General features: G+C 46.0%; 6 protein-coding genes and 1 long non-coding RNA gene across 18 annotated transcripts; 4 read left to right on the top strand and 3 right to left on the bottom strand.

The window, feature by feature from the left end:
• Window positions 1-1,587: 1,587 nt before the first annotated feature.
• Window positions 1,588-39,814, bottom strand: FOXN4 (forkhead box N4). The gene is made up of 10 exons (XM_067539467.1): window positions 39,792-39,814; window positions 20,226-20,314; window positions 8,504-8,667; window positions 7,951-8,066; window positions 7,736-7,849; window positions 6,354-6,481; window positions 5,746-5,842; window positions 4,577-4,784; window positions 2,610-2,990; window positions 1,588-1,838 (listed from the first exon to the last, which is right to left on the bottom strand). The coding sequence occupies exons 2-10, from the start codon at window positions 20,309-20,311 to the stop codon at window positions 1,588-1,590; spliced, it is 1,545 nt and encodes a 514-aa protein (XP_067395568.1). The 5' UTR covers window positions 20,312-20,314; window positions 39,792-39,814.
• LOC137147419 (uncharacterized) lies at window positions 24,090-42,224 on the top strand. 3 transcript variants are annotated; one of them, XR_010918207.1, is made up of 4 exons: window positions 24,090-24,193; window positions 25,378-25,424; window positions 40,051-40,204; window positions 42,005-42,224. It is a non-coding gene; the product is annotated as an uncharacterized lncRNA (long non-coding RNA). The 3 variants fall into 3 exon arrangements; XR_010918206.1 differs by having other exon boundaries at window positions 25,378-25,439; XR_010918208.1 differs by lacking the exon at window positions 24,090-24,193 and adding an exon at window positions 24,263-24,336 and having other exon boundaries at window positions 25,378-25,439.
• An 8,926-nt stretch (window positions 42,225-51,150) lies between these two features.
• MYO1H (myosin IH) lies at window positions 51,151-110,218 on the top strand. Of its 4 annotated transcripts, none has more exons than XM_067539464.1 (32): window positions 51,151-51,271; window positions 73,633-73,794; window positions 75,342-75,457; window positions 76,660-76,858; window positions 77,936-78,016; window positions 78,539-78,718; window positions 80,115-80,213; window positions 81,536-81,649; window positions 83,133-83,204; window positions 84,297-84,416; window positions 85,687-85,754; window positions 86,756-86,861; window positions 87,701-87,781; window positions 89,363-89,454; window positions 90,981-91,075; window positions 92,811-92,857; window positions 93,096-93,176; window positions 93,689-93,794; window positions 96,906-97,023; window positions 97,490-97,603; window positions 97,734-97,810; window positions 99,201-99,269; window positions 99,995-100,079; window positions 100,792-100,951; window positions 102,055-102,138; window positions 103,062-103,155; window positions 103,816-103,871; window positions 104,864-104,999; window positions 106,223-106,290; window positions 106,616-106,713; window positions 107,987-108,086; window positions 109,462-110,218. In XM_067539464.1, exons 2-32 carry the CDS (start codon window positions 73,669-73,671, stop codon window positions 109,483-109,485), a joined length of 3,066 nt encoding a protein of 1,021 aa, XP_067395565.1. In that variant the 5' UTR covers window positions 51,151-51,271; window positions 73,633-73,668; the 3' UTR covers window positions 109,486-110,218. The 4 variants fall into 4 exon arrangements, with proteins under 4 accessions (XP_067395565.1, XP_067395566.1, XP_067395564.1 ...); XM_067539465.1 differs by lacking the exon at window positions 51,151-51,271 and adding an exon at window positions 52,663-52,699; XM_067539463.1 differs by lacking the exon at window positions 51,151-51,271 and adding an exon at window positions 58,216-58,306.
• Window positions 103,137-127,913, bottom strand: KCTD10 (potassium channel tetramerization domain containing 10). Of its 3 annotated transcripts, XM_067539469.1 has the most exons (8): window positions 127,790-127,913; window positions 125,176-125,389; window positions 118,629-118,798; window positions 117,462-117,548; window positions 116,594-116,646; window positions 115,703-115,898; window positions 114,868-115,087; window positions 103,137-103,453 (listed from the first exon to the last, which is right to left on the bottom strand). In XM_067539469.1, exons 1-7 carry the CDS (start codon window positions 127,790-127,792, stop codon window positions 114,869-114,871), a joined length of 942 nt encoding a protein of 313 aa, XP_067395570.1. In that variant the 5' UTR covers window positions 127,793-127,913; the 3' UTR covers window positions 103,137-103,453; window position 114,868. The 3 variants fall into 3 exon arrangements, with proteins under 3 accessions (XP_067395570.1, XP_067395569.1, XP_067395571.1); XM_067539468.1 differs by lacking the exon at window positions 103,137-103,453 and having other exon boundaries at window positions 110,961-115,087; XM_067539470.1 differs by lacking the exon at window positions 103,137-103,453 and having other exon boundaries at window positions 110,961-115,087; window positions 125,176-125,385; window positions 127,790-127,820.
• Window positions 127,914-127,989: 76 nt separating this feature from the next.
• Window positions 127,990-160,766, top strand: UBE3B (ubiquitin protein ligase E3B). Of its 3 annotated transcripts, none has more exons than XM_067539457.1 (29): window positions 127,990-128,294; window positions 129,123-129,227; window positions 129,312-129,407; window positions 130,776-130,944; window positions 131,051-131,171; window positions 132,860-132,919; window positions 133,291-133,395; window positions 133,493-133,589; window positions 134,188-134,273; window positions 134,906-134,988; window positions 136,055-136,160; window positions 137,866-137,986; window positions 139,354-139,531; window positions 139,780-139,949; window positions 140,738-140,905; window positions 141,797-141,968; window positions 142,673-142,791; window positions 143,684-143,798; window positions 144,142-144,241; window positions 145,680-145,799; window positions 148,180-148,356; window positions 148,473-148,583; window positions 151,141-151,278; window positions 152,075-152,140; window positions 154,468-154,526; window positions 156,283-156,465; window positions 156,942-157,053; window positions 157,523-157,615; window positions 157,983-160,766. In XM_067539457.1, the coding sequence occupies exons 4-29, from the start codon at window positions 130,784-130,786 to the stop codon at window positions 158,172-158,174; spliced, it is 3,213 nt and encodes a 1,070-aa protein (XP_067395558.1). In that variant the 5' UTR covers window positions 127,990-128,294; window positions 129,123-129,227; window positions 129,312-129,407; window positions 130,776-130,783; the 3' UTR covers window positions 158,175-160,766. The 3 variants fall into 3 exon arrangements, with proteins under 3 accessions (XP_067395558.1, XP_067395556.1, XP_067395557.1); XM_067539455.1 differs by having other exon boundaries at window positions 129,123-129,231; XM_067539456.1 differs by having other exon boundaries at window positions 128,257-128,294; window positions 129,120-129,231.
• A 4,412-nt stretch (window positions 160,767-165,178) lies between these two features.
• Window positions 165,179-172,991, bottom strand: MMAB (metabolism of cobalamin associated B). Its single transcript, XM_067539454.1, has 9 exons — window positions 172,857-172,991; window positions 172,377-172,438; window positions 171,580-171,673; window positions 170,782-170,839; window positions 170,076-170,148; window positions 169,718-169,815; window positions 169,223-169,287; window positions 168,330-168,389; window positions 165,179-167,914 (listed from the first exon to the last, which is right to left on the bottom strand). Exons 1-9 carry the CDS (start codon window positions 172,958-172,960, stop codon window positions 167,827-167,829), a joined length of 702 nt encoding a protein of 233 aa, XP_067395555.1. The 5' UTR covers window positions 172,961-172,991; the 3' UTR covers window positions 165,179-167,826.
• Window positions 172,992-173,277: 286 nt separating this feature from the next.
• MVK (mevalonate kinase) lies at window positions 173,278-236,762 on the top strand. 3 transcript variants are annotated; one of them, XR_010918205.1, is made up of 12 exons: window positions 173,278-173,416; window positions 173,703-173,794; window positions 174,143-174,290; window positions 175,194-175,341; window positions 177,458-177,613; window positions 181,435-181,538; window positions 183,027-183,072; window positions 184,594-184,684; window positions 185,790-185,906; window positions 191,416-191,569; window positions 192,763-193,073; window positions 236,561-236,762. XR_010918205.1 is itself a non-coding variant. In XM_067539452.1 (11 exons), exons 2-11 carry the CDS (start codon window positions 173,717-173,719, stop codon window positions 192,912-192,914), a joined length of 1,194 nt encoding a protein of 397 aa, XP_067395553.1. In that variant the 5' UTR covers window positions 173,278-173,416; window positions 173,703-173,716; the 3' UTR covers window positions 192,915-193,567. The 3 variants fall into 3 exon arrangements, 2 of the variants coding, with proteins under 2 accessions (XP_067395553.1, XP_067395554.1); XM_067539452.1 differs by lacking the exon at window positions 236,561-236,762 and having other exon boundaries at window positions 192,763-193,567; XM_067539453.1 differs by lacking the exons at window positions 173,703-173,794; window positions 174,143-174,290; window positions 236,561-236,762 and having other exon boundaries at window positions 192,763-193,567.
• The last annotated feature ends 17,687 nt before the right edge of the window (window positions 236,763-254,449 follow it).

Raw genomic sequence — 254,449 nt, 5'->3', positions numbered from 1 at the left:
TTTTTCAAAAGTTCACCAAAAATGCATGATAAGAATCAATTTTGCTTAGGTTAATTAGGAAAAAAGACCATTATGAATTGGTACTGTGCAGTTAAAAAAATATTTGGTCTGACTTTTTTAAAAAAGGGGTTTCACAGTATCAAAAGTGCTTGTTTAAATTCAGCTTTCAAAACGAAACCGAAGTACAGCAGAAACTCAGAGTTACGAACTGACCAGTCAATCACACAACTCGTTTGGAACTGGAAGTACGCAATCAGGCAGCAGCAGAGACCAAAAAAAAAAAAAAAAAAAAGAAGCAAATATAGTACAATACTGTGTTAAATGTAAACTACTAAAAAAATGAAGGAAGTTTTTAAAAAATGTTTGACAAGGTAAGGAAACTATTTCTGTGTTTGTTTCATTTAAATTAAGATGGTGAAAAGCAGCATTTTCTTCTGCATAGTGAAGTTTCAAAGCTGGATTAAGTCAACGTTCAGTTGTAAACTTTTGCAAGAACAACCACAAGGTTTTGTGCAGAGTTACGAACAACCTCCATTCCCAAGGTGTTCGTAACTCTGAGGTTCTACTGTGTTACAAAAGTGATTTAAGATAAGGTGTTGAATTTGTGATTATGAATAATTTAGTTCATGCAAATAAAGGGTTACTGCATTTTAAAAAAATTGAACAGTGCTCGGTTTACATAATTTCTTTTCTCTTCATAACAATAAATATAAATAAATGTACAAATAGTAATACTGCCTAACACAAGAATCAACAGAAGCACAAGACACAGGAACTATTGTAACAAACCTAATCTTTTTTTTTTAGCCTAAGATAAATGTAATTCCTAAAATTTCACTCCAGTGATCAGTTTAATAATTCAGTCCTACTCCCTCCTTCATGTGGTCAGTCTCCCTCCCCCTTTTTAAACCCTAGATATGAGAATTGTGTGTTTGTAGATTTGATTTAAAAAAATTCTGCTTGAGGCCTCCTTCCCACCCTGGCCCCCCCGACAATAAATTAAAGACAGGCACATCAGAAAGGTGTTGGCATTGCAAGCGTTTCCAGGAACTGGATGTGATCTTTGTCTGATGGCAGCGGTTATTTGGCTCTTTAGGAAAAAAAGGTACAAATAGATCAGGTCAGGTGGTTCTCGGAATCCCGGACTCAGTCCTGATGGAGCAATGAGCTGCTGCAATGGCTTCTGGGTATTTGGTGGCCAAATCGGATCTGCGTGCCGATCCTGCACGCGATGTCAGTTCCGGGGGCTTGATTATGTTTAAACGTAATGTGATGCGTGTGTGAAATAGTCTAGTAAAGGTTTTCCTAACTGATGCATTCCACGCTTCTTTTTGTCAGCTCCCATTTCTTGTATCACCACAGCCTACATCCTTTTTGGTCTCGGTGAAGATGAAGAGGGAGGTGAGTTAACAAACCCTATTAGTACTGGCTTGATACATTTTGGCATCCTACTGAGAGTTCTGGTAAAATACCTTGCGTGATGCAGGGGTCTGCGGAAGGAGCTGCTTTCCAGCTTTCAGATCGTCTCCTAAGGCCTCAGAGGGGTAGGCCTATGACAAGTTACGTAGGTCCTTGACTGTGTGACTCTTAAAGCAGAGCAATGGGCTTGTTGCCTTGACCATTCATGTACTGCGATGAGGCTACGTTATCCAGCGTGGCGTAAGTAGAGTAGAGGCCTGTGACCTGTAAGTCTGAGAAGGAATAATCACTACCGCTCGAGACAGGGGTGAGGCCAGCCGTGCCCAAGTCGCAGTCTGAGAGCTGGAGAGGGGAGTTGCTGAAGGCACCTAAGGTATCTAGACTGAAGCTGTCGTCTTTCATTTCTTCCCAAATATTTCCTTGAAAAGATGATAAATTCATGTCAGTTTTGACCTGCCATGGGCTGAGTTCAAGGGCTACAATGGTTTTAAGAGTCACTGTTTAACTATCTTAACAGAGAGGTTTTAATGTCTACTCGGCCATAGGATGATGCTTGTGACCAACTAAGATTTTGCGGTGCAAAGGCATTCCGAATAGCTGGCATGACATAGGCCCAGATGGCCAGCCCACAGCTAACTTTCCTACCCCTCCCAACCTGCTTAAAATGTATTCTTCACCCGTAATGATCCTGAGCACTCACATAGCACACTCTTCTCCTGCCGTGCTGCACGCACATGGCCTAGCTAATCTCCACAGCAACCCTGTGAGGTGGAGAAGTCCTCCTTTTTGCAGATGAGGAAACTGAGGCACAGGGGAGCTGCGTCTTGCCCATGGCCATAGGGGGAGTCAGTGTCAGAGCTAGGATTAGAACTCGGGAGAACCTGTTCTAGGCAGATTCTTAGACTATGCCACGACCATGGTGCCTGTTCTTGAACCATTAAACCAACCACCACATGTTCTCTCCTGACCTCCACTGGACACTGAACCACTGGGCTAAATTCTACTGGAGCATGTAGGGATATTAAAGGTACATAAAACCTAGAATCCCAGCTAAGATTCTGATCTTCTATTTCAGCAGAGGTGAGCCCAGTACATCCTACTGCAACCTGGATGTGTTTTATACGTACAGTGTCTCAGTCACGGAGTAGCATGCACATACACCCCTTGCTCCCCTCCAGCTTCCCCTTTACCTTGCAATGCAAAATCCATGATGCTTGGATCAAGAGCATCAACTTCAGTGTTCATATCTGCCGTCATATTCAGGAAGTCTGCGGGTGCGCGGCTCATGGGGTGGTGAGGAAGGGGACTCTGGCTCATGTCAGGCAGAGTGTGGAGAGGCGGCGTCTGAGCAGGCGCTGGTGAGTCGGGGGCTATGCGAGCCTGGCTCTGGATTTGGTGATGCAGCGGCATGGACTGCAGAGAGAGCGTCATGGGCTGGGGCTGCAGCTTGGAGATGGAGATTCGGCTGTGGGTGGCTGCCATGTGGGTCAGCGTGGACACTTCGGATTCTGCCTGCTTACTAGGCCGCCTGCAGTTCTCAGGTCTGTCGGTGATTAGTTTATCTAATTCCTCTGTATGGAAAACAAGAGACTGAGCATACATGTCTACCATGGCGTGAGCAGGACTGGTAGGCTCCTGACGCCGCTGAGTGGCTGCGATGCATGCTTTGCTTTTCAGCAAAGTGACACTGCCACTCCTCCTTCCCTCCCTTCCATGCACAGGTCTTCTGTTGGATGTCTCAGGATCAGGCCAAGAAAACCCTGGCATGATATTGACACAGGGCCTCAGGCTAACGCTCTTCAAACCAAGGGGCTGACCTACAAACAGTGAGCTTGTTGATTGAGATCAGGGAATTTTAATCTGACCACGGATTCGCGGAACTTTCATTTACATCTTAAGTTTTCTAAGACAGCCCCATGATCGCTACAATAATACTTCAGTTTTTAAACTCTTCGGTCAAAAATCAAATGTTACGTAGTTTTGATCACATGTGCCAGACTTTCCAGGACAAGCCAGGTTTGGTTTCAGCCACTACCCAGCTAGTAAGAACTTAACAAATACAGTGTTTGTTACAAAACTGGAGAAATCTCGGAGAATGAGTAAAAATCTCAATGATTCTGTAGAATAATAGGCATGAAGTGTGGCGTTTAAAAGGCAGTGCTCTAAATACTGAGCATCAGAGGCAGCTGAACTTGTCTAAAATGCCTGAAGACGTCAGATAAATTGACCAGAAACAACGGGGACAGAAGATAATCATCTTGGAGCTGATCTGAGTCTGAAAGCATCACATGCTCAGTTAAGATGAATGGTTACTGTCTCAAGGTAAAAGTGACTCGAGTAGGTTGAGAAAACTGAGGTCCTGGCTTAGGGTAGAAAATGCTGTTGGTAATTTAACACCTTTCACCAGCTCTCAAAGCATTGTGCAGCATAAATTCCGCCTCCCACCCACTCTGCTAGGCAGAAGGTGGTGCACCCATTTTACAGATGAGTAGCCTGAGGCCAAGGGAGCTGAAGTCTGGCTAGCCCATGATTGCACAGTGTTAGTGGCACAGCTGGATATAAAAGCCAGGAGTCCTGGCTCCCAGTTGTCATCACTAGACAACACTCTCGGGAGAGGTGAGATCAGGTACAGAACCAGAGGGCAGGGCGAGGCAGCAGGTGGGAATGTGAGTCAAGGCTGGAAGGGTCAGAGGCCGGGGCTTAGGAAGCCCACCAAGCAAGCGAGCTCCGGATGCATTGCTGAATCAAAACATACATTTAAAAAATATTCTCTGCCTCTTCCGCGCACCAGCGGCTCAGCTCTGATGCCGACGCTAAACATTTCCCCTCGAAGGCGCTACTCTGCCGAACCCAAGCCTGCTTTTTAAGCTAGATTCCTGAGAACCATCTGTTTTTAGGCTAGTCACAAACACTCCAGGGACCATCTTCAGCTGCTGGCCTGTGCCAGAAGAGCAGAGTGCACTGCTTCCTACTCCAACGTCCCTGGGCATCTGCCTGGTGCAGGTGTGTATTCGGTCCCGCAGGTCGGCACGCTCCTCTTAAACGCTCTCCCTTCTTTCTCAAGCCCTGCTCTGTGTAACTGACCTCACTGGCCACACAGTCTCGTTTACAGTGACTTTTCTGCACAGCAAGTGGGCAAAGCCTATCGCTGACCTACCTGGATTGGCCATGCTCCTGTGAATAGCCGCCAGGTCCTTCCTCTTCCATTTCTGCATCTCTTCTTCCATCTTGTCGATCTTGGCGGGGTTGAGGGCCCACAGGCAGCCTTTGCGCGAGGTGCCGCTCATCTTATTCTCCACTTTCTCAAAACACTTGTTCAGGGAGAGGTTATGGCGCACTGAATTCTTCCAACCATCAGGCGCTGTCTGAAGTGCAGAAGGTTGTTATTCAAATTAAGCTTCCGCAGTGGAGAGAGCCGTCGGGGTAGCTGTACTGGGAAATCTCTCCCCAGGGGACTCGCACAGGCCGCTCAGAAGCTTCGGTGAGCACAGATCACAGCAGCCTGCCCTCCCACTCAGTAACGCAAGCAGCTTTTAGCAGATCCCACCTGGGCTCCTTACGCTGCATGTTCTTGAGTACGGCGCAAGGCTCTGTGCTGCGCTAGCTTCCAAGCACAGTACGAGGGGTTGGTGTCGACGCAAAGAAAGCCGGCTGGGTCTGGCTTACCTGTGAGACAGCCCCACTCCCTGGACACTCTGCCCTTCTGTCAGCTGTGCCCAGCTGAGGCTGTGCCGTTGACAGGCCCTGCACTTGCTCTTGCAGAGAGAGGCCTGGAGGCACCAGGGTATTTTCCAGTGGAGGACAAGTGGCCGGAAAACTTGCTACATTCGTGGGTCTGCCTAAGGCAGAGTTTGTTGAACTGGATGCTGTTTGCTTGAGGGTAGGGGGGCGGTACCAGCACTTAGATATCACGGCCATCGGCACTATGTAAAAACCTAGGAATATCTGAGGGCAGCTCAAAGGCTACCAGGGATGGTGTTTCTTGAGGCCACCTTCTCTCTGAGAGTTCTTGCTTTGGGTGACATCTCAAGGGTGGGAGGGGGAGAGGATTATGTTGGGGGCTGGGGGGCACCGGTTGTTGCCAGGCTGTTTTCTCCATTTATGCCCAGAGGCTCATGCACACATAAATAGCTCACTCCCCTAGCCGTGATGTGACTGGCCTATCGGCGTGACTCTGGAACTACACGCAGCCGGGCTAAAGGCAGGGGAGATGTATGGGTGTCAGGTTTGTTTTTTGGTGCACAGCGCGCTGAGATGCGACTGATCGAATGTAGTGGCTCAGCCTGTTTTGTTCCCTTCCGTCGTAAAAGCTTATTGATTCCTTACCTTGAAGTAGGGGAAGTGGTCCTTCATGAAGCTGTAGATCTCACTCACGGGGAGGCTGCCAGTTTTACTGCTCTTTAATGCCATTGCAATCAAGCAGCTGAAAGAGGGCGAGAGAGAGAAGATAAAAGCAGGTTCCCTCTTCAGACAGGCACGTTGATCCATAATACCGTCATCCTCCTCTTCACCCAGCAACCTCCCAAAGTGCCTGTGTGAACAGTCACTTCCCACTGCACGCAGGAGCTCAGCAGCTGCACCGTAACATTACCCCAGTTCCATTTTTAAGGATCCAAAGGAGATGATGAAATGGCAAGAACCAAGCTGTTGGATGCTGTCACTCCACCTTTTGTCCTGGTGGAAGTGGATCAACCGGTCAATGTCTTTTCACAGTCATTTAACTACGCTAGCAACCGGAACAGACGAGCAGAGTGCTGCGTCAGGAATGACGCAGACCTGCCTCTCTAGAGAAGGCTTCTGTCAAGATCATGGGAAAAGCAAATCATTTTTATGCTAAGGAAGGAAACTGGTGCTTTTGCTGTGCCAAGCATGAGACGTTTCTACGCAAGCCGAATGCAGGCCGGGTGGAACATGCCATCGTGTTCTGTGCTCACCTGTAGGAGTAGATTGGCTTGGGGTAATGTTTTGGGTGGACTTCTTGAGCAGCGTGAGGAGCAAGGCGAGGCTGAGAGTATTGAGGCTGGGTTCCATAGGATGCATTGTATATGGCAGCTGGGTTACACTGTATTCAGAAGAAAGAGGGAAAACCGACAGCAGAATTAGCCCTCCACACTATTCCTCCCCGCCTCCCTCCCCAAACTGCGGTGTTTTATTTCTGGCTTTTTATTGATGAGAAACGAAAGCTCCTCCTAAAGAATCCCATTCCAGGCAGCATGGGTGGACCAGAAAGAAGGCTGCATGAAACAGGCTCCCACGCGCCGAAGAGACAGGCGATTATCACCAATCCCACGGCCGGCGAAGCCTCGTGTGGGCAAATGACATGGAGAGTTGGTGAAAAGTTCCATCCTTTCTCTTAATGATCCCCCTTTCCCTCCCGCTCCCCCTCCCTCCGCTTTGCAAGGGAAGGCACATGCGATGCAGTTCAGACTCTAACTGATTCAGACACCACACTAGATGACATCATTAAAATGAACCTACACAAAGCTTCCCAATTTCGGTTCGCTATACACCGTAGCAGACAAGGCTCTTGTTCAGTCCAGAGCCTATCATCAAATAATTTCGGACATTGTCATAGCTTCAGCCAATCTTGTCCCTGCCTCAGCTCAGGGTCATCGCATTTTTGAGCAATCTAGTATTGGTAAAACACTGGCTGACCTCGACAGCGCTGGAGACTGACTGAGGTGGTGGAGATTGGTTTGTTTTTTTAAATCCACAGTAGAAGTACTGGGGGGGGGCTGCGTTGGTGCAGCCTGTTCTTGGAGGAGAGGGATGGAATGAAAGGAGCTCTGTCTTTGTTTCCCTTCTGCCCTTGGTCTGTCGGAGGGGCACAGGCAGAGCGGGATGTGATGGGATTTTTCCCAAAAGCTGCTGCTATGCACTAGAGTGGTACTCTTCCAGACCCTGGGGCATTGCTGCTTCAGTGAGGAGAGTAGGCAGGAAACTGGCTGGGGATGAGTAAAATGACACCCTAAGAGAATCAGATTTCTTCCTATTTTGGGGGGATTCTATAGCGATAACCTAGTTGGACTAAACAGCTAATTATTGGTTCTTAAAGGTGAACGCTCCCAGTGCTGCCTTTCTACAGCACGTCACCGGTGGTGGGGGAGGCAGTGGTGGTTTCCCTCTGGAAGGGTTCCTAGAATTGGCATTTTAGAACCTGACTCTAAAAGGCACGTGCACAAAGATTAGGTTGGGGGATTCGAGGTGATGAAATAAATATGCAGCCGTTTCGGCTCCGCTATTAACTTTGGTGCAGAATAGCTGTGGGGCTGTTTCAGAGACTCTGAGGCGCAGTCCGCATAGCAAATAACGGTACCTGTTGTGCATTCCGTGCGAGGGCGAACACTTGCTGTGAATGAGGAGCTGGGAAAAGCGGGTGCTGTGACTGTAAACTAGGAGAGGGCGGCTCTCCTACCGTGTACTGCCTCATCTATTGGGATGAAAGGACAACAGAAGCGTCAGCCCAATGGTTAAATATCTTCCCTTTGCAAACACTGCAATGACCATTCACCCACTGAGGTCAGCTCTTACGTTGGCTCCATGCGATGTGATAGTGCTCAGTCCCAGAATTCCCTGGGGCAGACTGGCCTGCACCTGAATCATTGCTCCAGGAGCACCTGCTGAATGCACGCTGCCTGGCACAGGACCTATTAATGAAAAAGCACAGGTGATGAACGTGCGCACACCCAAGTTTACTTCTCTGAAAAATGAGGTGCTATTTATTTTTTACAGCCATATTTAAACTCTACTTAGGCTCCCTGGAAATAAGACGATCTTTCTTCTAAGGGGACTCAAAACACTTCACAAACTGCAAGGGTGATACAAGGAGGCCATGGCTGAGCTGGGCATAAAAGTCCAGTCTGGATTCTTGGATCCTTATTCTAACTCCTAGCATGCACTGCCGCTTAATAACAAACCCAGCAAGGATCTCTTGTAACAGAAGGCAACAGGATTGCAGTGCTTCTGGCAGAGAGCTACATCTAAAGTACTTACTGTGGAAAGTTAAAAACAAGACAGCTAGTTATAGGGGCTTCTGTGTCTCATTATTATTATTTATTAGTCCTTTAAAATCAGGGCAAGTTACCTGTCTGCTGCAGCATCGAATCCTGGGAGCTGATGTTGAAGTCCATTCTTCCCCCAGCCATCTGTTGTAACCGAGGGACATCAACAGAGGTCAGCCACGACAAGGACTGCAAGTCACTCGGAAGGTCATCTTCGCTCAGCTGGGAGGGGGCAGAAGCCAAGAGTCTGCAAGGAACAAAATGAGAGGTTAGCAATGAGCACAAAGATTCCACTAAACTACTTGTGGGTAAGAAGGAGGGCAGCAGGGCCCAGCCCAATGCAAGTTAACAGCAGAGATGGGCCTGAGTTACCAAGTTCGGATGTGAATCCAAAGCTCAGGATGTGAATTTTTGGGTCAGGCCCATCTCCCATTCGTAATGCTCCATGTGCTCCGTTGTAAGAGAGGTAGCGTTTTATTTAACAGGCATTGGAGTGTTTCTATTTTGAACCAGGACCAATGTAGGAGACTGTTCTGTCGAGATCTCCCCGTAGAACAATGTAGTTGTGAGCTGAACATTATGGAAAGTATATTTTTGCTTAGGAGAGAGGAAAAGCCATTAGCAATGCGGGCAGAGCAGCAGCGCTGGACTCAAAGTGCTGCTGATGTTTCTCTCTGAAATGCTGCTTTTCAGAGGTTAAAGTGGCTGTCGCCATTCAGCCCACGCTGTAAACATTATCAGTCTAGGAGCACTTTTTGTTTTGAAAAAAGTCCAGTGTGGTGTACTAAAAGAAAAAATACCTTAAATTTAAAATAACCCACACGAAACACTGGTCACGGAAAATGGACTTCAGTAGGACTATTCCTGTGCTCCAAGCGTATGTTTAAGTCCTTTCAGGATTGGTACCTAAGTACTTACCCTGAAGGAGTGATTGTTTTGTAAGCTTTCTCAAAAATTGCTTTACAAGGGGGGAGGTGAGGGTGGAATGAAGCCGTAAATTCATAATGTTCTAACCGCTCTGAGAAACTTTACCAAAAAAATCCGTTAGCAAGATTTTAAAGGGTCTCTGTCCATTTCCAAGTAGACGCTTCTACAGCAACTTTGGCTGAGAATAAAATGTTGTAAAAACAAGCTTTTTATAAAGCCTCAGACTAATGGAACTGATTCCATGAGCTTTATTTTAATTCCAAATCAACATTCCTCTGCAGTGTCTGCAAACCAAACAATGCAGCATTGTGCTAGTGCATGAGAACCAGGAAGGGAAACTGCCCAGAAACAAAACTGAAATTGAGTAATTCCTCCCCTTCCCCCCCAGCGCGCGCACACACTGATTGCAGTAACATAAGGACACTCCATGGTTTAAAATAGGATTTTAAACCTGACCGTATCCCATTAAGCCTGAAATCCAGATAGTGACAAGGCTAATGAGGAATTTCAGAGCCTGCACCCTCAACAGCCTTTACATAGTGGGCCCTTTAACATTCTGAAGGAGCTTCTTCCAGCTACTGTATCATGTCGATGTCAACATTTCCAAAAGAGAGGAGAGAGGTTTTTGTTGTTGTTGGGAGGCTGGGGCGTGATGCGAATCCCATCTTCAAAGGCTCTGCATCGTGGGAACCTTCCCTCTGGTTGTGAAGTACGGACTGCAGCAGACCTGAAGAAGTGCTCTGTCTCGTTTGAAAGCTGCTGCCTTCCACCAAGAAAAATAGGTCCAATAAAAGATATTACCTCACCTACCTTGGTTCCTTCTGCAGTCACTCCCAGTCTCTGAGAGTCCGCTGCAGGAGATGCAACGTGCTCCCTCTCTTTGCTCCCCACCACCCATCCCACATGCATACTGTCTCCACGGTACTTCCAGCCCCTGCTTCTGCCCCAAGAGCTGAACATCCGGCTGCTATAGCAGTCCCCGCCCCCGCTGATGTGGGGAGCAAAGGCTTTACGTCCTCAACAATAAAATAATTGCAATAACGGAACAAAACGACATTAGACTAGGTTCGATTAAAACCAGCCCTATCCAGGAAGATCAGAATACCAGTTCTCCACCTCGGTGCATGCTTTGTCGTCACAGGGCGTTATACGTTGTATTCAGAGGTAAATCCTGTTACGGTTATAACAAAAATTCAGATCTAGCCCTTCCTTAATTAGAACATATGTTCTTGATCTCTGTGAGGGCTTCAGAAACCAGCATACCTCAATCTTCACTATATGGCACAATCTGTAGGTTGTGGGGTGCACTGCAGATCTTCCCCATTCGGTCATTGATGAGATTGAACGGAATTATACTCCATTTTTAAGTCAGCCTCTGATGTGGTAAATCTTCAGATTGTAAGAGTTTGAGACCAGACCTGCAGACTATCTTAATTTATGAAGCCAATGAAAAACCAGGCCAGACTTCTCTTGGTGAAAAGTTCCATTTAGAAATCTAATTTCTGCACCTTTTGCCCCGCTTGCACATCTGGTGCTCTTAAAAAGACACCATCGCCTTCGTATTACTTCTGATAAAGAAATGCACTGCATAAAAAACAAAAGCTGAAACACATTTAAGGGCCAAGCTGCAGAAGTTCTTACTCATTCAAAGCTGCCATTAAAGTGAGTTAAAATGATGACAAATTGATGTCCAGCCTGAGCTCTCCTTACCCATGTTGAATAGTACTGAGGAAGTCAGTGGGATTCATTGAGAAGTCAGGCACTATTTCACCTCAGTAAGGAGGCTATCGCTATATAGTCCTGAGTAAGGACTGCATGGATTCAGCCATTGGAAACATATTTATATTTTGGAAGAACACAGGTCAGCTTGAGATTGTAGATTCTCTTTTTAAAACACCCTAACTGAAAATGTTACCCAATAAACAAGTTGCATTTTAAAAAGACAGGTTCACGGCCCTAATGTATAGCCATTGCAAAATGGTGATACAGAAGCATTACATAAATCTGGTTTCTGCTGAAGCATCTTGTATGTTTTAAACCGGCTCAAGATAAGATACCAAAACAGCAGTGTGTTGCAGCCCAAAAGGCGCTTGAGTTTTTAGCTTTCTAGTCAAGATCTCCAGCAGTTGAAAAGTTCCCCAAACTGCTACCTAGTAGATCGCTAAAGCAGAACTTTCTTTGTTTGTACAAAGATTTTAAAAAACAAAACAAGCAGAAGCTAGAGCTCAAATCCTGGTCAAAAAAAGTCTTCAAATCCCCCTCGGAGCCTACCCTAGTTTCTTTCTCCTACTGTAGTTATAGTGCAATAATTAGCATTGCCATGGTTACCACTATTCAGTTATTTTGTGAGGCCTGGGACTTAAATGCATAAAAAGAACATCAGGTGACCACTCTCCCTACTTAGGGATTGGCTGGATTGTAAGTAAACAAGAGCATTAAATGATTTGAAAACTGGGCAAGCTCATGTCGTTTGCAACAGTTGGACCCGTTCATTGTAAGCCGATAACCCATTGTGTTGCAAACGACTGTTGCCCAGTGGCACGTGGCCTCCATTGTTTTTGGGATTCTTGCTTAATTGTTTTTTTCCCTCCTCCTTTTTACAAACTTCACATTAATCTGGCTGAATGACAGCCAACACACAACACTCACACACACACATGCCATCTGGCACCCTGGTCCCTGCCAGTCCTTCCAGACAAGTCAGCTCCTTCAACAAATAACGGGGTCAGATGGGCGGTGAGTGTCAAAACCCCCTTGCACACGCCTCCTGTCAGGAAATGAATCCGACACATGCTTTCTCTCCACTCCGCAGCATGGACTAACAGCTCCAATTGGGACGACCCCAGAAGCCATATTTACACAATAACCTCTCTACGTTTCTCCCTTTGGAAAACCGATGAAGTCCTTTCCTTTATGTTAACGTTAAGTGGATCTGCCGAGCTCTTTCTAGAAGCCCAACTTATTAGCAATCCATTTTGTGCAGTTAGATGTCAGAACCCTTAACTGCAAACAGCCGGAATAGGGTGCAGACTCAACGGCAGAAAGCTCGAGTCTCCTGATTGCTAGTATAACATGAAGCGCATCTTTCCTTTTATACAGCATCCTTCTTTCACAGAACACTGTACAGACAGAAGCTCGGGCACAGGCATGCACATCTGCTAACAGAGACATAGAGGAGCACAGAGGCCAGATTTTTAAGATCTGATTTACTTCTAAAGTTCACATATCAGTCACTATGCCCCATTTTAAACAGGTACACGGGTACAGTGAAAAAGAGTGCCCAGATGCATTTGTAAAATGAATGTAATTCTTGTGAGGAAGATTTTCTCCCCCCTTCCCTCCCCTCCTCCTGCCATAGGCTTCTAGTTTTGAATTTGACTTTATGCTTACCATCAAAACAAGACAGACCTCTGTTTGTTTTGTTCAATTAAGCAGCTTTGATGTAGTCTCTTGAAATATTTTAAAATTAAAAATAGACTGACAAGTATTCTAATAAACTTTGTAGTAAAACAGCAGATTGCCAAAAACACATTCAACATAAAGGGATTGTTCTTCCAGTTGTCTTCAAAACAAATGTTGTAGGTTTCAACAGTGGTGACTTCAAGTCACTTCAGTACTGCCCATTTCACAATACCACAATCTTGGCTGTGAGAACTCAAACCTTTGTAAAAGGCTATGCATAGTAGTGGCTAGCTGGCAATTTATCTACTCCTGGTGTTCAATCTTCTTCCACCTGTGATATAACATGCATACAAAACTATCTATTTTGTCTTAAATTAATGGTAAACGCTCGGAGGCAGAGCCCATGGCTTCCTGCATGTTTGCACAGCCTCAGGCAAAAGTGATCCGACAAATTTAAATGCTGATACATATGTACTGAAAATGCCTCAGGAGTCTGCCTACTTGCTTGCTGGGAAGCCCTCCATTTTTGGAAAACAGTTTCAGTTCAAGATGGCGGCCGTTGCAGAGTGAGCACACTGTGCTCTCTCTCTGTCTCTCATGGAAGCTTTACATGTGTTCTTTTTTGTCTTTACTGCCCTTACTCTGTATAAATAATTCAGACTGAAAATACACGATTGCTCTTGGTGTATGGGAAAACACAATTTACAACTTCAGACCCTATTCTAATATATTTTTTCTTAATGGAATAATTTTATTACAGCTTATCCCCCCAGCTTGTAAGCAAAATCTCAGGCTGAGGTGATTGATTTCCGATTTGGATGTAAGGGACGGTGTATGAAAGTGGTAAATTCTTCAGCAGCCATCCTCAAACATTTTCTCAGTGTAGGTGGCAATGTCCTGGAAAAACTCTCCTGGAAACCTCCGCTCACATTTGTGGTCACAAAGAGAACCTCTCTTCTTGTTTGTGATCGCAAATATCCTGTGGGCAATTGCAATACAGGAAATGTTCTGTCATTTGTGAAACAAGTTAATTAGTCACACTGTCTACTTTTGCTCTGCACTTTATCTGCTCTGTTCTTCTCTTCCCTCTTCCTCCTTTGCCCCTACAAATGCTTCCCTGCCTCTTCATTGCCTTCTCCCATGCAGCACAAGCACGTGCCTCCCTCTTTACTGAGCCTTTGGAAGTTCCTCTCCTGCCAATGGCTGTCAGCTCCTTCCACGGCTTAGGTCTCTGCCAGTAAATCCAACTCCCCCTCCGTCTCTTATGTAAGAGTCAGTGCCCCCTACGTACAGGCAACAAGGTGGGCTTGTTCCTCCTTGGTTCCAGCGCCTTTTACACATTTTGGGCCCACTGGAAATAAGCACAGCTAGTACCAGAGACCAGACAGCTTTCCCTGTACCACCACCAAGTGCTCCATCATCCATCAGGAATCCCTGGGTTAAATGAAACAGGACTTAGGGGGGGAAAAACAAAAAAAAACCCTATCACTGTGTGTAGTAATGCTGTTCCACTTTTCCTTTTTCTTACAGCAGTCCAGATAAAAGGACAAAGCTCTTCAAAGACCTCAAGCAAATATACTTAGGCTCTAGTAGAAGGTACCTTAGACCGGCTATCAAAGTGGTTTATACATTTCAATTAAGTTTCACGGCACCCCATGGAGGGAGATCAGTATCAAAGAGCAGGGTGGGGGGAAACTGAACTATAAATGAGCTGCATTATTGCCCAAGTCTCATAAGAAGTCAACAGCAGAGCTGGGAAGTGAATCCCTGGCTGCTAATTCCCTGCCATGCTTTAACCACACAACCATCTTTCCTTGCTATGGACGCGATTGTGCCAAACTGACTTACGTTGAGTAGCCCCTTACTCTGCAAGTCGTTCCATAGAAGGAAACGTGGCTTCTACTTGGCATAATGAATGGTGGTAGAGACCAGCCCTATATAGACGGTTCTGTATAAACTGTTAATAGCTACTGTCTGTGAACTAGCGCTAATTTTTCTCGTGTTTTCATCTGATGTCCTTTTGTTTTCTCTGCTGATTACCAAAATTAGACTGATCTGCCTTTGTCCTGCATCTTGTACAGGTGTCTACTCCGGTGCCCTGTGAGTGTAGAATGCTATTGTGCTACCCCCATTCTGCACAGATGTAAATGACTATGGGGTTGTCTACACTTGAAATGCTGCAGCTCTTCAGTGTAGATGCAACCAATGCCGACGGGAGGTGTTTGCCCATCAGCGTAGGTAATCCACCTCCCCAAGAGGCAGTAGTTAGGTCAATGGAAGAATTCTTCCATCAACCTAGCGCTCTACAGCGGGGGTTAGGTCAGCTAACTATGCTGCTCCGGGGTGGGGATTTTTCACCCCCCTGAGTGATGTAGTTGGGTTGAGCCAACCTTTTAGTGTAGACCAGGCCTAAATCAGTTGTATTACCCACAGCTGCAGGGATCCAAGCAGTCTAGCACCCTGGGGATGTGGGACAGCTTTCTAGATAAAAGGATAAGTATTCTGTACCACGAGGTATTTGAAGCTTTCCTCAAAAATCCTGGAAGCGTGATGACTGAACACTAAACCAAATTCATTTTCTGCACCAGGTCTTGAAGCCACACCAAGTCACTCCGGTGAGGTGTTTAGCATCCTCTATATTGATTTCACTGAATGCTGAGGGGTCCTGGAGCCTGGCAGAATGGGGCCTATAGACTGGCAGAGCTCGAAGTAAGCGTTTTGTAAATACAAGGTAATTTGAGGAGCCAGGGCCTTAATTTTTTTTTAATTTCCTTGGATTAGTAAATTTCAGGAACTACATGGGACACAGTTGAGCTAATCCACTTAAATCAATCCTCAGCAGCCTGAGTTTGACTGGTTTTTAGGAATTGTCTCTTTTTTAAAGCAACTGAGGTGATGAAATCCCTTCAGACACATCACGGTGTCAAGGGGATGGACACTGCAATTCTCTCCAGGAACCACAACTGTTGTATTAATTACGTATTTGTAACCTTTTGCCTGCAGCAAGTTTTATTTAATGCAAACTCCAGTCCCAGATCCTGACAATCCCCAATAGTGAATATTGAAAATATTTAACCTGTAGCGTACTCCTCAGAGCTCCAAACTTCAAACGTGGTCTGCTCGTGGTAGAACCTGACTCTCATCCAGTAATCAAATGTTGCCAGCACCTTCTGTCTCAAACCATTTTACAAACAAACTGATATACAAGCTATAGACAAGGAACTTTCTCCACCTCTGCAGTGCACCTATCTTTGGGGTGGAACAGAAGCAGCTGCTTATGGCTCTGATGCAGCAAATTATACCTCTATGTCTCATTGGTTTCAATGGGACTACAAACATGCCTGAATCTCTTGCTGAACCAGGGCTTCTCAGAACAAAGCAACTGTACATAACAATTTAGGACAGGAACCCAGGTATATCTTTAACCAGCTGAATCTGTGGGAGGAATTTATCGTTGGAAGAATGTAGTTACATCAATTGGAATTTAGCCAGGATATCTAATGGGTTAATGCTGCTGTGATCATTTTGTGTATTTCTATTCCTGTAAAACTAAAGATTTCTTTATTTATTGAGGATGCACTTCATCCACTACAAAACACAAGTGAATATTTTCTACTCACATATTTGGTGCTTTGTGACTATTTAAACACCTTATCGCCAAGAGCTCCCCTATTTAAACCCTTATTTCTAACCTAATGTGAATAGTAACTTAATACCTGCATTGCAAGTCCTTCAAAAATAGTATACGAGGCTGCTCAAATAAATACCCTGGAAGTCCAACAACCTTCTCACAAAGTGATAAGCTAGAGATGATACAGTTTATTTACCTAACCGGCTGTGTTTACTATTTGTAATGTGATTCCTTAAACTGGAAAAGTGACATTTTATTATCGTTAGTGACTCCTTTAAAAGTATTCCTTGCTATATTCATACACAAGTGTGTTTCTTTAACTCTTTTAAACTTGTATTTGCATAAATGTGGGTTAGGCCAGATGAATTACTTCTGTATCCCCTGCTTATTGTTGAGGCATATGGTCCAAACACGGCATTTTAGACATGTCCCTGTAATATGTAGCCCAGGAATAGGTTAGTGATGGGCCAAAACCAGTCTGTTGCTGCTATATTTTAAAAACATAGAGTCAAACATGAGCAAGAATGCTGAGTATTTCTTAATAGTGAATTTTTTTTAACTTTTGTTCATGCCCTACCCTTAACAAATATGTATGTTCCCTGTGTAAAGGTGTATGGCTTTTAAAAACAGCAGTTAAAATCAATTCAGAACTTCATTAGGAGGTGTTAAAACCTAGGTTACAGTAGTTGGACCAGCTCCATGGTCATTTCTGAGAAAACTTCCACAGACAACAACGGGCGTTTTGCCTGATGCTTTGTAAACCCGGACAGACTGCATGCAGAATCTGACCCATCATGCAAGACACTGGAGTGCTCTGGGGCAGTTGGTACTATGGTCAAGTCAATCTAGATTTAGGCAGCTTTAAAAGTTAGAATAGTTCAGTATGTATTTTAAGACATGTCCCTTGTGGTGTTTGGTAACCATAGTTCCCTTCTCCCTCCCCCTGGAGTGGGCCTACTGACGCTACAATCAATTGATTTTGGGGGAAAATGCAGTGCCAAATGCTCTGAGTGAAATGGGCCTTGTTAACTGCTGATTTTATAGTTATGGCCTCAATTTCCATTGATGTCATCGCAATTTTAGGGGCTGGCCACATTGAAAAGGTCAAAGGTTATTTGATGATTCAGTTACACAATGACCACCAACCACTGTGGGACTTGTGTGACTAAAATCCTGCCTAAAGAGCCACAGGGCTGATTCTGTTGTGTGCTATATGGGCACAGATCATAGAACATCTGTTTCTTCTCATGCACACAGTTGTAAATGGTAGATTCTACAAGATTGGAAGGTAGAGGACAAGCTCCATGTTGTAAAATTCCACCCAAAAGAATATTCTGCGAGACCACAGCACTCATAAGTTGAATAACTTTGCTCCTCATCTTGATCCAAAGCCCCCTGTCTTTCCATGGATTTAATGGGCTTTGAATCAGAACCTATAACTTAGCTGAGTACTGATATACCCATAGATACTCCTTTACCCTATAAACTTGGAGCCTGTTTCAGTTTTGAAAAATAAAATATTTACCCTAAAATTAGTTTAATCTTTAAAATGAATTAGTAAGAACACCGTGTTCAGGATTTGCCAGTCCCAGCAAGCTCCTTTTTCAGCTTTATCATTCCCTGAAATATAGGCTGCACTCAATAGACGTATGTGTCCCTGCTACCCTTAAGGTGGTGTCTGTGTTAGAGACAATGTTTTCTGTGGAGGAGTTGGAAACGCATCCTCTTATGCAAAGTATTGTTTTGCATCTAAGGGTAGGCAGGTACCCACGTCTCTCAGAAGGCAGGAATTTGGGGCTGTGGGAGATGGCACTTAGCAGGGATGGTGTTTTATGTTGCACTGTTGAATTTGTGCAAAAATATTTATCTGAAACCATCTTATAAGTCTATCCTTGTCAGGACTTTACTGAGTAATAAAGTCCCTATCACCACTCCATCCACTATATCTCATTTAAATATGTTTTTGTTCCAGAAGGTCTCGAGATCTGCCATAGTGATTTTTAAGATAAACCTGTAATGTTTCAAACCTGACATCCTTTAAACCACATAGGTGCATGTTATCTATAAATCACATGTACAATTATTTCTATTTACTGCCTTTCATTCCTGTCTCTCTCCCTCGGATTGTTCCCTTTTTTACACTTACAGGAAAGTCTGGTCTCCTCAAAGTGCAACTGTCTGACTGAAAGATTCTAAGTGAGACAGAAGGGTCTCCTCGGCATAGCCCCAGCCTCCCACTCACTAATTGGAGGCCATTTCCTATTTTGTGGAGCTCTGATGCTCCCCCATGGAGAACTCAGGACTGTGGGTTCCAGTCTTGGACTGTGGTGACAGCAGGAGAGTAAACAGAGCTGATAGAATTTGACAGGTCTATTCTTTTCTTAAAATCATTCAGTCTAAAAGATTTTCTTTTACATAATCCAAAGTGTTTTCTCATGAAGTAGGACAAATACTGTTCCACATTTGTGGGGTAGTTCAGATTTGAGGCATTTTTAGCAGAAGTTTCCATTTGTAAATGAGGTCACATAATTCAATTAGAAAATACTTTAAAAAAAAATCGCAAACTAGTTAAAAAAAACTTCAGTGATGTAGACTCTATGAACATATAATAAATAACTAAAAGCAGTATCAAAACCTGCTTGACTTCCAAATAAACTACATGTGTACTAAGAGTAAAATAAACCATATCCTGCAACGTTGGTTTTTTTCCCCCCTCCTATGAATTAAAGAATCTTCCTCACATGAAAGGTCTTTGTTAGGGTGCTATGTTCCTCACGGGCCTAATACTGATTTACAGTTGAGCATCCAGAGGTCACACACAGCCTTCCTTAACAACTGAAACATTTCTTTACAAATATTTACATAACTGACAAAATGGCTAGAGCAAACAGTGCTTTAATAAACAGCAAAACAGGGTTTCACAAACCTTTCTCCATAGTGGCGTCACACAGTAAAACAAATCACTTGTTGTGCTGAAAAAAGCTGCAGTGTGATGTTTGCATTTTGAATAGAGAGAGGCTGGAAGAAGAACACATATGGCTGCCCACTTTTACCCAAGGAAATGTTGAAAACACACACTGGCTGGGGAGGTGATAGTCATCCACTCCTTATTTAAAAACAAACAAACTAACAAAAAACCCTGTTCACTTTGCTGGGCTGATTCATATACTAGACTGTATGTCATGAAACTTTGCATCATGTGATAAGATGTAACCTAACAACCAAATGCATTGTAATTCATGCATAACTGTCCCATGACTTCTAAGAAAAAATATTTTTTAAAGTTCTAAATGCTTACGTGTTGTATAGTTAAATAAATGCCTACTCACTAAAGGTTGTCAGCAAGCACAAGTTTGTTCCAGTTCAGATTGTAAGTAGGTTGGCATAGGAATGCATCTGAGAACTAACTAAATATTTATTTTAATTAAAACCTTCCCAAATGCTAGTTGAGTATAACTCCTGTTTTTCCTGACTACTTCCTATCAATCCAAAATGCTACATGAAAGGGTGCTTTTAAATAATTACTACTTTACAAGAGTATCATAGTCTGGCAAAACACAGAGCACAGATATACCAGAAGTTCACAGCAGGCTTTGAAGATATTTGTATTGAATATGATTTATTATCAAAATATTTTAAACCAGGGTGTTTCTGAATACATAGTATGTTGCAAGCAGTCATCAAAGAGAAAATTCAGTTTAAAGATAAGAACTAAATGTAATTAGCTTCTTCATAAATAGGATTTCTGGAATACTTTATTTTATTTAGAAATGTACATAAATGTTAAAATCACCTAATGGTCAATGAGGATGCAATACATCTTTATAAATGGATAAATTCCTCACCTGTATTCCTGTGGGGAGGGGTGATGATTTTGCCCTGAATTTCTAATGATTCCTGACATCATGGATGTAATGTCACTTTCTATCATCTCCTTTGGGGAAGACAAAAAAAAAAATCATATAGGTATGAAGTAGCTATCCAGCATTTCAGCAGTGTGGAGAAAAATGAAAAACATTCTAAATTAAAACATCTAGAATGAAAGACAATTGTTGCTGTTGTCACTTTTTCCTATAATTGTTAAGAGCAATATTTTACATAGACTATAAAATGACTAAATATTTTTCAAAGGGAAAGGGGAATATAATGCAGAATATATAACTGAAGTAATAAATGGGAGGGTCAAATAAATACATTATGGGCATCTCAGTTATGTGAACCGAATACCAACCCAATTAGGAAAATAGTTGTGTGTCACTTTTTATATACTAAACAAAATCCTCTGACCTGACCATTTAACAATTTAGGAAAACTAAATTACATTTAAAAATGGCAATGGCTAATATGTTAAGTACATCTATGTTATTTCCAGGGGAAAAAATGCAACAGAATTGATGTGAAGACATAAGCTTAAAAAAAAATCTGAATTGACTGCGGAGTCATTTAAAAACACTCCATAATGCAAGCAGCTGTCCCAGTGAATGAGACCATTTTAGCAGAAAGGAAAGGTCAGTCATACAACTTGCATCAAAGAGTAACAATCTGCAACACTATTGTTTTAAAAGCACAACTAAGGCTGAAGGAGGGGAAAAAAATTAAAACTGCATGCGCCAGTGAGACTGGCCCAGGTTTTGACAAAAAGCTTGCACCGTCCATGAACGAAACAAGATCTAAACGAGAGCTATCTGCACGTATTTCTCTACAGGAACTTGCAGATTACACCCTAGGTGCTTGCAGGAAAATTAAATGTGCTGAGTGCACAGCGTTATGCAAAGCAAACCTGGCGGGCCGGTACCTGGAGCGAGATCTGCGGCTGCTGCAGCGCTGTGGTCCAAAGGGCTCGCTCTCTTTGTAATTTGGCTGCACTTCCAGGCTCCAAACCGTTTTTAAATTTCCCTCTCCGGAGCTGTCCAGCCTGGAGCATGCGCACAGGACGAGCGAGTTGCTTGGCAGGGTCACTCGCAGGGCAGGGTCAAGGGGATTGCAGCGTTTCCCAGCCCCAGGAGCACCGAGTCCCCCTGATTGCCAACCCCCCCCCCGCCGCCCCCCAGGAGTGTGTCGGTGGCAGGAGCTGTTCTGCTCGCTACTCTGCCATGGCATTTAAACTCCCTGCGGCGGCTGCAGCCGAGCGCTGCCTGTGGAGGGACGGGAGACCGGGGAAGTTTAAAAACCTGTTGCCGACGGGAGAGCGGGGCAGGAGCCTCCGCATCCCGGGAGTGTGACCCCAGCGGGCGCGGGCGGGGAGGTCGGGATCAGAGGCTGAGCCCCGGCGGTGGCTTTTTGGAACACCGGGGGGCGGGGGGGGGCTGCGGCGGGCGCGAGACGGGGGTGAGCGGGGAGCAACTCCGCGCCGCCGCGCGCCACGCCAGAAGCAGCTGCACCTGCACCGGGACGCCCGCCCGCCCCCAGCTGCGGCTGTGCAGAGGGTCGGGGGACACCCGCCGGCCCTGCAGCCAGAGTGTGCACCCGCCAGTCCCGGGACCCGGCCCCCGCCCCGCAGTCACTCCCCGGCTGGGGGACAATTGCACTAGTGCGGGGGGGGTTGTTTGCACCAGCCCCTTCTCCTCCCCCTGCTCCGGGATGGGGGGACAATTGCACTAGGAGTTTGCACACACACCCCGCCGCTGCAGGCTCCCGTCCCTCGGAGAACCCCCTCCTCCCCCGCTCCAGCTCCTCCCGGCGGGGCGCCGCGACCGGACTCTCCAGCTCCTCCCGGGCAGGGGGGGACGCCGAGCCCGGCCCGGTCCCAGCAGCGCCGCGGCGGTGTGGGTGTCGGTGTGAGGGAGGTGCCGGGAGCGGTTGGTTCCGCCTCCCTTCCCCTCCCCCCCCCCGCCGGGCCGGCTCCCTCCTTCCCCGCCGCTCGGCCCGCGCCTCCCTCCGCCCGCGGGAAGGGGCCCGGGAGCGAGCTCCCGAGCGGGGCCGGGGCTCTGGGGGAGCGGCCGCCGCTCAGGCCTGGAGCCCGAGGGGAGAAGGGGGGGGGGGAACCCGCGCCCCGGGGGGAGTTGGGCGGGAGGACATAGGGGTCCGGGGGGGCTGCCGCTGACTGACTGACTGACTGCCCCCTCTCGGGGAGCAGCATCCATGGGGAGGGGCCGCCCCCGGGACTGAGACACCGACCCCCTGAGGGCAGGCCGGGGTGGGGCACACAGCCCCCCTCCTCCCCAGAGCAGGCGGGGGTGGGGGACACAGCCCCCCTGAGGGAGGCGGGGGTGGGGGACACTGGCCCCCCTGAGGGCAGGTGGGGGTGGGGCACACAGCCCCCCCGCCCCACTGACAGATTAGTGTAGGAAGCAGCTCCCCATCCTACCAGACCAGACCCTGAGGGAGACACACCCTCCCTGAGGGAGAGAGGTGGGGGCTGGGGGACAGCACCAGCCGCTGAGGGACCCGCATGGACTGTGGGGAGGAACCTCCCCTGCAAGGCTCAGGATAAAGGGGGCCTGAGACTGAGATGAGGCCGTCCCTGAGGGACCATTGTGGGGGGCAGCCCCTAGCAGCAAGCGAGCAGGAGGCAGGGTGACAGGCAGCGGGGTGGGGTGTGAGGAAAGGGGTGGGGGTAGTGTAAGAAGAGTGAGGTGAAGGAAGGAGGGCAGGTGTGGAGGCCCAGCTGCGTGGAAGAGCCAGTGACAGGTCCGAGGGCATTTCATGGAGTGAAGAAACATTTAATAAAACCACAGCAATCTTTATAAAGAGAATAAATAACTGTGATTGTAAGCAAGGCTCTCAGGTAGATGCCCATGAGTAATAGTTTATCAAACTAGTACACAGAAATCAATGGGAGAGGAAAAGCCACTTGTTCTGACAATCACACTGATTTTCTCTTCCTGTAGCCTCTCGTGAGAGAGATTTTTGAAGTGTGTTACAGATGTTAAATAATCAAGCCACACAAAGCACCGGTGAGGGAGGTCAGTCTTATTATCTCCATTTAAAAGAAACACAGAAAGGAGTGAGCAAACCAAAGTCCAACAACTGAGTCAGTGGCAGAGCTAGGAAGAGACCCCAGGACTCCTGGTTTCTGCTGCCCACTTACCACTAAACTGCTCTTCTCATGTTTCTCTCTGCATTAGTTTACTAGGGGAACTGGTGTTTTTCTTTCCTTTGGCCTCCTACCAAACCAAGTGCCATGCTTTTAGGTGAGATTTCTGTGAGTGCATTTATAAATCAGTGGCAGTATCAGAGTGTCATTCAGAGTTTGTACAGAGTTTGAAGGGTATTTCACACAGATGTGAAATATTTCAGAAACACAGTTTAAGGGTGCATAAGGCCCAAACAGAATTGAAATCAATGGGCGTCTATTGAATTCAGTGGGCATGGAATTGAATTCAGCCCCCCTCATTTCCCATCAATAGGAACTGAGAGTGCTCAGCACTTCCTAGGATGGGGGGGCCTTAGTGCAAGAAGCACACATTTAGAACCAATAACCAGGCAATATTAGCAACATTAAAAAGAAAGTAATACAACAGTTACAACCTGGGAGGTACAGGTTTTGTCACTAAATTAATCAAGTACAATGATATTTTGTGCTGCTGTTTCAAATGTTATTACAGGGTTCACATCACTGAGGTTTTTTTATAGGTACACATTACGCTTAATTTAAAGACCCACTTTTAAACTAAAGCCCTGCGTTCATGGCAGGTGGGGGTCAATGGGCAAAATACGACAATATTTCTTCTAATTTTTTCAGAATCTTCCTGTCCCTCTGTAGGACCAAATGCTATTAAATTCTACAGTTGTCTTGTTTCCTTGTAGCAAATGCATTAATTAGAAAGATCAATTTATCCCTCACAACTCCAGCTTAGAACCTGGGAGTATGGTAAGTGTTATCTGGCAGTGACTAGACAGTACAGCTTACATCTGCTTTGTTCACTAGAGAAGTTTATACTAAAGACCAAGGTAAAAGGATGGACAGCTTAATAATTTGGCCCAGATTCTGCAAACACTTAGAACTTCTTGCAGGTGAGTAGTCCTCATATGCATAAGTGTTTGCAGAGTGTGCCCTTTGTTGTCAGGCAGAGCAGGTAGTGGACTCTCCCAATAACAAGCTAAACATACTGTAAACTAATATTACACCCGTATCTGTTTTCTTGTCACTGGTTTTGCTGTTACCACCTTAGTTTGCTTTTCATCAGAGGTCCTTTGACTGTTCTGTGTTGTTGAAGTTTAGTTCTTTGGTATGACCTATTTGCTGGCAATCTGAGTGCAGGCGAACTGCAAATTGATAGCTGGATTCCGAGAGTTTGCCTGTGGGCAGTTTTTCAGTTTCAGAAGTGTCTTCTCACCCAATTCACATTACACTGGAGGTACTGGGTTGTCCGACAGAAGTAAGAGCAACAATGAAAACAGTGTGGACAGGAAATGAAAATTGCGGACTGCTTTCTTACATGAAGCAATTGGGCCTCCTTACAAGGCTTAAAATAAGAGAATTCCAGAAATGGGGCAAAGAAGCTGGATGGGACCTTATTTTTCCTTATTCTTCTGTATTAAGTGGTTGAACTTGGCTTGTACAGTCCTGTATATTAAGGAATGAGGCCAGCCCATTTGGCATAACTGAAGTAATTTTTGTGGTGAATACTGGCAAAAACAGTTTATTGGCTAGTTCTACTTATCCCCTTTCTATTCTCTTTCATTCAGATTTGGGGCTGACTTAATTAGAAGCACATAGCTGAAACTGCATGCAACCTTTAAAAATAATTTAACAATGGTTGAATCTCCTCCCTCTTTTGGAGTAACTACTTTGCAGCAGATTAATCTTGAAACAAAGCAATGATGAACCAAAAAAGAAAGTTGCTTTTATAAATGCAGTTTATTTGTTATGGAATATAAGTTCTCCTAGTCTTACATTTTTCTGGCACGGAAAAGCCTGTAGAAGCTCAGTTTAGTTGTGGTAGTTTGTTTTGGGTGCTATGCTAACTAACTAGGACCGAATTCACTTTGCTATCAACAGATGTTCCCCCACAATGCACCATTTCATTTTCATCTCTTTCTGATTCTCTTTAGGAATAATTCCAGAAAAGCAAGGGACAGCTGAGGAAGACACAGAAATAGTAAGACGTGAACTGGTAATGTAGAATTTTACCTAAGACTATGATGATCTCCGTGCCCCATCCAGCCAGACGATATAATATAAACATTTGCCTACCTCAGAGCTGTTTGCTTTGGGATACAGAGTTGTTATCTTCAGCCCAGCATGGCTGAAAAGCTACTTGATGTTTACTCTTGATCTTTTCTGTTAGAGCACATTGTCCTGACCCTTGAACTCCTTAGTCCTGTTTAGGCATGATTTCTGATTATATTGCTCCTTTTTCATTGGCAAAATATCTTAAAATGTGTGGCAGAAAAAATGATGTGCTCCAATTGTATTTATTTTATTTAATAAAAGTGAGAGCTTCTTGAAATGGAATTATTTCCCTGCACACTTGAAGCCAGTTTTGTTTTATGTGAAAGACTGGATTCCCTGGCTTTTCCTTTGTTTGCACAGTGCCTTTTATTGATTATTCATTGCTCCATTCCCCCAGCCCAGAACCTAAATAGTCTATTTACGATTTGAACTGCATCTTCATTTTGCAAATACCTGATTTTAAATTAGATATGAAGGAATCTGCTTCTACCTCCTCTGCTAACAGGATCAGCGCATAGATTCCAAAGCTGTGTGCATATACCCTTTCCCTTAGAAATAAAATGCAGCTATTTGGTTGCCAGAAACCTCTTTTCCCAAGACCTGTTCATTCATATCCCTTTCACATTAATGTCCATAGTGAAATGACTGTAAATTTGGACTATATACAAGCTAGTTTAAATACAGCAAACTTACAAACTCTCTTCTTTTATTACAATGCAAAAATGCTGTCTGTTTTTGATTCTACAATACTGTATCATTGTAACAAATTATACTTAAAATCATTTAGTGTGAAATTGCAAATTAAGCCCATAGGGCTGGGGTTTTAGCACTAGTCTAGCCACTTGGGAGTGTACAGATGGTGAATTTGAGTTTTACAATAGGCACCATCACTGATTACCCCCATGGATGTAACGGACAAAAAGACCTGCCTCACAACCAAGGTAAGAAAAATACAGTAAAGGTCCTAGTGCCTGACTTGTTCAGAATAAGCTACTTTTAAAAATGCCTTTACTTTTAAAAGATTTTTGTAATATGTACCACAAAGAAAAACCCAATTAATATGCCCTGCATTTTCAAAAGTAGCTTTATACTTATTCTTTCTTAAATTTGTTTTTCCCATGTTGCATCCAGTAATCAAAAACTATATATTGCCCCTTGTTAGAATTATGCGTTTATGGATTTGGCAGCTTCTAACTACCAGTGTTCTCATTACTAAAACCAATTCATGCTGTTGTCTATTCAGCAGGGAGACAGTTGTCATGCTCTGCCTGTACTAATGGTAGTCTGGTCCATAAGGAATTAATCTTTATCCTCTCATGAAAATGACTCTCTTGCCTAGTACTGCCATTACTTTGAAAACTGCCATCTGACCTAGTCACTGATTTCAAATTTCATACTGATGACACAAGGAATGGATCCATTATGCTGATGCAAGAGGCCACCAGAATAAGGCTAGTCATTGAAAAGGAGAGCGTCTTTCCTGGTATGCCAGCCTCCACTTATAGCTTTTTTAAAGGAAGCTGCTCTTTTTGGCCGTGAGCAATGCTATACAGGTTTCAGGAGTCATGCAAGCTGTATAACACTTATACATACTATTGTACACTCACAGATAGTCTTGCTTATTTTCAATTCTGAGAATGGGAGAAAGGTGAAATACCTTTATTCCTACAGTATTAGTGCTCTTCTTGTACAGTTTGATAGACTGTCTTAGTTCAAACAGCAGAAGATATAGATTTTCCTCTTAATTTCCTTCAGTGAGTTTTATAAAGGTTTCTCTGCAGAGGAAAACCCTCAAAGTATGTAATTTCTGTACAAGTTAGGTTTTGTTTGTATTGCTGACTATGATATGTGTGTAAATTTAGAAAAATGTGTTATAAAATACTTCTAAAGGTCTGACAAAAGTAGAGAAATTTTGAGTTGTAGCTGACTGCATCTCATTGTTCTTAATTATCTCGAAGGTCTTAGAAGAGTTATAGACATGTGTACCACAAACACGGTATAAAACCATAGGCTGATGTGTAAGCTCATTGGGGCTGGAACCATCTCATTGTTATATGTTTGTACAATGGCTAACACAATGGGCCTGGGGCCTCTGAGGGCTACCACTGGGGAAATAATACATAATCATAACAATGTGTGCTTCAAGGGCTGACAACCCCACAAAAGCTAGGAGATTCAGTGTAAAGTCTAACCGTCTGTCTGTCATTTCTCCACTTAAGCCTAGGTGTCACAGCATAGTACATTGCAAGTGGCTTGCAAAAATTAGTGTCCTTGATAGAATGTTTGTTCTTTGATGCACATCATAATTTATCTCTGTGCAATGTTATTGTGTAACGTAATTGTTTTTATATAGAATATTATACAAAAGACACTGTGAAAGGATAAACTTGATTGACTGACATATGTTGCAACACTTCTGATGTCCAAAATAATTGCCAGCATCAGGATTTATTAGCAAAATGTAACCCCAAAATGTCATAAAAGTAGAAATGCTTTTCAAGAAGTATAGTTGTAGTTCTAGATTTTCATTTGGCCTTCAGTGATATCATTATTGAAGAAATATAAGCCAGTGGAACTTTCATTTCTAACATTAAATGCTTTTCCACATTGACATATGATAAATCTAAAAATGTTTTAAAATATTCAGACTCTAAAGTGAGCCTGAAGAAGCAAAAAGAGTCAGAACTGAAGCTGAAATTATTTGCTTTACTCACTCGTCTGTAGGAATTGCAGCACGTATGGAAGGTAATGTCATCCTGTTTAGAGACACCTCCTATAATATCTAGGCATGAAAGGATGTGGTAAGAGATAGCTTGTCAACTTGAACTTGAATTTCTGCATATTTTGTGAATTTAAGTGAAAACTTTATTGCTATTTAAATATGAGTATTTGTGTTTTAATTTTACTTTATATTTTTTGCAATAAAATATAATGATGTTACCACCTTTTTAAAGTAATATGAAAGTAAAGGAATATATAATTGATTTGTGGATATAATGTACATGTCTAATGGTGACGGGGGGAAAGGATGGTGGGATTTCTGCAGTTGTGATGGCTGTTATATAATTACATAATTAACATTCCTGGTTATACTGCTACTGCTAGGTAGGGTACAGTTTCCCTCCATCCAATCCAAGTTACAGGGAAGCATGAATAGTTGTGACTTATGGATTCCCACAGCCTACTAGTGGGCTTTTCCAGACTCAAGTTCATGATAGTTTTAACCCAGTCTCCGCAGACTGATTGCGAAGATGACACGAATAATTACAATGTGTGCTTTTAACTGTGTTTATGCCCACACAATAAAGGGCTTTTTCCCTTCATGCAGAACAAAAGTAAAATAAGAACATTTGTAAGAAAGAGTGAAAATCTTCTATCTTTTTGCTGAGCATTAAGAATTGTTCCCTTCTGGCTGCCTGTTAACAGCTTAGGACAAACGTGTCACTTTTGTCATAAACTCAGCTGGATCTCTTCCTTTAGAGTTCATGTTGGCCTCCAGTGCTGTTGTTTGCCATAGCACACAAGATACTAGTAGATGGTGCTTTCCATTTATTGACAGTCCAAATGGTCTTTAGAGGTTTCCCAGGCACCATCTGCTCTCGTTAACAGCCAGACGTGCCCCCAGGAACTTCCTCTTGTCCAATGTTCTATTTATTGTTTGATTGATTGATTGATTCTACATGTGATCACATGTACCAAGTCAAGTGACAGTTGTACTCCCAACAAGGTACTTTATAGGGTTTTTCTGGTGTGTTCATTGTGAACAAGTTGAGGCCAAAATCCTTTTGTATCAGTTATATAGTCATTCACCACTACTCTCTGCCTTTCCTTATTGAACGAATTCTTTCCACAATTTAAAAGCTTTGATATCAATACTTTCCTTGCTAACATTATCTAATAGTTCATTTTCTGTATTCCAATATAAAAATTCTTCCAGATGTATAAATAGACTGTGTCTACTACTTCATCCCATCAGCCCCCATTGTCACGTCCTTGACAAAGATAATTAGATTTTTTAGGCATGACCTCTTCTTTGTGAATCTGTGTTGACTGTCTTTGACTTTCTGTACCTGTCCAGGCATTCTCCTATTTGTTCCTTTACAGTGATCTGGAGTCATTCCTAAAGCCAGGCTTCTCTGAATCCCCTTTTTTCCCCCTACCCTCCTCTTTTTTAAGTGAGTCGAGCGTTAGTGAAAGATACTATACTAACGGTACTGGAGACTAAAGTCTTTACTTATCCACAGAATAGGTACAACATGGAGGTAAGCTTCAATCTAGGCTGCCCCTTGCCAGTGAGCCTTAACTTGGCTTCAGGTGGCAAGAGAGGAGTTAAATCACCATACCTATTTAGCCCTTAGCCTGTCTTCTGAATCTGTCAAAAAGGATGGTAATTACAATGCTGATTTTGGTGACAAGATCACCAAGTCATGCCACTTAGATCATTGAATAGCCATGGCTTAGATCATGTCTAATCCGGGCTGGATTCTAACAATGACAGGTGCTTCCATCCAGTTTCTCTGCTCCTGTTTTGCTTCTTAGAGTCATTTTAGCCTACCTCCAGTCTTTGGATAAGGCTTGTGTATAGTAAGATTTAAACTCCATTAAGCCAAGTATAATGCTCTGCAAATGTCAACAAAATTGTAAGACTAAAAGGCCTCTCCCTTTCATCTGCTTATAGAAGGAACCCATAGAACAAATTAAAACAAGTTTCTGCATTCTGCCATATTTCCTGTGGATGGAACAGGTGCAGAAATCTGATCCACAGCTTTCCAGTGACTGGAACGTTGGGGCCTTGTCTACATTGGCATTTCAGCCACTGATGTAGTTTTACCGGTAGAAGTTCTTACCATAGACATGATTTACACTATGATTTGCTCCAGAGCACACCGCATGCTGGGTGTATATGATTTTTGTCTATATTAGGAGTTTATATTGGTAAACTCATACCTGTTTTTCAAAGAAATGGTTTTAAAAATAGCAAGTGAGCTTCGGGGTGTGGTTGCTATGTAGTAAGTTTCTGCTTAATGCAGGACCCCCACATGGGGCGGGGGGAAGGGTACATTTACCAGGGCCCGGAGACCCTCGGGGGCCCGGCTCAGGCTGCAACCCCCATCACCACGAGGAAAAAATGTTTCACGGCTCATGAGATTGTATGTCTGAGATGAGGGTTTGTGGTATGTGTGTGGGAGGGGGCCTGTGTTACAAGTTTGTACTGGGCCCGAAAAAATTATGCTTGGGCCCTGGCTTAATGTACAGCTGAAATTTTATGTTGCTGTCAAAAGTGTTGCATCTTATACTAATATTTGTCTTGTATTCCCTATTTTGGAGTTTCATTCCACATTTGAGTTTCAAATCAACACATGCTTGGAGATCTAATGGAAACACAGCACTTTGGGATCAGAGTTTGGGATCTTTGCTTCTACACTGGCCTGGAAGGTGATACCTTTGAGGGTTGGGGGTGTTTTTTGTTTTGTTTTTGTTTACTTCAGTGGGAGCTGGACAGGTGTTTAGCCTTTGAGGTAGTAAGTTGCTTTACGCAATGATGGCAACCCGGAGCAGACTGACTATAGCGTTGGGGAGAGCCGCAGTTAGCACACCTCTCCTCCTTTTGCGGAGGAGGTTGCTGTAATGTCTGGCCTTGGCAGAGTGCTTGGAGTGAAATTAAGCTACTAACTGAATCAGATACAGACACATCAATACAAGATCACAATTTGTCATGTCTCACTTTAAAGCCTCACTAAAGCGGCTTTTCATTAGTCAGAAATCCAGTGTTCATGAAAATGGCTATACATGGGCTCAAATGGCAAAGTTTAACTTCAGATCCAAACTTTGCAAAGTTTAAGGCTGTTTGATCCAGAGTTTAGCTCAAGCCCTTCTAGAGGCAGGGCTAATTTAAACTGTTTTCCTGTGTATGTATTTAGCATTAGGTTCATTACCCACAACTAGAAATATTGTTAATTGATTATACTTTTAGGGAGGAAAAGTATTAGCTCATTAATAACGCACAACATTTTTTGCTCAGTTTCTAGTATAGCAATACTTTCTGCCTATAAAATGACACACAGTATTTCAGCCCAAAAAAAATTACTTAAAAAAAATCCAAACCCCTTGACTTGCTAGTTTGAAATACAGTAAATTTGTGAAATCCAAATACAATGATGATGATTTAGGTGAAGCAGCATCAAAAACTATTTTTAGCATAAAGTATACACTATTATACTACATTCAGCTGGAGTGCTTTTAGTGAGCAATTAATAAGATCTGACATTTGCAAGGGTAAGTCAGCCCATAATCACTTATGAAGGAATCCAATAAAGTTTTAAAGGACAGTGGGCAAAAATATCACAATCTGGGATACAACATTTGGTTTCCATTTCTTTTTCCAGCTAAATGAAAATTAAATGAGTATACAACTGCCTCCAAATGTGTATCTGACTTCATAAAAGCAAATTTATTTTTCCTGCCACATGCTCGAGAAGAAGAGTTAAAGAAAATGAAAGCTAAAAATGGATGTTTTCTGGAATCTATGGCCCTATTCTGCAAACACTTGCACAGTGATTAATTTTATTCACGTCAGCAGTCAGACTGACGGTGGTGTGGCAATTCTTATGTTTCTGTTAAATCAATGGGACTGCTCACATGAATAAAGTTGAGCATGTGTGTGTTTGCCTAAGGATTTAAGACTAAAATCCCTTCTCTTCCACAGGCTTTAATCAAATTAGCACCATTGAGATGTAATTGCTTTTACTCATGGATAGCTTACTCTAGCAGGTACTTTGCTACCTCAACTTTTGTGTGCTAAACTGCCACATGTAGATGACTTTTGCTTCATGTTTACAAGACTAGGAAATACAAATAAACCATTTCTTCACCTTCCCTGACCAAAATTCTTAATGTCAGTAATTAGAAAACACAATAGTATAGATGTAGTTTCATCGGAGTTTAGGCTACCAGACTTAAAACTAACATTTTCAAAAGCATTTCATGGTTTGAAGGAATGGTCAATTAACCTTCTGTTTCCTGCAGGGAACCCTGCAAAGAACTGTCAACAGTTCAGTTTAGAGAGATTTGTCCAGTGACCTACAAGGTTACCAAGTTCACAAATGCATGTAACAATGTCATCATAGATTTGTTTCCTGGGTTACTATCACAAGAGAATAAATCAATTGTTTGACAGTTTCTGCTACAGTACACGGATAACCAACTGAATGATGGGTGCTGGCCAAGTAGTATGGTGTGCACCAACATAGCTTTTCACAACTGGAACCAGTCAACAGGAAAAAGGAAAAATTCCTGTATCTTCAAGATATATTAAATGTCTGGCTGGTTCTTCTCCCCCCCGCAAATAACTTTCTCTTTTAGAGGAGGTGAGGGGAATTCATAGGCTGCCTGCTGAGCTTCTTTGTATTTCCAAAACTCTTCAAATGCCAGTGTAAAATAAAAGGTTGAAAATATTTGATTATTCTAGTGGCGACAGTGAGATTTAAGTGACAGTAACAGCTAATATTTAATTCCAAATTAAGAGCATTCTGTTGGAGCAGCAGAAGTTGATTCAGAAGATACACCTGCTGGTAATAGTCAGGTTTATCCATTCTGAGGCCTTGAAGAAAGATTACACTGTCAAGCTACAGTGGCTACACAAGTGACTAGATTTTATAGTGGTATTGAAAGGAAACTGAGGGCCCAGTCCTGCCATTGAAGTCAATGGCAACATTGGAGAAGGAAGGCAGGGTCAGGCCATAAGTTATGTAATGTTTTCCAAAGGATTAGAAAAGTGTAAATGAAAACAGAAAACCAACAGTTGAGCTTTGCTTTTGGTTTTGCCTGAGTGGTATGTAAACAGGAGTGTAGCAACGTAGTAAGGAGCGGATATTGTACCAGCTGAATGAATGACAAGTGAAGGTTTCTCTTTTACTCAGCACTAGAATACTATGGGAATGAGATTTTAAAAGGGTGAACGGATCTTTGACATATCACCAGTGGTATTGATTGGGTGCTGACTATATAGATTACTTCAATGCCTTTTTACTTACTTATTTCAAAAATCACTTATTTTTCAGTTAAGTTAAGGATCTAACTACTGTATAAACTTACAAATGCCAAGTAATTCAAAGTTAAGGCATGCATATCTTTATGGCATCATGCCGAAGGATGATGTGAGGAATTAAATAGCTCAATGGCATGAGAAGATGGAGTGTCAGTATTCAATTTAATTTTCCTGGCTTTTGTCATTTTGTCAATCCCTGATCACTTAATTTTCAAAGTGTTGACTAAGTTTTAGCTGCATGATTCTAACTGACTTAAATCGAAACAGCCAGTAAATCCTGTACAACCCTTTGCAAATCTGGAGAAATGTTTGTTTAGGCGTTTTTCAGAACTTTTACTACAGAGCTGATAGTCACTGAGTTTGAATACATATCTATACCTTTTATTAATGTTTTATTAATAATAGATTGGAATGACTTTGTCTAAGCTGTTTTAGTGTATTGTACAATGTTGTTTTAGAATGCATATTAATAAGCCTAAAAATAATGCTAACATGGTATTGACAGTTTTAATCGCTGTTTTATAACTGAAAATTGTTATCGTTTTAATATTCCTGTAAAAAATTGTGCTTAAATCACTTGTCAAATTGCATTTTATAAACTGAAGCCATTTTTAAGTTATACAACTACAAAAGGAGAAATGGCCGCCTCTATCATTTTAAACATGTATTAAAAGAAAAATCACTTGAAAGACTGAGATGTTACACCAAATTTCTTCTTGGAGCAAAGTTTTTACAGCTCATTAAAAGCTCTGAGTATAGAGACTTATTACTAGAAATGTTGACAGGTCTTAAACATAAAATATCAAATTTATAATAAGAGGCTTCTTTTATAATAACAAGGCTTCTTTTACTACCGGTATGCATGTTCCTGTGTGTAAAAGAGACAATCACAACAGCAAGATTCTACTTCTGGCAAACAAACTGGCTGTTGCTTCACAGATCGCTGTGTAACTTTTGATGTGACTCTGCATTGACAAATGTGGGTGGTTTCTTTCTAATGCACAAACTGGTCTTGAACATCCTCATACATTCATAGCATCAAATCTGTGTTTGAAATGTTGTCAAAGATAATTTCAAGAGAGACTTGTCTTAGAGTAGATGAAATATCTTGTTTTTACTGGAAGTGTCCGAGTCTAGAAATGCTCACAGAGAATAATTTAGCTTAATTCACTAGGATAATCTTAGTCAGGTATACAGTATGAGAACCACTAATAACGTATATCTTTCAGGTCAGAAGAGGGTTCCTTGCCTTTTTTAAAGTACAGATGAGGTTATCACCTGCTAGGAAAGTCTTGGAATGGGAGAGTTTATTTTTTATGCTGCAGAAATTTCAGTCATAAGGAAAGTTTCGAGGGAATGAAAATAGTTTAGAGTTATTTCAGCATGTATTTATAATGGTTTAATCTTTATTCTCAACATTTCTGAGTATTTTGAGTCTTGGGTGCACATTTGTCAATTATAGATTCTGATCATGAACCTATCCCAAAATGAATAACTGAGAATATAAAGTACAAAATTATAATCCAGCATTTACAATAAATGCCACAAGATTTACAGAATGTTTTCTAGGCTGAGGTGTTGGAGATCCATGATTTTTCTTTCAGAAGATAACATGAAAAAAGAAACCTGGTCCCACTGATTTTCTCCATAGTTTTCCCTATGTATGATTGATGCTAGGGATCCTATTCCTTCCTATTATTTAAGAATGTGCATGGGGTATGGCTTTTTTGGAGAAGCAGCAGGAACAAGACCATCAAAGATAATGAGGAAGAACTCTGTGTGGGAGATGGGAGTTCAGACAATTTGGGCTACATTCAGGTTCCAGGCTATAGGCTAGATGGTTATAGCAGTCAGTCTTCACAGTTGACTGTGCTGGCTGCACTGATCTTGCAACATCCCCTGTTGCCCATTCCTTGTAACTGCATCATCATGAGTTCTGAAGGAAGTCCCTTCTACTTGTCCAGTTAAATGTGTCATCTAAGAACTAGTCGGGACAGTTTAGGGGAGGAGAAATATGTTGTTCAGTAAAAAGCAGAGAGAAAAGAGGAAACGAATATTTTTGAATTCAGTGACTGAATAATTTAATAGAATATGAGGACAGATTAGTCTTTCAGTTAAACACAGCATTAATAGTTAGGAGATATGGTTCTATTTCTAACTTTACCCCGACCCTCCCCTTTGTGACTCTGCACAAGTCCCTACATTGTCCAAAGTGCCAGCTAATTTTGTGTGCCTTAATAACGAATGCCCAACGTTTCATGCCCTTCGGTCTAGTTTGCAAAAGCCAGTGGTAGTTGCACGTTCTCTGAAAATCAGGCTCTAGCTCTCTCAAGTTGGGCATCCAAAAATGAAAACAGCCAAAATTAGTGACATGGTTGAAAATTTAACCTTCAGTCTGTCTCAACCACATGGTGTAATCAATTTTTCAGCAGAAGTCACCACTGAAATTAATGGGGTGTTCTGCTCAAATACTCAATATGATATGATCATCTGTGCCTAGGTTTCCTCATCTGTACATAGGGCTCTGTCTCTCAAGGCAGCTGTAAGGTTTAATTAATTAGTGTTAGTAAAGCACTTTGAGATCCTCTGATGGAAGATGCCATAGCAATGCAAAATAATATTTTCTGCTGTTGCCACAAAAGAGAAAAATCAAATTTCTTCAGAGGCAAAGGTGTTATATACTTGATTTGAACCTGGCCTAGGTGTGAATAGCAAAGTTATAACATCCTAGAAAAATAGGCTCTATATTAGAAATGCTGATGGTGTTTAACTATAGTTGAACTCGGAGATGTTGCTTATACGGTAATTAAAAAGTACCTTGATAATAAGAACATTTTAAGCTTCTTGCATGGTGTTCATCTGAATTTAGCTAAACCATATGCTCCAAATCTCAGTATCTTAAGTGCAAATCTCCTTTAAGCATCTGACATAATGACATGAGTTTCATTATTGTTAAACCATTCCATGACACTTAAATTTGTTCTTTTGAAGCATCACATTACCTCTGACAGTCAAGGGATGAAATCAAGAAAGATTGGTATAAATAATTTATAGAATACTGCTTGTTGGTGTGAACCATAGCAGTGATGTTCAAGTAGAGCTAAGTCTAGTGAAACATTTGTTGATTATTCAAACTCAAGTGCCCGGTTGTTTAACATTATTTCAAGATTAGTCACTGATTTTAAAATGTATATATAAAATCCTGGCTATGAAAAAATTAGAAATTTACAGCCTGAGGGATCTCTGTGGAATTGTATATATACACACACAAATCCTCACCTTCCCATGGATGTACACAGCTGGCATGGGTTGTACACCAATAGGCGTGGTTTGTTGTTTTTTTTTAAATACAGGTGAGCATGTACTGCTGTGACAGTAATTTGAGTGTAATAGAATCTTCCCCAGTCTTTTCAGAGCCCTAAATGCCTCCCACTTTACTCTTGGCTTGCCATGCCACCTCAGTCATCTGGATTTCCAGTTAAGGGGACATTTGCAATTCGTTATCATGTATGTATTTATTTCGATTGCGATCGCTCCCAGAGGTTCTAATCAGGATCAGTGCCCTATTATGCTAGGTGCTACATAAACACACAGAAGGACAGGGTCCCTACTCCAAAGAGCTTGCACTCATGTTTATTCCCATCTGTGTACTCCCCAGTCCTTAGGGGGACTTGGGAGGATGGCTGTTTGAGTAATATCAAGTATTTTTTTACCCATGGCCTGAATATGCTGTCTCCACAGCACACTCATCCCAGAGAACAAGAGAGCAGGATCAGGAACAAAACTGGGATCTCCCAGATGGCATTGCAGCAGAGTGGCAATAGTCTGCTATAGTGCTAATAACCACTGTTGTCATTTTAGCAGTTGTGTGTTTGTTTGTGCTTTTCAAACACAGATATAAGGAATCCCTTTCATCGGGTTTAGTGAATGAGAGAGGAGGGGGGGAGGGGAAGAATACAAATCCTAAAGAGAAATTTGCTCACTATCCATTTTTTAAGCACAAAGACAAAAAAGTCCAATCCTGGATAAGCACAGATGCTCCTGGACTATTCTTTTTTTCCATCAGACGAGACAGAGAACAGATTTAAAAGACAAAGCATGACTTTGTAGGTTGATACGCACGAGGGGGTGGGGAACTCAGGATAGAATGCAATCAGGCGCCCGTCTCAGGAGCATCATTAGACATTGAGAAAGATATCATTAGATTAAAAAAATGTTTTCACAGAGAAACAAAGAAGAAATAATGTGTCAGGATTGCCCAACACAAGCTTCTGAGTCATTGTCGTTGACAATGGATGCACCAGCAAACTTTGCCTCTGATAGGTTGAAAATTGCAGCCATGGTAAAAGTGATGTGAACAGACTGACTGTTATTCTAGCCCAATAAACAGGCAGCAATACTCTACATCTCCTGCTCAGTTCAGGATTACTCATTTCAAATGACAGCTACTGTCTAATGCCTAAAAGTTTAGAGCAGTCACATCACCATCCCATCTATATGACTTCACGGACAAATAGCATCAGTTGTCTCAGTCAAGTCTCTCGGTTTGTCTGCTCTTTCAATGGTATATTTAGAAAATGCTGAGCAAATAATGACAAGAAAATCTTTTCTGTTTTTTGACCCAAGAGAAAATAGTGTAGTAACCATCTTTTATGGCAGCCAAAGTAGCCAGGTTTCTTTCGAGTATCCACATTACCCTTCAAGGTTTTTAATACTTCTTTATGTGAAATCCAATGTAAATCACCTCTATTACAATTATATCTAGTAAACATTAGATAAGAACATTCCTGATCTTCCTAAACTCTTCAAAATAGATAGTGGGATGAGGCTGGGCATGCTTATTTTTCCTCTAAGGTTTTCAATCATCATATTAAATACATTTCATCTTTATAGATGAAATATTTTGTTGGTTTAAGTTAGAGGCTGAATAGGTAAATGAGTGGCAATATAATAATATGTAATAGAAAGAGAATCTTAGGATTATTCAAGTGCTTTTGGATTTGATTTACTTCCTTATTTAATAACTAGGTTCCTAAAGACTCCTTAAGCTTGAATGACCCATGTTTTGTTGCCAGGTCTATTCCAGTGACCCCTGCCAGGACCTCTGCCCCAATTCATTTAACAGACAAAAATGAATCTATTCCAGGAGCTATCAGTCCCCATTATCTCTAAATGGGCCTGACAGTTGGAGACAGGCCTCATTATTTTTAATTGGTCCCTATAATTTTGGAGTTAAATTAAACACAGTTTAATGCAGATAGTTCAGATACATTGGTATGACAGAGTCAGAGTAAAGTTGTATTTTAAGTTTTATAAAACATCAGTTTTTGTTTCCAATTGGTTTTATTGCTCTGAGCTGTATGAAACTTGACTGTATCTCTCAATGAAATATGTCTATTTGTAATTTGAGAATGTAAGCATCTGTTACACCTATTCATTAAATATAGGTACATGTTAAGATCTGAAATTCAGGAATTTATCATCTCATTATAAGAGAATACATGCCTTACATAATAAAGTCCTAAGTCACTTGTGTGTACTAATGAATGTACTAACCCAGGAAGAAGGATGGGGTAAAATACAGATGGAGTTGATTTAAAGATAAACTTACATAAAGTGCAAAAACATTTCCAAACATTTCTGAAGGCAAATTATGCTATTGAAGGAAAGGTTTCCTTCATGGCTTGTCTATCTCTCCACTAATATGCATCATATTCTTAGAACTAAACAAGATGTTTTAGAAAAAGATATCTTCATTACATCAAACATAATTGCTTTCTGTCTGAAACTGTATTTAGTGTCAAATACTGCATCTTAATTTAAGAGAGTACTGGATGATCTTATGATCAATAATATACCATTTGTAGAAGCTAATACATGGATAAACAAACGTCATGCTCCAGGGCATATCATCACCAAAGGGTCAGGAAGGCATTATTTCTCTCTCATGTGGAGTACTTTACAAATTGGCCAAATGCAATGTAAATGGGGTGGAGCTTGCCTTCTCTGAAATATCAGGTACTGGCCACTGGTGGAAGCACAATATCAGACTAATTGCTAATGGTCTGATCTTGTCTATCAAATCCTATGTTTATATATGTTGTGTATTTGAAGTTACAGAACCACCCAAGTTTAATGGAGGCAATTCTGATTATGTTTTGTAGACTACAAGGAACGCTAGTCTATAAAACAAAGGCAATAATTATAGGGAGGAATATAGCCCCTTCCAAGGTTTTTGGAGTATACCTGATTCAAGTAGACATCAGACCTCTGAGACTTAGCGTTGTTACTGCCAGTGGAAGAGAAGAGCTGTGGTGTCCCAGCATGATGGCAGGCAGAAGTGAGTGTCTGAAATCTTCAGCTGCTCCTCAGAACATATATCTGAAATCTCTTGGCCCTTCCTGTTGCAGAAGTCAGAAATCTTCAATTAAGTGAGGGGTGTGGAGAATGTTGAGAGACAGGACGGTGATTCTAGTCATGGCTTTCTTACTTTCTTCTCCCACAGAGAGAATGTACTTCAGGCCACTCACAACAGAGGAACAGTCTTCAGCAGAACCATCCTGGGAGTAAAGAAGGCTCTTGTCATGGAAGAGTGCAATTCTGACAACCCTCACATAATTGTGCCTCTCTCAGTCACTGGGAACAAGCAGTCATATACTGTGAGTGCTTTAAAATAATACCACAAGAGTTTCAAACATACACATTACAGGTAGTTAACTTTAACTCATTACTGGTTGTTGCCTCGCCAATATAATCAAATGGAACATTTCTCTTGTCAGTTTCTCTTATTTTCTTTTTAATCTTGCGCAGAAAGGGAGGTTACCGAGGTGGAGTGCAGTTATTGCACAGTAATCTTCAACAAGACATGAAAATTCATCATCTCCACATGTTGTTTTTCCTTGACAATATGCATTGTAGACATGCCTCTGCTAATACATCTGCAAAGAGTAATTTGATCTTTGAACTGACCTCAATATATAGGAGGACACAAACAAAAGGTTTTTTATTTGAACAAAAAACAGTACTTAACTGGACAATAAGAAGGGGTCTCAGTCATCATCTCTCTTTAGTCCCAGTACAAAGTCTCACTTTCCTTTAGTCTCTGAGTGATGCAAAACACTCTTACCGTTGCAGCCCTGCCAGTTATAGGAAGATAGATTCATTAACTCCTCATTTTGGCAGGTTCAGACTTTATTCAACAGATTTTCTATTTCCAGACACACAAGCATAAGAAACTCCTGGAAGTGAGTAGGGCTATGGGGCAAGATGAGAATAAAGAGTTTCTCACAGCTCCTGCTCATATACAGAGTTTTAAAATGATAGTGGTGTCTCTTGATATATAACATGGCCAGACTTACTGGAAGGGCAATAACCCTGCTTCTGATTTCCAAAGGTGACCCTTGGTACTTTCAGTGATGAAGCCAAAGCTTCTGTGATTAACGAGTGCTCATTTGTTGTAAACATGCCAAGGAACAGAGAGGGAATCAAACCATCCTCTCATGCAGGTGCTGTTGCTTTGAATCTTGTAAACGATCAGCTACTGAGAAAGGCACACCAGTGCAGCCTGGGGGCCCAGTCCTCCAATCCTTACTCACCTTAGTAATCTTTAGTCATGCAAGTAAAGGTTTGCAAATGCAGGCCCATGCCATTTATTTGTAGCATGCAGCTGGTGAACACTGGACTTATTGTGAAACTCAGTCCTGAAGCTCTTACTCACGTTAGTATATTTTATCATGTAAGTAATCCTAGTGAGCTCAATAGGACCACTTGCAAAAGATATCATCATGCGAGTAAAGTTTCCACTGTCAGGACTCCTTACGTAAAAAGAAATAAGACGACTCAACACAGCATATTACTCAAAGAAAAAAAATTGGTTTCCTGTCACCATTTTTCTTATTAATGGGTAGAAGTCTTGTTACTTCCACCTGCTTTTGTCCTGCCCCCCCTGCTCAAATGTTTCAAAGGGAAAAAAAGAAGTTAAATATCGGATCTTTTGTTTTGGGATGTGACAAACTTAATTAAACATGACGTTTCTCACAACAAAGTGTAAGCCCAGGAACGTTACAGCAATGTTTTCCCTTTTGGCTCAAAAGAGAAAAAATTGCAGCCCTTTGTGTCAAATATTTATATCACAAGATGTAGCTTCTTATTTATGGAAATTTGTTATGTTTAAGTGACACTTTAATCATACACAGGATTTGTCAACAAAACTAGGGTAATATGTGTTGGCGAAAAAGAACAGGGGTACATAATATGTATACAGTCCATGTATCTTTCTAACTGGTTTTTTTGGGCTGTGTATAAGGCATCCATTACAGTACAAATCTGCATCAGGCACTCCCTTCGCTGCCTCTTATATATTTCTTCTTAAGTATGTTACACTTGCAGCACAGATTAATGTCTGAATGAGTCCTTTGTTGTCTGTTATACTGGACATAATCTATTTTTTTTCCCTGCAGTACTTTTTGGGAACAAAGATGACATCACAGATTAAGGCCTCTAAAGGACTGCTATACCTTCACGCCTCTTGTTATGAATGACGAATCATTTTTAAATTGTTAGAATCTATTTGACATTTGAATTGTGTTTTTCATTTAGTTTTTATTCTGTTTTCAAGGGCTATCTTAAAGGATTGTTATATTTTAGAGAGACGAAAGAAGGAACGATAGTTTAATATATCCCAACCAATATATTTTTATTGCCATGGCAAAAAAGCACTGTTACTAATGGAGTTTCTTGTTCAGAAGGAAGTTGTTACAGTAACATATGATATAGAAAATAACATTTTTTTAAATTCAAAACATCAGACTGACGATTAATCTGAGAGGTTCTCTCTGAAATCAATTTTTCAGTGATTCAGTTCTTCAATACTTACACTGAACACACAATTCAGGTTTTCTTTATATATAGCTATATATCCACTAAAGAAATTCTACAGGATTTAAGTGACAAATTTAAGTTTGAGTGACATATGCTGGAGGCCTAGCACTGCTAGTACTAAAACATCCTTGGAATTTCTAAATAATATAGACTCAAAAAGTGTTGCAACCAAGATGTGGGAATTCTATATTAGATCTTGTCTTGACAGATAAAGAGGAGCTGATCACAGAACTAAAAATTCATGGTAGCTTAGGTACAAGTGATCATGTCTTGATCACATTTATAATGTGCAAACTGAATAAACCACTAACATATATACTTGGTGCTTTAAAAGGGACAATTTCACAAAGCAGAAAAGAGTTATGATCCAATTTGGATCCAAAAGGAAGTATTTAGTCAGAAAAATGTGAATGATCATTAGGAATTGTTTAAGAACCTCTTGCTAGATGTCCAAAAAGCCACAATCCAGCATCAAGGAAGAAGGCCATATTGGTTAAAAAACCAACCTGGTTTAGAGGAGGAATGAAGGCAGCTCTTTCTCATTTTCTCTCTCTAACAAATGGAAGAAAGGGGAAGTTGAGAGTAATGAATATAAATCAGAAGCTAGAAATTGTAGAAAAATTATGAGGGAAGCTATGGGACACAAAGAGCAATCCATGGCTAGCAGAATTAAGGACTATAAAGAGATTTTTAAGTATATTAGGAAAAAGGAAATCCTGACAATGGAATTGGCCCATTACGAAATAGAAATGGTAGAATTATCAATAATAATTCAGAAAAGGCAGATCTGTTCAATAAATATTTCTGTTCTGTATTTGGGAAAAAAGCAGAAGATGTAGTCTGATCATATGGTAACACTTCTTCCATTCCACTAGTATCTCTGGAGGATGTTAAACAGTAGTTACAAAGGTAGACATTTTTAAATCAGCAGGCCAGATAACTTACATCCAAGAGTTTTTAAAGAGCTGGCTGAGGAGCTCACTGGATTGTTAATGTTGATTTTCAATAAGTCTTGGAACACTGGGGAAGTTCCAGAAGACTGGAAGAGAGCAATGGTTGTGCCAATGTTTTAAAAGGGTAAATAGGAAGACCTGGGTAATTATAGGTCTCTGAGACTCATCAATCCCTAGTAAAATAATGGAAGGCTGATATGGGACTCAATTAATAAGAACTAAAAGAAACTTGATATCTTTTTTTGGTGAGGTTACAAGTTTAGTTGATAAAGGTAATAGTGTTCACATAATACACTTTGACTTCTATAAGGCATTTGACTTGGTACCGCATGTCATTTTGATCTAGATTGCTTGGTAAACTGAATGCAAGCAAACAATATGAGTTTGAATACAGCTAAATGTTAATGTATACATCTAGGAACAAAGAATATAGGCCATACTTACAGGATGCGGGACTCTGTCCTGGGAAGCAGTGACTCTGAAAAAGATTTGGCGAGGCGTAGTGGATAATCAGCTGACCATGAGCTTCCAGTGCGATGCTTTGGCCAACAGGGCTGATGGCATCCTTGGAAGCATAAAGAGGGGAATCTTGAGAAGGAGTAGAGCGATTATGTTACCTCTGTGCTTGGCACTGATGCGACTGCTGCTGGAAAACGGTGTCCAGTCCTGGTGCCCACAATTCAAGAAGGATGTTGCTAAATTAGAGAGGGTTCAGAGAAGAGCCACGAGAATGATTAAAGGATTTGAAAACCTTCCTTATAGCGATAGTCTCAAAAAGCTGAATCTATTTAGCTTAATGAAAGGAAGGTTAAGGGGTGACTTGATTACACTGTATAAGTACTTACATGGGCAACAAATATTTCATAATGGACTCTTCCAGCTAGCAGAGAAAGGTATAACATGATCCAATGGCTGGAAGTTGAAGCTAGACAAATTCAGGCTGGAAATAAGGTGTACATTTTTCACAGTGAGGATAATTAACCATGGGAACACTTTACCAAGGGTTGTGGTGGATTTTCCATCCCTGGCAATTTTAAAATCAAGATTGAATGTTTTTCTAAAAAGATCTGCTCTCAGAATTACTTTGTGGAGGTTTCATGGCCTGTGGCTATACAGGGCAGACTAGATGAACACAATGGTCCCTTCTGGCCTTAGAATCTATGAATTGTGTAAATATGTGCCTTGGGAAAGGTCTGTATGAGGCAAAGCAGAAACATATTTTAGGAACAGAAGACAGTTATTGGGGCACATACTTACATCCCATATGTTTTATTTACAATAAGCTCAAAGATTTCCCCAAATTGCCTAGATTTTTTCCCCTTGTAAAGGAAATCCAAGAGAGTAGTCATGGGCAAGTCTCCACAGCCACTGTAGGAGTTTTTTCCCCTCCAAAAGAGTCAGAAGGAGAATTGTGTTTAAAGATATCTCTGTGGAACACCACCTCCCAACACTGCTCTCTGGAGGTTAGGATGTTAGCTTGGAACTTAAGGGTCCTGAGTTCATTTTCTGGCTTTGCCCCAAATTTCTTTTCTGATTTTGAGCAGTCATTTAATTTATCTAAGATGAGTTCCCTATCTGTACAAGAGGGATTATAGCATTTCCTTACCTGTCAAGGGTGGTAGGAGGATAAATACAGTAAAGATTGTAAAGTGCTCAGATACTATGGTGATTGGGGCCGGATAAGTACCTAGAGCTGAATAGAAGAGCTAGATAGAGGAGAGCTGAAAAGGCAGTGTACAAATTTGGATTAGGCTCACACTAGAGTTCAGGTTTGATATGATGGTGCTGAAATCTTTCAAGAGAGTCTAGGAAGGTTTCTGCCATCTTGGGTCAAAATTTCATCTGAAGATCTACTTCCATGAGATTTTGGCTACATCTGCAACAGAAGCTAAATGTAAGAACCTTTTGCTTTGAATCTGACCGAGGAGTCAAACCATGGGGACTGATTTGAATCTGGAAGTTCAACTCTAACCCTCTCTCCTCTGAAACTCAAAATTTGGATTTGAGGTTTCAGTCTGGCTCAGCTAAATATCAGTCAGTATTTAACACCTTCAGGAGAATTTATCAGCATCCCTTTTCATTAACTGCTTTTCAGCAGCAAAAATCTCTTTTCCTTGCACCACAGGGGGTGTTCCCACTGTGGGAGACTCAAATACAGAAAGATACATAAGTAGAGGCTCTCCTATTATGTCGTCCTTTTGTTTGGACTTCCAGAGAAAAGGCTTTTGTATAGACCCTGGACAGTTAGCCAGCACACTCCTAATATTACAGGCCCAGAAGGTGACCTGCATGTGGAATGACAATGAAGTAGATTTATTCCAGCAGTATACTGTCTGTTTATGGTATTTATATGCCCCCCTTACTGTAATATCCCGGCATCTCATGATCTTTTGTATATTTATCTTCACAACAACACTGCAAGATAGGGAAGCATTATTATCCTTTTCTGCAGATGGGGGACTGAGGCACTGATTGACAAGGTCACAGGGGTCTGTGTCAGAGCAGTGAACTGTACCTAGTTCTCCAAACTTCCCACGCTGATACACTAGCTGCTGGACCATCTTCCTCTCTTGACCTGTGATAAAACTAATGTGAAAGCAGAAATTCATGGTGCCAGTTTGCTGGAAAATCTCATCACAGATTCATGGATTATTCTTTCATTTGCAGTTGTTGTTATGGCCTGTGTGAAAATGAATACCGATATATCCCCTTTGTATGTCAGATAAGGTCATCTGTGTTATGGTTTCCGATTCACAAAGAGAAAAACATGTTTTTCAATCTAGATGATCTATTTCAGATTAAAGAAAACAATCTGAACCCCCCCCTCTCCCCAAAAAGAATAAATATAGGACCACATTTCAAAACGGCAGGTACACGTTTCTAAGTGCTCAACACCCATAGCTGGAGTGGGACCATATTCTTCAGCAGTACTCTTTATTCAGCAAAACTCCTGCTGACTTCAAGTCAGACTGTATGATCTGGCCCTTGTTTAAATAAGTAGTACGTGCTGAGAAGAATAAGTATATATTCTGTGTACCTTATGTTATAGGGGAAAAGTGTGTTTGGCAGATAAACTCAGAGGTGGCCCACATAATATTTTTTCACTTTTGCTGACAAAGGTCCCTTGTTGGGGAGACTCTGTGGCCAAGATTTGTCTTGTGCCAAAGCTCACTAGTGCTGCTCGAAACATTGGCAATAGGGGAGGCAACTGAAGGGTAGAATTAATTTCATTTTACACATAGCGAAACCGAGGCATAGAGAGATTCAGTGACTTGCTAAAGGTCAGATAGTGAATCGGCAGCTGAGTTAGAAACAGAACACAAGAATCCAGGCTCCTAGATATCCCACAGGAGCATGCTGAATTGGGGACATTGGGAGCATTTCTCCATTCCCAAATTGGATTCCCTGAACCATCATTCAACTGCAATCTCTGCTTTACCACTTGCCTTGTGAATATGAATGAGAGACTTTAAAAAAATAGGAATTGGATGCATTACATACCTTCATTACAACTCTTTGGAGTGTAGCATTTATGCGGTTATCTTCACAATCCCATTTCTTATATCTAAAGATTTTAAAACAACACCTTTCAATGGACTTTTAAATGTTAAAACACTCTGAGCATTAGTAACTGCCTGTACAGAGCAACGTCAAATAGTAATGTATATTGATGGCACTTCGCTGGTGCAGCGCTATCGAGTTTACTGTTCTGGCCCTAGATATGAGGAGTAGCTCATGTGTTCTCTCCTTAGTTCCAGTTACCATGATAAAAGAAGTGTCTTGACCTCTTGAAATATTTGATCTTGTAGAATCGTATAATCATAGTATTACTTTCAGAATAGGCTGTAGTACCACTCTGAAACCTTTAATGAGGGATAGGGTTTCAATTTTGCCATATCTTATCAGGATTCAATTGTCTCACATTTCCTCATTTTTGGGGTGTCTTCTTCAACAGACTGCAGCAAGAGTCTGATTTACAAATGAAATGCCACCAGGATTTTGATTTAGTTAATCAAGACACTCATTTGGACAGTGGGAAAGCATAAATGTAACTGAGGCTGGATGGCAAGGCTTCTGTTTCTGTATTGTTCTCGGATCACTACTATCACTTTTATAAAAGGCATTAATGCTGGGGGAAGGTGTTCATTGACAGCCCTCAAAACACCACAGAACACTGACAGCTGAGCCAGTGGCAGCAGCAAAGCAAACTTCCACCACACTGCTCCTTGCCTATGTGCCCAAGTTTACTGTAGGGCTGGATGGGAGTTCAGCTTCCTTCAGTCCTAGGGCCTTCTGCCGAGAGTGCCAGCTGAAAAGTGGACCCTCGTTCACAAATCACTGGATAGAGACCACTAACTTATTTTTTAAAATGCTACAAAAACAGCTGGGTTCTAATGTTGACCTAGAAGCACAAAGCTGTATCCCGTTACCAATTCCCTGAGCCATCGAATCCTCCAGCTTTTGCTTTGTGAAAAGTAGATCCATATTCCTCTCTTATCTTATCGCCTCCCTAGCCTGAATTTTATAGCTAACAGGCATTTGTTGTTCAGAGTAATTTTGCTGCTTTTGGGAAACTCTTATCAAGTGGATTGCAAAGACATATTTACTGTGGCACGTGAAACCAAATTCCATCCTAGCTTACATTCATGCAACCCCAGCGACTTCAAGAGAGAGAACACAGCCATTGTTTTATGTCAGTGAAGTTGCACGTGCATAGCTGAGTGGTGGGGAGTTTATAGTCTGTCTGGAATCAGTGGCTGGAGAGAGGCTTTTCTCGTTTACTTTTGTCAAGTTATTATGAACCTTTTATAGATGCCAGAAGACATTGATCTGTTGGAAAGGTGCTTTTTTTAATGCTTTTTGAAAATTGTCCTCTATTTTAATGAGAAAGCCATGTATATCTCACAAACTATCCTGTAAATCATGGACTTTCTTCTTAAATAGGGATGTGAGAGGGAGTAGGTAGCTGTCAGGAAGTAAAAGAATCAGGACTGTAAAGCAAATAAAAATTGTGTTCCCTGTGTGTCGTGTTTCATGCCATGTATTACAAATATTTTTCATGTGTATTTAACAAAGCTAGTCAGCTCTCATGAGTAGGACATGTGGTCTTAGCACTTTTACTATTTCATATTGTAAGATATATTTAACCTACAAGTGGATGTGCCAACAAGAGGGTAAATGGTGTATGTATAATTCTGATAGTACGGAATCCTACAAGGATTTCTAAGTTAAGGTTACCCCACAAGCCTATCACTAATTCAAATGATGGTACCTCTTGTTAACTGAAGACAAAGTTAGCCTTCATTTATTGGTTACACTGGTTTATGTCCCAATTGTAACATTATAGAATGGTGAATTTCTGAGCAGTAGTAGGATATTCCAAGCAGTAATACTTGGACCCTTTTTGGGTGCCTTAGATGGAGAATAAAGAAAGGCTGCTGCCCAGCTCACCACATCTTAAAACAGAAAGTTTAAAAGAAGAAGAGAAAGAAGAAAAGAAACTCTCTTCCTCAAGGTACCTCAGCCTTTGCTAGTCTAGGGAATGATGAATCAGGTTCAGGATCTGAATGGACTAAAACCGCTCCCCAGTAATCTTATGTAATAGTGCAACATGCTGTAATGTGACTGCAGCCTACTCTCCTTTTAAAAATATTTAGTGACTCAATGAGTACCTAACTCATACTGCATGATTCACGCCCTAACTTGCTTTGAGAGCAAGAAAGTGGGGTTGAAATGCAAAGAGAAAGTATTTATGGGAATAAATCCTTAACAAAACAGTGGAGCCCTACTTTGGGCTTGTAATATTTAGAATTAATGAATGCATGATTGAATAATTGATGATCATTTTAACACAAGCAAGAATTCAATTAAATTTGAACAAGAGAAGCCCAGGGATGTGATAAAGAATTCTTCTTTCTGTTTCAGCTGCAAATAATCCCTTTGGAGCTGGTCACTGAAGACAACTGGCAATGAAATGGGTGTGTGAAGGAGGAGGAAACCAGATATTATGTTACTTAAAAGTCATTCATCATGTCACAGGAGGACAGGAATCTGACCTCCTGAAATAGATAATCACTGAAGGCCATCTCTCCACACGAAGGTACTGTAGCATGAAGCTGATTCTAGACTGTAAAATATTACTTGACTAATTAAGGCCAGTCACCAAGAAAATTTCATGCATGCATGCAACAAAACAAAACAAAACAAAAACAAAAAATCAGACAGTTAAAACGGTAGGATACTTTATACATCTCCATGAACTGAATCTGGAATAAAATGATAAATTCCTTTTACTTACATCACTGCAAAGGGAAACAATTCTTTAATAATACTTTGCATTTTTTGTCATAGTTCCCAAGGTAACAGTACCTCTGACCCCTTTCAAGACTCCCTGAGGGCACCTAACTTAAGCCTCGGGTCCCTAGCGATCACCTTTCTTAGGGCAGGCTCCCACAATCCACTCTCTCCAGACAGGATACTAGGCTAGGCTACCGACTGCTGCAATTCACTATGATTATCTCAGCAGGTCTGACTTTAGTTCAGGACCTGCAGTCCTGCTCTTTCAGGGGCAATGACGGTGTTAACCAGGGACCAGCTGGCTCTCATAAAGCAAAGTACTAATTACAAAAAACATATAATAAAAGCAATCAGCAGCTTGTATGTATGCCTACCTCATAAAGTTGATGCAACAGTCTTTGAATATTTCCACAAGTCCATAGCATCTGTCACACTTTTGTTCAAGGATTTTAAAATGTTTTACAAGTATTCATGAACAAAGCCTCACAATACCCCTGTGAGATAGAGTCAACATTGTCATCTCCACTTTACAGATGTGGAAACTGAGGCACAGAAAGGGAAAGTCAGTAAGGAATCTGGGGTAGAGCTGGGAACAGAGGTCAGTTCTCCTGATTCCCAGGCCTGTGCTCAAAACACAAGGCCATGTTTCCTCTCTTTATGCTATCTGCCCTCTAGTGAGCTGTTAGATATTTCTAGTCTGCTCCTCATCATGGTATCTTGGTTCATAATGAAGGTTCACTTTAAATTTGTCAGCATAGAATATTACTTCCCACCATGCCTTGATTCCACCTCTATTTCTTCTCCTCCTTCTCTGACCATGGGTCATTCTTCAGCCTTCCTTACTGTGAGTCTAGAGCAATTTACTGAGGTGGAAGAATAGCTTTGGTTTGAAGTCTTATGCAGTCAGGAGATCTGGGTTCTGTTCCGACCTCTTCAGCAGATTTCCTCTGTGACTTGCCCAAGATTACTTTTCCCCCATTTCCTTCTATTGCTAATACCAGCCTCACTTCTGTTGGGAGGCGTAATCCATTAATATTTGTAAAGCACTTTGAGATTCTTGAATGGAAGGTCCTCGAGAACTGCACCAGTAGTGATCATCTCAAGGATCTGTTACAAATAGAATAGCTTGAGGTATTGACTCCAAACACCTTAAAATGATCATTTTAGTTGACACCCAAATTGTATGGTGAGAAATCAGAGATGGGGCAGAATGCAGCTCATAGAGAATTTGACAGCACACAAATATGGAATACTCAGTGCCCCAGAAAAACTGTCTGCAGTGAGTTCTATCATTTTTTTCTTGATATGAAGTGGACTCTAAGGATGAAATCCAGGCGCCACTGAAACCACAGGCAAAACTCCCACTGATTTCAATGGAACTGGGATTTCACCCTCAGTGATTGGATGCCTACGTGTGAACTAGCAACATAAAGCAGATAATCAGAGAGCTTTGGAAACCATGTGCTGTATCTGTACAGAGATACTGACTTTGGGTTGAGGCTTGTTTCTTTTTAGATGATATAGTGATCCTACTGAGCAAAACAGGTGGGTGATGGAGATGAAGACTTACTTGACTCTAACCTCTGACTGTTTCAGGTGAGTTTTGAGTGGACATCTAAAAGTATAATTTCCTACCCTCATACAGTAATTAATGAATGTAGCCAACTCTTCTTTGGTTTGATGGTTTGGGGAATGATAACCAGGGCTCATGTTTTCTTCCGGTTAGCTTTAATTTTGGGTAAATTTCCTGCTTAGACTTCAAAGAGAAACTGCTGAGTTAGAAATGATCTGCAAACGGGGTTTAAACAGAGATTTGGAATGGCTCTCCCATTACAAGAGGTAAATTGCTTTGCTCACACATTCTCACCTTCTACTCAATGACTGTCATTAGGCCCCAAGTTCCCGGCTTTCATCCACCTCCCCCATTGTTCTCTATGCACTTGTATATTTATATGATGCTTCTATGTTTCTCATTTCTACCTCTGCATCAGATGAAGTGAGCTGAGCCTCACAAAAGCTTATGTCTGCTAAAATTAAATTTGTTAGTCTTTAAAGTGCCACAGAACTCTCGTTTTTCCTGCTTACAGACACCTGACTCCCAAATCTTCCGGTTTTCTCAGTAGCAAGTGAAGTTTCTTTTGGAAGATTGTAATATATCTTGGAACTACAAACTTCCTCTGTCTTCATCTGTGGGTAAACAGAACTAATAGCTTGTACATGGAGGAATAATAAAATATGTAAAAATACATCTGTAGTGCCCGTGTGGCTAATTCTTTGGATTAAACATTAAAATCCATTAATCTAATTTTATAAAACAGAAAGCACCATTATGATCATCTAATCTGACCTTCCGCGTAATATAGGGCAAAGAACTTCACTCAATAATTTCTCCAAGGAGCCCAATAACTAGTGTTCACACACTTCACATCTATGTATTATATTTATTTTTATCCTCTCTCCCCCCCTTCCCAGGTGTATTTGAGAGCTGAAAATCTAAAGTAACTTTGTTGTGCAGTAATTGTGGGCTTTCTGTGGTGTAAGTGCAGTAACAGCTATAGAAATGAGTAATGATGAGATCAAGATAAATATTTGCTATCTACCTAGGTTCTTACATTGGCAACCATCACTGTAGTACTATTTGTTTCCCTGTCCCAACCCATCATATAGCAGGCATAGCATTGCAAAGTTATATTGGCGATATGCAGAAATTAAAAATTACCACTGGAGCAAATAGCTGGTAACTGTGTGTGCATACACACATGCTTCATCTCTGCATATGTATCATTATATAAAACGAGACAAGTAATGAACTGCTGTGTACATTTATAAACATCCAGTGTGGTCTCTTATTTGATGTAAGCTATTTGTGGAATTAACTAGAGGTTTTCCTTAGCATAGGCTAATATGGACTAAACATCAGGATGCTTTCATGAGGATGTCTGCAAATGTATGATTTCTTCTCCCTAGGTCTGGTCACTATCGGTAAGGATCCTATAGAAAAAAGGAGAATAGAATATGTGAAGTGTGAGTTGGTAAAAGCATTCATTCCAGCACTGTTTGGGTGTTTGGTAATTGTGCTGTATTTTGGCATTTTATATTTGAATCCCAGTCCGTGCCGCCTGGTGTACTGAGCATGCATTTTGTGCATTAAGGGGACAAGCTTGCAGGGGTTTTAATGAGTCCAGGAAGTGGGTAAAATTTACTCTTTGAATTGGAAGCACATGAAAGATTAATATGCAGGCTTAGCATCAGTTCTTCCTTTGCAGGATAGCAGCACTTTTAATTTTTAAGCAGCACCTAGACCAAGCCTGGGAAAAGAGATACTGTAACCCAGAGAATATACATTATTAACCTTAGAGCTCCCAGTTCCACTCGGTTCCTTCATCTTCTAAGGTTTAGGGCTCTGAAAAGCAGTTGGACAAACTAGCATTAGTTTATGTCTGCTGTGCAGGCACTATACCGGGTTCAGCTGGCTCCAGTCGGAATTTTAATAGGATACACTTATGCTCTTTTACTTATTTCAGCAGTGAGTGATTAGTGAGTAATGTAACTGACTAATCAAAGATCAGCAGTGGCTGCAATATAATCTCAAAGAAGATACGGTTTCTAGTTCTTATCTCCGAGATGCAGCCAGTACGTGTATACAAATATCCATAGGACAAAGTCACTGACTCACATTGTAAATTATTAACAGTGCTCCACTCAGGTGAGGAAGTCGCCTCTCAGACCTAGCGGCACAGTGTTGTGCTGCACTGGACCATTAACAAGTTCAAAGCAATTTTTTAATGGTTTAGCTGGAATAATTGTTAACAACTGGCTTTCGCAGCATTCAGGATGGACATCCAGGTAATGTTAAATATCAGTGGATGTAGTGATGGATATATCAGTTGATAGATGAAGATGCAGCTCTAGATGACATTAAGTGCTTCAGCAAACGTGTGACGATTGCATTAGAATAGGTTAGATTATGGTATGGTGATGTTGAATGACTATTCTTAGAATGCATGTAACTGATGTTCTGCAGTCATAATTAGCTAGTGAGTGTAGGCTCATTTCAAAAAGGTCGTGGTGCATAGTCAGTAATTGTTAAGATTCTCTTGGACAATACTCCAAAGCAGTAAATGTTGTTTTTATATTTGATATTTGCATACTCAGAAATAGGTGTTCTCCCTCTATGCTCAGAAATGTAATTTAATTTCAAGTGGATTTAGGAAAAGAAAATTTTTAAGATGCTACGGCTGAGCCAACAACTTCACTGGTATGTAAATAAAGTATCAACAATGGAGACGGCAGATAAGATTCCAGTGTTAAGCCAGCTATCTTTTCCAAGAGTGGATTAAAATGCAGAGGCTCGTAACAGCGTCTTGTCAGTTTGCATGTTGTCAGGTTTTTGCTGCTGATTTTCTCTTTGCCATAGACTGCAGAAAAGCTTACAAAGGAATGTCTTTACTTGGTGGGAATAATTTAACAGCAGACAACAGAAGTAAGACTCTGTGCAAGGCATTACTCGCCAGGCCGTATTACTGATGCAAACTGATTTCTGGATCCTGACTAGAATTGAACTGAACAGATTTGGAAGAGCTTGTGAATCTCTGAAAACTGGCCTATTTGGACACTCATCCATGGCTTTTATAGTTTGCCCCAAACAACTTCCTTCAAATCCTACCTCAAAACTAACTTCTTCCATGAAGTTTTTCAGTGTCTGATCACTGTGAAATTCCTACAGCATCTCCAGCTTATCCTGGTGCACCTCCTATTACTTGTTCCAGAACTGTCTTGTGAATGTCTAGACGAGGCTGTAATCTCCTTGAGGCAGGGACATTGCCTTCCTATTCATTAAGCACTTCCTTCTGCGGCAAAAGAAGTTTCTTTATCCAGCCTATTATTTATTGAACATCAGTGTGCTCAGCCCCATTCAGACAAGGAAAAAATTCTAGACGTGAATTAGATGTCCTTATGTGGGATCAAGGTTGAAAGGCTTTGCCGAAGAGGTGTTTCAAGAAGCGATTTGAATGGAGAGGGAATAAATTTGGCACATAAGAAGAGGGAGGTACTTTCCCGTGTAGAGGAGAAGCTCAGGAGAAGATGGTAAGCCGTGGGGAGAAGCGGTGGCACAGGGATAGTACAAGTGTAAGCAGGACTGGAGCTGTGCAACTGGCACAGTGAAGACCAGACGGACGAACGAACTTGATGTGGAAGCCAAGAAGTAGTAAGCAAATGGATTCCAGAATAAAAGAGGTGCCCAAGGAAGAGTGTGAAAGATGATGTTAGCTGCAGTGTTCTGAACCTGATAGAGGGAGCCCCAGAAGATCACCATACTTAAGTCAAAAGATGATTATTAGTTCAGTTGCATTTAATTTTTAATAAACTAAATTCCTTTTTCTTTCCTCTCAATTCTTTTGCATGAGAGGATGAGGTTAAAGGAAACAATGTGTTTCCTATCACCATTTGATCAGAGAGAGACTAAGGTTTGCATAGTCTAATCAGTTAAACTTATTGTGAGAAGATCTGAGTGTTTGCCTCTGATGAGTCTATTGAGTTTTGCTAGAGCATTGTGCACCGGAGACATTGAATTTTTTTGTTTGTTCTGTTCTAGTGTGCATGTTATTTCCAAAGCTACTACTGAGGGGGTATGGCTTACTTTAGCCCACCCAGGGTGTTTAAATTTATACAACATGTTGGTCCGAATATTTGAAATATAGCAATACATCTTAAAGCAATTCTAATCAAATATCTGTGTTGGACAGACTATATTGGGCTAGCCATGAACTGACACCATTTTACACCCTGATTCTATGAGGTATTTACACACATACCTAACTTTAAGCACATTGGTAGTCCATAGGACATACTGAACTATCTTGCTAAATCAGGGCTTTAAAGGTAGTCTGATACAGGGGTGGGGAATTTGCTTGTATTCTTTTTTTCCCCTTCTTCCTCTTCATGATGTATCTAGAAGGCCAGAAAAGTATTCCTTCCTGGAAAAATAATTGTTTTTGTTTTTTGCTTCCATATTAGAAATATCAGGAATTTCAACTCTTGTCTCTCCCTTTTTTATTAGCAGTCTCTCTAAAGGATCCAGGGATTTGGTTATTGAAGGTTGGTGGTGTTGTAACTTTATTATACCTTTTCTTGCAGCTTTGCAAATGTTTGTTGGGAATTTGAGTTAAAGCAGAGTCAAACAAAAACAAACAGAATAAAAATCACTTCACCTTGTCAATTAATCAGGTGTACCTTGATATCAGTGATGGTAAACCAACTAGTTTTGATCCATTCATCCTTCCAGTATTTCAGAAAAAACAGAGTAAATAAGACCTGAATTTTGAATGTAAAAAAACCCCAGAGCAGAATCTCACACCACACACTTAATTTTTCCCCTTAGAAGGTGAGCTTTAAAGATACTGTACAACTAGCAGTTATCATGATGACACCTCATAGTAATTCTCCAGGCAAAGTCATGCTGTGTGTGTACTCGCCCTGTGTATCACAGGCTGGGTAGATGTAATACTGTGAAGGCTGTTGCTGTGCTTCCAGTTTGTGATGACATGCCTCCTACCACTTGCTTCTGAAATGCCTTAATATGTGAATTAGATTGTAATTTTCTAGATGCAGGAATAGATTCTTCCTCTTTGTTAAGCACTGAGCCTGAGATTTTCAAAAGGAGTCTAAAAGAGTGGAAGGACTTTGTAAATTTGTGTTAAAAAAATAAATCAGGCTTCACACTACTCTCTATTTCATGGACCAACTGCATTGCCCTCAGGCGGCCTGGCTCAGCAAATAGCAAGTTGCATCCAAGGGCAGAACCAGCTGATATGTGGGTGCTGTTAGCAGGACTCTAATCCTGGGAGTGGAAAGGCCATGAAAATGGGAGATTTTACAAGAACTTTACTGAAAGGCAAAAGAAAGAATCTGTTATGCCTGAAGTGATCTGTGCCCGCTTCTCAGTGGTGTAGGTAGTATATGGGCCTGGCTTTGTCTTAATTTCTCTTATTACTCAGCACATCTAGCTGATTAGTTGTTGTTTTAAAGGACAAGTGGGGAGATCTCAGCAAACGTTCTTAGTGCATTCATTGTACGGGTAAATGTCACTGTCTCAACTTAACATGAGACAGCTGAACAGCATACTTGGCATGGAACTCGAACAGAATAGCACTTTCAGGTAGAATAGTGTAGCTGCAATGTTTGTGAGCACATTTCCTCCGGGTATTGCATAGAACAGGTTCTGTTGCTCTCTCTCCACTTTCTTCCCTAATTCACTCTCTACCCAAAATGAAACTTCTGTAATTCCAGGAAGATTCTGATTCAGTAAAAACCCTCTGTAACAAGAAGGGTCCTTGCAAGAAAGAATTACAGACTCATAAGCATTAAACAGCCTTCCCTTTTCCTTGGAAAAATCTACTTCTCCCCTACATCAGTTGCCAGTCAGACAAATGGCAATCAGTTCTAGTTTTGCTAGGAACATTCAGAGCTAAGGATAATCATCATTACCTCCTCCACCTGTTTCCCACACCAAGGTTGGGTAGGGCTGACTTCTGTTTGTTTTTTGGCTTAGGTAAGTACCTAGACTGCCAACCACTTCCAGTGTAGGCTTCTGTACAGATGGGATACTGAAGCACAGAGAGGTCAAGTAACTAGCCCAAAGTCATATAGGAAGCCTATACTAGTGGCTTGAACTCACATCTCCCTAGCTTAGCCAGTGCTTTAACTCCCAGACCATCCTTGGTTTCCCAGCATTAGCTAAGTAATGTCTGAAGCCCCTATCATGTGGTAACTCAATATAAAGTTACTTCATTTCAATCAGATTTAATTTTCAAGTCCCTTGGAAATACACATTTTGATAATAACCTCTTCTAACTCAAATAGGCTTAAAACTCTGAAAGCTTTGCATCAGCCTAAAACACACTGTAGTAAGTTTATAAAGGTCAGATCATCTATTGGCTTTAAGATTTATCAGTCTACAACTACATTATGAAATCTAATTCCCTGAAGCAGTCACCCATGCTATGTAGGTGGAAGTTTAAAAAAAAAAAAAAAAAAAAAAAAAAAAAAAAGGCATTCTAACATCTAGTGACTCATTGAGAATTGACTTACAATAAGCTGGGTATAGTTCATGTATTTCTATGGAGATATTACAGCCAAATAGTCTTTCCTTTTCCTACCTTAGGACACAAACAAAATGCTCCTTTGCGGACAGAAGTATATTTTCTCCTCTACTTCAAGAGAAGCCGTTTAGTAGATGAGCTATTAAACCAGCATCCCCTTTTCCAGAGGAGAGAGTTAGAGTTACAGCTACCATACCACGATACCCTCCTTACTGCATAATTATCAAGGCTCATTGCTGCCCCTAAATGATACCCATTCACTTACAGGCATCTGATTGTTTTAACCATGTTCTGCAGTGCTGTGTTATGTGCACCTGCTTTCTCCTAATTGTTACCAGGATTTCCCTTTGTTGTGTGAGCTCTAGCAATTAAGTGTCCTTCTAATCATAAACTCAAACAGCTGAGGTACCACCAGCTCCATGAGGCAGTGCAACAACATATAAAGTGCTTACAAGAGGCAGTTCCTTGCCTAGAAAAAGTGGAGTTTTTTAAAGTTGTTCTTCTCTGTAACAATATGGAGGAAGAGATGGTAAGTGGTTAATCTTTTGTGTTTTTATGCAAACGTGCTTATTGTAAGAGTTCCTTTATTCCTGCAAAATCAAGAGCCCTGCCAGCCCATTAGCGCTTGGACTGATGTTCTGTAGACCTGCAGAGGAGGGGGGTGTGAAAGAAAGAAAGTAGTAAAGTTTGAGACCCAGAGAAGAAAAAAAGGGGGAGAGATTTACTGGCTGGGGCGAAGAGCAGATTTGTAAAGCCGTTAGGGAAATATTTATCTCCGAGAGCTGTATAAAATGTGGTGTCTGTAATAAAAGTACTCCAGAAAGGTAGGAAAAGAGCCCCCACCATAGGGTCCTGCCACACATGAAGGGAACAACAAAAATTTCCTTTTTCTTCTTTCAGAAAATTAGAATGCTCTTCTGTCATCTACCACTCCCTGCCCACAGCGGTGACAGAAAGACCATTACAAGCACCTCCGGTTCTTTCTCTAGTTGAGTGGTCTCCACAATGTGTGTCTCAACTGGAGATGACCGTGCCTGGGCGGGGGGGGAACAATGTCTAGTTCCCTTTTTGCTACAAGAACCGGTTTGCCCAATGTTAAACATCAGAAGGGCTGGAGATGGAGAGGGTTTCCTTTAGGACACTTGGGAGAACTGGCACTTGTACATGATGCTGTGAAGCTCTGGTCTATCCTTTACCTGCTGGTTTAGGCAATCATATAAACAAATATAGTTCATGCTTTGGCTATAATGTCTGTATCCTAAGCCATCTGCATGGCTGGTGCATATGTTATATTCCTAAAATCTCAGGCTTCAGGGCTTCAGCTGGTCACTGGTAGGGGTTAGGAAGGGATTTTTTTTCAGCCCAAATGATGTATTCTGGGTTTGAGGCTGGTTTTTGTTTGTTTTAGTTTCTGTGTTGTTTTTGCTCTTTTCTCTGAAGCATCTGGGATGGCCACAGCTGGGTGGAGTGAGCTGGTTCATTTGCCTTTCCTAAGACAAAAAGCATTTCATTCTAGAAGCCTTGGGCAGACCAGAGAAATGAGATGTTGAACTTGCTGAAATGGGTCTCCAATAAGCACAGAAATCTTGTCTGGACTAAAGCACCCCTAGCAGAGCATTCCCTGTGTTTCACTGTCAGAGGCCAAGTGTATGAGTGGCTACTGATTGGCAATACAAAATGTTTGGAAGATCATGTTACTCAAATATCAGAAGTCTGAATTACTTCATTACTGTGTAATGGACCAGCAAGGAGGCTGCCCAAAACAGCCACGTTGTCCATATCTATACAAGAATGATTAAATGTGATTTCCTTACCTGTAATTAAATTGAAGTACATCGGCTGATTTTTACTAAGAAGCTGCCCAATCTCCAGGGTAATTTGAGACAGTGATTTACTCTCCATCTATGGATATCAGTATTATTATGTGATGTGTGGTGTTATCCAGAATGATAAGGCTGGTCATGGAGAATGCAGCTAGGCAGGGCGAATTCCCACAGCAGATACTTTGCATGATCCAGTAGCTTAACAAATCTTTATCTAATTAAAATAATTTACTATAGTAAATACAGCAAAAACTATAAGTGAGCATAAAAAAGTACCATCATAAACATAAATTAATTCTTCAGTAAATATTTCATCGTATTTGTAACACTCCAGGCAGTACAGTGTTGTGAGTAAATCTGTTGCACAAAACTTGGATATTGTTACAGCTGTAGTCACTGGTTTCAGTAAGTTTAAATTTTGTTCCGTGATTTTTTTTTAGAACCTTGTCACATTCATAAGTCCTGTCTGTGCTGCGCCCTCCTCCCCTCCCCTCCCCCCCTCCCCCCGCGCCAAAACTGGCACTACCTATTCTCAGCAAAGATTTCATAGTAGAAACTATAATTGTCAGATAACAAGGATTTCATTCTCTTCAAAATGTACTTGAATAACTTCTTGAAGTATCCTAAATAATTAAAATTGAACTATAACTGTCTAAATAAAGAATATTTGGTGTTACTTTTTATTTTGATCACTTCCTGTATAATCTGTGAAATTAAAGAATTCACACTGGATCACCTCTTCTATTTACCAGTTCAAATTACATGAGTTTCTCCTGTAGTTTTTTAGCAGGTGAGAAGAATGTCAAATAACATTTGCTTGTTTCAGTTTTAGAGTCGAGCTTGGATAAAAAGGAGGAATTCTTCAAATGGGGAGGCGCCATAATTTAAAAGTGCATTTCTCTCTCTTGTACAATACTGATGGCCTTGTCATTCAGGCAGAGGAATAGATTTGGGAAATCTGAGTTAAATTCCTATGTCTGCCCCAGATTCCCCGTGAGCCCAGGGCTAGTTACTTAATCTCTGTCCTCATCTATAAAATGGGAATAATATTACTTCCTTTCTCCCACCCTGTCTTGTTTGTTTAGTTTGTAAGCTTTTCAGGGCAGGGACTCCCCCTTACTAAATGTATATACCGTACCAAGCACAATAAGATCTTGGTTGGATTACTGTAATAAAATAATAATGTAAGGAAGATGTGATATGTGGTAAATAAGATCAAACTAAATGACCTGGAGCTTGGTTTTCAAAACTATGTTTAGTTTAAAAGAATAAATGGGGCGAAATGGCCCTGCTACACTGTATATTCTTCTCTAGTCATCAGAATTAAATTGATGTCTGGTCCCTACATTTTAGCCAAAGGGAAAAGGATACTAGTCATACTATAAACTTTGTTACCCTGAGGTGGGGGGAACCCCATTCCAATAACTTACCAATGTTTGATGATAACATTACCCTAATGTAGTGTAGTTCAAGGGCAGTTCTGTTTCTAGCCGCAGGGTTGCATAAATCTATAGGTTTTTCCTTTAAGAAGTTGCAACCCCTGAATTTCTTCTTTCCGGTTGAAGACACCAGGCTTATTATCTAGTGGCAATTCTTTTTATGGAGCTGATCAGCAGTTACTGATTCTAGCAAGATGTGATGTTCTGTAAATAATGAAGATTCAGCAGCTGTCTTTGATCCAGAAGGAGTAAAGCTAAGCACGGCATTGCCGAAGAAAGTGGTAGTAACTGCATGAGAAAGCAAAGATTTGTGGAGAGTAGGATTCTTTCATTCTTCATGTGGTTCAAGTTTTAAATCTTATTATGAACTATGTGCACCACGTTATAAATTCCCAAATGAGGCGTAACCGCCTTTCAGTTTGCTAGCCTATTACCTCCCTGTGGAGGAGTTAGCAGGTGGGGGTGGGGCTGTACCAGTGTTTTTTTAGACAACTTGCCCTGTGGTCAGCAGGCAGGCACTGGTGCAGCAAAAGGACTGTTGTGACTCCCATAAATTCATGTAATTTCAGTGCAGAACAGTTACTCATAACTTTGAATGCAACTTTTCTCAGTAGCCTTGATGCATTTTTGGATAATAACAGTATTGCAGTCTGAAGTCATTTTAGATTTTTGGCAGCATTCCCAAGAGGATCTTTCATTATACCGGGCTAGAGGACAGGGCTGATTTAGTAACCTGTGTCTGAGGAGCGGGATTACTGGCACTAACCCAAAATTTGAGCTCCTCATATTAACCTGACAGGCAATTGTTTTATTAAAGCTGACATGTTGAATGGGACTCTTTAAAGATATTCTTTACCTGTCTCATTGTGTTAAAGTGGGGAAAGGAAAAGGAGACCGAAGAGAGAAGGGACTGAGTGAGGGTGAGAGATGGCAGGTGGAACAGAATATCTATACTGGTTTCATGTATTGAACGGCCCAGCTTAGCCGATGTAGACCGCATAACAAGAAAGAGTTGCTAAGAACAAATCTCTATTGTTCCCTGTCATCTTTAAATGAGTGTCAAAGTAGGCAGGGGGGCTTTGACCGTTAACCGCACAATTTAGCTTGCCTGTTGTGTCCAGCAGGCCCCACCTCCTTGGAGTTTCTCAGATTAGAAAAGAAGGCCTCAGTCCCTTATAAATGGGCCAACTCTTCTCCTTTGTGTGCAGACTGCCCAGTGTGAAATCTGCAGTGACGTTAAATGTTTTCTAATGAATAATTACTGAAAGGAAATGTAAGAATATATGTGTAATGGATTGTAGCGCATTAAAATGTTTTATTTTGCGCACAAAAATGTTGTCCTTCACAAGCACCACGATTGTTTCAAAAAGCCTTTTGTGCAGGTTTGATTCTCAATGGATTATCTGTGAGCTCTTACATTTCAAATAGAAATCAAAAGGGTCCTTTGGCAAACTAATGTTTTTCAAAATGGCAGCCATGAAGCCCATTTAGTATTTAAACTTTGGGTTTTAAAGAAATGTTTGAACTCTGGAGATTTTCTCACTTTTTTCTTTCTTTTGATTTATGAAAGTGAAGTAGTTCACCTCGACCTCTCTCCTATTCAGAAGGACAGACAGTCACCCTTTAACAAGTCTATAGTAGACTATTCCCTAGATACAGACAAGAGGCCTTAAGAATTGTTGGCGTTTCCCTGGGCTGTTGATTAACCTGAAAACCTTCTTATTCTGTATTCTTTTGAAAAGAAATTAGGTTACAATGTGGACATGTTTTCCACAATATAATTGTGTTTATGAATTCCATTCCTTGAAAACGGGGTACTGTAGTTCAGACATTCTAGTCACTCGTTCCCCGGTTAAGATGTAAGCTTCTTGCAGTGTTGTTGAACTGCTGAGTAGTTGATGTATAAGAAAACTGAAATGCAGTTTAAAGGTGGAAAGTGTTATGGGGATATCTTGTATGGACCACAGTCTCATTGAAGTTGAAAATGCACAATTGTTGCTTGTATCTGTAAAGTCTGCATTGTTGTTCATGCTACAGAAGTACATTCAGAAAGCTACATAAAGTATCAATGGTTATTTACCTGTCCCAGAAATTAAGACTACACTGAAAATCCTGTGTGAAGATTCTAATTAGTCTTGAACAGGCACAAGAGTTGAGGTTTTGATTTGTTGGAAAAGTTATAGAAGTCTTTAAGATTTCTGATAGTGCTAAGAGTATGTAAGGATTTCTAAATAACCCTTGGAAGAAAGAATTTTATCAGAATAGAGGGAAGGGGGGTAGAAGGCATGCAATGCTTATTGTGGAAAGAGGAATCTCAAAGATTTTGGGGCTCTTCGTCACAGTCTTGATATTGAGCAGCAGTGCGCTGCTAATATTTAACAAGGAGTTTCCAAGTTCTATCCCCCTTTTAGCCTCTGATAAATCTTGTGAACCAGGGATGCATGTGTTTGCAGGGGAAGGGTGAGGGTGCAAGTAAACTGATACTGTAGCACAGTATTTATTGTGTGTCCTTTGCAATATGTGGGGCAGTGAAGACCTTGTTTAACCCCTACATTTTTAACCTTTAAGGAGGAATGTTTTAATAATTCTGCCATTTGGTGCAATCTGGTCCACTCTACCTCTTTAAAAAAGAGAAGTAGCCTTCAGATATGCGTTTGAGCCAAAAGGATGTTTCCAAAGAGGGTGCGACTCTGTCAGAGGAGGAAATCACCCTAAACTTGCCATCAGTTGAGTGTTAGTTTTAACCTGCGGCTCCAAGAGCATCCTTCAAGCACATGGCAGTGGACGTGCTCATGGAAATCACTTGGGATTTAAACCAGATTTTTTGACGCACCAGCCCGCAAAATGGACTAAATCACCGTGCCGCTAGCTTTCTATTTGTTTACATTACATCTCAAGGGTATAATGGTGAAAGAGCTGGAAAGGGGCATTAAAAGTTTATCGTGACCCGTTTCTCAGGATGGCAGCCAGTGATGGAGATGCGCAAAACCATCCATTATTGTGCTCTGCCGAATTTGTGAGTCAAAACTGAAATAGGACGTGCTAGTTCAGTGTAAAGCTAGTTATTCAAATATTAACACAATTCTTATTGAGCTAGGGAATGCCACTATTTCCATGAGATCATGTGACCTTGCTTCGGTCAGTGGGTGGTGAAGAAGTGTTTCAGCCAGTGAGTGCATTTTTTTTAGCAGGCAAAAGGAGAAGGGGACCTTTAGATGAGACACAAAGCTAGTTTTCAGCCCCCAAAAATCTTTGTGCGACTGGAGAATGTAGAAGAAAATAGGGCACATGTGCGTAGGGCTGTGCTTCTTGTGAAGGCGCTGCTCTTCCTCTTTGCTTAGCTTGTTTTGGTGCCAGTGAGAATTTCCCCCCACCTCCAGCAACTACCATTGATATTTGGCTCTTGCTCAGAAGGTAATCCTGCACAGGAGGGAGGAGCTGGTTCCCAAGGGACGTAATTAGCAGCAGCAGCACAGGTGGCATTTTGGCATGCTTTTCTAAATCTGTTCTGGTTGGCAAGCCAGAGAACCTTGCAAGGCCTGTCAATGGGACCACTGCAGTGGTTCAGCCCTCTTTATCTTGGTTAGATTAGCAGGGGTGGGTATAGCAGATAAAGCTTCACCAAGGAATGGCAGAAAGTGTGTGCTGTAATGCATAGATCAAACTTCCTAAAATCAAGTCTGATAGGACTGATCTGAAATTTAAGGAAATGTGGCAGCGCTATCCATGTAGATGGTGATATTGTAATGAAATCAGCCAAATGATCCGTGTTGTGACTGACCATTAATTTGTTGTAGCCATGTTGGTCCCATGACAAGGTGGGTGAGGAAATATCTTCTTTTGACCAACTCTCAAGCTACACGGAGCTCTTATTCAGGTCTGGGAAAGGCACTCAGAGTGTTGCAGCAAAATATAAGGTGTAATAAATTGCATAAGCATATGTAGCTGACACATTCTAAGGGACCATTCAAGGTGGAGTGGCCCGTTAACACGTCTGCAGTCATAGGACAAAAACGGGGGTTAGTGGATTACAGAATAAATGTTGCAATAAAACCAGTGAATTTATTAAGACAATGGGTTTTAGTGTTTAGCAGAGTTATGAATGTCAGCTCCCTGGCTCATCTTTTGCAAGTGTTGGGCAGATTTCCTTTTAGAACAAGGACTGACAGTTCAGACATGAAGTGATTGTTTTCTGAAAAGGGTTTACCCACTGGTGATGCTTTTTATCTTTTATAATTTTTTGGTGTGAGTTTATTTTTGTCCTATGATTTCAGAGGTGTTAATGGGCCACCTTGAACGGGCTCTTAGAATGTTAACTATTTATGTGAGACAATCTCTTCCACCTTCTACTGAGTTGTGACACTGAGTATCATTCTCAGATCTGAAGAAGCGCTCTGTGTAGCTAGAAAGCTTTTCTCTTTCACCAGCAAAAGTTGTGAGCAAATCCAGGTACATCAACAGAATACACTGTTCTGAGCTGGGTGAAAGCTTGTGATGGGTTGAGTTAAAACCCCATTGAGATTGATAGGTGTGAACATACCCTTGGTTATGTTAGTGAAGGGTAAGCCCCCACCTAAAACAGGAGTATGTCAATGCTCCCAGGATCTTTTGCTGATTATTGGCGTGCGTGTGTGCTGAGACAGGACAGGACAGACCACACAAACTGGAGCAATTCAAAGGCAGCAAGAAGCCAAGCAGAGGTCTGTAAGCACAAGATGACCCTGGGAAAGCTGGAGAGCTTTTGGGTCAGTTGGCTGAAGAGGCTCCTTGGTTCCTCTTGCGTTCGGAGAAGCAGGACTTCCTATATTCTTGTAAACAAACAAAACTGCATCAAAGAAACACGTCTCCAATTGGAACATCCCTAGGAACCCAAACTTGGACTGGTTGCTCCAGTCGCAAAAGGGCATCAATGCCAAAAATATCAAACGGGCTGCCTCTCCACCAGTCCTAGAATAGCTACTGTGCTTTCTTCCCCACTAGAGGGCACTTTAAAATCCATTTTCAAATATGTTCTCTTGGTCAAAGAAAGTGATGCATTCTAATCTAGTCCTGTGACTAGTTTTCAGTGTTGTGCTGACTCTGTTATCTTAAAGGCCCATCAAGCAATGCTAGAAGCACATGCTGATGTTGGTTTGAGTGTGGACAGTATATAAGGTGCTTTATTAACCAAAGAAGAAGATGGGTTCCCTGCCACAGGGAGCTTAGACTCTAAGAAATGGATCAGCCATACAATATACATGGTGAAAATGGCCTAGCTTTCTAAATGCCACTTTCTAGTTCACCCTTGTTGAAAGGCCGTATGGAAGAAGTGTGTTAGCCATTTGGTGCCAAGGACAGGGATGAAGTAGCACTGAAGAAGGTGAGAAGACAGAAGCAGGACTGGTATTTGCAGGACCTTGTGTTGAGGCAGCTGTGTGTGGGTCTCCTGCAGACTTGGGTATATCTGGAGAGGGAAGTGGGGATGTAGCAGCTGAAAGAGTCTCAGGAGGATTTTGTGGTCTGATATTGCGTATCAATGCACTTGTCTTTGGATCTGTTTGGGTTCCTGAGTTGATTTTTCAAAGGTGATGTGGGAAGCAGATGGTATGTGCTTGCAGAAGAGAGGGAGGCTCTGAAATTGGAGAGCCTCTGTATGGACGGACCCTTGGGTCATGTGTAGGGCAGGTTATGTGGAAGGATGAGAATAGGAGAGAGTTTGTTCCAAGGAGTGTTAAGGCAGGTATTTTAGCACAGTATGTAGGGGAAAAAAATATAGAGCTTTGGAAATAGCTTTTAACCAGCCTTAAGTGCCAAGCAAGAGACTCAGTATGACACATTCATGGCAGTAAACTTTTCATTTTTTGCACATTCTACAATAGCTGCTAAATGCACAATAGTCTCTTCTGTCTGGTCATCAGAGCTGAAATCCTGTTGCGGTCCCCACTGACAATGCGCCTAGTACCCTGTAGATACTGTAATCTCTGCGTCTAGCACATCACAGAATGCCCACGGGCTCTGACACAATTGGCAACCTCAGCCTAAAACTGAAGTAGGTAAACCAAGGCTGAGGTGAGTTAGCAGCATTGTGTAGTGGGAGCTACATTTGGTGCTACTATTCCTGCCTCACACCTGTGATCTCAGGTCATTGCTTTCATGGCTACTAAAATCATTTGTGAATGTGTAGAAAAACCTTTTGTGGTGGCTATACATTTATCAACTATGTTCATTCCTGCGTATATTAAAAATAAAACTCAATACAGGTCTGTGCATGGACCTAAAGTGAGTAACCAGGTGATCTTAATAACCCTTGTCCTTCAACCGTACCATCATTGTTACTCTCACTCTGTCGTATTTAGCACGTAGGCCCCAATGCTGTAAGGCACCCTGTTAAAGTTAGTGATGCTTTGGGTGAGTGTGGGGTTTTCTTGTAGCCCGCTGTTTAGGGCAGAGACCTTGCCTTTACATCCGTTCTGAATGATGTCCAGAACGCTTTTCAGTGCTTTCAAAATAACAGCTATAACACCAAGTTGCCATAGACTAGACCATCCCTCTATACATTGCACTGCCACAGAGAAAAAGCAGCAACAAAAAAAGAAAGCACTGCACTTAACTTTAGAGCTGGTTGGAAAATTAAAAATGTGACGTTTAACAGAAAATGGTAATATCTGAGCAAAACTTCTTGTGGACTTTCCACTTTTTGTTCATTTGTACCAAAGCAAAACTATTCTTCTTGGAGGTAGATTAAAAAAATCTAATCTTCTCCAGTTTGATTCTTTTGGGTACCTATCTTTTTGCTGCTTTTTAATCTTTAAATGTTGAAAAATAAATGCAGGGGGTGGGGGAGCAAAATAGCCAGTTAAATGAGTAGGAATAGATTCCGTGAGAGAGCTCACACTTCAGTAAATCAGAAAAATCCTTGATACTCACTGACCTATCACCCTGAAATCTCTCCTCACAACTCACCTACTATGAGAATCTTTCATTTACTAGGTGAGGATAGGGCTTCATCTGAATAATTAGCATTGGATTTGGAAAAAATCCCCCCTTTAACTAACACGGTGATAAGAAACGAGTTAATTGAGCCAGGGCTGCCTGAATCTGAGTACAGGGATCTTTGTCAAAGAGAAACAGTGTCAATTATGAATGTTAATTGGTAAAGGAAGTAAGTTAAGGAAACTTGATTAGCAAGGCAGCTACTGGGATTTCAAGATCAGTTATTTGCTCATGTTTCTTGGCTTGGAGAGAAGGTAAGACTGGCTTTTTGCATTCCAGACTGAGCGGACGTTCTGGAATACCATCAGAATTAAAAATCCCTTTTGAAAGTGCAGGCAGACTGTGTTTATTTCATTTTAAACATTATCTCATTAATGATGATAAACTCTGTTAACCTGGTTACAGTAAAGTAGCTGCCTGACAAAAGCAGCTTGAAAAATGAATGTCACCAGCAGTTCAGGGGCAAAAAATAAGGGGAAATGGCTTATATTGTGATATGGCTTGGGTTCTGAACTTCCTTAGGTCAGCCATGGGTTAAGGTTCTCATATCCTGTTTCAGTTCTGTTTGGCTGGCCCAGGGGTATCAGTAGCAGACTTGTAAGACACTTCATTAGTTGAATAAACATTTCATGTATTTAGCTAGCAGTAAAACACCTAAAATACGATTTGCGTATTAAAACCCGCTGTTTAAGAATCATTTTACCCTCGGAGAAATGTTAGATGAGATGATCCCTTACCCTAAGTAGCAGAAATGGAAAAGCTTAAATAGAAAGCCTTTTATGCAGGTAACAAGAATACATCAGTGAAAGGGAAGGTTGGCGAGCATGCAATAAACAGGATAATGAAAGGGGGGTGAGGGTGTGTGGACAAAGCAGATTGTGCCTGGCTAAGAATGGAGGATCCAAAACAGAAGGATCACAATGTAAGACATAGTCACATGCATGAGACTTCAATGACTGGTGCTCAGATACCAGTGACTTGTGGGATAAATGCCAAGACAGATCTCTAGCATCCCAGAACTGAACAGCTCCAGTGAGTAGATGATCCATAATTATTGACTGTTGAATTAAGATTTTCAGGAATAGTTCAATGAAAAAATATCATGGTTTGTTACTTACTGGGAGATACCAGTGCATCCTATCCCAGCACAGCCATGACTGAATGTGTATAGGGAAAAGAGTAGTGCAATGCCATTTTCTTACACACTTTTAATACTGACCTTAAGAGTACTGAGAAGATGCTGAATGCTTCTGACTGGAGAAATCCAGGACTAGGTTTCTTTAACTTCCACACTGTGCCCTGCCCGCTGGCTTCCATTACATTCTTTACCTTCTCACCCAAGCAGTTAAAATGGCTGTTATCAGTTAGATTTTTCCCCAAGACCCTCTCTTAAGAGCCTTTTACTAGACTGTGGCTAGTGGGAATGGGCCATTCCTCCTCTTTCAGTGTTCCAGGGATGGGCTTGCAAAGCCTTTCTCAGCTGCAAATACAACCTGAGGAGTTGGGGTTTGTCAGATTTTATGACTAGGCAAACTCTAAACTACTTTAGGGTCATTCACCCCCTCTCCCCCATCAAAATCCTTCTTTCATCAGATCCTACAGTCTGAATGAACGTGTTTGATTTGAGACATTCATTTCCCCTCATTGTCATCACCCTGGAACAAGTAACTTCTGATCAGTTCATGACCCTGTGCTATGAACAGCAACTCTGTTAGTGCTGATAAACTCTTGCACAGTTTGGTTAGGTCTTACAGAAGTTGTTCTTCCCAGCTGTATTAATAAATTCCTATTGGTGGGGCCATGTTCCAATCAGAGTTGAAATTGCAGCAAGATTTTAAGCAAGTCCAGATGATTAAAATTAGAAAGCATTCCTTTGTTGAATGCTGAGATAAATAGCTGGGAAAAAGCAAGACTACCAGGTAAATCTTTAGCCTGTATGTTCTGTGGAATGAATATAAAATGTGTATTTAAGAATATAAATATTAATCACCTCTTCATAGGCTGACTTGTTCAGATAAACAGTGTAAGGATATTTCCAAAAAGACTGTCTTTGTTTCAAGGTGGAAAGATGTCACTTCTTATTATACTGTATTACCAGATAATGTTGAATAGCATTTGAAAAGAAGGGGAACATCAGGACAGATCTTGTGACTACATCGTAGATACATATTTGTCTTGTCTTCTATTTCTGGCACACTGAAGCTTGTAATTCATAACTTGCCAGACCAGAAAATTCCTGCAGAACAAGCTTTTGCTGAATTTGGATGTTACTGTGACAATTAAAAACAAGTGATATAAAACGGAATATGAATGGTCTCCTGTGTTTTGCAGAAGTCCAAAACAGACTGATTCAAGTTGCTTTTTTGTTTCAGGCAGAATGATCATTCACAGTATAGTATTGAAAGAGATCACAATGAACTAATTTTTGCAAATTTGTTACCCCTTTTTGAGACTGTAGAAATGTGTCCTAACTCTTCCTGTTACTAGCAGTTTAGAAGATGCCAGCACTGCATATAAAACTTGCTAATCGGTTTACTGAGGCAAATGTGTGGAATGAAAGTAGCGATGACATGGAGATCAAAAGCTGGGGGGCGTTTCCAAGTGCTAACACTTTCCTGAGTTTTGTAAAGACTCAAATTTCAATCTTCATTGTGTTAAAAACATGCTGAAATTCATGGTGGTTTTGTCTCTTCCTATACGCTCTGGTCGTCTTTAGTGTAAAGATTCAGGTATTTTCCTGTAGATACCTATTCTGTTAAGAACTTGAAAATTCTGAAGGTGATCCTCCAGATATGGTGTTTGAATAGGGCAGGTGTCACACACAAGAATCAAGTACTTCATGCCTGGCTAAAAATGCAGCCACTTCTTCTACCTCAGGGGTGGAACACAAGTGCTTTAACAATGGCCCCGCAATACAGTATGGATGAAGCAATGCAGAGGATGTACTAGGTCTCACTCCCAATTAAAATTAGAATCTCTTTTAATGTAATTACTTGAGGTAAAATTTTGGTCCAGGTGCCCCTACATATAAAAAGTACAATGAGATTTTTTTAATAACTACAAGTGGTCAAAACCTCTATGTATTTGAAATGTGTGGCAAGGTTACCTTTGAAAATGGAGTGGGGGGAAATAAATTCATGAAGCAGAGATAATTGATTTTTATGAAACTAGCAAATACACTTCATGTGTTGTAGACAAGGTTAATGCACTGCATTATTTGTGAAAGGCTGACTATTCTCTGAACTCGACTAAAATCTCCATATCCTACTCCTATAAAAAGTTGTGGACTTGAGTTCAGTGCTTTGATGGGCCTTCCTTTCGTGTAAGTCTTCTTGCATTATAGCAAGTCTTGGTGTTAGAAGTGCAGTTTTCTTCCACTCATGCTACCCAGACCTTCTTCAAAGCTCAAGTGCAGAGTCCAGGTTTGCCAAAAATCAGTGGAAACTGGAAATAAAAGCAGGAATAGCCTGTTCCCACTTTTCCTGCACAATTTCTGGTAAAAAAAATTAAAATAGCATCACAACAGCTATATAAATAGCCTCTCACAATATCCTTTCAATGCCAGTTTCAAATCTTTTCATAAGTTTAGTGATCTGCAATTTATTTCTCTAGTCTAATTCACCAAGTCCTAGAACTGCTTAAAACATTTTGAGCTCACCTTAACTTTGTTTTTTGTTTTTTTTTTTTTTTTAAAGTTTTGACCTTAGAAGCAAAGTAAATTGTGCAGAGAGTGAGAAATGAGCTCTTGGAAATGTAACATTTGTACAGAACTTCTGAAATGTAGGTGCTTTAGAAGTTTATAAAGAATACCATACTTGTCCACTTGCTAGTGTTTAATATATTCACTTGACACATCACAGAAACTGAAGGGTAATAAACCTAAATCTGTAAATCAGAGCAGAATAGCTCTATCTCAGTCATGGGAAATACCTTAATTCCAAAAGTATTTTCCAAGGTGATAAGTCAAAAATGAATAGCGCAGAGAAATGGAGAGGCCTTTTGGTCAGCAATATTCCTGGCACAGTCTTTGCCTGTTTTGAGAGAGGAGAATCCTAGCCAAGACAGCATTGTTATTGCCATATCGTTCCCAAAGTGCAGTGTCTCCAACAAGACAACTCAGTTGCATCTAATGTCTTTGCATCACTACATTACAGCCTCCTGTTGCGTCCAGAACTCTTCCCTTGGTGTGTGGAGACATCTGCTGTCCAAATTTCAGAAGGTTGTTCTTAGTCTGCTTGTAGGAGACTTAAAAAATAGTTATCTTACTCAATGCAGCAGGTGCAAGTTAGCTTTTCCAGGGAAATAAAAATTAAGGTCAGAGGCAGCACCTGTTTTTAGGAAGTCCCAGCTATTGTAGTTTGAGCAGCTCACCTGATATCCTTGTATCCAAACCAACCCAACTGGAAACAGTTAAACTGCCTCAGGCACAATGTTAATGGCTTGCCCAGATTAATCTTTAGTGGCTCATCTGGATTTAGAAGCCAAACAAACCTGGTTCCTAGACAATTGTTCTAAGTTCTATAGAGAACCCTACGTGGAAAACAGCTTTTTTTTTTTCTTTCCCTCTGATCTTTGTTGTCTGGAAAAATTAACCCGCTATGGAAGCTCAGATCTTCAGTCTGTCAATTCTCAAGTAGGCTCTGAGCCCATAGTAGCGAGAAGCTAATTGTCACTGTGCCGATACAATCCACATCAGGACTGAATTTCCCACTAATTAGAAAAATAGTCTTTGAAAACTGCAGGTTGAGGATTTTCTAGTATTCTGTTAGGCTTCAGTAAGACAAGTTCCCTTACAGAATGAAAGCTCAGCTGCAACAGGCATCCAATCAGGTACAAGCGAACTAGGAGACTTTCATAACTGGGGAATAATTAGGGTGACCAGATGTCCTGATTTTTATAGGGACAGCCCGGATATTTGGAACTGTTTCTTGTATGGGCGCCTATTACCCCCACCCCGTCCCAATTTTTCCACACTTGCTATCTGGTCACCCTAGGAATAATGTCCATCAGATCAGACATAAATATGCACCCTTTACCTTTTAAATAATTGTCACCATTCTTTTGCTAATTAGCAAAGCTGTTTGTGCTGAAATTAAGACGTCTTCCTTCTGCTTCTCCGTAGGATCAGTTAGCAAATTTTAATGCAGAATTGGTAGCGTTACTGCTATCTGTGTCTATCTTAGGTACTTACGGCTCCCATTACGATTCTATCTGAGCACCTCAGTCTTTATTGAATTTCTCTTCACAATAACTCTGAGGTCAGGCAGTGCTATGATCTCCACTGTACTGATGGGCAAATTTCCCACTCGCTTCCCCAAGATCACAGAGGGAGATTTGAACTCTAGTCTCCTGTATCCCAGGCTAGCCTTAATCACTGGGCCATGATGACAGAGGGGGATGTTAAAACACAGGATTCTCATACCACCAGAAGACCAAGCAGGCTGTTAGGCTGGGAAGAAGGGAAGTCCTTATTAAAATACAAATCACTGAAATAACAAAGGGTCCAGAACTTTTAATGAAGGCAGATTTTCTTCTAATGTTCACTCCAATGTGAAAGCTCCCTCTTAAGAAAAAGAAGAGGATCAACCACACACAACTGAGCTATTTTCTTTGTATTTTAGAAAGAAGAGGTGGGTGATAACCACAGCCAGCTGAACATGGAAGGGGCTCTGATAGCCCGGGACAGAGTTGGGGTACAGGACTTTGTTCTTTTGGATTCCCACACCAGCGAGGCTGCTTTTCTGGACAACCTTCGCAAGCGATACAGAGAGAACCTCATCTATGTAAAGCTGCATGCTTTTATGACTTCATAGTTCATGGCAATGCTGGTACTTGTGAATACAAGATAGTATGAACTAATGTGTAACTGTGGGAAGGTGACATGTAAGTAGGTTGCTTCAAACTGCAACTCCCTTACATGTCAGATCTAAGAGTAAGGCCAAACGGTACTTCTCTGTAGAACTGTTGTATTGGGATGATCCGAGTTCCAGGGGGACTTAATTTCTCTTGTCATCGCAGTGCTGGCTTGTCAGTATAGAGTGAATGATCTCCCCAAGAATATGCTTTGGTGTTACATCTCCTGTAGAGGTGCAGGGGCTGAGGGACATTTGTCGTACCTGGCAGGGAGACTGCCCTGTTTGCCCTTTAGATTTAAAAAAAAAAAAAAAAAAAAGTGCATCTTCTGTTGATGGTCTCGTGTATGTTCCAGGAGTCAGAGAGGAGTGCAATAAATAGCAAAGGAACATGAAAAGCCGAGCTAGCATAAAGCACAAAGAATGCACTGAACCACAGGATGGCCATTTACTAGTTCTTAATGGCCTGATTTTTCAAAGGTGCTGAGCACTTACAAAGCAAATGCGAGTGCTCAGCACGTCTCCAAGTTAGGTCCAAAGATTTTATGTACGTTTGTTGCTGTTAAGCGGCGGCGACACTTGCCAAACCTCTCTTCAGTGAGGGGAAGCTCACTATTTTGATGAGGCGAGTGGGGGGAAAATAAATGGGCTTGATGGAAGGGGGCATGTCAGTTGTTGCTTGGTTCAAAAGTATTGGGTAACTTTGGCTCCCTGAAATATTCTAAAATGAGGCAATTAGACATGCACCTGGAAACCTGAGATTGGTTCATCTGCAGGGTTCAGGAAGGAATTATTCTATCCCATATAGAGTTTTATGAAAGAGATAAGGTAGATGAGGTCATATATTTTGTTGGACCAACTTTGGTTGGGGGAAGGTACAAGCTATCGAGCTACACAGGGCTTTTCAGGTCTGGGGAAGGAAGCAGAGCAGAAAAGAGAACTCCGTGTAGCCTGAAAGAAGTTTGTCCGATAAAAGATATTACCTCATCCACCTTGTCTTTCATACCTTGGGACCAACAGGACTACTACACTGCAGACATGCATGTTTTTAAGTAACCACCAGATGGCTTATGGATTTATCTTTCCAATCAAGCATCTGGTATTGGTCCCCTCCAGAGGACAGCAGACTTTCAATGACTTAACAAGACAGCGTTGGTGTGGGCAAATACGGCCTTATGTTAACTGGGATCTAAATAGGAACCAAATCCCATAGGCATCAAGGAACAGAGGTATCAAAAATCTCCAAATTATTATGACAATTAAAGGCCTGAAACAATGTAATTCCTTTACCAGCCAACCTTTAAATAAGGGGTTTAAGTCTGAGGAGTTAGAAATGGAGCACAGAAATGTTTGCTACAGAAAAGTTCCATGTGTTCTATTTTGTCAGTTTTCACATGGTATGTTTGAGGTTGTGCCTTCGGGATAAGTTGTGCTAGTGACACAGTTGTGCTTTGTCTACACTCTGTTCCTCCCTGCAGACGTACATTGGTACCCTTCTAGTATCTGTGAACCCCTACAAGGAGCTGGGCATCTACTCCATTAAACAGATGGAGATTTATCAAGGGGTCAACTTCTTTGAACTGCCACCACATATGTAAGTAGCACTAAATTCCTCTGCTTCCACTTCACAATTGGCCTTTCTCAAGGTCGCTATTTCTATTATTTTTTGTATTGCAAAGAGTTTTAAAAGCAATTGGGGGGGGGAGGGGCTTTTCGTAATAGTGAATTTAGCAGGTAACTTGCTGCTCTTTGTAAGGTTATTTATCTAATAACTGTTCAGTTAGACAATATGTCTCCACGAGATGGGCATTTGGATGTCAGAACTTGGAGGGAGGGTGACTTCAACTTAATATTGACACCGGGCTTTGAAAATTGAAATGTTTTGTGAATATTAATTACTCTTCACAACTTCCCTATGAGGGCAGGTAAGTATTTATCTCCATTTTACAGAGGGGAAACTGAGAGGCCAATTTGTTGAAAGCCACAGGGAAGAATCTGTCAGACAGGGCTAGAATGTAGGAATTTCTCTAGCAAGTCAGAGCTCAGGGTGTGCTCTCCTCACTCTGTCTCACGTCCCATCATGAGGTATCAGGGCTCAGCCATGATGTGCCCTGGCATAATTCCAGTACTGAGTATATCCCCTCTTTAGTTTGTTTAAAATGTTCCCTTTCACAGTCTCTGCCCTTCCGCCTGGCTCCCTGTGTTCTGCCTACTTCTCCGTGCTCATAACTTGTTCCTCCTCCCCTGAGCTCCAGGAGCAGGAAGTGGAATGAGCATAGCCCTGCAAATCTGCCGATATCCGTTTTCTATCAGCAGACCATTTTTGCTGATCAGATGCAGATACAAATTTTGTGTCCGCTCAGGGTTCTGGGAATGAGATCAAATTTCAAAGCTGGAGTGTTGGTTTTTGCATTCCCACTGTGGGTTACTCAGTGGAGGCCTCACTAATTATGATTACCTTTAAAATATCTTCATGGGCAGAAGCTGGGGCAGACCAGGCTCTTTTTAACCTTTAGATGGCAGACCTGCAGTGTATTAACCTGTATCCACAGCAGCTTGCGCAGTTCAACTGGGTTCTGTTGATAAAGCTCTTTTCCTCCATCATGTGCCTGCCTCTCAATTTGAATTAAGGTTTCTACTCTGAAGTTGTGAATCAGCAAATTTTCTGCTTGGAACATTGCTAGTCTGTCCAGTCCACGGTCTGTAAATTTTAGCTGTCTCCAGTGTGAAACATTTACTCCAGTCAGAACTTTCTGGGATAATTCTTAAAGCTGAATTTTTGTCACTCTTATTCAGATATGCCATAGCTGACAATGCCTACCGGGTAATGTGCACTGAATACAATAACCACTTTATCCTCATCTCTGGGGAGAGTGGAGCTGGGAAAACAGAAGCTTCCAAGAAGATCTTGCAGTACTATGCGGTGACCTGCCCGACTACAGAACAGCTGCAAATAGTCCGTGATCGCCTGCTGCTTTCCAATCCTGTTCTGGAGGTAAAACAAAATGAAAACCTAAAGGTGTACCATGCAGAAGAGATGGGCTGTAGTCTGCAAGATTTCTTTGTAGATAGAAATGAGATGTTTTGAATGCCTGGAAGGGAGAGGAGATCTAATCAGCAGAATGGCCTTCAGTTTGCAGGGATATTTGATCTCTGGTTGCACGATAATGCAAGTAATTCAGCCTGTTTGCAAGCACATCCTTTCTGATTTGGAAAATGTGTAGGAATTGATATAGGCCAATTTGCTGTTCAGGATTTCAACTTCTTTTTCCACTTGTAGCTTTCAGCTTACAGTATTTCTTCATCTATAATCAAAACACCCTTTCTCTTCTCTTGATGTAAATGCTGTATAAAAAGGGGATTTTTGTTGGTAGAGCTCCACAAGGAAAGGAGAAAATATTTTGAGACCGTTTAATAAATGCTGAACCACATCAATGAATGAACAAGCTTCTCAGAGCATCTGTCACTTGTCCCACTAATTGCCTAATGTGCAAGAAAGGTAACTGTGGATACTGCTATTAAGGGCAAGCTTTCAGAGTTCTCCCCAAAATGAGACAAGCTGAGACCTGGAGATAGATTCATGGGATGGGAGTAAACATTTAGTCATCTTTAGCTGAAAGGTGCCTGTGTATTCAGAAATCTTAGGGATGTTTGTCTAAATCTTCATGACCAAAAAAATGGCAATAATTAAATGTGAGCCATTGATACTTAAACCTACATAAAAAACCAACCAAAGAGAATAAAAGTGAAAGTACTGGACATCCGCTGAGTGTAACTAAGGGTGTGTCTGGACCCATGGAGTCTGCGCTCATGGAATGCACGGTCAGTCGTGGGTGGGGAAGGAGGGAAGCAAGCAAATCAAGTGTTCTATAAACACAAACCTAATTTTTCAGACTTCCATGGGATTTAGCTGCCCATTGGCTTACCAAGCATGAAAACACAGGGCCAATTGCATGGGGCATCTAAAGCTGTAAATGTTGGTATTTATCCCTCAGTTCCTCACGGGTCCAATGCTAGGTATGGAGCTCTCAGCAGCAAGAGGAGTGACACGGTTTCCCTGGTTTCTCTGCAGGCTTTTGGAAACGCAAAAACGCTGCGTAATGACAACTCAAGTCGATTTGGGAAATACATGGATATCCAATTTGATTTTAAGGTAAAAACAAATGTGTTGGAGCATTCTCAGAATAAGCGTAGCTGCGGACCTGTCCGGGACTGGCATGAAATGCTTAGTCAATAAACTTTATAATGCCTTGCAATATTATTTACCCGGCAGGCTACCTTTTTGACCTCATTTTTACAGCTCTTGTGTTTTTTGACTGAGGTATCTGAAGTCCTGTATCTTGGAAGCTTCCAGCATTATTGGCAACACTGCCAACTGTTCAGTGGAAAAGGTAATCCATTTCACTCCAGAGCAGGAGTTATGTTGAAAAGACATTTACTGCTCAGCCAGCATGTATCTACTTCTAAGTGATGTTTGTATTAGAGAAACTAATGAAGAGTAAGAGCAGAGGAATAAGCTTTTAGTGTCATCACTACTTGTCACGGTAGGTGCGTGTTAATAAAGATACAGCAGTTGCAACGCTTCTTTTGGCTTGGTGTCACTTGGACTGTTGGGTATTGAAGGCTTAGCAGTCTAAGCTCACCTGGCCAGTCTTTTTTTTTTCCTTCTCCCTAGGGAGCTCCAGTAGGTGGGCACATCCTCAGTTACCTGATTGAGAAATCCCGAGTCGTTCATCAGAACCCTGGGGAACGGAATTTCCATATCTTCTACCAGTTGCTGGAGAGTGGGGAAGATGACCTACTTCGCTGGCTAGGACTGGAGCCCAACCCACAGAAGTACATGTATCTTATACAGGTTGGGATAACTGCATGGAACCACCTTTGTGGTTCCATAGGCTGAATCTGGCACCATAGATCTGCAGTACCTGTTACTTTGTTCGGTAAAGATTATGCAATATGCTCACCTGTGACTTGAAGGGTGAAGAAAACCCACCATATACTCCATTATGGTAGAAGTCATGGCTTAGAGCCAGTGACTTTCTAAGTGATTATAATACTGTAGAACAGCTCTTGGTGTATGATATTCTGTCTTGCTGCACCATCTGATGCTGATTTGCCCTGGGCCCAGAGCTGCAGCAATATTAGAAGTAAAGGAAGTTGAGGCAGTAACTTCTGCAGTATTAACAGATAAAGCCCATTAGAAAGAGACAACATTATGGCTTACCCAAATTCTGCCCTGAGGCTGTGAAATCAATAGGAGTTGCATGAGAGTACCAGAGTAAAACTTGACCCTGAATTAGTTTCTACCCTCTAGTTCTGAATCCAACTTGTCCTTGTCTCTCTCCCACTAATTTAGAGAGGGATTTCACAAGGAAGCAAATTGAAATGAGAAATCCTATTACACAAGGAATGTAACAATACAATCGCTTTATGTTCTCAGTGCTCTTAGTAAGGATATTTGTGTGCGGATAACAGCTTATTCCACTTTAGAGCTTCTGCCCGCTTCATTGCAGTGACGTTATTAATCTGTCTGTGATAGACGGTGATAAACATTAAACTGTTGCCAGGCAAATGAGTGCTATATTCCAGAGGCAGCATTGTGATTTAATGACATTTGTCACTAGGAGGAAGAGCTGAGCTGATGGAAAGCATGGCCTGAACTATTATCTGCAAGTTACATTCAGTGTAAAGGTCTCTCTTTGAAGCTTTATTAATTTTGTGTAAAATAAGTGAGTTTGAGTACTTCTACACAACAGCAGCTTATAATATGAGCAAAAGCATTCCGTACATTTGTTCATAAAAAGCGGAATCATCTGAGCAAACTGCTGTTTTATGAACGCCTATTTCCTTTCCTTCTTGATGAAGTATAACATGCAGACAATTTGCTCTTCTCCCTGCATAGACACAGTGTGGAACAAAGTTTGTCACTATAAACATAATAGATGGCTAGAGCCCAAACTTGTAGCAAAACTTCTCCATAAATCAGCTAGTACCTAGTACCCAAACTCAACATCTACCATGCTCTTCGGTTACTGTTGCTGACCAGTAGAGCCATGGACTATATGGGTGCTTCGTAGAGTGTGTGTATATAAATAAAGTTAGTCCTGGCTTGCAGTTATAAAAAGCTGGTTGAACTGGGAATCAAAAATGCCAAGCCAAGGTGTCATTGGGTAGCAGTGCGCGAGTCAGCTGATCAATAGAGCTGTAGTGATGGATGCAAAGTTCTCAGACCTCTTTCTTCTCCTCAATAGGGTCGCTGTGCCAAAGTGTCTTCCATTAATGACAAGAGTGAGTGGAAAACAGTCCGCAAAGCCTTTTCTGTCATTGACTTCACTGAAACAGATATTGAGGTATAGAGGCAAGAGAAGGGATGTATGTTTGAGAGAGGGAGTAACTGCTGAGTCCTTCCTCGTTCAGGATGGATATCTGGGGAATTTCCAAATAAGGACTATACAGCTGCCTCTTCCCTTGTGACCCTAAAACTGGATTGGACACAGTGCTGAAGTGTGTGTTGTGGGGAACAATCTTGCACTGACTCAGAAGTGGACAAGATAACCTAATGCAGGAATTGTCTGATTATCTTACTGGCTTCTGATATTCTATAATGGATGGAAAAATGGGATGCAGGAAAAATGGGGTCCTTACCCACCAGGGGGGAAAATGTTTTTTACAAACAGTATTATTGGGCCAGTGGCAAACTTTCTGACCCTCTCCCCCCACTCTGTGTTTTCTGAGGTCAGAAGTGCGTTGCTAAAGGAAGTCTATATTGCTACCACTCTGGGGGAAAGTGTCATGTATAAAGGTAGAGACTGGCACCAGAACTTCATGACACCTATAAAAACAAGGGGCTGTTATTACTCTTTGTGGTGTTAAAACATTTGCTTGATTTTTTTTTTTTTTTTTTTTTTTAAGAGCAGGAGGAGATTAATATGATCCTCTGCATAACACAGGCCATAGAATTTGGAGTTTGGGGGATGTAGTTGAGAATTGTTGAGTGACGGTTCTCTTTTTAATGAATGGTACAAATTAAAACACGTCCCCGCTCTGCAGCCCCCAGCTGTTGATTTTTGAGATCACTTAACTAAATGGGGTCCAGAGTTCATCAGAGTGTAAACTATGGCTCTCTGAAATGGCTCTCTAACTCTGTTTTGCAAGTGCAAGGATTGCTTTTGGCTTAACCGTGTCATCTAGTGAAGTGCCTCTTCCTGCTGCCTGCATTTTGCGAACTTCTCAGGAGTCAGGGAAGAAGGGTCAGTAAAAGTGATGGTCCCAGCACCAAAATGGCCTGAGATACAGGCCCTGTTCCCTGCACCCCTGGTGACCTCCCCTTTGCCTCTCCTGTGAACTTTGGTGATTCCCATCATCCATCTACTCCTTAGGTTGAGCAGCTGGCTTAATTTGAAATAATCAGAGGAGTCGGACTGAATACCCCAGGGGAGTCAGACTGGAAGGAGGTAGCCAGTTTGGAGGGCCCTTCTGTGGAAGGGGCTAGAGAGTCCTACTGCCTGGCACAGAGCCCTGCAAAACCTAGCGCCAGGTGTAGAAGTAGTTTATTTTCAGCTCATCAGACTGCACTACCACTCAGCCAAAGAAGAGCGTAGTCTCATTAGGAGTAATGACCACTGAACTGTATGAAGTTGGCTTTTAACCGTCTTTGTTCCTTTGGCCTCAGCATCTCTTTGGGGTCATTGCCAGTGTCCTGCACCTGGGGAACATTCAGTATGAAGAAGATAGCAACGGTCATGCCATCATCACCAACGGCAGCCAAATCAAATGGATCTCAAAGGTATCACCTTCAGGGAGACAGGAAGCCTCCATTCAGATTTGCAGGCAGGGACCCAAGGTGTTGCTTCCCTCCCTTGCTATGATTTTGATTTGTGCATGGTGGCCTGTACTGTCCTAGGGGGTAGGTGGCTTCCAAATGCTCTAGGACAGCCTCTGCTCTAAGGAACTCTCAATGGCTCTGTGTGCAAAGTCAAGCAAGCAGACACTGCGCTAATCAGGGAATCCTAGAAATATAGAGCAGGAAGAGACCTTGAGAGGTGGACTAGTCCAGCCCCCTGCACTGAGGCAGGATCAAATAAACCTAGCCCATCCCTGCCAGGTGTTTGTCTGACCTGTTTTTAAAAACCTCCAGTGATGGGGATTCCACAACCTCCCTTGGAAGCCTGTTCCAGAGCTTAACTATCCCACATTTAGAAAAAATTTTCCTAATATCTAATCTAAATCATCTCCCTTGCTGCAAATTAAGGCCATAACTTCTTGTCCTGCCTTCAGTGAACTTGACCAATTATTCTCCACTGTCCTCTTCAGATCACCCCTATGAACTCTGTACTGAACAGCCAGATGCAGAATCCCAAAGTTTAAATGTTTTAAACAATTCTTCTGTCAGCAGAAAGCTGGAAAAGTTAAAATCTGTAATGTGCAATAGGCCTCTTGGCTAAAAGTTGAATTAAAATGCTATTGAGGGTATTTATATTACACTTCTTGTGCACACCTTGCAGTTGGCTGATCCAGGCTTTTTATCCTGGATGGGCTGTACTACAGGCATTACTAGAGTATCATTGTTTTTAATAGTCTTTCCCCCGTCGGCACCAAGGCACACTAAGTCCGTTCCCAGACTTGCTTAAGTGACTCTGCAGGGGGACTGCTGACAGATCCGCACAGTTCTTGTGACAGTGGTACGTCACGTTTTGGCTTATGCGGCTCCTTCAGTCCTAGGCACAAAAGGGTCAAATAGCAAGTTCAGACTGGACTGGCAGCATCCCTTTGGAATTTCCTTGTCAGTAGAAATCAACTGCTTAATGTTGCTAAACACAGCGAGGCGAGAGAGACTTCATCGGCCAATATCTCCACCCGGTGACAGCCAGAAATGGGCTGTGTGGGCTATGCCCTAATGGATGTGGAACACTGAGCTGCTGCTTATCCAAGGTGCCTGCCAATATACTAGGAGAGGAAATGGGTGACTGACCTCTAATCTGGTAATCACGTTAAATCTGTGCCAGTGAGAAAAATGCTGTAGTTAATAGTCTAATCCCATAGAGATACCGTTGCTATCTCAGTTGTCTGGTTCCTTTTCATTTGAATCTTCATATGAAGGATTCCACCACCTATCTGTGGGTGCAGAGAAATCCAGCTGTTGATTGCCCTGTCAGTTTGGATTTTCAAGAGTAATTAACAGTGAAGAAGCAGCCTGGACATCTCATTCCAAATTGATTGTAAGCATGAAATTGCCCTTGTACCCTAACTGTGGCTCTTTTCTTTGGCAGTTGTTGGGCGTCCACTTATCCATTCTACAGGAAGCTCTTACGCACAGAAAGATTGAAGCCAGATCAGAAGAGGTATAAATTAAGCCAGTGTCAGACTCCTCATGGTCTATTAGATGTTAACACAGTCTAGTGGTAAAACCCCTGAGATAAGGAGCCAGGATACCCTGTTCTCGACTCTGTCACAGATTCTCTCAGTAAACTTGGTGAAGTTTCCTTAATCTCTGACTCTTTTTTTCCATCTGCAAAAAAACTGAGAACAGTTACCTTCCTTTACAAATTTTGGAGATTTTAATTTGAGAAGTGTTGATGCTGGGGTGAGGCTGCCTTCCTGCTGAATGACATGACAAACGATTGAAAAAAGCCAGGAACAAGGAAGGTTTACAGGCAGCCACACGTCTGAGCTGAATTACCTTCCTTTGTGTAGTCTGGAAAGTGGTTCTTGAGAAATTAGGCTTCATGAGTAGGCGGAAGTATTTGTGTAACATTTTGTGCGGATTGAAGCTGGTGGAATCAGAATTGCTGATGGCTTTTTCCCTTGAAATTTGGCAGAGTCCCAAAAGGCAGTGTCCTAATCAATCCTGATAGTGTATACACCCCCTTACATCTGGTGTAAATTGTTCAGCTCGTATATAGATAAATGTTTGCCCCCAAATTAGGAGGTAAAACGGTGATCAATCTTTACTTTAATCCATGCATTTCCCAGTCACTTCTCTTATATGCTAACATTGCAAGGTTTGTAGCTTTTTGTATCTCACACCAAAAGGATGGATATGGAATATCAAACTTTATTTCAAAACCTCAATCCACAACCTCTTAGACTTCAAATCCATCTCCTAATTGTGAGGCTGGACCCGTCTAAACTCTGCTATGGGTTAGGATGTGTACAGCTGAGTGGGAGCTGTGCAGCAGTAGTGCGCTAGGACCCAGCAGGGAGTCTCCTAGCTGAGGCCCTAGAGCCGAAGTCGTGCCAGCTATGGTAGAGGGAGCTGTGGTCAGCTTCCCTTTTGATATGAAGACAGAATGCTGGCTCACGCTTCAGGATGAAATGGAGGCTGTCAGCTGGTAGCCTGCTGTCTAACCCAGGAGTGTGACCTGAGTTCGAAATGATTGACTTTGAGCTATCTTATTTATTGTACTTGAGTATTTTTTACCTGCTCTTTATAGGTCCTAAGTCCACTGAACTTAGACTTGGCATTTTATGCTCGGGACGCAGCAGCAAAGGCGATTTATGGACGGACCTTTACTTGGCTAGTCAACAAAATTAATGGATCTTTAGCCAACAAGGTTAGTTCCCATTCCAGCTAATACTGTGTTCTACAGACAAGTACCGTCTCCTTCCATGACTGGGCAGTGCTTCCGGAGTGAGACGCTAATGTTGTGTTTACCCCAGACCTCTCAAGTCTGCTAGTTGGGTTCAGGGATCCAAACAGCTGAGAGTTGGAGATTCATGGTCTCTGTAATCAGCAGTCACCTTGATTTTCTTTTTTTGGTATCGAATACTAAAGGTATAGCAGTGAGTGACCTGCTTTAAAATTGTCAATCCTGATTGTAAATAAATATGGATCTGTGTGTCATCATTTTATAGCCGATAAGAAAAAAAATCACTACTTTTTATAGGACCTACCTAAAGTATGGTTTGTGCTTCTCCTATTGGACATAGGCCAGCAAAACAGCATACTATTTTTCAGTCTGTAATGCTGGTGCAAAAACAACTGGAGTAAGTATAAGTATGCTAAAATGTTAAGCTCTATAGAAGCCAAGAAAAATGTTTTCCAAATGGCAATAAAACCTATACAGGAAGTAGCCTTGACGTCAAGTACTTGAGAGAGGGGTGACCTTCTGACTAGTTGGAGGAGGTCTGTGCTTTTGGTTTGGTCAGCCACTAGGCAGCCATGCCTGGAGCCATTTTCATTGTCCCTGATACAGAGCTTTAGAAGGTGGAGAAAGGGGGTGGGCTAGACTCCCCCATTAATGATGTAATCTTTGGAGTCCTTGCTTTAGCGCACAGCTGCTGTAGATGCAATGTGTGTTGTGCTATCAGCTAAGAAACCTAGGTCTGAGAGTTAACTTTTAGGCTTTGAGTTAGGAAGACTACAAACATTCACAGAAAGCTAGAAACACCCAAGAGTCCTCAGCCTGGGTTCCCATGTCCTACCCGAATATAGAAGGCAGTGGCTGTCTGGAACAGCTAGCTGTATGTGATGGCCATCCTGCCAATGTCCATAAGAGAGTGGAAACCATTGGCAGATAATGGGGATTTATTCTAAATTCTCTCCTATTACTGCTCCCAACCTCCACAAAGTATCTTTAGTCCTGTCTTGGCTTGCTCACCAGAATATCTGATCAGCTGAGCTGCAGAATTGCCTGCAAGAGGGACCCATGCTATAAAGATGCTGCCTTAGTGGCGAGTCTCCCATGACTTCTCGACAGTGTGGGAACAAATGACAGTGATACAAATCTAGGTGACAGGAACAGTATGAATAGTACAGAGCAATAGCACCAGTTACAGAAATCAACTTTTCCTCATGGAGCATTTAATGGTGTGTTTTGCCAGGACCTCACCAGAAAAACCGTGATTGGGCTCCTTGACATCTATGGGTTTGAAGTGTTTGATACAAACAGGTACGTGTGTGTGCGCGCCAGTGCAGGGTCTGCTTTCAACACAATGCGTTGCTATTGGGGCTTAATCTTTACCCCAGAAAGGCAAGGAAGTTTGAGTCCCAGCTCCCTTCATCAGTTCTGAGATGCACCTGATCTCTTGCCCGTGCTGCAGTACGTAGGCGTGACTGGGTAAGTGAACTACAGTGATGGCCTTGACTCATTTCTTTGCTCTAGTTGGCTGATTGTGTTAAAAGTCCAGAATCATTTGGAAGAACGTGTGCATGTAGAACTGCGGTGGGCCACCTTGTTGTGTGAGGCAGCTTTCAAAGCCTCCAGAGACACAGGAGGATGTGACAAGTACCTTCTTTTAGCGAGACACAACTCGTTGCCCTGAAAAACTTCTCTCTGTCCTTATATGTTCAGCTATAAGGATGTTGGGAAGGAAGTTAGTGATGGGTTACAAAAGGTGGCAGTTTAGTTCTGAAACATTCAGAAGTTCGTCAGCTTCTTTGAGCTTGCTGAGTCAGCAAAAATGGGCTGGGAGTCTCTGAGAAACAGCCCTTCTGGTAAGAACGTTGGTACTTCCTTCTGGAATCTGGACGTTCAGAATTGCAGCCCAGCTGACAACGTGTGCATATGTGTTAAATGAACTTGATCAAAGCTCTCTCATTTGGTTTGAGTTTCAGGCAAAGGTTTTAGAGGGGGTGGATGGGGAAGGGAGAGTGGAGTGTCTTATCCAGACTGATTCTCCAATTCCCATTAAACGTCTGCATTGGTAGGTAGCTACTCTTGAAATGTGATATGGTCTATTTCTGTTAAAATATAGTCTAGTGGGAAAACAAAATTAAAGCTGTCTCAGTTATTTCTGTCATAGGGAGAAGGGTTATAACAGGAATTCTCTTTTTACACTTGCTTTCTTATAAACCAAGAAGGTCAGCTAGAAATAATTTTCCTTTAAATTAGAGCTTTATGACTGTCTAATGTATCTCAGATTATTCTTGCTTATTTTATTTTTTCAAAAGTTTTGAACAGTTTTGCATTAATTACTGCAACGAAAAGCTCCAGCAGCTGTTAATCGAGATGACTCTGAAGGCAGAGCAGGAGGAATATGAGTTAGAAGGCATAGAGGTAACGCTCTCATTGCTTTTCCCTATTTTGGTCTTAGTAAGTTTGCTGTGCAGTGCTGTTTGTTCCTCTTGTTCATCCAGGCGTTAGTGTTTTTAAAACTTTCCATCCTAGTTGAAATACCATCCTTGAAGTTTGAGATGGAAGAGGCATAGTGGTTCCACTCTCTCTGTTCCCCTCAGTCAGTGCAGGATTATAGTCTACAGTATACTTTCATATTGTCACATTTTTAAATAATGCCACCCTTTGGAGACTTCTCTCTCCTGTACTGGAAGTCTCCTCCCATCTAGTCAGGCCCTCCTCCCATTTGGCAACATGGGATGTATGGGATAGTCATGACCTCCGAATGCCTCTTTGAACCCCCAGCCCTTGGTTGAGACCCCCTGTGCTGTGTAATAGAACGCACAGGAAACTGTTGCTATCTTGGCTGAGCTTTTTCCCTTTCCTCCTTTGATCTCATTACTCCAAGTCATACTCTTTCTATTGCATTAAATCATTCTGGGTTCAATTAATTTGTATGCTTTGAAGGAGAATGAGGCAGAACTAGAACTCTTGGCCAGAAACACAAAGACCCTGCAATGAAATGGCTTTGTAGAAATAAAGAAGATCCTTGTAACGTAAGAATAGCCATGCAGGGTCAGACCAATGGTCCATCTAGCCCAGCATGCTGTCTTCTGACAGTGGCACTACCAGGTGCTTCAGAGGGAATAGAACAAATGGGGAAGTGGCTGGGTCAAGAACCTCTCCAATTAGACCTTCAATCCTAACTCGGAATTATTTCAGATTGGAGTAGGTAAATTTCTCTGAATTCTTTAAAATCAGCTTTCCCTTTCTAATCCCAGTGGGAGCCAATTCCATATTTCAACAACAAGATCATCTGTGACTTGGTTGAAGAGAAACACAAAGGGATAATCTCCATACTGGTAGGAACAAAATTTGTGCCTTATTGTGCAGTGATTCCATGTTGTTATTATTATTACCCTCTAATGTAAGTGCTCAACAGTACCCAAGGTGTAAATATGTGGATGCTCAAGTTCTGTTGTCAGGCCTTTGCTGTTGAAAGGGTTCAGTAAAATCCTAGGGTATAGAGTCTGAAGATGTCACAGAACACCCAAGTAAAGTTTGAGCAATCTGTATCTCTTGCTGAGCTGTGTTCTGAGGTTTTCTCCTTGTTCCTCCACCCATTTACCTATCTCTACCCTCAAAAACCCAACTTGTGGGGGCTGCCCCACTGCACTGGAAGCAGGGGCTGCTGTGAATGACGCTCTTCCTAGAGCCTGTCAACATCACTAACTGACTTGCAGACAGAAGAGCAGAGAGCTTATCACATGGATGCCAAAGCCAAGTGATTAATACCCTGTAATCCAGGCAGGAGTATCATGATTACTGAATCTTAATGCTGGTGTTTGTATTGTAATTAAGTACATGTTCCAGCAGAACTCTTCTATGCAGATCATACTTGTGTGGTATGTGGCTCTCGGGTAGAAAAGCTGAGAATTCAGGAGGTTTTTGGACTCTTAGACGCTGTAATCAATCTTGACCAGGAATCTCTAACCTTGGTCTATGTATTCCTGGGTCTCCATGCCTAGTGATTTCGACTTCCACCCACCCTCATGTGAAACAGACTATTGGCACTATGAAACAAACCAGGAGAGAGGCATGCACTTGCAGAGAATGTAAAATTTTCTGCATAACTTGATTTAATTTTGCAAAATGGAGTTATGAATTTAACAAGGAAGCATACAGGTGTGTTGTGTGAAACTGAATCGGTTTGTAACTGAAAACCTTAATTATGGTTTCTCATGGTAATGCTGTAGTTGGTAAGCTCCAAGTAATTACCAAGACGCATTATCCTGTAACCAAACTGTACTAAGTTAAACAGTCATGAGATGACAGTTGGTGTTCTGAAAAAAGTTACTTAGCATTTCTTTAACTGTTGCACACTTATCTGAACAAAAGTAGGTGTCCATGCTCGGATTTTAGTGGCATTCAAAGATACAGGTGCATTAATATGGTACATTTAATTAGATCATGATGGCAGGTACATTAGTGTTACGTACATTTCACCTCATCCCTAGATTTACTTTGCTGAAACAAGGCAACTTGTTGCAAATGTTTCCCTGTGCTTTTGTATTAAGGATGGTCTTGTGGCTAAAGCATAGGACTGGGAATCTGTACTGGGAGCAGAACCCAGATATCCTGTTTCAGACATCCCGTGTGACTTTGAGCATGTTGCTTATGGCCTGATGTTCCAAACCGCTCTCGTTGAAATTAATGGAAGGTTCATAAACCTTCTGAAAACTAAGCCAGCTTTTCTGTGCATCAGTCCTCAGATAACTACAGTGGTGGATGCTATTAGAAAACCCTAAATTAAGTAGGTAAGCAAAAATCCAAAATATATAAATGATCACTCTCAAAACAGTGTTGGTCTCTGAGGTCATGTTCCTAGTCCTTGCTGATGGCAGATTTAGTCAGTTAAGATGCTGCACTGTTTCTTCTTTAAGGATGAAGAATGTTTACGGCCTGGTGAAGCAACAGATTTAAGCTTCCTGGAAAAGCTGGAAGAGAAAGTAGGAGATCATGCCCACTTCCTGACGTATGCACTTATGCTCTTTAACCTATGGTAGAGGAAACTTTCCCTAATGTTTCCTCAGTGCTCTATTCTGAGGATGAATGGTCCAATTTTATACAAAGAAAGGTTCCAGTCTAGAAGGCTGCCTGCAATCTACTGCTATGATAAAACTGTTACGCATATCACAGGTTATATTCTGAGGCGGGAATTCCTGTCCCCTCAGTATCAATAGCTTGCCAGTATTTGAGCCCAGCTTATCCATCCTTCTGTGTGTGTATTTTATATCAAAATCAGGGACCAATCCTGTAATGTGACAAATGGCTTCAACTTGCGCTGATGGCAGTGAGAGTTGAAGGTACTCAGCACTAGGCAGAACTAAGCCCTAGAGATAAGCCCAGCCTGCAAAACTTGAATCTGGAGCCAGATAGGTTCTTCTCTTTGGAGAAGCTTGTATCTCCACAAGATGTATGTGAACCACAAAGGAAAATGCCCCAGCTAGATTTTTCCCAACAAGTGTCATTTTAGTAAATATTTATATTACTGTAGCACCTAGTTTTACTGTATATTGTATACTGGAATACTGTGTATTACTGCAGCACTAGGATTGGGGCTCAGTTGTGGTAGGTGATGCACAACTGCACATGAAGACTGGATCCCTGTTGCTTTGGAGTCAGTAAGAGAAAGCTAACTAAAAACCAATGTGTAGCCATCAGTTCACAGAATCAAGCTTCTGAAATGTTACTTCTAGCTGTATGAAGCTCAGGACAATTCCTCGTGGAGAGTCAGTAACTAATCTGCCCACTATCTTATCTGCTCCTTAATATCCTACACTCTTGCAGACAAAGATCTTCAAAGATAATTGCTAGAACCACTCCATTTTAAAAAAAGTAATGCATGTTGGAGGGAAACATCAGTGTGAACACAATCCAATTATGAATGGAATTCTTTGCCATTGTCAAATTATTACAGTAACTCCCAGAAATACTAAACTTCCACTGTTTCAGAGTTTCAGTAGTGTCAGGTTTGCATTAGGTATCTGCTATTAATGAAACACCAATGACTCTGTCTTTTGTATGTTTAGTGCAAGATTTTGGCGTGTCTTTTCAAACTGAAATAAGGCAGAAGCCAGCTGCCATCCTAATCCCAGCCATGTAGACAGAGCTAACAAAAATGTCTAAACATTTAAATACACTTTGCACTTTGCAGAAGGTACCATGAATGAATCGCCTTTTTTTAACTAGCACACAGCAGGCCACATAAGATTATGGGAACTACCATGATAGTACATGAACCATCTCTATTGAAATAGGATCTTCATTATTAGCTGGCTTTTGATCAATTTGCAAAATCTCTTTCAGAAGGAACTTATCTAGGAAATGTCTATATAGGCCCCAACCCTGCAACCAGATCCATGCTAATAAAAATCTAACTTGATGTCTGTTCCTGTTTTTGCAACTAACTGTTTTTAGTATGATTCCATCATTCTTATGAGCTGAAGAAACTATTTGGTTTCTTGCTTTTCTTACTGGTTTGTTTATTTCTTTCTGTAGCCGCAAGCTTGCAGATCAAAAGACACGAAAATCAATTGACTGGGTGGATTTCCGTCTCCTTCACTATGCAGGGGAGGTCACTTACTGTGTAGTAGGTGAGTGTGGACTAGACAACAAGCTGGTAATCTTGAAGGACAGACATTCTAGCCATCCTCACTCTGACATTTGCTTTAGCTTGCGGCATTTAGGCTGTTGGTGGCAAATCCTCCCCCCTCCTTGGATTTGAAAACAATTCTGCAATATACTTGCCATTAAAGGGCACTCTGCATTTAATTTTCAGTCATACTTTGACTATCTTAAATCCCCAAGTCTAAATTTTTTAATAGAAAGTCATCTTAAAAAAATTTAAAAAAATTCAATTCATGCAATTCACTTTTCAAAAACAGGAAAATGTGTATAGATGCGGTTGAAACTGATGAGTGTATCCAAAGAGAGGCTAAACTGAACACTCGGGCTCAAGCTGTGTGACTAATTTCACTTTTACACCTGAGTAACTTCACTCACAAGTAAGCCAATAGGACTGCTCATGCAAATAAAGCTATATGCATTGGTGTTCCTAAGATCAAGGTGTGATTGGTAGTTGCTAATAGGAAACCATCAGTTGAATACTCTGGGCCATTCTTCGCTAATGTAAATGATACAGCTCTGTTGAAATCAACCAATCACTCCTGCTGAGAATCTGCCCTATCTTCTAGCTCACTGCAAGGTATGAGTTCAGTCAAATTAGAGTTCTAATGGCAAAGCTTTGGTCACTAAGCTGCTTAAGACAATTGCATCTTCTAAACGCACACACTACAAACGGCTTTTGCTGGCCACTGCATGGGCTCTGGGTTTCTTTAACTTGAAAATAACATTTGTTCCTCCTGTAGAATCTTGCATCACTGACAATTGCAGTGGAACTTCCATATGTTGGTTCCCATGTGCAGTGAGGATTAGGATCTGTGGATCAAATGTCTGTTCTGAAGACCAGTTCCTCTAAGGGTGCTGGTCTGTTTCTGCTCCTGGATACAATGAGCCATGGGTCTTTCACTTAGAAGGGTCAGATCAAAGAATACTTACTTGATTTCAGATTTACATGTGATGCGCAGCTGTGTAACAGCTGCAGGCAAAGGTTTTATCTGGTCAAATAGCCAGTTAACTTGGCTGATCTGCCTTGGTAATGCCTAATAAAAGTTGCGCTCTCCTTGCAAGAAGAGACTTCTCTGCACATGGCTGATTTGGGTAGGGACCATTTGGGTTTAGAGCATCTGGAGGGTGACCATTCTGTTTTGTGGCAACTTTCAAGGCTTCAAAATTTTTCATTCTGCACTGAGACAAAAACAAAATCTTTTGAACCGACGTGCCCAAATGTCCACTTTGGATCAAAACCTGAGCTTGGGGGTGTGATGGGGGGGAGAGACTTGCACTCTACAATCTGCTGGTTAGGGCAGTGGTCCAGGACGTGGGACACCTAGGTCCAAGGCCTTACTCTGGTTGATTCAGAGCAGTTTTTCATCACTCTGGGTCAGGCAGAGCAGGGACTTGAATTTGGCTTTTCCACATTACAGGTGAGTGCTCCAACCACCAGGCTATCGAGCACGAGTCTGTCTTTGGCTTTGAAATAAATTCTTCTGAAAATGTTCTGACCAGCTCATTTAGGACGTAATGTGGGAGGGGTTGACTAAAACGCTTGCAGAAGAATCCTGATGTAGGTGTGTAGCGAGGTTCTTTTATGGGAGCCAGCTGACAGCCTCTTAGTAAAAGCAGCAAAGTCAGCCATAACCTCCCAATAATTCTTCTTTTAATTTTCTTCAGAACAACATTCACTGTTTTTTAAAACCGTCTTTTCAGGATTTCTAGAGAAGAATAATGATCTCCTGTACAGAAATCTAAAAGAGGTAAGACGCTATTGAATCACCTGAATTGTGTTTTCAGAAGGCTTTTTTTCCCTGTGTGGTTGATCTTTAGTTCTGCAAGTATCTGAATTACTCCTATACAGTTTCAAGCATTTGAATGGCTATCATAGGCCTTGGGGTGTTCTGGAAAGTTCTTGTCAATACAACCCATTTGTTTGCTTCAGCAGCAGCCTGTGGGAATAATGTGCCCGTTTAATTTACCCTTGCACTTCTGTTTCAGGTACTGTGCAAGTCTAAAAATGGCATCATTAAAGAATGTTTTTTTCCGTCTGAGCTTGACAACAGGAGACGGCCTGAGACTGTGAGTTTCATCCCTTATGTACAAACCACTAAGGAAGAGCAAACTAACTTCCAAAATAACTTGGCTTCTGGAGGTGTAATCCCGCTCTCTGAGCAAGTTGTTGACTTCAGTGGAATTCCTCAATAGAGTTAACAGACGCTGGCATTGTTGAAGGGGAAAAATAAATTCAGTACTGCTGCTTAGATCTCAGCAAGGGGTGTTGATGCATCTCCTTAGTGGTATTGATTTATTCAGTGCCGAAACTGTGCTAGATGCTTTCCATGGGAAATAAAGATTGTTCAACTCCTAAGACATGCCTGACATGTCTGTTCTGCTTGGCAGATCCTGAGAGTGGTTGGGTTAAGCAAAACCCTCCATAATTCTCATATTCAAATATTTCCAAAATCCTTCAGTGAGTTAGGAAAGCATGTACTTAATTCAGCTTACAACTCAAGTGTAATGCTTTATTGTTAATGTCAGTAACTGCGGTGTCTTAACTCTATCATTAAGAGAGGCCTTCAATGTCTGTGCAGGTTGCAACCCAGTTCAAAAACAGCCTGGCTAGTCTAATAGAAATCCTGATGTCCAAGGAGCCTTCTTACATCCGGTGCATTAAACCTAATGATGGCAAAGAGTCTGGTAAGGGATGGTCTTGTTGCTATCCTGTATTAGTGGAGTGAAGAAGTAGACCCTTGGCTATGGTGTAACTCCTTAAAATCCCCCTCAAAGTCCAACACTCGGGTGCTGCCAGATGCAATAAGGGATCCAGTTCAAGAAGCTGCCCTGGAACGTTTCACAATGAAAGTGGGAGCCCCTTGTTCTGGCTGCTGAACTTCAGCCCTGTTTATACACTAGCCAGACTACGTTTCCTTCCTGCACCGCACATCAGCTGCTACTTAGTCTGGACTTTTTCTTGTAGTAGACAGCCCTTTGAATTCAGCCAGGCTTGCCATGTGGGCTTCCAGTCAGTCGCCCCTGTGCAGCTAGCACTTCATAGGCTAATTTTTAAACATGCTGCAGGAATCCTCTTCCCTGGTGATGGGGAACGCAGGAAAACGTTTCAAGCCTCTTAACCCCATCACCCATATACTGCACCTCTCAAAATAGACCCATCCTCGTCAACATTTTCAGGCTATCGCTGCTCCCTGGTCTGATTAATGCCTTAATATGGTATATTTTATCTATCTAACCAGAAGCAAGCAGGAAGGGTGTTCCACTGGTTAGAGTGGGAGATCTGGAGTCAGGACTTCTGGGCTCTGTTCCTAGCTTTGGGAGGCAAGGTGGTGAGATGAGAGGGCAGTCGGAGTCAGGTTTTCTGTCCTTGGTCACACCCTCTGTGACTTAGCTTTGAGCTAAGTCACTTCCTTTATGTCTGTCTGCTTCCTGACCTCCAAAGTGGACACACTGGTATCTCACACGAGCATTGTGAGGCTTGATTAACATTTAGGCACTTTGTAAACGCACTACAAAAACGCAAAGAGCAACAGCGTGAAACCCTTACATAGCAAGAGAAAGCAAATATTCTTGAAGATGTGTGAGGGGACCAACTGTTCACATTCATTGTCCACTCAGTGTTTCAAAGAGCCAGCGCTCCCAGCTGAAGACCCTTCTCTTGGCTAAGGTCCAGGACTTCTGTAGTAATAGACTGTAGGGCAGTCTGGTGTTTACCAAACTCTTCATACAGCAGTACCAGTTTCCCAGACTAAGGCTACGTCTTCACTGACGGTGGCAAATTCGCTGCCATCAGTGATTTCTCTGGATCAACTGAGCGGTCATTGAAGACCCGCTCAGTCGATCCAGAAATCGACGTATTAAGATCACCTTCTCAAGTGGTGTAGCGCTGCCTCAACAGGAACGTGGTTCCCGTCAGCGCAGTGCAGTGAAGACGGCGCGCAGAACAGAAGCACAAAAGTTGATGGGAGTTGCGCAAGTGTTTTGCGTAGCTTGCATACTCCGATAGACTGCCGCTGAATCTCCAAGATAAGTGTAGACAAGCCCTAAGACCTTGACTGTATGAGCCAACACCTCCACATTCAACTATATGCGTCCATGCCCATGATGGAGCTGGGTTTGCTCCAAGCTCTGGTCTGATGACTAGCTTTGGCACACAAGCCCACTGGCGCCGATTGATGAAGGGGTCACGGTTCTGTAACAGTAGCTGTGGAGAGGTCTGACAAACTCACTACACCTAGCACACTGCTTTCATGGTATTTTGTCCATAAAGAATGTCATGTGAGGTCATAAATGACAGTCAAGGCCATGCTGGTTATTCATGTCACTGTGAAAGGTGTGTACAGACAATACTGAAGGAGTTGGGTAGATGTACTGAAAAGACGTTTAGAATTTCCTCCAACCAAAGAGGAAAAACTGGCTTCTTTCAGGCAGGAGGTAAGATGTGATCTCTGTCCTTGTCAGACGAGGTAAGGGAAGCCCTGTTTACACACTGAGTCAACCAGAAAGGAGCACACTGTAGAATGAGCTGCAGCAGGTTGCCCTGTCTCTGGGGGCAGGCAAAAGTACGCATTTATCCTGCACCTGAGGAAGTAATCGGGAAGTGTGACTTCCATTAGTGAAAACCGGATTCCGCTCCTGCCCTGAAAGCACTGTAAGAGATGTCTGAGTTAGACAGGCTTCCTCAGACAGGAGCTTAGCCTATTAAGTTGAGCCTCTAGAAAACGTGTCACAATTTTGTTTTGTGGGTCACCTTTGTGTGTCCATTACCCTGACTCACTGTCTCGTAAATCTTAATTTTTTAAGACAAACTGACTGTTGTCACTATAACGATAACTCAGTGGTGTGGTATTAACCCCGGAACTGATCCTGAGTTCAGTCCTACAGGCTGGTCTGTGTTCTGTCCCCTTGGGGATAGGAAACCTAGTATTTCTGCGAATGGTTAGTGGCTAAGGGGGGAACAGAACAAGAGAAGGGGCTTGAGGAGTGTGGTGCACCTACTGTTAACCTGCAGGGCAAAGTAAGGGGGGGCCCGAGGGATGGTTTGGGTGGCTAACAGGCTGGTGGCGTCAGGGAGCTGATACCCAGACAAGGCCAGGCAAGACTCTCTATTGCTGGGTGCGGGGGATAACATGGTGACTGAGAGACCCTGAGAAGCGTGTAATTAGCCTACCATGGGGTGTGGGCTGCCAAGTGTGCACAGCGAACTGGAAGGGGGTAGCAAGGATCCTGGGGCCCACCACCAAGCCTCGGTAGTGAGGATGGAGCACAGTGTGCCAGCCACAACAGCCTTCAGGGTGGTGCTGGAGAGGAAGGATCAGAGAGGATTGTTCAGTGGTTAGGGCGCGGGGCAGGTTTCACGTCCTTCGTTGTCCACAGACTTCCTTTGTGATCTTGAGCAGCTCACTTAAGGTAACATCTTCGAAAGCATCTTTGAAAATGTGACCTAAGTACCTCTGAAAGTTGTACCCTTAGCCTCATTCTGCTTCAACTCACAATCTGCAAAGCGGGGGTCATAGCCTGTCGCACAGGGTTCTCGTGAGCAGAAATACAGCGACGATTGTGAGCCGCTCAGAGAAAACAGTTCTGGGGGCTGTAAAACACAGACTGACGTGTCTGGCAGTGACTCAGTGGAGTGCCCCGGGCTGTGATCACACTTCGCCTGCCTGCCATGCCATGCTGGAGCGCTGCGGCATGAAATGCTGCCTCTCCTGATATATGGAATAGTGAGCGAGTTGCACCATTGAGAGAACATACAAGTGATTCCTGTCTGTTCAATCTGTAATCCATTCACCACAGGAAAGTTTGACGATGTCCTGATAAGACACCAGGTGAAGTACTTGGGGTTGATGGAGCACTTGCGGGTGAGGCGAGCTGGCTTTGCGTACCGGCGGAAGTATGAACTCTTCTTGCAGAGGTAAAGTGAGCTCACTCGAAACGTGGCTGCTCAGTGAGATCAGGTTTCTTAAGATACAAAAGGATCCCTCTGTCTTGGAGTCCAGTGTCGCATCAAACCTCCGGTCTCCAGTGTGCAGGGATGGCCAGGGGTCAGCAGATGACTTGTTGTTGGGTTTGGCTGCTCATTTGGCTTTCAGCCGCTGCTGCTCTGAGCACCGTAGAATTAGACAACTCTTCGGGGGAGCCTCAGGATGGATTTAGGTGACCTGGCCTGAAAACTTTGGCTCAGTGTCTTGGATTTACAGAATTTAAGGCCGGATCTGTGCAAGAAAAGTTGCCTTGGCCAGCATATGTTTCTTGAACACCTTTAATCTCCATCTGCTGTACATCATCTGCATCCACTGTCATCTACATGTTGTCCTCTTTGCTTTCTTTCACTCTTAGCGTCTGGTCGGGTTGATAAGCTGTTTCACTGATCTTTCTAGGTACAAGTCCCTGTGCCCGGCTACGTGGCCTCATTGGCACGGATCAGCCTCTGAGGGTGTGGAGTGCCTCATAAAGCACATTGGGTACAAGCCTGAAGAATATAAACTAGGAAGGTAAATTCCCTGTTCTCTTGCTGCCGTGGGTTACCTCGGTGAGGCAGATAATCCGCTTGGGATGCTGCCCCTTTTAGAACTGCTGAAATGGTGGATCGTGATTAATGGGCTGTGTTCTCTCCTCTCTTAGAACCAAAATATTCATTCGTTTCCCAAGGACTCTGTTTGCCACAGAAGATGCATTTGAATACAGCAAACACCTGCTAGGTACAGTTCCAGTTGCCTCTTGTCATGCAGAGCCTAATAGCCTTTTTCCATCTGCATACTTAAAGGAAAATAATCTGTTCTTTATGAGCATTCGTCATTCATTTGTGAGCGGATAAGAGATGCCAGAAGCACTATATCACTGGGGGCAATTACCAGGCTCCCAGAAAATGCAAGTTACAGGAACTGGGTAAGGATTTCAGGTCAGACTGATCCTAGGGAGGCTTGAGGTTTTGTGTGTGTATTTGTAAGCCGATACCTGGGCGTGCAGTTACCATGATTGCAAGTATGATACCGAGTGTGCGCACACGCATAGCTAGTTGGGGCTCTCTTCAGCTTCTGTGGATGCAGATAACCCAACTGGTATTCACAGTTGTGGTAACGGTGTAAATGCAGATGCTAAAATGCATGTGCCAGAAAATCTCTGCTGCTTAAACATGGTTTACTACTTGCAACTCCTGGAGAGTGCCGCAGAATGGAGATTTTTTTGTGATTAGCGCAGTGATCTAATGCACATAGAGGACCCAGTCTAATATTATTTACATGGAACATCCATCCAGGAAGATCTTAAAGTGATAGTGGGAATTGATTTGCCGGCACTGAGATGCAACAGTTCACAAGCACACAGTAACACTAAGAACCAGTCATTTAAAGGAAGCTTACCACACACTTCAGGGGTGTAGAAATGCAGTGGCTTATAACAAAGCATTCAAAGATGGACTGAACAAAGAGCAGACCAAGCCTGTATCGTTAGGATAGCAAGTTATCGGACTGTAGCTTGAGATAACAGATGCACCAAGATGTGAGGTGAGATGCATAGTATGCATGGCCCTGTGTGGGTTGAAGAGATTGCTGAAGGGGACAGAAATGAGCAGAGTGCAGGGTCAGAACACAATTCGCATTACACGTGTTCTGTTACATCAGCCCTGTGGAATTCACTCACAGCACCTGTGGATGGATAATTCACCCTCTCTCATGGAGGAATTGCACCCCAGGGGGATGCTGGGACAGATGGATACATCTCCATCTGACTGAGGGCAGGAAACAACTTCCCCCTGAGGCAGGTAATCCTATAACTGCCCATTAAGGGGTTTCTTGCACCTGCCTATGAGACATATGGGACTAGCTGCTGTTGGAGACAGGTTGATGGAGTAGGTGGACCCTGGTTCTTCTGGTCTGGCTATTCTTGTGTTCCGCTTTTTGCCAGTGACGTATCCCATTGCAGGACCTGCATGCCTTAATTGTTCACAAACTCCCCACCTGCTCCTTCTTAGAGCTGACCCTGTGGCAGGATATTTTATGGTTGCACTGGATGCCTTTCCCTTGTGAAGTTGGAAGGGCATCTCCGTAAATTGCTGACTTCATAGTACCAAGAAATGTGTTTTATTTTCAGTTACGAGAATACAGGCCAGGTACAAAGGCTGCTTAGGGAAGAGAGAATACAAGAAACAGAGGGAAGCAGGTAAGTTTGATCGTTCCTTCGTGCTGAGTTTTCCAACCAGAGTTTATAACTCCGGAAGTCTAGGATACCACCTCCCTGCAAGCAGCTGCACCTGAAATATCCCCACCCCCTCTAGGAACGTGTGATTTGTGATTAGCTGCCAAATTACAGCAGCATTAGGGGGTGGTGTGTGAGATTCCAGTACTGTAGATATAAGCACTGTGATCAATGCTGTGTAATCATAGCCTCCTCTGCTGTATGTCTGGAATATACCTGGGAGTGTCTTAATGCTTCAGGAAAGAAGTTTTGCTTTTTTTGCTAGTCAAAAAAAAAAGCAGCTTTGTTGGAACTAGTTCACGGGCTTGTCAGGTTTCTATCCCTGTATATTAAGAGGACCGCTGTACTCTCCAAATGGCACTAAAAATACGAGCAGGTCTATACGTTTGGTTAGCTGCATGCTGTTGAGATAAGATCCATCAAACACAGTGCCAGCTTTGTCACTGAGGACATCGGGCCTGGTGTTGCTTTGAAGTTTAGAACCCCAATTTCCCTACATCCCCTTCAATGGAGCAACTGTAACACAATGCTGTATCCAAGGAGTTGTGTGGTACTCTAGGTGAGGCCAGGAAACATTCATGCCTCTTACGAAGGAAACCCTTCCTGACTTCCAGATCAGCAGGGGATTAGCAGGATTCTGCAGCAAAGGGACTATAAATATTTCTCAATGTAATCCGATTGACTTGCAGCTATTAAGCTCGAGGCCTGCTGGAGAGGGGCGCTGGCACGCAAAGAGGCCAAGAGGAGAATGTGGGCTGCTGAGACCATCAAAAAGTAGGTTCTGCAGTGGGAAGGTAAAAGGTGGGTGGAGAATGGGTGCTGGGCACAGGCGGGGACACCCTAGAGTGGCACCTAGCAAGTGTAATAAGTCGACTTCTGTTCAGCCTGTATGTACCTATGGTAGAATCCTTTCTTATGCCCATTTCTAATCTTCCACACATTACCCCTTTGCAAATGCTGCTCTTACCTTGACCATCTTCAAGTGGTTATTTCTGGCTTGACCAGAATTCTGGAGCCCTTTCTCATGAATTTTCTGGTCCACTTTCCACAGGCCAGATATGTTCTTGTGTTTTGAATGAGTGTCCAGACTTTACGGGTGATCCTCAAACCAAATCTTTAGAAATTGCCCACTCTCTCTGCCTTTAAACCTGACTCTTGCCTGTCTTTGTAATATTGCTTTGGAATTTAAGATCTGAAGGTAATAGAATAGATCTTCCTCTTAAACTTGCAAGCACAATTTATTGGTGCAGTAAAAATTAATGGCTTCCACGGAATGGAGTATGGGTTTTGAGTGGAATAGACTTTTAATGTTTAGTATGTTGTAAATCTGAAGTTCCTTATTAAGGAGATAGAGAAAGCACTTCAGCCAGACTTAGTATACTAAGCAGTTGTTGGCATGAATTTTCTGAGAAGAATTACCTTCCATTCCCACTCCTTTCTGGATGCCATTTGTAAGCGAGAGTTCTGATTAAGATGTTTCCTGTAGGTTTATAAAAGGCTTCATCAGTCGAAAAAATCCCCTTTGCCCAGAAAACGACGAGTTTGTAAGGTTTGTGCAGTACACCTATCTCACGAAGCTCAGAGACCATGTCCCAAAAAATGTCTTGGACAAGAACTGGCTCAAGCCTCCTGCTATCTTGGAAGAGGTGAGGACAGGGTTTGCGATATAATTATACCGTTTCAAAGCAGTGCTTGTTCGTGTAACCTTCCCTTACAGCACAGTCAAATGACTCCCAGCCAGCTCTGTGCTCAGGCAGCACCAAACAGCACTCAAGTGTCCCGAGAGAAGCTGCTCACTACACTTCCAAAGTTACTGCTGTCCCCACCAATGTTATTGTTGAAAATTGTTTACATCAGAAATGCACACTCATTAAACTGAGGTCAGTTAGTTACAATAATTAGGGTTGCCAACCTTGTATTTAAAAAAATAAGGGACTGTTTTCTTAGCACCCCCATACCCCTTCTGATTTGATGATTATTATTACTACTACTACTAATAATAAGCTGTACTCATCTACATTCATCAGGGATATTTCTTGCTGCTTTTTGCAGCACTCAGCAACTCTGTTGTACAGGGATGAAGAAATAAGGGACGTCCCTTCTAATAAAGGACTGTTGGCAACCCTACATTACACTGGAAAATTAATAAACCCCACTGCGTTTTAAACTTGCAGCACAAATGTGTGTCCTCTTGGTTATAATGTGAGACAGCGATCCCACATCTGGACCTTCGCCGGTAAGGCCACACTTGGTGTAAGAACTGGCTGAACTGTTCAGATCATCCCCAAGAGAACGCTAAATTTGAGTTTACATTTTTATTGCCGTTCTAATCCCCTTGGTGTGGTGGTGTCAGAATATATCAGATCCTTGAACCATCTGTCTGAGAGTATGAACTGTCATTTTTATATGAACATTTTCTGTTTTTATATGAAACTCTCATTTGCTGGATAAACGTTGTAGAATCACTTAGATTCAGTGTCAGTAATACTATTCTGCACTCACCAGGGTTCTGCATCTTCAAAGCACAAATGTGAGCCATTCCTCCCGAGAGTGAACCCATTTTACAAAGGGGGTAAAACCCAAGAGACAGCTTGACTTGTCCCGAAGTCACACTTGGGATTGGTGTCAGAGCTGAGACTAAATCTCACAAATGCCAGTTCAGTCTATGCTGCCTCTTCAGCTCCACACCGGCTACATCTGGACACCTGGTGCATGTTGACATTGAAATACGTTCTATTATTTTATGCAGACCTCTGAGATGCTGAAGAAAATCTGCATGAGGAACCTAGTGCGAAAATATTGTCAAGGGATTACAGCTGAGAAGAAAGCACAGGTAATACATGGAGTATGTGTGTTCACGAAGGTATGTGGTAGAGCAGCGGCTCCCAACCTTTCAGATTACTGTAGCCCTTTCAGGAGTCTGATCTGTCTTGCATATCCCCAAGTTTCACCTCACTTAACTACTTGCTGACAAAATCAGACATAAAAAACAAGTGTTGCAGCACATGACTACTGAAAAACTGCTTCCTTTCGCATTTTTACCATCTAATTATAAAACAAACTGGAATATAAATACTGTACACACATTTCTGTGTATAGTACATAGAACAGTATAAACAAGTCATTGTCTGTGTGAAATTTTAGTTTGTATGGACTCCGCAAGTGCTTTTTATGTAGCCTGTTGTAAAACTCAGCATGTATCTAGCTGAGTTGATGTCTTCCGGGGGTACCCAGAGGTACGCGTACACCTGGTTGAGAACCACTATGATAGAGGACATTCCATCAGATCAGAGTCCTTTTCTTTAGTGAGTGGAATAAAGCAAAAGTTGTTAAAATTAAATTTTTTTTTGTTTTATGCTAGCCCAGCTAATGATTCCTTCATCCCTTTACAGTAGGAAAATATATACTCATGCTTAGAGGGTGATGTCCCTGACATTCTGTTGTGGGGTGTTTTAAATACACCTTTAGGTTCTTCCCTGTAGCCTGTAGGGAGACTTGTCATATAAATGGAATGATTTCTCCTCAATTTTCAGATGAACAGTTTAAAAAAAAAAAAAAAAAAGTCAGGCTGGTTGTCTTCTAAATCCTTTCAGCAGCAGCACAGAAATAAACTAAACGTGGTGGAAGAAATGCAGCTTTACAGAAAATGCACAAATCGCAGGAGCCCTGCTCTAGGAGTGATGCTCTTCACTCCGTCTCTAGTCTGGCGAATGGGGAAACTCTACTGGGAGTATAAAGAATTTTTTTTTTAACTAGTTGCAGCAGAAAGTAATAGCAAGTGCCATTTTCAGAGGGAAGAAGGATGGCTACCTGCAGAGTATAAACCAGCCCTTTGCAGACACCAGGCTCAGTGAGTATACAACAACAAAACTTCACTCCTGTGCACCTTACTTAATCAAGTCCCATTTAATGCACTGGGCAACGGATCCTGTGGAAGTTTTTCCTGAGTGAGGCCTATCCCGCTGAGCACTGTAGGAAGCGTTGTTCTGTGTTGACTCAGCGCTGGGTTCCAGTGCCATGTGGTTTATAATGGATGTGATGCCTACAGACAGTTTGTTTGAGGAGATCTTTTGATTCAGTGGGTTTCAGTCATGGTGGGAGATGAAGGCTTTGGTTAATAATGGGACACTTTCAGAGAAGGAGCCTCTCTAGAGAAGAGGGAGAGAGATTAAAGGAGAATTAATGGAGGTTAGCCCTATATAGCCCATCAGAGGATGTACCCCTATGAGATTAATGGGGCAAGAGACGGATGGATTTGTATAAAGTTCCCTTGCTCAGTAAATTAGTATAATTTTGTGGGACAAATGTTTCAGTGGAACAATCTTAGGAGTCCTTCTTCGTGAGGTCATAAAATCATGGAATGTTCTGTTAGAGGTCAGGAGACACGTGAAGGAAGCTTAATGAGATTAAAACAACAAATGCAGAGGCTGGATCAATTCTGATGGACATGAATGTATGGACCGCATACACTTCAGTATTGTATGGCATGTCTTTCTGGTTTGCTCCTTAGGTGAGAGAGACATAAACCCCAAAGTACTGCAACTAATTCGTGGTGAGAAGGTCAAGGTAAGGAGGAAAAATCTGCGCTTGAACAGCTTATCAGCAAGATCTCACGGTCTTCAGCCTCCCTCTTAACCAGGCCACTTCCAAGACTTTTAAAAGTGCCAAAGTTAACTTTGATGTTCAAAACAGTGTCACATCCAGTTCTAATGGATGGAACATGCAATCAAATAACCAGTGTAGCCAAATACTTTCACACTGGCTAGACTAGACCCATCTCTGGGTTATATGAGGTCAAGTTAAAAACCATCCTTGCACTGCTTTTGAATATGTTCATACCAAGGAAGCTTGTGAGATGTGAACAATTATTTAGTGTAATGGCTCCTTTGAAGCCTTCATGGGGAAAAAAAAGTTCATTGATCCAGTCGTGTGTTGGGTGTTCTCAGGGGGCTTATTGATCTAACACATGAACAGCATCTTTGGGTTCAGATTGATTCTGTTTTGAGAATCCCTGGAGACTGAGTGGGAATTCAGTGCTTAGGAATTCAGTGATGCTTTCTTTTCCTGTGACAGTGGAAACGATGTAAACCCAGCAACTTGATGCCCCATACTTGTGATGCCTCTGCCAGCATATAATTGATAGTTAAAGTGCAGATGCATCCAGTGTACTTTTCCATTGTTACCCCATAAAGCCAGGAGGGCTGTATAAAATACTGGATAAACTGTTTCCCACATCTTGTGATCTGCCCCCACTCGCAGCCAAACCTCCCTCCCCCAATTTCAGAGTTTAAAGAAACAAGCTCGATCTATAGCTGAGGTTAGTCCTGCTTTGAGCAGGGGGTTGGACTAGATGACCTGCTGAGGTCCCTTCCAACTCTAATATTCTATGATTCTATTCCCAAATTATTCTAAGCAGGAGAAGGCAGTAACGCTTTAAATCTTGTGTCTTATGCTAAAGTCCCCAGAATTTCAGGACACTGTTGCCTGTTTCCTGAGTGGTCAGAACCAGTCAGAACCTAAGCTTGGCGGGAGCTGCTAATATTAACGTGTTGTTTCAGTACGTGACCCCAGTGGTAAAATACGACAGGAACGGGTTTAAAGCACGAGAACGGCAACTTGTTCTGACCCAGTCGGCGGCGTATGTGGTGGAAATGGCCAAGATCAAACAGAAAATAGACTATGCAACTCTCAAAGGTAACCGTATAAGTCAGTGGTAGTTCTTCTCTTTCAGAGGTCATTAAGGTGTTGGCAAAGGGGTGGAATGTGAAGCGAATGAGGGTTTACCCTCTTGCTAATTCCTTCTCCCCTCCATCTTTCCAATCCCCCACAGCCTGCTATTTACTTTAGGGATTAAATCCTTTAAACTTCTTGGTGGTTTTAAAACAGATGTTCTGAGGGTTATCGCTTCACTTTCTTCCTGCTGACTCGCTGGATGACCACAGTTTATCAGATAATGCAGTGATCTTGTGAGCGTGTGCCTGATTATCTGAAACTAGACCCTTTTCTACACAGGCCTACCATATAGATATTTTTCCTTTTAAAGTCCTTGTCTAAAGGCTTCAGTTCTGGGCTGAATTACTCATTTTGGTGGGTTAATAACTATATATTGTTCCTCCTCTTGTTTGAGAGAACAGCCTTGATTCTCCATTACTCCATTACTGAATCTTGTTAAATGACCTTGGAAACCAGACCTCATTTGGTGAGCAGAAATGTCCGTTCTGATTGCACAGATCCTTTCCTTTTAGAAAACCACTCTGTATATATGCTGAATGCAAGTTTATTTGAGGTTGAGGAATGGTATCTGTTTAATTAGCAGCAAACAGTACATAAAGCAAAAGGGATTCGAGTACTAGATTCTTCAGAGGAACTAAGAATTTCCAAACATATCACCAAAGTGCAATCATTTGATGCACATGTCCATGCAACTGGCAGAATTTGGAAAGGGATGGCTGCACATTCAAGGTGTTAAGCTCCTTTTTTAAAAAAAGTACCCCATTCTGGCAAGATAGTGGAATTTGTTGGAGGGGAAGAGGTTACACACCAAAAATATCCTTTATTACAGCTGAGTAACAAAGAACATTTGCAAAATTAACTGTTTCAATCTTTTAGGAATTAAAATAAGGGGAAAATGAAGCACTGTAGGAATAATGCTGTCCTGGAATTGGCGTTGATGCTTCTGGTTTCTTAGTTGCTGTTACAGCAAAGGTTTCTGGGAGCTAGTAAGCAGGAGAGCGGGTTTTCTTCATGCTTGAAAAGATACAAATTCAATGTACTATCCTTACTCTTCTCCAAACAAGCCACAGCCTGAGGTCACTGATTGTAAACAAAACCACTGCCCTTCACCAAGGAGGACCCTGTGGTTTATGGTTATCTCTGAAAGTGGCTCAGTTTCTCTAACTCTTGGGTTCCTTTTTAAGGTATTTCTATCAGCAATCTGAGTGATGGGCTCTTAGCCATCCACGTTCCAGAGGACAACAAACAGAAGGTAAATTACCATGAAGCTCCCAGCAACCCAAGTGAATGTGTAACGTCGTCCTGTGAAACAGCCAAGTTACTACAAATACCAAATGAATGAGGGGCAGCCTAGTTACACAGGATCTCTTGTTTGGGAGGAAAAAAACCACATAAACTGTTACCTGTAATTAGAAAGTATACGTTGGATGTTTCTCTGATGCCACTGCTATGGCATTGTGAAACTATTTCCCTACATTTAGAAATGTTGTCTAGCTTAACTGCTGGTCTGAGATGAAAAGCTCTTCACCCTTGTGCCTAAGAATGCTGAGTTATTTTGTCCCCACTTCTGCTTTTAGGGAGATGCGATCCTTCAGTGTGAGCACATCTTTGAGACAGTCACGAAGCTCTGCATGCTGGCCAATAAGCAGAATGCTGTCAAAGTTGTTCAGGGAAGGTAACACTACTTGTTCTGGGTTTGCTGCCCTTCATGCTGCTGAAGTGATGGGGGCACTGAGCTCTCTCATTTAGTCAACCAAAAATCTTTTGACCCAGGCAGTCCACACCTACCTCATAATGCAATGTGCTTACATCATCAAAGGGCAGGATTTGGCTCTTAGTTTATTAGGAGAGCAATCTGGAGCTTGGAGTTAGTTTTCAGGTAGTTTCATAAACCATGTCCACAGCAGCAGCTGCTATAGTGACTACTTCGCAGGCTTAGTTAATGTGAGGGAAGTAGGTTGAAAGTACGAAGTGCTATACAAGTGTACTATGTATGTACTGTATCAGTGCTAGAGTGAATGATACGGCTCTGTAGTAAAGATGGGCTCCAGCATGTCTGTGTGGCTGAATATCAATCAGCTGTGTCTATTACTTAAGAAATTAAGAGGTTTTATGACTTTTTTAAATGCCATGTTTTTCAAACACAACTGCTTGCTGCCATGGGAACAAGTCTGAGATTGTCTGATTGTAGTGTAATCTGGGTGATACTCTGTTCATTTTAACTGAACGTACTGCAAAGACAAGATCACGTAGGAGCCTTAAATGCCAGCAGCTTAATGGCTGGGTTTTCTTTAAACTGAGCTGTGCTGACCCAATGGATAGCCAGAGTCTGCCAGTCGGGTCACTCCAGAAAAATGCTGCTCTCAACCAGACAAGGAGCAGGTTCTGAAGACACTAAAATCTGAACACTGAGAAGAGGCAGTTACTTCCAGATAATATCTGACTGAGTGACTGTACCAGCTCAGTCTGTATTCACCTCCTTATCTCCTGAAAGCCCACAAAGCCAGATGTCCATCAATCCTCGAGTGAAACCAATGGAATGCAAAAGTTGCAGTGGATGTGTTCCTGGTCTTTATCTTCCTTCTGATGGCCACTGTGTTTCAGTTGTAATGAAATACAGCATTTACACTTGTTTGGTCCTTCCCGGCCAGGAGCGCTGCCTAACTTAGCGTGCTTACTTTTCTTTCCTTTATTAGTTAGTGTGTTCCAGTCATCAAACTGCTGTTCTGGCTCGATTGCACATGTGCAATTGTTCAGAGAATTTACCTAAGCCTGAGGGGTTTTGAACTTTTAACCTAATGAGATCTGCATGGGGAACAGAAACACAGAGGTGCTTAGAGTAAAGCCTATTGTAAGGAAAGCCTGTAACAAGTAATACACATGTGTACTTGCAGCTTCTAGCTTCATATCAGGCACGTAAAAAGTAATACGCCTTTGTGTATTTGCAGCCTTCAGTTTCACATCAGTTCTGGGAAAGAAGGGACGATAGCGTTCACAACTGGGCAGGAGCCTCAGATCTATAAAGCCAAAAATGGACACTTAACAGTGGTAAGACCTTAGTTTAAGAACTAGAATTCTAAGTTACTTTGGACGCTAACACTCTTACATAGGTGACCTAAGTGAGCAGAGAAAACAACCTATCCCTTCCTCTCTTCCAGAACAGTCAAGACTCTGCATTAGACGGACTGTGTAACTGTATGATAGTGACTGTGCTTCATCTCACTCAATAGATCTGCACTCTGTATCTCGAGTCAGACCTACTCACCTTGGTTGCACATTCTTTCTGGTGTGTCGTCCTGTATGTATTTGCATACACAAACTGGAATGGGAGGGAGGCTAGATTCTCTTCTGGCTTCTGCAGCAACAGAATTGTTAATTAGGCTTGACTGCCACCATGGAGGAAGATTCTGTAATGTGAGAGCCTGCAAATGCAGCTGGACTTTCTGATCCCGGGTAGAGTTTGTGACATTGGTGTTTGGGGGAAAAAATAAGCAAACATTGGGGGTTCCCTGAGAAAGCAAGAACCTCAGTCCCATTGGCAGTTACTTTCCAGAGCACAACTATGACTTCAAGGCACTATCTGAAGTCTCTTAGCAGAGCCTGGTGGATAAATCCTGCCTCACGGTGTCTGACTGTAGCAGGTAATAGGGACTCGCTTCTCCCTCCTGATAGCATTTGGGTAGGAAGAGCAGGAGGGGCTTTTCCTCCACCAATCCGAATGTCTCATGGGTACCAGACAGTAAATGAACACTATTGGATGGAGATCCAGTGAAAAGCAGAAGTCTCTCTCAGATGCTGTTTCAACAAGCAATGATGCGAGCATGTTAAGCAACACAGAAGCATGGTCTGTATTTACAGTGAAATTCAGCGGCAGTTGACGAGTTATGCAAGCTACATGGAGTAGCTTGCGTAACTTATGTCGCCTCCTAAATCCTCTTCTCCACGCTGCGCCAATGGGGAATGTGCATCCATTGATGCAGCGCTACGCTTTTTGGGGACGTGGTTTTACTAAATCGACTGCCGGAGCGATTGAATGGGTCTTCACTTCCGCTCAATTGATCCAGATAAAACAATCTCACAGTGGCGAATTTGCTGCTGTCAATATGTTCATACCCTATCTTAATGTAAAGCTGAAAGATGGCATTAGGTATGTCTGTTTCTTTCCTCCATTAGCAGGAACGGTCTCTGGCTGTTAATGGTTTATTCAGCCATAACTAAATCACCTGGTGCATCACTTGGCTTTTCTTGCTGCTCCTCAGAGGTGCATATAGCGAAGTGCTTCCTTCCTCACCTATTACTGAAGTGCCACATCCATTCTGATAACTACAGTGCAGCCACTTTAGACTATCCTTCCACCCAGCTCTCACCTAGGCTAGAATGTCAGTCCTGGAATAAAATAACTGACTCTCTCCCTTTATCACAGGTGTCAGCCAGAATAAAGTCCTGATGGTGAACAGGAATTACTGCTTTGCTTATCACCATCTTTGCTCATAACAGTAAGGAACCCACTGGATGCACGGACATCTTCCAGCTGAAAGCTTTCTGCTGCCATAGGACTGTTGTGGTTTGAATTCACCTGCATCTTTTTGGTTTTTTTAAACTAAAGTTTATATTCAGCACTAGCTAACTAGTCCAGGATATTGCTGTCACGTTCCAATTGATGCAGATTCTAGTCATGCACTAAAACTAAATTTGATAAATCTGTTTAACCCAAAAGTTGAAATTCTCCAATATGAAAGATGTCTTAACTTTATGTACCCAGTAAGTTAAAGCTAAGATCTTCACCATCCAGGAAAGACTTTCAGAGCAAAAATAAAAGGGGGCTGCCCCAGCCCCAGAGCAGGGGGTCAACGAGCAATTCATTGTACTGCACAAGGCTGTGTGTGAGACTTGAAAGCCAGCATAGTTAGACTTCACCCTGATGCACCAGGGACTAAGTGGGCAGAGTGAGTGTGCGCTCTGAACACACATTCTCTTGACTTGACTCAGTACCAGATGAGGTTGCTGAATGGGAAACCTCAATTCAGCCAGCTTTTCTGGCCAGTTCGTGTCTATAGCAGACAGAAGTCTTGGAGTTGCTCTTCATGCTTGTTATATTAATGGTTACACACAGTGCATTGTGAGAGTCAGGCGCTGGGATTAGTAATGAAATGAAAATAAAAAATGGGGGAAAAAAACAGTCTTTGACTTTGAATTGAATTGAGCTGAACCCATAGAGGATGTGTTTCTGAGCAAAGCGCAATCCCTGGGCTGCTTGCAGTCTCCAACTGTCTCCTCTCCCTGAGACCAAATTACCTTTTCTAATTGCCTGGAAAGTGAATCCTTTAGAGCAGTGGTTTTCAACTGGGGGGGGGGAACCTGCAGGCTAAGATTTCCAAAGGGGTCTGCACATGAGGAAAGGCTGAAAACTGCACTGGAGGGAATGAATGCAGCAGCTGGCTGCAGTGGTGCTTGGCCCTGCACAGTCAGAGCCACTCTTCCAGCTAAGGGGGGTCTGGTGGCAGGGTGGGGGGTGGGAGGGTGAGGGGGAAGGATGTCTCCTTTCCCTCCTGCCCATGCTGTGCAGTGGCTCTTGGTAGCTCAGCGCTCCTGATGCTGCCTCATGTTACGACAAAGTACTACTGCTCTTGTGCCGTTTAAAGCAGAGGATGCTAAGATCTGCTTGGGATGGATTCAAGCCACAGACGGCATGTCCTTGACCTGGTGCTGCTAACTCCTGCTGCTGCGCTCTGCTGAAGAGGGAAGAATCCTGCCAGCTGGATTAACTTGCTTTTCAGTGACATTCAACGTCAGAAGGTGAAACGATCCATGTCTGGGGAGTACAGAACATGACTCATCGCCCCCTAGGAAAGCACTTGCTACAGGAGCCAGCCCGACGTGATGGTGACGGACCATTTAAAGGAGCACCAACCAGCAGGGATGTAAATATGAAATGTTAATTTATTTTGCATATCGTCACATAGCGCACACTGCACAAACAACCACACACGAATCCAGCTTAAGCTTTTTGTGCATAGCTACACAAAGTTGATGAGGTTTTTGATTGTACAAAGCAGATGAGAGCTTACAAGTGCCATACTGTGTGCTCTAGTCCAGGGGCTGCACTGTCTCAGTGAACGGTTTAGGATTAAAACCAAGTGCAACAAGGTGCGGCTTTGAGCTTTGCTGCTTTACCTTACAAAAACATTTCCATGAACAACGTGCTCAGTTGCACTCTGTGCTGTCAGTATCACTGCTTGTATTGCAGGTGGGAAACGACACATGGCCCTGCGACAGTTTTACACTTTGACTTGTTCTCTGGGAGCTGCTGGTTGAGAAGATATTGCTTTTCACTAAATGAGGGTGACCTTAGTTACATACAAACTGTGTCTGGCTCTTTTCATCTCATGGAAATTGTAGAGGCAAAGGCTTTCTGTATGACCCCTTGGCCTGGATGAGGCTGCTAAAAGAACAGCTTGTTGGTTTTTAAAGTGTACTACGCTGGATGATCCTGAAAGTTTCACTAAATTACAGGCTATCACAAGCCAGCTGTTTTGTCCAGGAGATCTATCTGAAGCTTGCACTAAGGTGGCTGTGTCAGTATGTGTAAAGTATGCCGAAGATAAACTGTGCTAACAGCTAAGGGGTTCAATTCAAGGCCTCCAGTACACTATAAAGGCTCTTTCCCCTGGGTTCAGGGCTGGCTGGTTGTTTAATATCTTTGCAACACATGCAGGGTAGGGTAGAAGCATCAACAAAGAGCCTTATCTAATAAGCTTTGTACTACAGAGGATGCTTTGTTGCACACTGCTGCATGAGGAAAGCCCTCTGAGGTCATGGCATCCATACAGGCTATGAGCTGTGGTCCCCCTCCATAACTACAGTCAGATCTGCTCTCTCACTGCACGCTATTGTCTATCAGACACAAGACAATGTATGCTTGTATTGTATAACTAAGGCAATTAAAGAGCTAAACCAAGAATGTACTGAACTGCTGTCAGTCATTCACTCCTTCCTTCTAACAGTGGTTTTAAAAAAAACCTCTTCTTTGCTGAAGCTGTGTTCATAGAGCTTAAATGCTCTTTTGGACGGGAAAATGCCACCTTCCTTTTTAGTTGAATTAAAAATGGCTGCTCTCAGACAGCTGCACAGTTTAAGAATGGAAAAAAGCTTCCCAGAAACATCAAGGGCTAGAAATCTGAGCCACTAAGCTCAATCTGTAACCACCATGGGCTTGTGTATTCCTAGCCCCTTAGGGCTCATCACAATAGAAATGGAAAGGAAGTTAGCACTACAGGTTCCTGCATCAGACAGAAGCTACCTGTACAATGGAGACAGAGCTGGCTTGGTATAAAAGCACTAGCAAAGACCGATTAGACCCCCTCATAGAAAACATAGCTGTCAGTCTCCATGTAGCTCACAGACTAGCACCTAGCCAACTCTAATGCTAAACACAGCAGGCCTGCAACAGTGGTGGGCTGCTTTAGTAAACAAGGCAGATTGTGTGTTCAAGAAGTTAGCTCTAAGTACAGAGTATTGGAAATAGAGAACTGTGCAGTTCACAAGGGGGAGGCTTTCCAATGCAGGGTGAGGCGACAGCTTCCTTGACATGACGAGGTCTAGAAATCAGCTTTTCTGTACACAGCAAATGGTTTGTGACTCTGAGTAAAGACTTGAGATGAAAATCAACAGCCCAGCTTAAACACTAGACTCTAGAAGGGCTTCTCGAATACAGGACAAGGGGGGCATTATTGCAGTATCTACATACAAAACACTGTTCTCGGTGCACTTTCAGCCCACATCTGTCCGTTACACACACTGAGCGTTCAAGATGCTAAGCTGACTTTGGTTTGAAGCTAGTTTTACCACAGTGATCTTTACATAAAACTTTTCTAGTAGTAGTGAAGTTTTAACATTTGAAGGTCCCAAAGAGAGGCACTATAAACAAAGCTGTACCATGAATGAATCATCTTTGGCTGATAGACGGCTGCCTCTTAAAAGCAGTGTCCACACTCGCTTTTCTAGATTTGCAGTTTAAGCTACACAAGCGTGATGTACCATTGAATAAATAGGTCAAAATCTTGATGTGACAGTCCCCAGAAGCAGGTCTAGAGCTGCCTTTAGAGCATTCCCACAAAATATACATTTAGAGGCGCAATCTAGGAGACACTAAATAAGCTAGTAATACCTTTGGTATTTAAAACTAATATTCCTCAGGCAAATGTTAAGAGTGAAGCGGCATCAGTTCTAATCATTTCACAGTATAACCATTGCATTCAGACTTCCTGCTAGCCATGTTACTGGAAAGCTGGAATTGCCATACTGCATTAGATAGGATGATGGACAATCTCCAAAAGAGAAGCTGCAAGAAACTCTACAACAGGAACACGAGAGACAAGCTGCTCTGTGCAAAGGTCTCATTCAAATTCCTGAAGCATGAGGTTTTATATTCCTGCCAAAGCTTGTTAGAATTAACTAACTGTGGTTATTCTTTTTTAGTAGTGTCCAATTCCACTGAATAATACAGGAACTTCCACCATCACTTCTCCTTGACCCCTACTATGAAACAAGAGCTGAGGAGGTAGATAACACATTAGTTGCAACAGAAGAGCAATCTTAAAGTGAAAAGGTCTCTATAGTATACTATACATTAGCCTTTTTCTTCCAGGTGGCCTAGAGATTGTGAAGAATAGCTGGCAATCCTGACACACAGGTATAGCCACCCACTTCTGCCCAGTAGTCTCACCCCTCTTACAGCAGGAGAGAAAGCTCCTGTCTCATTCATAAAACTCAAGCGCTGAGCAAATGCCTCCTTAGCTCCATATTTAGTCTAGGACTAGGTGCTGTCAGTAGTAGCCCACGCTAGAGTTATCTAGGGTAGCTGTAAAGAAAAAGCATCTGTTGATTCAGGAGATGGTGCAAAAACCATCATCTAGCATGAATGTTCAAATTACAAGCTATATTTAAGAGGAAATTTTAAGGCGTGACTAACTATGGCAGATACCAATGGACACCCAAGGCAAAATGTTATGAAAGCATAGCTTGTTCCTAACCCTCCATTTACACAGAAGGGTAAATATCTCCCATCCTTGAATCCCGCCCTAAAGAATCTGAGGGTTCTCCACTCTGCCCTGGCATACTAGTCCCCCTGACCCATTACCAGTAAACAAAGGGGATGCCCTGTTTAGGATTTAACCTGCTCACTTGAACATTTTCTGAACCTTGAACTAGAGTGAGTAGCTGCCTGCGCTAATTAACCAAACCCAACTCCCTGCCAAGTCTGAGTCTATTTCAAACCAGGCTGCGCTACTCTAGTCTGTAGGGAAGTCCGAGTCCATACACACTCGTCTTCTGAAAGCTAGACTGAAGCTGCCTTAAGGAGCCTGATGGGAGAAGAGTGGAGAAAAGTGCTGAAGCAGAAGGGTTAGTTTCTTTAGCATGGCTGTGGCAGAGACTAGCATTTCTCCTGTAGATTAGGTTCAGGTGGGGTGGAGTAAATATGGGGCTGTAGAGAAGGTGGGCAGCTCTTTGAAAATCCTAGAGAAAGTGCAGAATAAATACTAAGAAAGGCAGAAGGAAGTCAATACTCCTCTCTAACCACAAAACAGCAGGATGAAGAGTGCTGAAAATGCAGACCCATTACCCCAACGTGCATTGATCTGACCCTACCGTCTCTGTTCGCCCAGTATATCTACTTCATGTTCAATACCCAAAAATAATCTAGTCTGGTACAAAAGGTAATTTGAGACTTCACTGAATATAAATAAGTTGCCTGGTCATCAACTGTAAATAATGGAGCAGGCCAGGTCAGAGCTTTCCCAAGGGGCTGTGCAGTTTGCAGCTGTCGCACCTCACTGATGAAGATGAGCCCTGTCATCTGGACGCTTAATATGAATCCTTCGCACACGCTCAATGCGGTCCCGCTCCTCGTCCTCATCCAGGTGGTGAGAGCGGCCCGCTGCCCCTCCTGTAGCCTCCAGGAGCGCATTGTCGGGTCCTCGTCCATCCTGAGCCTCATAAAGCAAAATGTTCAGTGTCTCCTCATAAATTCGGGCTTCTGGGAACTCCACCTGTGTGCCCAAAACAGCTCGATTAGGCAAAGCAAAATCAATGTGACACATTGCAGGTGCCCTTCAACTTCAGCCTAGTCCTCGAGATTTTAATCAACCCTCTGGGATTTAAGAAATCCTCTGCATTATGCTTCGGTGGTGGAAGCACTCTGCAGGAAGTGTGAAATCTTGCAAAAAACGTTACAAGATATTAAGAGGAACTCTTCAAGTTCTATGTTTCGGTGCTCCGCCTGCTAGCTTTCAATCTCAGATATCCAATAGCCAGCGTTTTCAGACATCCGCTATGACCCCCGAGGCAGCTGCCAAGACAGATTCTTTCTGGGCAAGGTAAGATTGTACGTGAACAGAATATTACTGATTTTCATGAAGAATCTCTATACAGTTAAATAAGTGAATGCAGGTGAGTGCATGAGTGGGTGCAAAGAGCAGAGCGTGAATGTATTGGTATTGTGGTAGGCCATGCACAGACAGACCGTCCCTGACACACAGCATTTGATTTAAGTTGGACTGTTCTCTTTAGAAGGTATTGTGGGGAGGCTTCAAAGCAGAAGTCAGTACATTACTCTCAAGCAGCTAGATCAACAACAAGGTAGCATCAGTGAGGTTTACCCCTACCTTTGTCTGTTTCTTCTCAGTAGCATAGACAATGGAGGTGCAGCAGACTTCAGCAATCTTACGCCCCTGTCCGTAGAAAGACCAGCAGCAAATCTCATCTCCTATCACATCCTTTATGAAGAGGACTCGCCCATTAAACCGCAAGGACAGCTTGTCAAACAGCTCGATGTTCTTCAGCATGTTGTCGTCGGAATTACTGCGAGAGAACAGGGCCTCGGTCAAACCGCGTCAATGCCAGGCAGGGGAAATGTCAATAGCTACGGCCAGTCAGGCAGCTGGAGGCCTAGAGATCCTGCCTCCCTTTCTTTACTGGACCAGCCAGCCAGGCTGCGTTTGGACGGGAGCGCTGGGACTGTTTCACACCGCTCCCAATCGCACACCGCAGTAGGAGGGAGAGCCTGCAGCTGAAGGGCGGCCGGCCTGCACCAGAGAAGGTGCAGGGTGTAATGCAGCATCAATGCTGTGAGTAACCGCATCAGAACCCATCCCCCCACTAACCTATTACCTCAGCATTAGCTGGATTGGGCCAGTGCTAAGAGGAGACAGACAAAGCCACCACGTATGAGGACAAGATCCCAGCCATCACGACTGCTGCAGCTGCCAAGTCTGTATAAGAGCACAAGGCACCATCTTGCCAGGGAGACCTCGCAGGCCATAGTTGGTATTAAACAGGAAGCTCTTTACAGCTGAAAGGCAATGCTCAACAGCTTTCCAGTGGGGAAAGGAGCCATTTCTAACCCACAATAGCAGGGACCCCAGGAAAAGTGCTTGCTGTATGTGTCAGCAAACACGCAGTAAAGAGAAAAAACTATTCTCCTTGAATCTGCTTTTAGATCGTTAATTTCCACTTGAAACTGTACATTTAATAACTGAACATGGAAGTTGTTTTACCTGGTGTAGGAATATTTGTTATTGCTTCTGTTATACAGCAACTTTACTGCTGGCTGGAAAAAAATACAGGAAGCCCGATTAGAGCGCTACGTAACTGGCTATAGTACAGCTGGCGTCTTAGTTCCACGCAAGCCCCTAGGGTAGAGAAGAGGGTAATCTGAAGAGATAGTGCTGTGCGTACCGCCTGTGGGGTGGAAGTGACTTTGGGGCTGGTGAATGGTGTTAGCATGGCAGCCCTGTAGGCAGATTTTTGTCCCCAGGACAGGTACAGCACAAGCTTCCTTCACTGTTGCCTTATCTCTGACTTCCCTGAGCTGGGGTGACCAGATCATAATTCCATTCCAGTCCTTTATGCCACTGCTGAGATCATCAATGGTGGTGGCAGTTTTTTTTTGGGGGGGGTTGTGTGAAAGGAGAGTGTCTACCTGTCTTCCAGGAGCTGGAGCCACTAACACTTCACGTAAGGCAAAGATCAGGCACTAGTGGGCTGGAAAGACAGGCTAAAGGGTCTATAGCCCACTCTTGATCCCCTAAGTCAACCTCCACTCCCTACCGCCTTTATTTTAATATGTAAGGCAGAGAAGGCCCCCTCCTGTAAGATACGTTTTAAAAACAATGTAGATCCATTTAAAGGCCTAGCTGAAAAGCTGTTTAACTTTTAATTCAGATGGAATCATTAGGCTGCCGAGAGACCAGTGCGCAAATTAACTGCAAGCGAATGGCTGGGGCCCGGAGTCTGCACAGTTCTGAAAATCAGTGTGCCACATTCCAAAGCATCAGCCGTCACTCTGGCTGGGGAGCTGATGCTCTGGTGAGGGGGAGTGTGCAAACTTTCCCCAGGAATCAAGCACAGCCTACTCCCCTTTACCTTATTGGATGTTGCTATAAGTTTTTGCTCTTCTTTAGAAGAAGTGATGACTGGGACTTTGCAGAATGGCTCATATGCATCTTTGTTCTGCTGAAACAAGACAGTCTGTTAAGTGCAGCATGTGACCGGCAGCCCACACCAGGGCCTGAGAACAAAACACAGCGGGCTATCAAGCCCTCTCACACTGGAGCCTGGGGTTAGCCACAGCAAAGCAGGTGGGTGCAGCGGCTCATCTTCTGAACCAATAGGACTCGACAGAGCAGTGAGCTGACCCCATGAGCCAACTATACTCCTCTGTGTAGGCAGGCTGGGGAACGGGCATTACCTGCTCGCCCATCTTACACTGGTTACGAGAACAGCTGCTGAGGCGCTTTGGGGAGTCCGGGCTCCACCCCCAGTGCCTGAGGCCCCACGTTTTCATTGGAAAAAGGCTCCGAGCTCCTTTATGGAAAAAGGTGAGCCGAGCATAACTGCTGTAATGACGCCTGCTTCAGTCCGCAGGGAGCCGGAAACGATGGATCAGAGGAACTAACTGCCCCGTGTGTCTCAAAAGATTTAACTCCAAGACCCACTGTGCCAACGACACCTGCAGAAGACTTCGTGTGGGGCAGGAGGATAGGAGTGCAGAAGGCCCTAAACTGCCACTCAATGGCTGCTGAGGTCCCCCCCCCCCCCCCCAGCTGCTGGTCCTGCGGGAGAAAAGCCCCTTATGCCTTTGACTACACCTCTCTGCCAGCAGCCCTCCACGAGGGTGGTGGGGTCATAGAATCTTATACTGGTGATGTGTGAACAGGACAGAACCCAACTTGACATCTGGATCCCAGGGTTGTGTGTGGTGCTGGCAGCTTTAACCATCTTTATCTGTAAGCGAAGCTGATCTGATCTGACCTGTACACACCCCTGGAGCCCCAGGGTGCTAGGCTTAAAGTTCATTATGCCTTGTCCAGAAAATACTTGAACTTTCCTAGCCCTCTACAGCAAGCAAAGGGACAGAGGCTGATGTCTCAATGCTCCGGGAGGAGAGAGCAGGAAGTGATGAGCTGAAGTGGAGATTAATCATAGGAAATACTCTTACGACACAAGAAAAGGCTGGCTGACGGAACAAGCTCCAAGCAGCGGACACTGGCGGGTGACTTGCTCGCTCCACGATAAAGACTGCACACCTACCTGCAGAGCTGCCTGGCACTCATCCACCAGACCCTGCACCAGGTAATACTTGGCTTCAGCCAGCAGCTCTTCAATCTCTCTCCGGCTCTCGGGGAGAGGCACAGCCCCATCACGCAGGTAATTTAATATTGTCCCAAAGTGTTTACCGCAGCGGTCGATCAAAATCCAGCCTGAGGAGGGATAAAGCAGGGTACGGCTGAACAGCGGGAAGGGAAAGATTTAAGCCAAGCGTCTGCGCCCTCCCTCTTCCCAGCCCCAGCTGGCAGAACGTGATGTAACGTGCTGCAGGTCTGCACCGAGGAGCCTCTCCGTGGAACATTGCCTCACACCTGTCTAGAAGCAGGTGCACTGAGCACATCCAGCCGAGAGGCTCAAATCCCCCATCTCTCTGCTGGGGTTGGCAGCTGGAACAGCAGCAGGCTGTACTGCTGGAGGGAATTCGCTGTGTGCCCGTCTCCCCCACCCCCACATTCCTTCAAGTGCATGTGGTGGAGGGAGGCTGTAGGAAGCTCACTGTTTCGTTCAGCTCCCAAACCACTGACCATGGGTAGCTGCAGTGGCAGCACAACAAACACTCCCCACCATCACGTTGAATTCATCTGTTCCTGGAATCCTGACCACACATTTGGACCTGCTGGCATGCCTTGACCCTCCCTCCCCACCCACACACAGCAACTGGGGCAGATTTTCTATAACCACAGCTATGAGACCGCTGAATAGGGCAAAATGGGATTCCCAGCTATTTAACTGGACGCCTACCCTGCAGTAGACACTGGCGGCTGCTCCGGGCTGGTGGGCTGTAACCCTGCAGCTGCAACCCACGCTCCAAGACCTTGTAAGTGGGGGGTCCCTTAGCCCAACCGTATACACAAGCAGCTTTATCGTCCCAAAGTCCCAGCCCTGCCCTGGGTATTTTACTGGGGTGTAGACATACCCTGAGGGACCTACAGCCAGTTCAGGGCAGAATCAGGAACAGAACCCAGGAGTCCTAATTCTTGATGGTCCTCACATGCCTGGCTCACAGGCCTAGCCCCTCTTACTATGCACAAACAAGAGAACGGTGAAGCTAAGCAAAATCTCCATCAAGCAGTTATTTAGGGTTGAGCTGTGACAGACCCCGCCCCCCTGAGCATGCAGTAAAGACTGTTGTTGATGTAAAGAGCATGCAGGCCCCTGATGACGTGCTTCCCCTCTCCCCATCCCACACACCATGACAGACAGGTGCCTGGGCATGCCTGCTGCTCCATGCTTTGTTTTTTAAAAACCAGTGACACATTCGTGTTGAAAATAAAGCTGCTGTCCCCAGTGGCAATCACACAAGAAGGCTGAAGAGGAAGCTAAGAGGTGAGTCAGAGACGGATATATGGACTTCAGCAGAATCCCTTCAAGTCCCATTTCATCGTCCTTACTCCCAACTGGCATTGAACTGGAACAGCAAATTGATTAGCAGCTGACTGTTTTTGAAGTGCTCTGAAGATGGAACGTGAGTCCATTAGCAGAGCAAGGGCTGTGTGAGACAGTCCTACTCGCTGTAGCATTTCCTTTATGAAACCGCCTGCTAAAAAGCACATTAGTTACCATTAGTAGGTAGGGATGCTCGAGCGAAAGGGAAACACAGCTTCAGCAGAGATTATAATAGTGAGTACACCGCGCACTCCACACTTCATCTGAACAAGGAGTTTATATTTCATCTCCACTCAAGAACAGCCCGTCTCCTGCACCAGACCAAAGGTATTAGGCAATGTACAGCTCAAGTTTCCATAAACAGAAGGTCATTTTTATAGGCTTAGACTCAAGAATGCATTCAGGAAACGCTTGTGGGGAAGAGCATATTTTGGACAAATAAGGGAAAAGCAGGGTAAAGCGTGCACGGCTTGGTTTGAATTAATGACATTACTGATTACGTGGTTCATTCTCCAGGCCCTCAGTGTACTGCAGGCCTTCCTACTGAGAGCCTAATTAGCAAGAGATGCACCAATGTTCTACTCTGCACACGTGTCTGTGGTTTCCGCTTACACTTCTGTTTTACCTACGTGTGTTTAGTGGGGGCGGTAGCGTCAGAGAGCCTGGAGGGAATGTACAAGGGAGCTAGGGTGGTTACACAGAGCTGATTTACTGATGCTTTCTTTAAATTAACAAAGGAATCAAATGACAGATTGTCCCAAATTACTGGGCATAATGCAACATATCTAGCTGGTCACAGCGGGAATGAGCGCCACTGGCCACTGCAATGGTTTTCAAAACAATGCCATTCCACTGAAAGGGAGAGGGCCCAGGAAACACCCTCCTCCCAAACCCCAGCGCTATCAGACCAAATGGAGCCACTGATTTGAATGAACTGGGGTTGCATAGGGGGGATGGAATAGGGAGAATGGGGCATTCTGGGCACAACAACTCCTCAGTTCTCATCCCAGCTCTGACTCCCTCTCTGCTCTTGGACAAGTTAACTCCTGCCCTGTAGAAATGCTAACTTCTTCATATCCCAGACAGCTGTAGCGAGGATGAGAAAAATGGCTTACAGTGCATAACGGAGCTAGGTGGTTAAACACCACATTTAGCAACTCCATCGATGTGACTTCACAGGCGCTGTGTTCGTACTAGTCAGCCTAAATGTACCACAAAAAGGAGATATTTAACTGACAGGAAAGTGACCCCCCAGTGCCAACCACTCAGCCTGGGGTTGCCGCGCTAAGAAAGTGGGTTTCTTCTGTAGTGTGCAGCTGTATTTTAAGAAGTCATTTTACAGAAGTGTTTTGGGATCCATCACTCAGGCAGGAATAAATATCCCCAGGTGCCATAAGTGGACACAATGGACTCTTGGGAAACATGGGAGTTTAACTTCTATTACACCAAGCGTTGAAGTGATGGTTCCCACATGCTAATACTACAGGAAGCAGCTCCTTCTATTTGCAATTAACTGATTGTTGACTGCTAGCGGTAAATACGCCCATTGGCCTGTGGTGGGATGTTAGGTGGGGCGGGTTCTGAGTTACTACAGAGAATTCTTTCTTGGGTGTCTGGTTGGTGAGTCTTGCCCACATGCTCAGGGTTTAGCTGATCACCATATTTGAGGTCAGGAAGGAATTTTCTTTCCTCCAAGGCAGATTGCCAGAGGCCCTGGGGGTTTTTCGCCTTCCTCTGTAGCATGGGGAATGGGTCACTTACTGGTGTATTCTCTGTATCTTGAAGTCTTTAGACCATGATTTGACAGCTTCAATAACTTAATCATAAGTTAGGGGTCTATTACAGGAGAGGGAAGGTGAAGTTCTGTGGCCTACTGTTGTGCAGGAAGTCAGACTAGATGCTCATATTAGTCCCTTCTGACCTTAAAGTCTATGAGTCTATCCAAGTCTTCGCAAGTAAAATAATATCTTGGCGTTAGACTATTTGGGGGGGTCTTCATGAGGCTCTTGCTAATGCAGACTAACCAAAATCTGGCCCCTCTTTAAAATACAAAATTCATATTTTAGAACAGCTGCATAGAAGGCGGGGGGAGGAGGCAGGTCAGGGGGTCAAGGAATTCATGCTGCACAGAGAACTCTAGGGAGAGACACCAGTCTTCCACAGAGGCCCTCTACCTGTACCCTGCTACTCCTGTAAGAAGTGTATTTTGAAATATACAAGTTCCTTTACAGTTTGCAGATTAAACCTGTAAACTGAAAATAATCTGCTATGCAGAGCCAGGTAAGCGCAGCCATTTCTCCTCCAGGATGAGAAGACATAGATTATTTCTACTATAAATGTGGGGGGGGGGGAGAGAGAGGAGGAAGAGAGAAAAAGCTACCATGGTGACAGGGGCCATATGATCAGGATTCTCAGTGCAAAATGCTCCACAAGTTTAAAAACTTTACTTGGCACTTTTCATTTTCTCAAAGAATCTAGTTGCTTTTTCCTGAAAAACACTTCATATTTTGTGCCAGATTTTGGGTGTGACTGAAGAACACTGTATTTGAAGAGTAGTTTCCTTTAAATGCAATGCTGCTATTGTCCTAGTTTCCATAAACACTGCCAAGTAATACCAGGCAGTGGAAGATAAAACATGAGCTACTGCAGCAGGGTTATCTCATTTACAATATGCAAGAAGAATTAAGATCCCACTGAAACACCAGCACAAACAGGCAAATGACACCATGAATTGTGAAAGTCACAGTAAAGCAAGCATGTGATCTTATGTCCCAAACATGGTGTTCTAAGAGATCAGTTCTAGACGGCCCTCTACCCTTAGGAGTAGTACCTTAAACTTTCCTCTCTGCAGAAGAGAGACTCTGTCCACACACAGAAAAGTGGATTTCATATTTTAAGGACACACTGTAATACCACTTGTGCTGTATGCATCCAGAGCATTCTGGAGGAAGTTCTGAGACCGTGCATTAGGCAGCATTGGTTTAGTAGTGAGTGGACCGACAACGCAAGGACTTGTGTCCCAAGTTTAAATCACAGTTCTAACTCACTTGCTGTGTGGCCTTGGATAAGTAACTTACCTTCGTTACAGATGAGGAAACACAGCAGTTAAGGGATTCTCTCTACTTAGAGAGATAGTCAGAGGGTTGATGTTTGTCTAATACTATCAATGCTAAGCATTCTTGTGTTCTTTTGATTCAGTGCCATTGTTGACATTCTGAAAACTGCTGCAAAAGAACTGGGGTGATGTATTCTGTTCAGGAGGTTGCAGTCTAGTGCTGTGACTAAACTGGAAGTCAATGATCTGAGTAAACTGTGATTGCAGAGGTAGCACTCGTCCCTCTATATCAGCACGGAACCAACGCTCCACTGGCACGATGGGCTGTGCAGCTGGAGGTACAGTGTGTTGGAGGAAATGTAAAGAACGGCCCTATGGTAAGTAATAATCCCATGAGACTTTCCTCAAGAGTCATCATGGCCAACTTGCACAATTCAATTCCGCTGACCTGCCTGCAATTTCCCCTGCATTTTCTATGGACGAGGGAATCTCTCTGCTTCTGTTCTCTACCTAAACTGTGAGGTAGTGGTGTTGTGCACTGTTAAACAGCTGTAATATCCTGAATTTTGGTGGTGAAGGGACTGATTCCGTAGAGGTTAGAATTCTGTATAGTACTTGGAGACTTGCAAAAGCCACTACAAAACAGAAACAAACTCTAATATTTCCCCAATTGTTTAGTGATGGGACTCTAGCTAAAACGGTAATGTATAAATATTAAATTGTGCTTTATTTCTCACAAGCAGGCTGCAAATCCATTTCCTTCTCTCACAAAAAAATTGTCAGGAGGGCCTTATTAAAACCATCACTTATTTCTCCCCAGCTCTAAACACATACTACACCTACTAGGGCACTGAAAGCCAAGTTCAATTGCTCCAGTTGACAAGTAACGCATAATCCATCTTCAAGACAAGTTCAAACATTCAATACACTAACAAAAGAGTTTTCAACCTTTAAGATCAGTCTGCTAATGAACTATTGTTAAAGACCATGAGTCTATAAATCTGTAAACATGGGAGCGGTCAGAAAATGGGCCAAATGCCAAAACACAAATAGAAAGCTGTGCTTGGAATTAAATTCGGTGATATTCCCACACTGTGAGAATGATGATACTAAACGGGGCTGAAAGTTTTGAACAGCCCTCAGATGATGAAACTTCTTTGTGTCTTAACACAATTATTACATCTAAAAAGATCAAGTTTTCTCCCATGACACTTTAAAAGATAATCAGTCCAAATCCTTATGGTAGGGAAGGAATATATTTTTGAGCATTGCCTTTTGAGAAGAGCATAATTCAGAACATTCTGGATTATCCCTTTGCAGATGGACTTGACTAAAGAGACCCATTTGCTAGCTGCTTTTACAGATGATTTGTAGTTTAGCTTGATGACTCTCATACATTGCATCAGTAAGTTACAAGCACATCGCAACTATTCAGATGCAAGAAAATCATAATTAGGTATCAGAAATCTCGGCACAGGTGGTTTCTTTACCTTTCATAACTGATTGGTATTCTAGAATTCAATATATACCCTCACATAAAAAATGAAGTTACAGCACCTTTCATCCATGGATCCCAAAAGTGCTGCATACACTAAGACTCACAACTCTGATAAGGTAACCCTATATTACAGGCAAGGAAATCAAACAAGTCAATTGACCTTTGAGCCTCAAGGTCAAAAAGCAGGTCCTGACTCCTAAACCCTTGCTCTAACCACTTCCCCCACTCCCTCCCTCCCACAGAGTACTTTTCATCTCAGTGTTTCATCAGAAGGAAGCAAAAGTTTATTCAAATTGGGTCTGATCAGGGCCCTGGGGCTTTATTGTAATTTAAACAAGAGGAAGATCATAGCGTCAGAGAAATAAAATTCAAATCTTATCTGTTTCATGGCTTTTCTCAGCTATACCAGTTGCTAGCCACTGTAAAATAACCAACGACAAACACCTTTGAGAAACCGCGGGCTGGAAGATGGTTTACTACAATTGTCTATTTTCTAATGATGCGTTGACCAATCTAGATGGAACCTTTATTTGCCACACCTCCCCCCACACTCCCTGGGACTCTAAGGGGTGTGAACAGCATCTCTTTACCTTCGCTGTCTGTGAGAACCTCCATGCGGCCGCTGAACATGGCCTTGAGCATGGTGTCCTGCTTGGTCAGAGTCTGCATTGTGGTGTAGTAAAGGGCGCCACCAATGTTCAGCTTGACATACTTGGAGCTCGGATTGGTCCCTTTGAAGGAGGTGGTGCGAGTCGCAGCTGCTGGCACTGCGGAGCTCACCACGCTTTCTCCTGACATCTCTTCCTGAAAATAAGAGGGGTTGCCAATTAGACCTGCTTTAGCACTGCATACCATACAATTTACTACCACTTGTAACACTGTGTGTAGGTGCTGTTAATACACTGCTGTTTTATAGCCCCAGCTGGGGAACTCACAACATCCTGCCAGTTAGCTACGGCTTATCTCTATTTTGCAGCTGGAAGAACCAAGGTTACGTGTTTTGTCCAAGCTCACAACATGAGAGGGGCTGAGCTCGAAATAAAGACAGGAGTTCTGGCTCCCAGTCCCCCGCCCTACACATTAGACCACACACCCTCCCACTGAATGAAAACTGCTTCTCCTGTGCCTGCCTCTGTAATAAAATATGGAAAACTCTAGGGGATGGTTTCAGGACTTTTTACTAGAGACCTCCATGCACTAGTTTAATGCCACGCTGACCAGTTTCCTGCAGCTAGGGCAAGCTGAGAGCAAATTTAACCTAAAATGAAATCCAGAGCATTGTCTATTATCATTCACTCATTGACTATCCAATGCTTATTTTTATTTTATTTTTTTTAAAAAGCACAGCAGGTTACTTCCCCTTTCGGAACTAACTTCAAGTTTACAATGGCTCTGAACCCACTGAAAGTATTTAAAGCTAACATTTTTTCCATACTAAACTGCTTCTCTCTATTCAGAGCACTGTAGTCAAAATTTGAGGCATGGAAGATTCTGGACTTTCATGCTATTTCATTATAAACAGTTTCAGCAGATCTAAATTCACTATACAGGTGTTCCATTGTGTAACTTTCCGTATTGGGTGTTATTTCAGTCTCAGCTCCTCTTTGCCACCTTTAAAATATTTTAGTTTAAAGTCACAAAGAAATCCTGCATATAGTTTCCTGAGGGTGAGACAAGTCAACTAAAGAATGTAAATAAAGTAAACCAGTACAAAGTTTTGTGAACTTTGTGCAGAATTTTACAACCATAAACTACCTACAGTGGCTCAACTGTTTGGTGGCTTTCCTGAGTAGAAGCATGAAAAAGTGCATTCATCTCTCCACCTCAAAACTCAGGCTATTTAAATTCTACTGCTGAAGTGGTTTAGTTCTGCTGTAATCCGGCATTTGAGTACATTCCCCTGAATGCGGAGCTAGACCGGATGATCCATGAAACACAGATCACACTGGCTGAGATTCAGAGCGTCTGCAGATTTCAGTGAGAAAATACTCTTTAGTGAGTGAATTTAGTGCTCCTGAAAGGAAGGGAAGGTGTGCATTGTTAAATCTAGTCTTCTCACCTCCACGCACTCACTGCACTATAACGGCATTTAAGACTGATGTGTATAATCTCCTACTATTCTTGTCTTGAGATTCCACATACGGGTCCATTGAGGCACCTCCCTCTTAGCCTGTAGCACACATGAACCCTCCTGAGCAGAGACCAGGCTCTGAGACAATTTTAAAGGGTGGACAAGTGAGAACTAAGGTAAGACGCTTACACACCAATTCATTCCCCACTGATCATCTAATCAGAATCGGACCATGAGCTCTACAGCAGACAGGCTCACAGGTCGGCTGCTCCAGACAACTGAACACATTTGCGTTTTTGTGCGTCAAAAGACAAAGGGAGATAAGACAGCCACATAATACACATCACACTCTGACTCACGAACGGCCAGGCCTCTGTCGAATCACCAGTTTGGTCTGGGGCGAGCCTCAGGCTCGTGCAATGCACCAGGATGAGATGACACAGGCACAGCCACCTCCGACCCCACCAGGTCCCACAGCCGTGGGACAAACACGCTTCTGCACTCATCGCTGGAGGCCACCTCGTCAATCCTCTGTCTTCTGCTGCCCTGAAGAGACCTTCGACGCAGCCGGCGATGCAGAAACAGGAGCTGGCTGCATCGGGCCGGCAGAGCCTGGAGAGGGGCTACCGGGCAGCTCACAGGGGCCACCGCACGTGGGGGGGGGGGGCCCACTATTCACAGCAAGGGCGCTCCTCGCTGCTGTTGGCAGAGCCCGGAGGAGAGAGGCAACGCCAGCAGAGACACCCCCGCAGCCCGACTGACAGTGACAGGAGCCCCTGCCCCAATCCTGCCCATCACTGCACTGCCCTGCACTGCACCGCACTGCCCATCACTGCACTGCCCAGCACTGCACTGCACTGCCCCCCACGGCCGGCAGGGGCAGCACCGCGCCCCGCTGCTTGGGACACTGAGGCAGTGACTGGCCCGAGACCACCCGGCACATCAGCGCCCCCCCTGCCCCCTCCCCCAGCCGGGCCTGGGCCCGGGCCTGGGCCCACTCGCCCTTGCCCCCGCCCCTCCGGCCGGGCCTCGCCCCCGACTCCCTCAGCCCAGCCCCGCCCCCAGGTCCCGCCGCCCCGGCCCTGCCCCCGCCCCTCGCCATCCCCGCCTGGCCCCGGGCCCTCCGCGCTCACCATGAAAAGCCCGAGCCGAGCGAGTCCCCCGGGGCAGCTCGAGCTCCACGGAGAAACCGGAAGCACGGTCCCCGGGGCAGGGAGGAGGGAACTTCCGCCCCGCAGTGACGCTCCCTATTTCCGCCCCCCCCAGGATTACCTCACTTCCGCCCCGCAGAGCGCTCCCCTCAATCCCCTCCGATGTTCCATCGGACCCCCCCCCCACGCAAAGCCCGTTCCCCTTGGCCGCCCCGCTGGGCAGGGGCTCGGGGGCCAGCGTGTCCGTGTGCGAGGGGCCGGCGGGGCCCTGGTGGCCCCGGGAGTGGTTAGCGAGGCCCCTTGCCGAGCCGGGTCTGCGTTCCCGGGCGGACAGCTAAGCGCGGAGCACAGGCGGAGCGCGGCTGCCCCGGCCGGTGGGAGGAACTCGGGGGGGCTGCTCTGGTGGCCCCGGCCCGGCCCTGCCCTGCCCTGCCCTGGGGGTTCGCGGGGGCGGCCCCAGCTCCCTGCGCTGAGGGGCGGACATGAGGTGCCTGCTCACCGGGGCGGGGAGGGGCCTGTTGCCGGGGGGACCCTGGGGCGGGGGGAGGTCGGCGGGGGCGGGGTGGCCTGGCCTGGCCTGGTGCTGGGGGACCTGGTGGGGGGGAGGTGAACTGCTGCTGCGAGGAGAGTTCTGGGGGATTCTGGAAGGGTGACGTGGGCGGGGGGAGGGGGTGTTGGGGGGTGACCTGGTGCGGGGGGAGGGGTGTGCTGGGGGATCCAGGGGGTGACTGGGGGGGAAGGGAAGGGGTGTTGGGGGGTGACCTGGTGCGGGGGAGGGGTGTGCTGGGGGATCCAGGGGGTGACTGGGGGCGGGGGCGGGTGGAGAGGGGGTGTTGGGGGGTGACCTGGTGCTCCGGGATCCTGGGGTGGGGGAGGGAGGCGATCGGGGGGCAGTGTTTGGATGGAAGCTGTGTGCGAGGGAAGGAAGCTGCCTGGTGCACGGGTGTGTATGTGAGCAGAGCGCCTGGGGTACTTGGTGCTGGGGGTGAGCTGAGCATGAGGAGTCAAAGGCTAGTACGTTTGGGGGGAAGGGGGGGGGTCTTGATTCTGTGTGACACGTTCTCTTAGCTGGGAACTCTGTTAAAAGCCCATTTAAACTCTGAGATCACCTGGCAGACAGATACGGTGACAGATGGATTAGATATGTAAAAGGAGATTGAGTCGAGTAAACAGTCATCATAATCTTAATCCTGATTTCTTGTTCTTGTTTTCCTACGTATCAGGCTTTGCTATGAAATTTAGTGACATGGATGTTCTGATAATAGAGTTTTACATGAAATAGAAACTTTTTTTTTTTTTTACTTCCCTGGAGCAGGTTTCAGACACACCACTGGCAGCTGGTGGACCAAAACCATGCTACACCTTTCTGTGTTTTGAGGATTGTCCAACATTTCTCGCTGTGTGGGTGCTGGGTGATTTGGTAGGTGAGTACAGCTAAAGACATCTAGAATGACAATGAAATTAATAGCTCTCCACAGCATCTAGAATTGATTTATCTCTACAGAAACGAAGGGAGACGCTTTTGGATCTCAGAGCAGACGTGAATCACGTTTGTATATGGATGATTATCAGATTTTCTGCTGCAGAAGCAAATCCTCAGGTAAGTTTTGGGTAAAGGTTTTATAAAAGTATTTTATTATAGATTTTTTCCCTTTACTATTCACATAGTGTAAATATGGAAGCATCTGAGCATTGTATGCTCTGGGGCTATGATTGTTGCTATGTAAATATTGAATCTGTCTCTAAATATTTACTGAGCAATTCATCTGTTACAGATGCAATAGAGTGGGCCACTCTAGGTGGGTTGGGGTGGAGCAACATGCAGTCACGTTGAAGTAGCTGAGTTCCCAACCAGTGTCAGCCTCTTTCTTCCCTGGCTAGGAGGTGGTGGAAGCAGCTCATTTAGGGTCATGAGTGATCTCATCCCCACCCAAAGTGGCCTTCTAGAAGGATAACATCCAGCCTTCCCTCACTAGAAGGACGAGTCAGCCAACTACAGGGAAATGAAGTGGGGAGGTAATGGGAAGTTTCCCACAAAGACAAATACCATATAGTCCCCCATTTACCAGAGGAGACCCAGGGAGGTTCTCAACATGACATGCACAACAGCTGTTTCATGGTCTAAACTGGGGTGATTCTCCTTGGACAAATGGACTTCCGAGGGTTCTTCCATCACCTCCTTTATTTTATTTTAGACTGTTCTCTTGTTATCCACCCTTGTTCCCCTGCCCATCAAAATTCTCTATAGACTCTAATTAAAGCCAAGATGAGAACATGACAAGCTGCTAGGGGTGAGGTGGAGATTTGGAAGTGAGAAAACCAAATGTGCTGGCTGATGGGGTTCTGGTACCAGTCCTGTTTTGGTTTTCCCCTTAACTCTGCAGCTGACATACTGAGCTTTTGGTACTGCTCTGTGTGTGTGTGGTACTTTGGTGCTCCATTTTTCAACATCTTGTGCTCTTTTGTGTGGGCACCTCATTTCCTCTCTCTAAAGGCATACACAGCCTGTCAAAACCAGCCAAAGCAGGTCTCTTGGGAGTGGTGTAGGGAATTTCCCTGCCACACACACCTGTCCTGTGGCTATATGTTGTGTCCGTATCACTCCCAGCTCCCTAAACACACTTGCTGCCTACGTTCTGACATCCAGAGAACTCCTTTCTTTCCCTTCCCTTGATCTCATCAGAGGATGTTGTGAAGGCCAAGTCTATAACGGGGTTCAAAAAAGAACTAGAGAAGTTCATGGAGGATAGGTCCATCAATGGCTATCAGCCAGGTGGGCAGGGATTGCTGTTTGCCAGAAGCTGGGAATGGGTGACGGGATGGATCACTTGATGATTCCCTGTTCTGTTCATTCCCTCTCATGCATCTGATGTTGGCCACTGTCGGAAGAGAGGATACGGGGCTAGATGGGCCATTAGTTTGACCCAGTGTGGCTGTTCTTATATTCTTATGTCCAAATTTGTGAAAGGTTGAAAAATGTTCAGCGCAGCACAGTCATCTAGAGCCGAGTTCCTCGATAAAGCACGTCAGGCCCGTGAGGAGCGGAGAGAGCTGAAAGAGAGAGATAGAGCTGCCATTCAGATCCAAGCTCTGATCAGGAGGTTTCTTTGTCGCTGCCGTCTGCAGAGGGAGATCAGGTGTGTGAAATTCCACCCTGTGTGCTTTGTTGCTTGTTGTGAACATGACTCTGCTGATGACTTTTTTAAAAAAAATACTCAACATTTGATTCCTCCTCCTTCCCAGGAGAGAAGTGGAGGATTTCTTTAAAAATAACGAATCTGGTTCCAGTAAAAGAAGTGCACTTTCCATCTTCAAAATTGCCAGGAAACTGCTGTTCATTTTCACAGTTAAAGAGGACAAAGAGGTAAAGCTGCTGCTCTGACACATTTCATCCTCTCAGATTAAAAACATGTAACCTGTTCTATGTGTTTAATGTGTATTTGAACTGTTACTTTGCTTGTCAAATGGGTTGTTGCAACATGAAGGGTTCACAGTGTGACCTTCAGCCCCTTTTGTCTTGTAATGCCATGGCGAGGACAGCAGGACTGAGAGCCAAGAACTCTTGGCTCTAATCCTGGCTCTGACACTGTTAATTTGAGCAAGTCATTTACTAGTACGCCCAATGGGCCAGCTAGCTGTGGTGTAAAACACCACCACACTCAAGTGAGAAGGTTTTGTGTGCGCCTGGGACTCTGGGTAAGGGCAGCACTCAGCTAAGAACCTGAGTTATGTGTGCAGTGAAGACAAGGCCCTAACAGTCTAGCCTCAGTTTTTCCATCTGTAAAATGAGATAATACTAAGATATGCCTCGCAGGGGAGTTATGAAGGCCTGTGTGGGTAAAAAACACTCTGAGGATGAGTGGCCATATTAAGTTGTATTAAATCTGTTCAGCTGCATGTTGTTCCCAGGTGCTTCTTTCCTAAGCAATTTCTGTTCTGTCAAGGAAAATACAAGTACATCAAATGTTGTTGTTGTATTTATATCTAATTTTAAATGTATACTTTGTGGGACATACAGTTCCCTGAGCTCCAGCTATGTTCCCTCCATGCCCTGCCCTTGATGTCACAGTGTTTGAGTGGCCCCTGTGTTATAGTAACTAATTACATCATTGAAATGTCACCCCCAGGAGTAAACTGATCCCTTCTCAAGCCAAGGAGTAACCTAGATTCTTTTCCATTCTACTTCCTGAGAGTCCTGAAATTCCTGTCCCAAGTGGGTGTCATGTTATAGACCAGTGGTTCCCAACCTTTTTGGCTCGTGAGCCACAGATATAATTTTTACAACCCTGAAGGGCCACCAGTCTCTGCCTGCACCTGCCTCCTTCCCCTTCCCCCTCCCCCCACTGCAGCCAGACAGAAGGAGTTCAGTGAGGAGGCTGCCTCCCTCCTTGTTGATCTCCCGTCTCCCTGGCTGCAGCAGGGAAACCACACGCGTCCTGTAGCCGTGTGCCTTCCACCTGGGTCCCTACGCAGTGGCTCCCTTCTGCAGCTGGGGGATGGGAGATCAGTGCTCCCCTCCCTCTGGCTCCAGCAGGGACCCCAGCACCTATGGACCCAGGTGGAGTGCTCTGATCTCCCGTCCCCTCGGCTGCAGCAAGAAGCCTGCACCGGTTTTTTAGCCCCATGGCAACGTGCTCCGCCTGGGTCCTTAGGCAGCGGCTCCCTTCTGCAGCCAGTGGGAGGGGAGCGGCGGGCCACTTTGAAAGCCCCCCGTGGGCCACTTTTGGCCCTAAGGCCACAGGTTGGGACCACTGTTATAGAGCCCAGAGTGGATGGAAGTTTCACTGTGTAACTCGCAAGCAAGGCAAACCTAATCAAACTCACTCTGTAATCTGAGAGAGAGCAGTTATACATACCCATGGGTTTTTCCTTCCTCTTCGGACACCAGTATTAGCCACTGCCAAAGACAATATGCTGGTCTCAGCAGAGCTTCAGTTGGTTCTGGCATGGAAGCCCTTTGCTTCCCATAATCTACTGTTTTAAACAGTTTTTCCCAAGTAACTGACTGTACTTGTGGGAAGTACACTGATGTGTGCGTCTCTTTCTTTACAGAGGTTTGAAAAGCTGTGTCGCTGTATCCTGAGTAGCATGGATGTTGAGAATGAGCCCAAGGTCAGCAGATCGACTTTGTTAGGGGGCATTTAAGTTTATTTTTTTAAAAGTTCAACTAATCTGAAGTGTAAAGAACGAGGGACACTTGGGTGTCTCTTAGATTCCATGGTGAAATGTTTTGATAAGTTAGGTTTTTCTGTGATGTTTACCAAGATAATTAGATGTACCCACAAGGGTCGAAAGGGAATTTCCCACATGGTTTAATTTATAACTGACCTAGTCATTACAGGGGGCTGGGTAATTCTGGTCCAGGGCTGGGATCCATATGGCCTGTGGAAACAGTTTTATTACACAACTTCCTGGGCTTGTATTCTGGGTAAGCAACAGAATAGAAGAAGTTACCACAAATTTCTCTTGTTCTTTGCCTTTAGGTGTGGTATGTGTCACTAGCACTTTCTAAGGACCTTACCCTCTTGTGGATCAAACAGATCAAGGACATTTTGTGGTTTTGCTGTGAGTTTCTCAAACAGCTTAAGGTAAATTCTTTGCTTGTTTTTAGCTCTGTGTCTCTTGTGGTTTCACACCTTGGTGTTGTAGACTCGGTTTATTAATGTTGTGTTCTTGTTATTCCAGCCTGACATCCTACAGGACTCTAAACTGGTCAATTTGCACCTCACGATGCTTGTTACCTTCACAGACACTTCCACGTGGAAAATACTTCGGGGAAAAGGTCTGTGTGGCTCTTTCCAAAACCCTGTTGTAGCCACCAATCCAGACCTTTCTTCTTTCTCTTTGTTTTAAAGTCTTCCGGCTTTGGCTGAAGAAAGGGAATATTTTTCTTCTCCCTTGTGCGTTGCCAAGCTCCATGATTCATTCTGTGCAGGCTGAGCATCAGAGATCCATACTGGGGCTCAGAGAGGAGACTTCCCCGTAAGACCATAAAAGCTCAATCAGTATTGCTGCTCTCTCCTCGTGTTCCATTGTCATGTGAATCAAAAGCTTCCTTGATGCAAGTCTGTGATGACTTCCAGCTCTCTTGAAATCCATCAAAAATATCTTCTTTAATTGTACTCAGGAAAATATTGACCCCTGAAGAAATCTTATGGAAGTCAACTGAAAAAACCTGAAACATGCTATTTTAATTCAATTTCAGTATCTAGAATATTCCAAAAAGCTACTAAACTTGGTGTTTTGTGTAGGGCTGTAATGAATTTGGGAATGAAGATGTTAATAGAAGTTTGTCATAATTCACAATGGATGACTGCAGTTCAGACAGATTATATAACACACACGAGAGTCTCAGAAATCTCATAATTTTGTCCTTGCAGGAGAAATCCTGCGACCTGCCATGAACCACATCTGTGCAAATATCATGGGACATCTCAATCAGAAGGGATTTTATTCTGTGCTCCAGGTTTGTTTGTGATTATAACAGTTGATATACTTTTCAACCTCTGGCAATGTTTTCTTTCTTAACTAAGTTCAAAGATTCTCTGGATGTGTTGGTGGCCATGTATTGCTCATTATGAGAATACTCTGCTTATGGTTGGGAAGCCAAAAAACTCACCCTCATGAGCAGTATTTAATCTAAATCCCATTTCATCATCTCATTAGCAGGTGGAAGGCAGCAGTTCAGTGTAGCTGGTTAGAATACAGAAATAGGAGTCAGGAGTCTTGAATTCTATTCCCAGCCCTGCCACTGAATTTCTCTGTGCTTTTCTTCACCGTTCTGTGCCTCACTTTTTTCATCTGTAAATGGGGATGTTAGTATTTCACAGGATTGTTGGTTATGGATTATAAAGGGCCTTGACCCTCTGAAGAAAGGCTCTATAAAAATGACAAGTGTGATTGTAGCACACCGCTTTGAATACAGTTTCTCTCCTCTGCCAGTATCTGTACCCAACACCCTGTGATCCAGCCCAGTGACATGTAACAACCACATTAAGCAACACCCTCCCTGATATCTTCTACCTCCTGAAAGTCACCCTGCCCTTCAAGAACACAGTCAGATTCTTTCTTTAACAAGTGTTGCAATTTTCTTTTCAGATTTTGCTAACGAATGGCTTGGCAAGATCCAGACCATCGCTGTCCAAAGGCACTTTAACTGCAATCTTTTCTCTTGCATTGCGGTAAGGCAGCAAAAGCATCCTGGGGTGATATGTAGCCAGAGCTGCTTTCAATGTCCTCCTGAAGACCTCTTGCCCTGCCAGTTTTTCATTGTGTTTCTCTCTTTGTATCTATCTGTGAGTTTGTCGTATTAGTGCAGGATGCTGATTTAGGTGGAGGACTTGATTTTTTTTTCTAGTAGCAAGTGTTTATAAATCAGTTGTAAAGATTGCATCTGGGGTTAAACTTGGAATGCTGCTGTATTTTGTGTATTGAGTAAATGGTCTGAAGGAATGGGCCTTCTTTCTGCAAGTGTGATTTACACCCCTCAGTGAACTGCCGATGCACCTCCAACTACATAATTGTGGGTGCATGTCAGGTAAAGGTGCAGATGATCAGATCTGCACTGACAGTTCAATTTGCAGATGTAAACTGTGTCCCCAAGGGAGGGACTGGGCCTCACTGAGCTAGAAACATACCCCTGCATTTCAAAATAAAGCCAGTGCATAATCCAAACTCAGATCTGCAAAGCCCAGATCTCTTCACTGGAAGTTCACTAGGTGTCAAACCATGATGCCCAGTGAGCATCCCTAAAGACTTTCACGAGCTAACTCTGTGACACTTCCTTCCGTAAGTGTCATTTCTGGGATTGTGGGACAGACTCACTTTTGATTTTCTGATATTAATTCCAGCAAGAGTTCTGATTCTGACTGTCTCTGAGGCCTTGAATAGGTCACTTATGGTTTGTCTGAGTAAATGGGAAATACTTATTTATCTCCTTCCAGGGGTGTTGTGAGGTTTAGTCTAGTAAACATTTGTGGAGCTCTTTAAACACGTGGGAGGTGCTGTTTAAGAGCTAAGTATTATGGAATAAGACTCCACATTGTCTCCTGCCTCTGGCTTTCTTTGATTTCCTGGGGTCATGATGGATGTTACTAAATCACCATGATAACAGAAACCGTAGGGGGCTGATTCTTTTCAAACTGACCCCTCTAATGAGACCAGAAGCAACAGCCAGTTCTGAAACAAAGGCTGCATTTCTTAGGTAACACAGAGTGTGAGGTTTGAAGGATTTTTTTCTCTCTTCAGCCCTGTGATTGCTGCTCAGTTTTCTGACAATCTCTTGAGATCATTCCTGATCCATATCATGTCAGTGCCTTCTATAGTGACTCACCTTGCTACTCTAACACCTGAGGTAAGTGGGCTACTTCAGCACAGATTCCTGAGCCCTTTGACATAACAAATATACTGTAATTAGTCATCAGTGACTCTCTAGTTACAAATAATGGAGAGCAAAGTGTTGTATCCGCCTCTTAAAACTGGACAGTAAAGTTTCTTTCCCCACCAATTTAATCCTTTTCTAATGGAAACACACGTTCCTCCCCCATCCTTCATAGCCTGGGTTTCAAATGCTGTAGGAGCCGATATAGCTCTTTTTAGTATCCTGTGTGTAACAGGATCCTCAGTGATCTCAGTAGGATTGTGCACAGCTTGAACTGCAGCTGCATGGGGAGTCCTAGAACAGAGAGGAAGGATGCTCTTGTAGTTAGTACTGGGATCCTGGAGATCTGGCCTCAGGCTCCCTGCATGACTTAATTGTTCTGTGCCTCAGTTTCCCCATCTGTAAAATGTCTTTTTATCTGTATACCATGTACTCTGTGGGACAGAAACTCTTACAGAGTGCACAGCACAGCTGAGCCCTGGCCTCAATTGGAGCCTCTAGTCAAAGCTTCCCTGTGTCAGTGGTTCATCGGGCAGATGCTGTTAAAGCACATCAGTTTCATAGCAAGTGGTACACAATGTGGCCAGCATCATGTCCAACCACCATTGGCAGCCCTCACCCGACGGATGAGGTACCCATTCTGCAGCTGGGTAAACTGGAGGCAGCCTTTTGGTGTGTGATTGAGCAAGACTTGAACCCACGACCTTCACGAGTGTAGTCATGCACGTTAACCACTCAGCCACCACGCCTCATGCTGCTGCTTGGTGCTCCCATAATATAAATATTAAATAACAACAATCCAAAGCACTATTTGTGCTGATTCTTCAAAACTGGTTTGAGTCTTTTGTTTTAGTAGCAGTTAGTTGTTTGCTTTGTGTAGGTATCTAGAGTGCTGTGCATATTTCCTACCAGATAAGATACTGTGGCAAAAACTGATAAATTCAGAGTATACGCCCACTCAGTTGGGCATGCAGATAAATACTACACTATAATGGAGCTTTATCTGCTCAACTCTTGAGGTGTCTACGGTTTAGAGAATCTGCAAGTGCGCCAGGCACAATTTTAGGTGTAAACTACTACTTAACATATTCAACCATGTGTATGACCTGAGACTACTCTGCTCCTCTTTGTTTTTAGTCTGGACATTTTATTTTGTGGGTCCTTATCTTTCCATCCCCATGGTGATTTCTGACCTGAGAAGCAAGTGAGCAAAGAGAGGCAAAATTATCTATCACATAGCAAAGAATCTTTGCTGGGTAGTGATATATTGCCCACTAATACAGTGTGGTTTGTCTACTCCCTTTCACAGCATAGGGCAGTTTCCAGTGAATTCCAGGGGATGCAGGCAAATTTTAACTGCCATAGACTCATGAAAGGTGAAGGTTATCCTTGTTACTGGTTAGAATATGACAGTTCACCTGCAGATCCCTCATGACCGGCTCCCCCACTTGCCTGTGATCTTCTTGTAAGATCTCTTCTTTAGAGTGATTCTTTGGCATGAAGCCAGTGCATCTCCTGAATGCCGTGGTTTCTTACTGGAATTCTTTGTGAAAAGCAAAGAACAGTTACTCTTAAGTCGCTGAAGATGTTCAGACATAGCTGCTTTTGTGCGACACTCTAATGTTAGTTTAACTTGCAACTTTACAATCATTTAAAAAAAAAACCCTCTGTTTTTCAGCGTCTGGCGGTGATGGAATCCCATGACCTTTTCCGCAAATTCATCTTATTTTTAAGTCGAGAAGCTCAGTGCCGAGATGTCTGTGTGTGTTTAGAAGGAAGCCATACTCTTTGTTTATTGGGTAAGCATGTGTCCAGAATCTGAGCATGTCCTATGTCAGAAGAGAAACTTTAAGAGTCTTTATTTGCTTTGAGGAGAGGGCTCATGTAAAGCGTCAGTGAAATCTGAATTCCTATATTGGGGTCAAGGACCCTGGATTTTAAATTCCACCATTTCCTGGTTTGACTCATTTGGGTAGTTTCTAAAGTGAACCTAGAGGGTCATGCTAAGAGACTCAGGAAGGAAAGGGGTGTGTATGTTCAGAAAGAGACCCCTTTCTACAGATACGTCATCGTGATCTAACAGGAAAACATAACCTCAGCTTGCTTTCCATTTAGACACTGGTACAGCAGACCTGAAATTACCCTGCCTAAATTGATAGGCTACTGAGCTCACACCAGCTCTGTGGGAAATAGTCAGAGGTGCTGTTGTAATTAATGAATATGAATGGCCCCTAGATTCTCTGTTCTGGCTACAGTTAGGAGCTCTCTCTTTCATATAATGCTGTGCATTAAGCATTGATGGGAAGCAAATGAGATGTCTTTGGAAGGCTATTCTGTGCTACAACAGAGAATCCCCCTTGGTGTGTGACCTGTGTGCTGGAATCTGGGCTGAAATCATTGGCTTCTATGAAAAGACTCAGCGAACAACCGTCAGAGAGCAAAAGACAAATTGTGGTCACTGGACAACTGACCTGAATTTGAATCTGTTTAAGGAATGGTTCTTTAGGCCTAACCCAAACCTGGCCCAAGTGAGGGCAGTGCCAGAAAAAGCGTTGTATTCACTGAGCATCATTGACTTCATCAAGTCCACGGCCCATTGTGGTTGTCTGGCCGGATCTCTCACAGGAGGCCAGAGACCTTCCCCAAAGTAATTCCTAGAGCAGATCTTTTAGAAAAACATCCAGTCTTGATTTACAGCTGGGCAGTGATGGAGAATCCACCACGACCCTTGGAAAGTTGTCCCAATGGTTAATTACTCTCACTGGTACTTGTACCTGCTTATGGCAGACCTGAATTTGGCCTGTTTTCTGTGAGCCATTCAGATTTAAAACATTGGAGCAACACAGAGGTCCTAAGTTAACATCAGAGTCCATGGGGATTTTGCCACTGACTTCAGTGGGAGCAGGATGTAGCCCTTACTGCTGTTTTTTTTACAATTATCCTTTCCTGCTGAAGGCACTGAGTCAGTGTTTATTTACCAAGTAAACCAGGAGTCGGTTATGAACAGACTGGCCAGAACGCTGGAGAGCAGGCGGTAGGATACAGCCCTGGAGAGGTGGTGGAGAGAGACTGATCTCAACCCCCTTGTGTCACCAGTAAAGGTGTCATACTTGTTCTCTTGCAAACATTGCTCCTCTTCAAAGGGCTGCTGCTGGTTCTTTTTCAGGTAACCTCGTTTACCTGGGCGCCTTGAATGACAAAGTGCTAGAGGAGGAGACAGCTCACTTTGTGAGCGTGCTGATTCAGATGCTCTCTTACTGTCAGCAATATGTGTCACAAAAGAAATCCAACCTCACGCACTGGCACCCTATCCTTGGCTGGTTCTCCCAGACTGTGGATTATGGGTAAGTGAGCAGGCCCCCTGAGAGAAATAACTCTGAGATTTAATTTATGAAACTTGGCCAGGTTACACACGCGATGCCTCCTGTCAGTGTCAGGATGGACAGTGGCCACCGTAACTCCTTGCATGTCCTGAATTGTATTTTAATTGTGCAACCTTAACATTGCATTCATATGCAGCTTATTAGGCGAGATAAAGGCATTGTTACAACCTTACGACCTTTCTCTCCCTTGCCCCTGCCTGTTCTTCCAGGTTAAATGAGTCCATGCCTCTGCTCACGAAGCAATTGCAGCATCTCTGGGGAGTCCACCTAATTCGCATCTTCTTCAGTGATGTTCTCAGCAAGAAGTTGGTGGAGACTCAGGATCCGACTTATCCGTCGGGGCATACTGCTTCCCCACAGAACAGCCTTCCCATGAAAAGTCAGTTCAGTAGGGACCAGGTCCACGGCATGGGCTCTGGGTATTCTCTTTCTTCCCTTTAGTTTAAAGGCTTTGAGTAGGTTTTTGCAGCCCCTGCTATTACCTAGCTAGCAGCCAGTTCTTTCTGGCTCTAATCCCTGCTCTGATTCCTCTGTGACTTTGGCAAGTCACTTACTTTCTTGGTGCTTTGGGGACACTTGCCTGTTTCCACGCAGGGTTTGAATTGTTTCTCCAATGGTCTGAAGATGAAAAGCACGGTGTTACACTTGCCACACAGGCTGTCTGTAATACCTTACAATGGTGGGCTAGCTTCACAGGTGGAAACTCTGGCCCAGCTAGGTTAAATGACTTTCCCATGGTCTCACAAGGAATCATTGGCTGAGTCTGGATTACAGCTCTGGAGTTTCTGGGTCACAGTCTCCTGCTCTAACCCCCTATAAATCTGCTGACAGTCTACTGTAAATATGGGCTAAATATTATAACCCAACTAGTAATGCTTATGATAGTTGGATAATGTTTGAAACTAGAGAATGACTTGTGCATGGTCTGTATGTCACCTGAGAACTTTTGTGTTTAGGGAATGGAGAGTGTTCCTGTAAAGCATTCTGCCATGAGGAATTCACTGAAATCTGCAGTTCTGTGGCATGACCCACTCCATTGGTTACTGTCCTTACTGAAACCCTCCTTGTTATGGGACTGCACCATGACCCAGAATAAGAATTCACTCGGTGCTGAATGTCTCAGTCTCCTAGATCTGCATGCATGTGTCCTCCTTTATCTCCCATCAGATCTTTTCAAGCGAGCCTTCCAGAAATCCGCTTCTGTTCGCAACATCCTCAAGCCAGTTGGAGGCAAGCGGGTGGATTCAGCAGAGGTGCAGAAGGTGTGCAGCATTTGTGTGCTGTACCAAACCACGCTCACGACACTAACGCAGATCCGGCTGCAGATACTCACAGGTCAGAGGAGCGTGTGTATGTGGGTGTTTTTTTTTTTTTTTTTTTGGTCAAAGCGCCTTTTAAAATTAAAAAAAAAAAAAATCTTCTAAGACTCTAAAATTGTGCCTCTCACTAATTCCTGTGGCTGTGTTAGTAGTTTTACTACACAGGGCTTTTTACTGACCAGCTGGATGGAAAGCTTCTTCCATCCTGGATCAGACATCTGATCAATAGCTTTCATCGCTTCTTTATCCAATGTTAGCTCTCCAGAATACAAGTTAAAGTGAGTTCTGCTATAATGAAACCTGCTCACCTCTTATCGACGATGCATCTGACTTAATGTCTTTGAATAATACCCAGTAATTCCAGTCTTTATGGTGTGATCCCATTGAATGCTTCAGTTATTTCAGAACAAAGTATTTCTCTTCCTACAAAGGAGAGGAAGCAGTGATAAGCAATCACTTGGTTTAGTGGCTAAAACAGAAAACTAGGAGTCCAGACTCCTGGGCTCTGCCATTGACTCTGCCATTGACTTGTGCAATCTTGCGCAACTTGCATGACCTTGACCTTTGTGCCTTGCTTCCCCATCTCTACAATGGGGATAGTAATGACTGTTTCACAAGAAGCTTAGTTAACGGATGGTTTTCCAGTGCTGTGAAATCTTTAGCTGAAAGGTGCTGTAGATGTGCAAGGCTTTATTAGTTAGTTAAGAGTTTTCCTTCTGGCCTCATTGTGATTGTAGAACTCCTGTTCACGTGAATCGCACCAAGAAAGACTGTGTAAGTTTCCTCTTCACCAGTAGACAATTTTGCAAAATAAACTATAATCTGCAGCGGGTCATATTTGTCTTCCCCTGCATGCAGAGGAAAGAGCTGTATTAAGGATTTTTTTCTTTTGTTTTTCCTCATTTAGGCCTCACTTACCTTGATGACTTGTTGCCTAAACTGTGGGCATTTATCTGTGAGCTGGGACCCCAGGGTGGACTAAAACTCTTCTTGGAATGCTTGAACAACGACACAGAGGAATCTAAGACGCTACTGGCCATGCTGCTGCTGTTTTGTGACTGTTCTCGACACCTTATCACGTAGGTTACTAGCAGATGACTCTTTCCACGGGATTCTCATATACAGATCTAATGTCCTTCGCGTGCCAGGGTGGAGAGCCAAAATGCTGCTGTAATTATATATAGATAACTAAAATGGAAGAGCAAAACTGCATGCTTTGCAAAGAGTGTGTTGTATAAGGGGTGGACATGTGGCAGAAGAGGTAAGTAGGTACTACAGCACTGGGTGCCTTAGGAATAATTCTTCTCAATGCTTGTGTGCAACAGCTGCATCTAAACACAGGGCAAATTCTTCAAAGGCACACACCATGCTTTAAGGAGAAGCATTGTCCGGCAGGGAGGACACTCCACTGAGAGCCTGTACCCTGGCTTCTGTTCCCAGCTCCACTGTCCACTTGCTGTGTGACTTTGTGCCACCTCTTTGCCTATGTAGAAAGTCTTCCCCTCTGTAAAATTCAGACAATTCTACTCATCCACCTTGTTAAAGTGCTTTGCAATCTGAGTATAGCCCTCCAAATGTGATACAGAATTGGGTATAATTTATTTCTCCGACTTTTTGTATTGTCTTATGTTAAACTCCGATATTGATCAAAATAAATAAATACTATTTGTTTAGGGTTTTAACTCCTGGTTTAGTGAACTCCCGCTAAATGTGCCAGACAAAATGCACTCCAAGAAAGTCCTTTCAAAAGGGGAACAAACTGACATTTGTTTTCCTCCCCCAGAATTCTTGATGACATTGAAGTCTATGAAGAACAGATTTCGTTCAAAGTGGAAGAGCTTGTTACGATCTCATCTTTCCTGAATTCCTTTGTGTTTAAGATGATCTGGGATGGAATTGTGGGTAAGTGCTTCAGCAGCTTGATTGAGGGACCGTGGTCATTATTATAAAAAGTAGTAGTGAATTGATTCATCATCAGGCCTTTGCCAGTTTGCTAATATGACTGAATGCTGTCCACAGAAAATGTTAGAAATTCTTAGTACGTTTGAAATGAAATGATCCACCATTCAGGTGTTCAGATACCTGCACCATGTTGGGGGTACTGTATAAAAACCAACCAGTCAGTATGTTACTGAAGTGAGAATTTATGGGGCATCATTTTCAAAACCTGCACCTCTTCGAAAACAACACTTAAATGTACGTCCTTCTGTAATCACATGCACAAATCCTGCGAATTCATGGTTTGTGTGCACTCTTACATGTGCAGGCACAACCTAGACAATATGGCTCTAGAAATAGGGATGTTTTCTCTTGATGCATGCATAAACCAGGAATGACATCACACATCAAAGGGCAGGGAGGAGTAAGACCACTAAGTGCACAGTGCTTCTGATATTCAGTGGGTACTAGCCAAGCATGACTGGACCTGCTACTTCAGCTCTGTGAGGTTCGGAGAGGAATGTACTCCGACATTGGGGTAAATCTGTGATGAATCAGAAGCAGATTGTTGGATACCCATATGAGTATTGTGTAGATCTAAATGTGTTTACCTTTTGCTGGTGCTGGTTGAGGTCGGTAGTAACAGGGCCAAGGGATTCAAGCCTTGATCCTAGGAGGTGTTGGGCACTTCTTGTGAGAGAGGCTGAGACCCTTCAATTCCCCTAAAGCCAGTGGAGGTGAAGGATACTTATCCACCTTTGTTGGTACTAGGGAAATGAGGGGGTGCTCTGCTTCGTGTCAGTCATTGGTATGTAGGAGGCACTGAACACCGCTTCCATGTTTGTCTCTCTTGCAGAGAATGCCAAAGGGGAGACGCTGGAGTTGTTCCACTCTGTGCATGGCTGGCTGATGGTCTTGTATGAAAGAGACTGTCGGCGGCGCTTTGCTCCCGAGGACCACTGGTTGCGGAAGTGAGTGTTGGATCACGTTCGATTTGTATTCTCACAACAGTTCTTGTCTTGACCATTTTGGACTCTGCCGCTTTGTCAGACATGGAACTTCCTGATTGTTCCTCTCTGCCAGCCCCAGGCCAGGGTTGTTCCCTGTACTCTATTTGCCTTGTGTAGTTCTCTGTGTGTCAGCGTCACTGATACAGAGTAAACATTTCAAAAGCCCCCATGTCCCATTTTCAGAAGGGACTTAAGCTCCTAAATTTTCAGTGCTTCTGAAAACGTTGCCCCGATAGATTTTGCCAAGCCCTGTTTTCTCTGTGTGTTTCTCAGGGATCTCTGAATACGTGTCTTGCTTTTTAAGGGATCTCAAACCCAGTGTGCTCTTCCAAGAGCTGGACAAAGACAAGAAGCGAGCTCAGCTGCTCCTGCAGTACATCCCGCATGTCATCCCCCACAAGAACGTGAGTGGGCCCTGGGCAGGAGGGCTTTGAGTGAAGTGTGCGAGGAGGATGTCTGCCCTGCTGCTGCCCATCCTGTGGGTGAATGAAAGGGACTTGAGTCTCTAGGATTTCCCAGTGCTGAATTCATGCCCAAAAAGCCCATTTAAAAATACAGCAATCTCTCATTTCCCAGAAAAAAGCCGCTAGTAAGCCAAAGTTGCCAATAGGCAAAAGGCCCAGGCCCGAGACAGCTGCATGAGGCAGCCAGGGACTCACTGCCCGACAGGCGGTAATGCAGGAGTCCCAGCACTGCAGAGTGGGAGGGGAGGCTAGGAAGGGAGGGCAGGGCTGCAGTCTGAATGCTGGGGCTCTCCACAGGGAGTGAAGATGCTAGGGGCCCAGAGGACTGTACGGTATCTCTCCCTGCCCTGCCACTGAAGGCCTAGGCTTGGCCATCCCAGCGCTTTCTTCCCTGGCTGCACCCACACAAACCTGCCTGCAGATGGGGCTTTCCACGGGAGTGGGGGTGCTGAGACATGCCAGGGCAGGGTGCAGCCCCGAGAGCACAGGGAGAGGTGGTGTGTGGGTCCCCAGCGCCTCTGCTGCCTGTGGAAAGTGCTAGCTGCAGCGTAGCACGTCCAGGTGCTTTCTATAGTGCCTGCAGCTGGGGCTTTCCACAGGGAGTGGGGGTGCTGAGGGCCTGCGAGGCTGCATCGCAAGAAAAAAGAAGTTGTCAATAAGAGTCATGACTGCTGCTAATCTTCAAATCCCATTAACATTAAAGTCAGTGGGACGGGATCAGTTTTCAGCAAAATGTTGCAAATAACCAAAATCTGTCAATATCCAGATCGCTAATAACCAGCGTCCACTGTAGGGCCTGTGTTAAATGTCTCTTCTTTACCACTAGAGAGGGGCTCCTTTGTGAAGGCAGTTCCTTCATCCCAGCTGGTTCAAGCTGGCAGTAATGCGCCATCTGGCTGCAGGAGTCGACCCAATGGGCAGGACAAATGCAGACCTACCAAGCTGTCCCTTTCTAGACCATCCCGCTGGATCTGGGATCCACGGGAGGGTTTTCCTGTGCCCAGCCATTATGTGCAGTAAGTGGGAACCTTCCTGAACAAAACGCAACAGGTTGTCTCTCAATTGTATGGGACATAATGTCAAAAAGATACTATGGGCTGGATCCCACTCGCTTCTGTGGGTAGGCCTTGCTGATTTCAATAGGTCTGCTCACATGAGTACGACAAGTAGGATTTAGCCCTGGGTATAATTTCCTTTAGCTAAATTTTCCTCCTTTTCACTTCAGAGGGTTCTGATAGCGACAGTATTTATTTGCTCCATCTATCTATGTCTAGTACTGAATTTCCATCTGGGTGGGTGAGCAGCATGTGTACCAATCACATGGTGCAGTGCAGGCATTTATAACCCTGGTGCTGTTGGTCTCTCGGATTTTTTTTAGAGGGTTCTTCTTTTCCGAAACATGGTGACGAAGGAGAAGGAAAAACTTGGGCTGGTTGAAACCAGCTCTGCGTCACCTCATGTCATACACATAACTATCCGCCGCTCGCGCATGCTGGAGGTGAGTGGCTTGGCTCGCAGAAGCAAATCTACCAGCCAGGAACGTGGTTTGGTTGGTGACTGTACTGTGAATGTATGGTTCAGTGCTTGTCCATGTCTTGATCTAGGTACCTTATTGCCCCCCCTTGCCATAACATCTGAGCATGTTTAACAATAGATATAGCAACAGTGTCTTTCTTTTCATTGTTTGCCAGCCAGCAGGAGCGTTTTGAGTGTATCTGTGTTGTGTGTCTGCCTGTGTTTGAAGGCCTTACTGAGGGAAAGCCAAGTCCAAGGAATGAATTGGCATCTCGTTCTCAACATGATGAGGTTCCTGATCATTCTCATTTCTTGTGGCTGTGAGTTCATGGCCCAGGCCCAGCTCCTGAGAAAATTCTGTTTCGTGCACTCATGAGCCTCTACTGTAACTGTCAGAGAAGGGCGTGGGGGTGGAGATCATTCTAGACGTGAGGAGCTGTAGTAATTGAGTGTGGAGATTCCTGAATGTTTGGATTACCTTGACCAGGTCTGGGACCGATAGGACAGGGCACCACCTTCTGGCCAGTTGCAGATGAGAGTGGACATATTTTGCCACACTGGCTGTTTGGGCATCCAGTAGTAGCTGGGAGCCCAAAAGGACCCCAACTCCGTGGGCTGACGTAGCAGTCTGAGGACAGATGGCTTTGATGCAGGGATGAGGAGGCACGTTCTTCAAAGTGCTTCCTTTTTCCTCTCAGCAGCACCTCAGACTTGCCTGGCTTCATCTTTAGCCAGCTGCCCTTCATCTGCGCTGATGGGGCTAGGTGCTGGGATGGCTGGGAGATGGTGCTGTTTGTGTTTAATAGGATGGAAATCTAGTGCTGGGTGTCCTCTGCCTCTTACTGGGCTGAAGGTTAAATAATAAGTACCTCAGACTATCCAAATGGGTGAAACGGTGAGAGTCCCTCAGAACCAAACGTCCCCAGACACTTGCTTCATACAATGCGCAGAAGCTGAAAGGATTAAAAGGTGGAATCAGCATTGTTTATGCTCATTTCCATTTTAAATTGTTCTCTTTGCCAGCATTGATGGATCTTATTTAGGAAGCTTCTTTAGACACCAAAAAACTGTTCCTTCCTCAGTGGAAACTGTGGTGGTGGTTGTTTTTCCATTAAACTGTAACAAACTGTGGAAGTTTCCCTTTGGTGCCTTGATCAGACCCTGGGATTTGACATCCATTTGTGTTATATGCACACACTGCTCCTTTGCTAAGTGATCCAGTGTATGTTGACATGTTTGCAGCTAAATGTCAAACTCAGGTAGCTATTAGAGAGCAAACATGCCTGCTTAGTCAGGCAGTAGCATATTCCCCCTTTGGAGCATGGGAGTCAGCAGAAATGTGCTTGTTTCTGGGGGTTTTTAACTGCGGGAGCAGACAGAGCACTCCATTCAGCTCAGAATCTCATCATCCAACAGATTTTTTTTCGACCAGTTTTAATGCTTGTTTTTCATCCAACCCCCCCTTGCAATTGTCTCACATATTTAATACTGACTTAGCTGTATCCTCACATTTATCTCACCTGAGTCAGGGTCTGTGCAAATGTTCCCATTCTTGTGGACTGGAGCAAAAGCCTAGCTGGAGTGGGGCCCAGGGTATGCATGCCAGACCACTCAGTCCCAGGCAGTTGCTTTGGTTCTTTACTTTGTGATCCCTTGAATTCACATTTGTGCAAGAAACTGACTAATCGTAGGATAGGCTGTTTTCTGTAAAGCACAAATCTCTTATTTGTCTATTAGTGAGCACGTGGACAGTAAGGTAACTGGCAGTTGATGCTGTGCTGCACTGAAAAACCCTCTGCGCTTGTCTAACTGAAGAGTTTTAGTACAGCTGCTGAATAATCATCTCAGATCTCTTGTCACCTGGTTTTTATTCCTGTCCCTTTATCCTCTTGTTGCCTTTTTAGGCATTTCAGTGCTCTGTAGGTAACTGAAGTGTGTGGTGTGTAAAACTGTCATTGTAATTTGTTTTGCTCTGTCCAGTTGTACTAACCGTATACACACAATAATACACTAGTTGTGGTGATTTCCTTTTCCACACAACAGCACAGTGAGTTTTCACACCTCTGAAATGCTGCTGGAAAGAGAGTGCACGTTTCTTCCCAGAAATCCTGGCTGTGGGGACTTCCAGTCTTTGTGTGAAATGATACGTTCAGGAAACTTAGCACATCACTGTCTGTTCTGCCCCCTCCACATCCATGGCATTAACCCAAGAATTTGCCACTGTCTTTGCGTATGTGATGTGCCCCGTAACATGCAGTGTCCCGTGTATATCCCAGTGCACACACCTGTCAGTGTTGCATGTTTGTGAAGACATTTGTGTGTCCTTCTGCCTGACTAATGTGTGGCAACTCCCCCCCGGGCAGGATGGATACGAACAGCTAAGGCAGCTGTCCCAGAACGCCATGAAGGGAGTTATCCGAGTGAAGTTTGTGAATGACCTGGGTGTTGATGAAGCTGGTATTGATCAAGATGGTGTTTTCAAAGAGTTCTTGGAGGAGATCATAAAGAAAGTGTTTGACCCGGCACTCAACCTCTTCAAGGTACTGATGCTGAGTTGTACAAATAGGCCCTGACCGCCCCTCAGTCAGAAACAATTAGTGAAAACCGGCTCTTGTTGTCTACACTACTGTTGTCTTGTCTCACTGTGTCTGCGTAGACCACCAGCGGTGACGAGAGGCTGTATCCATCCCCGACGTCCTACATCCACGAGAACTACCTCCAGCTCTTTGAGTTTGTGGGCAAAATGCTTGGGAAGGCTGTGTACGAGGTAAGCCAAGGGAGGCCGGCACGTGGACGTCTCTTGTTTTGGCACAGCGTTGCTTGCACACAGCCCCGTGGATGTACAGGCAAACTGTAGGAGGGTGTTGGGTTCGGTTGGTGGTATTTGGAGACGTGGTGAGGATGAGCAGGGTGAGGAGAAGCAGAATGGCCATGAGTAATGATGTAGAAGAGTAATGCTGTCTGGCAGTAGTTCTTTTGGGCTGGGATTCTTAAAGGGAATTAGGTGCCCAGATCTAATGACGTTCAGTTCCCTTGGCCGCCTTTGAAAACGCCAGCCTTGATGTCCTTACTTCATGCAGTTTAGAGCCAGAAGAGACCATCAGATCATCTAGCTTGACCTCCCATATATCTCAGGCCGTTGGATTTCACCCAGATACCGCTATATCGAGTTCAGTGACTTCAGTTAAACCAGTGCATTTTAGTCTTCAAGGGACTCTGAACTGTTGTGTACCATGGGCAGAGAAGAGTGGGGACTGAGGTGCCATCCCAGTGCCTGAGGCCCCTGCAATGGCAGGGAACTGATTAGGTGAAATATGTCTGAATATCTAACTGAAAAATGCCCTCTGCTGCTACAAAATATGAAAGAAATTGCTAAAGTCAGTGTCTCTGGGCTCCCTATGCCGCCACCATTGATGCTGCTGGTGAATCCACTGCAGAGGAAACCAGCTACGTTGTAGTATCGTGGCACAGCTGTAGAAAGGCAGGAGAGACAATGGGATTTGCCAGCTGGAAAAAGACAGAGCCATGAGGGGAAAATAATTTTGCTCTCTAACTTCCAAAAGTGAGTGTGTTTCATAGTTAAAGTGAAAGCAAAGAGGCGAAATTCAAGGAACAACTTAAGCTAAATATAAGGAGATCTAGTAGGCCAATGAATTGGCTCACAAAAAGAGTGGTGGAAGCCCCTAAATTACACGGGGCTAGAGACTAGATGGGAGATAATCGTGTGGTACTAAGGGAAGGGCTAGATGGCTGGTGTAAGCCACTTCTAATGTTTGCAGTTCTAGAAGCACACGTAGCCATGTTCCTGTCTCTCGCCCCTCTGCAGAGGCACTGCTATGACACTGTTAATTTCTGTGCATTGTGAGGTGGTGACGGCTCATTAATGCCCATGTGTTCCATTGTAGACATCAGTTATCTCCATACACAGACAGTGCCTTCTCTTTGAACAGGACGGATTCACGTTCTCCAGGAGCTTGTGAGGGCGGGGAGGAATAGGGTCCCATGTATGTTCCATGGGGCTGGTAGTCTGTATCTGCTCTGCTCACAGAAAAGTTCCCATAACCTGCTTGAGAAGCTGCTTTTGTGTGAGCAGAGCCTCTCTGAATCTGTATCCATGCTTGGAGTAGTATATTGTGGCTAGTGTTCAGAGGCTTATTTAGCCTAACCAAAAGAAGGCTGAGGGGAGATATGATTGCTCTCTATAAATACAACAGAGGGATAAATACCAGGGGGGGAGAGGAATTATTTAAGTTCAGCACTAATGTGGACACAAGAACTAATGGATATAAACTGGCCATCAGGAAGTTTAGACTTGAAATTAGATGCAGGTTTCTAACCATCAGAGGAGTGAAGTTCTGGAATAGCCGTCCAAGGGGAGCAGTGAGGGGCAAAAAACCTAGCTGACTTCAAAACTGAGCTTGATAAATGTATGGAGGGGATGGTCTAATGGGACAGCCTAGTTTGGCAATTGACTGATCTTTGACTACTGGTGGTAGATATGCCAATGGCCTGTGATAAGACGTTAGATGAGGTGGGTTCTGAGTTATTACAGAGAATTCTTTCTTGTGTGTCTGGCTGGTGAGTCTTGTCCACATGCTCAGGGTTTAACTGATCGCCATATTTGGGGTCAGGAAGGAATTTTCCCCCAGGGCAGATTGGCAAAGGCTCTGGTGATTTTTCGCCTTCCTCTGTAGCATGGGGCATGGCTCACTTGCTGGTGGATCCTCTGTATCCTAAAGTCTTTAAACCATGATCTGAGGACTTTAATAACTCAGTCATAGGTCAGGGTTTATTACAGGAGCGGGTGGGTGAGGTTCTGTGGCCTGCGTTGTGCGGGAGATCAGACTAGATGTTCATATTGGTCCCTTCTGACCTTAGAGTCTAGGAGTCTGAGTCTGTGAGCAAGGCAGTGGCAGTCAGGATTCCTGTGTTCTCTTTCCTTCTGCACCAGTGAATCAGTGGGTCACTGTGAGCCTGTTATTTCTCCTTTCACCTCCTGATCTTAAAAGTAGAACAATATCTGCTGCTTATCACAAGGAACTGTTGTTGAGGGTTCATTAACATTTGTAAAGTGCTTTGAGAACTTCCCCGGCAAAGAGCTTTAGAAAGGCCAAATGTGACCTTTCCCCCAGGGGACTGTGCTTCCAGATCAGAGTGACCCCTTAGAGAAGGGGCTGCAAAGTGATGGGTTCTTAAGAGGATGTGATCTGTTTGGGTGACCACACTTCATTTTGTGCCTCCATATAAGCCAGAAGCTCACAGTTGGTCTGGGCAGCTATAGACATTTCACACAGCTCCCATGTTCTCTCTCCCGTTAATTGCAGGGGATAGTTGTGGATGTTCCCTTTGCCTCCTTCTTCTTGAGTCAGCTGCTTGGACACCATCACAGTATCTTCTACAGCTCTGTGGATGAGCTGCCCTCTCTGGACTCAGAGTTCTACAAAAACCTCACCTCGATTAAGGTTTGAGCACTATGTTCCCTGCCTTCCTGCCTCACTGTAACTGGAGCTGCTCAGGGGTCTGACTGATGATGCCAGCCGGGGTGGATGTGAACTTTTGCCTGCCAGGTTAATTCCAAAAGCTCTCTTAACTGAGGTAGTGTGGCCTAGTGGCTAGAACCCTGGACTGGGACTTGGGAGAGCTGCATTCTATGCCTGGTTCTGCCATGGCCTGCTGGCTGAGCTTGGGCAAGTCACGTCCCTACTCTGTGCCTCAGTTTCCCCATCTGTAAAATGGGAATGAGTGACTTCCTTTGTAAAGTGCTTTGAGATCTGTGGATGTTGTGTGGATCTGTGGAGTTGTGTCTTAATAATAACCACAGACAATAAAACACTGCTTTCCTCCTGTATTGAGGAGGGGTATTTCTGTATCTGGCCGCTGTTAGAAATATTAGGCTTGCTGCACCTTCCTATGAGCCTTTGCTCATGTTAATTTTAAAGATGTTCTCTTTGTTAGCTGTGAAAAGACTTGCGCTTGCAGGAGTGAGCGTTGAGGCTAAAAGTAGGTGGCGGTTGAGTGTGTGCGGTTTCTTGCTGCGTGTAAAGCAGGGAGGGGAGGGTACTATCGTGGTCTAAACACAGGATCGGGAGCCAGGAATTCCTGCGTTCTAGTCCATTCTCATACGCTGACGCTCTCTTTTACCATGAGGTAGTCACATACCTTGTGAGGATCATTTACAGGGAGAGTGGTCTATACGTGCTAAGCTGTTCTCAGTGGCTGAGCGCTGATCCCCATTCATCCCCTCTGTTGTTCCATTAGCGCTACGATGGAGATATCAGCGACTTGGGCTTAACGCTGTCCTATGATGAAGATGTGATGGGTCAGGTAGGCCATGCACATTTTTGTGCTCATTTCCCCTTCATATTTAGCCTCCTTTCTGCCCCTCTCTCTGTAATTCGATTAATTTCCTCAGACCCACTCAGAGTTGCAAGCAGGCGTTTATGCCTGGGCAGCCTGTTTCCTTGGTGATTGGGATAGGAGATTTCAAGCCTTTTGTTGTTAATTTCTAGCTACTCTCCTGAATGAGTGACTCCAGCTCACCTGGTGTGTTTTGCCAGCCTGCCTGATGTTTCCAGGAAGAGCTTTCTATTGGAACCAATTCTGATGATCCAAGCACATCGCTGTCCATTGGTGTGGAAAAGCCTGTGGTGCCCCAAATAGAGGATTATGAATTCAAGCACTCCTCAGTGGGGGTCAGACTAGCTCCTGAGGAATTTTGTTCTTATTTTTCTGATAGTGTCTTGTGAAAGACAGAGGAAAGAAACCCATGTGCAATCTGGCTTGCTGGCAGAATACACTCTACGTGGAATTATTCTCAGAATTTTCCCAAGAGGTATTCGTGATTGTCTAGAATCAACCAGTTTTTCCAAGTTTGTTTGCATAGCTGCTTCATGAAAAGAGGTGCATTTTATTGTGAATTATACTTCTCCTATGGATTCTTACAGGCTGTTTCAGATCTGTAATGCCGATACTCCAAAGGGGTCACTTTCAGCTGCTTCTAAATTTGTTAGCCTTGTACTTCTCTGGCTGAAATATGGCAGGCTTGTTCGTCTGAAAGTGAATTACTTTGGAAAGTGTGAACCAGAACACTTCCCCCAGTTTGAAGAAACAAGCAAATGGAAAAAGAGATGCTTTTTCCTTTGTACACTTTTTTTTTGTTAGCAAGTTTTTCTTGGAAAGTTTAGATTTGGCAGAGAGATTGGTGGTCACTAGGTTGCATCTGTGTCTTTTGGTGGTTTGTTGAAAACTGGTTGTAATTTCAGTTGTTAGAAGTTTCTGGGGTTTTTTAATTTCTTTGAACATGTGCACTGGATTTTGTAATGCAGTTTACTGGACTGCCAGTGGTGCAGTGATGCTGTGCGCGTGTGTGTTGCTGGGTAACATTAATTGATAATACTTTGCTTTTCCCTAAAATTAGTGAAGGGGAGTGGAGACTGGATTCTAAAGCAGTCTTGCTCCATTGGTGTGAGAGAAGGTAGGTGAGTGCATACGGAAGGAGGTAGGGCTGATCCTTTCACCTGCTGTGGAAAGATGTGCATGGCCAGAGGCATCCTTTGCCTGTTGCATAGTACAGAGCGCTCTACTGCTGCCTAGCAAATATTTGAACATGGTTGAATTTTTTAAATTTTTTTTCTTATTTTAAAAATTAGGAAATGTCATACAAAAGCCCTACTTTAAATGAACCTAAGGTTGCAAAGCAAATACTTGGAAGTCAGAAACAACAAAGTTAAGGTTGCCTGTATAACCTTAACTCTGCTCCCTTGTTTGGATGCATTATAAAAAAAAGTCATCTTATTTATTTATTTATTTATTTATTTTATTTTTTTCACAAGACCCCTGCCTCATTCGTTTTGCATGTTGGACAGAGAATGACGCAGGGATGTTTCATGAATCTATCTGGAGTCCTGACAATCTTTGCCTCATTCTGTGCAATTGGGTGATGTGTTGTGAATGAGACTGGTGTCTGCTGGAAGAGGGAAGATGCTTTCGAAGTTGAAGTCCTGGAATGGGACCCAGGAGAATCTGGTTCTTTCCTTCTGCCAGACTCCCTGTGTGACATTGGCCTAGTCCCTTAATCTCCCCATACGCCATCTGTAATATGGGGTAATACTTCCCTACCTCCCAGGGCTGTGGCCCAGATAAATTCTTTAGTGTTTGTGAAGCTCCTAGATGCTATAATGATGAGCCTAAAGAGAGAAGGATCTCTCTCCTCTGTGCTCCGCACAGTGTGTGGTAAATTAGGTATAGGACTGTGCATTGACTGTGGAGGGTAAAAAATGCTGACCAGCTGCCTGGAATAGAAGGGGGCAGTATTAAGGTGACCTGTTTCCTGGCTTTCGATGGCTTCACTTTTCACCCTTAAGGTTTTTTTTAATGTGTTTTGTGTGGGATGTTCATGGTAGATGATAGTGGAGGAAAGGTTTGCTTGAAAGCTCTGTTAGCGAATTTCCCCACTCTTCAGCTTCTGTGTTTGTATTTAAATGAAGCACTGGTGTGGAAGTAGAAATGGGAATATTGTTTAAAATTTAAACCCTAATGTGTTGTTGTAAAAATAAGTAATTAATACTTTATGATAAGCCCCAGCTTCTGAAAGGCTTCTTTCCGGGACGTTTTCAGGCAGTAATTAGCAATATAATCATTTCTTCCCTCAGCTTGTTTGCCACGAACTTATTCCTGGAGGGAAAACCATTCCTGTTACCAATGAAAATAAGTAAGTACAGCAATTAGATTTGTAAGGTCACCACTGTAAAATACTTTATCCTGGTTCCTGGGACTTGTGTCTGGAATGGATTGAGATGGATTGGAGTAGAAAGAGCCCATAAATATCTTAATAGAATTTACTGGTTACACTTCATCGGCAGAAATTGTATTAAATTCGATTTGCAAAATCAGAATTGACAATTTACTTTTTGAAACAGCACTTCTAAGGTCAAAGGCACACACGCCGTGATATTCGTAGGGATTTAATGATGGTTATAGATACAGACAGATGGATTCAGAGCAATTCAGACACACGGTCTTGAGCACAGAGGGCACAGATGCTCAAAGACACCTTGGAGCAGACAGATTCTCTTGGAATGATAGCATGTGGCAGTTGTATAAAACGCTGTTCTTCAGAAGATGCAATGATGAATTCAAATGCAGTAGACAGTGGTTCTTAGATGCAGGAAATCGGAGGAGATGCTGAGCCCTGGAGCTATTTACACAGATAACCAGCTTTAGATAGTTATCAGAAATGTCAGCTGTGAAAGCCTTAAAACCAAGGCTCACCCACCCCCTTTTGGTCCCCAATCCCCATCCCCCTTCACCAAGTATGAGAGCTGGATAAGATCTATATTATGCAGATGCATGTCTAAACTCTTAATCTGCAGCGTGCTCTCTTTGACCGCAAGACAAGGCTATGTCCTACCTGCAGATTCATCAGCATCGGCTGCACTTCACAGTCCCGTGTCCCCAGTCTTCCTCCAAGATCAGATCAGTGAGTTCACATTTGACAGGAATATCTTTTTGCTGGTCAGGAAGGAAGTTGAAAGTCTGCTCACTACACACAAACACACACAGGCAGCTGGGGAAAGAAAACTGAAAAAAATGCAAGAATGGAAGCAATCCAGAACTGTTCTTGTCATAGTCTTGGAGTTAGCTTGGGTTACAAACCTAGCCGGGTTAAGTGTTGGTGTCTAACGTGGCGGGATACCTGTAAGTAAAATAGCTGGATGGATGGTTATCTGCAGAGACTGTGTTTCCATCTCAAGTGAGAGAACGGTTTGTCTTGGGTGGGTTCAAACGGACTCTCCTTTCACTAACTACCGAATCTTGGCAAACTCCTGCCTCAAGATACTGCTAACTCTGGATCCCTTGAGCTCCATTTCAGATGAGGGCTTTCCAAAGCAGGGTATATTTATCCTCTTGTGTAATCTAAAATGCTTGTAGGAAAATAGTTTTATGAAAAATAAACCCAGCTGTTCTAAGGAGCTGATTCAGAGCAACTAGCTGATGTATGGTCAGCACTTTGGCCGTGTACATATTGTAAGCGCAGAGCGTTGTTGGAAGCACTGTGCCAGTGTTGAGAAGGGCTGTCAGACCCTGACAGGATGGGGAAAACAGCTGCTGTAAGATGGTACAACTACCCTGCTTCTGCAGGGTACGCACAGACATCCAGATGAAATGATTTTATATGTCAGTCATTTGACTGAAAGAACTGTGGAGAGTTCTGCACGAAAGCTGAGTTGGAAGAAGTCTCCGTCTTTGCTTGCCTGCTCACTCAGAGAAGTGAAATGTGCTCTAGGGACCAGATCAACCACCCACTAAAGTCAATGGTCGCGAGTCTTTCTTTAAGCACTGGATCAGGCCCCACGTTCCTTTTAAGCAGGGGATTGTAAAGTAGAAACGTGCCATTCCAGTGCTGGTGTCCTGGGTATTCTCAGCTGCTTCGTCCCCTCTGATTTCCCCCTCCTTACCTTGGACAGAATCAGCTACATCCACCTCATGGCTCATTTTCGGATGCACACGCAGATAAAAAGTCAGACGGCCGCACTCATTAGTGGCTTCAGGTCGATAATTAAGCCCGAATGGATTCGGATGTTTTCTGCACCGGAGTTACAGCGGCTCATATCTGGTGACAATGCTGAAATTGACCTAGAGGATTTAAAGTAAGTGAGTGCTTCAGTCACCTTGTTTTACTATCCAGTGGGCCAATCTTCCATTTCAGTAATGCTGTTAGATAGCAGTGTTATTCTGAGGTTTATTACAGGAAAATTTAACTCCATTCCAGCCTTTTATTAATTTCTTCAAATTAAAAGGCAAGGGACAAACTGGATGTCATGTAAAACTAGACTGGTGAAGTACTAGCAAATAGAGCATAGGGAAGTGTCTTTCCCAGGAGCCAGTACAGGACTTTGGGATTAAAGGAAGAACTTTCTTTCTACCAGCTCCAGTGCTTTGAACAAGTTTGCAGTAAATGGTGGATGTAGTTTTCAGAGAAAACTAGCAATTCAAGCCCCCGTTTGTGATTAAGCTGTGGATTTTAGCTCTGTCTAGAGAGAGATGTAGCCGTTCATTAAGCAGGAAGCTGTGACCCTTCTGGTGTAGTGAAGCATAAGCAATATTGCATTTTGTCCTTCCTCAGGAAACACACTGTCTACTATGGCGGCTTTCATGGAAGTCACAGGGTCATTATCTGGCTCTGGGACATCCTAGCCAATGACTTCAGCCCCGAGGAGAGAGCAATGTTTCTAAAGGTAAATATGTCTCCCAACTCCTACCTGTCTGGGTTGTGGCGCACTGGTGGGTTCAGTCATTCTCCCATTATCATCTACACAAGCAAACTGCTCTTTGTGCTCATAAACCCCTTCCCTTGAGTGGCAGAAAGAATAATGAAAAGCCTGAGCCCTGGAGTTTTGGCCCCTTCTGCCCCCCACAAATGGAAGGAAAGGTTCCTTTCAGTGGTTTTGTGTTGCAAAGAATATCTTTGCGTAGGTATCACAACTTGTCTGGGGTGAGGAGTGACTGGTGAGCTGCTGTAACCTGGAGTGGAGAACCAGTGCCACAGACATCAACTCCCAGAGTGGCTTAAATGCAGTTATCATTAAAGCAGTCAGTCGAATGGTGCAGGACAGTGAGCAAACAGTTCATTTGAGAAGTTTTCGTTTCCAAGCCGTGTTGCTCTAATGATCCACTCTTGCCAGTCTTTAACCATGTCTGTTTTAGTTTGTTACCAGCTGCTCCCGGCCTCCACTTCTGGGCTTTGCCTACCTCAAGCCTCCTTTCTCCATCCGCTGCGTAGAAGTCTCCGATGATCAGGTATGCGGTTAGAATGGATCTGAATGGTGCTTCTCCAACCTTTCTGCATTGGAGATCCCCTCCTGAGGCCTTTTACCGAACTCTTCCCCACCCTGCCCTGCTTCCACACCTTCCCTGCAGCAACTAGAAAACTCCAGTGCATAGAGAATGTCCTTTGGTCAGCATTAAGGAGAAAACAAACTCACTTCACTGTGATGCCCCCACCTTCTCCCATGCCCTTTCATGCCTGGGCCCCTATTGCTTGCCTCCAGGTTAGTGCTTCCTCTCTCTTAGTGCTCAACATCCCCTTGTTATCTGTTGCTTTGCGGTGCTCTGCTGGAGTGCGCTAGAGAAGTGCAAGGTAACGTGCCTCTCCCTCTGTCCCCAGGACACTGGTGACACGCTGGGCAGCGTGCTACGGGGCTTCTTCACCATACGCAAGAAGGAGCCAGGCGGCCGGCTCCCCACCTCTTCTACTTGTTTTAATCTGCTCAAGCTCCCGAACTACAGCAAGAAAAGCATCCTGCGGGAGAAGCTGCGCTATGCCATCAGCATGAACACGGGCTTTGAGCTCTCGTAGTTGCCTCAGCACCCAGGATCCTCAGCAAGGGAGGCCTCCTAGAGCTGCTCGCCGGCACCAGAGACATGGACCTTCATGCAGAGAGGGTGGATCAGCTCCACGACAAATATATGCAAATGGTGGTAGAGGTTCATAGGGAGAGCTCCTGCTCTAGGCAGCTATGGGATCTGCCGAGGCTCTCCTGCAGGACTAGGAAAGGTGCTGGGTCTGATCCAATACACTTGTCGCCATGTAAATTATTTAAAATCAAACCCGAGGAGAGCATTAGCGTAGCATTGAAAACCCCCATCTGGGTCTGGCAGACAGTGTGCCTGAGCCGGGAGGTGGAATCCAACTTAGCTGCTGTCATGCGGGAGGGTTTTCTTTTCCTTTTTTAGGAGACAGCCCAGCTCTTTCATTGGGTGGAAGCTCTTCTAAGTAAGGTGATTCACCTAGAAATGCCTGTGGATACGTAGGCGTGGAAATGTTGCTGAGCTAATAGGAGGCCAGCAGGCAGTCTGCTGCATTGACTGTGATTGTTTCATTAGCCCCTTCGCTCAGGTGACGCTTTGCAATGGTGACTTCCTGAGGTCCCATGCACCAGGCAAGGCCTGCATGCTCATCTCCTGTGAAAACAAACTGCTTGCCCACGTTCAGAAGCAGCAGCCAATGCTGGCAGAAAAATGAACCTGTGCTGTCCCAGACCGTTTCGGGAGTGCTGTCGGGTAGGATTTCAAAGAACAGGCATAGAGGTTGGAGTGTGGAGTCCATCACACCTCTGCTGGCGCCTTGCCAGTTCTGCAGGTTGGAGGAGAGGGGCCACATTCTGCTTTTAAGCAACTTAGAACAAGGTTTAACTGTATTTTACTTTCATCTTACAAGTGACCAGGAAGCACAGTGGCACTTGTGCAGGGTTCGACTTCTGTCGGTGTCATTACATGTTCATCTTTGATGCTTGGAATGCCAACGGTCTATTGTAAATGCCTCCACGGGGAAGTTTGCCTCTTGCTCAGAGGCATCCATTTCATATTTAAATCCACCTTCTCTCTTTCCTTTATGGAGGTCTCTGCTTTAGGCTATTTACAACCCAGACTTGGCCTCTGCATAACCTAGTGATGTTTGCTTGCCAAACTATTTATTTGAATGTTTTCGGCCTTCTTTCATTAGTTTATGCTCACCTGCTGCATACAGCTTTTAGCTGGTGGTTCTGAAGAGTCTTTTTGTCGGGAGGGGGGTGTGTGAGTGTGAGTGAGAGATTGAGATTCCCACATACTGGTCATTTCCACTTATTTTCTAATGATGAAATATAGAGACTGCCCTGTCAAACCTCTTTACACAGATGCCTGTTGCGATCCAGCTAATAAAACGAGCTCCATGCTTCCCCTCTTCACCTTCCTTTCAGGGGTGTGTGTGTGTGTGTGTGTGTGTGTGTGTGTGTGTGTGTGTGTGTGTGTGTGTGTGTGTGTGTGTGTGTGTGTGTGTGTGTGTGTGTGTGTGTGTGGTTTCACTAAGTCCGACTCTCTGCAATACCTAGGCGGATCCAACGAAAGCAGCGCTGCACGCGTCACCCAGCAGCAGATGCTACAATGCAAGGCTACCTCATCTTCAGGACTTTTTCAGTAGGTATGAATGGCAGGGACTCCAAACCCAGGCGTGTTTTGCATAGCACAAGTCTCAGCACGGGGACTGGTCCCCAGGGTGTCAGGCAGGCCCTCTGAATCCTTGTTGAGAGAAAGCAGAAAGACCAGAAAATGCTCCCGACCAGAACCACTCAAACAAGAGCATCCAAATGCCCATCATAGTTTTCTGTTCTCTCATTTGAATCGATGATGAATTTCAAGGAAATAAGCCTTTTCTACTTGAGAACTAATGCTGGAAAATGCATCTCAAATCCTCCTACGCGAGGGACCTTTTTCTGCGTGAACTCTATTCAATAGGAAATAATCGATCTACTAATGAAGGAAGAAATGTCTGCCAAGTTGAGTGAATACAAAGGTTTTAGAGTGAGCAGTAAACCCCGGTTTTGTTTTTATGTAAGTGATCACTTAACACTTACTAACCATTTCACGATCGTATAGACTGATAGGATTTGACAGTGACCTGTAACAGTTTATTGTAGTTTAAGATCTGATGCAGTATCTTTTTTTCTTAGATAAATACAGTGTCCGGTTCGATCACAAGTCTGATATTGTTTGTTAAACAACAGATCTCTGCTCCCCTTTAAGTTTCTTTTAAAAGTTTGGAAATATTGCACTATATGAAATACTAAATTTATAATTGTGTAGCTAGTGTATCAGTTGTGATTGTGTAATAAACAACATGCACCCTGATGGCTATGTGGACAACAGCATTTCTCAAAAGTGACTGATTTCTGTATGACTTTGAGAGGCTTCTTTATATTTGAAGCGAGTAGAAGGCTATGAACATGCGACAAGCCCTATCCTGGGCGTCTGTAGTTTGCGTGTGTGTTCTGCGTGTGGAGGGAAAGGTTTTTTGCTATAGGAGATTGAGTTTATTTTTTCTATAGATAAGACTTGACGGTCCTGAGACCCTGGCACATGCCATGTGTCAAAAATGCAGAAAAATATTAAATAAACCTGACGTTGAATAAGACCATTGGGGACTGTTCTCTCTTTGGGGCAGACAGCCTCTCTTGTGGCAGAGTAATGCTCTAGCAAATATCCTCTGCTTGGACAACTGCAAATGTTGTATAGACACGGACACGCTTGCAGTGAGATCTGATGCTGGTGGAGGTTGTGGGGGCTAGAGAGAGAAAGCAGAGTCGAGGCATTGACTCTTTTTCAGACTATGTCAGAGGCAGATGACGAATGCCCAAGGTCAGGCAGGAAGTCTGTGGTTGCCAGGGCAGGTGACCCATTCAGATTGTGTGCGGTTAGAAATGAATGGAACCAGAATGTTTTCAGAGGGCTTCAATGGAAGAATGCCCCCTGCCCCCACCAGACTAGTGATCATGGTGAAGTGCCTACGGACTTCAAGGGGCTTCACGGTGCTGTGAAGAACAGGGAGTACGTGAAAGGTATCGGGCGCTTTTACATTGCCTCATTCCTCTGGCCTGGCTCTGAGAAGCCTCATTGTAACACCTCCTTTAATATCCGGCATTTAAAGATACTAGCAGTTTGAGGTATCATTTTGTAGCCCACCAGGTGGCAGTGTATGAAAGTCACAGAGCTTTTCATTTAGGCCTTACCAAGAGTCATCAAGCTGTTCGAAGGCTCCTTTTCCCTGGGTCTTTGCTGCCATGGCACAAACTCCTTCGCTGTTGCTGACTGCACTGCAGTCAGGCTAGCCTAGTGCTTCGGGCTGGCACACGGAAACACTGGCTCCGTTTGGGGGGTGAGGCAGGGCAGAAATTGGAAAAGGGGCCGAGTCTGTGAGCAAGTGGCATTGTTTTGACATTATGGCATATGGCACAGTAAGAAACAGCAAAGAGGACACCCTCAGCAGATGCTACAGTAGCTTCAAAGGCAGAGAGCTGGCAAGAAAGTGCCATGCCTTGTGCAAGAGTGTTGCTCGTCTGTCATTGCCGCGCAGGCCAGAGATCTGCTGCCCTGTGAACACCGGCACCAACCCACGCTGGGTTGTATGCCTTATCGGCCACATGTTGATGGTGCTCCTGATTTGATTCACTTATCTTTGGCTCTGCTCTGTCGCTGCAGTAGCTGGGCACTTCACAAACAAAGATCTGATCCCCACAATATCCTCAGGAGGGAGGGGAGAATTATCCCTGTGTAACAGGGAAACTGAGGCATGGAGATGACATGACTTGCCCCTGGTTATATAGTGAGTCTGTAGCAGAGCCAGTAACTGACCCCAGCTCTCCTGACTCCTACTCCACAGCTGCTGCGTACAACCATCCTTCCTCTTTTTAAAAGATTCCCAAACCACTTTATAAACTCACGACCTTTTACTGAAACAGCGGCTGGCTAACACTGCACAGCAGCAAATTCAGCCCAGGCTAGCACAGGAAACGAACGCTGGAGCTAACTGAAATGTCCAGAGGGGCAGCTGTCAACGAAACCCATAGTCACGTTAGATACTGGCCAAGACAGTGGGTGTTAATGGCTGGACTGTAACAAATGAGACCATTGGATTTTTAATGCCCACAAGTGGTAAAGAAAAGATCAGCATCCACCACGCCTGGTCATTTAAGTAAAGCTGGACAAATTCGGACATGAAACAAGGCACACATTTTTAACAGCAAGGATAACTAACCACTGGGCCAACTTACCAAAGGTTGTGGTGGAGTCTCCGTCACTGGATATGTAAAATGAAGATTGGATGCTTTTCCTAGAAGATATGCAGGAAGCTGGACTCAATCACAGTGGTCCCTTCTGGCCTTAAAATCTATGGACAGATGGTTTTGTAAGATGTCCCCTTGTTCATTCAAAAGGGGAGAAAACCCGTGCATCCCAATTTTGACTCCAAAACACATGCAGGAAGAAATGTGCACCTCCTCCACTGCCCAAGTTGGGTTAACCAAACAGCAGCATGCTGTCCAAAGGTGAGTGGGGTGAGGAAAAATTTCCAGGCTATGGCAGCCATCCATCTACTCCTGAGAGTCACACCCTTTTCTTGGGGGACAGGGAGAAGGGTGGCTTGGATGGGGCAGTGGCTGGGGGGCTCCATGTGCTGTGCTTTTCTTTTCCCCTCCCTCTGGTTTTTCATCTCCAGACTTTTTCCCCATTTTTGCTCTCTGTTCCCTTCCTGTTGCTTCCCACTGCCTGTTCCTACCTGCTGCTCAGTGCTGGGGTGCCGGTGTTGGCCCAGGGACGTGCTTCAGAGCTGAGCTTTGCTGGGGAAGCAGAGGCACGAGCCTGGCCCAACGAACTGCTCCCTGAGACGGTAGCCCTGGGCGCGTGAGTTGCTGCCATGACTGCATTCCAGCTAGAGTGGATGGAAAAGCGCCATTTCCGTTCTGTGGAATTCCAACATGTCGCAATGTTCTTCCGTCCCACATTGGCATAAAAACATCAAAACCCTTGAAACTCCCCACAAAATTTCAAAAAAAAGCGTAGTTGTGGAGATATCAAAATGACCTTGTTGGAGCGCTGTGCGTTAACGTGTCGACTTAAGTCTGTATGTTATCTCTTTATATTATCATTTCGAAGTCAAAACTTTGACCTAGTCTAAAGAAAATGTTTCAGTAGGAGTTTGTTGACAAGATGGACAAGCTATGCTATTCCCGGGAAACCTTTCGATTTGACAGAATCAGCATTTTCCAATGGGAAAACTGTTCAGTTGGAAAATTTTCAACCAACTGTAATTCCAGTTGCCGCATTAGGGAGCTCCTGCCATGGGGGCAGGGAGGGAAAGTGGGTTGTAATGATTTGGTCTGGGCCATCATCTCAAATCAATGAGGTCCAGGAAGAGAGGTCAGAAAGCTTTGGTTTCCTTCCTGGTGGACTGTGCTAGTGCAGGAGAAGCTGAGCATCAAAGGATGTTGGCTATTCCTTCCGATCATCGCTATAATTGTTCGTTCCACCAGCTGTGAAAGTTCCTGTCGAGAAGCTCAGATCCCCAATGGCTACTGCCCCGTTCTAGGCATTACATGGTGTCCTGTGCTGCCAAGGTAGAGGAGCAAAGACTCCAAACAGGGCCGTGTGCCCTCCCATGCTAGGCTGGGTGCTGAGGGTTGTGGCTTTTCTTTGTACGAACAGTAAAATGTTGCATTGGTGGGTGGCACATTCCCCTGCTCACTGGCCCTTCTAGTCTTGTAACTAGCTTCTGTTCTCTGAGCCTCTGCTAAGCCAGGCCAGCTGAGAGGTGCTGGGCATGTAGGTGGATCTTTTCCCACCAGGTTGCTGCAGACGTTCTGGTGCTGCTGGTACTGGGTGTTACTTTGCTGGAAGCAAGTTGGGGTGAAGGTGCGTTTATTTTTACTTTCATTTGGCTGGGTGGGGGGTTGCCCCAGTGGCAGGACTGCCCCTGGCTTTGGAGCACTGCCGGTGTGAGGCATCCAAGACTCACGCCCCAGGAGCAGGGATGTACACAGGATTCCAGCAGCAGAGAGCGATTCCAGGTAAGTAATTCACACTGCTCGCCCAGAGCACGCCCTGTTGAGGTTAGAGGCTCGTTTGGGAGGCAAGGTGGGGCTCAAACGTGTGGTAGCACAATTCTCTTGCCGCTCTTCACGTCTCAGAGGAAACGGTGACTTGTATCAACTGAAATATGACTTGGCAGAAGGTATGTTTTGTGTTATTTCTGCCAAAGCAGCAGTCAGCTCTGTTGCTTATGCTTTGTGGAGGTAATAGAAGCAGCTGAGTTATAGTTAAACTTATTTTATTTTACAGCTCCTACAGTGTTAACAGATGTGCAAGCGTCTGATCCAATCATGCAGCAAGAGATTTTGGGGGGCAATCCTTCCAGTTTTGTCAGTATGGAAGCACAAAGAAGCTGTACATTTTACAAACAAGAATAAATGATCCTTAGCAACATATGTCTAGTCCGACAGTTCCAAGATAATCAGAAATAAAGGAGCCCCGCTAGGCAAAAATGTATTTGGGCTCTGCAGACGGCCAGTGTGGACCACGCATCTGCTATCCTCCCCCTTACGCCTATCACATTAATGATGTGTAGGAGTGAATCTCTCTCCCCAGCTGTGCATGTGCGGGGTGGGGACAGAAGGCTTTGAAAGCAACACTCTCAACCTAAGTCATGGAGTAGTGGCTTTAAAACCCTTCCATTTCCTTTTTAGTGATCTGAATCCCTACCCCCAGGACTGGCCTTTTATCCTCCACTCTTTTAGTGTAAGCTCCTCCAGGCCTGCTTTTAGCAGATGCCAGCTCACCCCAGCTGGCTGTTGGCCCCACCTGAGATCAGTGTAAAGAGCCTCCTTTCAACTCAGGCTTCTGGGAGATCACATCTACGGATGACATGCACAGAATAGGTGCAGCCCTGCAATGGGGGTGTGGGGCGGGGCAATGCTCATAGCTAAATCCATGCAGGGGGCTTTTGCAAAATCCTTCCACTGCTTTCAGTGGACAGTGGATCAGGTCCTGGGGCTGTTTGGCTTCCAGAAAAATGTGTTTTGGTAATAACCTACTTCGAGACCTTAATCAGGCAGATGCATTTCGGGTGGGTGACGCCACTTGCCAGGTATGCTACAGGGGACTGACCGTGGCCTTCACCCAGCAGCAGGCCTCTAAGCAAAGATTTGGAAGCTGATGGGGCTGTTAGCCAGCCCTTCCCCAAGGAGTCCAACTTCGGTGTTCGGCCCTAAATTCAAGTATAGACTAATCAGGGGCACGTAGATTTAAATCAAAGGGCTTGGCTCAGACAGCTCCACCTACATAAAAACATACGTGGAGTGTGTTAAGAGGGGGAAACCTAGAGAAGTTATTTTTTTGTGGCACAACTACAATGTAATCTGTACCTCTTGTTAAACTGTAAAAGCTAAATTAATCTCTCTCTGCAATCAAAATGCTCGCTTTGGTCCAGAAATGGAGACACTTCCCCTAGTTGGGGGGGGGGGGGGGGAGGGGAACGTGAAAAATCCATTCTGGGGCTGATTTATGTCGCCATCATGAAGAATTTATTATTCAAAGAATTTTATTCAATTGAACTTGCAAAGTCTTAAAGGTTCAATAGTGATAACTGAGACAGAGCTATCATAAAACTCGATGACCTGCCTGAAGTAGGCATTGAGAAAATGTCTGATGTGACATTGCGGCTGAATGGATGGTCTAAAGCAAGCGCATTTGTCATCGGGATGTGTTGCAGGCTAAGGTTTAGAAAATTACTATGTGAAAAATGTGCATTAACAATAGCTATGAAATATCAGTTAAAGAAAAAGTTGAATAATGAGCCAATACTGGATTAGCTGATGGGTATTCTTCATCATGACCCTGCTCTGATTAAAAAGTTAACACAAACCAAGTTTTTTTTTTTAATAGCTAGTTTAAGGCTGTTCCCAATTAAATATTGAACTGTAAAAGTAACCTGACTTAAGAAAAAAAATCCCCTCCCACATAACTGGGCAAATTATACCTATTTAATTCCTTGAACTTTTTGTATAGCACACAATCATCCTACAGCCAGTAGACGTCTTCTTTACAGCTACAGATTTCAGAAGTCATCTTTTGCTTATTTGTAACTTGATATCAGCCTTGGATGTTTGAGCCTTTCAAGAAATGCTTTTCCAAATCCTTTTCATGCAGGCAGAGGGTTGGAATAGGATGTATAAATCTTAATGGACATTGTTTCATACAACATGTTTACCAAGGTGTGAACCCATTAATTAGCTGTATTGTGCTGTTTTCTGTTAACAGGCTGTTTTCCTGTCTTCAAGGCATCAGCCCTGTTGGAAAAGATTTCTGATGTAGCTATTCTGGGAACCTTGTATTTCAGTTAGCCTGCCTCTTTAATTCACCTGGAGACACTTCAGGCTTTTTCTTACCCGGGGCTTCCATGATTCCTTTTCTCATTTCATTTTTAAACATCTCACCTAACTCAGGTGAAAGGGAAACTGTATGCTACAGTCATTAAGACTTTCCAGGTAAAGGAGTGGTCAGTTAAAATGCCACAGCAGCCTAGGCTGTCTTTCAAATGAGGTAAACTAAATCCGTATTTAAGTACCCTGAGCAGGCTCTTTTTCCAAGGAACTACCGCCTTTATGTTGAAGCACTGTGTTCTGTAGTTCACCTTGCCAAAGCTTGTAGGCCTCCGGCCTGTAAATACTTAACATATGCTTAACTTTACTGCTGTGACCAGCCCGTCAGAAATAAGTGAGTCTTCTCCTAGTAGTAAGTTAAATAGGTGTGTTCATGTGCCGGAGCGGGGCCTTAGTTTGGAATAAGATGTGGTGTTGGATATCATCCTGCAGTATCAGGCAAGGTAAGACTCTCACTGACTACAAGGTGAGTCTTGCCTACGTTTGAACTGCAGTACTTGGCCCATAGTGCTGTTTAATCCCTTTTCCTTGCCCAAACCCCTTCCTGGCACTGGCTGTGCTAGAGTTGGCAGTAGCAAGTGATTCTTCACTGATGCGTAAGGGCTGGCAAAGGATGCCAGACACTTCTTAGCACTTTCCTGTAAATCTACAAAGTGCTTCCTCCAGTTCCAGCCAGAATTGATGGATTGAAGGTAATTTAAAAGGGAAAAGCAGGCAGCGATTGGTAGTAAAGTGAGACAGTTTAAGGCCCTTTGGTGTAAGTAAATCACATTTATTTTTCAGAGCTTCTGGATTGGGCTCCTGAATTGGTGCACACTTCCTGTTTGTGTTAAGTACTCTCAGCCTTTACAAGCAGTTGAATGCTTTCTCTCTTCCTTTCATCAGTGTGCTTTCAACACCACCTGCCACTGCTGAGCATTCAACTGTGTTTGTAAAGATGTTTTTGTTTTTCTGAAGCTTTTGAAGCCTCCTTGCTCATACCCCAGCCTGAGTCAAACACAATGATTGTGAAGCAGTTTCAAAAACCATTTAGAATTGGCTGCTTTGATCTGGATGCTAGCTCAAAAGGTGCTGAGTTTTACAGAATGGCTGCATGTTTTCTACAGTGTTATAAACAAGTTCCTGAATGATTTTATTGGGAGGGAACTGGTGGCAATTCACATTTTGAATCCTTGCTCATTCTTTCCTCCCCGCCTTGCCTGCAGAAAGAAACTTGGCTGGATTTAGCTTCCATGATCTAGAAAGTAGAGCGTCATCTCCACTTTATGGTTCATTTTTTGTATATATTTTCTCTTCCTTCCCTTCCTTCAGCGCAGCATAACGTGCCAAAACGAAGAGAAAATCACTAAGTCTGGAAAGCAAGGAGAGAAAGTAGTTAAGAAATGTAGATTTATCATCAGCTGTGCTTGTATCTAGTGCTACATCCATATATAAAAAGACCGAGTGCACTGAATTAGAGCACTGGGAGCTGCAAGTAAAACAAAGCAACATGAGGCAGAGAAAACAAATGATTCCCAACATGGCATTCAAGAAGAGAATCACATGATTGCTCCCCCAGGAGCCCAGCACATTTCCTTTCGACTGCTGAATACTAGACAACACTTTTCTAACTCGAAGTTAAAACATAAACAAGCTAAAATTTTAACCTGAAGTGAAAGCTTCTCTAGCGGTACCCCTGCTGTTCTCTGCCTGCATACTAAAGGAAACAACAACGTACAGTGTCTGAAGCCTTTACGGCAACCTAGATATGCCAGCATCTGTTTTACCTGTTCAGATATTTGGCCACGTTTGCATCTGCCTCTCCTGCTTGTACTAAAGGAACTGCACTAAAAAGGAGAGGAAAAACAATTTCGTGTTATGTTTAAACTATTAGCTCTGAATACACAGCTTAACAACAGATTTGTCTTTGAGATGTGCAGATGCTCAAAAGTGAGTAGTCACAGGACAGTCTTAATATTAAATTTCCAGCTTAATCCCTACTGTACTGGAATTATAGTCCAAAAATTAACTCCACACATGAAATCCAGATATTGCTACACGCTTTAACCAATTAATGAAAAATAGTGCATAAGCACAGATTCTGCTTCCGTGTAGGATGGGGGAGAGAGAGAACCTGTTATGTGAACAAGCATCAATACTGATGGTAGCAGCTGATAAAGGTAATTATTGCTACTGACTACACACTGCTAAACTCATTATCCACTATGGTGCTGGACTCACTGGTCATGGAGCTGTTCTACAGCTCTTATGTTGATATGCACGTTTTACACTACTTCCTTTTTAACAAGAGGTCATAAGAAATGGCAATTTGCTGCCAAGATAGTGTTGTTCAGTTATACCTGTGTGTATATGCTAACTTACAAAATAAATTCTAAAGGCAAGAAACTATGAGGATGCACTTTACCCCTTGGCAAGACCTTGCCTGTTGCTCCCAGAGGATTCAGTACAGTTGACTCCCAAAGGCTGAAGCAAGCTCTTTTGGTGTGTTTGCATCAAAAAAACTACAGGAACTTTAAATATTTATCTCTAGTTTTGATGCAATTCTGACAGCATTTGACTTAAGATCAATTGCATCAGATACAGTTTTAAATGGTTTGGAAGCTGCAGCAACTACCTGGGGTCAGATGGCCTTTTCCCTCAACCTTATTCTTATACTCACCACCTCTCTGCTCTTCGGCAGACAGCTCTGGAGAAATGAAGAGCAGCACTGCTTTTACCTCCAGACTGAAACAAAACAAACACATCAGGGCCTTGTACTAGAAGTCAAACACCAACACCTTGCTGCATAGAACTTAAATGTATGTCGTCGTACACAAAATAAAGAGGCTTACTATTAGACACTTACTGCCACAGACTGTCTTCTACAGCAAACACTCTAAGCTATAATATCCATCTGAATGCCACATTTCTGCTAGGCATTTTAGAATGGACATTTAAATACCTGGAGACAGAGGAAGGATAGCTATCTCTCTTTCAGCCCTACAGCCTGCCTATATTTGTACAAACACTAGAAGAGAACGCGATGGAGCGACCTCAAGAACTATCCACTGTTTTGTTTAATATCAATCAACTGAGAACGGGTTTTTGATTAAGTCTTCAATCAAGTACCTAGCAAACAGTTTCAGTACAGTAAAAAGAACGAGCCAATACCTACAGGCAAAATGAACGCAGTAAGAGGTGGAAGTTGCTCTGAGTATTTATCAATCCACTGCTCCAGTTCCAGAACTGGCTTTTCACTAAATGACGTTCGTTCTACAGAGGAAGAAACAATAACTAAATTACAAAAATAAAATCAATACACAAGATGGAGCTTGTATTTTACATTTGTCATACTAAGTACTCATGAGAGATGTGTATAAGTTTACACTTGTCTGCCACAGATTCCGTCTTCTACAGCAAACACGAACAGAAGTGCACAAGTCGTATCGCTAAATAAACAACCCGACCTACAAAGAGCATTTTTTTAAAAAGTATAGAGCTATTATTTTAGGTAAAATGATTTGAGCCATTACTTAAGTGAGCCTCCCTGGCGGAGGAGAGAGGAGTTGCAATGTTGGAGCTAATATCCTGCAGCATACACTGGACCTAGGGACAGTAACAGGTAGAGAAAATTGAAATTGTGTTACAGTCAAAGCATAGATAATGAAATTACCCTTGAAGAGATAACATTTGACACCCCAATAAGACATTCTAGAGGCAGTTTGGTGGGGATTCTCAGAGCCTTTAATTAGCTGACATGGACCACTTCCACAAGGTGAAGGTAACCAGTAAATGCCAAATGTACCTCAGTGTGAGCTGTCTTCCAGGGTGATACACAGTCCTTTTTAACCCAGGCAGCTTGGCTTAGTATTTATACTACCTTGGTTTCAAACTCAGGATGCATCACAACAAAGCTTATCTGTGTCCAAGATTGTACATAATAATGGATATGAAACATCTCTGTGATGAACTTGCTGCACAGTCCACACACACAGTATCATTTAACTGGTTTCCTTTTCAGTATAGATAGAAAGAAGCATCTTGTTTCTTCAAATAACCAAGAGATTTTCAAGTCTGCCTAAAGGATTTATGCAGAATTCCCACTGACTGCAATGGGAGCTACAACCTTAAATCCCATAGGAGGCTTTAAAAATTTAAACCAAGAGTCTCAAATCTCAGCATTCTAATAATACAGAGTAAATGGTCACATTAGACAAAAAGCATGTAGTTATTACTCACTTTGTGAAGTTGTTCAACAAATGTGTGGCCACTTTCCTGGCTTAATTCACTAGCAACCCTAGATTAACATGAAACATAGAGTTAGCGCTAGGACAGAGAAGAAGTGTTTGGCATCTACATCTTATAGTTATGGCTCATCATAGACTCAGTATTCCATGCACAGATCCACAAGGAGCATTGCAGTGCAACACAGAACAGAGTAGGACTCAAAACATGAAAACACCAATTCAAGAGAGTTTCTGAATTGTGTCCACATAAATCAGAGGTACAAATGAATAGGTTTCTTCCTATACTCAGCAACTGCAGAGACAGCTGATCCAATAGCAAGTTTTTACTGATCACAAAGCAAATTCTCTTCTTCAAAGAGAGAGATCAGACAATGAATATTATGGTTGGGCACATTTTTTCTTGCAAAAAAATTAAATGGCCATTAAATGCTCCTGGCTAGTTGCCAATGCTGCCCTCCATTGATTTTGGCTCATGACTTATTTACAGTTTCCCCACCAGCTGACCATATTTCCACCTACTCCTTTTCTTTAAAAAGAAAAAACAAACCAACCCCAAAGAACAACAAGAACAAACAGTGTGTACACTCCCATCATCAGAACAGAACATCTTTACATCACTGCATGGGCTTGTGGGCTTTGTTCTATGTCTGCAGCGCCCATGATTGTCAGGTATCGGCTTGTCAAGGTAAGTAAAAAGGACAAGCTTTTTGGTACTGTGTTTTCCACACAGGCGCTTTAGCAATTCCACAGCAAACAAAAATCAAAGAAGACAGAATTCACAGTTTGTTACCCAATAGCAGAACTTAATTCATCTGTTGTTCCCAAAGCGTCAAAGATCTGGTCATCTTTAGATCGCCTCTCCCCAGTGTATGTGCTGGAAAACCCTTTAAAAACAATGAAGAGGAAAAAGGATTTGAACAGACAAAGCTGCAAATTATAAACTATGAAAACTCACTGCAATCTGTCCTAGGTTGATACCTAGGTAGTGAGTCTCCAGGTCCCCCACCCCTGAACAGTTGTCAACAGATTGCTTCTGTGGCACAACCAGTGATAGACCCCCACCCAGCATCCGTTTCTTCCTGTCTGCCAAGGATGCCACAGACCAACACAGCGACATGCCAAAGACCATTTTCAACTAAGCTATGGGCCAACGTGTGACCTTAATGAAATACTTCTCCGCCCTCTCCCCTCACAAATGTCGGAACAACTCAGCAAGAACAGGACAGTCAAGGATTCGTGGCAACCTTAGACTCGAGGGTTTTTTTAAACCACAAACAGTGCCATGAACTCAGAGGCCACCTGGAAGAGGTAAGCAGCCATCTCATTTCTGGAGTCTCCAAGCCTTCCCCTGGGTGATTGCTAGGCAGTCATCCGAGCATTGTACAGGAAGGGTATGTCCGCGCTCCCTCCCCGTGGTTCTCCCTGGCATTGCACAAGCATCCGCTCGTCTGGGAGATGCATCCAGCGGGCCCTGAGCACGACACGCCCGGGCAGGGCTGGGGTGGTGCGGTGGTTCGCCGCACTTTCACCCCGCGGTGAAGGACGAGGCGGTGGCTCTGTGGGTTGCACACGCAGGCCGCACACTACCTTGGTCTCCCGTTCGCGTGTAGATCTTGGGCCGGCGGCTGGCCGCGGGGCTGGTCTCCGGGCTAGGCAGAAGCACAAAGCGTTGTGAGCTCGGCAGCAGGGGCGCTCGGCCGTGCAGCGCTGGGCCCCAACGACCGCCCCAAGCAGCGCCCCGCTCACTGCCCGCCCCCCCCGGCCTTCCTTCGCGGGGGGGCGGGCACACACCCGGAGCTAAGGGAGGGAGGGAGGGGGGTTTGCTTTGGACCCGTTCCCGAGGCTGCCCCAGCTCGGTGCCCCCTCGCCCGGGGGGACCCCGGTTCGCGCCGCTAGGGGCCGGTTCGGGGGGGAGGGACGTTTTTCTGTCGGATGAAAACTCGGGGGCCGGGAGGGGGCGGCAGGGAGGCTCGGTGCAGGCAGCCGGGCCCCGGGGGCAGGGTCCGGGCTAAGGCCTCTCTGCTGCTCCCCCCGGCAGCGCCCCGCCCCGCCCCGCCCCGCGCTCACCTGGCCGGCTCTCCCCGCTGACTGAGGGCCCGGGCCCGCAGCCAGGCCCCCAGCGGCCGGCCCAGCACCAGCCGGCGGCAGCCCCGGCCCAGCCCTGCAGACATGGAGCCTCCGCCGCCCGCCCGTGCCCCCGCTGACCCGTCACCGCCCCCCCGCTCCCTGCTTGACCCCGCTCGGCCCCCGTCGCCCTGCCAGGCGCTGTCAGTCACTCGGCCGAGTCCCGCGCCAGCGCCACCGGCTCCCCATTGGTCCGACAGACACCTCGCCTTCCCAGGGCGGCCCGGTGATTGGTTCGGTTGGGTCACGTGAGCCCGGCGTTGGGTCCCCATTGGGCGTTGGGGCGGCCTATCGCGGGACTCCAGGAGCAGAGCCGGGGGCGGTCCCCAGAGAGCCCGGTGGTGTGTGGGGTGCAGGTGGGGGCGGGGCCAGTGTGCCTGTGCCTGTGCCCGGCCGTGCCTCGGTCACCGGCGAGTGTCGGCCTGGAGCCCCCGCGCATCTCCCCGGCCTGGAGCCCCGGCCCCTCCGTGCCCCGAGGAAGCAGAGCGGGGCGGGCGTGTAAGGTGAGCTGGAGGAGGGTGTGTGTGTGTGTGTCAGGGGGCGGGGGTGTGTAAGAGAGCGGGGGGAGGGTGTGTGTGTGTGTGTGTGTGTGTGTGTAAGGGGTGGGCCGGGGAGCTGTGGCCCGTGGCATGGGGGCTGGGCCGGCTGAGCCCTGCCCGGGGGTTGCCGGTCACTGTCCTGCTGGAGGTCAGGCGAGCTGGCCGCCGAGCGGAGCGGAGCGGAGCTGTCCGGCCGGCGGGAATCCTTCTGCGGCAGCTCCCGCACGCTGCTGCCTTTCTTCCTTCGCAGGAGAAGCGGTGGAGATGTTGGCCGAGCCCTTGACAGTGTCTGCGCCGGGGAAAGCCATTCTCCACGGGGAGCACGCCGTGGTGCATGGCAAGGTAGGGAGCTGGGCTGCCCTTGGTCGCGATGCAGGGCTCCTCAAACTCCTCTTGCTGGGATCTGCTTTGAGAACATTGCAGGCTGTGATGACAAAAGGGATGTCCCTCCCTCCTCCCCATGTCAGGTCATGTCACCTCATGCCCTCCTTACTGGCATGCATGGGGGCTGAAGCTCAGGACCCCTCCCCCGTAATAACCTCGTGACCCACTGAGGGGTCATGACCCCCAGTTTGAGAACCCCTGGGGCAATGAAAGAAGCTTAGTTTAGGGGAAGCTGTGAACCTTCCCTTCATTGTTCTGCACAGTTGCTCTGCCACCTCACTCATGCCTAACTTTTTTTGTGTGCAGGCAGCTTTGGCTGTGGCCTTGAACCTGAGAACATTCCTTCAAATTAGACCCTCTAATAATGGGAAGGTCTTAATACACTTGCCTAATATTGGAACCAATTTAAACTGGGAAACCATCCGGCTCCAGACACTACTAACAGCATTTTCAGGCAAGTGCCGTTAGAACAATGGAAGTGCATGTCGGTATATTTTAAAATCATGAAATCCCTGCCTGCATCCTCCCCTCATATGTGGCATATTTCACCCCCACCATCTGCTGTCACTTTGCATGTGCTTGGCAACTTGTGTGTTGGGGGCCGTCATTGGACAGCTGATGGCCAGATGCTACAGTTGATTTAACTGATTAGACTTCCCTCTTCCCCCCAGATCAGGCATTGCCACAGCCAGTGCTTTAACGGTCCTCGTGGTCTGCAGGCAGCAGACATGCTGGGTGAGCCACAAGTGATCTGAGCCAGTAGGAGCCATGCTAAACTTGTTCCACCTCTAAGTACTATGATCATAGCAGGTGCCATTTAAAAGGAGGCAGAATAAAGTGTCTCTGTTGTTGGTTTGTAGGTGCTAGATCAGCAAACACCAAGGATCCCTGTTGTTCAGTGCCCTGTCTCCCAAAGTGTCCCATACCAGTCATTTCTTGTAGAAATCTGTAATCAGCTGCCTCCGCTTCCACACCCATACACACCATAAAACTTGTATGTCTTGTACCACACCTAGCACAAACTAATGTGCTCAGCTGTATATGAGATTAAGATAGAGCCCTTTCTTGAAGAGCTCAGCAGATTGGACACATTGGGATGCCTGAAAACAAGAGTGGAATAAATAGGTTTATGATGTTACTGTGGGGGTCATGAAAGAAGCAGTTCTTCATCATAGCTGGTGGTTTCTTCCTGAGTCCACAGTAACCAGTTCATGCACTGAAGCATGGCGGTTATCTTTATTCTATCTAGGTTTATTGGACTGCTGTTCTTGTAAATAAATATCTCGTTCTAATTTGAAACTGAGGATTTTAAGCTTTCTTTGTAAATGTATAAATCTGTCACTGATTGCTTTCTTAGCTGGCTTGGATGAATCTAAATCCCCCAGCCCAGAACAAATGGACAAACTGAAAGAGGTGGCAGGAATCGCTACTGGACTTCCAGCTGCTGAGAGCCTTGCTACCCTTGCATTTCTCTATTTGTACCTGTCTATTTCGGCTAACTATGGGTAAGATTATGTTCATCCTGGGAAATGAATTCAGTATCGTAGGTGTGCATGGTTCCTGTTAAATTTCTGTTCTGTAATTTCACAAGAAAATAGACCTATAAAGCTAAAATAAAACACTAGAGGGAGGAAGCTTTCCTTCATGTTCTTAGGCTCTTCTCTTGTTAGTAACTCTGAGGCAAAATCCCTACATTATGTTGAAGGGGTGGGAAATCAGCAAGGATATGCCCAAAATATAATTAATCCTAACTGAGAAATAGTGCTAAGCTTCTAAATGTGGTTAATACAGCAGCGGCGTACCGTGGGTCTCCAGCACCCGGCCAGAAGCCAGACATGCTCAGTCCAGGGCAGGCAGCAGCTGGTTTATCGATACTGCACCCGAACGGAGTTTTTGCTTTCTCTTCTGCTGCAGCTTCCTCTTTCCATCCCCTCTTCTTTTGGGGGCTCCCCCACTCTGACTGCCTGCTTGCTGCTGCTGCTTCGCTGTCTGCCTGGCTCTGACATCCTCTGCTCTTCCTCTTCCCTTCTGGCTTTTTCTTCCCTTCTCTCTTCCCTCCCCCTTTCTTTTCTCCCTCCCTTTCCTTGTTTCCTCTTTCTTTTTTTCTTCCTACTTCCTCTTCTCTTGTCCCTTCCCTTCCTTCTCTTCCTCTATCTCCTTCTCCTCCCCCTTTCCCCCCCCTCCCCGCTCTCACTGATTGGTGCTGCCTTCAAGGGGGATTTCCCAAATTTTCCCTGTTGGCTCCCCCCAGGTCAGTCAGTTTGCAGCTCAAGCCCTGTGGTTTTCCATCTGCAGCAGCCCCGCTGCAAACAGCAGAGACACTTGGAAGCCGCTTCTTGAATTACTTCCCCCCTGCCACCCCTTTAGGGAAAGTCCTGAGTCCTTTCCCCCCACTCTCCAAGAGTGTGGGGTCCCCCTGGATAGTTTCCTTGCAGGAGACTGGGGGGGGGGGGCGGGGCAGGCTAGTCCATGCAAGGCAAGTCCAGCCTGGCTAGTGCGTAAGCCTCAGAGCGGTCAGCAATTGGAGCATGCAGGGGTGCCCCCAGTGTCTCAGGTGGCTGCTGCAGCCACTGGCCATGAGGCTTTCTTTCCGGTGGCTGGACTCAGGAGCCTGTCTGCAGGACGCCACCAAGTGCAACAGCATCGCCAGCCACCCCCTATGAGCCTGCCCTGGGGCACTCCAGGGTGGGGGGCAAAGCAGGGCTGCCTTGCCCCGCAGCAGGAGGAGGAAGATGCTGCAGCAGGCAGGGTAGCTGTACGTCACCTGATAGAACTCTGAAGGGACCAGCCGGGTCCCCCCCCGCCCCTCCCAAGCTGGCGCCCGGGGACATGGCCCCCGCCTGTCCCCCCCATTGGTACACCACTGTAACACAGCAGTTGACAACACTTGGCTCTAGAAATGTGATCTGCAGTAAGTGCTAATGATATCAGCTGTAGCAAGAGAAACATAATCCTGAGCTCAGTTTTGGCAGTGAAATAATCAAATATTGAAACATTGTACAGGACTCTAGCGACATAGGGCTTCATGTCACAGCCACTCTGAACATCATGGTGACAGTAGGAGTTGAGCTGCGATCAGTCTATTCTAAAACCACGTGTCCTTACCACTTAAGCCAAGGAGAATTTCCATTAGCTATTAGCAGTGGGGAGCCAATTACACACAATTGAGCAATTCCGGTTCTATCCAAGAGAGGACAACAGTACAGATACTCTAGCTAGCTTATTACAATAGTAAAATGTAAACCTACTGTTGCTGTTTTGGGATCCTAAACTTTTATTTTAAAAATATATTTACAAAAACCTTTTAAGGGTATATTTATGGTGCTATTTGTGGTGTTCCAGTAACAAGTCACTCCCGGTACTGGGATAAAAACCAGTGGAAATGAGAAATCCAATTTAGCAAGGCTTTCTTCTAGCACAATGGATTTGCAAAGCTGCTCAGCTGTGCTAGCTGAAAGTTCATAAGGCCCATGTCTGTCATATACTTGTGCATGTGCTGATACCAATTGGCTGGTGGTGTGATCACAGCAATTTTAGATTGCATCTGTTGCCTTTGATCTCCAGAATTTAATAATGTAAATGGTATCAGCATTTTGTGTAATGCATTTTAATGTGTTTCAGGCAGATACCAAGCGTGGATATCGTGGTGTGGTCTGAGCTGCCCACCGGAGCTGGGCTAGGTTCAAGTGCCGCCTATTCTGTGTGTTTGGCAGCTGCTCTGTTGACTGCATGTGGAGCAATTGGCCACTCGTTGGAGGAGGGGAAGTCCATAGCCAGGTAACGCATCTGGAAAGCCTGTGTCTTGGGTGGGTAGAATTGGGGTAGCATAATACTCCCTAACTCTCCAGTGAGAGGCGAATGAATGTTGCTTGTTTCTTTACTTTATATTCCTGTCTCTCTGAGATGATGGCTTCAAGTTGGTGACATTGTGTCAGGGTACAAATGTGATTCCAAGACGTTACCTGTTTAAAAATGTTCTGCTTTAGCATCTGAAGTAATGATTTGCATCGTGAAGCAGGTACATAGAGCCAAGCAGTGAGACCTCTCAGACTCCCAGTATGTTGTTCAGTGAGCTTGCATCTGTTCATGCAATGTACTGTGCTAGCAAAAAATGCATGTTCCAAACTCGACTGGAACTGGTGTGAATATCTGCGCCTCTTCATTGCAATTTGTATCTGCAATTTGGGTGCAGTGTAATTTTTAGTTACAGTTTGAATGTAAAAGAGTAAATGAAACTTGTAGGTGTCATCTTTCATAGGGTCTTCAGTTAACACTGCAAGAAAAAATAGAGCATGATACATGAACTCACATAAACTTTACACCACTCCCAAATATAGTCCTATATCCATGGAAGCCCCTTTCTGGCTTTTCTCACCATCCTCCCATCAAAACACACTTCTGCTGGGTGGTCTATAAAACTGGATCTTTCCCTGAACCTGATTGAGCAAGTAAAAAACAAGACCACGTAAACGTTAACCTCAGCAACTACATGATCTTCCTTCTGTAGTCCTTGCCTTCCCAACCCATCGATCCTTCCGCAGTGTCCCACCATCTCTCCTTGTGTCTTTTTTACTGAGGCCCCAGTCCTGCAATTGCCAGGGCACAAGCCTCCTACGTGGGCAGAGGGGTGTGCCCATGCCCTGCATTGCAGACAGGGACATGGCGGTTATTTCTCCATGGAGTTCAGTATACTTGTGGTGCTGGAGGAGTAATAACGAACCCATGTGATTTCTTCAGGAAGTCGTATCATTTTGTCCTTTTATAAGCTGTGAGTAAGGAGGCATTTGCCAGCAGAGCCTACACTGTTTTGCCCCATAAATAATGCTTCAAGCATATGTCTCTTTCCTCTTTATCTGAGGGGGGGGAGTCCAGCTTAGAGAGAAAAGCCATCCAGGGTTAAGAAAATCATCCTACTTGAGGAATAGTCACAGCCCTCTACCAGTTAAGGGACACCAACCAAAAGTGTTTGAGACCAGATGTTTGGGGTGTCCTAGTCCAGTGCAGTGACAAATGGAAAGTACCCTTAAAGTACAATATTTTAGAGATGGAGGGGGAAAAAATCACTCCTAAAGAATGCCCTGTGATGGGACAGTGAGTAGCAATGAATCAGGACTGGGATAGTCTGTGCTTTAGCTACACGTTACGCATGTTGGCTCCACCTTCCACATAATACATTTTCTCCTCCTTCTTTCTCTCCCCTTTTAAAGGCCTGTGATTCTAGTCACAGCAGCCACACAGTACAGTCTGCTTACGATGCATAATGTGAGGGGGAATATTAAAAGTTGCAGATGAAGGAAGGAGCTTCATCTTGTGTGAAATGCAAGCTGTTCAGGCTCAGACAACTCCCGGTGAGGTGAAGATCTCTGCATGAAGGGCAGACACATTCTTTTGGAGAGCTGCATCCATTTACATTGTGGTGCAACAGTTGATGCCACTGTAGTTAGAATTGATTTAATATTTCCATTATAGACCTTGATTTTTAGGACTTAATAGCTAACATTTCAAACTGCAGTAGGGTCTCCTACTTTGAACACAATGGAGCCAATACAGGGTGTTTTATTAATGAGACACAGTAAGCCAGTAACATGGCTTTCTATAAAGTGGCGACCGAGCAAAAAAAGGCATGGATTGCATGTGCTTTGAGAATTGTATTTTTAAGTAAAAGATCTATCAAGAGAATTTGGCACTGGATCAGACATTACTGGGGTCAAGGGTCTTGTTTTAGCCACAGAACTGTAAGTGCAACTGCAATAAATAGTAGAGAATGCCCATTCATGAAAACCCTCTCCATCTCACTCCATTACTGTGCCTCTACCATACTGCTATGGGAGAGAAGGTACGTCAGTCCCCAGATCCATCTGAATTCTTGGCCTCTTTTCTAATAATTGTCAACCATGCTGACAACTGTGGCGATTGCTTGTGTGATGCAGGCACCTGTGTGTCAGGACTCACCCAACCCATTTCATATACACCCAACACTGATCAGACATTACTGATCTGGATCAGTACCAGCAACCTACAGGTGAAGGCTCTATATCTCATGAGCCCTCCAGTCCACATCACCCCATCACGCTGTATAAATACCTAGAACACATACGTGTGCACACAAGCCGTACACAGGGCAGCACTCGCTGCATTGTCTGCAAATTCCACAAACACACACTGCACACTCAGAACAACTGCTCCAACCGTCTAGCGCACATTGACACAGAATTTAACATCAGATGTCTCGGCATCAATTGTCGTCTGCACAGATCAAAGTTAGCTTTTGGTGCAGTGAGAATCTGAATTTGACAGGTTTTTAGAGTACAAGGCCCAGACTATGAATTACATGATAGGGCAGAAGCATGAACATTGATTTTGTGTAGGCATCATACAGTCTTTAATGAAACAATGAGAAAAGTTGGTGAACCATACTGAAGCAAGGAGGCAATACTGGGATCCCATCTGCTTCCTGGCAGTGTTTCCCTGTATTTCCCCACCTCTTCAGATCTCATCTGAAAACAGCTCTTTATTCCTCTCTTATGCCTAAGGTCTCTTGAATTTTTTTCCTCACTGCTGTTTAATCCTGTGAAGCGTTTTGGGATATGGCTCATACAATCAACACTATTCAGAAGAAATTAATACTCCTTTGCTGAAGGACTGGCATTTTTTTCTGCACATTCTAGTTAACTCTGATCTTTACTAGTGCAGGGCTGCCATTTTCCTCTCTTGTCCAGCCTGCGTCTCATTTCACGTACAAATAGTAGTAGGATATGGATTACAATAGTGCGTGTAGGCCAGCGCCCCATTGCCCTGGCACTATACAAATGTATAAATAAGAGATGATCTCTACCAAGCAGAGTTTATAATCTATGTTTAAGATGAGACAACAGATTTCTAATGATGCAGACAGGGAAGCACAAGGAATAGTGCTTACCAATTCTCATTTCCCAAACCTTGTATCAGACATCTAATTTCAGTATCCATGAGGAAGGTAAGTATTACCCCCATTCTTACTGATGGAGACACAGAAGCCAAGAGTTTAATGTCATGTCCAAGACCCCAGAGGGAGTCTGTCAGATCCAAGGTTAGAACTGGAGAGTTCCAGGCACCCAGCCCTTTGCTTGCACTACTAGACTGCCTCTTTTGGTGTGGAGATTTAGCCACGTCCAGCTGTGACACACCCAGCTGTGATTGGAACCTTCCAGGGCATTTCCTCACATGTAGCTTTCATGGTGTCGACACTCAGTAACTGTTGCTGGGTTCATGGTGATGTCTTTGTCTCTACAGTAAGCAATAGTGGATTCATCTTGTGATTGTCAGAAGCAGATGCGCTTAAGTGTGTGGCTTAGATCTGAAGGTGATAGGTGCCTAGATACCTTGGACGGCAGTGCTTCTTTTCTGCCAACTGCTGCTTTTACTGAGCTGAGCAGTAATTATCCTGTTAATTAGTGCGGCACTAGGATTCATTCCCCTCCCCTGCAAGGTGTCCTACTCAACATGCTGCATTTCAGTCGGCTCATGTCATTCCTACTGCTCTTTATGGCTGGTGGACTCCTGTTCCTGCTGCCTGTGGCCTGCCTGTAGTATTTTTAAACTGTTGTCTTGCCTTTCAGGTGGCCTGAGGAGGAATTGGATTTAATTAACAGATGGGCCTTTCGGGGTGAGCAGGTCATCCATGGCAAGCCTTCTGGTGTGGATAACTCTGTAGGGACTTGGGGTATGTATTTTTCAGGCTCCTATCCATTCCTTGTGGGCTCTGAATACAGGTGCTGTTGCTTTCAGAGTAGAAGAGGCCAATACATGGGCATTGGGAATTGTGGTTTTTCCAGTCCCCCTTGTGCACTGCTGCATGCTGGTGTAGGGAGATTGGATTGGATTTGTTCTGGGTAAAATTCCTAAGTAGCTCTTTAGCAAAAAATCCAGAGGGGTTTATGGACTGCAGTGAAACTAAATGGTCTTTCAGTGTGCCTCTCAAATCACTTAAAGCCCTTGATGCAAGGAGTTTGAATATATAGAAAGTTATCCAAAATCCATCCTGCGGACTTACTGACTATTTAACTCCAGTCTCTGTCCTCTTGGCAGACACTGGATTAGAAAGGAAGGAGCACTAGTAAAGCCTCTTCTCTACAATATCTTAGTACCAAATCCTACTCTATGATTTCCCTCTGTGTTGCCAGCCTGCTCTAGCAGAGAGACAGTGCTTATTGATGGTAGAGAATGAGGGGTAACATTATTCCAGAATAAATCCCTCCTATAGTAGCAAAGTTAGTAATGCTTTGGACTTCTCAGGAGGAAGAGAGAATGGTCTGCTGGACTGAACAGGGGTGGGGGGAAGGAATCAAACTCCCAATTTCTGATTCTGGCTTTGACCTTGAAGTCATGCTGTCTTTCTGTGCCTCAGTTTCCCTGTCTATAAAATGGGAGTAATGCCTCACAGGGATGTTGGGAGACTTAATTCACTAATGTCTGGCTCGCTGTATGAATCTCCCTCATTCACATTAATGCCTTGGAAGAGGCATCCTGATGGAAACAACAGGAATTTACAAATTACGGAGCAAATAAACACAACTTTAAAAAAAAAATCTCACCCAAGGATAATGCATTGGAAAATGTATGTACTTGGTTGCCTGTACCTTAGTCTTAATGATAATATACTTCATAATGTGCAAGTGTGCTGGGATGCTTTGGGGGGGTTAATAAGACTTCATCACAACTACTCTATCAAAACATTGGGAAGTGGAGAATGACGTAGCAAGCTGGCTGACTGGTGAGGTTCTGTTGGGTTACTAACCGTTATTCTTCAAATATTCACACTGAGCTCTGAATCTTGTGTTGAATGTGTCTCAATCTACCCCAGAAGTCTTCATTTGATTCTTATTTTGCTGTTTTAAACCAGTGAAGAGTTGATTCTAACCTAACTCTCTCCATTTTAAAATCTCTTTATTTTCTATGGCCCTGCAGTATGTGAGAGCAAAGGGCGAAGGCATCAAGTTAATCATATTTGGGCCAGATCTCTCATTGAAGTTAATGGAGTTCTGCCTACTCACACCATTTGAGGATCGGGCCCATTGTTTTGCCTGTGCTTCTTGCAATTAACTTCTCATGCTGTAGGTTAGTTTCTACAGAGGAAAGACCCTATATACTTATTCAATATATTATTTCCAGGTGTATTGCATGCAATGACAATGTATTTATTGTACTTCAGGTGGCGTACTCAGATTCCAGGCAGGAAAGATCACATCATTAAAGAGGTAATATTATATATATATATATACACACACAGATATGTTCTCTGTGTGTGTGGAGTTTATTGTCCAAAGGCATGAAAGTAACAAAATAATGCTGAACAGAGTGGGTAGCGGTCTTGCAGCCAGAACCCTCTATTGGACATGGGTTCAGACAGCTTTCATGTCTCGAAAACCAGTTTTGTTTTCTTGGTTTGGGGGAGAACAAGACCAATGAAATGTTTGGTCGTTGTCTGAAGTTAGATTACAAGGCAAAGGATCAATATTAATTTCATGGCCTTATAGGCAGCAGGATCAGGTCAGCGCCTGGCAGCAAATGACATTTTAAAAAAAAAAACCCCAAAACTTCTTGCTTATTGACTTTTGGAACCGTACAAAAACCAAGCTGCAAAACCATGTAAAGTGAGAACAAGCCCTGGTTCAGAATGCTCCCTGTACCTCCCACCAATGATCTATAACCCAACACCGTTAAAATCTTTCACCGTGTATGACATTGCTTTATTAGCAGTTAATGCTACGGGTGGCTGGTCTCATGAATGGCATTTTAAAGGAAAGAGATTTTAGCTGCAAAACATGGATCTTAGTAATCAGTCTTGTCTTATTTGTGGAACCAGCACAGTTGTATCAATGTAGGTGTAATTGAGAGCGCTGAGCCCCAATCCAGCAAAGCATTGGGGCACGCATTTACCTTTAGCCCCATTGAAGTAAACAGGACTTTTCATGCGTAAGGGTGATGGTAGATTATGGTCTTAAATGATCAGCCTGTTCTAGCGGGGCGATAGTTCAACAGTCAGACTCTCTACTGTGACTGAGATCTTCTCAATTCAGTAGAGAGGGGAAGCTCTTGTGTTATGGCTCCTTGATTCTCTGCTCACCTCCATCCCAAACTAGGTTAGAGTAGTCTGTAGGTGAGTTGGACCTAAACTTGGTAGTGCAGTCCCAGGAGTCTGGAGCACTCCGGTGAAAACCTGGCACAAGCTTCAGAAAAACTTTAAAAATGGAGGGTTTTACTGACTATACGTTCTTTAAATCAGTACAGTAGCCTTTGTATTTTTTGGTGGAGGGTGGCGGGGAACAAATGACGAGAAGCAAATTAACGTTGTTTCTGCTAAAATGATCAGCATGAAATAGTTAACCCTGTTGACAACTAAATGAACAACATTGGGCTTCAGAGGAGACGAATCAAAATGAGCAGTTCATGCCTCTCAGAGCTGTTGTTTGTCTGTGGCAAACACAGGAAGATGCCACTGCATCAGTTTACGCTTGCCTCAGGTTTTCAAATTTATTTTCATGATCATAAGGATAAGCACTTCATTTAAAAAAAATGGAGATTCTCGAACTTAATTATGCAGCAAAGTTTGTGGGTGTGGAACAGCGTAATACATGAGGCCCTGCCTGTATGTGCACTTATAACATGCATTGCAGTTTGACCATGGCATGGACAGGGGAATAAATTTGTTGATGAATGTGGAATAAACCCAGTTATCAAGAGGAGAATGAATTTCAGAATCTTTGTTTTGTTTTCAGGGTGCCGACTCTAAGGATCTTATTGACCAACACAAAAGTCTCTCGGAGCACCAAGATTCTTGTGGCTGGTGTCAAAGACAAGATTCTTAAGGTGCAGCATCTCTTTGATGGTAGACGACTGTGACTTGGAAGCACATCTATTAATTAGGCCAACCCAGTGGTAGCAAGGCATGCATTGAATTGTTATGGGGTGGGGAGAGGTGACCTGCACTTCTGTGTAAGCCCAGGATCTCTTCCATTGGAGTGGGGGTTGGAGGGTGTGCGTTGCTTCACTTGCATGCATTTCTTGGCAACTGTTGTTCAGTGGTATTACTATATTCCTCCTGGCATTACTGCTGCATGAACCGTGGGATGTGATGTAACTGGGGGGAAGAAAAGGCTCACCCCAAAGGAAAGAGTAGGTCAAAACATCCACACTAAGGCGATGTGTTGGATGTAAGACTGACTCTAGAGTTTCTATGGCACCCCAGGCAGGTCAACTTAACAAGACGCCTCCATGAATTGTCACTGTGTCTGGCTTTCTGTGCCCAATGGCCTGGAGTCCGGGCTATTATTCAGTTCTGATTGTAAAATAAAGGAGTCTTTTCTCAACATGCCCGATGATGAGCAAGTATTAGTCCAAACTTTGTGCCAGGACTTCCTTTTTTAACTAAAATAAGGACCTTGCCATGACAAACAGTCTGGCCAACCCCAAGCATTCAAAAATCATGTCAGGCTCCAAAGAATCAGGAGAGTCTCATAAAAATCATGAGAATTTAAAAATGTCTGTTTTTCTTTTTTTATTTGCTTTCTGCATTTTTGAATCTTTAGAGTTTGTTTACAGGCTTGTCTCAGCAATCAGAAGGACTAGAAATTTCTTTTTGGTGAGAATCTCTGTTTTTTTTGTTTTTGTTTTTTTTTTAAATCACCTGACTCCAGGAGCTTGGGGCTTTAAGAAAAATGCCAAACATCACGAGTCTTGCAACAAAATCACAAGAGTCTGCAACCCTGAAACACCCAACCTAACCCTGTTTTTCTCTTCTTTTCCTCTGGCACCCCAAATGTGACTAAATTCTTCTATGGGCCCCTCATTGCACATGATTAGCTCAGGTAGTGGGGAGGAATTGTCCTGTCACAGAGGGCTGGGCCCAACTGCAGCAATGAAACCATGGAATAGCAGAGCTGTCTTCATGTCTCTCATTTCCCTCTTGTCACAGTTTCCTGCTATAATGAACCCAGTGCTTGCCTCGATAGATGCAATTTCTCATGAGTGTGAAAGTGTTCTAGAAGCAATGGCTGTGAATCCATCACCGGAGTATTACGCTGTGCTAGAGGTAAGGGACTCTTTCGCCTGTATTTTTAGACACTGTTATAGTCGCACATCAAAACGTCATTTAAAGATCATTAAGGTTGGGAGAGATTTCAGCACCAGGAAATGTTCAGTTCAGAGTGAACCACAGCCTATATCTGCTGTCATTAATGCACTCCCTATGTCTAAAGTCGTTAAGGTGCTATTGCTATCTCATGTATATAGAACTTGTTTGCTTTTATTGTTTTTTCAGAGCCATGCATTTCATTTCCCTTAGTTGAAGGGACACTGAGTAGTTCAGGATCAAACTGTCCCCTCCCTTAGAATGGTCTGTGACTTGATGGCAAGTAGCCCTTGGAATAAGAAGCGGCTCCTTATAGAGCTGCCATTCTCATCGTTGCTGACAAAGCCAGTCCGGAAGAACAAAACACAGCAGCTGCTGTTTTTGATAGACTGGTCAGATATATTAGTTCTCCCCCCGCTCGGTGCTTGTCCTGTCTCTGGGCTCAGGAGAGCAAATGTTATGCTCAGAACTGTTCTGACATAGATCTTATTCACTTCATGCATCAGTGCTCATTTTGGCTCCATTCAAAGCATGGGGAGGCTGTTGTGGAAACGGCACTTTCAAATTAAAGCCTTTCTCCCCCCCCTCCCCCCCCCCCCCCCCACACACACACACACGTACGTACGTACTGGTAGTGTCCTCAGTTCTCCTCTTATCATGAAGTAATTATTAGTCAGTGTTGGAAAAACCTGTATCACAAACTGAAATGTTCCGACAGATGCATTCTGGCCAAGTGGGTGAACCCACATCTGATGTGGGAGCGTGGGGAGTCCCAGCTGTTTAATGCTGGACTCTTTGGGTGCTCAGAACTAGCCCCATATCGCTCCAGTTCTTTTGTGCCTGCGATCAGTGCTAGAATTCTTTCCTTACGCCGAGGCCCATAAATTGCAGTGACCTGCCTTATTGCAAGGACAGCTGGCTGCCACTTCCATTGCTAGAGGTACTGATAGATCGTGGGGGAGTAGGACCCCTTGCTTTCTCCCCAGGCACACAGCTACAGCTGACAGTGCTTCCCCCTCGGTGGATTTCTCGGGTGTGATAAGGAGTCACTTTCACTGGCGGGAATGGAGATGTTCTACCCAAGGTCACGTTCACAATCAGTTTTCACCATGAGAAAAGGTAGCTCTTGTTTCCCTCCCCCTCATTTGTGTTGTCTCTTGCTGTGTCTGGTTGTGAAGGCTGGAGTGATGAGTCGTTCTGCAGTAGGGTCTCACTGCCATGTAGGGAAACAGTGGTGAACAGGTAGAGATGAGTGCCTGAACTGGTCACGTCTGGGGAAGATAAAGAGACGGATATGGGGATATCTCAAGGCCAGATGGAGATGGTGCCAGGAAGTGAGCCTAGTGGATGGCCCGGGAACCACAAAGGCAGTGATAGTTGTGATAGGCGCCAAGGCTGGGTCAGAGAGAGCACTGACACCATGGAGAACAAAGGTGACTCACGGGGTATCAAGGGCTACCTCCCCAAACAGGCACTGGAGTGGAAGTCTTTGGCTAAAGCACAGGACTGGCGTTCAGGACTCGTGGGCGCTCTGCCACATGAATCCTATTTGACTTTGAGCGGGTCACTTAAGCGTCTCCTCTCAACATGAGTTCTCAAGTCTATAAAATGGGGCTAATACTCCCTGTCCCTCACAGAGGTGCTTTGAGACGTCCATTGTTAAGGCTGTAAATGCTGTGAGGTCCTTGGAGAGAAAAGGCTGTGTCTATGCAAAGTTATGCCACGCTGTTATCATGCAGTAAAAACTGCAGAGTTTGCACAGTGTTTATTCAGAGCATAACAATCGGCATTTTCCCCCCCCCATATTTCTATGCTGACGCTCTCCTGCGCTATCTTACAGCTCTCCATGCAGAGCTACTCTGGCGCTGTTTCTGTAAACATAGCCTCGTAGAGTACATTCCTTAGGAAAGAGACGTCTGCTGAGAGATCTGTCTGCTTGCAAACCTGTGCCCTATGTGAGATGAGTTTGGTAGGTCTCACTCCAGTTTCCAGGGGCCTGTATCAAAATTAGTCTCTTGCTTTTACCACTGCCCTAAGATGGTTGAATAATTTTATATGAAAGCTGTGTTCTGTGTAACATTGTGGAGTGCTACCTAATGGTTAGAGCAGGAGTCTGAGGGTATGTCTATACTGACGGCGGCAAAGTTGCTGCCATCCGATCGACCTATCTGGATCGATTGAGTGGTCAGTGAAGTCCCGCTCCATCGATGCAGAAGTCGACGCTGGTAAACCACCCCCTCAAGCGGCGTAGCGCTGCGTTGACAGGAACGCGGTTCCCGTCGGCGCAGTGCAGTGAAGACACCGCGCAGAAGGGAAGCACAGCAGTTGACGGGAGTTACACAGAGTAGCTTGCGTAACTCCTGTCGACTGCCGCCGAATCGCCAGGTCAGTGTAGGCCAGGGCTGAGTCTGAACTTTGGGTTCTGTTCTCAGGCTTGCCGCTGATTTGCAGTGTGACCTGAGACCATTCACTTCCCCTCAAACCTTCATCTGTCCAGCAGTGAAATGAAGGGGAGGTTGTGAGGTTTAGCTTGAACAGTGCTTTGAGATCCCCAGATGAAAGATACTAGAGAGGTCCTGTTTAAACTACTAGGAGGAGGAATGCTGCAGTAAGTTGGTTTCTGTTTATCTTGTGTCTGAAGAGCCCACAGAGGCACAGCTGATTATATGCTGCATACACACACACACATTTTTGGCTGTTGCCATAGCTCAAATGTGTATTTCTGGATATCTTTGTACTTGAACCATCGCACTAGTCTACTGAGTCATAAGCTGTCATCCGGCTCCTGGCAGATGTTGGATTGGAATATGACAGGTATCTTGGATCATGAAAGACAGCATTGCGCCCAGCACTCAGGCAGATAAAGAGGCCCCTAGATGGACGTCTGTCCAATCCAGTGTACGGAGCTTGCAATGCACATATGCTAAACAGTGCTGGCTAATCCACCTTCCTTCATTTATCTGAAGTACAGTACAAATGTGTGTGTGTGTATGGGGAGGAAGGGGGAATATTCTTGCATCATCCAATTCCCACATGGTGTTTACAGGAGACCTATACGGGACTGAACAGGGAGCCATTGCAACTGACACCTTCCATGCTGTACTGTAGCTCCTTGCTCAGTGCAGTCAAAGCATTATCCAAAGGCTTGCTACTAACTGCAGCATGTGCTCATCAAAAGACAGGTGGAGGCACTGCAGAAACTGTTCATGACACTGTGAAAAGACTGGCTTTGGGTACAGAAAAGAGCAAATATCTCAACATAGTGTACTTGGCCTGCTGGCTTTTCAACTAGTTCCCCGGTTTAGCATCATCTGTGGCTGCCAACTGTTCCTTTCTGCTACGTCATGTCACTGTATCATGGCCCTGTTCTGTGTAAAACCTTAAGGCTTCAAGATTTTGTGGCTAGCAAACTTTTACTTCCAACATTACCAGTTCTGATGTATTTGAGAGGAAGGACAATCTTGGGGTTAAGGGAATTCTGGGTTCAATTCCTGACTCTGCCACAGACCTACTGTGTGACTGCAGACAAGTAACTTAACCAGAGGTTCCTTAGTTTCACCTCTGTAACTTAGGAATGATGATCATTCCTCTCTGCCACCCTATTGTTTTGTCTGTCTATTTAGGCTGGAGGTTCTTCAGGGCAAGATCTGTCTCTTTCTTTGTGTGTGTTTGTACAATATCTAGTACATTGGGTCTTGATCTTGGTTGGGGCTTCTGTGCTACTGTAATACAAATAATTTTTGTTGTGGTGGTCTCAGATGGATCCAGTTCAGAGCCAGTGTGGCTAGTATGACTGGCTAGAACCAGCAATGGGAGATGATGGGTGGGTGGAGCTTAATTGTGGCTGGGGGCGTTCTGGCTCGGGCTGCTCCGTCGCTGCCCACTGACCTGACCTGTTAATTATAGTTGCGTGCGTTTGTGTACACTTTAATTAACGTCCTGTGTGTGGGCTTCCAGTGCTGCATTAAGAGATTTCTTCTGTCATCCACTATACCCTATTTTTCAGTGCTCTGCTGGTAATGGTCTATCCATTGTGTACGGCAGCATTTCAGCCAGCTGCTCCCTTCCAGTTAACTCCTTTAATTCCATTTTCTTAAACAAAAAAGTCCCTCGCTTTATTCTTGTAATCTTTAAATTTCTGTGTGTGAGTATTTAGTTCTTGCTAACTGCCAGTTCCATCCCGTATCTACAAGGCAAATACGTCGTGAGCAGCGCATGCTTCCCCCCTCAATGCTCTCCAGCCAGTGTACCTTCCTAAATTCTGGGACTGCTCACCTCTGGGGGAAAGCGAGTCGTTCATTTGCCATGGCCCATTCAGTCCTTGGTCTCTCTGAAGCTGCTGTTCATGCCTGGTTTTGTGGCATGGATACCTATGCGCTGAGACTGGAGGTAGATCCTCTCCAACTCACGAATTAAAGGACACTGAACAGTTGTTCAATTGTGATGTCTTTGGACCCATATTGCCAAGGGCTGTATTTGAACTGCTCACTAGAGGTGAAAGGGTCTATATCCTGTTGTTGATCTCCTGGGCCATTCATGCCTCCCTGCCACAGGCAGCTGATGGTAGGAACAGCAGGATTTGGATGTGAGTAGTCCTGTAGCTATTGCGATGTCTTTTCATACGGAAGATCTGGATGAGAGAGTGGTCCAAGGATTCTGACTGCTTGCATTGGCTGGGCCTGTGAACACTGTAGAAATCATCTCTGCTTTGGAAAAGGGCTTGCTTTGTACTTCCATAGCCAGAGGTGGTCCCAGAACGGAGGGCTGCAGGGAATGTTTGAGACTGTCTTGGGTTGACCTATCAATACCTAGTGTACCTGCCTCGGGCTGGGGTGAAATGGCCTCTTGGTCTGGGTCCTGGATCTCTGCCCTGCAGTGCGGAGAAGTGCTGTGTGATACACACAAGGGAGGCTTTAATGTTGCTTATCAGTCCCACTTTGTATCACTGGAGCTGGATGGATTGCAGAATTGGCAAGGAATGGGAGAGATCCTAGCACGATGCCTTTCCCACGGCTAGGGAAGGTTTTGTATGCCGTCCAGCTCAATGCATGCATAGCAGGAGGGAGAGGAAGCAGGTCAAGACTACCGAGGGCTAAAGTTCCCCGCGCCTGCGGCGAAGGCGTGCTGGCAGCTCTCTGGGCCCTGGGCTTCCTTTGGCACCTCTTCTTAAAGATATTATAAACTGAACTGATGTGTGTGTCGGTGAGGGAAGGAAGAGGGCGCAGGGCTGGACTAGAAGGCTGAGGCTCTGGTGGGCTCTGTCTCAGTGTTCAGCATTTGTTTGTTCCTGAGCAGCATTACGCTGCCCGACTTCCTATCGCAGGCAGATGTGGCACTTCGTCTGTGACTGGTCCACAGTACAGCTCTGCGTGCAGGTGCCTGGGAAGGGCCTTCTCTCACCCTGGGAAAGAGACTTGCGTTCTGGGGGGTTGAAATCCACCTGGTTTTGTTGTTTTTGCTTTGTTTTAAGGAGCTCTTTGATATAAACCAGCATCATTTAAACGTGATTGGGGTTGGCCATTCCTCACTGGACAGCGTGTGCCGAGTGACCGCCTCGCATGGGCTGCACAGCAAGCTGACTGGCGCTGGAGGAGGTGGCTGTGCAATCACTTTACTGAGGCCAGGTCAGAAATCCTTGATTTACTATTGATCATTTAACTCCCTCTTCCTTTTATGTTGCCATAGAGATCTAAAGGAGCACTGTCAGCCTTTGTTTGTTTTAAAAAAAGCTTGGTTGGTGCTTAAATTGTTTAACCAATTTAAAAAAAAAAAAACGTAAAAGCTAATTGTGTCCTTCGCTCTTCATAGCGCGGTTTTACATTTCTCCGGGTGAGCTTGTGAAACTAGTTGAGTTATTGTCACTTTGTTGAGGCTGGTGGGAGCTCCAGAGTAGATGGCTAGCAGAACTGGACGTTTCCATCACCTTGCAGTATCTGAAGTGCCCATGTTAATACTTGGGTGCCATGGCCTGAAAAGACGTATGGGAAGTAGGTTGGTTTGGCTTTGATGCTTTGTGTGTTGGGTGAGGGATGGACTAGCTGTGCAATATACGGGAGGTTGTCCATGAACCGTGTGTGTACTTCTGCCCTCTACTGGCTGGAATGAGAACTGCTCATCTGTTACATAGACCCTGTACTTCTAAGACTTTCCTTTAGCTCACAGGGTGGGGTTCTGCTTTTGGAGCAGGAAGATCTGAGTATGGTGCATAGCAACAACTGTAAAACCTGTCATGAACATGGTAGAACAGTGGTTTTCAACCTGTGGTCTAAGAACCCCATAGCATTTGCAGACTATGTCTAAGATTTCCAAATGGGTCCACACCTCTGTTTGACCTTTTTTTTGGGTGTGCAAATAAAAAAAGGTTGAAAACCACTGTGGTAGAATATGTAGGTGGGCTCTCTGGCACTGGTTTGCTTATTAGTTTTTACATGGGAATTTCAGCCTTTCATATTTAAAGGGCAAAAAGGAAGTATATATAAGCTGAAAATGGCAGGTCTCTGCACCTTTAAAATACCACTCCATCATAGTAGGGCCAGGAGACACTTGGCATACTAGAAACAACTGGATTCTAAAGTGTCTGTCTATGTCTCCTGCCAAATGCAAAGCTCAGGCGAACCTATTCGTAAACTGGCTGCTCATTAATGTAAGAAGGAACAGACAAAATGCCCCCAACTCAAATGTAGGAGTTCTTTTGGACATTAGTTTCCTTTTCATGGTGATACTCGTTAATCCACATTAAACATGCAGCTAGCTGTTTCTGTCTCCTCACGGTGACCAAGCTGAACTTAACTGGCTGATGTTACCTCCTTCTTGGCAGACACAGACCCGCTGATGGTGGAAGCAACCAAGCAAGACCTCAGGGCCTGTGGATTTGAATGCTGGGAGACCAATATTGGGGCACCTGGAATATGTCTTCATTCGCCGTCGTCTTTGAAAGCAGAAGTGCTGCAAGTCTTTAATGAGGTTTAAGATGACGTGGTCTCTGACTGCACCCTGGCTTCCTGCCCCTGCAAATTCAGACCTTCTTAACTCTTCACCGGAGTGGCCACCCCTGGTGCCGAACACACTTCAGAGTTCAGCTTAAGTTGCCAGTCTGAGAGATTCTGCCCGTTTTCCATGGCTGTGCAGGTATCGCAAACTGACACACTGACCTGAGTTCAGACCTGAGGCAATTCCACTGAAGAGAGTGGAATTCTTGTTCTGCCGTACCCCAGCCGGGAGGCTGGCCCAGTGTCTCAGACTTGAAGCTGTGTCATGAATTTACTCTGGTAAACACTACAATGTTAGCAAAGGACACAAGGAGGAGGGACGTTAGCCCTGGTGTCCTGGCCAAATTCTGGCTTGAGTAATTACATCTTGCCTCCCTTTGAATAGGGGGCATCCTCTTCACTTCTCCTTCACCTTCCTCTCAGGACCAGTGTGAGGCTGGAGTAGTTAATGTGCCCAGAGTGCCTTGAGAGTTTTCGATGAAAGGCAGCACCGAATGCAAAGCAGGAGACTGCTTCAGAATTTCTACTAATGCAGTTAGAGGCACTGCTAAGATTTAAAAAAAATTAAATGGTGCTTACCTGGGTCACTAATTAAATCTCAGATCATTAAAGCTGAAGAAAGTAAAATTCTAATATACTTTGCTCCACTTTTTTTTAGTTTCCTTGAGCACATCCCTTCTCTGTCTAGGCTGTTACATTAGCCTTCACAGCCAATTGTCTGAGCAGCCTTGCTGTTCGTATCCTCCCGGTCTGGTTCTCAGACTAAGACCACAAAATCTGCAGGAAGATGTTTAAAGCCAAAGGCACTTTTCTTTATTTTAATTTCATATCAAGATTTCTATTCATGTTAGATTTGTTAGAATCCCTGGGTTTGTTTTTTAAACCATCTAAATTTTGGTCACAGATGCAGGATGTTAAGGACACATTCTCTGTGCTGGGAACGCAGAGCATTTAGTCAATGGAGTGAGATCCATTATTAGTTATCCTTCCTTTAACGCCACGAAACTGTGTGTGTTGTCAGAGGGGCTTGACACACAAAGTAAATCAATTTCCAAAATAGTTTTGCAGTTTCTTGATTGATTCTAACTCTAGACTCAAGTGATCTACTTCTCCAGCACAGAGTCAGTATCTCTCCCATTACGTGTTTTGTTAGCCTCCCGCTCTGGGATGGGCTGGTGTCATTCAGTGCTCAGCTTCCGTACCAGATGCTTCTGTTCTGTAGATGGTGTCTGAGTCCACAAGTTGACACTTGAATGTGTTAAGTATAGGTTGCAGCCTGCATTTCTTTCCCTCCTCCTGTTGCTTCTATATTGAGCTCTGGCTAGATAAGGGCTCTGTGGACGCCATTCACAAGTGCAGTTCAGCACTGACATGAAGAACTGGCACTGTTGAAAAGCATCCTTTCCTTTACTGCCCTGGTTAAGCATTCCCAACAGCCCCTCTGTGTCGGGAGGACAAATAAAGTCTAGGTTGCTTTCAACTGTTTTAGCTCAATGGATCAAAGAGCTGCCAATGGCTGTAGGTAGGAGGGATTTTACAAATTGTTCTCTAATGCAAATGGTACTGCCTTTAGCATCTCCTACTGAGAGTTTTCCTGCCTTTTCAAGAGTTTAGTCAGAAACCTCTTTCCTGCAACATGAGCTGCATGGACGCACCAGTTTTAGGGCCCGTCTGCACTGGGAAACTTACCATAAAACTATTCCGGGAGAAGCTTCCATGTGGGGAGCCATAATGGTATAACTACAGTGGTAGAATTACACTGATGGAGACTTGTAAACATCCCCTTGTAGACAAGCCCTCAGACTTCTGGGATACTTTTTTATATGTAATAGCATTGCTGAATGTCCTAATGTGTAATCAGACCATGTATCCTCACCCCAAGAAACTCTAGTGCCACGAGGCCAGAGGTTATGTGACCTCTCGATTATTAGGCTTGGCAGAATTAAATTTTTCATTTTTTGATAATTTTGACAGATAATACAGATTATTTTAAAGCATTTTTTAGACTTTTATTGATTTTTAAGTTTTCACAGTTGCAGGAAATTATGCAGGGGGCTCAGATAATTATTTAATTATGATAGGTGTTGAGATTCAAAAAGTTAAAGCTGCATAACTGTTAAAACGTAAATTGTCAACATCATATGTCAGAATATACAAAGTAAATATCCTTCAATTAAACTCTGAGTTCTCCACCAGCACTTTTCTTTCTTTGCCGTCTGTAAATTTCAGGAATCATCAGTGGCAATATTTTTTTTGTTGGTTTGCGGGTATCCAATGAAACTGATGTTTGTTGACACTGACCAATAAAAATCAGTCCTTCCCAGTGTACCTATATTGCCTTTTTATGTGTTCATGGAAGGGTGGAGCCATCTTGTATTTAGGCAGAGATGATTTGACCGTAATAACTCCTTTTTAAGTGTTGCATAAAAATAACCCTGAGTTCTCTTGCTTTCCACCATCACCTCCCTCCCCCTGCCCCTGCACACACCTCTGTAACTCTGTATTAAAACTTCACTCGCTGCCTATTGCTTTGTTTTGAGACGTGTCCTACAAAAGGGCACAACTAGAATTCACTGTGCGCTCCAGTCCATGGCTTCCCTGTGGTTTTAGATGCCGGATCGGTTCTGCACAGACACTCTTGATTTGTAAGATGTGCACTGCTGCGTGTCCCGAGGGCTCTGGCAAATAATCCCCAGGCCCTTTGCTTCCTTGTGTGTGCCTGTCCTGGGGCCTCAGAGCATCAGTTTCCCTTTGAACTGGCTGCAGTAGTGTTAGTGTGAGGGAACATGGGAGTGTGCTGTGCCAGGGACCACTTCGGTAAACAAATCCTTTCGTTTCCTTCGGCCAGATATCCAGCTCTGTGTAACAGTGAGCTCTGTGTCTCTACCATCACGGACCCTTCCCTCGCACCAGATACTTGGAAACAATGCTGTTGTGGGTTTTTGTTTTTATTTTGGCCTAGATGTGAACAGAGGCCTACGCCCTTTCCCATGGCTGCACCAGATACCCCTAGGTAGCTGTTGTGCTGGTTTGATGGGCGGGTCTGGCTGTGAAGGAGATCTTTATCAGGAAGTCTTCTCTTAAAACACCATCTTTAAAAGACAGTTTTGTAACTGAAGGAATAATTGAAATGCAAACGCCTGTTGGCAATGTAGCATTTCTTTCTAGCTGGTGCATGAGCCGGTGCAGCAGTAGATAGCACATGATAGGTGTGCGGGTGCGTGCGTGCATGTATGTACAAATTACAATGGGGCTTAGACGCTGCCATTCTGTTCCTGTGCAGGGCAGTGGCTTTGCTTGTCATAGTTCATTTTCGATACTGCTCAGGTAAAGATCTGGTGATTGTCAGCACAGGAGGCCTGAGCTGTAGCCAGATACCATGGGGGTGATTCCACGTGACTCCCTGTTCAGCCGTCACAACTCACACCAAACTTCAGCTGGGTGGGAGGAGTAAATCTGGGTCAGCAGTGGATGTGTGCCAGCTCCCTTATTCTTCCCCTGTGTAGGTCGTACTTGGCTCCTTACATGTGGGCCTCAAACACGGGCCCGTGGCAGCTAGCCCAGGGCTTGGAGGGCAGAGAGCAGTTGTCTGTTTCTCGTTAAAGACCCTAATGTTAACAGGGTTTCCTCCTAACTACCATTTTCTGTGGTCCCCCCCTCTCCTCCCCTCCTGTGTGTGTGTGTTCAGATTTTCCTTTTCTTTTATGTGACTTTAGTACTGGAACCTAAGGTCATCTCTCCGGCCACTAAGCCGTCACACTGCAAGTGTCCTGTGCTATGCCTTGGGAGTCTCGCCTCTAGGCATGAGCCTGGCTTTGCTTTCCATGCCCACTCCCTGAGTGCCAGTTTAGGAGTCGGTCTGTGTGTGATGCAGTTACCTTAGCTGAGACCATAAAACTCATGATTCCAAAGAGGCATCAGATGGTGACCCTCAATCACTGGTAACCCGGACTAGATAGTCAAAGCAGCAGCCTAGATATGGAAGCCTCTACTCATTCTTGTTACTATTCTTCTCAACCCCTCAGTTCCCCTCTCCTTTCCTTCAATAAATAAATGTACGCAGCGAGTGTGACGCCTCCCTTTTGCCCTCTGGCTCTTCGTTATCCCAGCACGACAGCTGGAGGCATGGCACTCGGTCCAGGACAAAACAGAGCCCTCCTGCTGGGCAGGAATCCATCTAACCTCTTGCTTCTCAGCCAGCAAATTTTCAACCTGTCTTTAACTGGGCCTCTGTGCATCTGCTTGTCCGTTGAGATTGAGATGTCCAAGTCACAAAGAACCTGACTGGGTGGAGGAGCTGCAGCTGTGAAGGGTAAGCGACTTCAGCTGCGCTTGTATGTCTGCAGGGTGCAGGTTTGTGCTACAGTGTTGGCCTTTGCAAGTGCAAATATCTCGCCCAGGATCCACAAACTCCTCCCCCAGAGCTTCTGCTGCCTGTTGGTGGGAGGTAGCAATGGGAACCATCACGTCCCCTAAGGTGGCCAAATGGGGAATAGTCTTCTAACTTGGTTGATTTGCTCCAGTATCCTGCTCTTGGGTCCCTTCTCTATAGGGAAAGGAAAATGGTCCCTGGCAGAAGAACTCCTGGAATTATTTGTATCACCCCAGCACCAAGGCGCGGATTGCTTATTGCAGAATTCTCTACACTGGGAACGGCTACTGTGCTGTCCGCCTTGGAGATAGGAGCAGACGGCCCCTCGGTGTTTTAAAGTGGGTCGTGCCCATCCGTTACTTGCACGCTTTCTGTTGCTGACCACAAGGGGGTAGTGGAGACTTGCTCTTCTGAAATACCAGCAGCCCCTGCTGCCAGCTGGCCTGTATTCCCAGGCTGGGTTTCTTGGTTGGTGGGTGGGAGGCACCCCTGGCATGGAAGATATGGGAGGGTCTTGCTCTGCAGTGCAAACTCTCCAGGACTGGCGCTTGGAACAAGCTCTTCTAGAGCCACTTAGAAACTGTTAACAAGAGATCAAATTTGCTTATGCCTCTCGGCCTTTTTGATCTGACAGGCAAATCTTGCCCAGAAGCAGGGCTGTGAGTTATCTGTGCCAACCGCGGGGCCATAATTGCATAAGTCAGCAGCTGGAGCCAGTCCCAATTTATTAGGAGTAAGCATGCTTTTAACAATTGTCTCCAAGTGGTGTCTTTATTTATTTATTTTCCCCAGGCTTCATCAACTGGAACCCCACAACAAATAGCGTGATTGACGTCGGAGGGGGTTTTCTGCTTGCCTTCCTCAAATATTCTGTCCGAATAGGGTGGATAAATAACCTTTTCCATTGCAGTTACTTTTACTCTCTTACCCAATTAATTAATTACAAGCCCATCAATTTTATAGAGGGGTAAACTGAGGCACAGAGTGGATAAAGTGATTGGTGCTGACTTGGATTAACAAGAGGCAGGCATAAAACCCAGGAGTCCTGCTCTCCTGCCCTAGCCCCAAGCCAATGCTGCCTCCATAGATCTCTGTTCTGCCAGCGCTGGTTACAGCTGTCGAACAAATACGCTGAAGGCTGCTGCTGCTGCAATCTGCTCACTCTTGTAACGTGGACCGGTCAGAGGCACCACCAAGGTTCAGAATGAGGCTGCATTTTAACATCCGCCCCTGCAGTTTAACACTCAGAGACAGCTTCTGAAGCGCAGATTAAATTTCACGAGTGTCGTCCCCTGTTGTCGTCCCCCCCTCTCCCCCCCCGGACCCGCATCTCCTCTGGCTTACCTTGCAGCAGAACTCCACAGCACAAGAGCAACGGTTTCATATATTTACCTATTTTTTTGCCACCTCTTTCCCTTTGCATCGTCTCACTTTTACAGACGTGCAGTGGAACAACGATTTCTGCTGAAGGATTAGCCTGGTAATTTGGCTAATTTCTCTTGAGCTTCATTTTTCACATTATGATCTTTGCACAAAGACTGATTCCAGCTTTGCCTCTTAATAACCAGAGCAGGGAGGGGAGGTTAGAATCTAGCCTCCGTTCTGTTGCAGAGGAAAAGAACATGTAGCAATCTTTCCGATTCTTTCTTGCTTGGGTACCTTTTGGGCTTGGCTATTTGTTCTGAGGCTGTCTGGGGATGCACAGCAGCCTAGTGACTAGGAGGCTGGGTTGTGAGAGCTGGGTTCTAATCCTCTCTTTGCTGTTGGACTTGCTATGTAACTCTTTACCTCCCTGTTTCTCTCTTCTTGACTCTGTTCTTCTGTTTTTAGGTTGTAGGATCTTCGGGGCAAGGACTCTGTCTGTAATGCACCTGGGGCCTTGATCTTGGTTCCTGCAGGCACTGCTGTAATGTAAATAAGTTCTTGCCAGCAAAACGCTGTAGCCAAAAGGGCTGAGACTCCTAAAGAAACATCACATCCAAACTCTGCAGGGTTTGTGTTAATATAAATTATACCAAGAGTTTTTTCTGCTAAGTGGATCAAATGTGAGGAGACATAGCTGTATTTCCTGAAGATGGGTGCGAGTATCATCTACTTTCCCTGTCTAGCTTTTCAATCTAACTTCAGCTGAACGTGAGACAAATTTGTCAAACCTTTTTAAAAAAAAAAATCTCCCCCACTTGCTTAAGGAAACTACTTCGATGCTTAATGCTCTGTCTTGCTGACGGGAGTGATCCGGAGTTAATGGAGCGGTGCCGTGCAGCTGGGGGAGAGAAGGGAGTGGGCAGAGACAGCCTAAATGCATCCTAAATCCTCAGGGAAGGGGGACTTTTAAAAAAGCGCCTGCAGAGACTTCGAATCGGAGAGTTTCCCGTTTGTAAACCGTGTTCAGGAGCGTTCTGCCTGCAGGGAGAATGTTAGGAAATCTCTGGGAGATCTGGCTGGCTGGCCAGGAACCGTAAGGTCTGACCTTGTGCTTAAAGGCATGGAAGGAACAAAGTACCAGCGTTCTGTTCACACCTAACAAATCTGCTGGCTGCCTCTTTTGACTTTCACTTCGGTAGGGACCCTTCTGCAGCTTCCAGAGCAAGTGCTGCTGCTGCGACCTGGGCTTCCATTCTCCCCCTGGTGTGTGTCACTCAGCTCTTCCAGCAGCAGATTTTGACAAAGGTGGGGAAGCCGTGTCAGCCCTCGTTTACAGGGATGGGGAAGCTGATGCACAGAGCTAAAGGCTCTGATCCAAAGCCCACTGAACGTAATGCAAGGACTCCCGCTGACTGCAATGGGCTTTGGAGTAGGGCCTAAGTGATCTGGGCAAGGAGTCTGGGCAAGAGCTGGGCCAAGAACCCGGGTCTGCTGCCACCAAAGCATGTGCCCTGGCTCTGGACAGTTGCCGTCAGCATGCTGCCAGCCAGGGCCCTGCCAGTGCAGCGGCATTGCGGGTGGGAACTCCTGTTTAACCCCTTTCTTTTCAAGAAAATACGCTCTGATGGGCCCGTGTCTAGTCTGCTGCGAGCAGCCTCCATGGCCAGTTCACAAGCAGGGGCAGATCTCTGTCCTTGCAGCTACGTGGGAGGTGACAAAGTTCCAGAGGGTCTCAGGCGTCAGGCCAGACAGTGATGCTGGCGTGGGAGCCGGGAAGGAATGCTTCCCTGGCTATGCAGGGTGGACTGTATCCCCTGCTTTCCTCTGCAGGAGTGGCGTGAGGTTACTCTCTTGGGGGCTGGGGCATGTTTCCCTCTCTCCATAATAACCAAGCCCCTGTTCCTGGGGGGGGGCTCTTTCAATGCATGGCTGATACCAAGATTTCCCCTTAGTCTGAGAAGAAAGTGCCAGCCGGACTTCACGGGTGTCTCTCACTGCCAGTCTCTGTTTGCCTTCTCCAGTGTCAGGCTGTGTCCTCTCCCCATGCTGCCCCTGTGCCTCTAACCCTGCTAGGAATGTAATTAGCGCGGGGCTCCCCTGTGTAAATGGCACGGAGGCGGCAGTGGTGTGGTTTGTGCAGGCGCTTTCCTTCCCCTGCAAGGCACAGATGGTATTTTTTTTTTTTTATCAATGTCAGCAGCGGCTTCTTTCTGCTCTGATGAATAGATTCTAAAGAGGCAGTGACATTATTTGAGATAACAGCGAGAACCGAAAAAAAAGGGTCAATGATGGAGAGAGAATGTCAAAGCGCGTAGACAAAAGGCAGGGGGCGGATGGAGGGGAGCAGGGTGAGGGGGAGAGAAACCTTGCAGTCACTGTCTGGCTGGTGCCTGCCCCACGACGCCAGCGGAGCCCTGGAGAGAGCAAACCTGCCCTCCAACAGTTTGAAATTCTAATGGAGTGGATAAAGGGGGGGCCGGGAGCCGCTGCAGCAGGAGCTCCCCAGCAGCCAATTCCTCCTTTTCAATTCGATTCAATTAGAGCTCTCACTTTGGCGCTTGTCTCCTCTGATATCCCGTGTAGCTGACAGGGGATTAGTGCTGTTTGTATTACACACACTCTGCTTTGCACTGGGGATGCTGCAGGGACGGGGCAGCAGATTATTTGTGTTTCTTCCCCCTCCCCTCCTCTTTCTCCTGCGCCTCGCTCCTTTAGGCACCGGGTCACTTCTGCCTCTGCTCCCCCTTTTCCCTGGGGGAGGTAGGAGCCAGCCCCAAGCCGTGATGCACCTGGGCCGGCAGCAGTCTCTGCAGGCGTTGGAGCTCTCTGGGCTGGGTTCACTGCCATTCTAGGCTTGCAGAAATGCCAGCTGCACCTCTACTGCCTGCAGGTCCCAGAGCCCTTCGGCAACCTGGCGGGATGTGAGCAACACGCATAGCCTGGCTGCCAGGGTTTCCCCTGCACTGGCCCCTACGGACCAGGCTCCTGTCTCTTGCAAAATAGGCACCAGCAAACGGTGATGGACATAAACGGAGCAGACGCTCGGGGGGCCTGATCCCACGATCAGTAGAGCCCTGCCCTTGCTTGCGGGGCAGAGTTTTGGCTCAGGGTGGGAGGCATCACTTGTGGTATCCCTGGTGCTCTGCCCTTTTACAAGCCCCATTACAGCTAACAGCCCACCTGCCCTACAACTTCCCCCACCCTCACACTGTGAATACAGCACCTCGCGCCGTGGGCCTCAAACATGGCCGGGGCTTCTTGAACGGGCTGCATGCATGGCTGTGTGGCCTGCCCGGGGCCGCGGGTGGTGGAAAGAACAGCGCAGTTACTGACCAGAATGGAATAGGATTCCCTAGCACAGGTCCCTGGCTGTCGTCCTTCCTGCATCCTCCTCTCCCCCCCCCCCCCCCCGGCCAAGCCCTAGGGAGGATGCCCATGGCTACCAGCCATGCTAGTTTGAAGTGGGCCCTAACCTGGTTCATCTCATCCCGTGTAAGCCGAAGTCTCTGTGGTGAAAGTTTGACCTCCCAGCTCTCAAAAAAACGACTCTATGAAACCCCCAGCCAGGGATCAGCGTGGTGCCGCAGAACGGCCTCTCTGAACCCCCCTGTCATTTCAGCAGGCTGCTTCGCTTCCTGTCCTAAGCTGGGCTGTGCCCTTAGCCAGCTGCTGCTTTCTATCCCCCGGCAGCCGAGCTCCCGCGGCCGTTCCTGTGGCTGGTTAGTGCAGTCAGTCAAAGGTAGTTGTGGAGCTGGCGTCACCGGAGGTTTTTAAGAACAGGTTGGACAAACCCCTGTCAGGATGGTCTAGGTTTACTTGGCCTGGCCTCGGGCGGGCGGGCAGGGGGTGGACTGGCAGACATGTAAAGGTCCCTTCCCTTCTATGATTCTCTGCAGGCTCCAGCTCCATATTAAATGCTGTACATTTCTCTCTCTGATTTCCGATAGGTCATTTAGTGGTAGGGCAGGACTACGCTATAGGTGATGCTCTCCAGGGGTCTACAGGACGTCACTTCATTCTTTGCGTGGGGCGAAGGCGACACATGAGTAGGCGTGGCAGAATTTCAATCGATAATATTGATGTTTGTTTTTAAGCATTTTTAAAAAGGTTATTTGCATTTTCACAGTGGTGGGAAATTAATGGGGGGGGACAGATAATAATTGTTCAATGACAGCAGATGCTGAGATTCAAAAAGTTGAAGCTTTCTAACCTTTAAAAGACAGGTTGTTGACATCAGGTACCAAAACAGACATCGTAAACAGCCGTAACGCAAACTCTCGTTGGTTCTCAAGCAGCATTTTTCCTTCCTTGCCATCTGTACATTTTTATCGACAGGAATATTTATTCATGGGTTTGGGCATCTACAGTGAAATTGACATTTACCAACATAAATGGGGTCCAGCCATGCCTACATAGCAGATGACAGCCCCTGCCCTGAGAGTTGCAGGGAACAATCTTCCACGGGCTGGAGAGCAGGGCCTGGGTGACCCGATCAGCTGCTTTCTTCTCTAGCACTTGGTTCTGTGATTTTTGCCTGTAAAAAATGTGAGCTCAGTTCGATTTCCTGCAGCCATAGCCCAGGCCTGCAAGGGGCTGTGGGGTGCATTTACATAGCCTGCTCTTTCTTTGCCCTCCTTCCGAGGTTAAGCTTAGCCAGCAAGAGGATCAAGGTGCCAGTGCCTCTTTCTCTGCTTCCCAGGGTCAGCTGGGTTGCAGCATGGAGTGGGGACAAGAGATGTTCACTCAAAAACCCCTTCCTCTGATCAGCGGGGCTGCCTTGGGCTGACTAGCATGGAGGGAAGGGGAGATGCGGGGCAGTGGTTACAGACTGGTGTAACCCAGATTTTACTGGCAGCTTCATAATGGCAAAAATCCCCCAAAACACCTACTTCCATGCAGGGACCAGGGCAGTCTCTGCATAACATGCAGCCCGGGCTGTGGAGTAGCTGTCAACCTGTCATGGTTCGTCATGACTCTGGGGCGGATTCACCTTGCCTGAGTTGGGATTCGTTTTTCTTTTGTGCATTTAAAAACCAAAACACGCTGGGAGATGTAGTGCCTTTGTTTCTCCAGCGTGACCTGCGCGGTGCTGAAAGATGCCAGTGTGGGCAATGTCACCCGCTAGGAGAGGAGCGTTCCGGGAGCGGTGACGAATCATCACACCAAAGTAGGCCGCTGGTTTCACCCGTCTGCGGAGGCCGGACTAAAGCCAGAATTCCCCTTTGCGCCCACTGCAGGTCGCCTGGACCGTGCCAGCTCTGAGTCGGCCCCAGCTGCAGCCTACGGCCCTAGGAAGGGTTGGCCTGGGGTCTTCCTGGCACTCCCCCTGCCCCGTGCTCTGTGTTGGGAGGAATGAGTTCCCCTTTGGGGCTTGTATTTCCTCGTCCCCGTACCTGCGTCTCCCCCGCCTGGCCCCTGCAGCCCGGCTGCCCCTGTCAGGCACCAGCTCCCTCTCGGGATGCGGGCGTAGCGCGTTAGCAGAATCAATTCACTTCTTCCGCCACAGTGGGCCCAGAACTGACCCCCTGATCCAAACATCCCAGCTGGGCTCTTAACGCCTGAGCTGAACCCCAGCTCTGCCAGCCTCCGTCCTTCCCCCGGATGTGCTCGCAATCGCTGGGCTTGGCGTTACTCTCCCCCCTGCTGCTGTCTTGACTTGGACACGTGAGGGCTGGGAGACGCCTGAGTTGCCGTAGGGCTCGCTGGTGTGCGTGGAAAGCTGTCGGTGGAAGCAGGCCAGGCTGAGCTCAGTCGGGCTAGGCCCTGGAGTGGCAAAGCTCTGTGCAATAACGCTCCAGCTAGGAAGCTGGTGCATGGGAGAGATGCTGTTTTCCTTGGGCTGGAGCATTTTTCCTGATGGGCTGACTTCCTTGCAGGGCACCTGAAATATCCCGACCATTGTTGACACTCAGAAGATAAGCCAAAGGGAAGACGGACCCTATGCCCTGCCAGGCTGAGGCAGACCTGTCTTTTTGCACAGTTCCTTTCCCCGGCCAAGCCCATCCTTCCATGGAGAGGGAGCAGCAGAGTGCGGCCTTGCCAGCTCCCGAGGCGCATTTGTAAGAAGCACATTTTCTTTCTCCCTTTCCCCTCCTGGCGCACTGAAGGTTTTGAAAGTTAAGTATTACTGTCGGCTTTGTTGTTGCCTAACTACGACAGACAAATTGAGAACTAGTTGTCAAAATGTCAGTGCACAACAAATCAACATTCAAAATGAGTCTCAGCACTATGTGGTGTATAATTAAAAAAAAATCCTTTTTAGAAATTTCAGCAAGCGTTGGCTCTGCTTTATATTTGTCTGTGTGATTAATAAAGGCAGCTAATTTTCAGACTTTAAAAACAGCTAGAAAATAGCTCCTAATTACATATTAGGCTGCAAACGGCCCCCGCTGAGCCAGGCTGGTATTGGTGGGCCAGAGAATTTGGCAGGGGCGTAATTACATTCTGAGCATCATCTAATTTTAGTTAAATGTAATGTAATCAGCAGCAGATGTCTGAAATAAAATATGAATTATGAATATGATGAAATTTCATTCTTGAATAAAAAAGTAATTTGCTATTTAGTTCATTAAAGTAGCAGAGGTTTATTAGAAGCAGGTATACAGCGCAGCTAGGTTATATTAAAATGCTATTTCAGAGAGGCTAAGAAATTGCATTAGGGCTGCTAAAATATTCTCCAAGGAGAATCCGACGACGGGGAATTAAGATTTAAGAAAACAACCCAAAAGCCCCTCAACATAGGAAGGTTGTAACATCGAGTTTGCCTCTCTGGCCTGGCGGTGAGATGCTGGAGCATTTTGGTGACTTGTGCAAACACTGGGAGCTCTGTTGCATTAGACGATTAAAGCTGAACAAAGCACTAGAAAGTGCTGCAGGGCCTCTTGTGGCTAAGGAGACTGGGTGAGATGGGTGCCTTAGAGATGGAAGGGATAGTAACTGCCGTGCGGGGCTCACTCATCGTCTGCCTTTGGGTGGGAAATTATCTCCCCTTTGGTCTATCACCAGTGCAGCCCAGTAACCAGCGGTGAAAACACCAGAGCACTTTGTGCACAAACACTCCCACTATTGCTAGCACCAGTGGAGCGGCACGGGGACTAGTCCAATAGTGAGAGCCGTTTTGAATACAGTCAGGGCAGATAGGATCCTGATGAGCCAGGATGGGGCAGAAACAGCACCTCTCTGCTCAATCTTCACCTATCATTCCAGGCTAGCTGGTTTTTTGTATTAAAATGATCAGCAGGGAGATAATTCCCAACAATGAGTTTTGCCATCATTATGCTTCAGAGTTAACACACCATTGTGGGTAGATCACATCTCTTCCGAAGATAGTTTCTCGAGCTGAAGCCTCTGGCAGGTGTCCTGTTAGAAGGGTTTCTTCACAGCTAGAAGGGCTAGGAACTTAAAGAGTTTTTTAATTGTTTTTTTTAATGGAAGGTTCAATTCTCCAGAAGTTGCCGGATCACCAGGGGAAGGCTGGTCCCAGCCCACGCTAGCTCAGCCTGGCAGGTAAGCATTACACAGAAGAGACGAGGCCCATGAGGGGTCTGTGTACGCAAGGTTTGCGGGCAGTGGCTGAGTGGCACATCCCCCTACGCCAACCCAAGAAAAGTCTCCATCTCATGCTCCCGATCTGTTGCTGCCGTAGCTCTGTGGCTCTTGTTTCACTGTGACAGATCCGTGCTGTTCCCCCCAACGCCTGGCTTGCCAGGACAAATGGGCCTGGCACTCCCAGCAATGAAACCCTTTGGGGAAGCACCGGGAATGGTTGATGGGCAGTGGTCACTCTCCCGAGCAAGGATCCCGCTCCTGCAAAGTGCTGGGTGCCCTGCCGGTTCAAGCCCAAGACAGCTGGGTGATAAGCAGCCCCTGGCTCAGCGCAGTCTGCACGGGCAGAGGCGGATTGGAGTCTGGAGAGGCCAAAAGCCTGACCTGACGCGTCTTGGTTCTTGTTTTAATTTTCTAAATGAGTCATGCGCTGAGCCCCAACAACGGACGGGGCCTAAGATCCCTGCTTTGGGAGTTCATGTAGGTTTGACAGGTGTGTAACAGAAATTTACGCAGCATTTCTTCCCCCACCCTGGGTGCCACTCTTTCTGAACCCGCAGCCATAAAAAACAGGCCCGTTCTTTATTCCAGAGTGCACGGCTTCCCAGAACTGGGGGAGGGGGCAGCCCGTCATTCGCTCTGCGCTGATGAAATAAATGATTTCCCACAATTATTTGGGAAAGATAAATGAGCCAAGTGCTTTGTCTTGACGTGCTGCTGCTGCGTTGAGTAAACGCCCCCAGCCTGCATTCGCCTGGGCACACCTGGAATGGAGATGGGTTGTAGAAGGAAGAGCTGACAGATCCAATTCTGGGCCATCAGAAATGCTGGCTGAGCTGCCAGAGGGTGGAGGGACAGAATCCTCAGCCCCGCCATAGCCTAGCGCTCAGGGCGCTTTGGAGAAGGTAAGTAGGCACTGCCGGCTGCGTATGGACAGAGTTATTGCTGCTGGATCGCGGTGAGGCTGACCTGACGGCCCGTCTGATCCAGATACGCTTTGGTTCCATAAACATGCTATAGCCATCCAGCATCGACTTAAACCAAGAGACACACCCTCTGAATGTCCATGAGGCTGCTGCAGCTCTGCCCCCCTGGCTCATGGAGTCCGGTGCTTGTATTGACCAGCTGTAGGCCTCTATGTTTAGTGTTAAGTTTCTGGTCTTCTGGCGTTCTTGAGATTTTAAAAAGTTTTCCTCTGGCTGCAGCGTGTGGAGGTTACGACTTTCCCTCTACAGCTCAGCCACGGGGCAGGGCAGAGCCAAGGCACCCGCCACAGCCGGGGCACAGAAGAGGCCATGGCCTCCAGGGGTTAGTCACTGGACTTAAGTTCCCTGTCTTTGGATACAGAGCGTGGGCCAAGCATGGCCCACCAGTGTCTTTGCACCTTCCCCATTCTGGCTGCCTGCTAGATGGGCAGGTCCATTTGTACTTTCCCTGGGGGCTGGGTCCGTTGCCCAGACAAGTCGTTGTTACTCACGTCAGTAGCCAATGCCTGTTGCACCCAAGCCTGCGCTCACTAACGCTGGTCGTACACCCGGAGCACGAGCAACGCCTGGCTGCACCCCTGAGGACGTGCAGAAACCAGTCCCTCTGGACGTGCAGCCTGCTCTGTGGCCATTGTGCCTATTTTGACCCTGGGCAAACGCGTTGTGTTTGAAAGCGCATTGACGTTCACGGTGTTAAATGCTTCTTCGCTCTGAGCACAGACGGGGACAAGTGGTGCTCGCCCCACTTAGCGGCCAACACGTTTGTGACACGACCCTGCAAAATCATCTCGAACATCACATTATCTGATGTGTGGGCTAAGAGGACACAGTTCCCTGGTGCGGGTCATGGGCCAGTCGCTGGACGATGTCAGCCAGACATCTATTCATGCAACGTCTTTTGGTTCCAGCTTCTGACGTTTCAATCGCTTTAATTTATTCCGAAGTGGCCTAGATTGACAGATAAACATCTCCTGGAGAGGAAAGAGATGGCTTGGTGGTTGTTTTGTTATATTATAGATGCTGTCATTTTGATTCATTGGAGAAGCCATGAGAGGATACACCATCTTAGAGAGATTGCTGCCCAGTTCCTAAATTTGGTCTCTGAAGTATAGACTATGTCCTGATCATCCACGCATTGGACCAGCATTAACTAAACAAAGCCTCAACACACCCATGTGAGCTGGTAAATAATATTATCCCTGCTTTACAATAGGGGAAATTGAGGCAGAAAGATGTTACGTGAATTGCCCATAGCTCACAGAGCAAGTCAGTGTCAGAACTGGGATTAGACCCTCTAGTCTAATGCTCACATTGCTCCTGTCTCCCTTTTCCTTCCTGTCTAGTGGGACAAAATTGGAAATAAGAAAACGAAACCTAATCTGTATGTAATTTGCGTGACATAAATCAGTGGGTATTAGGAGCCATTTCTGTCTCTGAAAATCTCCCCCTTTAAGCATCAAGTAACATCTTCAACGCACATGCCCAGCTCAGCCCTGCAGAGTGCTGTTTGCCCACCTGGCTGGGTCGAGTCTGTTGACAGACAAGTATAATAACATCTTAATTTTTCATGGTCGTGGTGAGAAGGGTGGGTAAGCACATGTTGTGTGTGGGCTAGTGACGTCTCATGACAGTTTTACAAGGCTGACGTGCGTGCATATAATATAAATTGTATATATGCATAGGGATTTTAGATGGTTATACACATATAGTGTGTGTGTGTGTATAGACAGAGAGAGAGAGAGATGTAAGAGACATACACGCTATAGGGAATAGGTGTGGTAGCATGTCCCTGCGCGTTCTGTTTAGCGTGGGTATCTGCAGATAAGAGCCCTGTTCTGTGCCATCTATGCTGCCGGGGCTTCCCACTTTTCCCCAGCTGCTTTGGTGTTTTATTGGCTTTTGCCTAGATTCCCAAGCAGCCAGGCAGACATGCGTCCTCACCTAGGTTAGCCGTCCTCCCTGTTCTATTCATCAAGGGCATGACAGCTAAAATTCATTTGAAGATGAAGAAAGTGCCGGCTAATCCTTTCTGTGAGACATTGATAGACTAGCGGCTCAGGAAGAATTGCACAGCAGTAATGAAATTAGGCTAAAACTGCTGGCGGATAGCAGATAATTGCCCTTGTCTGTCACTAGGAATAACATCTCCCAAATCCAACACAATGATTGTTAAAGTTGCATGCATTTATTTATTTATTTTGTTCTAAAGGCCTTCCCCGAAAAATTAGACTTAGCTGTTTGTTCTCCTCCTGGCTTCCTGTTGCAGTTTTCAGCTGAGTGAACTCCATCCATTATAACAGCTCATTAGCTTTTCGGGCCCCAGTGAACGAGAAGGATCAGTGTGGTATTAAACAAACATGCACAAAAAGTAAACGGGAAATGGTAGCGGGACCGTTTGTATCCTGTGCTTGGGGAGGGGGGTTTAAAAGGACATTTTTACCTGTGACTGTTTTCTCCAGTTGAAGGTATTTTGACTCAGGGTAGGACTGTGCAATTGGCTAGGTGCATTGTGGGGTACTTCCTACCTGTGACTAAAACATCAGATATTTTTCACTACCAGAGGGCTCCCCTATTTGATGACTCAGTGGTCCGATCTAATGAGACAGCCAGAGTGTATGGAGCAATGGTCTGGGCTTGTGTGGCAGGCGGCAGGATATCAGACTAGATGGACCTATGATCTGGTAAGGGATGGGAAGAGAGGGTGTGATAATGGGCCATATGGACCAGGAGTCGGATCTCGTATGGCACAGGTGTGAGCTGGGATGGCAGGATATCAGGCTGTATGGACCAGTGATGTGATTGGGTGTGTAAATGCCATGATCCCATTTTCGTAATGGGTTAATTAATAGGGAAGCATCTTGGCAGGAGTGATGGCCTTACGTAACGGCCACCCACCCAGCTTGCAGAGCCCAGGGGGAATTTGCAGGGGCCGGAACTTAGAAGCAATATTGTCTCACGTGCAGCTTTCCTCTCGGGGTGCAGTAAATGGGGCAGCCCCCAGCATAGCGTAGAGCTGTGGGATTGGTCCCTCCCACCCTTCATGGGCTTTGAGCCGGTGACCTAGAGGTGAGACGCTCCCAGACCCCCCATTCCCAGCCTCCTGCCTTGTAACGGCGCTTCCCCATGCCCTCCCCAGCCCACATTCATACCTCACCGAAGGAGCCTTCGGGAAGGCTGAGCGCCGCCAGCGGTAACTAAACCGGCGGGCGGAGCAATTCTGCCAGGCCTCAGCACTGCGGCGGGGTGACCGGCAGCCATTTGTTGTGTAATTTATTGAGGGAGGCAGACAGCAAGGGTAAGTAAGTGCACTAGCCTGCAACTGTAATGTTTTATACGCCAGGGCTGGCACGGCTGATTTACTGTGGCCGGCAATAACATATTTCACTTTCCGTCTCCCAGATGAAGATTACTTGTGTTTGAAAGTGCCTGAATACACAGTCAATTCCACTTAAACGTTTACGGTCACCCGAGCAAAGCTAATGCCCCCGAGGTCCCCCGCGTCTGGATCTCGCGCAGCCAGGTGTTGGGAGCCCAGGGCCGCTGTTCCCACCTCCCCTGGAGCCGGCGCTCTGAGCTGGACGGGAGCAGCGGGCTCCCTGGGGGGACTGGTGGTGGTGTTTCGTCAGCCCTGCGAATTCAGGGCTCCGGAAGGGAGCTGCTTTGCTGCCCTGCTCCCTCGAGTCAACTCCTGCCTCCGCCCGGCTTCCTTGCTGTGGCCCTTTGCGCTTCCCCAGCTCCGCCCTCTCTCAGCCCGTTGCACAGCCCCGTTCCTGACATCTCTGCCAGGCACTCGCTGTTGTTATACCCCACTCCCTTACGCCAGAGGACGCCCCCTCGCTGCTGCAAGAGAACCCAGGAGACCTGGCTATTTCTCTCGTTGCCCCCTCGCCCCATCCCCAAACCAGCCTTCTAGCCTCACTCCTCTATTTATCCACGCTCCTCTCTCTCTTTCTCCCTCCCTTCTCTTCTGCCCTCACCTGTCTTCCTTGTGCAGCAGGAAGAACCGTCTTGTGGACAAGGCACCGGAAAGCGGAGGGCGAGCAGGCTCCCACGCTCCCCGTTTCCCAGTGCCCCTGTATCCGATCTTGGTCTGCAGCACCGCTGTCTCTTGTCCGATACTTACACAGGCGGCTCTTTGTTCTGTGTTTGTGCAGCACCAAGCACGGGGGGGGGGTGGGGAGGGTCCTGCTCTGTGACGGGGGCCTAGGCGCTCTGCTAATGCAAATAATACAGAGCAATAGTAATTCCCACCTCTGTGACTGCTCTGGTCCCTTCTGCAGAATGGGACTTGGATGGAACGGGCCATAGCAATAGCACGATTCGTTGCCTCATCCTCTCCCCATTCCCTCTAGCCCGCTGTGCGGCCAGCCCGTGTGTGAAGGAGCTCAGGGAGCTGCCAAAATCTTCCCCGAAAGCACCTGGCGAGCCAGGCTGGGCTGAGCCGCTGCAGCTGCTCGCTGCACCTTTCATGACATTTAATCCGACAGCGCGCGGAGCTCCGTGGCATTTCAGAGAGAGACCCGGGAAAGGTCGAGGAGTGTTAAAGGTCAGCAGAGGTCGGAGTAAAAGCCACGCTCTTTTGCTTCTACATGCATCTACTCCTAAACTGATCTGACAGCTACAGCACATGAACCACGTTAGCGACTCCGCTGGGCCCGAGTGCCCACTATGCTGCATGGTAATCGCCGGCTGATATTTCGGCTTCAAAAGGTTTTCTTCGCTGAAATAACAAACTCTTTATTTTCCTGTGATAGGCGCATTTGTATGTTGCAATGTGTATTATTCTAAGGAAGGGAAGGCAGAAAAAACCCTCCAATCTTTGGACAAGGCGTTTCCTCCATTGCTCCGTATATTTAAGATCTGGCGCAGAAAATAACATGGTGCCTGGGTTCTAACACTGGGGCTTTCCTCCGCCTACTTATTATGATCATTATCTGGTAGAAATGATCTGCCCGCAGTTGCCAGCTCCCAGTAGACGGTCTGGGAGCTCAGATACCTTTGCTCTGGAGTTTAGCCCAAACCACGGTGAAATTCAGTGGGGTTTTCTCTTGTTTGTGGTGATTATTTTCACTCCTTTAGCCCCAGGCTGATGGTCCTGGAGATGCAAGTCCCTCTCTCCAGCAGAATCTTCTCTTCCGCATGCCCTGCCCTGCCAATGGGCTCCAACCCTGACCTGTAAGTGCAGGAGGGGAGAATAATTTCCTCCACCCAGTCAGTTCTAGGACCCCTGGCTGGACACTCGTCACGCTGGTGGGTCTGAAGATGTGTGGACATTTTATGTGGACATAAATAATAGGCTGAGACCCGCTCAATGAGGCAGCCACCAAGCACCTGGTGGCAACCATCAGCCCCTGTCTGGGCTAGATTTAAATAGATCTCTGAGAGGGCAAAGCCGCCATTTGCCCATTCCCTGTTCCCGGGGCTGACCATCCGTGGTTTAACGTGGATTCTCCTTCCAATGCCGTTCGGTTGTATGGGGTGAGGCAGCCTCGAAGAGGCAATGGAAGTGGGAGGAGCAGATCGATTCCTTCCCACTTGTTTCAGGGAAGGGAATTTGCTCCTTTCAGGGCTGACCTTGCATCTGTCACTGTTGTTGTGAAATAAACACAGGGCTCCTTTGAGCTGCAGCCTGAAAGGATGATTCATGCAGCGCGGGGCATAGCAGGGCAGCAAGGGAGGGGCTGGCACCAGGCATTGTCTTCACCCGGCCTACGCTGGCTGGTCCCAGGGTGTTTGCACTGGGCGCGGGCCAGGATTTGGCCGGCTCAGATTTCCAAATCTGAAAGTGAAAGTCGAACGCCCCCCTTTTGTTCTGCTTTGCATTGTGTGTGAGCGTGTCGGCCTGCATGTGTGCGTCAGAGGGTCTGGCCACTGGGGGGATGTTCCCGGGGCGGGGTGCTCTGTGGGCTGGATTTTCAGAGGAGCTTCCCGTCAGCCACCAGGCCCTTTGTCCCCTCGGGAATGGCACAGGCTTCGCCCAGGCCGGCTGGCCCCGGGTTTCTAGAATTGGAGTCGGCTCCCGCCCAGCACGGAGGGGAGAAGGACTGGGTCCCCGGCCAGTGGCTACTAGGGCGTAGCTCAGGGCTCTCGCTCTCTCTCTAGGGGAATTGTTCAGCCCCACAGAGTGAGGTTCTGGGGCAGGTCGGCTGGGGGGAGCTGGTGCTGGGACAGCGGCGCTGGGGGCACCTGAGAGGCGATTCCAGTTGGCCTGCTAGGTTCTGGGAGGGAGCAAGCTGGTTCATTGGGCTTCTGCCACTCCTCCACCAGGGAGGCCAGCCGGGAGCGGAGACGAGCGGTGGAAGTTGTGGGGCAGAGGTGAGGAGGGAGGGCAGGAGAGAGCTAGGTGGGGAGGGGAGAGATGGAAGCAGACGGGAGCTGGGGAAGTTCTGCGTCCTCCACTTGCATCTTCCTGCAGAATTAGCAGCAGCTTTGCAGACTCTGGCCAGGTTGGGAGCTAATTACCTTGGCCAGGCGCCGGAGTCAGGTCTGCGACCTTTCTCTCTGGCTTCTATTACTGCAATTAAGGGGAAGAAAGGGCTTCGCCTCTCATTTCCTGGCCTCTCATTAATCAGTTAGTTGCCAGGTTTCTGGGGTCTTGGGCTTAGCTGTGCCACTGTCTTTGCTGCCGCTGGGCTCCTCCTGGGCCCTGGGCTCCTTTCGACACCTGCTGCCATCCCCAGCCCACTGTCCGTCCCACTGTCCGTCCGGCTGCTCCCTGTATCCCCTGATTCAGAAGAGGACGCAGGCCCAATGCCTGAGCTTCCTGCAGCAGGAGCCCGTCCCTGGGGACCTGCCCCCAAACGCCCCTCTCGAAGTAACCGGGCCTTGTGCAGTTCAGAGCCCTGGGGGCTCACCCTGGCAGCGGGTGCCTCTGAAATCCGTTGCTTGCAAGAACGCGCTCTTAGAGTGTAGGAAGAGGCTCCGCCGAGGGCAGGATGGGCACATGCCCCTGGGGCGCAGACAGCTCCCAAGTCCCCGCAACTAGAGACCCTTTCCGGGAAAGAAGGTCCTGACCAAAAGATCAGCCTCCGTCTGACAGGTACCTGCCTAGCAGCTGGAGGCTGTGCTGGCTAGTGGGGAGAGCAGGAGACTGAAAACCAGGATTCATCGCCTCAGGGTGAAACCCTGGCCTCATTGACAGACGTCAGTGGGGCCAGGGTTTCACCCAGAGATTTGAAAGCCACGATGATCATTATTTGGCCTGGTCTGCTGCGTAACACCGGCCCCCGATCCCCACCCCGTGATCCAGGTTGCTAGCCCGACAATTGGCATTGAGCTAGAGCGTGTGGCTACCCGGCTTCTACTGCGCACTCCGCCACCCGCTTGGGAAGCCTCTTCACCTCTGCGTGTCCATTGCCCATCTGTGTGGTGGGGCCAGGCCCATGGCCAGCTGGGCAGCCAGACTAGCAGAGGCCGGGCGGGAACAAGTCAGCACGTAAGCAGCTCGGCTGGCCGGGGCTGTGCAGAGCAGCTCAGCATCTCCCTGTCTGTGTCATTGAGTGAGTTCTGGGGTCTTCTGCTTCTCAGCAAATGGGCTTTCCCGTCTGTTTTCTGCTGGACCCGCGGCAGGTCTAAGCCGAGAAGGGCTCCCCACAGCAGACAATCTGGGGCGCTCCTAGGGAGCGTGGTTACGCCGCTGTGAGAGTGCTTGATTGGTTAACCTGTTGCAAGGTTAATGATGTGTTTGTCTAACGCACTCTTTTCAGGATCGTTAGCAGGATCGCCGTATAGACCGGTTATTAATCACCTATCGACTGGGGCTCCTGGCTCTTCCGGTGGGAGCAGGAGGGAAGCAGATATTAAAAAGGACTCAGAATACGCCAGCTGCTCACAGCTCGCGTGATACCGGGGGAGTGGCCGGTGGGGTGTGGGGCTGGGTGTTGTAGCATTCAAACAGGAGCGTCAGGTCATTATTGAGTCAAGCGCAGCATGCAGGTTTCCAACTGTCCTCCTGCAACTAGGGGGAAAACGCCCTAGCGGGGATCTTCCAGCCCCTCGGGACACGCTGTAATCCCTGGGACAGCCCCCTGCACTGTCAGGCCTGGTCTACACTTACCGTCAGATTCAGTGGCGGTCGACGGGAGTTATGCAGAGCAGGTTGCGTAACTCCCGTCGACTTCGCAACGCCTCTTCCACGTGGCGTCTTCGCTGCGCTGCGCTGCGCCACTCGAGGGGGTGGTTTTAACGCGTCAGCTTCTGGATCGACTCAGCGGGTCTTCACGTCGAGCCGGACAGATCGCTCTGACAGCGGCGAATTTGCCACCGTCCGTGAAGACGTAGCCTCAGTGTGCGTCCCCCTCCTCTCCCATCCTGCGAGCAAGGCTGCGTACAGGTCATGCAATCCCCACCTGGCTCCCGTTCTCCCAGGGCAGGCGTTTTGAGTTGGCCGTGGACAGCAGCCGCCCCAGGGAGCCAGAGGACAATGTGCCGTTGTGCTGGAGCTTGGCACCCGGGGGGGACTCTGCCTGGTAGGGGCATCCCCTGTGTGACATGAGGGCAGGCCGTGCTCCCGCAGAGATAACGCCGCGCCCGTGTCCATGCCTGACTCGTCTCCCAAGACAAACGACAGCCAGGGCGGCTGCTCTGCCGCGCCGAGCGCGTCCTACCAAAATCAGCAGATTGGCTTGTCCTGAGCCACTTGGTTTTCCCTGCGCCAAGCCAAGTGTGGCGGGTTAGCAAGTGTCAGAGAGCTCCGGGGCTGCATTGCCCTGCTGCCCTCACGCCATCATTTGGTGCCTTGCGCTTCCAGGCCAGCCAGGGGGAAAACAGCTGCCACAACCAGCCCCCTGACCTCCCCTTCGTCCCCCGCAGGAGAGGCAGTTCCTGCCTGGTGGGAGAAGGGAAATTCTGCACCTTGGCCCCTTCTGCAATGGGGGGAGCTGGGAGGGGGCACCGCCCAGCTCCACCATGTGCTGATCGGGTCCCAACGGGCACAGCTGGCCCAAGATTTTCCCTCTGGGTGCCACTAAGCTGGGCTTGGCTGTGGCTGCCTCCATACGGGCTGATCGGGGCGGGGTGGAGCAGTAGGGTTAGGCAGGTGAATATTGTTATCCCTGTTCTACCAGGGAAGAGGTTGAAGCACAAAGAGGTTAAGTGACTTGCGGAAGATCCCGCAGAGATGGGAAGAGAGTCCAGATGTCCTAACTCCCACCCCTGTAGTCCTGCCTGCTAGATTGCCCTCCTTGAACACGGAGTCCCTGACCACCTGTTCCCCCTGCTCTTCCCACTAGATAACGCACCGGCCCATATCACAAGCACATTTGATAATTACAGGGCCAGCTGTGCCCTGAGCAGTACTTCCCCCTGGAAACAGTCTCACGAAGCGCAGTGGGTTTAATCCCGTAGCACGTGCTGCTCAGTGTAAGGGTTGTGGAAGCGGCCCCTACCCGGTGAAGTGCCGGTCCTTCCTGAACCACACCGTTCAGAGTAGTCGCTAGCGTGGGAGGATTTCAGGAATCATCTCCTCTTACCACAGTTTGCGGAGCATCAGAGAAATCAGACCTAGGAAAGATCTAATTCGGCCGGTCGGTCCCCAGACACCAGCGTCTTGCTCCCTGTGGTGCGTCGTCTTGTGCATCATCCAGTCTTGTTTTAAAATTCGCATCCTCTTAATCGAGTCACGATCAACTTTAAAACCACCCAGCCACACAACAACAAACCGGACCTAATTTCCAGCACCTAGACAATACCATCATCTGTCCTCTCCAGCCCTTCTGTTAAGGGCACAGGGAAGTCAGGTATGGAAGGCAGCTAAGAGAGTAAAACCAGAAATAATATTGAAATGTTTACAATTCAGCAAGCGTGTGTAGGGGCCTAAACAGTGAATGTCCCAGGAAAATGGTGGGGAAGATCCCTGGGACATTGGTGTTTCCTGGAATGTGTCTTTGATGAGCTATTCTGGTAACCACGTTACTGTAGAAAAAAAATATTTACATGGACAAGGGGAGTTTCAAATATGCATCCCCATAAAATATTGAAATTACGTCTTCACTTCAGAAAGGGTTGATTGCAACAGAAGGGATAAAGAGAGAAGAAACACCCATCAAATTCAGAACAGAACACAACACGGTTACTTTTCATCTCCTTATGAAGGTGAAACAATGTGCAGTGGCTGAAGAGGTTTGTCATCTGAGAAAGCCCCCTTCCTTCCCCGTGCACACAGAGGGGAGCGGACCCCACCCTTCAGAAATTGTGGGCCTGAGAAAGCCCCCTTCCTTCCCTGTGCGTGCAGAGGGGAGCTGCCCCTCACCCCTCCCGGCAGTGCAGGTCACATGCTCTCTTGGATTTATTTTTACACGGATGACACATGATCAGTGGCCTGGTAGGTAAATGCGCTAATGTGCTAGTGCATCACTGACTCTGCACCTGATTCTCTGCTGCTGACACCCTGCCTCGAATGCTGAGGTCAGGCTGGGAGCTAACTGTGCTATGGACAGAAGCAAAGACACAGATGGACAGGCTGCAGTGTGCCGGCGCGACTTTATTTTGGGATCCTTTTCTAGTACCTGATCCCAGGAACGGGCACTGCGGGAGCCCCACTAATACTCCCTCTCAAAATCTCATTTCCTCAAAATCTCACAGTGGATCAGCATTTTGTACCCCTACAATTCATGGATTTTTAAGGTCAGATGGGACCGATAGGATCTGCTCATCTGCATAGCGCGAGCCATAGAATGACACCCAGCGATTCCCGCATGAACTTGTGGCTGAATGAAAGCCTATCTTTTAAACACCCTGTCTTCATTTAAGATCCTCCACCTGATAGAGATTCCATTCCATCCCTTGGCAGGCTGGTTCTGCCAGACCCGGCTCCTGTCTCCATCAGGAACATCTGGAGTGAATGTTCTCCGGGGGTTAGAACAGGCAACGATATCAGGACCCTCCTGAGTTCTAGTCCTGGCTGTCTCAGATGAATTGCCATGGGAATGTCTCTGTTCCCTAATTTCCCCACCTGTAAAATGGGTCTAATAATATGCTCCTGCCTCACTCATCAGAGTGCAGAGAGGGATGTGGCAAAGCACATGGAAGTGCAGAGTTAAAATTAATGAGAGGTGACCTTCTGGCCCCGGGGAAAGGACTTCTCTTCTCCGCACTGGGTGTGGCAGAGCAGAGCGTGGCTGCATAGCCATCTGTGCGAGCGTTCTGGCCAGAACTTGCCAGCCGGAAGCTTATAGCAGACGTGTAATTAGCCAGGAAGCCAGGTATGTCCTGTCCATGCTGCAAACCAAGAGCCCTGTGGTCATTGACTCTGGTGCCATGGCAGCAGGAGTTTGCATGCGGCAAATTAACAACCCAGGGCCCAAGCCTGCTCCCCTTGAAATCAATTGGCTTCAACAGGAGCCGGGTCCGGCCTGGCCTTTGCATTACTACAGGCCCTGCCTCCAGGGGCGGCAAAGCACTTCAGACACTGCAATGAATTAAGCCTCCCAGCCCCCAACTAGGGTAGGTCGGGGGAACCTTCAAACTGGACAGAATCCAAACTCCCCCGCCCTACCCCCCCAGGGTCCAGACAGCTTTGCACTGAGGGGCAGTTTGTTCAGATCCAGTTCCAGGTCTGGACTGTGCCTCTCTGGCCCATCTCCACTTGAGCCTTTGATTGAGATGAACACCCAGGGAGCAAGGCTGCTTCTCTGAGGCTCATTTGTCTCTGAGGGCTGGAAATCCCAGGAGCAGGGTTCCGGCTTTCTCTCCAAGAGATCTCCAATCCGTCTTGGTCCTGGCCTGATTGGAGATTCTATGGGCAGAGCCTGGTCCGCACCACTTTAGCTCTTCTGCTTCTAGATGAAGCCAAGAAGAGCAGAGCCAGAAGGACCGGCTCAGCTTCCCTGACCCCAAAGCATGTCTGAGCTCCGGGCCGTGGTTAGGGGCCATTCTCATTTTAGCTGGGCTGCAGGATCTCGCGTTGCAGGAGCTAGCCCCGCAATCCGACCGCAGAAGGGAGCCTCTCCTGGGGAATGAAATCAGCGTAGGGTCACAGGAGCCAGAGAGGAGTCGTTTATGTGGCCACAGCTCCCCCGGGGTGAGCTGCATGTGGGGTCTGGAGCTGAGCCAGCCGTCCTGGGTTTGGAGTTGATTTTACAAAACCCAAACGACTCCCGTTTCTGCCCATCTCAACTTAGATTGCGCCAGGCGTGCATTGGACTGCGGCACCCCGTCGATGAGACAGTTGTCATGGCCTCTGTGCTGGGCTGGGTTTGGAGACTTCCCGGTGCCCTAGACTACACGCAGCAGGCATTGCAGGGGACTGGGGCACATCAAAAAGAGCAACCGTAACACAGAGTTGCACATGCTTCTGTATCACTGACTAATACACAGTGCATGCACGTCCCTCCCTGGCTGCGGGCTCCACGAGACGCAACCCATTGATGTGCTGTTCTCCTTGCAGCCAGCCTGATGATTTTGGTGGTGGCTGATTATATAATGGAAAACTCCTGTTACCACTCCGGCGATGATGTGAACACAAGAGGAGAACATTATATAGTAGTTTGACAACGGCTCAGAGGAGGTGTGAAGTATAATGTCCCTAATGTTGCAATTAGACAAGAACAACTATAATGCACTTTCTCCTTCTCTTTCTCGCTCCCTCTCCTTTTTTTTAATTAGCAGTAATAACGTTCAGCCGTGAAAGGAGAATGAGCCCCGGTTTAAACAGACGGAGGCTGGTGGTGTATCAGAGATTAGCCCTCGTCCATCAGATCGTGCAGAAAAACCTTGCTAATTGGGCAATGGCTGGGAGGGCTCCTGTCGCATGGCGTGTTCAGGTTACAAACAGCAAGACCAGCGGCTTCGATTAGACACTCTCTGGGGTGCCATAGAAATTATAGACAGGAAAATCCTATTAGGGTTCTACCCAGTTTGTACCCCAGTCGGGTCCCCTTTGTCCATCCTGAAGGCTTCTCCCTCGTCGGTGTGTTACGCCCTTTGGGTACCTGTAGATGGTTATCATGTCTTTACCCACTTCAGTGTTGCTTAGCTTAGCTATACATTATGAATCACGTACAATCATGAAGTCAATTGTGTCAGACTGGGGGTGCATTTGTCTCATTATGGGTCTGATTTTCAGAGGTTCCAAGGGCATCCCATGGACTTCTTTGGGTTCTAAGCACTACAATCCAGGTTATTTGGGGTTTTTAACTCATTCCTCCTAAATCAGCCCCTCTGGGCCCTGAATTTTCTTTGTTGCTCTTCTCTGGCTGTTCTCCACTTTGCTTCTAGCTTCATCACACGGAAACTGCGTTTGCTAAGAACTCTCACTTTTTGTGCAAGGGATTCAGAAGGAAGTGTCCCACGAGCAGCAAGCCGGCATGAGAAAGGTGCACCCATCCCTCATTAAGACCTCTTGGAAAGCTTGACTTTAGCAGAGAAAAGCTTTTTCCATGCACAGGATTCAATAGCGTCCGTGCTTTTCTCTGAGATAAACAGGGCCTTTTCATCCGCACATAAGCTATTTTTTATGGGAAAAGGTAAAGGTCCTTACTGGTTCTGGTCTGGGAGACAGGCTAAATAGGGGAGACATACAAATAATCTCAGGGCAGTTCTCATTTCTTTGTTGTTTTCCTCTCTTGTTCAGATTACATTGGAAGAGCTTTTTCTTTTTTTCTTTCTTCTAGTGGCTGGCTAGTTTAAAGGGACACTTTCAAGATAAAAATCTTACTGGTAAAGAACCATCTCCTTCCCTGTGTGACCAATAGCCCCGTAAATGATTAAAATGGAACTTCTGAAAGTCAAATTCACTTCTCACCATGTGCAGTAACTTTTGGGCGCTGAATGTTGATGTGAACTTCCTGTTTATGGTCAATTTCACTTCCAGGTTCTCCTATACTAACGCAAAACGCAGACCAGACTTTCACAAAGGCTCAGCTCCCATGTAACCACCTAGACCATCAAAATGTCCAGCATCAACTCTGGCCGCTCGTTTTGGTACCTCTTTTGAAAATCTGCCCATCCTGTGCTGGGTTTCCCGCGTTGCAGGGGGATATTTAATTTTAAGAATGTTGTTTTCACTAAATTAAAAATAAAATTGCAAATAGTCCCTTTGATGTTGGGGTAAATACTATCCCCGTTCCCTCTTCTTTATTAGTTAAGGAAACTCAAGGTTTGGGTCTTTTGGGTTGCCAACTCTTGCTATTTTATTGTGACTCTCGTGATATTTGGTATTTGACTTAAAGTCCCAGCTCCTGGAATCAAGTGATTAAATGAGAACCCAACATTTTTTAAAACTCATGATTTTGAAGATAATCTCTTGATTTTGGGGAGCCTGACTCATGATTTCTGAACTTTTGGAGCTGACAATAGGGGGGCTGACACTACACTTCTGAGGGGCAAATTCAGTCATTGTGCACCTCCAATGCCAGTGATGGAGCTGCATCAGAAATGAATTTGGCCTGTGTGTTTGAGGCCTTTAGGAGAACATAATGCTATTACTCAGTGCCCCAGCTGCTCCTCACAAAGCTATCGTGCTGCTTAGGGACACATAGGATGTTCTCTCTCAGCTGAAAAGCTGATTGGGCTGAGACTGAAAATCCCTGAAGGGTCAAGGGAGGAAGCTAACTCAGAGGGAGACATTTCTCACTGAAGTGCCAAATGCCTTTAAAACATAAGACTAGAGATCAGGATTCAGAGACTAGCTGCCCAAGTCCCTGGTTGTCGTGGTGTCCTCTTTCTCCTGGTTTGAATGTCAAAGCAGTGCTAAGAAAATAGTCAACAGGGCATAGATCCTAAAACTTCTACAGGAAAAAGTGTGGAAGGAACAAGCTGCGTGGCAGGGTTAAATAGCATCAGGCCGGTGCCTAGGCTGCCACTGCATCTCAGCCTATGGCTGAGTGTTGTCTGTGTCCTTTGTAAACTCTTCCGGAGAGGGCTCTCAGATCAGATTCTGTCTCCATTTACACTGGCGTGACCTTCACGGAGTTACACCAGCACAAGTGAGGTCAGACTCCAGGCCCTTGTCTGAAGGGCTGGGCAGACGTGGGATGCAGCATAACAGTAATGAAGCCAGTCCGGTTCTCTGGGAGCGGCAAGGGGGTGGTAAGCGAGGAAATGCAAAATGCGAAGGCCAAAAGAGCAGGCCTTTCTTTTTTTTTTTTTTTTTTACAACTGACAATTAGTTCTGTACCTCGCCTGAATGCAGTTTTGTTTATCAGCTTCTCTTCTCATTGTGTGCACATCTGCTAGCAAAATGTGCAATTTATTCAGCTCCTGAGACAGGAACAGGTGTTACTTGCCCTCGGAATAATACAGAGAAGCCGATGTTAGATTTAGCTTCCAAAAACAATACCTAATGATGATGTTAATGAAGAGATGGCAGCCGACGTGGCTTTGGTGCCAGGATAATGGTCTCCTGCTACAATCTGCACGCAGAGGCGTGCAAAGTGGGAGCGCGTTCTCTTTCCACGACGGCCTGTTTCCTGACTTGGCTGCGGTTGATTAGAACAACTGCTCATCAGTGCAGGGACATGGTGTCTGTGACAGCACCAGACAGCCCGATCAACACCCCCGGATAACTATACCCAGCGATTAACAGTGGACTGGCTTCTCTAACACAGGATCTCAAAGCACCTTATATCTGCTCATTATGCCTCATAACAGCTGTGTGAGATGGTCAACGTGACTGTGGCTGTTTTACTGATTGGGGAAAACTAAGAGCCAGAGACTTACCCATGGGTCACCAGAAGGGGCTGAATTCAGGAACTTCCATACCAAAGCATAGAGCTCTACCACTTGTGCTAAAGGAGTAACTCCGTTAAGTGGAAGCTATAGTAGGCACTTATCCTGCAGTAGCCGTGCTACGGGAGAGGGACACAGTGCACTTGTTGCATGCTGGTGCAGTAAGCGGCAGAGCCAGGAATAGAACCCCGACGTCCTGGCCCTCACTACCATTACCCACCCTCTTATCTTACACGTATGGCCTCCACATAGCCGACCTGTAATTAGCATTGCCCTGATAGAATCGCAAGTGCTTTCTGTAGGCACCATGACCGCCAGGCTGCCTGCTGCGGGAAGCAGAGAACAGCCTGTTTCTGCTCTTTTGCTAATCAGAAATCAACTTACTTGAAAGCGGACAGGCTATTTCAGACCAGTGATCTCTCAGCCGGAGCAACAGAAGGAGGCCTTCACTCCGCAAACTGGAAGGAGATTGTGTTACAGCGTGGCTGTGGAGATGAGGCCAGCCTGCCCTTGTTCCCTCCAGTGTATTCAACTTTAATCTCCAGTCTCTTCTCTGGTTCTGCAGTAGCTCTTTGCAGCGCGTTGCACCAGATCAAGACGCCGATTCCTTAGAAGTTTGCTGGACTTTTATGATTAAAAGGGTCCTTTCAAGCCTGGCGGGCTCCAAACCTGACCTCTTTTTTTTTTTAAAGCAATCTGTTTGCAAAGTCTGTGGGAGTCTTTAGCAGGCTCCTTTGTCAAGGTTAACCCTCTGCAAATGCACGCCGCGTTCCCTTTCTCTCCCTTCTCCCTCCCACCTTTCACTGCCTGTAATAGCCAGTATAATTTTGTACCGGTGACTGCTCCCACTTGTGCTGTGTTGCACGGTAATGGTCTCCCTGCAAGATGAATGCCAAGGCAGATCTGTGGAGTTTATCAGCCAGAAAGCTAGAGGCAGAGCTGACGCATTCATCTGAAAAGCTAGAGATGCTGATTTTGTGACAGTGCCCTCCTGCAACGCTCCATTAGAGTTGCCCCAAATTGGTTATGAATAGCTCAGGGACTCATTTGTCCGATGAACCTCCACGTGCAACCGACGGAGGGCATGTTAGGGATGAAATGAATGGCCAGAATCTCTCTCACCTACTGCAGCACGGCGCTGAGGTTGTCAAGGTTAGCGACGGACTCCGGAAGATCTCCATTGCACCAGAAATGATCTCCAGCACGTTGCCAGCCAGCCGGGCTTTTCTGTCATGTATATGCCGGGACTCCCGCTAGCCAATTGCCGTCTTTTTCCACGTGGTCGCCACTTGCTGTTCATCCCTAAACCTGCAGGACACTGCATCTTGCTTGCATGGACAATTGCGTAGCTCACCTTTGGGTGGGGTCGGGAATGGGGAAGGCGGGCGACTTTTTGAGTCTGTGTCCCAGCTTCACACCAATTAAAGATCAGTCAGTCAGTCTGTCTGTCTGTCTGTCTATCCATCCATCCATGCCTTCAGGTTTTGTACTGCCACCCGTCACCAGGAGCGCCCGCCAAGTCAAAGAGATGGGTAATAGCCACGTCCCTTATGGAATTAAAGGAACCTCTGGCTCTTTTCCCCCTTCAGGCTGATGTCCGTGCACCTACCCACAGTAACGGCAGCATAAGCCCAGGCAAGCTTCCACCACTGCTGCGCTGCTGATGTGCACCGACCCCGGCTTGAAAGGCCCACAGTTAATTGCAAGCGGGACGCTCAGTCTCGTTGGCCTCTCTGCTGAGCCTGCCCGCAAGGAGGAGAATTCATGCTGGTGACTTTCTGGCCTGGATACTTGTCCACTGGGGTCTAGCGGGCGTGACCCACCAATCCGTTAGATACAGGCTGTCTGTCTGATGGTCAGCGCTTCTAGTCCCCGTGACCTGGGGCAGAGCCACGCGGCTAGGTCTGGAGGTGAGAGGGTCCCCACCCCATTCCTGGGGCTGGATCTCTGTGGTGCCCAGTTATTCCTGAAATTCATCTCTTCCAAGAGCTCTCCCTGCAGCCTCACAGCAGCGTCCGTGCTCAGCCGGTCCTGCTCTGCTTCCCAGCGTCGTTCCTGGAAGAGTCGTGATGCGAGAGGAGCTTCATCGCCGCTTCTCGGCCTGGAGTGTCAGGATGTTTCTCCACCAGTCCCCGTTGAGGGAGATTCATTAGTGGATGCTAATGTGCCATCCATCCCATTTGTCTTCGTTCGGTACTAGCCAGCAGGGGTCTGGGCCCAGAGCCAGGGGCTGGGCACTGAGTCTTAATCACTCCCTGCCGGGCCCTGGTGAAAATGCAGAGTGGAGCCGGACAGGTTCCTGCTTCCCCACACTGTGCACTGGGAAATGGAGTCTTCCTGGCCCTGGAGAGAGCAGGGTGTGCGTGCGTGTTCCTCCTCGCCGGAGAACAGAGCAGCACCCTGATCACTGAGGTTGAGGAAGCTGCAGGCTCAGCTGGAAGCACTTGGCCATTTCCAGGTGGGGGCTGACGAGCACGGGGGTGGTAATGACTTGGCTGTCGATATAGCTGGCGGTACTTGGGGGGATCTAAATGGGAGGAACTGGAAGCAGCAGGGAGTAAGCCATACAGAGGAGAAATCTCTTCCTGCAGTCTACCTGCGTCCTTCCAGACTCCTTCCGCTGCCGTGATGGATGGTGGGAGTATTCCCTGCTCACTCTGACGTCTGGAGTGGCTCATCCATGATGACTTTGTGCATTGCCTTTAATTTTTCAGTTAAACTCACTTCAGTTACCTTGCAGACTTCCCTTTGCACTCTGGGAGCTCAGTCTTGTTGGCTTTGGAAGACATGCACGTTAGAACAGTGGCCTGGCCATTGCTCCTGCATTGCCTGTTGGTTTTTCAGTCGACTTATTTGGTTGTTGTTAACATTGTTGCCTACTTTTATGTCTGAGGTTTGAAAGATCTTTCTACGGTGCCTTTCAAGTGTTCTCTCTGCAAATTGAGATTCTCTCTTTTCTGCCTCAGAGAAAAAGAGCGAGAGCATTCATTCTGGGGAACTTCTTACAGGTATTTACTGATCGGTTTAATAAGTGAATGTGTCAGAGGAGCATCCATCTCTCTTGGATCTTTCCCATTTCATTTTGTCTCACAGAAGAAGACATTACAGAAGGCAGGAAGGCAATAGAAGGCTCCCGCATCAAAGCGTTTCTAAGACGTGCTCTCTCTGGGCTTTTCTAGTGTAAGGAAATTCATGCAGAATCTGTGATTTCTGTCCGTGTTTTGGAAAAGTCTGCAGGGTTCCGGCAGTTCCATGACTCCTTCCTCTCTGCCTTCTGCCAGTGAAGGAGATCCTGATTCTCTACTGATCTGTGTCATTCACTGGGACATAGGCTCGTGTCAGCCTGGGCAGCCTGGGACTGAATTTTTCGATGGACTGGAGGAAATGCAGCATGATCCACTGCTTTGAATTACTTGAGACTTTTTTTTAAATAAAAAAAGATGCGGGAGTCCAATTTCTGGGGTGCCCGTCGAGTGGCACCAGTGTCAAAGACAAGCTGACACTGTCCTGCCGTGCCTCCTGCAGCTGGAGGGCGAAGGCAGAACTAATCAACCGCAGGTTTTCATTGCTGGGAACTCCCAGCAACAGGCAGTTCTTTGCTCGTCGTTGGGAGCTGGAAGAGTCCCAGCCAACACTAAGGTTGGATGCATTTATTTGTAATGAAGGTACATTAGGATGCCAATTAACCCTGGCCCTTGGACTCCTTGCAAGTTGCCAATGACGTGCACGACGTTGCAAAGTCTGGGCAGCTCTGGTGTAAAGCAATTGTCCTGCCACTGTGCATCCCGTAGCTACAGTGTGTCAGCCTGATTTGCTCTTCCTGTTACTACCTATTGAAACACAAGAGCCAAATTCTGCCATTTAAATCCCAAGTGACGCCATTGACTCCACATCAGTGCTAGCGAAAGCAGAATCTGGGGTGGGGGCAGCTCCTCTGAGTGCACCGGGGCTGGGTTTGTCTGGTTTGCGACAGGTGTTTCGGTTTGTTTTCTACAAATTAACCTTCATGGTCTCTTCCCTCTGGATTCAGCCGCTTGGTTTCCCAACTGAATGTCTCCTCATGGTCTGCTGGGACTCCAGCACTGCGCCTTCAGACTGGAGCCGCTGGTGGGTAATTTCTGATTAAGGATTACTGTACCATCGGCTTCAGTTTGATTGCAGATGTTTTTAATTATATCGTATAAGATCGTATTATGTAATTGCATTTATCTGATTGAAGCCTTAATTGTAGGATTTCATAATGGTATGACTGGGTAAATATACCATTGCCTCTGTTGTCCCCCAATGAAAATTAGGTGCTTCATGTCTTTATTGCATTATTCTGGAGAGAAGTTTAAATTTGAAAAAAAAAAAGAGAGAGAGAGAGAGAGAGCGAGAAAGCAAAGCAAATCTATGTAGATCCCTCTAAACATGGGGCGTCCCTCCCCCGCCCGGTGTTACCCAGCCACGGCTGCGGGCCCCGGGCTGCAATCCTGCCGCCCCTCTGTCTGCCAGTCACGCAGGGGCTGCAGATACCCAGCCATCCCCTCCTGCTGGGGCGTCACAGCCAGCTGTTACACATGGGCTGGGCCCAGCCATGCTGCCAACGGAGGGCGCCTCATGGAATTCATTGGCGCCAGACTGGGGATCCTCCCCGTTCGCCTTGTGACTCTGGCCCTGCCCCAGGGGCAAATGGGCCTGAGCTAAACTGCTGCTCCACCCCCCAGGCGGGAGGTGTAAGGCAACTCCTCCGTCTCCCGTGGACTCCCCAGGGCAGGCTTAGGGAAGGCAACACCTCTCCTGCCGACACGGGGGGACAAAGGGTACACTTTACCGGGGCTCGGAGGCCCTGGGGGGCCCAGCCCAGGCTGCAGCCCCCATGGGTATGTGTGTGTGGGAGGGAGCCCGTGTTACAAGTTTGTACTGGGATGGGAATTCGCCTAGAGGCCTGGCTGCAAAGACCCGAGCGTCCGTCTGTCTGAACCGCACGTCTGAACTGGGGCCCGTTAGCTAGCGAAGCATTTACCCTGAGCTCATCGGTGCTCAGTGCCCACCTGTGTGCAGCTCATGGACCTGCCGGCAGGGGAGTCAAGAGCCAGGGGCTCCTGCAGGACGTCTCTGCCCCAGACCAGAAAACAGAGTGAGAAAACGGATGGTCCAGGACATGAAAGGGGAGAAAGGGGCAGGAGACCTGGCCAGGGGGTGCTCCATGCGGCTTGTGTCCACCGCCGACTCTAGCGCCGATGGCTGGACGCAGTGCGCGGGCTGGGTGTGTCCGCTCAAATGACCAGCAGGGAGAGAGTTCACCGCGCTGATACTCAGACGGGCGTCGTTAGGGGCAGCGTGAGAAGCAGCAGTTCACGCTTCCCTGAGCATGTTGCCAGCTGGGTGCAAAGACTCAGGCAGGCTGCCCTGCGTGGGCACAGGCGCAGAGGGTTTCCCTCCCAGCCATCAAGGCTAAACATTTAATTTTGCGTCGACACCGACAAGCTGAGATCCTGCGGAAGCGGGGGTGGGTTCTCTCCAGGGAATACCTTGGGCCTGGATCGGGAGGCAGATCCACTGGCCTGATTCCCCGTGCACACTGGGATAAACCAGAAGTCACTCCGGTGGAGTTACCTGCGTATAAAAGAGGTGGGGGAGGAGAATGAAGCCCTGCGTGTTTTACTTCTGCTTGGGTCTCCTCACCTGGCTGGGAGAGAATCCAGATTGGAGGAGCTAGGCTACGTCAGGCGACCCAGAGGGTTGTCAGCTTTCACTAATCCCAGCCTGTAGTGGCAGAAACGGCTCCATGCCGGTAATTTACGGGTAGCACAATCTGGCACGACACCGGCTGGCGGCTCTCCGGTGTTGAAGGGCAGTGTCCAGTCCCCAGGCTGGCAGTGGAGCACTTTGACAGGCAGTACATCCCCTCGCCAGCGTTACCCGTTGGGTACCGTCTGTGCCGGGGCTGAGATCAGCTCCCTCAGCTCGTCGCTGACAAATGCCCTGGCCCTGCCTCCACCCGCTGGCCCTATTCCAGCCACAGGGGAAGGCAGGGCTGCTGCTCACAGTCTACATCCCAAGCATCAGGCCATCCCCGGGGGGAAACAGTCCCACTGTCAAATCAGTCTCAGCCTCAGGAAGTTTTCTGGACACATCGACTCTCCAGAGTCCTGCTGCGAGCTGCTGGCCCAGAGGGGAAGGGCTGAGTGGTGAAGCAGATGCTCTTAAATCTCAGAAAAGTTGGGTGCCGGGGTTAACGTTTGTGTCCCCCGGTTCCGGTCAGTTCATCCTCCCCCCTGACTGGAGGAAAGACCAACAACAGGAACTAAAATGAGGTCTGGACAGAGATCGGCCCTACTTCCTCCTCCTCCTCCCCCTCATGGCCGGAAGTGCCCTTCACGTCTGTGCGGAAATGGAGAAGCCCATGTTTTCGACGGTGATGTTTGCGAGATGGATGTTGCAGTTCTCATTCGGGTGGCAGTGAATGGTCCGGCACGTTACAGGTGAGTGCAATTAAGGAACAGGAGCCTGGGAAGCCAGCATGCCACCGGCTCGGAAGGTGGAAATGGCAATTAGACATAATGGAGGAGCAGAGCCAAAAAACCTCCTGATACATTCCCCTTATTATCGAGCCATCCTGGAGAGCCATCGCTTGCTCAGGGCTCAGTTCGCTTTTAGTGAACAAAAGCCCCGGGAAATCGTTGAGGGGCTCAGGAGCTTTCTGGGGGAAAAAACGAAACTAAAAGAAAAATAAGGCTGGGGTTGAAGAGCGAGCTCTGCGTAAGGTGATGTCCCAAGCGTTGAACTTTGGGATCGCTCCAGCTCCTGGCAGACACCGGTGCCTTTGATGCACATCGCCCTCACCTGGCAAAAAGAAGGGGCCCGAACGCACAGCATTCTCCAGGAAGTAATCATTCCGTTTTGTACTGCGGGTGAGAGTCACCCTCCAGTATTATGGACCATTCATGGAGCGTTTCTTTTTAAAGGGGCGGTTGTAAACAATCATAGCCAGATGCCCCTCTTTGCACACCTGGGATTGCTACTTTTAAAAGGTCTCTTAAAAAAAAAAGAACAAGTGTGTCCTTCCGTAAAGCCCCCTCCTGCTTGGCGCCCCAGTGCTGATCATCTCTGGGATTCTGTCTGCTCTTGACTCTGATCATCTGCACCGTGTAACTATTAATTGCTACATGCGCTGATGTGGTGCCCTTCTGTATTTGTCCAGGTTCCATTGTAAGCTCCTTGGGGCAGGGCCTTAGTTATGGGATGTGCCCCCATACAGCCAGCGCCAGCACAGCGGTAATGCTGGTGGATCCGGCTGTTTTCCTGGCCAGTGCTGTTTGTTGTTTTGGAACCTAGCCTGGGATGTGTTCCTGCGGGAGCCCCGCCATTCCAGGCAGCATTCCCTGAACTCGCGCAAGGAACAGATTTCTTCTCCCTCCTCTAATCCCAGGATACAGTCCCCCAGCTGCAGGTTTATCTCCTGCATTGCCAGCAAGGACAGCGCTTGCCTTGTTCCCCTCCGTCTATGCCCAGGCTGAGCGGGCTCAGTTCAGAGCCTAGCCAATTGGTGGGCCCGACGGACCAGAGACCGTGCTGCCCTGGGAACTTCCGCAGGGCTGGGCTGGACTGTCCTGGGCTGGGGATAGTGGCGCTGCTTTGTACTCAGCCTGCCGCTTTCAGCAGAGGATCTCGGCGCCCTTCTCACACATGGGTGTCTGCAGCGCAGACGGGTTGGAGAACAGAACGCGAGTCACTATGGCAGGCTCACCCACCTAGGGCCAGATTTTCAACCACATCTGGGGCCAGGTTTTCCAAAGTGCCCAGCCCTCATCATGACACTGACGGCCAGATTTTCACAACAATTTGACTGCCACGAAAAGGGCCCGACTTGTAAGTGGTGTGGTTGAATGGGCACATCGCAGACACCGCTATCACTGACTGGGCCCTGGAGACCGACCCTCCTGCTCAGGGTTCAGGGCTGTGTGGGGTGCATGAGTCAGGTGCGAGTAGCTCCCATTGCCGCTGCCTGCTCTGCACCTCTTGGGTGGCTAAGTAGAGGCTCGTGCAGGGATTGCGATGCAGCCCTTATTAGCAGCGCTAGAATGCACTCTGCTCCCTTGAAAACAGATGGGCAGGGGCTGCCGTTTCGCTCCTGGAGAGAAGGAAATAGGCATTTCTGGAGCTGGGCCCAGATGGGCAGCACGGTTCCACGCACTCACTGCATCCTGCCCTTCTCCACGCCACTGTGCTGCTCCGTCCTGTGGCCAACCCTTCACCCAGCTCTCACGGCAGGGCTACAGCCGGGGACTTTCTTGGTGTCTGCCGCCTGCATTCAGGCACCGACACCCAGTGAGGCTCAGCACCTGCCCCAGGCCAGAGCGATGTGCGAATCAGCTGAGAGGGGGAGAGTTCGCTCCAGTTAGAAAGGAAAGCCCCAAACTCCAAGTATCTAGCAGCAGCTCCATCCAAAATGCATTCTCTCTCTCACTCCCCCGCCCCACTGGACCCAGCTCTGTCTGTCCCCATGCTAGGGCATTGGTGCACCACTTGTAGGTGCACTTATCCAATCACGTCCTATAGCACACAGGTGCTCCTTGGAGGTCTCCCGTTTAAGAACAGAAGAGTCACTGTTGCCAGCTCTCATGATTTTGTCATGAGTCTCATGATAATTGTTGTTTTCCCTAAAGCCCCAGCCCCTGGAGTCAGGTGGATCTGTGATGATTCCAGCCTTCATTCTTAAAGAAAAAGTAAGTTTCTAGCCCTCGTGGCTCTGGAGGAAGTTTCAAAATGTGACCCCAGTCCACACTAAAGAGTCAAAAAGCAGAAGGCAAATAAACAGAACAGCAAATCTAATATTTTTACATAACCTGGTGATTTTAAAGCCAATCTCATGATTTTTGGAGAGCCGGACTCGTGATTTTGGAACCTTTGGGGTTGGCAACGTTGCAGCATTACCAGATGTGTGTTGGGTGCCGGGGTCTGGTTTTCTGCTCTGCTGAGCATGCAGCTGCAGGAGAGCAGCCACTGCCAGGAAGATGGAATAAAGCTGAGATGAATACGAAGGAAAGCTTTCTTCAGGGCTCACTTTGTACGCCCAGGTCTGCAGGATGGTGAGAATTCATTTGCACCAGGTGAAATTGTTATTTGTCTGTAAGCAGAACAGGCCAGGAAATCTTCTCCAGTCTCAGCCTTAGACATGCGCGGATACCATCTGAGTAGGACCTCAGTTCAAGAGTGTGGAAAGCGCTAAATGGGCTATGTTGGACTGGTTCTTTGTGTGTGGAAGGATCAAACGGGGCCCCAGAGTGAGTGGATGCTAGCCTGTCAACTTCAACAGAGCTGCAGGGAATGAATGTGGCTCCAGGGTCTGATTGCATCAATGCACTGTTTTCAGGAGCGGAATCGTGATGGGAGTCAGGGATACATAGCATGTTTCACAATCATCGTCAGAGCACTACGAGAATACTCCCCGCCAGGGGACCCTGCTGGAAATTGCTCTGTTTCTTGTGAAGCCAATCCTGACAAAATAAACCCCCCGGCTCTGAAAGGCTAGCTGGGTGCCAGCTGGTGTCTGAAGAGCGTTACACTTATTAGCCTTTCTGGAGCATACACCCAGCTTTGATTTGCCAGACGATTCTATCCCTGTGCAGGGAGTTCTAACTTGCCGAGGTTAGTTTCTCATCAGGAGCGCCTTCCAAACAATCAAAGTTCAAATCCATCCACCTACTCAGCTACCCACTCACCCTTCAGCCTGAGCCGTGCTGCGCTTGGTGCCAGCGCGCTGGAATTGGTGAGCTCTTCTCATTTTGATTCTAAAACCCATTTGAAATAATCATGTTTTTCTGAGGGTGGAAAGAGGCACTTATGTAAAATTAACATCTCCATTAATATCTGCACACAGCAAGGTAATTGGAAAGCCTCTGTCATTATTGTAGGCCAAATTAGTCCCAAGGAAAGTGCTAACAAAGTATTTTCTACCATGCTAATGCATTAAAAACAGGATGCCAGTGTCCCAGCCTGGTGGGAGGGGTTGCTGCACTGCTGGAAGTGCCATCTTCCAGATGAGAGAGAAAATCGAGGGCCTGACCACATGTGGATTAATCCCAAGACATTTTTCATGGGAGCAAGGCCATTAGCTGTGGTGACTTGGGCAAATTCCAGCTAGCAAATTACAGGCCGTCGGCCTAAACTCCCCCTCCAGTTTCAGCTGGATACAAAACGCTACTTCGCCTCCTGTCCTAACCTGTCCAATGCGCTGTTACAGTGCGCTCTGGCTGCCTAACCTGGCTGTGTTCTGTCCATAGCACCCCGCGCGGATGCAGTGTATGCAGGGGCACCGATGGGAATCATTGGTCCTGCAGTTATTCCCGCCCTCATCACCTCTCGGCCGGTCGACAGCTGTGCGATATACCTGGGCGTGATGCTTCAGTGCTTAGGAAACTGCAGCTGGCCCAGAGCGCCGCCACGCGTCTCCTCAGCAATGCTGGCTAAAGGGAACGCATCACACCTGTCTAGACTAGCCCGTCAAGTTCAAGGTCTTGCTCCTTACCTTCCAGGTGCTCCATGGTATCTAAGAGAGTGCCTGAATCTCAGGGATGAGGACTGTGGTTGATAACGCCTCTCCTCTGGCACAGGGGAGCTCCCTGCATAAGGGTAAAGCTCATCCTTGACGCAGGAGACACAGCTTTCTCAGGAGGCTAGTCCTAGGCTGTGGAACGGGCTCCCCCAGAAACTAAGAGCTATCACAAACCTCCCCCGCTTCCGCTCGAAGTGCAAGGTGCCCTGGTTCAGCTTGCCTTCTCTGAGAAAAACAAGCTATCCTGGAATATGTAACACGCAGATATCACGTTGCTTAATGCGCTGCGGGAGGGCGCTCAGATACTACGGCGAGGAGTGCAGCATCAGAACCGCTATTGAATAGAATAGTGTAGAGTTTATGGCGCTGCCTTCACGTTTGCTCCCGCTAGAGGAGCTGAGCCAGATTTCTAGCGTGTTATAGGAGACAGTCATCCCACATGGTGACACAAGTGTCCTGGACAGCTAGCTTTGGAAGAGCTGTGATCGCTGCTCGCTCTAAGAGGTTAATATAGTCATGGTGGGGTCCGCCCTCTGGGCCACATTCGTTGCACTGGAATAGGAACCTGCTGGTGGGGGCTAAATGCTAACGCCTCTCTCCAGCTGGATCTGCCACATGTGGCTGTGATATGCTGCTTCTTGGCCATGTGTGCTGGCGGAAGATCCATGTTAGGAGTAGGTCTCTTGTTGTCCTCCCGCAGGGTTGGTGCATCATATAATGTCAATTAGGCACACTCTAAACATCCCTACAGTCATAGCGGAGTCATCATCCCTGCTGGTTCTACAGGAGGGGCCTGAATTTGCTGGGCAATCTCTGCTGCTTTTGAGCTAGGGACTTGTAGGATGTTGGACAATCTCAAAGATGCCATTGCAAGGAGCTGTGATGCAGTTTGCATCCCGTAATGCATTCACCCTTGTTGTCAGCTGGCATTTAGTGCTTGTCGGTTGTGGCTGCGTGCGCGTGTCCCCGTGTTTGTGTTGTCTTGGCTTCGCGCAGTAACCGAGACAGCGCTCACGATCGAAAATATCGACTCGACCACGGATCCGCTGAGCAGCGAAGGCACCGGGCCAGGTTTGTTGCAGTGGAGCACAATGATAAGCGACCTATATCTTACAAGTACACTTGTATGAGTGCCCTTTAGCAATGGAACAGCTCAGTTAACGGCGGGACTCTCCATTATCCCCTTGGCCGGACAAAGTTGTTCCCTCTGTTACAGACAGTTTCGTTCAGCCCCTTCGATGCAGGTAGTTGTCACCCTCTTGGCATAGTCCGATATTACCCATACCCTTGCACTGCATGGTTCGGGCAAAACATCTCTATTCATCGTATTAAGAAGACATTTCTATCCATTAAAGTGTCACTGGATGGGGTCAGGTGACTCTTGTTATCTCTTTGGTGGTAGGATATCCTGGCACCTGTTTCTGACGTGTATTTTTAGACTCTTACACCTGCTTCTGTTTTGGAAATATGGGTGTTTACAGTATCAGCTCACTTCTTGCCAGTTTCTGTGCGGTTGTAAGGTCACAGCCTGACTCCTGCTAACTTGGCTTTGTAACAGGCTTGGCCAATCTTTCAACTTAGGCCTTCTGTCTTGGCCTATTCCACTAGGTCTCATTCCTGGCCTGGTATGCTAGGCCTCTTGTTCCAAGCTCTCACCTTCTACTACATTCCCCCACTTTTTGTCTTTTCATGGGTCCCTTAGTCTGGCCTGGTAGGATGTTTACCTTCTACTACATTCCCCCACTTTTTGTCTTTTCATGGGGAGGATGTTTACCCATCGTCCCGGAAAAGCCTAGTGTATAGACTGAAGGTAACCCAGTGGGCTAACCTCTCTTCTGTGGTCACCCTTTTGTTTCCATCCACACAGTCATGCCCCATCTGTCCCTTAGTCTGCACGTTCCCTCGTCCGACTGATGGACGGACTTTACTGGCCAATTTTGAGTACTCCCTTATGGCGGGCTTGGGAATGTTAGGTCCAGGACTTTGATTGAGGAATGTCGTTTTCTGATTGAGTCTTGGGTCACTCCCAGATAATTAATGTGCATATGGCTAATATGGATATGGTGTGTAGATATATATGTGTGTGTATATATGGGTGTAGGACGTATGTGTACATATAACACCACCTTATATTTCCTTTTTCAATCTGGTGTTATAGTTTGACCCTTTCACTTTGGTACCACAGATAGCAACATATTTCTGTTAGGGCAATTACAGTTGCCATCTGGATTATCATTAGTAGTAGGCTAAATATTTTCCAAGTTCTGGGATAGGCATTATTACAGTATATACTGCAGTGCTATGTATGTAAGAAGTAAAACAGAAACTTGGAGTAGTGACATTACAAATGAGGTCTTTATATATGAATTCCTTGTGATTAGTTACTTACCCTGTTCTGTCCATCCATGTTGTAAGTTACCGTTCCTGCTGGCTATTACCCGCCGGTAAGCTTTGCTGGGCAGAAAACAGGAACGGCTAGCTTCCCTGTCCCATTGGTTGCATTGCTCTATGAGATACCAGAAGTTGATGTAGATCCAGTTGTTTTTGTATAGATGCTGACTGAATGGACAGTAACCAATTCATTCAATTGCTGTGTCAGGATTTAATAGTGGTGCCCAGACACAGATCAAGATTGTTTTGAGTAACATGTGCCTCAGTTATGACCAGTACTAACAGGGGGGTTAGTCTGTAGTTACGTGTAACTGAATCCTTTTCTTTTTTTTAATCCAGTTTGTTTTTTCCTTGCCATTATGTCGTTTGCTGCCCTTAGTTTGTTAATTTTTACCTGGGGGTTGGTGAAACGATTTAGCAATGCTATGCACATTGTAAATGGCGTACAGCAATAATGCAACAATGCAGCGAAATAATACAGTAATAATATAGTTGCTTTTACAGAGCAGCCAAATTCAAATTAAATGACCTATTAACCTGATCCAGCTCGTGGTTTTCTAGCTGATTGTCCATATGTGGTATACTGAGGTGTATACCAGACCAGTCTGTTATGTATAAAGTACTTCATTTTTCTTTTCTTGTTGCCTGGGGTTTCTTCACTGTGTACTGATATCTTCTGGTGTCTTTTGTCTGTGGGATGCAACCTTAAACAGCTTAAGTTAGTTAACATTTTTGCATGTTTGTTTTACATTGTTTTGCAGCTCTTACTTTCTACAACAGCCCTGATGTCAGGATGCTATGTCCCATGAAGCAGAGACCCTGAATCCACTTGCTAGCAGACAGACGCGTAGGAGCCATCAGCTGGAAAGCATCCACTGGACATTTTCTCCTAGACATTTTGGCGCAGACCCAGAGGAGAGGATGATGCACTTTCTCCACAGGAATTAAAGGGATGTTTCTGTTTTTGTTTGAGCCTTTTTTGGTCTTAATCCGTAACATGGTTCATATGGTGTCTCCCCGCTAATAGGTTTAGGATTACTGGAATATGCAGAAATCCAGTGCCTGGCTGTCACTCTGTTCAGTGTGGTAAGGTGATTTCATTAGGATTTAGGTTGAGAGGGCAGAGTCTTTCTTTTTCTCTCTCTTTTTGTAGTTATTATTTTTATTCAATTACCTTAGCAATTCATGGAACTTCAAAGACGTTTCAACAGCACAACCTAAATGCTGTAGGATTGCCTTCTTTAAAAAGAAAAAAGAAAAAAAGGAAGCCACTTCTTAATGGAATTACTGAAAGGGGATTTTTAATTAAAAACAAAAAGTTGGGGACAGGTTCTATCCATAATTCAGTGCTTCCGTGGTTAATATCTGCCTGTGCTTCAATTTTAATATATTTATGTATAATTAATGCTGTGATCCATATTATTCTAATCCGGTGAGGAGGGCTGAGCCGTCTCTACAGGTGGAGTTGTAAATATTTACACTCCATAATGCCTTCCAACATGTCAGAGGGATCTCAGAGTGCTTTGAGTGTGACTCCAGGATTTATCATTAAAATTTAAGTGCGTGCCTCTTTGAGTGTAATGAAAATTCAGAAGTGGCTGGGAGCGCACGAGCTGAGGAGAGAGGGGACAATTATTGCAAGGTGGGAGGTGAAGGGAGAGGTGGAAAATATGGCAGGAAAAGCAACCTGCAGCAGGAAAGACAACTTCTGCCTTTCCCCTTTGTTCTCTGGGAGCAGCACAGCGCCCGTTTTTACACTCAGATGTGCCTTCGTCCCGCAGATGATAAGTAGGTGCTATTGTACTTCTGTTTGTTCTGCCAGTTTGTTGCTGTCCGTCCGGATGGTGAAATCTCCAACCTGAGGTTCCAGAAAGCTTTGTGCCTGCTGCAGGAAGGCGCTCCCTGGTGTTCGAAGCGCCCCCTGCTATTCTTTCTGGCTGTGTCCTGGAAGACAAGCGCCCTCATCCCAAAAAATCACCATCACTCCTTTTGCCAAAGGCTGGGCTTTTGGAAGAATTCAGCCCCTGGCTAGACACCAAAAGCAGTGTCCAGATTTCAGGAAGAGTTCAGCACTTTGGGCTGGACATTTGTGGGGCATGAAAGATTTCTGACAACCTGGCCCTAACTGGCGTCCTAATTAGCAGCCTCGTCAGACAGGCCAAGATTGTCCAAACCCTGCAAGGGTCAGCTGCATAGGTGGGAAAACTCTGCTGATGCCGATGCACCCGTTCTGCAGGCTCCAGAGGTGGCCATCCAGCCCGTTCTGCTGCGCCAGGCAGCCTGGCTCACCGGCATCACCCCCTCGTGTTAGAAGATTGGGAGCTCCGGGGGCAGGGAAGGTGAGAGAAGATGCTGCAGACAGTGAGCTAAGGCAGGGAAGGGAATCCGTGGGCATCGGGGATGCAGCATGAGCCAGGCTGGACGGGAAGGAAGGCTCGGGTGAGACTAAGAGATCTTTGTGAAGCTGAGCGGCGGAGTCGTGCGTGGAAGAGGGAACGAAGGGACCTCAGTGGAGCTGCAGGGATCTGCCGTCACTGAGCAACGTGGACAGACGTGATTCCTTCCAGTGAGATGCCCAGACCCTGGCCGAGCACGTCACACAGAGTCGCTGCCGAATGGCCTTGCCAGCATGCAGATCTGACATACCGTCCTGCGGAGACCGTGCGGCCTCCCCTGCCGCCAAGGGGAGAAATCCCTGCCGTCTCGTCGCTTTTCCCAGCCCGGCACGCCGACCCCCGGCTCAGCACCTTTGCCTTGGGAGGCTCTTCTAGTGAAACTGACCAGAAAGTTGGGTCGTCATTTCCCCGGGGGGTCTACTCAGATTTGCTGCCAAGCGTAGGAGCCACGTGAGCCTCTGAGGTGACGTCTACACAGCCGGCAACGTGCTCCCAGCCTGGGCGATGGATCTGGGCTATGGGGCTCATGCTAGGGCTCTAAAAGCAGCCATGTAGACAGTGCTTTGACGCGGCGGCTCGGGCTCGAGTGAGGGCTCTGTAGCTCGCCCCCCTCCCTAGGCTTCAGAGCCTGCGTGCCGGGCCGAGTCGCAACTTCACAGAGCTGTCCACACAGCCATTCGAGCGCCAGCGCGAGCCCTGCTGGGCAGACCTACCACCAACGTCTCAGTGACGGCATCATCCCAGGCTGGACCTCACCAGCGCCAGATCAGCCTCTTTGCCGAGACTGTCCGCACCGTGCAGCATGAGCAGAAGCCAGGGCTGGCGTGGGCGCCACGGAAGACACACCCCTCTCTCCACCCCAGCCCTGGCCCGGGTCCGTGCCGGGGACTTGAATGTTCTCACGGGTGCAACAGTGGAAGCGCTGGTGCGGGCTGGCTGCCGGCGTTGTGTTACCTCGCCCTGGTCTGATCGCCCAACGCCGGGTCGCGCTCTGCTGCCCTGTCTACACTAGCACCCCCTGCCGGGGCTAACTCCGCTGAGAAGGAGAGGAGGAATTTCCCAGAAATGCAGCCCTGCTGGCCGGTCCTCCCGCTCCCAGGGGGGCAGCTTGGGCAGGCTGCTTGCACTGCCGCTCTGTGAGACAGACCGAGCAGCCGGGCCTCCAGGGCTGGCAGTCTGGCCCCTTTCACCGGCACTAAATTCACACGCACGCTTGTCAAGGTGAATAGCTGGCCTAGAAGCATTTCCGTTTTCGTTCCGCTCTCCTGGGAAGACAGGCAGTGGGGTTTTATTAGCTCCCCAGAGTCAGGGCCTGATGCCGATCCCTCTCTCTTTCCAGGGGAGCGGCCCAGGCATAGCGCCGGGGCGGGTGAGATCAGGCCGTGGCAGGACAGTGCCTCGGCATCGTGCACTGTCCCTGGTAGCCGCACACGGGGATCTCCTTGCAGGGAGAGACAGGGGACTTAGCTCACGCAGAGCTCCCGCCTCCCAGAATTCCCAGGCCCCGAGGGCTCCCTTTGCCGGATGCAGGAATGACTCAGGGACAGCTGATCTGCAGCTCTGCTCTGGGGTGCGCCGGCTGCGGGAGCAGGCGCCGTGGGGAAGGCTGCACGGAGTCAGCACAGGGCTGTGTCTCTAGGGAGTGGGACGCGCTAGTGCGTAGGCTTCTGGTGGACCCCGTGCGCCCCGAGGCACGTGCTGACTGCAGTGGGAGGGGGCTGCCGTAGATGCAATAATGATTAATAAGCCCTTGTGTCTCCTTAGCACTTTTCAGCCTAAGGTGTGAGACTGGCCATGGGCCAGAGCCGCAGCAGAGCTCCCTGCACCAGCCCCCGTGCACCAGCTGAGGCTCTGGCCATCCGTGTCCATCCACCAACACCCCGACGAAATCCAGCCCCCTGTGGCGTGGAGGGCAGCCGCCGTGCTGGTTAGTGGGGCTGGCCCGGGAGAGAGGATGCTCTCGTCACAGAGCGGGCTGGCTCAGTGCCCGAGGTCTCCGCTGCAAGAGTCACACACACAGAGTGCCGGGAGTGAGTGTTTCGCCCTTAGAAGGCTGAAGAACTGCAGGGCCTGCTTTGACGGGGCTGTGTTTTCAGGACCCCGGGGGGGGAGGGGGGTCAAAACCCCTGCAGCTTTTAATCCAGGTCTATCAGGTCTGCAGTTCACTCAAGATCAACCTTTCGCCCTGGACAGCTTTGTAGTATGGTCTGCAGGATAGAGCAGGGACTGGGGAGCTGGGACTCCTGGGTTCTCTTCTTAACTGTGTGAGTCACTTCCCCCGCCATGCCTCAGTTTCCCCATCGGTAAAACGGAGCTAATGATGCTCACCTCCCTTTGTAAAGCACTTGGAGATCTCCAAGGAAGGCGTGGAAGATCTCCAAGGCGAGCGTGACTTCCTAATGGTTAGTTATGGTGGCAGCTCGCACACTGAAGCTGTGTCTGCATGGCATCCCTGTCTGGGGCTGGAATAGCTTGACCCTGTCATCATCTCCGGATGGTTATAACCACGGTTCTGCAAGAGCGTCTGAGCCAAGCTACTGCGATGACAGTGTCTAGCCTCTCTTCGTAAACTGGAAACCAGCTGGGCAGGACAGCTGAGCTGGATCTTCCTGCAGTGCCCAGCCCAGCTCCTACGGTCTGTGCAGGGTGATGGGCTTTGCCCAAGTGCAAGCACTGGTAGATCTGGGCAGGGCTCAGGGATGGAGGGGCGCAGCAGGCTAAGCTAAGCTAAATAATGAAGTGGCGGAGACGTGACTCGTTTAACAACAACGCAAAGGAGGGTAATAGAATGAATGCCACTCAACGTGCGTTTCGGGAAGATAGATCTTGTCAGACTAACTTGCTGTCATCTTTCGAAGAGATTCCAGATTCGGCTGATAAAGGTAATAGCGTTGATGTAATACACCCGGACTTCTGGAAGGTGTTTGGCTTGGTACCTCCTGACATTTTGAGTAAGAAACTAGCACCATTCAAAATGAACACGGCACACATGAATTGGATTAAAAATCGGCTACCGGATTGGTTACAACATTGCACTGTCAATGCGGAATCATCACCAAGCGGCTGTGTTTCTAGTGGTGTCCTGCAGGCCATCTGCGATTTAATATCTTTATCAGCGACCCGGAAGAAAAGATAGGCTCATCACGGATAAAGTCTGCAGATGAAGAGGGCAGGTCACTGATGCAGAGTGATCTAGATTGCTTGGGAAACTGGGCATGAGCAAACCACATGCTTTTTAATACAGCTGATTGTAAAGTCAGACATCGAGGAGCAAAGGCTGTGGGCCATACCGACAGGATGGCGGCCTCTATCCTGGGAGCAGTGTCTCTGAAAGGACTTGGGGGTCATGGTGGATAATCAGCTGGACGGGAGCTCCCAGTACAGGTTTGTGGCCAAAAGGGCTGATGTGAACCTTGGATGTATAAGCAGGGGAAGCTGGAGTAGGAGTAGGAAGGTTATTTTAGCTCTGTGTGTGGCATTGGCCAGACCGCTGCTGGAATCCTGTGTCCAGTCCTGGTGCCCACAATTCAACGAGGCTGTTGATAAATTGGAGCGGGTTCAGAGAAGAGCCATGAAAATGACGAAAGGGCTGGAAAACCTGCCTTAGCGTGATAGGCGCAAGACGCTGGCTTTAACTTGGCCAGGAGAAGGTTAAGAGCTAGCACTCACAGTCTATCAGTACCTACCTGCAGAACAGAAATTTGAGAATAGACGGTTCCTCGGTCTAGCACGCAAGGATGTAACAAGACCCAGCGGCTGGAAGCGGAAGCTGGACCAATGCAGACTAGAGATAAGGTGCGCGTTTTGCACAGTGGGGGGTAATTAACCATGGGAACAACTTAGCAAGGGGCGTGATGGAGTCTGCATCACTGACCATTTTTAAACCAGCTTCGGGTGTTTTTCTAAAAGATCTGCTCTAGTTCAACCAGGAATGAATCCAGGGAGAGCCCCTGGCCTGGGCTATACAGGAGGACAGACAAGATGATCACGATGATCCTGTCTGGCCTGGGCGTCTCTGAAGCTGTCCCTTCCTGTGGCTGCTGGGAGGCCGTATGTGCCAATGGATGGATCAGCGATTGTGGCAGCCCTCTGGGATTGATCTGGAGCTCATCCTGCTCTGCATCTTTATAGGGAGGCGTTTTTACTAGAGGTCTTTAAAGGCTGGTTTATGAGTTGTTTTACCACCTGTGTGTACGAGCAGGGGTCTCCAGAGACGGGTGTGCAAAGAGCGTCAATAAACAGCCTTAAACCGCCCCTTGATCCTGTGGGGTTTGTAATTAAAATGAGCCGGTTCAGAGCCACATGGCTTAGCTCTTCCCCGGGAGTGCGGCTGCAGCTGTCGCCCCGAGAGAACTCTGCTAGGTTAGGTGCTTCGCTGGAGTCCCATACCTGGCAGTGCCCATGGTCCTGGGAGAGGGCGTGGCGGGACAGCACCTGGCTCTGGTGCAATGAGGGGGCAGTGAGGGGCACAAGTTTGCAGGGCGCAGGCATGAGAGAGAGGCCTGCGAGCAGAACTTGACGTTTCACAGGCTCCCGTGAGAGGGACGGCCCGGGAAAGCAAACGTCCGAGGGACACCAGCCACGAGCCGATATCGAGAGCCCCTGCGCGGTCAGACCGGAACATTGCTGAGACGCACACAGGGTTTGGAAAATGGACACACGCCCAGATACATGTGCACACAGATACATACATGGATACACACACACAGGTACGCACAGAGTCGAATGGGATTGAGCTGCTTTCTAGTTACTCCCAGGGGATGTTTGTTCCCATCACAGAGTCAACAAACAGCTCAGTGCAGTGGTCAGCCTCTGCTTTGCAGGGGGACTGGCGCCGTAGGAGGGGCTGCGGGGCAGCGGCAGAGCTGGGGTTGGGGAGGACTAGAGGGGGGAGCTGCAGGCTGGCACCGAGGAGCATTGGCAGAGCTGTGTGGCGGGAGGCCCAGGACTAGACAAGCAGGCAGGGGGCTGTGGGTGGGTCAGGACTGAGGGGCATGAGCAGAGCTGTCTGCGCGGTGTGGGGGGAGCTGAGAATAGGGTTGAGGGATGTTGGCAGAGCTGTGTGCGTGTGAGGACAAGTCTGGAGCAGCAGGGGCTGCAGGCCCGGGCTGAGCTGCAGAAGCACAGCTGGGAAGGGGGTACCCCAGGAGCCTGGATAGCACAGGGCCTCTGAGAGCTAAGACAGTCATGCTTGTAAACGATGCCCGTGAAATACAGCCACTGCTGGTCTCCAAGCCCAAACAGCAAAGCCTGAAAGCCACGCAAGCCAGTGGCTGCCAAAACCACCTCACGCTTCCTAATTCCAAAGCGCTTGAGTTGCAGAGATGGCCTCGCGCCACAACGTTCAGATCCAGACTAAACATCCCCCAACCCATCTCTACTAAGCAGCTCTGCAGGAAAGTTTTGCCCCCCCCTCCGTACAGATGGGGAAACTGAGGCAGGGAGGGAACGTGATTTAGCCAGAGCCAGAGGGAGTCAGTATCACAGCAGGGATTAGTAATGCTGTGAGGAGCAGCCCGGGAGCTGTAGAATGGGAGTGGGCAGCAGACCGGTGCTAATACTTCCTGATTTGGTTGTTAATACATGAACCATAGCAGGTTTGGCTTCAGACCCTTCCTTGCGCACACACACACACACACACACTGCAGGGACAGAGCTGGGAAAATCCTCCCTCCACCCCCCCTTTTCTTTTTTTTAATTTTAATTGTTCTGCTTTGGACCTGTGGTCTCCTGAGAGTGCAGTGGAGGAAAAGGTTGCATTTGAAAAGAGTTGTCCTGTTTGTTTAAATCTGCAATGCATTGTGGGATTGATCTTGGCTATATAAGGGGCTTTTGCAGGCGCCGCCCCTGGTTAGCCCTGCTGGGGCTGGGGCTGAGGCGGGCGTGGCTGGGGGAAGCTGATCCTGGTCTAGGGGTTGCTGTTGAGGGAATTCTCCTGAATGGAGCCTTGTTCTGCCTGGCCCAACCTGGTCTCCGTGCGCTTTTTGTCTTGTTTATAGCCAGGGAAACCCCTTGTAAATGCTGCCTCTCGCTGCCTTCCCAGGGGCTGGTTTCTGAAAGGAGGGAACATGGCTCTGGGGTGCTCTAGGGCACTGGGACCTAGGCTGCTGGGGGGCACGTGCTGGGCCTGGCGTGTGTCAGCAATGCTGGGGTGGTGGCAGCAGGGCCGGTGCACTGGCAGACACACCCAGACTCTCCCCGTCTGTCAGCTGGTAGCTCCTAACCCTGCTCAGGGCTATGGCAGGCTGGGGCAGCCCTGTGAGGTGCTGCTGGAGAAGGGGCGAGGGGGATTCCCTTCCGCTTCCAGGGCCGGAGCGGGTGGTAGGAGCTGCAGAGCCTGGGCTGGGTGGGAGGCTCCACAGCCAGTCTTCTAGAAAGCACGTCCGTCTCCCAGCACACGGGCCGCCCCGGAAATTGGGCCAGGCCAGCTCCTGCCCTGGGGCTGATCAGCAGCAAGAGGGTCCAAGCTTGTCTCTGCCCATTTCCCCCTTTCTAGCAATACCCCTGGTGCTGTGTATTAGGGTAGTGCCTCCAGGCTCCAGCCCAGCCCAGGGACCAACAGCACGTTGGGCTGCATTAGGAGGAGCATTGTCAGCAGATGGAGGGAAGTGATTGTTCCCCTCTATTTGGCACTGGTGAGGCTGCATTTGGAGTACTGTGTCCAGTTTTGGGCCCCCCACTACAAAAAAGATGTGGACAAGTTGGAGAGAGTCCAGCGGAGGGCAACAAAAATGATTAGGGGGCTGGAGCACAAGACTTAGGAGGAGAGGCTGAGGGAACTAGGCTTGTTTAGTCTGCAGAAGAGAAGAGTGAGGGGGGATTTGATAGCAGCCTTTAACTACTGAAAGGGGGTTCCAGGGAGGATGGGGTTAGGCTGTTCTCAGTGGTGGCAGATGACAGAACAAGGAGCAATGGTCTCATGTTGCAGTGGGGGAGGTCTAGGTTGGACATTAGGAAAATGATTTCCGCTAGGAGGGTGGTGAAGCACTGGGATGGGTTACCTAGGGAGGTGGGGGAATCTCCATCCTTAGAGGTTTTTAAGCTGTGGCTTGACAAAGCCTGTCTGAGCCGCAGCAATAGTCAGTGTGCGACAGGAGAGAAATAGCACCGCGTGCGCCCCGCGGCCTGCCCTCCGCTCTCCTCCCTGCCCCAGCTCCCGGGACAGTCTGGGCTCCAGGCAGCCCATTCCCTCTTGCGGCCCAGGCTGCAAACGTGGTGGTGGGAGAATTTAACCCCTTGTGGGATGGTTGGCAAGGGGCCACGTGCTTCCAGGGAAGTCCTCAGCAGTCAGGCCCAGGGATGCAATGTGCTGGGGCTGAGAGCCAGGCAGGCAGGAGCAGGGCTGGGTTGAAAGAGCTCCCAGCAGAGGCTGCACCTTGGCGTGAATCAGTTTTGCCTTCTCCCTCGGCTGTGCCAGCGAACGTGACCTGAGCCCGTTGCAATCTGTCGGCTCTCGCCATCCGGTAGCTTACGCGGCACGTGCTGCCGGTCCCTGTGGGGTGGGCCCCCCGGGAGGGAGCCATTGCGCCTGGGGATGAAGCTGAGGGGAGACGGCAGGTGGTGGCGGAGGGAGAAGTGGCTGGCACGGTGCAGCTCCCGCCGCTGGTCAGGCCTGGGCCATGCGTTTCTTTAGCCAGGCTGGGGGGATAAGCTCCAAAGGCTGCGGCGGGCCCAGCTCAATCCCTCTTAAACCTGCCATCCTCGCTGCTCGGCGACGCCCGCTAATCAAAACAAATGAACTTGTCTAAGCATTAATTTTCCTGCATCCAAACCTCCCAGCCGCCGGGCGCTGGGGATGGCAGGAGCCGGGGGTTCTGGCATGTCCTAATGAGGTGCACGCGGCAGTGAAAGCACTTCTAATGGGATTTAGCGGCTGTAATTGTGGTTCGATCCACAGTGCCATTCGCAGGAGAGCTGCTGGCCGCTCGCGGGCCCGGCGAGGAGGAAGGGGCCCGTTAAGTGGGTGGTGACGAGCTTAGAAAAGTTACGGCGTCCAGGGCTTGTTGCCTTAGAGCTTGGATGGCAGGTCGGGAGGCGGAGAGTGTTTCCAAAGCCAAAACGCCGCGGGAGTGGGAAACGGAAGGGGCTCCCTCCCAGCAGGGTCGGTGGAGGAGGGGAGTGAGCGGGGGCGTCCCCAGGGGGAGCCGCTGGGTGCTGGGGCTGGAGATCCACCGGGCCTGGCGTGCTTGGACTCTCATTTCTGAAAGGCAACAGGGCTCTGGGCGGGAGCCAGGTTCTGCCACCCGCACCGCGGCCGAGTCGCACCTGACTGCAAGGCCAGGAGGGGCCTGGCCCATGGGGCTCTGCTGGGCTGCCCCTGCCGTTCCGGTCAGTGCCCTGAGGACGGGTGCCCCTCGCTGACCCCGGAGGATGTCCCTGTGGTTGCACGCTGCGCGGCGCTGGGGCGCCTGCCGTTGGCACCGGGAGGGGTTCTCAGAGCGGAGCTGTGCCGGGAAAGCAGATGCACGAGGCCGGCCCAGCGAGCTGCCTCTTGGGCGGGTGGCCCCGGACACATGCGCTGCTGTGGGGCTGCGTTCCAGCTGCTGCCGTAGGCGGGGAAGGGGGGTGCAAAGAGCTGCCCTCTGCTTTTCCCCGATCAGCACCTGCGCCGTGGGGCGTGCGCGGAGGACCCAGGGCCAGGCTGCTCCTCTCCCGTCCTGCCCACACTTTCCTCCCCTAGGGAGGGAGACACTGACTCTGCGTCCAAACCGCTCTGCTTGGCATCCCCCACCTGGACTGGCTCTCGTGCTGCTGCCAGCCTGCTCTGGGCTGGAGCCTGCTCCGTGGCCTCTTGGCCCTTGTCCGCTTCTGGGGCCCTGGGCTGAGCCAGCTCCGTGCAGGCCAGTGGTGCCGGCTGGAAGGGGAGCGCCTTATCTCGCCACCCCAGTGATGGCCAGCCGGCGCCGGCTAGGGAAGGGGAGCTTGCGGCCTTCCTCCTGCTTGACCGGCCAGGGGAACAGGGCTCCGGTTGCTCCCAAGCATGGACGGAGGCCGGGTCGCCAGTCAGGTCAGCCGCCCGCAGCCTGGTGCCAGCGGAGACGGCTCCTGGTGCACGAAAGGAAGACACCAACCCAACTCCCATTTTGTTTTTTTCTTTAAAAAGCCCAGCCAGGGCTGTCTGAACGGCCAGCGAAATGGGAGAGGAGAGGCGGGAAGAAAACGTAATGCCTTCTCTATTTAACTGTGCCTCCCTCCATTGCCCCCACCCGGGCTCGGGGAGTGTGGAGAAGCGGAGCTAACAAGGTGCTGATTGACTCTCTCTGGAACACTAAATATTACAGTGCGGCAGCCACTCCGGCGAGCTCCATTAAACCTCTTCAGCATGATGAAGGGGAATTTGCATAAAGACTGCATTGTTCCACCCCTCTAGGCACCAAATGAGTCTCTCTTCCAAGGAGAGAAGCCTCTCATTTCCTCGCTGGTGTCGAATTAATTCTGTCGGAGGGCTGCTCACCTGTGATTTCATTAAGGGCTAGGTGAAAGGGGAGAAATACAATTCAAATGAGATAATTAAAAACTCCGATTAGCAATTACACACGGAGCTGTACCCTGGAAGCGGCTGCGTGCGGCGCGATCCCAGCGCCTGGCGGTTGTTAAAGCTCGCGTGTGCAGACTGGAGTGGGGCGGGCGGGGCTTTGTTTGCCAGTGAGTCAGCATGAAACTTTTGTCACTTGTGACAAGGTGCAAACCCCGGCGTCTCTCTGTGAACCTAGCCACGAGCTCCCATAACAAGCAAGCCTTCAGCGCCCGGCCTTGGCGTTTTCTGTCACGTCACAGCTGTCGGGGCCATGCACCCGATTAATGTGGAGGCCGGTCCGTAAAGTCTCTTTCGGGCCAGGGATCTAGAATCCCTTTGGCCGAGGACTCCACCAGCTGCCCAGGGCGGAAACCAGTTGCCGCCAGAGGGAAAGGGCTGCCCTTCAAACAGAAAGCGGAGCCAGGTCTAGGTTTCCGGAGGGGCAAAGGAGGTTCATCGTGTCGGAAATTCCCAGCGGGATGTTGCCGCGCTGGATAAAGCAGTGGTGGGTTACTCTCTCCTATCTAGGGGACGTCCCGTGACCCCCCACCTAGAATATTCGGTGAAACAATCTGGTGGGAGACCCCTCTCAGCGGGCCTGCCCACTGCTTTTTGCAAGTGAGACGTCAGCCAGAGTTGGGAGTAGGGCGGGCTCAGGAGATCCCAGACCCGCTTGGGTGCAGGGACATCACCGAGGGCTGCTTTTGCCTAGCTAGCAGGTCGAGTGTCCGCTTCGGTGCTGCATTAGTGAGGGTGGCAGTGTCAGACGCGCTTGCGTGAGGGCTGCCCCTATTGCTGAATCTCCCTTCATCCCGGGTGGTTCAAATGACCCTGCAGAAAGCATTTGCTGAGTCCCCTCCAGGCATGTGTTTGTGGATCCCAGGCTCCGCCAGTTTCCAGGGACGTGTCATCGTGCATGATTTTTCCATGTAATTTATACAAGATGATGGTTTATGCAGGGTGTAATTCGCTGATTAAAAGGGTCCTTAACATCCGTTATAAAAGCAAATTATCCCATTGCTTGTGGCATCTGGAGTGAAGGATTTTGCACATTCCACATCCACTTCAGAATTAACGTTAATGGTCCATTCAGAGCCGCTCTGTGTGGAGTGGAGTGGAGTCAGTCACGCCTCCTCTTTCAAGGTCACATTTGCACGTTGCCCGGGTCTCTCTGCTCAGAAACGGGCCCGAGACTCTGGGTTTGGATCCAGATCCAAACGGCTTCTGTGTTTGAGGCCGTTTGGACCCCAGGTATCAGAGAAGGGAGCCAACTGCGAAGTGGAGATCCAGACCTGCTCCGCACGGAAGCGTCTCCATAGGCTGCGGGTGCTGAATCCGGGCCCCTCTGCTCGGATTGTTCCAGCATGACTCCATTGCCCTGGGAATACACAAGGGCAGCTTTTGTGATCCTTCTCCCCCAACTGCCCAGCCGATACATGGCCACCATGCAACACTGTCTTGGCGGGGCTGTGTCATGACGTATGCAGCAGAGACTGGGTCGTTAACTGGATGGGAGATGTCTAAGGGCCACGAGGCGCTACACGATGGGGGGTCAATAAGTGACCGTTGTCTGCCTGTGTCCCTACTGAACCAATACCTGCCAGGACCTTAGGGGGTGCTGTGCTGCTGAGTGGCGTCTTTGGGGTGAGACAGAAAACCACAGTCCTGACCATCGAAGACCCCCTCGGAGGTTTTGCAAGAGCAGGGCTGTTGGCCTGGCTGCCCTAAGGAAACTGGATAACTGCATTCTCGTAAACTACATCCCCCCACCGCTTTCAAACGCCCGGGGGGATTCTTCTTCACTTGCTGCTGGAAGCTGCAGTGCAGCACGGCCACGCGCTCGGAAATGGCTGCTGCGATCCCGCGCAGCGGGGCGGGGGAGAGGGGCCCATGAAGTCAAGAGGGTTTTGTTACCAGTTGAAGTTTCCCAGGGATGAGAGGCTGGGGCAGAAATTCCGGAAAGGCAGGACATTTCTATCGGGGGTCGTGTGCTCAGACTGTCTCCAGAAAGGCCTTTGCTTCTGTGAGATTGGCCATCCCCTGAGCAGACGCCAAGTCGGTGGCACTTTATGGGCATTTGCACAGGCAAACTGGGCACTCACAAGTGCTGTGGGTGCAGCTACATTGGCTCTGACAATCAGGCCTATCCATGCAGTACTTGGCAATGGGGGGCTGGGAGAAACCTGGCCCTGGCATCGCTAACGTCATGCAATCAGCAGCACTGAAAGACGCGGCTGCTGGGGCCATCCAGGCCAGGTCCTGGGCAGCAGTCACTGCATATTGCCCTTCCACCTCCGACACTCAGCCTCAGACGGGGCAACCCCACAGTGATTCCTGAGCCAGTGGGGCTTCTCCTGGTGTGAAGGAATTTCTGTGACACCAGACGCGCCGGTGGAACGTCTCCCAAAATACGCAGCCCTCCCTGGTGCCATCAGCCGATTCCCAAGGCGGGGCTGCATCCTGGCTACTGCGGGGGGTGGAGACGGAACCCGTGCGTCTCTGGCCTGGCCTGCTTTGCATGGGGTGGCTGTGATTCACAGACCCTGGGTTTGCCTGGGCTGGGGGAGGAGAGCTCACCAGCAGGTCCCCGGAGTGGAACGCTCGAAATTTGGGATGCAAATCTCAGAACAGGAAGGACACTCGGTATTCTCTGCATGCAAACGGGCGAGGAAGGGGAATCTTGCTAGATCCTCAAACTGTGGGGCTGGTCACCAGGTCAGAGAATCACAGAATCCTAGAAGAGGAGGGGTGGGAGGGACTCGGGAGGTGTCTAGTCCAACCCCCTGCTCAAGCAGGAGCAGCCCCACCTAAATCATCCCAGCCAGGGCTGTGTCAAGTCAGGGTCGCCTAGTTTCTCCTTCCTAATTAGGGGTCATCTCCTTTATAAACAGGAGCAACACCTGCAGTAATCGCTGGGGAGAGGGGAGAGTGGAATACATGTTAGTGAGAGAGACCTGACACATTCAGGGCATTTATAAGCGTTTCCTGTCCCTTTTTTTGCACTGGAGAGAGCATTCGAGTTGGCTACATGTATGAACCCCATATTTAGGATTTGCTGGGTCCATTCCTGATGAATGGGAGGGTGCAGGGGAGAGCCCATTACATTGGCTGGCTAGCAGATTTACACACAACGGCCCCTCGGCCCCTTCCCGATGAGTCGTCGTGTGTCTGTGTAGGGCGGCTAAGTAAGTGTTGCCCATAAGGAATGCTCATTTGCACATGAATGCATTGACTGGTGCATGAAGACACGCTGCATTGTGTGCAAAAACGCTGCTCACACAAGTGTTTGCAGAGCAGCAACCCATCAAAAGCGTCTGAGCGCCGTCGGACTGTCCTGTGCGTCAGGCAGCAGACATCTTCCCAGACCAGCGTTTCTGGTGACTCCCAGCTCAGCTTTTGTGTTGGTCCCGCCGTGCACTCTCCCCAGTTGATCCACAGTTCTGTATGAATGCAGTTCTGAGCGACACGGCTCCACGCCCGTCCGTTTGCCAGCAGGCTGGGCTGGACCCTTTTCCATCTTGTCTATTATCAGAACTACCCCAAACCACTAAAAAGTCCCAGGAGGCGGGGAGCAGAGCCAGCAGAGCTTTCTCACTCTCACTTCATCATTGTTGCTAGGGAAACCTCTTCCCTGGATCTGTATTTAACGTGTCTGTGTTCAGAGGGCCGCACGTCTAGTTCTCAGAAACTTCTTCAAAACCTGAGCTGGGGAGCAGACGAAGGCTGGCCGGGAAGGGAGGATGAAACGGAGCGGCAGGAGTTGGGGCACTTTGTCCATTTGGAGTGTATGTTCTTTCGGTCCTTGATAAACAAAGTGCTGTTTGTTCTGCTGCTGCATCCTCTTTCTGGACAGAGGGGGGTGGTGTGTCTGGCCAATGCTGGGGCTAGGTTTCTGTCTCTTTCCCCCCCCCACTTCCACTCACTTTCTCATTATCTCTGTAGTTTAAATCATTTGCCTGAGAGAAACCTCTCTCTCTCTCTCTGTCTCTCTCTCTGTCTCTCTGAGCTGCTTCCCCATTGCTTCCCCTTGTGTCGTTATTTACACCAGTGCAAAGTGAATGTAAAATGCTTCCCAGTCCGAATCCTGCTGTCGCAGAGCTGGTGCCGCTTTGCAGCCCCAAAGCAACGTGGGTCTTTTGCAAATACTGCCATCGGACACAGCTTCAGCGTCGTCTTTGTGATGTCACTTTTCCCCCCAGCTGTAGCTATTCATTCGTCCTTTCCCTCTCCCTCCCAGCCCTAATCCACCTGTCCTGAATCCCTCTGCGGGATTTCACATCACGGTCAAGGTGCTTATCCTCACCTCCAAGGCCTTTCACAGAACCAATCAGTGGAGCAAAGCATATCACGTGACTGACATCAGAACGAATCAGATGGCTCGGATTTAGAATATCGACTAGTTGCAAGCCACCAGTTGCTGATGAATTAGCAGCAGACTCAGAATTATCTGCAGAGATTATCCAGGGAAGAAAGTCATACAACAAGTGAGGTTGAGAAAATTGCTAATAGGCAATTGACAAACAGAAAAAACAGCAAAATGTCTGTTTCACTCTGAATTCTCCACCCAGCTCTAAGCCAACCCACCTAGTATTCTCCATAGATTCATAGATTTAAAGGCCCGAAGAGACTATTATGATCCTCTAATCTTACCTGCACAACATATGCCACAGGATTTCACTCAGTAATCCCAGCATCAAGACCACAACTTGTGGCTGTTACAGCGTATCTTCTAGCAAGACATCCAATCTGGATTTAAAGACTTGGAGGGAGAACCCAACACATCGCTTTGTAGTGGTGGAAAGACAGATCCTCATGCCTTTACTTATTTTTCAAAAGACCCAAATTCTTCATGATGTGAAGTTTGGAACATCAGTATAGGAACAAAAAGAATCCTGACTATGGTAATAGTCCATTAATAGACAGAAATGGTAGAATTATCAATAATAATGCAGAAAAGACAGAAGTGTATAATAAATGTTTCTGCTCTGTATTTGGGGAAAAAACAGATGACATTGTCTCATCATATGGTGATGATAACTATTTCCATTCCACTAGTATCCCTGGAGGATGTTAAATGGAAGTTACTGAAGTTAGACATGTCTAAATCAGCAGGTCCAGATAACTTGCATCCAAGAGTTTTAAAAGAGCTGGCTGAGAAGCTCACTGGACTGTTAATGTTGCTTTTCAATAAATTTTGGAGTAGGGGGGAAGTTCCAGAAGACTGAAAAAAAAACTGATGTTCTGCCAATTTTTAAAAAGGGCAAACGGGATGACCTGAGTAATTATAGCCTGTCAGCCTGACATTGATCCCCACACAGGACAATGGAGCAGCTGACGCCAGACTTGATTATTAAAGAACTAAAGGAAGGTAATGTAATTAATGCAAATCAACAGGAGTTTATGGAAAAGAGATCCTATCAAACTAACTTATATAACTGCCCCCAGGAGTTTATGGAAAAGAGATCCTGTCAAACTAACTTATATAACTCCCCCCAGTGCCTATTTTTCACACTTGCTATCTGGTCACCCTGCCTTATAGTGATAGCCTCACGGAGCTCAATCTATGTAGCTTAATACAGAGAAGGTGAAGGGGTGACTTGATTACAGTCTATGCAGGGAACATACATTTAACAATGGATTCTTCAATCTAGAGAAAGGTATAACAAGATCCAGTGGCTGGAAGGTGAAGCTAGACAAACTCAGACTGGAACTAAGGCATAAATCTTTAATCCTGAGAGTAATTAGCCACTGGAACCATTGACCAAGGGTCATGGTGGATTCCCCGTCACTGACAATTTGAAAAACAAAATTGGATGTTTTTCTAAAAGATCTGCTCCAGGAATTAGTTTGGGGTAGTTCTCAGGCCTGTGTTATACAGGAGGTCAGACAAGATGATCTCAGTGGTTCCTTCTGGCCTTAAAATCTATAAATTTATATGTTTCTTTTTACCTGAACTGTAATTAATGTAGGCGTCAATTCTGCAGCCAGATTTGCACTGGCATGGATTTGATTCCAAGATAAGGGCCATATATTGTAAGTTCTTTGGAGCATGGATTCTCTCTCTCTCTGTATTCTGCTCAGAATACTGTCAGCACTCAATAACTGCTGCAAAAAATTAGTTCCCGTAATTAGAAATCTGAATCTCCTACATTGATTTGTGGCTGTCTTTTGAATTTATTTCCTTGGAAGAAGCTCTCACTATCGAAATCAAGGAATTATTGATGGTGTTGAACTCACTTGTAACCCTCTTTGGTGAAGTGCTTCACTGGATACATTTGTGTGATTCTTGTCTGATGTGAGAGAAGAATGGGTGGCGACGTTTGGACATATAGACCAAATTCTGCTTTCCATTATGCCTGGGTCCATCCCAGGGACTTCTGTGGATTTACACCAGTATAACTGGGAGCAGGATTTTGGCCCTTTCATCTGTAAAGAGTTTAGATACTAATGGAAATTTGATGATCTGCTATGCCTTAAAAATGAAGTGGACAGATGCTTCTGGTTAAGACACAGGTCTGGGACTTCAGAGACCTGGGTTCAATTCCTAGTTCTGCCCCATTCTCCCTGTGTGAGCCTGGGTCAGTCGCTTCATCTCTCTGGGCCTCAGCTTCCCCGCTGTAACATCGGGATCCTGCTGCTCCCGTTCTCTCCATGTGTCTTTAGACTGAGCTCTTTGGGTCTGTTACTCTGGACTGGAGAAATGTCGTGTGCGTTACACTTTTGAGGCTCTCGCACAG

This window comes from Emydura macquarii, unplaced genomic scaffold (genome assembly GCF_026122565.2).
Source record: "Emydura macquarii macquarii isolate MOO-44397 ecotype Brisbane River unplaced genomic scaffold, CSIRO-AGI_Emac_v2 contig_554, whole genome shotgun sequence".
NCBI classification, from domain to species: Eukaryota; Metazoa; Chordata; order Testudines; family Chelidae; genus Emydura; species Emydura macquarii.
Note: the sequence above shows the minus strand (reverse complement) of the source record. Positions and strands in the feature narration are given on the sequence as shown.

Bases quoted from the DNA above. Each gene is read 5' to 3' on its own strand.
- FOXN4 (XM_067539467.1), bottom strand. From the start codon at position 20,311: ATGATAGAAAGTGACATTACATCCATGATGTCAGGAATCATTAGAAAT. The intron at 8,668-20,225 runs GTGAGGAATTTA...TGTTCCTTGCAG, and splicing joins CCCTCCCCACAGGAATACAG to ACTCTTGGCTTCTGCCCCCT. The intron at 6,482-7,735 runs GTACCGTTATTT...TTCTGAATACAG, and splicing joins TCGCACGGAATGCACAACAG to TGTAACCCAGCTGCCATATA.
- MYO1H (XM_067539463.1), top strand. The intron at 97,811-99,200 runs GTACAGTTCCAG...TTTTATTTTCAG, and splicing joins ATACAGCAAACACCTGCTAG to TTACGAGAATACAGGCCAGG. The intron at 106,714-107,986 runs GTAACACTACTT...GTGTATTTGCAG, and splicing joins GTCAAAGTTGTTCAGGGAAG to CCTTCAGTTTCACATCAGTT.
- KCTD10 (XM_067539469.1), bottom strand. The intron at 115,899-116,593 runs GTAAAACAACTT...GTTCTCTCGCAG, and splicing joins AACAAATATTCCTACACCAG to TAATTCCGACGACAACATGC. The intron at 115,088-115,702 runs GTAGGGGTAAAC...TTGGGCACACAG, and splicing joins CTGAGAAGAAACAGACAAAG to GTGGAGTTCCCAGAAGCCCG.
- UBE3B (XM_067539457.1), top strand. From the start codon at position 130,784: ATGTTCAGCGCAGCACAGTCATCTAGAGCCGAGTTCCTCGATAAAGCA. The intron at 131,172-132,859 runs GTAAAGCTGCTG...CTTTCTTTACAG, and splicing joins CAGTTAAAGAGGACAAAGAG to AGGTTTGAAAAGCTGTGTCG. The intron at 157,616-157,982 runs GTATGCGGTTAG...CTCTGTCCCCAG, and splicing joins TAGAAGTCTCCGATGATCAG to GACACTGGTGACACGCTGGG.
- MMAB (XM_067539454.1), bottom strand. From the start codon at position 172,960: ATGTCTGCAGGGCTGGGCCGGGGCTGCCGCCGGCTGGTGCTGGGCCGG. The intron at 169,288-169,717 runs GTAGGTATTGGC...GTTTTGTTTCAG, and splicing joins TTACTGCGTTCATTTTGCCT to TCTGGAGGTAAAAGCAGTGC. The intron at 167,915-168,329 runs GTAAAACAGATG...CTTGCTTTCCAG, and splicing joins GTGGCCAAATATCTGAACAG to ACTTAGTGATTTTCTCTTCG.
- MVK (XM_067539452.1), top strand. From the start codon at position 173,717: ATGTTGGCCGAGCCCTTGACAGTGTCTGCGCCGGGGAAAGCCATTCTC. The intron at 173,795-174,142 runs GTAGGGAGCTGG...TTTTGTGTGCAG, and splicing joins ACGCCGTGGTGCATGGCAAG to GCAGCTTTGGCTGTGGCCTT. The intron at 174,291-175,193 runs GCAAGTGCCGTT...TTGCTTTCTTAG, and splicing joins ACTACTAACAGCATTTTCAG to CTGGCTTGGATGAATCTAAA.